Genomic DNA, 288,358 nt, shown 5'->3' with positions numbered 1-288,358 from the left:
TACTGGTGAGGGCCCCGCCAAGAGAGAGATGAAACCGAACAATGACACTCACCGTCTCCTCTTGATGGCCGTCTGTAACCTCCAGGATCGGCGCTTAGGAAAGGGGCGACACAACAGGCCACCCACAGAGCTAGCTACAACAACAATACAACAGCAGTGCCCTGGTCCTGACAACAGTACTACGTGACCTGTATATTGCGCAAATCTAACTCCTAGCACTAGGTGTAGTGGACTACCCTAACTACAATCCCCACTGTTCCAATACACAGGAAGAAGACAGCAGGAACAATAATAGATTCCAAAAGCCTACCTTCAATGGGTGCCTGACTTCTAAAGACAAGGGCACACTAACTCTATACATACTGTACTGTAAGGGACCACCAGACAATGGCCACCTGGGATTAACGGTGCATATGGGGACAGACCGGGCACAGTCTAAGAATGCAGTCCTACCTCCTAGTGGTGCCAGGCCAAATGCCAATATCACTTTGCCCCACAGGCTACTTCTGAATTGCATACTTGAGCCAAAGGCTAATCCTCCTACTATAAACTGTGCCCACAGGTTAATCCTGCAACTATAACTGTGCCCACAGGTTAATCCTGCTACTATAACTGTGCCCACAGACTAAGCCTGAAGTTAACTTGCAGCACAAAATAATTGGACAAGTACCTAATGCCTAAACACTCTGGACCTGATGCCCACTAATGCCGTGCTATCTTTCGGTCACTAGGCCCGTGCTGGGCCTAGTGCCCGAAAAATAGCACGGGCCTTGTGCCCAAGTGTGAAAGAAAGATTCCAGGCATGAGTTAGGGAGAGAGTCTTTTGCAGCTTTCGTTGGCAGCAGGGGGACCCGTGACAGCTCCTTGCCTTTCCCCTGCTGCTTCTTCTAGACAGAGTCTTCCCAGCGTTTTCTTCCTTGATCTCGCCACTCACTCTTCTCTGGCATCTTCCTTCTTTAATTTCACAGCTTCTCTTCTGGCTTGATCAACAACTTCTTGCTTAATATCGCCGCCGACTCTTCTCCAGAGCTCCACGCAGGTCTCTCACCGCTGTCAGACTGGACGCACGCCACATGTGACGGCTATTAAATAGCTGTCGCATGGGTGCTGAGCAGTGACACGGTGAGCACCGTTTGGTTCGCCGCAGTGCCAAAAGTTCAAATGGCCAGGGGTGAGCCCTGATTGGCTCACCATCCTTGCCACTGATTGGCTGGCTGGAAGGGGATGTCCGAGATGATGGCCAGAAGTAGAGACCCTGCACTCTACTCCTATTGCCAACACCACCTTCCCCTTATCCAGTCCTGATATTAAATTGATAGCATTAAACAGAACTATTTCTCCTCCCACCAACCCCAACATTAAATTAATAACATCCCCTGCTGAGGGGGGTGCCCTGGTCATCAAGCTTCACCCCCTCCTCCATTACTTATTTCCCATGTCTATTTGCCACATAAATGTGAAACCCCTCTGGTACAGGTGTTGCGATGTGCGCACACTTACTTGGGGTATCCTGATGTTGCTCGGTACCCCACTTGTTGTCACCCTCCTCTACTGCTCCGGCTATGGCGTGGTTATGGCATCCACCACCAGTGGTTCCCCCTGAATACTCAGGGATTTAAATCACAGTTACAGTGGAGTGGGCACTAGCGGCGGTGCATTGTAAGCATACATAAATATTGGGCGCCAGGTCATCTAAGTTCAAAATAGAAATAAACTTTATTACACTCCTCTTTCTCCAGCATGATAATCATAACGGTTGTAGACAATATTTTCCATAATACCTCCAGCTCCTCTAGCACACACTTAGCAGCAATAAAATAATTCTGACCGTTCACATAATCGGAGTTGTAGTGTAGTTATTATGCAGAATCTGTCAGAGCCAATCATATACACAGTCAGACGGTAGGCATGGTCCAGGGGTCCTTGCATTACTCTTGTGCACACCATCCCTTCATCAGAGACCCTCCTTCATGCAGTGACCCCCCTACCCTTATGGTATGGGGGGGTGAGTGACCTCCATACCCTCATGGTATGGGGGGGTGAGTGACCCCCCTACCCTCATGGTATGGGGGGGGGGTGAGTGACCCCCCTACACTCATGGTATGGGGGGGGTTGAGTAACCCCCCTACCCTCATGGTATGGGCGTACTTTCCAAGGGGTTCCTACTGCGGCTGTAAGGAGGAATTCCACACTATCCAGGGACCTCCCTCCATCCTTCTGCTGAATCTGATAATAGCTAATTGGGGAACACTTCCCAATCATTTTCAAATGCTACTATATTCAGAGGTTCTCTTTATTGGCAGAACCTTTGTGGTGCCTGTAAAAGGTGTCAGCAGTGTTGGAGATGGATGTTAAGCCACACACGCTTTAAACTTCACCAAGGTGTTGTTTTTATTGAACAGCTTGTGGCAGATGGTAACGCCGGTACTCGCAGAGTTACTTGTTGCAGCAGTCAGGCAGTAGAACAGACTTATAACACTGTATACTGTATATATACACGTATATTGATGGTAAGCTTGTCTGGATGCTCCACGTCCGTGGAGAATACTATGCGCAATATTAGGACAGGTCTCTCACTTCTTATATAAGCCTCCAGTCACTTATATTAGTGCCTCTGTTCATACACCACATACAAGAACACAGCTATAGCTGTAAGCGTCTTGTCTCCTCACAGTAAAAGGAGCAAACAGGAACTTCTGCTGCGCACACGTGCAGTAGCATCTTGTGGACGGCCGGACTCTGCCCCACTTACTGTGCCCACTAGACCACCATACAGGAGACGGAGCGTAGTGCTCCTTGTCAACACTCTTCCCTCTTTTCTCATAAAAATGCCCCTCTGTGGCGGCTGCCAAGCCCTCACCCCTATCCAGGGTCTGTAGCTGCCATTCCATCATACCTCTCTCCTCCAAGCAAGCTCTGACAGGCAATCCACTCCAAAGGCTCTTCCATCTTCAAGGCCTTTGCTGTTGGGGCTCTCCCCCTCTTGTCCACTGTCATCTATGTGGACTCTCATGTAGTGCTGTATCCCATACTTGCCGACTTTCTTCAGCTCCCTTCCGGGAGCCAGCCAGTGGAGGGGGGCATGAGGGGGGGGGGGCGGGACGTCCAAAATCGCGTCATTTTGGCCCCGCCCCCTGTGACGTCATGCCGCAAACGCACCGGGAATCGCGGCATTTGGGATCTAATTCTGCCCACTTCACTAGGAAGTGGGGCACTTCCTAGTGAAGTGGGCAGAATTCGGGAGATTGCCACACTCGCCCGGGAGTCCGGGAGACTCTCGCAAAATGCGGGAATCTCCCGGACATTCCGGGAGAGTTGGCAAGTATGCTGTATCCTTTCCTGGGGTACCCCTAGGGGCGGGGAACCTCCATCGCAGCCCCTCACTTTGGGATTCTAAATTGCCTTTACTGAGCTATTAATTTTGGGGCTTAATTCCTCTTACAAGGGTTCCCAATTGCCCTCACTGGGCTATTAATCTTGTGCGGCACAAGGCTGCTCCCCCCCAGGGTGGGAAGCCAGTCTCTATAGACTCCCACCTGATCTCTATGTCCCCGTCGCTGTCATGCCACGCCATTGGTCACGCCCCCACCAATGACGTGCTGCCCGTGTCATTCTGTGGGGATGTTCACCCAGGGACTCACTTTACAATTGGGAACAAACATAGTAATAAAACAGAACTGGGTAATACAGACAGAGAGGTAAGAGGGCCCTGCTCGCAAAGCTTACAATCTATGGGGCCAATTCAATTCGGCCTTGTTATTCTAGGAATAACGCGGCCTGCGCACCATTACCGTTACTACGGTAAAAGTAAGCGGTGTTACCGTTAGTATGGTAATTTTTTTTGCGCTGATTTTTGCTTGTAACGGTACTACAATTAGCGCTGCCTTATTACAACACTAATATGGCCGATTTGAATCGGCCCCTATAGGTTCATCTCTATTGTATTTGTACTTATAACACAGATATAGGAACGAACACATAATTGGATTCCATTATTAAATTAGCTCCCAGCACACATCTACTTGTAAGGCAGTTCCATATAACAACTTTTATAAAATTGTGCAATTATTTCCCACCTAATAATTCCTTATAACACATACAAATTAACAACTTAATCATTAAGAGGCTAGAAAGTAGAAAAATACTATTTACAAAGGGATACATAGATTATCTCAGGTGAGATTGTGGGGTTATGTAACAAACACATTTTAAGGTTTTACTGAAATCAATAATACAATGTGGGTTTAAAATTGTAGCAAAAGAGCAAATAAAAGAGGATTATATTGCCACCTGCTGGACAACAACAAATAATACATTTGCAAATTTGCAAAAACATATCATTATTTAAAGAGCAAAAGTGTCGATTTCCATAGACACTTTGCTGTTGGGTAGGGGAGTTTGTACTTGATGTGTGCATAATGCTGTACAGACACAGAATATCACAGATACCTAACATGACATGACCATAAGACAATTACAAAACAACTATATTACACTGTACACAGACGTAGAACATTGAACCTACCCAACATGACCTGACCAATGGACAGGGCCATAATACATATCTATTACATTATATGTAGACATAGGACACTACACCCCCAACATGACCTGACCACTGGACATGATCACAATACAATTCTATTACACTCTATACAGACATAGGACACTATACCTCCAACATGACCTGACCACTGGTCATGATCACAATACATTTCTATTACACTCTATACAGACATAGGACCAGGGGCGGACTGGCCCGGGCCGCTTGGTCAGACCGCTACTCGGGCCGGGGGGGTAGGCCGGCCGCCCCCCCCAGATGCAAAATACAGCACTTCCCCCGCGGCCACATCTGATGACAAGATGCGGCCGCGTCAGCGCACAGGCGGCCGCATCCCTTTTCATGGGATGCGGCCGCCTGTGTGCCCCCCGGGCTTCCCTCTCCCAGCCCGCGCCTGCATAGGATACTACACCTTCAACATGACCTGACCAATGGACATGACCATAATACAATTCTATTACACACTATACAGACATAGGACACTACACCCCCAACATGACCTGACCACTGGTCATGATCATAATACAATTCTATTACACTGTATACAGACATAGGACACTACTCCCCCAACATGACCTGACCACTGAACATGATCATAATACCATACTTGCCAACTTTTCCTCGTTGGCTTCAGGGAGATCCTGGGGGAGGTGGGCGTCCGGGGGCAGGGCTTGACGGATTGCATAATTTTGGCCCCGCCCCCTAAACGATTGTCACCATTTTCCTTAATTACAGCAGGGGGAGAGACTAATACAACGCAATATTTGCGCCATTAAGCCCAGCCCTCCGCCAATTATCTATTGCGGGGGCGAGAAACAGGAGGTTGTCCTGCTCTCCCGGGAGCCCAGGAGGTCTCCCAGAAATGCGAGAGTCTCCCGGACATTCCGGGAGAGTAGGCAACTATGCATTATAGAAAAGCAGCTAATAAATCTCTAGAGACTGAAATGTCTTTTACATTTCTGTCTCCATTACTGAAGCCATGTTGTCTTACCTGTCAGTCTTTGATTAAATTTTGGTCTCCATGAAAATGGCCACCTCCATAGGCATCTATACATGGACATAGGACACAATTTCTGAACTGTGTCATCATGCCACAGATGGCGAAGCCAACCACGTCTTGTACTGGCTTAGTATCAGGGAGAATGCCAGACTCTTCTGGGAGTGAGGGAGATTACCCCTATTTCAGGGAGTCTCCCTGACATTCAGGGAGAGTTGGCAAGTATGCATAATACATTTCTATTACACTCTATACAGACATAGGACCAGGGGCGGACTGGCCCGGGCCGCTCGGTCAGACCGCTACTCGGGCCGGGGGGGTAGGCCGGCCGCCCCCCCCCGGATGCAAAATACAGCACTTCCCCCGCGGCCACATCTGATGACAAGATGCGGCCGCGTCAGCGCACAGACGGCCGCATCCCTTTTCATGGGATGCGGCCGCCTGTGTGCCCCCCGGGCTTCCCTCTCCCAGCCCGCGCCTGCATAGGACACTACACCTTCAACATGACCTGACCAATGGACATGACCACAATACAATTCTATTACACTTTATACAGACATAGAACACTACACCTCCAGTCTGATCTGATCACTGGACATCACCATAAAACAGTCACAGTTAATAATATAGTTGTAGTATGTATTAGTACTCAGACCAATTTATGATCAACAATGTAGTGTATGTAAAATGATATCAAAAATAAAATGATCAATTATCTAAGGAACAATGGGTTTCAGAAATTGGAATTCACAACACTGTTCACTGGACTATATTTTTACTGATCATTCAATGACTATCAGTAACCGTATTAACAGTTGCCAACCATGGACTATGCAGGCTTGTTTGAACCCCACTAGAAAAGCATTAGCTCTGGGTTGTATCATAAGCTACAGCACAGACAACTCTACACCTCATAATTGTAGTTGGTCATCAGGAACAGCATTTACAACCCTGGAAAAAGTGTCATTAAAAAGTACAAAGAATAAAGAGAGAGAAAAAACAATCTGTCCATGTGTATAAAATGCATTTCATTGTTTTTGGGCTAGTCTGCTCTGTAAATGGTAAAATAAATGTATGTTGAAAGAACATGTGGAACAATGAAATAGTTTTCACAAATGTACCATCATGTTTTGAGACATAGTTCTTATCAAGTAAAATGATGGTACTCCCATATCTGAGAGATCCTTCCTTCAGTAACATATGGTTATTAACACCAGTTATACGCTCTACCCATTTTCTGACCAACGCTGTTTCAAACACTGTTTATTGACATTTGTGGACTATATCGCATTTTATCCCAGCAAAACAGCAATATGTCGGCCACTTATTCCAGTAAATAGAAATATGAAGAGAAAATAGTGTTCTGTTTATAATGTCTTATACTTCTACATCTGAATGAACAGTCATGAAAATACGCCCTGCTTATAAATCAGGTATAATTCTCTCTTACAAGGACATTATATACAAATGTTTTGTTGACTATGTTCGTTGAGAGGTTATTGCTTGGTAAAGCCAAGGAAGCATTTTAGTAGTTTTTATAATTTGCCCATTGGGACCAGAGAAGCTCGAGGATAAGCCAGAATGAGGCAGTTTCTCCAGCAGCGAGACTTGGGTGGACATCCAAATGTTACAAATAATTCATGAAATATGTTTTATTTGTGTTGCTATGCATTTTATTGCTGAATCTAATCTTAGTGATAGATCACAGAATGATTAACCTATTTATCTTTTCGTCTACGTATTATTAATATAAATCAATATATTATAGTTGGTTTGTGTAAGGGATAACATGGGTGTCCGGGCAGAAGAATGACTATTCCCACTCTTTAGCTGGGAGCACTGTTCATCCAAGTCTTTAGAATACTTTATTTACCCTTTTAATATCAAACAGTATGCATGTTAAAACCTGTTTGGGGGGAAAAGGAGAGACTTGACCCCATGAGTGGGCTTGGCCAGGCCCATATTAAATGCTTTTGGGCTGTATGGCCAGGAAACATTTGTTGCAGCAGCATTTAGGGAATTGGGCCTACGGGAGCCTTTTGACCTTTGCAGACTCCCATGGCAGGTAGGAAGCAGAGCCGTAACGAGGGTGGTGGTGCGGCCGGTGCGTCCGCCCAGGGCGCAAAGCCAAGGGGGCGCAACGGCCGTCCACAATTTGCACTGTGCTAAAAATGTCCCCTTAGCAAAATCGGCCCCCTCCCCTCCATATCTCTATACAATTGGCTGCATGCTGCCTGTTCCTGTATAGAAGCAGCATGCGACCACTCTGATTATACAGGGGGCGTGCGTGGCCTCTTCAGGGGACACGTGTTCGATACCCGGGTGCAGGCAGTCGGGCAGTTCAGTTCCGATCGGCTGTTCCGGGCAGCAGTCTGTACGCAGGTTAGTGGGCTGTTCCAGTGAGCCTCAGTCGGGCCTCGTACAGCCGGTCCTTAGGATCCATGGGTGACCCCATAGCAAGAAGGCAGCTTCTTGGTACGACCTGGATGAGGGGGTTAGGAACCGCCCTCCGATTTAGTCCGTGAACACCGGCTAGTGTTCCCCGTAGTGGTTAGTGAGCAGTTCCGTTAGTGCACCACACCTAGGTAGTCATAGTTGTTTGACGTAGTTGCGTTGCCGACCATTAGAGTGTTGTTAGGGTCGGGTCACTGTTGTAGTCAGTTTAGTTTTGTGGGTGCCATCTTAGTCTCACTGAGAGTGCAGAGAGAGGCTGTATGTCCCTTGTCATCCGCAGGTGTCGGGGAGGTGCAGGAGAACCGGATCGGAAGTGGGAGTGTCCCGGTGAGTATCACGCTCGATTCCCCCTTTCGGTTAGGCCCTCACCAGCAGGTGTGCGAGGTATTTGAGGCGGGACTAGTCCTGGTCTCAAGTGCCTGTAGTCCCCCGTGCCTTGGCAAGAGCAAAGTGAGGAGGCGGCAAGTGAGCTTGGACTGACCATGTCCTCGTTCTTTGCCGTATTCTCGGACAGCCCTTACCTGGTAAGCACGGCCGTAATCTCTGTCTCTTTCTTAGAGGGACGTGGTTAGAGGTGACAAAGGTTGCGGCTGCGGATCTGCTGGGATCGGATCGCAGCTGGGATATCAGAAGCGGACTGGGAGGTGACCATCGTTTACAAGGTAAGTTCTTTTAGGGTTGCGTCTGTCCTGTTTTCCCCGCAGGGGGCGTTACATTTTGGCTTAGTCGGCAGGATCAACGATGGCTCATCGGGGGATCATTCCGCGGTACGAGGGACCCAGCTGTGTCCTCTCTTGTGACAAAGTGGCAGCGTTCATGAAGCAAGTCCTGGAACGCAGCGAGACGAAGAAGAAGAAGACCGGAGGCACTAAACTGCAACAGGTGGAAGAAACGCGGTGCTGGAAGTGTGGGTTGTCCGGACACTTCGCATACAACTGCCCAGAAGACAAGAAGGTCTCTGGTGAGTGGGAGGACGACAAAGTCTCCGATGAATGGGAAGACGAAGAAGTCTTCGAGTGGAAGGACGAGGAAGCCTTCCATCAATGGTCTCAAAAGAAGTCGGAGTCTGGAGGTAAGGATCGGCAGAGCCTGCTGACTGTTGGATCGCAGGTGATCGTCCCGTCCATACAAGATTCGCGACCGGAATACCCGCGGCAGACGGATGCTGGAGCCGGGGTATTGGAGACGTCGGATACATCAGACGACTTGTCCGTGGCTGTGGAAGAGTTGGTTCCTGAAGACAAAGGGAGAACTGAGCAGACCCTCCACGGGGAAGTGTCGTATCCGGAAACATGTGAAGATGTCTGCCCGGTGGTACCTGAGAGGATGGAAGCCATCAGTACCCCGGAAGAGAGAGCTGCTGAAGAAGTACTGCCTGAAGAAGCCGGTACTTTAGAGAGCGCAGCTGGAGAGTGGTGGATGTTGTCACCTTCCGAAGGAGCTTCCCGCACAACCGAGGAGGTAGCGGACGAATGGGAGGTTCCGGCAGACGCCGAGGAAGAGACTCCCTGGATACCGACTTCGGGCGAGGAGGTTGCCAGGATGGTGTGGATCCTGCGCGAGAGGGTCTTACTGCAGAGGATCCGAGGGACGCAAGTCAGGGATGCCAGTAAGCGACCCTTGGAGGTGGACGTAGAGGAGAAGACGCCGATTGTGGGGACCACAATGGAAAAAAGCGGTGGAAATGTAGAGATGTGCCTGGTGCCCGTGAAGAGGGCGAAGACTTCCACTACTGCCGTGTCCCTGGAGGGACAGAAGTTGCCTCCAGAGCTGGTGCCTGTGAAGAGGGCGAAGATTCCGGCTGTCGCTGTGTCCCTGGAGGGGCTGAAGACTCCCTGGGTAGCTGAGCCCTACAAGCGGGTGAAGAAAGAAGGTTACTCAACCGTCCATCGATCCAGCGGTGAGTATTGTGTCTTTCTTTCAGGTCCTGGAAGCGGAGGACGGATGAGCCAATCAGGGCTTATCTTTCCCCGCTGGTCAATCAGCGGCTGGATACGCGAGCCAATCGCGGCTCGCGCTCGGCCATTTAAAAGATTGGCGCCGACGCGGGCCAATCAGCGCTCGCGCCGGCTGATGACGTCACGCTGGCGACTATATAAGTCGCCGGGTGGCGCCATTTTGCGAGAAGAGAGTCGGCGGCGGAGGGAGAAGGACGTCGTGGGACGTCCAGAGCGGCGAGTCAAGAACAGAAGCAGCGGAGATCGCCGGCGGGGAGCCCTTGTAAGGGCTGAGAGCGCCCCCTCCTCCAGAGGAGCCAGAAGACCCGCGCCGAACGGGAGAAGAGGCGCCGCCGGCTGGACAGTCTGGAAGACCCGGAGAAAGAAGGCAGAAGACGGCGTGGCAAGTTGAGATTCCTGCGCAGAGCAGGTAAGTACACTCAACGTTAAAATTCAGGCACTAGGCCCGTGGCCACGGTCGGGCACAAGGCCCGTGGGACAGAAATTAGGGGCACGAGGCCCAGGGACTTGGGCACTAGGCCCTTATGCAGTAGTGGGCCAGTAGGCCACAAAGTTGGTAAAAGGGGACAAGCCCCTGTTAGTAGATAGAGGGGGGGAGGCTCAGAGCCCCCAGGTGCAATGGCACAAGGCCCTTGTAGATAGTCAGGGAGGCCACAGGCCTCAGTAGGCAGGGGCTAGTGCCCCAGGTAGCAGGGCACAAGGCCCTAGTTAGTGGGCTCAGAGCCCTGAGTTAGAGAGGGGGCTGAGGCCCAAAGTCAGAGCACAAGCCTCTGTAGGCCGCTGTGCACAAGGCACATGGTGTGAAGGGCCGACGGCCCTGGTGGGGTGTGGTAGAGGCGTGAGAGCCTCGTGAGTGTAGGCGCGGTCCTGTGTGAGGTGAGCACACGGAGTTAGGAGGTACAGTAGAGCGGAGGCTCCTGTGGTGCTGTAGCAACCGGCTGGTTGGCTAGCAGCGGTGTGCTCTGGTGAGTAGCGTGTAAAGTACTGTATACTGTATTTATTCTGTCTGTGCGGCGAGTATTGGTTGTATTACGGTATTTTGGGGGGTGCTACATAATTGTGTCCAGGGGCAAGACGTCAGGCCCCCATTAAAGGTAGGCTCTTGTTCCTGTGTTTTCCTGTACTAACCCGTGCTGTGGGGACAAGTGTAGTTACCAGCGTACACATAGTCAGGGAAGAACACACGTAGTTTTCCTGTCCCTTAGGTCCCTGGGGTCGCACTGGTTTCCAGAGGGGGTGACTGAGTGAGTCAGTGGCAGTGCAGCAAAGCTCAACGCAGTTCCAGGGGGCGTCCCGTGGTTCAGGTTGAGAGTCCCAGTCCTCAGTTCCGTGCAGGTTACACGGCGGTTCCGGAGTGGGACACGTGTTCGATAAACGGGTGCAGGCAGTCGGGCGGTTCAGTTTCGATCGGCTGTTCCGGGCGGCAGTCTGTACGCAGGTGAGTGGGCTGTTCCAGTGAGCCTCAGTCGGGCCTCGTGCAGCCGGTCCTTAGGATCAAAGTGAGGAGGCGGCAAGTGAGCTTGGACTGACCGTGTCCTCGTTCTTTGCCGTATTCTCGGACAGCCCTTACCTGGTAGGCACGGCCGTAATCTCTGTCTCTTTCTTAGAGGGACGTGGTTGGAGGTGACAAGGGTTGCGGCTGTGGATCTGCTGGAATCGGATCTCAGCTGGGATATCGGAAGCGGACTGGAGGTGACCATCGTTTACAAGGTAAGTTCTTTTAGGGTTGCGTCTGTCCTGTTTTCCCCGCAGGGGGCGCTACATAAATATTACAAAAATAACACCACATGATGGGGGGGGGGGGGGTTTCCCCCTATTGGGTTTAAACTTACAAGATGCTCTTGATCTTGAGGCAGCATACATCAGTACTAGTGCATAAATATCCTCACTGCAATTCCAGTCCCGTCCTCTTGAAAGATCTCCTTGTGGCAGTTGCTCAAAAGAAAAGTAAGAGCTGCTAGTGCACTATCTCACTTAACAGACTTTTATTGCACCAAAGAACCATAAAAATATTCAGCATAAAACATAAAACAAAATAAAATTAGAAACATCCGGACCATCCAGATCGAAAAAAGACACCGGTAAAGCTGGACCCTTACCCAATCTCAGAAGGAAATGCACGTGTAATGGAAAGAACTATCCCATTCAAACAATCGGGTTGCCGGCTTGTTCCCCACAGCAGCTGTAAAGATCCAGAGTGAGTTCAGCTGGTCCGGTGTGCGTCTCCGTCTAGGTGTATGGGATGCTACCCATCACTGAGGCCTTTACTGGTCTGGTGCTGCTCTTGTCTGGAGAGCAAAGGAGATATATATCAAGTTGGAACTATTCCCCCCTTTTTTTCATATACATCATTCCATTGTTGACTGTTTAGAACTGTTACCATCTTTTGTTTATATAGTTTTGCTCTTACACATTGTATGTGGATTATGTGTGTGTGGACAGAGGGCTGCTCTCAGTTGGTGTGCGCAGATATACCAATAATACTCTTATTATATGTGGCATGTAATAATCATCATCATCATCATTTATTTATATAGCACCACTAATTCGGCAGCGCTGTACAGAGAGCTCACTCACATCATTCCCTGCCCCATTGGAGCTTACAGTCTAAATTCCCTAACATACATACACACTAACTAGGGTCAATTTGTTAGCAGCCAATTGACCTTCCAGTATGTTTTTGGAGTGTGGGTGGAAAACGAAGCACCCGGAGGAAACCCACGCAAACACAGGGAGAACATACAAACTCCACACAGATAAGGCCATGGTTGGGAATTGAACTCATGACCCCAGTGCTGTGAGGCAGAAGTGCTAACCACTAAGCCACCCTGCTGCCCAATGATCATCAGAATGTCATTCTTCAACATGGCCTGATCTTCTCACCACACAACTACTAATCATCCCAGGCACACTGCCAATCCTCACAAAAAATGCGTCCTAAAAAGCCTCCATATGCAATTGTGTTGCAAGTATGTGAATATGGCCTTGCAGTACTCTGTGTAATATATCCAGGAGCTGTGTATTCAGCCTCACTGCGAGGTAGGTATAGAGATGACATCACGAAGCAGTACAGTGCATTATAATAGCCACATGCAACAATGCAGCCCCCTGTATATAAAGGTCACCCTGCTGCTGGTTTAGATGATTAGGAACAAGATGGCGAGTAAGATAGAGAGAGATATTGACATGGAAACCGAGGATAAAACAGAGGAAAAGCCCAAGAGCAGGATTAGGAGGCTGTGGGAGAGGGTAAGAGGCAAGAGGACAACTGAGCCAGAACCCTGCAATGTGTGTGTTAATGGCACACACATATACAGCGAGCCGTATACACCGCGGCCAAGCAAGGGAAAAAAGAGGTGGTGGGGAAGATCAGGAAAAGTACCTCAGCAAGTACCAACTAGTGATGCCCTAATAGACTCACAAGATCTGGACCACGAAGAGAGGGATAAAACACCTAGCCCTCCAGATCAGCATTCACGTTATAAACATCATACGGAGAAGGAACTGAAAATTCTGCTGCTACAGCAAGACAGTGAAGTGGAAGAGAGGGAAAGCCGCATACAGGTGCTGGAGGGCCGCATACAAGACCTAGAGCAATACCTAAATCGGCTCCTGGTGTGGGTCATACACGAAGCCCTAGAATTGCTCCATAGTGACCTGACTAACCTGTGGACCACAATCCTGCTGTCTCACCTGCCTACCAGACCCGGCTAAACAAACGACGATCCTGATATCACCGGTGTACCAGACCCGGCTTCCCCAACAACGATCCTGCTGTATCACCCGTGTACCAGACCCGTCTAAACCGACGACGATCCTGCTGTATCACCCGTGTACAAGACCCGGCTTCCCCGACGACGATCCTGCTGTCTAACCCGTGTAAAAGACCCGGCTTCCCTGACCATGATCCTGCTGTCTCACCCGTGTACCAGACCCGGCTTACCTGACCACGATTCTGCTGTCTAACCCGTGTACCAGACCCGGCTTACCTGACCACGATTCTGCTGTCTCACCCGTGTACCAGACCCGGCTTACCTGACTACGATTCTGCTGTCTCACCCGTGTACCAGACCCGGCTTACCTGACTACGATTCTGCTGTCTCATCCGTGTACCAGACCCGGCTTACCCGACGACGATTCTGCTGTCTCACCTGTGTACCAGACCCGGCTTACCCGACCACGATTCTGCTGTCTAACCTGTGTACCAGACCCGGCTTACCTGACCATGATTCTAATGAGTAAAAAGAAAGAGAGTTACTACATATTCAGAAGGCACACCTAAAAACTACTGAATGAAAAAGAGAAAGACCCTATTGAATCAAATGATGTAAATCTAAAGTTGAATAAAAAATAAATTGACACCACATATAAAAAGCTAAATATTTAAAAACTCCGGAGTCTAGGGTAGGCTCAGGTATATATAGGTATTTTTGGTCATGATGTTCTGACTTCTCCAGGCCATCGCAAGGTGGTTTTTGCTTCTCTCCTTTATCTCCTTCTTCCTAGATGTTACCCACCACATTACCAACTTAAATATGTTAAACACCTGTTTCTAAGTGACTCTGGTGTCTGGAGCCACTTGTATTACACGCACCAGGAGCTGAGGGTCAGAACATAAACAGTGCAATTATCTCCCGTACAAGTATTTTCCTCGGGAAAATATCAATCTGTATTATATTAATATAGTTGATAAATCAACATTTAAAAAAATATATAGAGTATATGCAACTAATATCAAAATATCATTGACAAAAATAATGTAGAGATGGCTATTGAAGGGTGCTGCTTTCAGTAGTAAATAATTGTAATGAGTAAAAGGAAAGAGAGTTACTACATATTCAGAAGGCACACCTAAAAACTAACTACTGAATGAAAAAGAGAAAGGACCTATTGAGTCAAATCATGTAAATCTAAAGGTAATTAAAAAAAAAAATTGACACCACACATAAGAACAAAATTTATTGGTATTCATCAAAATGATTGGTTAAAAAACGAAATATTTAAAAATTCCAGAGTCTGGGGTAGGCTCAAGTATATATAGGTAGGATAATTCTATAATATATATATATATATATATATATATATATATATATATATATATATATTTATTATAGCCCCAATATGGATGGGTCAATACGGAATCAGACAATTAGAAGCTGCTGGATAGTGCTGCTAACAGTCATCATCACATTCACCAGCCTCCAGCACACGGGAGCTGGAGGGCCGCATACTAGAGCAATACATAAATCGGCTCCTGGTGCGAGTCATACAAGCAGCACCAGAATTGCTCCATAGTCACCTATGAGGACCACAATCCTGCTCTCTCACCCGTGTACAAGACCCAGCTTACCTGACTACGATTCTGCTGTCACACCTGTGTACAAGACCCAGCTTACCTGACTACGATCCTGCTCTCTCACCCGTGTACCAGACCCGGCTTACCTGACTACAATTCTGCTGTCTCACCTGTGTACAAGACCCAGCTTACCTGACTACGATCCTGCTGTCACACCTGTGTACAAGACCCAGCTTACCTGACTATGATCCTGCTGTTACACCTGTGTACAAGACCCGGCTTACCTGACCACGATTATCTGCCATTCTCCTGTGTGCCAGACTCCAGTTACTTGACCTCGAACATCTCCCTCAGCCCTACCTCTAGGGGTAGACATGTGGACCGCAACCTGCAAGTCTCTGCAGCTAAGCCCATCCTGCCTTGCCGAGGTTCTTGGTGAACACCAGGGGATATGTTAAACTCCGCAATACAGGCCAGCCAGCGCTAATCTAGAGTGGGGCAAGTATCCCATCATTTCGGTTACACTTTGCCCTCCAGAGCAGCCTTCAATGTATGAACATCTGACGCAAAAGGAGCTGATAGAACTGGTGCTACAGCATGACGCTGAGGTGGAAAAGAAGGAGGGCCGCGTGCAGGAGCCGGAGGGCCGCGTGCTCAGGAGCTGAAGCAATATATAAATCAGCTCCTGGTGCGTGTAATACAAGTGGCACCAGAACTGTTCCAGGCACCAGAGTAGTCACACAGAAACAGGTGTCAAAAATATTTAAATTGTTAATGTTTGTTTGAGGAGTTAATAAATTATTGCTGTTTATTAATTGATGTGTCATTTGTGATTCAGAGTTGTTTGGTTGATATGTGGATTTACTTCTGCTTGATCAGATGATGTGGCTCTGAAATTTAATTACATCTCTTTTACATTAAAATGATCAATATTTTCACTGGCTGTGTAAAAATATACCCACAATGTGACAACAGTCCCCACAACTGGGTAGCCATAGGGGCCATCATCAGCAATTATTTATTATTATTATTATTATTTAGCTTTCCACGGCACATCCTATTAGCAGTGCCGCAGATAATGACATGCAGCCGGATTTGTTCAGTATAGAATGTGAGCTTCTGCCTGTCCTCTTGTACATGCTCGGTCAGGAGTTTGGATCACCACCTGGATGTGCCGGCAGCTCTCTCTTCTGCACGCTGCTGTTGTGGATAGATCGGCAGCACAGCGCCCCTGAGTGAACAGCCGTCTTTGCTTGCTTCCAATGCCATTTGAAAATAAAGCAGAGTACAGCAACTTAAGTAATTTTGTCAAAAAGAGGGAAAGTGAACCTTTTCCAAAGAAGAGTATTGTGCTTTGCCTTCTGTACATTATTGGTGGGCAGGTACATTTCAGCTCTTTGTACACAGTCTACGTATCACCAGATTTCTTTCAATTGATTAAATCACTTATAATACCGTATTAAGCCTAGGTAAAAATAAGAACATCTCTGGTGATACAAGTGTTTCCTTTAACATGTCTGTAAAACCAGGGGCTGTACTTTGTTTATGGTATATGGATGACAACTCTAAAGTATTGCAGTCATTTACATGCTGAGGAAGAATACCAAGCAAATTCTAACAGTCCTAGAAAGTAATGTAAAGTTTGACCCTTGATGTTTTCATTACCTCGCACTACATGTTTCTGTGGAGAAAATAAATGTACTACCACACACGCAGGACTGTGATAGTCTGTGCTTATGTGTCCTTATAGAATTAGTTTTAGTAATGTGCTTTTACGAAATGAGGGACTGTGTGGTGCATTACCAGTTTACGACACTAGATGGCGATATGAAAACAACATTGAGCACTTATGAATAGAAAGTTATGTCTTGCCTGCTTCTGATGTAAGGAGATCTTCATGCTGAATTAAACCTGTGTTGGATGTAGGTGTGTCAGAGTACTCTTCAACAGGAACTTCCCGGAAGTTTCTGTTGAACAGGACAAAGTCCCCCAAAATCGGGATTTGTCCCACCTACTGTCTCCAAATCGTTCTTGCAGCTTTCACTCACTGCTGCTGCTGGTTCCTTAAGCTCAGTTGCGGCTTGTCCAGATCCTGGAATGTTGGGGCCTTGTTTGGAAAAAGGATATCGACATGAAATATGGAAAGCCGAGCAATGAGTGAACACCCTAGGGCTCTCACCCCCCAACCAGCCCCAATTTTAAATCAATAGCACCCACATTTAATAAATAAGCCTCCCACCCTGCAGCCAGCCCCAACATTACATTAATAGCCTTCAAATTTAACAAATAGACCCATTTCCCCCAACCAACCCAGACATTAAATTATTACTATTTGCATGTCCAAACAGTGCTGATATTGAATAATTAGTATTCACATTTAATAAATAGCCATCCTTCTCTCCATAATCAGTCCCATATTCTGTAAAAAGCCCCCAAACCACCCCACCTCAAGTTAATAGGCACCACCATGACATCACTATTAAATAGTCCCCACCCTCACCCCACTATTAAGTTAATAGCCTGTGCCCCTGCACACATTACATTAAGAGCCCCTTCATCCCCTCCCCCCATACCTACCTTCTTCTATGCTATACACTGCATAGCCAGACTCTTCTTTCTTCCTCTCCTGCAGTCTGCACATGTGGCACAGTGTGCATGTCATGTGGTATTGACAGTCAGTGAAAGCGTACCATGCCCCAGCTTAGAGCCTCAACGACTCCAGGTCAAGGTTGGCTAGTGGTCTTTGGTCTGTTGTCTGAAGTACCACTGCTGCTAATGTGGCTAATATTGATAGCATTAGCCAAATACTCTGCTTAACAATTCTCACTACTCTATAGGGGGAATTCAGATGTTGGTGCCCCACATGATGAGGCTACGCGGGTTGTTACAGTAGGAAATCATTGCGGTCAGTGTTGTTTTACTTACTGTAACACACAGGAGTGCACGCAGGCGCACACAACGTGAGGCTCCAACGGAACTTTACACACAATTAAATTCCCCCTATTTCAGTGGTACAGTATTGTGGCCACAGGAAAGTACATCAGCCCAGGTCCTGTATTGTTATGTAAGTCACTGTGCACGGGTTCAATGGCATGGACAGATAAATAAAACTGTCTGAGGATGGTCTAGTGAGGCACAAAATTCAATAAACGAAGGCTCCAGACTCAATAAATATATTAAAAGGCATCATTTCCACAGTGTTCTGGACTGCTTACCATTTAGCAAGATACCTTTGGTGTGTTCACGCCAACATTCTATATCTGTTGGACTTCTGGTGGTAAGTTTGTGATCAAGTTTAGTGTTATGTTTAATGTGCTGTATAGTGTGTCAGACGTCAGCCACCATCCAATAACCAGCTTATTGGTTAGTATTACCTAACTAATCAACTCATTATTGACGCAAAAGGGGTGCGGTTTGGAACATTACACCCCTACTATTCTCCTAGTTAGGGAGAGGGAGTATAAAGGTAAAAATATATACTTGAGTGGAGTTATTCTTTACTATACAATGGGGAATATTTATGAAAACAGCAAAGGCAAAAGAATGGGCACCCTTGTAGCATTTTCTATTAATGCACCATTAATGCAAAATTGTTCAAATCTTAAAAATATTTTGGTATACACATCTTACTTTGGTTTGCAGTGGAAAAGAATACAAAAAGCAGAAAGAAATTACTAAATTGTAGCTAATTTCAAACAGAAACCATCAAATAGGCAGGACAAAATTATTGCCACCTTTTAGAAGTAGTTAGACATAATTAGATGTCAATGTCTCCTTCACCTTGGAACGGAGTAGCAGGTGCCTGCATTATAAAAATCACTCGTTAAACATGATTGAATAGAGGAAATGACTAATACAGCTGTTGTGTCTCAGTGTGAGTACTGCAACGAGCATGGAGAAAAGAAAGCCAGAGAATTGTTTGAGGATATCAGACAGAAAATTGTAGCCAAGCACAGACAATCTCAATGCTTCAAACCAATCTCCAGAGATCATGATGTTCCCATCTCAACCATATGCAATGCTGTTATGAAGTTCAAGGCCTGTGGCCCTGCAGCCACCTTAACTGGAAAGAGAAAACTTGATTGAAGTGCAGGATTGTTCAAATGGTGGAGAAAGCTCCTCAATCAACTGCCAAACAGACTCAAGCTGATCGTCAGACACAAAGTACTATAGGCGCAAGTTGCACAGTCTGTCGCCTACTCAATGAAATGGGGTTATATGGTAGGAGGCCGAGGAAGGCTCCAATGTGGGAGAGACACAAAACAAAGCCTAACTAGTTTGCCAAATTCCTTCTAGGAGAATATATTATGGACAGATAATACCAAATTAGAGGTTTTTGGTAAAGCACATCCTCTCTGTTTACAGAAAGCAAAATGTAAAGAACACCTTCCCTACAGTCAAACATGGAGGAGGTTCTGTGATGTTTTGGGGTTATTGTGTAGCATCCGGCACTGGGCGTCTTGAACTTGTGCAAGGCATCATGAAATCTGGTGGTCTCCAATTTGGAGCACAAGAAGATTTATCCAAACCGCCAGTAGAGAGGTGCAGGAAGCTCGTCTATGGATATAGGAAAGAGTTGATTGCAGTTATCTTGACTAAAGGCTGTGCTACCAAATATTAAGTCTAGGGTGCCAATTATTTTGTCAATGCTATTATTTTAATGTTCTGATTTAAATGGATATACAGTATTAACGTCAGAATAAAAACAAAGTTTCTGTTATATTAACAGAGAGAGAGTTGCGGAGACCAAATAATGTTGTAAATTTCACCTTCTGTTTTGCGGAAATTGTAAGATATTTGAAAAAAGTGCAAAGGTGCCAATATTTTTGCCATTAATGTATATTGCTTCCATAGTAACATAGTGCTTTCATTTTCTAAAGTGTAATAGAGTAAAGATAGTTTGATCTGACCACTTGCTATGGACAACTCCATACCATATTTTTCTTAAATGTCCACACATAGAGTCATGGCCAAAAGTTTTGAGAATGACACAAATATTAGTCTGCTGCCTCAGTTTTTATGATGGCAATTTGCATATGCTCCAGAATGTCATGAAGAGTAATCAGATGAATTGCAATTAATTAAAGTCCCTCTTTGCCATGACAATGAACGTTATCCCAAAAACAACATTTTCATTGCATTCGGACCTGCCACAAAAGGACCAGCTGACATCAGGTCAGTGATTATCTCGTTAACACCGGTGAGAGTGTTGAAGAGGACAAGGCTGGAGATCACTCTGTCATGCTGATTGAGTTAGAACAACAGACTGGAAGCTTTGAAAGGAGAGTGGTGCTTGAAATCATTGTTCTTCCTCTGTTAACCATGGTTACCTGCAAGGAAACACGTGCAGTCCTCATTGCTTTGCACAAAAAGGGCTTCACAGGCAAGGAAATTGCTGCTAGTAAGATTGCACCTAAATCAGCCATTTATCGGATCATCAAGAACTTCAAGGAGAGAGGTTCAATAGTTGTGAAGAAGGCTTCAGGGCAGCCAAGAACGTCCAGCAAGCGCCATAACTGTCTCCTAAAGTTAATGCAGCTGCGGGATAAGGGCACCACCAGTGCAGAGCTTGCTCAGGAATGGCAGCAGGCAGGTGTGAGTACATCTGCACGCACAGTGAGGTGAAGACTTTTGGAGGATGGCGTGGTGTCAAAAGGCCAGCAAAGAAGCAACTTCTCTCCAGGAACAACATCAGGGACAGACCGATATTCTGCAAAAGGTACATGAATTGGACTACCGAGGACTGGGGTAAAGTAATTTTCTCTGATGAATCCCCTTGCAAATTGCTTGGGGCACCTACAAAAACGCCAGTCCGTAGAAGGAAAGGTGAGCACTACCATCAGTCCTGTGTCATGCCAACAGTAAAGCATTCTGAGACCATTTATGTACTTTGCAGTGTTGATTGGATGGAGCAGATGTTGGAAGGTACGTGCGACCTTAGTGATAGGTAGAAGCTGGGGTATGGCTCAGGGGCTCCATAAAAGGGCTGATCTGAGCAATTTCTTCCTGCATTAGAATGTATAGTAATACCATGGACACATGTCTGCTCCAACGTAGGTCCAAGCCTCCACCAGCTTCTGCATAAGGGTTAGAATCTGGATGATCATTGTTTGCAGATTTCCAATTCTATCAGCAGTGGCGGCAATAAACAAAACAGATCTACAAAAGTAACCAGCCAGCATCTCTTCTGTGTGGTAAACTGGGACATTTACAGCTGTGTGTCCTTGCTTGATGTATACAAGCTGTTCTCAAAAAAGATGGCGACAGGTCAAGTATTAGTACAGAGCCCCAAACGCCATCATTGCTCAATTTTAAGATTGCTTGCAGATGATCTGGATTTAATCCCTAAATGTGTGTTCACTTTCAACAAGACAACGGTGATGTTGCAAAATATGAAACATTTTATTCGGATAAATTTCCTATACATGTAGAAATGCTAAAATACATGCTAAGCACATGTTTATGTTTCACTACACTAATTTAAAGGGGAGCTCCTGGGGAAAACATTGGCAACAAACCTCTCTTCCTCTAAGCGGTAGAAACATGGGAATCCAATGCCTGGACCCTCCATGGTTCTGAAGCTACTTTTCTTTGCTGGCAACGGTTGACATTTCAGGCATAAATGCCGGAAGAGATTTGACAGTACGCAGTCTGTACTGAATGGTGGTGAATGCAGCTCATTGGACAAGCCTCAGCAGCTATCCAATCATCTGTCCTTCACCCTCCTCTTGCCTTGACGTCTTAATTGTAGAAAGATGTCCCCCGGAGCCTGTGACGAGGCCTGAAGATTTAAGAAGGAAGACGAGAAGACTTACCTGCTCCAGCATCCAGCGTGGGTAAGTTGGTTCTTCTGCTGCAAGCTCCGGCGCTGACGACGGCAAATCAGCAAGGATTCGCTGTCAGTCAATCGATGACCAGAGAGGTGAGCAAATCAGGGCTCACCTCCGGCTGTGTGAACTTTTGGCGACGATGGCAGAGCCAGGAGCAGAAGGGGGTGCCAGAGAGCTTCAAGCTAGACAAACAGCACCTGGGGAAGAATAGCAGAGAAGTCTTCATGGAGTCCTTGTCAGGGCTAGGAATACCCCTGTTGTGAAAAAGAAGAAAAGTCGGTGGCAGAGCCTGGAGGACGGCGGTAGAGAGGGAAGCAGCGAGAGGCAAACTGAGGACATCTGGAGATGGGCAAAGTCAGGTAAGGCCCTTGTGGACACACCTCTCCCAGGCCTCTACTCTAATTCTTTGTCACAATTGTGCACAATGCCCTTGGCTAACTCCGGTCACTAGGCCCATTTGGTGACAGTTAGCATTTGACCCTGCAGCATTAGGATTCCAGGGAAAAAAATAACATTAAACATTAGGCTTGTGGCTGTTGTTTAATTCAGGCTCTAGGCCTGTGGGTATGTTTAATTCAGGTCTGTGGTGGTACATCATTCAGGATTAGCATGTGGCAGCAGCAATAGTAATACTTTAGGTCTGTTCCCCTGGGTAGGAAGTGGGCATTTGTGTGGTGGTCACTTTACAGTGTTGGACTACACTCTATAACACAGGACAGAATAGTGTGTGTATTTCCCTTACAGTCATTTTGTAGGTGGACAGTAGTAGTGTGGAGGTAATTCTACATCCTTTGATCGGTCCCTGTATAAGTAGATTCCTCGCCCAATTACCCCCTTAGGCTGAAATTAAACCCGTGGCCTATTAGTCCCCGAGATGTTCACAGTATTTGGTGGATCCGTGGCAGGGTTCCCAGTTGGCAGTGCAGCACAATGCCTTTGAGTTCCAGTGGCAGGCTTTTGGTTCCAATTTGGGGTGCCTAATTTTGAGTTACGATGGTTAGTCCGACAGTTCCATTTTGGGGCTGTGTGTTCAGTGGGGTGTTGGTAGTACCTGTCCGCAGTTCCGGCAGCGCCCACTGACGCTTCCAGGTGGGAACTCCTCTCTGCATTGTGCTTTTCCTGCTAGACTGGAGTGTCTATCGCTCTGAGAAGAGAGTGAATATCTCATAGTCAGTAAAAGGGTAACTGTCACAGTAAGCCCCAGGGATTAGGCCACGGTCTCCTCGGGATATCAGTGGGTTTAGTACCTGGCTAAGGAAGTTTCCCTTTCAGGATTCAGGAGTCCCTATTAAAGGTAGGTCTTTGGTATCTGTTTTCCATCTGCATATTGTGATTTGTATCTTTGAACTGTGGTGTTGGAGTTAGGGTAGTGCACCACACCTAGCAGTAGTAGCGTTAAAGGTGAGATGCTAGTGATCACATAGTTCCTTGTTAGGATCAGTTATCTGATTTGCTGTAGTTATTATAGATAACGCTAGTGTGGGAGGCAGATTTGAGAGGGTAGATAGCTCTGTGGGGTGGTTGTGGGTTGTGTCACGCCTGTTCCTTGGTGTTTAATTTTCAGACGGCTATGAAGAAGAGGTGACCAGTTCCTGGAAAGTACTGTCTCTCGGTGTCGTCCATCTTGGTAGGGGCCCTCAGCCCTGTCACGGTGGGTAGGATGTTCGGCCAAGACTCTTCCCTTCGCCTCTGACACCCCCTCCCTTCCCATCTGGTATTCCTGGCTTTCAGTAACCTGCCTGGTTTCCTAGACTGAGTATTGAGGGGTCCGTACAACGTGGTGGGATCACGGTGTTTGTAGTGAGGAGTGTGTAGTGTTTCCTCAGGATCAGGTAAGTCTCTGGGGTGCAGGGAAGGGATTTATGGGTAGTGGAGTCTTTCTCAGCAGGTCCCCTTCACATAATTACATCTGCTGCTAACATGCATAGACTTAGAGCAGCAAAATTATGAAAGCCACACACGGGCCAATCCACAGGACCAGTGTCCTATTTGGCCCTATAAATAGATGACCAACTTGCTTAATATCTGACTCAAACCACTCAACCTGCAATTAATTTAGCTCACACCCACCCTCCTGCAGTTAAGCTGCCCTATGCTATTAATTTCCCTACATCGCCACTAAACCAATGGCTTCCCAAATACACACACCACCCCCCCCCCCAGATCCCTACAAACCAGTACTCACATGTTTCAGTGTTTGTGTTTGGACAAGGCGTCAGCACACCACCTTCTACTTTATTACTTTATCATGGTGAGCATGATCACATCGGAACTCATCACACCTCTGCTTCTTGCCTTAGTAAGCAGGAGGTGGACGACATCTCTTGTTCCACACATTAGGAGTGTTGCGCTGCGCTGTGACATTGTAACCCAGTACCACACTGCCTGCTGGTTAGAAGTTCCCAGCTGCTTCTCCCAAATGTCAGCAGCCGGTGCTCCACATGGGGGCGCCATTGACATTATATCAATCATTCAGTGTTTTAATTGCACCCTAGCCTGGTTACAGCCTACGTTCACTTACTGGTACCGTCAGCCCTGACGGTAAGTTGGAAGTTATATACTGTAAATCTCACCATCTAAACAAAGCAAGTCCACCATGGAAATAGCTGATGCCCTAAGGTTAGCTTTTATAAACAAGGGGCAACAAAACTCCCTGCCAAAGGATTGTGCTGCCAATCACTATCTGGGGGAGGTTGATGTATAACAGACTCCAGCTCCCCCCACTTAATTCTGGTATCAGCAGTAGGTGTCAGTATGCCATTCCACCTCTTTCTGGCACAAATTAAGCCCTGCTTTCAGGATTCTGTTGGAACATTAAGGGGCACTCTCAATTGCAAGCACTGCAGGAATGTATATGCATATATATATAGTGTTACTTTAAAGTTACACCGCCAGGTATCTATAAACAAAAACCTTCATCTGTGATTTCAGAACCCTGAAATTATAGGATGAAGTTTTCAACTCAGAGTAAGCAATAGGTCATACTGAGTAAATGTGTTAATTACCTTAGCAATGAGTAATCAGTTAAAGTCTGGCATTGTGGTTGTCTCCAAACATTCATTGTGAAGCTGTTTAAATCAAATCCCTCTGTCATAGTACCCGGTAGTCACCACAAGGTGGCAGACAGCTTCCTATATCTACAGTTGCAAATATAATTCCAGCGTGCAATTAAACTTTAAAGGTGTGAAAGGGAAGTTGATTCATGAAAATCGTGCACCATTTACTGCGTTGCCTTAACAGTCATATTCAGTAATGACTCAGTGGCAATTAAAAAAAAAAAAAAAAAAAAAAAAAAATCAGACCTACCAACCTGGAAAACTGTTTTCCGTGTGACACGTTTGTACAACTCAATACTTGGCATGTGCTATAAAGGAAAAAGGGTAAATACTGTGCAGATCAAACACAGTTGTGTTAACATTTGCAGCCCATTTTCCAGGACATACAGCCACCATACATGTCCAGCATTAACAACCTCACGCCACAATAAGGCCCAATTATACAAAGTTGGTGCTGCCATTCTCAAATATTAAATAGTCAGCGGGCTAAGCAGGAAGTAACGTCAGTGCTGCTGGTTACACAGCGTTAACATTACACATCTCAGTGATCTCTGATTAGAGGGGGTTCTAGGTAACTGCAGCTTTACTCTGGCACCAGCTGGGGCATCTCCCTGTGTGACCTCCTGACTTTGTAGTTACGACTTCAATATTATCTACCCAGTCCAATGCAATGATCATTTGTTTAAACGGACATTACAGATCTGGACCACCGGGGCTATTGACTATGGGCTATGGCCTATGACTATCCAAAATGCTAACTAGGCTGCAGCCTAAGGCACAAGGCTTTTTTTTGGGGGGGGGGGGGGTGATAAATTGTGACATGAAGGTATATAATTAATTTTAGTATATAAGAATAGTTGTTCTCCAAAGTAATAAGAAAACCGGAAAGAAAAATTTAAAGTTTTAATCTAAACATATTCCCATGGTAAAGGCTGAAGACAATGAGTCATCCTTGGGCAGACGCCCCCTTCACCCTCAGTGGTGCTCAATGCTTTTAAAAATCAAGTTGAGCAGAGTTTCGAAAATACGAAAACATAAAAACATTACCGGATAGGCTTAAGGACGTATTTGTTTTTAGCCTGGCGTGAAAGGCGAGAGGGGGCACTACAAGCGTATTAGCCTAAGGCAGCCTGAATCCTTAATCAGGCCCTGTGGGTCTCTAATGTACCCTAGTTTGTATAAGACCATTCCTGATTTTGTCCCTGGAGATGAATTAACACAGTGGGAATAGGATTCCAGAACCAGTGTTACATTTGACACACAGAGTTACAGCTATAGGCGACTTCTCTTTAGATTCTCTTAAGTTTCAGTTATGCCAACCATGCGTTCTGCATTTCACAAGCCATATCATATTAGTCTCAAAGTTTGAGCTTGGATGTCATACTGTCTGTGATGTAAGCCTGGAACAGTTTAATTTCTGGCCTTCTGATCATAGACCGTGAATTCTGGGTTAACCAAATGCAGAAGCTGTGTATTTCTGTAATAAAAATAGAAATCCAATTGTGGGGAAAATCAGAGATACCCATATGTGGTTGTTGCCTATAATGGATAACATGTTAGTTTATACAGGAGCTTTGCCCAGTCAGAAGACTAACATGACCACTTGCAGTGTTTATAAACACGTTGCTTCCTCTTTCTGTATTTATCACCAAGACCTTTATACAGGCGGGATTTTAATTTCTGTAGTCCTTAAATACAACACAACACAAAATTGCTTTATGAATTTAAAAGGTGTAATCTCACGTTTTGTTTGTAAAATGAAGCAGATAGTCATTTTTCCAGGTGGCCCTCTTTAACTCCGTGGTAATTTTGTAAAGTCAGTCAGTGGAGGAGGTTTGATATGGCTGGCACTGCAAAAAAAAAAAAAAAAAAAAAGTGTCTTTCCTGTGGATGCATTTGATTTTTGCTGGTTAGGACAGTGGAATCCAATCTTGGAGGCAGGCAGTCACCAAACTCCATGTTAGTCACAATATGGCGGTGTAAGAAAGGGAGGGGGAGCAGGTATTTATGTTATAAACATACATGCTGTTGAGACAGAAGATCCAAAGCCTTTCTGATTACTACAACATATGTCATGTGACTGTGGTTGCCATGGTAATCGCATAATGCTTAAACTAAATCATGAAAAGCAGCTTGAATAAAACCATTAGGAACATAAAACTTGTCCACGTTTCTTTTTACAGGTAACCAGTGACATAGGGTAATAAAACACACCATATTTACATGGTATTGTAGCTTTATCTGTATACAATGCAGAGAGAACAGCGGTCAACAAAATAAACTCCGTCTAGTGGCTATGCGTCCTTGGTAACAACACAGTAGGAAGCCAGGAAGAAAGCAATGTACAAACGTAAAGTTGCCCGACTGTGAAAAAATTAACTTTTGTAATAAAATAATTCATAAAAAGAACAGATGGCAGTTACATAGGGTCCGGCAGCCGCTATCCCAGCATCTAGGCCCATGGTGCTGGTATTTGATTTCGACCACAAGTCTACACGGCCTTAATATTGCAATTGGACTTTGGTACATGGAGAAGTTGTGACTCACCAGTTTATTGCTAGCAACATGTCCTAAACCACACCTTATATGTGTATTACATGCAGAGAAATGCTGTTGTTTTATATTAAAACAGCAGAACTGGGAGTTGTGTTCAGGCAATCAGTAAAGAATGCAAAAGTGAAAGTGTTTTGCAAACTAGGAAACAGCAAAGCATTTAGGGCAGGGCTGGCTATCCAGGCGAATTACTGAGCAGCACAGCCAGATCACCATGTATTGTGTAACTTTAGTGGAGGTAAGACAGGACTAGCCAGGGACTCTGTAGTGAGTATCTCTCGATTTACTGACCTACTAATAAATCTTACTTGCCAACTTTTGAAAGTTGGCTTCCGGGAGCCTGCTGGGTGAGGTGGGTGTGATGGGGGGAGCGGGGCTCCAAAATTCGGGTCATTTTGGACCCGCCCCTGTGACGTAATGACGCAAACGCGGCATTTTACAGCAGGGGGCGGGGCCAAACGCTGCAATTGCAGGTAAATCGCAGCGTTTTGGACTTAATTCTGCCCACTTCACTAGGCAGTGGGCAGGTGCGGGAGATTGCCACACTCTCCCGGGAGTCCAGGAGACTCTCGCGAAATGCGGGAGTATCCCGGACATTCTGGGAGAGTTGGCAAGTATGTAATAAATTCCATCAGGTACAAAATGTTCTATTCCAAACTTCCCGGTTAATTTATGACACTCAGCATTTTAAAAAAAATGTAAAACCCCATGTGACCTCAAGTTTGTTCAGGCAGTCCTTATAGTCCTAATCAGATAAAACACCAGTAGTAACTCATTCCCAGTCACCCTGTATGTGGGCTAATAACCATGGTGAGCAAAAGATTTCTGGTTAAAAAAAAAACAAAATACGGGACTATACATGAGAGCCACAAACAGATTACTGGATTGTAAAATGAAGTTGGAACTTTTGTACTAGAATAAAATAGGTCATATAGTGCAAAATCTATCCAATATCCCCCCTCCCCCCCACACACACACATCAGTAACCAAACATTCATCTGCTGGACCGCATACGGGCACATTCATATGACCAGACTTCTACAAGCGGATACTGGTTGCTATGGGTTACAGATCATTATGGCTCTTCCCACAAGGTTAATATACATAAGCCTTCCTGGGTTCTGACCTTTCCACACACCTATTACAGACTCCTGGTTATCTTTGGCTTAAAACCAACAGGTGAATGACAATCTGAAATCACATCTACAAACAGCAACAAGGCTCCCTGCTATAATCAAAAGTATTTTTTTTTTATTTATGAAATAAAAAGTTTATATATATTTAATTTACACAACATGTTAAAGTTAATGTATGACTATTCAACAGCATAATAGGCACTGAATGAAACTTCTCCAGCAATCCACACATTAAACAATATTTTCTTGAGAATTTAGTTACAAAAGAAAAAAAACAAAAACAAACAAACAAACTATGGATTATCTAAATATAAGTGCACAGAACTAGGCGTTTCAACACGGTTTTTGCTAGGGAAAAAGAAACAAACCAAAAACAACAGAAATGACATCACATGGCTGATTAAGTACTAAAGGCATCTTAGCAGCCGTCTGTGTAAAACATTCCCCGTTGTTCTGGGCTGGGCCCCAGGCTATAGAAAACTTTGGATCTTGTTCAGTGGGGATTTGGCTCTTCACACATATGTGACAAACTCCCGAGACACAAGTTATTGAGAAGTAATGCTGGCTTTTCATGGCCCAGTGGTCACAGAACTCCGGGTCACTTGGTTCAGAGGTTTTCTGTGCTCTGTGAAAACTTGTCAGTCACTGCCCAGCATGTTAGTGCACCTACAAGCTAAGGGTGCCTATATGCCAGTGTTGACTAACCTGTGACACTCCAGGTGTTGTGAAACTACAAGTCCCAGCATACCCTTCTAGCAATAAGCTGCTATATATTGGCAAAGCATGCTGGGGCTTGTAGTTTCACAATACCTAGAGTGTCACAGGTCAGCCAACACTGCTATATGTGGTCATTTAGCTGGTGTTGCCCCTCCACTCAAACTGCATTTTGTTCATCTGCCACTGAACCGAGCAGAATGCAGCTCAGACAGAACTTTAAATAATGGACCATTGATCTATATGATCACTAGGGCCCTTCAAAAGGTGAACGTGCAATGGAGCATAGACGTAGCTTACAGTATCATTTTAGTCTTATGTCCTGTTGAGTCTAAACCCTGCGTAAAGTGTTGGTCCGTATGGCACATCAAACAGCCCCTTGACAGAAGGAAGTAATCTCATCAGGCTGGAAAGCATTTTATGCGGTAAACCAAGTTGGGGAATTCTGAAACTTTTTTCACTAATTCAAGAAAGCATTAGCGTTAAAAATACATCCCAGTACAGAACAAATTTAATATGGGCATCCAGACAAAGGAAACCATGTTTCAGTCAAATTCCATCTTCAGTGGTACTTTGATTTGAGGCATTAAGTTAAATTTTTGCATTGTAAAAGGTAAGACTTGCTGCAATTTCAGTGTAAACATGGCTGTTGTCATACCGGCAGAGACCACTAGGGTTACGAAGAGCTGTTGGTTGCACTAGTTTGTCCTGCTGCCTGGACAATGCTGACAAGAGAAGGGGAGTGTTTCAGCATCTAATGCACTGTGAACTGTGATCCAGTGTTTCCACAAAAAGGTCATGTGCAAGACAGAACTGCCTGTCCCACATCACTGACTGTGTTCAAGGCAATCGCTTTAAGTTTTGTTTTTATCTTTTGGCCTTAACCAGCCTGAAAAGCTGAACCTGGATCTTCTCTTTGAGCTGGACTCTGGGCTGGGCTGCTTTTGTTGGGAATCTGAAAGCAGAACATAAAACATTATTGCAAAACAGGGTTACAACTCCACAGGGAAGGCAAAAATACACGTAACTAAAAATCTGTTTTACTTTGTTATTGCTAAAGAATGTACCTGGTCTTTATACAAAATGCTGGAAGATAATGAACAGGAAACTTGTGTCTTATAATTAAGCAGTGAGGGTATAAATGATAAAATCTTATTCAGGTCCATAATAACTGTGCCCTGCACACTAAAACCTCAGGGGAATTAATATTTGTCCATATACCGTATATACCCATGTATAAGCCGAGTTTTTCAGCACATTTTTGTATGCTGAAAAAGGCCCCCTCGGCTTATACACGGGTGAACTTACCTGGTGTCCGGTCCCTCAGTTGTTAAGTTCCGCAGTGGAACGCGTGTGCGTTCCACTGACAGGAAGTTTTGTATTTGGAACGCAAACTTGCGTTCCAAATGCCGAACTTCCTGTTGGTGGAACGCACATGCGTTCCACTGCGGGGGAAGGAAAAGGCTGTAGCCAGATCTCTTTAAACTCGGCTGTGGAGCTTTGACGACAAGCAAACAACGGTAAGGAAGCTGCTCTTAGATTGTGCTTAGAAACGTTGAAATGACAAATGAGATCCTGCTTGTGACACGCTAATCTGATCACTAGCCTCGGAGCATCACATCTCTCCTTCTTCATAACAGAACTCGTCAGCCTTTTGGAGGGGGGATCCTACACAGGAAACACTACAGAGAGTGTATGGAATTTCTTTTCCTGATGCTCAACAGTTGAGTGCAAAATATTTTCTGATAGTGGCTGCAAACGTGTGAGAGTGACCCTGGAACTCAAGTCCTGACAACTGACAACCCCACCAAGCTGCAAGTAATAGATTTGCAAATTTCACAACTTACACACTTAATTTATTTGTATTTTATGTGTATACATATTCTTATTTTCCACAACAATGTACATAGGGGGTGAAAGCATACATCAAAATGACAAAATAGCATTAAACTGAAAAACACACATGATATAAAAATGCATATATAGATGTAAATTAAAAACATAATAATGAATAAATCTAAAAAAAATTACCAGTAGCTGCTGCATTTCCCACCCTAGGCTTATACTACCAGTTTTTTGTGGTAAAATTAGGTACCTCGGCTTATATTCGGGTCGACTTATACTCGAGTATATACGGTACTTGAATCTTAGTTAGCATTCGGTTGACAACTTACCTGTGTGTTTTTTGATCATATTTTCCATGACTTCATCTTCTTCTTTTTCCCTATAATAAAACAAAGTGAAACGGGTAAGGAGGCGGGAGACGCGGCCAAGGAGGCGGGAGACGCGGCCAAGGAGGCGGGAGACGCGGCCAAGGAGGCGGGAGACGCGGCCAAGGATGGAAGGATAAACATAGTATTGTTCATTCACCATCAATGTATTTAGGTTCACGATGTTCACTGAATTACAACAACCAGATACTTGCTTTCATTGCCGCGTACTAGGTAGAAAAATGACCTGCTTTGGGCAAATTTTGGACCTAAATGTAATGTTAGCAAATCAGCCTTGGGGGCAAATGTATCAAGGTGTGAGTTTCCGGTGGGACTGAAAAATGGTGATGTTGCCTATAGCAACCAATCAGATTCTAGCTATCATTTTGTAGAATGTACTAAATAACTAGAATCTGATTGGTTGCTAAAGGCAACATCTTCACTTTTTTCAAACTTGCCGGAAACTTGCAGCTTGATACATTTACATCCTAGATTCTAAAATCATCAGGAGACTTAACTCCTTAGACTTAACATAACACATTGAATTTAGCATCATCACCATGGATTCTATACTGCAAATTCAGGCACAGTCCCAGCATTTAAAGTTTTGCTCTTCACTGACAAATCCCTACTCTTTTTCTGTATGTAATACTTGTGATCTGTTCTTATTCTACATCCTGTAAGTCACAGTGTACAAAAAAAAAGTATTTACTACACAGTGCAAAAGTATTCTGACCACGCACATATTGGAGGGTGTGCTGCCTACAGTATACGACTGCCTAGGTTGCCCCTTGTGTGACAAGCAGAGATGCACCGGTACAGCAGGAAGAGATTTCTAGAAATTGTATCCTGAAGTCGGTAACTATGTATTTAGAAAAAAGGATCTTTTCTGCCATCAAATTCTATGCGGATTTGGGGAACTACGAATGATTTTGTTTCATGACACAGGGATTTCTTACCGTAGTCGGTCCTCATCCAAGCACTCAATAATCTCACTTCTGTCGTTGACAATAAGCAAATATTGCTCCAGAAGTTTTTGTTCTCTGGCTCTATCCCACTGTGATTTTAGATGGTCTATAGGAAAAAGTATTACAAGGTTAGCAAATATTATAGCTGGACACACACACACACGGCCCATCTGGCCAAATTGTCCTGAAATTGTCTTTAGTTCCGCTGATTAACAAGAATTGCAGAGAACACCAAAAATTTAATGGAGTTTTAGGAAAAGACAACACAGTATAATGTATTTAACTGTATCTCACAATCCTTATGTTTTGCTGCTAACATTCTCCCTCCCTTCTAGAACATCCCATAAAAGCTCAACTGGTATGAGAACTGGTGACGGAGGTCACGACATATTGATAACATCCGCAGCGCTGTACAGAGAACTCACTCACATCCGTCCCTGCCCCATTGGACCTTACAGTCTAAATTCCCTAACATACACACACACACACAGAGAGGGAGAGACTAGGGTCAATTTTGATAGCAGCCAATTAACCTACCAGTACGTTTTTGGAGTGTGGGGAGGAAACCGGAGCACCCGGAGGAAATCTACGCAAACACAGGGAGAACATACAAACTCCTCACAGATAAGGCCATGGTCGGGAATTGAACTCATGACCCCAGTGCTGTGAGGCAGAAGTGCTAACCACTAAGCCACTGTGCTGCCCATCTGTTCTGCATCTTACTTCTTGTCCTGGGATAAGTGCTAACAATTTTACAGGTACTTTATCTGTGCCTCTTGGGGCCTCTCTTTCCATCTCCTTATGTATATATTGCATATAGAGGCCGGCAGGAGGTCCTTGGGCACCCTAGACTAAGAGTAACGCTTGTAAAGGGACTCAAACTGGCAGCAACCTCTCTGGTATCATTGGGATCAAAAATTGTAACCATCTGCCCAATAGCATTAAGCAGGAGAAATTATCCCTTTAGTTAGTCTGTTTCTGTAGTTCAGAAATCCAACCTCCAACTTCTTTGACGAGCCATTGTCTGACCGGTTCATAGTCATCCTGTATAGTTTTGAGATGCAAGTCTCATCTATGTCCAGTTCGGCAGGATTAAGTTAGTGCTAGAAGACTGTGGAGGAAACAGCTCAAACTTATCATATATTCAGCTCTCGTTTCCCCGTGCTCCAGTATGTCATTAATAATTACTTCTACCTCACGGGACCCTACTTTTACTTTATATACTTTGTTTCTAGGATATATCTTGTGTGGATGCGATTTTTTAAATGGAAAGAAAAGTGGTTAATAATCAGCTCTCATCCATTACTAGTTCCCAGTATCCACACTGACTATGAAGATCTCTGCTCTTCCCAATGTGTATGAGAAGTAACCAAATATTGGTAGTGCATAGTGCAAACTCAGAATACTGACATATACATTCTTAAACCTTAACAATCTACAAAAAAATAAGTCATTATTAGATGCTCCAGTACTGTCCGGCATTGAAGGTGTTTTATATTCAATCCAAGCAGAGCTAGAGTTACATAATTGGACCTTATAAGCCAGTGATGGCTAACCTGTGACACTCCAGGTGTTGTGACACTACAAGCCCCAGCATGCTTTGCCAGTAGATAACTAGCTGATAGCTGGCAGTACATGCTGAGACTTGTAGTTTCACAACACCTGGAGTGTAACAGGTTAGCCATCGCTGCTATAAGCACACACTCTTTGGTGCCCATGGCACAGAATATAGCACTATGATACTATTATATGTCACTACCCTGCAAACAGCACATAATACTATGGCACTGCCTTGTGAAATTCATTCTGTCTTCAGTCACATGTTCCACAAGTGAACCTTCCTTCAGCCAGTTCATTTAACATTTCCTGGCCCAAGTTAAAGCTTTTCTTGATCTTTAAGTCCATTTTTTTGGGCAAAAGAAGAAAAAAAAACGCAATGCGCAAGGGAAGGTCCGCCCCTCAGTCCTTGCAGCCCCTAGGCACACTGCGCTACTGCTAAATCCCGTAGAGGTGACATTTGTATAGCAATTAGATTAAAGTAGTGACAGTTCACTTGGTCTAGGCAATTAATCATAAAAGCATGAAAATTTGTATCGCACTCTTCAACATGGATTAGTTTATAGAACATAAGATTACACCTAACTCAATGACATCACTGTGTGAAGCAAAGGTTTGTACAGGTGAGCAGTTTCCTGGAATTCTGAACGCCTGACACACCCACTTATACAGCTAATCTATCTTTCACTTTTATACTCCGAGGCCACTCCTATGCTTGCAATTCCTTTCCACGGTGTGGTTGTTCTATAGATCAGGGCAATTCTGGGCCCCAGGGCTTCTAGCTTGTCCTCTGTAGTCTCACAATAGAGAACAGTTCTGACTCAACAACCCTCCCAGGTGCCCTTAAGCCATCCTATGCCTGAATAATGTTCCTGATTCTCACCTGGCTTGTTCATTAAGTTGCGAAGCTCGGTCTCCACATCTTGCTGTTGGTCCTCCAGAGCCTGCTGCTTGGATCTGGGAAACATTGACAAAACCATTAGGAGTCTGTATACTTTGTACAAAACGTTGAGAGGCAGCCAAGCTACTTTCTTTCAATCAGCATTGTTTACTAAGCTCAGTGTCTGCCAACAAACACACACCCCCCCCCCCCCCCCCCTGCTCCTAATTCTCATTGCAGCTTACAAATATACCGAACACTGTTACGTTAAATTAAACCACTGATTTGTTTCGCATAGGAAAAAAATTGTACTGCAATAAACTTTTCTAATGCAGAATTATAGAACTGGTGACCAAAAGGGCACATTTGGCCCCCCCAAGCCATTTTGCTACCCTAGCTTCCCAATAATCCTCCATATATGATGCCGGTTGTCCGATAGAAGGGTATTTCATGGACTAGATCCTAGGACAGTGTTGGCTAACCTGTGACACTCCAGGTGTTGTGAAACTACAAGTCCCAGCATGCTTTGCCAGCTATCAGCTAGTTATCTACTGGCAAAAGCATGCTGGGACTTGTAGTTTCACAACACCTAGAGTGTCACAGGTTAGCCATCACTGTCCTAGGACATACATGCACACAGTAGGTTTTTACCTTAGTGTGCAAATGTTATCAGGTTTTACTGCTATGCCTTTATAACACTATGTTAATTATTAAACTTGGATGATAATGGTTGTTGTGCCAACATAGCCCAGGTGCCCGTTTTAGCCAGGCACGTTCACACTTCTGAATGAGCAGCAGGTTTGGGATTAAAGAATCCCTAGTCTCATACTGCTAAAGAGGGGGAAACATGTACCATGATTCTTCCCATTGTTACTTTAATGCTAAATTGCACTGTTCCAGTGAGCTACCCCACAGAACTGAACCATATACTTCTCCAAAGTAAACGGCTAACAAATGTGTACTTTATTTAGGGCTGAAGAACCAACCAATAGGGAATTTGGCCACTGGGATCCCCCCCATGCAGTCACTGCATTTATACAATATTTATTCAATATGTGCGAAGGGTTTAAGTACACTATTACTTCTCCTATGCTTCCATCAAACCCTAAAAAATTAAATAAAAAATAAATTCTAACAATATTCCTTTTCAGCACAACCACTAGATAGTTAAAGTTACAGTGGACAAAAATTATCTAGAACTGTAGACTTAGACAGGAAAAAAAAATCCTTCCCCTGTGACAGTTTTCTGCAACACCGACACATTCCTGACAACGGAATGAACGTTACTAGATGTAGCAACTTCCTTTCCACAGTCGTCTTTTACTTCACGTATCACAACACACAAAGCAGTGATGTCGTTTCTGGAAATGGAGATTCACACTCACATGTAATTCAGCTCAGATTCCTCTCTCAGCAGAAGTTGCTTTTTATGGATGAGTTTGAACCAGTCCACCATGAGGGAATCCTCCGGATCCTCTGTACACAGAAAGAAATAAGGTGTGTTGTATATTACTCCTCATATAGCATTATGCCTATGAACGGGGCTGCGTCTCTTCTTGGTATGGCTGGGTGGACATGAGTAGACAAATCCGCAGCTGTTGGAGAGTTTGCTGGGAGTTGTACAGGTTCCCATACCTGGACCATGAATGCTGAACATTCTATCACCCAACGATAAGGGAGCAGCATCACGTCAATGGGATCATTACATTACCCAAACACAGCGTTATGGAATGTGTTTAACCTCATTAAATAAAGCCTAGTTTGGTTCGATATGTTTAACTAAAAGCATCATCAACCCCTCTCATTCTAAGGCAGAAGTTCCATCAATTATGACATATGTTGGTATGGTTAGATCAGCCACAAGCTACTATATAAGGGCACTGGTTGGTGTGGGGGACATTGGGATAATGATGCTGGTATATTATGTGGGATCAGTGTTGGATGCTAGCTGGGTGGTGTGTATATAGTAAAAGTTAGGGATGATCAGAACGCTTCGAGCTCCTCTATGATCACCCGGTGTTGAGAGGTGCATACACAGAGCTCAACATAAAGATCACAGGTTGTAGACAGTTTCTGTGCATGTGGAAAGTCTGTGTGGCTTAGGTAAAGGTGGACACATTTGCACTCTGTACAAATACATGTGCGTCTTATCCTGTATATGTTCAGTCTGGCGCAACATATTATAATTATATAATATATCTATCTATCTATCTCTATATATCTATCTATCTATATATCTATATATATATATATATATATATATATATATATATATATATATATATATATATATATATATATATATATAATCTCTCTATCATCACCATTTATTTATATAGCGCCACTGACCACATGCTAACCAATTAAGTACCATCAGCTGGAGGGGTCAATACAGAATCAGCCAATCAGAAGCTGCTGGATAGTGCTGCTAACAGGCATCATCACATTCACCAGCCTCAAGCACCCACAAGAAATACGTCCTAAATGCCTCCATATCCAATTGTGTTGCAATTATGTGCATGTGGCCTTGCTGTACTCTGCTTACAGTAACCCGTCACTCCTGGCATTTGGGCACACAAGTCAACGATACTCAAAAATCTATATACAGACATATGCATTTTTTGTGTGCATGTGCAGTACAGAAATGCATATGTAGGGACTCTCACATGTAAGTAATCCCTATTTTAAGTGTACTAAGCTCTATTTCTACATATCCTTGCACAGGTGTCCAGTTGGAACACACATATACCAGCTTGCAGCCTCACCTCCATCAGAGACACGTAGCTGTTTCTCCAACTCCACTCCTCGCTGCTCCAAAGAGTCCAGCTCGTGCTCAATGATCTGGAGCTGCTTCTGGATGACCTCTTCAGGAATGTATTCTGGACGAAGCTGTAACAGACGAGACTGGTTATTCAAACCACAATCATTCTGCCCCAAGACCCTCTTCTGCTAGATGCAATGATCAGAGGACTAGGGCTCGGAGCCAGATGTAGTATAGATGTCGAGCACCCCTGATAACACCAAGGTACCCCTCAGCTTGATAACCAGCAGTGTTTGGAACTATGTTTTATTACACAGACGTCCAACCCATTAATAAAGGTTAGTTTACTAGTCTATATGGAGCACAGACACTTCAATAATGTAATTATGAACACTAAATTTAATCCATGTAAAGATCACAGAAAAATAATTTTCAGTATAAAACACCTAAAAGTAATTTTGAAATCTTAAAAATAATTACTGGCAGGTAGTATATTATTTTACTACAGATGAGTTTTGCGCAGAATGGACAGTAAAAACGATATGATCATGGTAGACAGGGGCCACTAGTAGGAGACGGACAACCCTATTGGGGCGAGACGTCTGTGTGTGTTGTAGGAAGGGGCAGACAGGTGTTGTATAATACCATTACTAAAAATCAGACAACTGGGAACCTTCCCAATCCCAACCCAAATAGACATGTATATTATATTTATATATTTTTACATTTCAGTTATTCTATTAATGTACAAACCTTGTTAGGTGAAGCGAGATTGTTGTCTTCTGCAAGAAAGAAATAATAAAGTAATTAAAAGATTCTCAACTTCTGATAATTACCACGGTCCTATTACGTCAAAAGTTCTTCTGCTGTGCGCTTAATGCGGCCTGCGTGCTTAATGGCCAGAACTCCTAAAAAAAAATGGCAGCCCAGGTGTGTGGTTATATTGGACGGCGAACCTGGAGCTCGCGCCAGGTGGCAAGGTGAGCCTAGGTGCGGCTAGCATATAGACTGGCATGCTTTGGGGACTACCAGTAGAAAAAGACATGGCTTGTCTTCACTCTATGAATACCAGCTGGCTACAGTGGGGATGGGAGTAAATTAATCAGGCAGGTCTGCATAGACGTGCACTCTCTGTCTGGACATGCACAGAGCGATTTCACGCACAATACGCCATGCAAACGGGCGCATGTCCCGCGCCGCATCAGCCCCAGAGTGACTGTAATTAAGGGAAGTGACTGCAGTTCTCAGTTTAAAAATGGATATATGTTTTCCCCCTTACATTTTTTACATTTCAAGTTACACATCCTGATTCCCTACTGGTTCAAGAGGAAACGGTTTGTTTTATTACTTTTATCTACAATGCTTCCTGTAACATGTCAGTTTACAATACAACAATAAGAGAATAAAAAAAGGCATTGTGTGGAGGGAAGCAGCAAGACAACTGCAAAGCCAGAGACGACACCAAAACCACAGTCGGGCCTGCGGCACAACAAATTTCAGCAGGCAGTGCCACATTATACCTTTACACAAGACATGTACCTCTTGTAGCACTGCAAGTCTCAGCAAGCTGCCAGAAGTTATACAGGTTGCCATACAAGGGAGAAGATAAGGTGGCAGATCTCAGTAAACTAGATGATGTCAGAAACTTTCCATAGGTTAGACAAACCCGACCAATGAATCAACTGCCTCTGGGTACTGCAGGAGCGCCTAACTCCTTCCGCATTCAGCAGCTGTCAGTGCTGCTTAGAACAATTGCCGACACAGCATGGACAGCTCAAGTTGGGGATTAGTTTGCTGAATAAGCCAAGCACCACAATAATTTAAAATATATATATATATATATATATATATATATATATATATATATATATATATATATATATATATATATATATATATACACACACACACACACACACATATACACACACATACATACACAATAGACTGAACAAGAATCAGTGAAAAGTAAGCCCATTAATTCCTTAGAACCCATTTAGGTAAGTCTCTTAGAAGGAAGTCTGGTAAGTAATGATTTGGGTCTAAAATTAGCTCTAAGCAGGAAAACATTACACCTGATACATGACATTACTTTCTACCTCCCATGTCATTACGGTGACTCAGAGGGGTGAGGCCAGACTTGTGTAACCTGTCACATCACTGAGGTCATGTGTTCAGCTGACTGATCGTTTATGTCTCACCCACTTCTGTGTGTTCTCGTCAGAGGAGGTAAAAATAACATGTGGCCAAAAATATAAACACTGCTGCAACTGTAATTGCTGGGAACTGGAGATCGTTACCAACGCGCCAGTGTAGTTTTGATTTAAAGGCCAATAACGAACGTACACAAATATAGGTGGACCGATACCAAATATTTAAATTATTAGCTACACCAACTTATCCTGTGGACTGTTGAAATGCAACTATATGTATGTAATATATGTCAAATATTGCTTTTTTGTGTTTTTAATGCATAGTGCTGTGGTCAATGTTTAGCAGAAAAAAAAAGTACTAAAATACTGTATTGCATATGTAATAATGTGCTTCAGAGTTGAGCTGTTAGCGTGCACTATTCTGGCACTGTCCTGCTGTGTGGTATGTAGGAAGCCAGGTGAGGAAAGAACAGAGCGCACACAGAGCTCGCTACACTAACTGTTCTCGCCAGGACAGACAGGGTCACGGAGCGACTCATACGTTTTTATGTCAAGCTCATATATAAAATCTGTGTTGAAACCAGTAGCAGTTTATCTTTAATACGTTTACACTTAAGTAAAATGTATTATATTTGATACGTAATGTCACTTGTGTAACATGACTCATAGTAATGTCTGACCTATGGCAGCACACTGCTCATGCAGTGAAGTGACTAGAGCCAACAACTGGCAACAGAACCGCACTATAAATAAGTGTGGACGAATAAGGGGAGCGGTCCAACAACAAAGGGGAGCGGTCCAACAACTGGGCATTGTTTGACCCAATCTGTGCAAGATTTTGGTGCATCAGGTGCAGCCTAAATTTGTTATTCATAAACTTTTGACCGGTATATATTTCCAATGAACGGATAGATTGCATTCAAATATTGTTTCAATTCACAGAACAGCTGCCTCAACCGAGTGCCTCAAAAAATGCTTCACCGAAGCCGCCGCTTCACAATCAGTTGATAGGCTGCACGTTTGTGTATATTGGCCGATTCAAAATGTACCTCCCAACATTTATGTGCCCAGGCAAAATTGGGACAAAATAGCCCTGATCTATGTATGCCACATCTCCATTTCACATAAACACACCCTAATACACTCAACCACACCCACTTTTCGTGAATTCCCCACCCACTTCACCGCAAGCCTTGATGTTTTTTGGGGGTCCGCAAATCAGGATGGTCATGGTCTACTGTGTGGCTGACAAACACTTAAGCTGGAAGCCAGCGGTGACAGAATTTGGCACGACTTCGGTCATTGCAGCAACCAGAAGTGCCCGTCGCTCTTCCTAGCACCCATATAGCTTTAGGGTCTTACTGACCCATACCAGCAGTCACACGGCACACTTCCTCCACACTAAAAAAATCTTTCACTCCTCTGTTTAGACTCCTGCTGCTCCCAAATTAATAAGAAAAACTGGACCCTAAAAAACGCATGCAGGAGATTCTAGAAAAAACACAAAAAAAAAACCCAAAACATCCGATCATACGGGTGTCCCAGTTTCCAATTTCAAAATGTTAGAGGAGACCTACAAGTCCCTTTTTCTAAGCACATACAGTACAGTCACACATCTGTCTTTGGCAAAATATACAACTGACAATCATTCTTCTACTTACCAACAAGATCATCTTTACTGGTCTTATCTGTAGTGGAAGAATTTTTAGAAGTATCATTGCCCCTTATTAGGTGAGGGCGCCATGAGGGCGGGCCTCCCTCAGCGACCAGAGCGCCATCTTGCCACTTTTGCTCAATTTTAGGCCAATCGTTAATCAAGTCAATTTTGGCTGTAAGAAGCTTTCTCCTGGGGTGTAGTCCATTGGCTGGATCTAAAAAGAAGCAGAGTCTCTATGAAAAAGATGGCGAGGCCAAAATGTGATACCGCTTTAAACATCCAGAGAACTGCAATGACAATGCAAACGTAATATATCACAGCAAAACAAGATCTGGTTACATACAAAACAACCCTCATGCACACTCATGCCATCGGATACATGTTGTGTCTTCAAACGTCTACACAGACATGAAAGAGCCGAGAGAAAGGAGCATAGAACAACAGAGGCTGAAACACGTTCCCCGATAACTGAACCTACGTGTTGGTACAAGCAGAAGTTGGCTGTTTGAGAAAAAGTCCATTTAAGGAAAACGCCAGCAGTTTAAAGCCAAGGGGGTGTGGAAGGACAGGTTGAGATTCTGTTTATTGTACCAAGGATTACAGCAACACTGAAAAACTACAATATTTTTTTCATTTTAAAGCTTCTGGTCACCTACATGGTGAAAGCAGCAATTTTGTGTGCTAAACCATTCATAAGTGCCACCATTGAGGTACAAAATGCCTTATGCCTCAGAGAGGTCAATTGGCAGAATATTTGTTCAGCGCCACCCAATAATTAGTTGCCTACACTCTGTAGGTGGCCGTTCATTCTAACCCTCTCTGTCTCCGTCTCCATAGCTGCAACCCTCACTGACACCTTCTCCACACCCGCAACCCCCACTGTCACCTTCTCACTCGCCATCTTCTGACGCTCCTCGGCGCCAAACAGGTTCCTCTGTCATTTTATACACTCAGACATGGGCGTTCGTTTCTGCTGTGGACCAATCAGCGATGGATGCACGCTGAGAATGGAGCATTCCATACGAAGGAATTTTATTATTAGGGAATAATCATTGCATTGCACTTTAGCAGATAAATGTTTTTCTAAATTTTATGTATGTTACTAAACTTCTAATTTATAGGAATGAATGAAGAGACAGTGTTGCCTTCTCTTTTTATGCAGCTTTGGGTGTTAACTATAATGAAAGCTCTGCCCCTTTAGGCTAATGTCTTTGGTATATCGTTATATGACCCACAAATGATGCTTCAGTGTGTATGAAATTAAAATTATTACTAACGACAAGATGGCTGTAAAAAGTCGCTAAAGGGACGTCCGCTCTTCCCTTTCTTGTCCTAAACAAGGCTAGTGTGTATGTAGTCCATGGACAGAGCGATCGGACCATCGATCGCATGTAAAATCGTTCGGCATAAAAAGTTGGTGGAAAATTCTGTAGTGTGTACACAGCTTAAGGTCACATTCCACACTTACAACCCAGATGCAGGGGGTAAAGTACATCACTATGGAACATGCAATACAGCACATAGACACGGCAGAACCATCAGTGTACATGCAAGCGGCTCACCACAAACGTCTCAGTGAGACGACTGCACCCTCAGGAAAGCCTATCATTTTTCAGTCTGATTTTTCAACTAAGTTAAGTGCAAAGAAGTCAAAGACATATTAAGTATATTACAAGACAGCAGTATACATATAGAATACTTTCAACGCAGAAGGTTTAAAAGCCAACAAAGCTGTAGGCAAAAAGAATTAACATCCGGAGAACAGACAAAGGAGAAGTAGTAAGAAAGTACAATATACATCACAGGATCAAAAGGACAATAGGTGTCCATTATTAAAGGCCAAAGTTAGCTTAAATTAAAATGTTTCCCTCAATAGAAGCCATCTGCTCTCCCACCCATCTGGTTTCCTTTACACGACCTCCCCCTGATTGTTGGGGAAAAGCTGATCTTTGCACACAGAGCTATCTCCGCTTGTCATTACAGGAAACTCAAATCTTAGCGTGAATACCTTTGGGGCTGGGGGTTGGCAAGCAGGACCAGTGTGCACTGACTGTATGCAAAAGGAGCAAAGAAAAGTCATTTAGGATGCAGGGTAGTTCTAGGCTACTGGACTGACAAAGGAGTTTAAACAGCATTTCACAAAGGTGTGTGGTGTTTCTACATACTTGCCGTATGTAGGTATCCGCAGAAAAGGCTAGCTGTTCATTTATATTCTTAGATATATCTTTTTAATATATTAATTTAGTGCTCATCTCAATCTGAACATCTACACTGCTTACATTGGGTTACAAAGGGTTGGAGCAGACACCAATTAATTTATGGATGAAAGGAATTTACGAGGATGAGAGATTACCGGTCACCTTACAATAAAATCACACTACTTATCACTTTGCCAGCAACGTTTCACATAACTCAATGTTTTGTTTCAAATTTATGTGTGCCAATACGTGTGTGAATGCGTCGTGACTACAAAGCTCAGTTGACATCACATGGGGATGTGATGAACGATACTGTTGGAGGTACAGCTATAACTTTACAAGTACAACGTAACACTGTCGGTACAAAACAAGCTGTGTTTGTAAACTTTCAAGAATGGCCGAAACATAGGTCGGTGTGTACTAACTGCACCTTAGAAATCGTGCTATGTACAGCAGCGGTGGGGTTTCAGATTAGGCTGAAGGGCGGGCGCGTAGGAAGTGCCAAAGTGTACGAACTTTAAGGCTGTCCATAGCTTTGAGGTGAGCACTCATATTTTCTCTACATGGACAACTGCATTAAAAGTATTAGTGCTCCACGATGTATAAACAGATTTAAAAGTGACGGTTACAGAAGTAGGTATAGCACCTTCCAAATTACTATAGCCCCCCTTTTATATTGTATTTTTTACCTGGGGCCACAGAGTTTGGTGTAGAAGTGGCTGCTGTTGGTTGAGTTGGCTTGCTCTCTTTTCCAGCAGGACTTGGTGTGTAAGTGGGTGCCGTTGGTTGAGTTGACTTGTTCTCTTTTCCAGCAGGGCTTGGTGTATAAGTGGAAGCCGTTGGCCGAGTTGGCTTGCTCTCTTTTCCAGCAGGGCTTGGTGTATAAGTGGGTGCCGTTGGTTGAGTTGACTTGTTTTCTTTTCCAGCAGGTTTGGATGTAGAAGTTGGTCCTGTTGGAGGCATTGGGTTCTTCTCTTTGTCAGCAGGTCTGGGTGTAGTAGTGGGTACTGTTGGAGCAGTTGGGTTATTTTTGCCAGCAGGGCTTTGCCAGATAGTAGAAGTCACAACGGTGGTCGGTTTCTTTTGACCAGTGGTCATCTCTGGCTCTTTTGGAGTCGGCTTGGCCTCGTGTAGAGTCCTAAGTAAAATATGATGACAATTTGCAGGGGGGAAATAGACTTCACTTAAGCATCTGTAGCATTAATGAACATCAGGACTTAAGATTACACAATCCCCATATTACAGTGACAAATATGAGGCAAAGATATGCGTTGTTTGGTTTCTGGGGTCAGGAAGCAGGGATTACTATGACTGGCTGTAGCTGGAACTCTATAATAAACTATTATTCTGCACGCAGGCAAAAGCTCTGCACATACCGCAGCCAGAGAATTCAGTAATTTAGAAATTCCAGGATTTTCCCAGACACATGCTATAAACACTCTTCTGACACTTAACTGGAAGTGGCCTGGAGTTAATTTTTCGAAGTTACACAACTATTTCGGTACATAGTATTTACGATGACTCACATCTCTCAGCTGGTTCTACCAAGAGGTTTAGCCAAGCTGAGGGTGAGACTGCAGGAATGTGTGTAAAGCAGCGATAGGCAACCTGACACACTTCAAGGACCGCAAAGGCGGCCATCTAATCTTCAAAAGGCCGCACATCACCTTTAATCTCCGGAACAAGGGAAAACAACACATTTAATCAATGGAAGAGACACCTATCTGTAATAACAGATCAGCAGACAGTTTATACAAGCCTTACAAGCTATAGCAAACCTGACAACAACACAAAGAGGAGCTGGAGCCGCAGGGGAATGCTCGGAGGGCTGTCTGCTGTTCATCACTGGTGTAGATCATAAGCTTGCAGGATATTTTATCTGCCTTCTAACAAATAGAAGCATTCCAACAAAATCTCCCAGTAGTACAAAGATATTATTTGTTATTAGAGGGAAGATAATAAAAATGCAATTTTAAAAACCTGGGTCCATATGAAATTGGTAAAATGCCAGTATATATAAATTATAATGTAATATTACATTATACTCCAAAAGTTTGTTCAACTTCTTCCAATATAAAGAAGCATTGGTTTGGACTCTTTAGTGAGAGGTATTGGGTTTCTAATGCCAAGTTTCATGGTAATTGGAGGATCCCTGCCCCCTTACGCACACAATGAATAAACAGAATATGCTTTGCATGGCTTTACCCTTGACTAAAATAAGATTAATACAGTTTAAAAGCAAACACTATCTTTTAATTATAATTTAGCATGACGGTTCCATTTCCAGGTGCATTTTTTTCAGCATAATGGCAGACTCCAGTAACATTGATAATAACAAATATCCCTAGGGAAATCATGAATTATAAAATATTATCATTATTATTAATAATAGTAGTAATAATAATTTTAAAAAAAATAGTAAATAATGATAATAATAATAATAAATAATCACAGCAACCCCTTCTCAAAACTAGAACAGCTGGTGGGAAGGTTATTGTTTCCCCAAATTGCTGATGGCCCAGGCATCAGACTACCGGTTCTGCTAATTCGAGGAACATGGTTGTTTGGCGAAGTTCCCCTTTAAGAACCTTCTATATTCCAGCAGCTATTCTTTTTGGGGGGTTTTTAACCCCCATCCCCTGAACATACCTTTGGGCTGCTGGTTTCTTCTCCACTGATTTTAGCATAGATCTCCAGGCTGCAGGATCTTCTGGCTTTGACACTATGGTGCCAGGATTTTGTGCTGAAAATAAATAGAGCAGTTCATTAAAAGCAAGAGGAATGGAACGACATTTGGGTCACACTTCAGCGCAATGAGATGAGAGCAGGGAGGACAGAAAACACTGATGACGTCCAATTAAAGCTACACTAAGCTGGACTCTGCTGTAACTATACCTAGCAGAAGAGCGGTGATGAAAGAATACTCACTCTTTGGAGATGGTTCATCCACCTTCTGGACTCTGCCTGGGTGCAGCACACTAGGCTGTGCAGGATAGGTTGGCTGTGCAGGTTGGGAGCGCTGTGCAGGAACAGGACCCTTGTCAGAGCTCGGTGTACTGACGCCCTTGCCAGCAGTATATGTCGGAGTACTTTTCGGGGGCTCCGGACTGGAAACAGATGTTGGCACTTTACTTTTTCGTTCTTTTGGAACAGGTTTCACGGGCTCCGTCTTCGGTGTGAAGCTTTCAGTTACCTTTGGATGTGGATCAGTTGTCCTTAAAAATTTGAAGACATATTAAATACACAGCAGCCGTGTTGGTGAAAGCTGCAGAAAGCAGGATTACACTTTGTAGGGTGGGACTCTGCTGATGTCCAGGAGGTAAAAAGTACATTTTGGGACTACTTAAAAAGAAAGTGAAGTGTGGATACATAAAAATACTCTATAGCTCTCTAAATGTCATTAAACTACAACCTCAGGAGGGGGAATCTTGTTCTGGATGGTATAACATTTAAAAGTTCAATATTATAAAGATAAAACAATCTACAATTCTGCCTGCTTGTTATAAACGGCCATAACAGATGTGATTCAGTGTGCAAATCTCATGATCGTCATATATGAGCATAGTGTTCCATATATATTCATATAATTTACTGCTCCCAATTCTAAAGCGGTGCAGAATATTGGCACAATATAAAGATGTGTTTTATTATTATTATCCGCCTGATTTGGCCCATTCTTTATATAATGGTCTAGGTTCCCCAATTTAAAATTATCTGAAAAAAATAAAAAGATGAACCCTGACTTTATTAGGGGAAAACCCCATTATACAAAGTTGCACTAAATAGCAGATTCCCAATGAAGCTCTTTAAGGGAATGTGTTCAAAAATAAACTGTAAACTGTCCCTAGTTGTCTGCAGGGTACTGGACAAAGAACTGTAGGAAGGAGCGAGAGTCCTTTGCTAATTTTCTCCTTACTTTTAGAGAGTAAAACACCCCCTACATCTTTCACCCACTACTGCTGAAGCAGGAATTTCATTTGTAGATATCTTGGCATAAATGGACAGGTGACCACAACCATCCTTATTGACCACATTCCCCTGACAGTTCTGGTTTCCAAGGAATTAGGGACAGTGTGTTTCACGTCACATAGTAGGTCAAGAAACACATAAATATAAAAAAGTCAGAACCTTGCACAAAATTAAGTTGCAACTATTACAGCACTCTATCTACACGGAGGTACAATCGTTTATTACGGACATGCAACTGGCAATACAGAGACTCAATGATGACATTACAAGTAGAATCTACTTGAATAACCGTCCTAAAATAAGTCACACAATCGTACCTATTTGGTGTGGATATGCCGTTTGCACTCTCTGTCGCCCGGACCGATTTGGGAGAAGTTGATCCAGGAATATTTTTTAAGAGAAAGTTCCTAGCTTTATCTTTTCCAGCGTTAGCCTCAGGAGTTTGTGGTGTTACAGTAATAGTCACAGATCTTCCTGGCTCATTGGACACGGATGTTTTGGGAGACTCTCGGCCAGACGGAAATTGGTTTGCTGTTGGCTCTGTTACCGGTTTCGACAGGAAGAACGCTTCACGGGCTTCCTTATTTTTTGCAGTTGACGAAAGCCAGGACTTTGGTGTTGTGTTTTGTTCCTTGGTTTCATCTTTAGTAGCTGAAGACCTTCCAGAAGACAGAGAGGACACACTTGGGACATTACCTGTGGCACCGGTAACTTTGCTTTGTTGGCCAAATTGTCCTAACTCATTCTTAGCTTCCCTTTGAAAAGAGTTGCTCCGAGGCAAAAAGTTATCCAATTTACCAGGGCCTGACACATTTGAAACATTTGTCTTAGTGTTACCATAAAATCCAAGAGCTGTCCTGTTTGTGGGTTCAGTATTGATGGTGTTTGCAGAACTTGGACCATTCTTGATGACTGTGGATTGAAAGTTGTGGGTGACCTTATTAGCAGGCTCCTGGCCTGCGGCACCAGGAACACCGGTCGTGATCTTGTTATTGTCGACAAAGCCAACAGCAGTTCTATTGTTTGGTGCCGGGACGGAGGGACTTGGAGTGCTTTGCCAAGGTTTGTTGGTAGAAGTGCTGCCAGGCTGGGTAGTGTGATATGTCAGGTTACCACCTACAGAAGACACTACAGGTGTGTATGGCCCAGAAGCTGAAACATTGGTCGCTGTTGGGGAGGGAGTGTGAGTAAGATGATCTTTGCAGATGAGTGTACCAGGCTGTTCTCCTGCTTTATAACCACCCGGCTGCAACGTCCGTGAACACTGCTTACATCTGAAATAGTTAAAACACACAACTTTGCTTTGGAGCACAGAAAAATGTACACAAAAGAAAAGTGCAATCATGGCAGACAGCATATTTCACACACTAATTCCAATATACTGAAAATAAAGGTGGGTCCTATAAAAAAGGGGCAACCCAAAGGCCCCAGGCTGCACCACACTTCTCATGGACTGAACAACTGGTGGCATACTGTGGATTCCTACTGCTGCCAGGTTATTAACGCAGCGGACAGCAAGACTCTTCGGCTGCACGGTGGCTTAGTGGTTAGCACTTCTGCCTCATAGCGCTGGGGTCATGAGTTCAATTCCTGACCATGGCTTTATCTGTGTGGAGTTTGTATGTTCTCCCCGGGTTTCCTCCAGGTGCTCCCATTTCCGCTCACACAAAGACATACTAGTAGGTTAATTGGCTGCTATCAAATTGACCCTAGTCTGTCTGTGTGTGTGTGTATATGTTAGGGAATTTATACTGTAATCCCTAATTGGGTAGGGACTGATGTGAGAGAGTTCTCTGTATAGCGCTGTGGAATTAGTTACGCTATATAAATAATGATGATGACGACTCTATAATCCGCCCGCCGGTGATGCAGACAATTCAGTAAACTGAGCCGGCGAACTACCGAACAGGTCCTCAGATCCTCAGTTACTCCACTGATCTACAAATATGCACAGAACAAAGTCACGTAAAACACAGACCATACACAACAGACCCACCTGAAACAATTCCTGTGATACAACTTTCCGTCAGCCATGTGCCTCTGGACCAAATGGACATGTTTACCGCAGACAGAGCAGTTGCTGCTAACTCCGCTGTTCGGATTAATTTCTCTAATGCCCTGGGAAAAAAAATGAAAGGTTTATTGAGTTTGTGGCACAGGCCCCAGTTGCTTAGTAGTCAACACAAATGCATTATGGGAATATGGCTATTCAAATACGCTTGCAGAAGCTAACCAGGACTTTTTACATTTGGCCAGATTTATCTGGTAGAGTAATATTTAAATCTTAGCGACATATAATTACCCCACTACCTTTGCTGATAACAATAGCTTTTAGGACAATGGATACTTGAGATGGGTTGACTAAATACATGGAAGCCGTTTAATCTACTTCAAATGGTCTTTCACACGCCACACGCCTGCCATGCCTGACCTATTGCATTCACTTTTTGGTATACAGTGCCGAGAGCCAAGGATGTCTGCAGTCTTCTCGGGAGAATATTAGACACATCCCCTTATCCTTCTTACACTGGACATAGATATTTACACCCATTTCCAACTGGAAGACGAACCCCTTTTGGCCAAGCATGTTAACATCCTTAGATATCCTCCCTTATCAAGGTCAGGCCTTCTTCAGAGCTTCTCCCTCTTACAGTATCTGGAGCAAGTTCAAAGCCTCTCAAGTTCTCAGAGGAGGTTTAAATCATCCACCTTGTATAGTAACAATATACCAGGAAGAAGAGATCCTATAGTGGCAGCCCCTCCAATAGTAAGGTCTTTGTGAAGCCAAGCTACTATGAAGTTGGAGACCACAGGGAAACTAAACTCTCAGTCCATCTGGTAAAGAAACAGGGATCCCCAACAGTTACTGGGTCCAGAGAGATCAACTCTGTCATACACACTGAATAAAAAGAAGATCATAATATAGTCTTACTGCTCTAACTGGAGCATTTTCAATGACATCCGGGCTCCTGTGTGGTGGCTGCTTCGCAGGTGTCGTTTGAGGACTAGAGGCATTGTGGTTGGGCGTTTTCTTTCCAGCTGGCTCCTCAATGGCATCTGGTGGAGGACGTTTCACAGCCGCAAGGCCTCCAACTGGAATAGAAATTCATGTACATTACTAAAAGAAAATCTGGGGGGAAAAAATAACTAGATATAATTATATGGAAGTATGTGGGTTTTCAACTTTGACTCTTGTATTTATGTGCTAGATCAATCAATCAATCAATAACCCCCCGTCTCAGGATTATTTGTAGATCATGCCTTTGGCATTTTTTAAGCAAATAAAAGTTTCTTAATATCTACCATGGATTCAATACATCCTTGTTCCTCACTTGGAATATGCAGCCAATGTATTTATTTATGCTGAGCTAACCAGTGATCCATTAACCAGGACAATTCAATTACTCCACAAAATGAGTGTTTTCCACAGACTTAAAACAACACCGAGTTTACAGCTGAACAATACAGACATTGTGTTCCGTATTACCAAATGGAAAAGTTAACAAAAAAGGGACCAATTAAAGAGTGTATTTATACTTTTTTTTTTGTCTTTATTAGATAGTCTAAAAGAACATGTTCAAACCTCTTCCATGGTTCGTTAAGGGCAGGATCCCAGCCAACTTCTGATTAAACAGATCTTGTATTTATCGTGGAAATATTTGACTTCCGAGAAACGCACATCTTAATTCAGAGTACAAATGAGCGGAGTCAGACGCAAACAAATAAGGAGGAAGCTGGGAAAAGCAGCAAATTGGGGAATGCCAAATCATTTTACTGAGAGGTTTTAACAGAGTTTAATAACCTCAGGCCCAGGTATGTTATTTACGCTGCTACACGAGGGACAGAAAGTACTAAATAAATCCTAAACACAAGTACTCAGTCTACTAAACCTTTTTAACAGGCTGAGAAAAAACAAAAAAACACCACGAACAGCTTGCCAAATCCTTACCCCTCAGCTTAAGATCTATTATTGTTTTAATCATGTCCGATTCATCAGCTTCTCTGCAGCATTAAAAGGAGAACTCGCAGCAATAAATGCATTTTATACACAAACTCCACTCTCCTCCAGCCGTAGAACTGCCAAAGAAGGACAGGCTGATGTGTTTACGACTTTCAAATTTCGTCAGGCTCTTAATGGGTAACTCCACCCAAAACCACCGAAAAACGCCAAACTTGCCACCTTTTCCCTTCTCGGATCTCGCATAGGTGAGCTTAGATGGCAAGGTGTAAAGGGCGTGTCACCATAGCCACGCCCCCTGCTGTAATTCGCTGTATTGGTTGACCAGGGGAGGGTCCACCCCTGCCTGGGATCGGTGAGGAGGACTCCCTGAAATTCAGGAGAGTAGGCAACTATGGTTAAGGCAAGATACATAAAATAAGAAGAACTTGGTGCTGCTCCCATTATCCTCTATTCCGGCTGTTGTGGTCAGAGCATAGGAGCCTCTCTCCTGCTCAGGGAGGGTGTGTTTCGGTTTTGATTTCCAAGCTGGGTTCTCTACTGTGAGCTTCCCATTGGCATGCAGGATCAGGGGAGGCAAATATATTTTTTTCCATTTTCTTCTTTACTTCTCTTACTGAACTTCAGCAAAAACTAAAAAGTTTTAGTTTTCGGTGAAGTTCACAAGGTTTTAGTAAATATGGCAGTGAAAGGGAGGGGTGAGGGTCTAGACTGTGAAAGCTAAGACTGGTGTCTATTTAATCTCACCTAAGAGAAGTTCTGTTTAGACCAGTACGTGTGTTAAAACGGCATTAGTAAGTATTTTGTCTAACCACTTACTCTAGCAAGTGATTTCAACCTATTTGAACTTAAGGATTTATGTAGACTTCCCATTTGAGCACATGAAAATAATGAAGATTTAAGGTGAATCCATCTAACCCACTAGAGTTTACACCACCATCAATCCAGCACATGGCTACCGACTGTGTAAAACACAGGCGTTAACTGAAGCAATTATATTTCACTTAATCTCCTAGACATCTTTCGATATAAAACCTATAATAAATCCTGCTGGACCGGACAGACTGTGATGGTTCCACTTTAAAGTACATATAAAAAAAAAAAAAAAAGTTTATTTTCAATTTTTTTTTTTTTATGTGTTCCAACATTTCATCCTGATAAACATGCACCAATGTCCCAAACACCAGCTGTCTGTAACCACATGCTCACATAACTTTTCTGCTTAATCCGTGCGACTGCCGTTTGCCCCTCAGCACTGGGGTCATAAGTTTGAACCCCAACTAGGACCTTATCTGTGTGGGCCTGATTAATTAAGGAACGTAAATGCAGATGAGCGCAGTGTTTTGCGTAAAATCGCTCTACGCATATCCAGAACTAGAGCATAGACCAGTGAACCCAGCAACGTCCAATTCGTCTTCAAGCACAAAGAACTCTTATTACAGTGTATGGTTTCATGGGTGGAACGGGGAGGGAAATGGCGTATGCACATAGTCAATGTACACTAAGGGAGTGCCAAGATCGAGCGCATGCAGCAGTGCCAGAGTCAAGCTTTGGGCATCTCAAAGGTACGTGTTTATCTGTTGGATCATGGGCAGCACTTCTGCCTTACAGCACTGGGGTCATGAGTTCAATTCCCGACTATGGCCTTATCTGTGTGGAGTTTGTATGTTCTCCCTGTGTTTGCATGGGTTTCCTCCAGGTGCTCTGGTTTCCTCCCACACTCCAAAAACATACTGGTAGGTTAATTGTCTGCTAACAAATTGACCCTAGTCTGTCTGTGTGTATGTTAGGGAATTTAGACTGTAAGTCAGGGACTGATGTGAGTGGGTTCTCTGTACAGCGCTGCAGAATCAGTGGCGCTATATAAATAAATAGTGATGATGATGATGATCAATTGCACCACCTACAGGTCTGGTGTAAGTGCCGAGTGATAGCGATGACGGTCGCGTATGTATGCTAGAACATGTGTTTGCAATTAAAAGCTTTTTCAAATTTTTTCATGTTCTGTCATTAAGGACTATTAATTAACAGGTGACATTAATTGAATTTTTGTTTTTTCTTGGGCTCTTTTGGGACTTTTCTTCCACACACCAAAAATATACTGGTTGGTTAATTGGCTGCTGAGAAATTAACCCGTGTGTGTGCGTCTATGTGTGTGTTTGTCTGTCCAAGCTCCAATGGGGCAGGGATTAACGCGGGTGCCAAAATATTCTCTGAACAGCGCTGTGGAATTGATGGCGCTATAAAAATAGAAGATGAATATTTGCGAATGTTACTAGCAGTTGTTTCACATGAAACCATTTGCATTCAGGGAGTCCTTAAAATTATCTAATTTATACGGAAAAGGGAAATAAATATGACAAACAACTATAAAAATAATAATTCTATTAATAAAGTCCCCAACGATTCTGCTTTGTTTGTATAAACAGGTCAGCAATAGGCAGAGGAGCAGAACCTCCAATATCGCGTTACCAGAGTTCCACCACTGAGCTATGACAGCCATACTGCAGACAGATTCTGGTTAGATAAGTAAACATTTCCAGAGCTTGGGATTTCCCGCAACCTGGAGTGAAACTGCTGAGCGCTGGAGGGACTTTTCAAAGGATAATTAAATCAAACCAAGCGAGCTGTGACTTCAATCCATTTCCAACACTGCTGAGTTACTGCATGTTCAGTAGATAATGTCTTAACTGTCTTAACTATTTATCACTTTGTTTTCAGGCCTGTAACATGTTTTCTCTACAGCCATGTATCTAGTTGTTTAAGAAAACAGAAAACACAATTAGGAAACTTTTCTAATTCATCACAAGTTGTGTCATTGCTCAAAAATCAGCTCTAGCAAACTTCAGCTTGCAGCCCAACTATTAGTCAAGTGGTTTTACATGTGTGCGTGGGGGGCGTTGGTAATAGTTTCCATGTACATAATTTATGTAATGTTCTTGATCTATAAAAGCATGAGGTCAGAACCAGAGGTCATCTGTCAGCAGAGCCCACATTCCTCTCAGCGCTGTGCTTCTCCCTCTGTATGAGGAGCACAATTGAAAACAACCCTCTCGGGAGACTGATTCCTTTCATCCCCTTTCAATGGGAATGGGCTTTCCCACAGAGGAGGGGGGACCGCACCACCTCTTCTCTGAAAGCCATGCCAAGCACAGCAGAAAACCAGCTCTATGTGGTGCAGTCATACTGCAATACAAATTAAATGATTAATAGCTATTGAGACAACATATTATATACTCTATTATACACTTGTGACCTGAACAATTATAGGAGAGGCTAATGTAATAAAACTATTTAAATTTCAACCCAAAAATAGTTTTAGGTTGAGTTTGAGGAGATGAAATTAAAACTGTTACTTAACGTTGCATGTGCTGGATTTACCAAGGTCCACAATGAGCCCGACAGTCCCAAGCCCCCAGTGGTAGAACTAGCATTTGTGAGGCAGGTGCCAGGCACCTGGGCCCATAGAGATAATGGGGCCCGCTGCATGGCAGATGCAGAGGATACGGGCACCGGTTCCCTCCACCCTGCCTCCTTGCACCAGGGCCCACAGCTTGCTAGTTCCGCCTCTGCACGCCCCAACCCACTTCTCTCCTCCCACATTCCACCCGATTGAAGCAAGCAGAGCAGGTGTCGATGCTTGTCCTCTGAATTTTCTGTTCATCCTGAACGGGAAGATCGCGGGGTAGCACTGGCAGAACCAAGGGGGAAGGGGGGGGGCGATCGGGCAGGGGCTTGCTGCCTGCGGCTGCACACTGTGTGCAGGTCCGTTGGGCAGAGACAGGCAGACAGAGTCCTGCCAGGCTGCTCCTATTGTGTTTTAAACATAATCAAAGTGGCCGGGCAGTATACTCTCCTTGTCGAACGGATCTGCACACAGTGTGCAGCCGCAGGCAGCCTTACCAGTCAAAAAGGGGGCGGAGACTAAATTGCCCACCCCAAATCGCCCCCAGTAAAATAATTTTCTAGATCCGCCCCCGCGAGGGAGGGGCATTGAAACCCAGTTGGCTTGCATCAAAGAGTCAGAGCAGGTAAAGGGTAATGAAGTGCTCTGTGGGACCTTGTCCCACCTGGCATCTGTGTGGCACCCAAGTAAGCGTTTTTCATTTTCTCTCAACGTTGACCCTCAACTACATTTTTAGGTTTCAACGACATTATACTTTGATTTTTGAAGCTCCAAGGCTGATGTGCATCCAACAAGACTCGGTTAGATAGAACTGTACATGCTTGAGCAGAGGTGACTCATTTGTTTCACCCACTCCCAAGTTTTTATATTAGCCTTTATAAGCGTGCATAGACTATTCTGGTCTGAGTCGTAGATGATCAGACTATAAAGCAAAACAAAAAATAATTCCTACTCTAACCAGAGGTCACAATATTTTTTATATTTTCCTAATCTGAAAGACATATCAGCAAATCCACCAAAACTGAAAGTTCAGATATTTTTAAAGGTAAACATTAATGCAGAACATACATGGGACTCCATAACTCCACCCTGTCTGGGAGTCCCCTGGAGACTACCGCGATTCGGCGATACTTTCCTTACTCTTGCAGGCAGTGTGGTATGATAAACACTCACCTCGGCAGAAGCTAGGAGACCAGTAACAGGACTATATCAGACAGGGGACGCTAGTCACTCCTACTGGGCAGCACAGTGGCCTAGTGGTTAGCACTCCTGCCTTACAGCACTGGGGTCATGAGTTCAATTCCCGACCATGGCCTTGTCTGTGTGGAGTTTGTATGTTCTCCCCGTGTTTGCGTGGGTTTCCTCCGGGTGCTTCGGTTTTCTCCCACATTCCAAAAACATACTAGTAGGTTAATTGGCTGCTATCAAAATTGACCTTAGTCTGTGTGTGTGTGTGTGTGTGTGTGTGTGTGTGTGTGTGTGTGTATCAGGGAATTTAGACTAAACTCCAATGGTGCAGGGACTGATGTGAATGAGTTCTCTGTACAGCGCTGTGGAATTAGTGGCGCTATATAAATAAATGATGATAATGATGTTGATGAGGGGACCTATTTCACAGTCGATCAACAGAGAGCGTTGCCAACAGGGGGACCAGATTAGTTGAGCACAGGTAAGTAAGTCCATTACTAGTGAACTTATAGCACACAACACTGAATTTTTCTTCAGATCATAAAGTATTTTCCTGATGTGCCAAAGCATTCTACATTATTTAAGATGGCTGTAGAGGTACAGATCTGGTTTTGGCATCATATTCCCACAAATTAACCATAAACACTGTGGCCAGCTGTACTCCAGATCCCGGTCTGAGCCGGCTGTACAGAACATTCTTGTTCCAGTTGGCCGATGAGCGGATGTACCTCATGTGCATCGTCGGCCAATTGGATTCTCTGTCCTCTTAATTCTGATTGGAAGCGACTGTCAGATTGGTCTTGTGCCTAATCTGGTGGAAATCATCCATATTGGCTGACATTATTTGTGCAAGTAGGGCCAGCTTCACAGAATTCTGCATTTAATTCATCCCGTAATATTTAATAAAATTAATTGTAAAGTGTTCTCTAAATAGCTGGCACAATAGAGAACAGACATAATGGTGCATGCATATGTAATAATAAAGATCCAATATCAACATATGCACAAACATTTCATCTAAACATAACGTTGGGTGAGAACAATAAAGCTGGTTACTCACTAGGCGAGCGTCCATGGAAGTAGTTATAATACTGGGACACGTAGGTCAAGATGCTGAGTCGGTCTGGGACGCGGAGTTTGACCATATCCTCAGCATCCAGTAGAGCCGGAATCCCCAGCTGTTCCTCGGCAACACAGAAAGCCTGCAGCATGGAGAGACAGCAGAGGGCTCAGGGGACACATTGAATTACAAGAACAATGAGACAGACGTTACTAGGGCCGTTCTTCACTACAAAGACAGCTGGAGAATGGACTTCAAATCAGTCTGCTGTGTAAAGACATTAACCAAGTAGAAGAGCGCAATAAACAGAGCATTACTGCCTTATCAATAAAGGAGGCTGCCTTAATTAGTGGTTAACAAATATGCAAATTAAGCTCAACTCTCTTATATACATATTATTAAACATAGCTGGCAGGATACCACTAATGTGACATTAATGTATTGTCACTTTTATACATACAGGTACAGGATATTATGCAGAAACCCTTTATTTACAAACATACCATTTTTTCATGAGAATATGACCTCTGGGGGGCACAGTCCCCTTGAAGTCTATGTATAATAATGCACATTTGTTGAAAACTCTAGGGATATATTTACTAAACTGCGGGATTGAAAAAGTGGAGATGTTGCCGATAGCAACCAATCAGATTCTAGTTATTTATTTAGTACATTCGACAAAATGACAGCTAGAATCTGATTGGTTGCTATAGGCAACATCTGCACTTTTTCAAACCTGCAGTTTAGTAAATATATCCCAAAGTCTACACTGCAAAGTGACTCAATGGACACGATTAACTGGGCACTATTTATATTAGCTTTATTCAAACTGCACCTTCCCCATAATTGATAGGGGACCCTTCCCTGAGCAGAGGTCTCCGTATGTCCCCGTTACTTATTATTGACCAAGCACCTGAGCCCTCTCCCCGTCTAGGGTGCACAGAAATTGCTATCACAGAGGCAGAGAAAAAGCCCAGGTGATTTAAACTATCATATACAGCAGGGTCCCATGAAATGACTATGGTAACAGGGCAGGTACTCCCATAAAGGTTCTAGTATGGGGTGTTTTAAATGTTTTTAAAAAAATTAAAGTGGACAACTCTTTTCAAATTTAGTGCATCCCTAAATGAAATTATTCAGGATTCACCTAAATTCGGAGGGAATTTAGTGGGATTCAAACTTGGGTGGATGCAGATTTGGCTTTGAAATTAGTGCACAGGACAGAATAATCAGACTTTCTTCATTTTAATGTATATATTAGCAATCTGATCAGTATTTCATTTTATTAAAAAAAAATAAAAAAATATATCTGTATTCAGTGGAATCTTAAATATGGATTAGGTGCATCTAGTTTAATTCATTCTCCATAAGTAAGGTTGTTGTAACATTATAATTCCATCGTAAGATCTCAGAGACTTATGAAACATTTAGCCAAAGTTACACACCCTTTCACAGAAACATTTTGGGAGGGCAAATGTGATTACATTTTCAAAATACCAAACACACTAAATATTTGGAATAACTTACTCAAAGGAAAATTAAGCACAGAGAAGAAAACTTTGCTTAAAAATAATTATTCCATCATTGTGAGACACTTACGTGATGTAGAGCAAAGAATGTGGGAAACAACCAAAACAATCGTCCAACACGTACAGGACTATCTTATATCCTATCAGTTATAACTGTGTTACACACAGGGACCATCAAGACGCTAAAATAGATTATTAAAGGTGGACTTACCAGGTGATTGTTCTCATACACATTCTCCTTGCTAAGAGCATTAAAATTTCTGAAAATAATAAGAAAAAAAAATACACATCAGCTACAAATGGCTTTTATAAACCTCTTATTGTTATTGTTTAGCTACGTAGAAAATGGTGTCCTTATACTAGGAGAATTCCAAAAACTTGTATTTACAAATAATAATTATCCCACCCACAGTCAGCGGTGTAGTAGGATTTCCACACTTGGGAATCTACGGGAATATACTTATAAATGGTAACTTGTACAATTAACAGCAAAATATTACATGCAAGCCTCCAGTTTAATAGAGGAATTCAGTGTTAACCGTCATCCATTGTTTCCAGAGATATCTCAGTATTTATTTTTAAAATGTTTGGGATCCCTAATGGAATCAAACACATGACACATTAGCACATACACCGCTGTTCATATACGTTACATGATATATGTGATATAAGTATCATGTGATATTGACCTGACCCTCCCCCTGCAGAAAAATGTATAACATAATACAAAACGGACAATAAACTTCTAAAGCCAAACCTCTTGGTTGAAATTTAGCTTACCTGTGCAGGCAGATATGCTCATGCACGTTTATTTAATAAGTAAAAAAAATAAAAAACAAAACAAAGACACATCTACAACAGACAATTGCCAGGAAGCGATATGTATAGCAAGGAATGTTTTAATAAGTGTTTTTTATATACTCGCCACGTTGAGTTCAGTTCCAAAGTGGAGGAGAATCATCTGCTTGAAATCTAATTATTTCTACTTCTAAAAGGTTTCAATAATTTAGTCCGGCCCATTTAAGGATTACTTTGAGGACAAAAGTAATGACTTTTTTTTTGTTGCTTTTTATTCCACTACAAACCAAAGAGATGCAAAGGTGGATTCCAAATATTGTTTTTAATTTCAACAATATTTCTTTAAGAAATGGTGCATTCATTACAGGAAAAGACTGCAAGGGAGCCAATATATTCAGCCACAGATGTATTCCAGCAGTCTATAGTTCAATGTATGGGGGGGAACATGGTAGTCCACAGAAGGCTGACGGAATTATTTATAGGTATGTGAACCCACTATCTGTCTAATCACACTCCGGTTGTAAAGCCGGGCAACCAGCAGAGAAAAAAGTCACAGCCTGGATTCATTTTCATTGTCCCATCCTCTAGCATCAGTCCAGGTGTTTCCTGTACAACAATGTACAGTGATACGGCCACAATGTACAAGTGACAGAGCCCTACAGATAAAGATCTCGCAGCTAATGAGACAGGACATGCAAACAATGTGCAGAGCTAGCAACATCGATAAACAATACCCGATAATAAGGAAATTAACCATATAATCCCTACACAACCCAGCAACAATATCTCCTACGTCTAATCACACAATACCAACACTACAGCCAAGTGTCCAGGGAGAGGAGTCATGTGACTGGTCATTACAGTATGAAGGTGGGGAAAAAAAAACAAAAAAAACCTTCAAAAATATTTTATTATTTTTCTTGCAAGGGAAAGCAAACAAAAAACAAAACAAAACAAAAACTATAAGACTAAGGCTAAATACACACTGGAGGTTTTTCAGCCAATCACCGATAAACGACCGCTCGGCCACATATCTCGTTAGTGTGTATACTCACATGATGAACAACGATCATTCCAAAGTGCCGATTGTTGGTTCATTTGGTTGGTCGTACTGTTTAATAATCTCATTCCAATCACCTTACGATCCTGCAGTGTGTACGCACTCACGATCACCATCTCCATAGAGTTTACAGAGTCATGGTCTTTTCAGCCGATGCCGGCAATGAACATGTCCTGGTGACTAAATGTAGAGGGTGCTGTAGATGGAATAGTTTGTCTGTTCGTTTTAAGACTGAAAATGTAGTTTCAGAGTCACAGAAGCTAACGAAATTCGTTATGACATGTGGATAGCTATAACAAGGCGGTTAATCAGTGTGACAGGAATGAATGATTGACTATTGTGTTGTATTTCTCTAAACAACTAGAGGACCAGATGAAGAGCACAGATCTGAAGGTAAGTTGTGTCAGTGTGTACGCATGAATCCCTCAATCAAATCGGACCTTTAGTAGTTGGGAAAATCGTTGCAGATAACGTGTCAATTGGAAATTTCTTCAGTGTGTACCTAGCCTTATTATAACATGGAGCACAGATAAATGCTACCAGATATCCATTGCTAGCAATCTTGCATCGTCTGATTAATAGAATCTCATTGGTAGCAGCACATGTCCAACATACACTGTTTAATTACGAACAGCCATTGTGTTTGTTTTGTTAACATAGATGTGAGAAAGTTGTGTCAAAGGGCATTAAGATAATTTAGCTAAAAGGATCACTGAGCTACACTTTGAAAGATTCAATGTTGGCTCTCACACAAGCAGCTTTATAAACACCAGTGATGGGCTCCCCGCTTGCAAAAGGGCCACACAGAGCAAGTAAAGAGAGGGCACCGCATGCCCTCATCTGGGTATGCCACGTGACCTATCTCCAATGTGCAGAGGCCTAACCAATATTCATGAGAATGTAGCCTACTAGTGCAGGGGCACACTCGGGGGGGGGGGGATTTATGGTACCTGGAAAACCCCCCTTACAGCATGGGGCACTGTATGCTTGAGATGGCTTGCCCCATGTATATGATGGGGATAGGAAGAGTTGGGAGAGCAGCCAAGCACTGTCTAAAATTATAGACACTCCCATGCATACTGGTCATGACCATTGGCGGCGTGGCTCTCTAGAAATCCTGAGTTTGCCCCATGTGGTATCACTAGTTCCTAGTTTATTGATAAGCTGAACACTGGGTCGGGCCCAAAAAAGCAGTCTCATCTGCTTGGAGGTACAGTAATGGATCCAATAAATGTAATTTTGGAAGAGAAAGGACTTTCATGGCCCAAAAATCTGAATGCATGGTAGGAGGTTGGGGATAAAAAAGTATAATACATCACTTTTAACTTATACAGAATGCTGAATAAAAAAACAGCGCTGAGAAGTGAAAATAGAGTGCAGTAGAACTGTTTAGTTTTAAAAATAAGAATACAAATAGTGAATCAAAACACATATTCGGGAAATTCCCCAACAAGTCACAGCCAGTGGCTGAATGCCACAAGACTGCCTCTGTATCACGGCTCTCCCCAGTACAGGTCTGCAGTGAGTTCTAATTAAATCCTACGTCCTCTCAGTGGCCAGTATACAGCATGCACAACATGAAGCTTTTGGAACATTGGATAAACAGATTTCTTCTGTCCAAGTGAACAGCTGGACGCAAAGAACAAGTCAGATTCAGAGTATTTTTTCTGGCATAACAGGAAAAAATACCGAGTGGGAGGAAAGGCCCTCTGACTTGTAGACCCCACCACCCAAAATAGAATGCATTAGAGACGTTTTATCCTACTTGGTGTAGTTTCCTGCCCAGCAGGCCTTGCGGGGAGTACAGCACACACCCTCACTCTCACCCAATTCTAGGTCTTTTTATTCTTCGTTGGATGGGGCGCAGAGCTTTGTGACCAACCATTCAACTTGCAATTAAGTATTTCCTTGTAATTACTTTACGGTCGTTTCCTTTTGTATATTGCTTTGTAAGAATAGAATCAGGGAGCAGTTGACCTAGGTTTTGGCCCCAAATAATTTTACAGGATGGAAGGGAGTGAATAATTAGTCTATGGGGACTGAAAATGGACCACTGCTAAGACATTATTATTATTATTATAGCCTTTATATCTAAATGACAAAATATCATGCAGCACCGTTCAGAGGAGATTAAGATATAAGCAAATTATAGGACTTGAAACAGAAGGTAACGGGGCTCCTGCCCTAATGAGCTAAGTCTAATAGGTGTGGGAGTAATTGATGCACAAGATTGTGGAACAACAACAGAAGCCACCAGTAATAACGCAGCGATTAATGACTGGTATTTCTGTGCAGCGTCCCATGGTGTGGTAAGGTTGGATGGGGAGAGGAAGTGGAGACATGAATCTGAAAGTTGTGGCAGCAGCAGCTACATCCAGAGTATCATCATCATCACCAATTATTTATATAGCGCCACTGATTGCGCAGCGCTGTACAGAGAACTCGTTTATATCAGTCTCTGCCCCCATTGGAGCTTCCAGTCTAAATTCCCTAACATACACAGACAGAGACTAGGGTCAATTTTGATAGCAGTCAATTAACCGGAGCACCCGCAGGAAACCCACACAAACACGGAGAGAACATACAAACTCCACACAGATAAGGCCATGGTCGGGAATTGAACTCATGACCCCAGCGCTGTGAGGCAGAAGTGCTAACCACTGAGCCACTGTGCTGCCCCGTGCTACTCTCTGTTGCCGTTTTAAGGAGAAGCAGCGATAATGTGAGCAGAGGGCCCCAAGCTTCAGTGGGTGGGAGGCCCAATGGATTCATACCAACACTTCAAGTCACCCCTCCAGGACATCCCAGAGGACAGGTCGGGTGGCAAGTGCGGAAGGGGGGGGGGGGCGTGTTGATGTAATCAGGTCACGGTGGGCATGCTCCCTGCATTGCTATGCCCCATGTAGCTGCATCGTGTGATGGGCGCGGAGTGAAGTAGATGGGACTCAGGAGTGACGTCTGCTCTTCCGGGAGACTATAGTGTAGGCAAGGATGATTGGAGCATATTGTGTCTGCACTTGGTACAACTTCCCAATTGTTACTGAATGGCGATTTCATATTTTACCTTGCCATCATGGAGGTCAGGTTGTTATTATCATCATCTTCAGGTTGAGTTTTTGGGTTTTCCTAGTGTGATATTCACAAGAGAGATTATTTCACAATTTGACAGATGTGAAACTTTTTTGCATGCCCAGAAAAGGGGCCCACTCATATGCTCCCATGTAAATTTGCATGATGCGGCCACTTACGGCTGCTTGGCCCTGTATAGGTGGAACAGAGACGCTCTAACATAAGCAAAGTACAAGGGAGGGATTGTGCAGCTATAAACAGATGCAGATCAGGACAAACACACATATGACCCTGAGAAAGTCGTATTATATGCGGGGGGTCAGAGATGTAAATTGTGGATTTGTGGATAAGCCAACCCCATCATTCCCAATGCAATGGTTATCTGCAAGGCATTCTGGAGCAGGGACACTTGACCATTTGAAAAACAAATAAATAAAAACAAACATTACTGGACTGCAAAAATGCATTAAAACCCAAACCTTTAACTGCATTATACTTGCATTTAACCTTCAGCCACAAAACTCTCAAAGCTTCTGTTTTTACTCCACATCTGCTACAGGAAGAGCAAATACAGCCATTACTTAACAATACGAGATCAAAGGTTGTGCATAACTTCAATATACTTGAAGTAACAAAACTGAATAGTTTATGCTATCTGCTGAAAAGGCAGATGGTGAATTTCATGTTTACAGTTTTTCTACAGAGCAAGTCTGCAGATTCTTACAGTGGCAGGGTAGCATGTTACAGCAGCTCAACAGAGTGCAAATCAGCTTTTTACCCTACAACAGATCCCAGGTATTTTAATACTTCAATGCCTATTGCCATTTAAAATCAGTCTACGCGGAGGGCCAAACCTGCACAGAAACAGATAGTTTCAGTTTCTACTCACATCTGGGGGTAAATGTATCAAGCCGAGAGTTTTCCGGCGGGTTTGAAAAACCAATCAGATTCATTTAGTACGTTCTACAAAATGATAGCTAGAATCTGATTGGTTGCTAAAGGCAACATCTCCACTTTTCAAACCCGCCGGAAAACCCTCAGCTTGATACATTTACTCCCTGAAGTCTGTACACAAGATTATTGTAGTAGAAGGATTTATTGCACAATCTCCTACCACAGCAGATAAAATTATCACCTGTGAGCATAATGCAGCCAAAAGCAAGGAACAAAACACCTACAAAGCAAACACTTTATAGAATTTGTAAAGACCAAGAAATACAGACGAAGGCGTACAAAGGATCAGTGGGTGGAAGTTATTTTATGTCCGAATATGATAAGGTAACACAAAGAACATCACAAGAATAATCTCTCACTTGGTACACACTATAACTGTCTCATTAGCCATCTACCAAGTAAATCTCTACATGCCAGAATACCTTGCAATGCTATGCTTATACAGAATTTATATACACTTTTATAAAAAGTGTCCCACTGTCATTAATGTGATCAGACACACATAATAACCAGCAGTTCATAGTTTGACACGGTTTTATTTGACTTTCTGCCAAATCTAAAGTAAGAAGACAATGGCTGTACATGAAGGGCTTTCAAAAGCCAAGTTTCGTCTTTGAGGGAAGAGGCTATTTTTAGGCTGACCTGAAGTTAACACCTAAAAGCAGTTGATGTATTAATTGGCGGAACAAGCTCCTAATGTCATCTTGTTTAGGAGGTAGAAAACTTTAGTCTTCGTCTGCTTAGAAGATGATGGATATGTACAAAATACAAGGAATGTGGTCAAACATTAAAAAAAATCCTTCAAAAAGGAAATTCTACATATATAGTTTTGGGTGGAATTCAATTTCTTATGCTTTAAATGCAAAAATGCTACTAACTAACTTGAAATAATACCGTCAATTCTGTGGGTCCCAGGAGGGAACTGGACTCCAGGTAACTAGAATATTGTGTCAAAGGATAACTTTTATTTTGTCTATAAACAATACCATTAAAACTGAACTGGCCATGGCACAGCATCATCATCATCACCATTTATTTATATAGCGCCACTAATTCCACAGCGCTGTACAGAGAACTCATTCACATCAGTCCCTGCCCCATTGGAGCTTACAGTCTAAATTCCCTAACATACACACACACACACAGACACACACAGACTAGAGTCATTTTCATAGCAGCCAATTAACCTACTAGTATGTTTTTGGAAAGTGGGAGGAAACCAGAGCACCCGGAGGAAACCCACGCAAACACAGGGAGAACATACAAACTCCGCACAGATAAGGCCATGGTCGGGAATTGAACTCATGACCCCAGTGCTGTGAGGCAGAAGTGCTAACCACTTAGCCACCGTTCTGTTACAAGCATGAGGGTGATCTTAAAAGGAGAGCAATTTCAGAAAATGATGTAGTATGGATGTCCTCAGATGTGCTACATATAGCCCGGAAATGCATTAAATATTATTTCCTTAGCGACATACTACAAAGCAAGACTTTGCGTGTCCATAAACTGCATCTATGAATCCCACTACTACCTCTAAAGAGACATTTATACCAGTTCACAGCTCATTTGCATCACATTTTGACCATATAATCCATATGGCAGCATGGTGGCTCAGTGGTTAGCACTTCTCCCTCATAGCGCGTCACAAATTAAATTCCTTACCATGGCCCTTATTGTGTGGAGTTTGTATGTTCTCTCCCAGATTTGCGTGGGTTTCCAGTCACTCCAAAAACATACTAGTAGGTTAATTAGCTGCTATTAAATGTATTTAGTCTCTCTCTGTTTCTGTGTGTATGTTAGGGAATTTAGACTGTAAGCTCCAATGGGGCAGGGACTGATGTGAATAAGTTCTCTGTACAGCGCTGTGGAATTAGTGGCGCTATATAAATAGCTGATAATGATAAGACTAAAACCCAATATTCATGGAGTTCTACCTCCTGCAGTAATCTAGATCTGAAGGCTTAAAAGAAAATGTCCTGAGCAAAGTGTAACATGTGCAGGTTATGTGTAATCAAAACATTCACCCTTTAAATAATAAAAAAAAGGACAAATGAAATATATAAATGAATAAACCATACAAGGTTGGAAATGAGGTGACAGGCAGCTGACAACGACAATCTTTTATAATATTTATCTTTATTGAAGTTTTTAAGGCAGTTTCAACAGAGATTCACAAGAACAGATAAGTGGGTAACAAAACCACCTCATTAATACAAAATGTCATAATAACACACTCAAATAAATGTTATAATAGAAGAAGGAAGAGAAAAAGGAAAAAACAGAGATGGGGAAAGGTAAGGGGGGGGGGGGTGGCAATGTTTCCTAGTACAGATTATGCAAATAAACAATTCAAGTCCTAGCAAGGAGAGTAGGTGAGGGAACTGGTTTGTTTAAATGATTAAATTTATCGGAGTCCTGGAATTCGAGCCATGGGCTCCAAATGGAGTAATATTATTCAGTAACTTTATCAGCAGATGAAAGTAAAAGCTCATCCATAACTCTATAAAACTCCAATCTCTGGAACCACTCCCGGATGGTTAGGGGGTTAGGAGACAACGACAATCTTAGTCCACATTAACTGAAACAGTTTTCAGTTTGTAAACAAACGAACACCAAATTTCCACTTATAAACTCGAACTGTTGAATGCAGCAAAGGACTGGATATATCAATCTGACAAAGGTTTCAAAGCACAACTGGCATCACCACATAAAACCAGATTTTTCACTTTAAAACCAGTAAGGATTTAAATAAGGATTTGTCTAGAGGACTGTCTTAGAACCGAAAATTAACTTTAGTCATTTCCTTTCCATTCCTCAACTATACGAAGGTCATATCATCTTCGCAATTACACTTTACTCGTCCATTGCCCCCTCCGAACAAATACAGTCACAGGCATTAGGGAATAGCTGAAAGGAAAGGAGAGGACAGACAAAAATGGTTGCCTGGTGCGAATACTCTGTATTCATATGTGTTTCTTTGTGACCCTTTCAAATTGCAGTTATCTGAGAATTCCACACAGTCACAATTCCACAATCCTCAAACAATTCCACAGAAATATCACACATTAAGTGCATATGGAGATTTGCCCGACAACTCCAATAAAAACCAATATTATTTTTACCATTTATTTATATAACGCCACTAATTTTGCAGCGCCGTACAGAGAACTCACTCACATCAGTCCCTGCTCCATTGGAGCTTACAGTCTAAATTCCCTAACACAGACAGACAGACAGACTAGGACTCAATTTTGATAGCAGCCAATTAACTTACCAGTAAGTTTTTGGAGTGAGGGAGGAAACAGGAGCACCCAGAGGAAACCCACGCAAACACGGGGAGAACATACAAACTCCTCACAGATAAGGCCATGGTCGGGAATTGAACTCATGACCCCAGTGCTGTAATGCAGAAGTGCTAACCACTTAGCCACCGTGCTGCCCAATTAAAAGGAATGTGGACACTGTCCACTTAAATAACAGAATGTAATAGAACTAAAAGGTCAGTTTAGCTAATAGAATCACTATGACTATCTTGTTTGATTGGATACTCTCTAGAAGCGTACTTTATACCTGAATGTGAACAATCTTATATAAAGGACTACATGTGGTCCTTACATCTGGCCAAACCTCTGGATTATCTGCCCGTCTTTAGTTTTAAAATCTCTGTTACATATAACTTTTCACATATTACCCCCCCCCCCCTCTTCCCCTGTATACAATATTATTTACATCTAGATACCACTAGATACTCCCTGTAGCAAAGTGTATCTAACCGGTGAAACACAGAGAGGGGCAATTATTAAACCTTTGCATTTAAGGGAAGCAAGTGTCTGTTTTACATGTGTATTTTGCTGTGATGCAAAGTTAGATGCGTTTCTCAATATTAGACTGAACTTCTGAACTAAGTCAAGCTGGATGGGTGACAAAAATCCACTTCTGCATACTAAAAAAATGTAAACACACCCATAAACAGCGTGGCATCCTAAAATTCTTGTAACAGGTTATAAATCTATGCCTGGAAATAGCAGAATTGGCCTGCATATAGGCTTCCTGCATTCTTTAAGCAGCATAATAAATGTCTTCCTTATATTTATTGAATCTACTTAACCCACATGTGGCTAATGAAGGATATTGTGCAGTTTATCCATTCCAGGAGGTCCACGGGGACTTAAAATAAAATTAGGTTGTGTCACTGGTCTATGTGTAATTAAACACTGGCTAAAAATCGGATTAGATAGTGAAAACCCTTGGTGATCCCCTGTTATCAAGTGGTTTGGTCCAATCACTGAATGACCAGGTGTGTGTACATATTTCTTATATGCAAATTTCAAGCCAATGCCAGGATCTAGGTTAGCAAATAAAACTATTCAAAAAGGAAAGGGGACTTCTGGGTAATTTCATTTACATGCCAAAAGTCCCAGCATGATAGATTTTTTTTTTTAAAGCTGAATGTAGGTTTGGCTTGGAATCCCATACATACAAAACATGAACATCCTAATGCACCCCACCCCAATTTTATATCACCCTCAAATGGGATTCATCACCCAACATTAATGCTCAGTTAGAGATTTCACTTTATTGATGACAACACATCGGTCAGGTAACTTTCAGATTACTGCTGCTATTACCCAATATAGTATATTTAAAGATTTCCCAAACACTCTTATTTGAATTAAACCAAGGAAATAACCAGAGTATTAATTACTATTATTGTGAGATTTGAGGAGATTATCAGGGCAGCTCCCAGTCAGCAAAAAACAAGAGATTATAGAAAAGATTTAAAGCGAAATTCAAATAGGTGCCGGGATCGTGGCAACGTGCCGGAATTTGGCTCGAAGGTATCCGCGGCACCGCAATAAGGCCGATTTTCCTTCGCAACCCTATACGCTTTATTGTGGTGCCGCATCACCTTCGGTAATGCGCATTCCACATGTTACCGCCATCCGGCACCTAATGGAATATGCCCCAAAAATTCTGGACCCTCACATCACTTCATCTCTAGTCACTACACTAGAATTTGAGTTTGTTTATATCAGCTTGCTTCTCCTCAATTATTCCCTACAGGTTGGTTGAGATAATTGCACTAGCATCCCCAACACAAAATAAAGTTACATTAAAAGTGAATTTCAAATTTAGAAGAGTGAGAATCATTGCTTTATCAGTTAACCTATGTTGTAGAGAAAATCGTACTTTTAAAAAGTTTAAGGACTTAAAGCTACTAGCACCCTCTAAAGCAGCAATCCCATGAAAAAAAAAAAAAAAATATATATATATATTTTTAATTTTTACATAAGTCACTGTGGCACTGTTGGTATTTACCATTTTACAGGCTGCTATTAATGATTTATGATTCTGGACTGCCATGGCAACCACAGTCACATGGCACATGATGTAGTGAGCAGAGAGTCTTTGGAAGGCCCCTCCGAGCTCCTCTTTTTCCTCCCTGTGCCATCACATGACATGCTGAGAGTTTGTGTCTATGTAGCAGACTGACTGTCTGGCAGCCATTTTTGATTGCCAACCAGAGGACATTTGAAAAGTAAATATTGATTTGTTAGAAAGCTAAGAAAAAGAACTATGCAATGCATGCTTAAAGGTGCTTAACTTGCCATTTAAAGATAACAAATAATAATAAATCTTCTATGTTGGACTGCTGCTTTACATAATCACGCTACATACCTGTGGCTAAAGCATTAATACTGTCTGTGTTTACAGCATACTGATATATGAGCACCTGCCTGACCTATGTGCTAGCTCAGAAGGTAGAAAAGTTAATCAATAAATACTTCACCAATAACGCAGAAGAGAAATGGATAACAACGCTTTACAAGCCATCCTGTTATCAATGAGGACGACCTCTTTGTCCAGGTATAGTAGAAATGAACGCCGCTATGCAAATCACTATTAAAAATGCATAGTTTGGATGAGATTATATTTAGAATAATATTACATTGGTACCAAAATATAAAAATACAGAATGAAAACATTGCTCACAATTCCTGTTGCTATTCCCTGCTTGTCCAGCTATTCTGTTTTGGTTAAAGCACAGAGAACATATTTGGAAATGATATAAAGGGATGTATTGTGGTCCTCACGCAAGTTACTGGAAGACATGGGGGAGAACACACTCACACTACTCAACAACACTTTATAGTTACTAGTGTTACAAACACACCCACGGTGGTTATTTTCATCCCTCGATCCAGCAGTCATCAACATTTGAATGAATGCTACATTTATTTCAGCTTTAAAGCCAACACCCACACTTTAAGGAAAAATCTTCTAATAACATTATAAAACAGGTTCCCGAGACTGGACTACATCTTGCCCAAATGAAATGAAAGCAAAAAAAAATAAAAAAATGATTTTTGCTCGATTCAATTTCATATTCTATTTAATTGTTCTGCTTTGTCAAGTCAAGAACCTTAAGGCAGTATATATAGATATTATCAGCATCCGTGCTATGGTAGCGGTAAGCCACGTTCAGCCACTTGCTCAGTACTGCTCATGCTAAGGGATATGTTTACTAAACTGTGGGTTTGAAAAAGTGGAGATGGTGCGTATAGCAACCAATCAGATTCTAGTTTGCATTTAGTTAGTCCATTCAACAAAATGATAGCTAGAATATGACTGGTTGCTATAGGCAACATCTCCACTCTTTCAAACCCGCAGTTTAGTAAATATACCCCTAAAAGACCAATAAGACACGCACCCAGGGAATGCTTTAACTTGGAGCTGACCACAAGAAAAGTCTCTTCTGCACAGTTACTAGCAGCCAACACTTGTTACAGAGTTCCTTGTGTATTGTCTCCATAGAGGACAATCAGTCTTATCTGAATTGGTCTGAGCTTGTTGACCAATTGGCTGGACGCAGCTCAAACTTTCCGGCCACAGACAGAGAATCGGCACGTGTACACAATCTTGTTGAGCATTCTGTTGTAGTGAATAATCAATATAATACATAATGACCATATACAACCGTTAATTCACACACACAAGCCATGTATGAAGAGTTACTTTGACACCACACTCATAACAGCTGCACAACACTGTGCTCAAGCCATGAAGACCACAATCAGTGGTGGAAGTGGGGGTGTATACGTTATGCCATACCGCCACTTCTACTGCCTACAGTGTAAAACTATCCATTTACTTACATTCCCATCATATATTTCCTACCACCACTTATAAATGTCCACTTTGACCACTGCACTTAATACTGTCAATCATTATTCCCCCTGCGATGGAGGAGAGCTATACCCCAACATGCCCAGTCCTTTAAACGCTCTCCACTGAACTCTGTTAAAGTGTGTTCCGGACGCTTTCCTCAAAAGACAGTATGTGCTTTCTCTCTCACAATCATATAAATTGTGGGACTCAGTCTTGGCAGGTATGTAGCGTAGAAGAATTCACAAAGGACACCATTGCTGGGAATAAACACCTTACACATACACACAATTACTACCTTGTCAGAGGCGACAGTCAAGACTTCAACCAGCATTTCCACGTACACTGCATATTGAGAACAAGATCTGCCACAACATTCTAAATGACAACGTTCCTAAAGATATCTATGGGAACACTCACATGAGGTCAGGCCGGTGTTTGTGTAGTATGGCACAAAATGCCAGCCCGTCTCGGAACGAGGTGGTCATGTTGGTGACGCTGACGTCCCGATACCCATCGCACTGTTGCTTGCACCACTGCTGAAGAGCCTTAATCGCAGCCATCCTAGTGAGGATCCCAAAGGAAGAATTAGAAAGATCAAGTCAAGAGAAAGTTTAAGTAACACCATAAACTATTTTATTTGAAGAGAATGAAAAATCATCATCATCGTGTTCAAATGCATATATAGGAAAACAAAGTTCAGAATTTCCCTTGTGAAACATACAGGTTTAACTGGTCACATGTGACTTACTCCTGCAACATCAACTTGGTGGGTACAATGTCACTGACAGATTAACTCCATGTGGAAGCTCATTGCCTGGGTGTGTGTGTGTGTGTGTGTGTGTGTGTGTGTGTGTGTGTGTGTGTGTGTGTGTGTGAGCTACAAGTCCCAGCATGCTTTGCCAATAAATAGCAGCTTATTGCTGGAAGGGTATGCTGGGACTTGTGGTTTCACAACACCTGGAGTGTCACAGGTTAGCCAACTGTACTAGTATGTTTTGGCGTGTGGGAGGAAACCAGAGCACCCAGAGGAAACACACGCAAACACAGGGAGAACATACAAACTCCACACAGATAAGGCCATGGTCGAGAATTGAACTCATGACCCCAGCCCTGTGAGGCAGAAGTGCTAACCACTAAGCCACCGTGCTGCATTTAGGTCTGGTTTTAATTACTAAAGGTGGCATTTGTCATGACATCAGTAACATCCAGCTCTAGATTTTTTTGACTGTCACCAAAATGTCACCCTTAAACTTATGTCTGTTATACACGCCGAATAAGCACATAACAGGCATTTCACTCAGAATGGAGTTCCCCCATAGTCTAAAAGTAATTTACCATGTGTAATCTAAGCCTACAGACAAAGGTTAGTGACTAGCTATAAAACTGCACAAAGGAATCTTCATTCTTTCCTACAGGTAATTTATTTGGCAAAAACTCACAATAATTAGAATAAAAGGTAGGTATACAATGATTTAGGGACAAAGGAACACATTCTCTTTATGCTTTGCTCAGGTAACACACCATTTAAAGAATAGTGAAAGAGCAAAGTCTGACTTGTGCTATTACAACTAATAACAGCCAAAAATAACCTGTGGACTAAATGTACTCAAACAAAATAGGATTTTAGCTATTTTAATCCTTGTGAGTTATTGGGGAACATGTGGTAGTAACTCACGATGAGTCGTTCATGTCGGACTGTCACACAATTGTGGAACTTACATCAGGGTTCTTGGAAAGTGTTAGTTCTGTTTCGATTGACCTGAAGGCTTTAAAATAATAACACATATTGCCTGAAATTTCTCCCACAACCTGCTCTTGTACCGGTTGCTGTTGTTGCCTGCAGCAAACTGACTGTCAACAAGCAGATATTTTAATACACATCAACATATTTGATCGCCAAAGAAGTAAAAAAGTTAAGTGCATATCTATATTCAAGGGGTTTTTATCACCCTAATGCTGTATGGTCGAATACACAGATTGTAATAAGTGAAAACAGATAAATTTAGGCTAAATTGATTGTTTGTGACACTACACACACACTTAAACAGCGCAATTACCTCTTTGTCTGTTTTACCCAGTTTGTTCATTACTGTGTTTGTCCCAAACTGTACCGCGCTACAGACTTTCCAGGCGCTATATAAATAACTGTTGATGATTATAATCGGACAGATCAAACAGATATTTCCTATGAACAGTCCATGCATAGTAACAATTGTTTATAACACACCAGATTATAAACTACATGCATTACTATGGTCCTTTCACAGACCAAGGCTGACAGAAATTTGGAGCGCTGTAAAAGCCAATTCATTGTTAGCTTAGTGGTCTTTTGCTGTCCACACAATATTAAGGCAAAAAAAAAACAAAAAAAACAACAATAAATCTGGATGAGAATATTTAATCAACAGCAAAAATAAGTCCAGAATTCACATGATCTGTTTATTGCAGCTCCTGTGGCCAAATCAGGTACAGATCCAGTCATTCAGCAGTCAGGCCAAAGGATGGTCGCCACAAATCACCAAGGAGTACATTCACTAAACTGGGGGTGTGAAAAGTGGAGATGTTGCCTATAGCAACCAATCAGATTCTAGCTGTCATTTTGTAGAATGTAGTAATGATAACTAGAATCTGATTGGTTGCTATAGGCCGCATCAACACTGTTCCAAACCCGCAGTTTAGTAAATATACCCTCAAGTGTGTACTATAGGATAGATGCTCAGGTTTTGGAGAGCTACCCATGATATCTGCTGCTCTGTGCACAGAAGGCGAATGAAGCAGAAATGTACCTCAGAATAGTGATTTAGTGGACCCTATTGTCAGTACTAATTCTGAATATTTTCTGTCCGGCATTTAATCCAGTACCACAAGTAATACCAGGGTTGTCCTAATACAGGTCTATTGAGCACTTTTCTGAGGACCGCTCCGCCTGGCTGTACAGCCACACCTGAGTACATATCATTAGACAGGTCACACAAAGCAACAAGCAAATATTTAATAACACTAGTACAATGCATGTAATAGGGTCGGACAATAAAACCCATTTAAAATGGCCCCATACCCACTGGAATTTTTACTCATTTTCGGGTGCATTGCAATCTTTTAAACGCTGCTTGATTCTTTCAATTGTTTTTACTGTAGGTAAATGCATTTCAGAAGTCTAGGTGACCTCTAATCACTCTCAAAACAATACTAAAACGAGAGGCAAACAGACACAAACAGGTCTGCATTATTGCTGTTTATTTATATAGAGCCGCCATATTACACAGCATTGTAGAGAGAAGATGTAATCGCTCACATCAGTCCCTGCGCCAACGGAGCTTACAGTCTAAATTATCTAACACACACACGAGCTAGGGTCCATTTTGTCAGCAGCCAATTAAACTACCAGTATGTTTTTGGATTCTGGAAGGAACTCGGAGCACCCAAAGGAAGGTCACACAAACTCCTCACATATAGGGTCAAATGAGACAGCAATGCTAACCCCTGTGCCACAGTGCTACATGCTTTTTCACTCGTTTGTACTGGTGTTATTTTAACGCAGGCTAACTCCAGTGGGTATGAGGCCTAACTATGGAAATGTGCCCTTAACACAGACTAACACTTGTGCCCTTGTAGCTGCTTTCACTTCAACAAGTCAAGACAAAAATAAAATAAAAACATGACAGCACATAGGCCAGCTGTAACTTGGAAGATAAGGAAACTTCCACAAGGCATGAGCGATATGCAGATGAGACTGATCTCTTCTCTGAAACTGTTGAGTTAACATGATCACATTACATGACAGTGATTTGGCAGGGAGTTAATTGTGAACCTCATAATGTGAGCACAAGTGCAAATCTGGCACTGCCTAACTAAACTTGATGCAAAAGTTCTGAGATCATTACAAACTGCATCACACATTTAGGGGCTTATTTATGAAAGGGAGATAAACCATTTCTCCAGTGAAAATGTGGCGTTTTCGCCAGAGTTAGGAGTTCTCCCAATCAGGATGGCGGCATAGGAAAATATCACATATAATCTTCCCGAGAATACACCAGCCTCCACCTCCTAGGGCTGTCGCAGCCTCTGGGAGACAGAAAAATGTTTTGTTATTTAATAAGGCTTTATTTTTCCTAATTTAATCTGTTTTTGTTTGTTTTTTACTTAAAATCTATTTTTTTTTTACATTTTATTATTTTTTAATTGAAAGCTTCCAGGTCCAAGGCGCGAGCCGGCGAGTCAGGCCGCAGACACACAGAAGACCGTTGAATCAGTAAGACTCCTCTTACCACTGCAAGCTGGTATCACCAGGCAGCTTAATTATCAACAAGTTGCTCCGGCGATATTTTTACAGTAACTTGCAGCAAAAAATCGTTACCTATCGCTGCGATACGCGGTGATAGAAAATCATTGCTATTGACGCATACTGATAAATACGCCTGTTAATGAGAGGGAATGTGTACTTTCATTTTCACAACCGTCATATTATAAGGAATGTTTTTACACCACAGAAAGTAAACATGAATAAAGCAGTTTACAGAGGACTAGTTCTAACAGGTTAACATGAACGAGAAGTTATAAAACACCACTGTTATAAGTTTAGCACCGTTTAGACTGTAAGCTCTTTTGTACAAGACTTTCTTAGCCCTTGACTGCCCATAGCACCTCTGGATATGCTGGAACTTAAATAAATGGCAACAGTTACATCATAAGGAAACATGGGGGGGTTCAGGTGCCCACAATCCCCCCTGTAGACCAATATATTATACACAGTATATGAATATTCTGCTGAAAGGGAAGTTGGAACCAATAAACTTATGTTAGCTCCTCTGTACACAGACTTAAAGGGACCTAATGCAATAATTATTTGCAGATGTACTTTATTCAAACTTACAAATAAATTAATGACATATGACACTTATGCTGCGAATATCTGTAATACCTCCCAGTGTCTATATACTGAACCCATGCATATTACAGGTATGTAAGCCTACTAAACATACATATATGTGACCGGTAGGTTACACAGGTACACGTAGAGCACTGCAGGCAGGCAGATCACCTTACTTGGTCCGGCTCCAGTCACTGAGCTGCGGGTTCAGGTGTCAGTGTGTACGTGGGGCTCCCTCCATATGCCAGCAGTGGAGACAGGATCCGTATCCCAGAGACAGCCGCCTCCAGCCTGCAGCTAACGTGTGAGCCTGGTAATACACAGCAGCAGCACAGCCCGGAGAGCGGGGCGGGGCTTCCCGCCGGCTAGGCGAATGGGAACCGAGCAGCACTAGAGAGGGGCGGGGCAAGAGAGGGAATTGTGCCAGCGATCAGCGTGCTGGATGTTGTGGGGGCGGGGTCATCAGGCAACAAAACTCTTCAGTGACAGGGAGGGGGGACCACCAGTGGTGTATGTGTACCGGTCATTACATAGCACACAGGGAGTGGGGACCACCAGTGGGTGTATGTGTACCGGTCATTACAGCACACAGGGAGTGGGGACCACCAGTGGCTGTATGTGTACCGGTCATTACAGCACACAGGGAGTGGGGACCACCAGTGGCTGTATGTGTACCGGTCATTACAGCACACAGGCAGTGTCAGGGAGTGGGGACCACCAGTGGCTGTATGTGTAACTGTCATTACAGCACACAGGGAGCGGGGACCACCAGTGGGTGTATGTGTACCAGTCATTACAGCACACAGGGAGTGGGGACCACCAGTGGGTGTATGTGTACCAGTCATTACATAGCACACAGGGAGTGGGGACCACCAGTGGGTGTATGTGTACCGGTCATTACAGCACACAGGGAGTGGGGACCACCAGTGGCTGTATGTGTACCGGTCATTACAGCACACAGGGAGTGGGGACCACCAGTGGGTGTATGTGTAACTGTCATTACAGCACACAGGGAGCGGGGACCACCAGTGGCTGTATGTGTACCAGTCATTACAGCACACAGGGAGTGGGGACCACCAGTGGGTGTATGTGTACCAGTCATTACATAGCACACAGGGAGTGGGGACCACCAGTGGGTGTATGTGTACCGGTCATTACAGCACACAGGGAGTGGGGACCACCAGTGGCTGTATGTGTACCGGTCATTACAGCACACAGGGAGTGGGGACCACCAGTGGGTGTATGTGTACCGGTCATTACAGCACACAGGGAGTGGGGACCACCAGTGGGTGTATGTGTACCGGTCATTACAGCACACAGGGAGTGGGGACCACCAGTGGTGTATGTGTACCGGTCATTACAGCACACAGGGAGTGGGGACCACCAGTGGGTGTATGTGTACAGTCATTACAGCACACAGGGAGTGGTGACCACCAGTGGGTGTATGTGTACCGGTCATTACAGCACACAGGGAGTGGGGACCACCAGTGGGTGTATGTGTACCGGTCATTACAGCACACAGGGAGTGGGGACCACCAGTGGGTGTATGTGTACAGTCATTACAGCACACAGGGAGTGGGGACCACCAGTGGGTGTATGTGTACCGGTCATTACAGCACACAGGGAGTGGGGACCACCAGTGGGTGTATGTGTACAGTCATTACAGCACACAGGGAGTGGGGACCACCAGTGGGTGTATGTGTACCGGTCATTACAGCACACAGGGAGTGGGGACCACCAGTGGGTGTATGTGTACCGGTCATTACATAGCACACAGGGAGTGGGGACCACCAGTGGGTGTATGTGTATCGGTCATTACAGCACACAGGGAGTGGGGACCACCAGTGGGTGTATGTGTACCGGTCATTACAGCACACAGGGAGTGGGGACCACCAGTGGGTGTATGTGTACCGGTCATTACATAGCACACAGGGAGTGGGGACCACCAGTGGGTGTATGTGTACCGGTCATTACAGCACACAGGGAGTGGGGACCACCAGTGGGTGTATGTGTACCGGTCATTACATAGCACACAGGGAGTGGGGACCACCAGTGGGTGTATGTGTACAGTCATTACAGCACACAGGGAGTGGGGACCACCAGTGGGTGTATGTGTACCGGTCATTACAGCACACAGGGAGTGGGGACCACCAGTGGGTGTATGTGTACCGGTCATTACAGCACACAGGGAGTGGGGACCACCAGTGGCTGTATGTGTACCGGTCATTACAGCACACAGGGAGTGGGGACCACCAGTGGGTGTATGTGTACCGGTCATTACAGCACACAGGGAGTGGGGACCACCAGTGGGTGTATGTGTACCGGTCATTACAGCACACAGGGAGTGGGGACCACCAGTGGGTGTATGTGTACCGGACATTACAGCACACAGGGAGTGGGGACCACCAGTGGGTGTATGTGTACCGGTCATTACAGCACACAGGGAGTGGGGACCACCAGTGGGTGTATGTGTACCGGTCATTACAGCACACAGGGAGTGGGGACCACCAGTGGGTGTATGTGTACCGGTCATTACATAGCACACAGGGAGTGGGGACCACCAGTGGGTGTATGTGTACCGGTCATTACAGCACACAGGGAGTGGGGACCACCAGTGGGTGTATGTGTACCGGTCATTACATAGCACACAGGGAGTGGGGACCACCAGTGGGTGTATGTGTACAGTCATTACAGCACACAGGGAGTGGGGACCACCAGTGGCTGTATGTGTACCGGTCATTACAGCACACAGGGAGTGGGGACCACCAGTGGCTGTATGTGTACCGGTCATTACAGCACACAGGCAGTGTCAGGGAGTGGGGACCACCAGTGGCTGTATGTGTGTGTACCTGTCATTACAGCACACAGGGAGTGGGGACCACCAGTGGCTGTATGTGTACCGGTCATTACAGCACACAGGGAGTGGGGACCACCAGTGGCTGTATGTGTACCGGTCATTACAGCACACAGGCAGTGTCAGGGAGTGGGGACCACCAGTGGCTGTATGTGTGTGTACCTGTCATTACAGCACACAGGGAGTGGGGACCACCAGTGGCTGTATGTGTACCGGTCATTACAGCACACAGGGAGTGGGGACCACCAGTGGCTGTATGTGTACCGGTCATTACAGCACACAGGCAGTGTCAGGGAATGGGGACCACCAGTGGCTGTATGTGTACCTGTCATTACAGCACACAGGGAGCGGGGACCACCAGTGGCTGTATGTGTACCAGTCATTACAGCACACAGGGAGTGGGGACCACCAGTGGCTGTATGTGTACCAGTCATTACAGGACACAGGGAGTGAGGTCACTGTGTCTCCAGATACACAGGACTCGGTATGATAGATAGTTTTGCAGGTTTTAGATCAGCAGAGAGGTAATGGAGTGTCTAACTTTGCAATATGTACAATAACAGTGTGAAGGAAATTGTACTGCAAATTGCATATTTTAAAGGCATTTCAATAAATCTAAAAAAAAAAATTTGACTGCCCCCACTTAGCATAATTGTGCATGTCTGATTGATTGCTATTGTTCAGTGCAAATTTTGCAACTATATGCAATCGTTGCTTTTCTTAGCGCAAGATACGCATTTCCGTACTGCTCATGTAAGACAAAAATGTGTACGCATACATTCATATATAGTATTTTTTTTCCGTTTAATTGCCTTGTATCTCCATGCAATAGTTAAACAGGGGCAGGAACGTGGCAGTCAAATACAATAAGGGAGTGTTCATGTAATTGCGACAATATTAGAGGTGGACCCATCCGTAGATACGCTCTTTGTTAAGCTGGGTACACACTACAGAATTTTCCACCAACTTTTTATGCCGATCGATTTTACATCCGATCGATGGTCCGATCGCTCGGTCCATGGACTGCATACACACTAGCCTTGTTTTAGACGATAAAGGGAAGAGGGGCCGTCCCGGTAGCGACCTTTTACAGCCATGTTGTCGTGAGCAATGATTGTAATTTCGTACTCACTGTCGTGGATTGGTCGGCAGTTTATACACACTACACAGCGGAAACGAGATTGTAACGAAAATTTTGAACGGTACGACCAACCAAATGAGGCGACAATCGTCCATTTGGGCAGACTTTCGACCATCGTGTCACTGCACACACTGACCCGACTTTCGAACGAGCGGTCGTATGTCGGCTGGTTGAGCCCATTATTAGACAAAAACCCTGTAGTGTGTAGCTTTAGAGGAATCTCTTGCGGGTGCTGAAGAGCTGGTGCAACGACAGGCAATGATCATGATGACTGTCGCCAACATTATCTGGCTGCTTTTGATGGCGTACACCAGCTGTCAGTACCTAATTTAGCGTCTACATTATATGAAGTCACAGCAATTCACATTTCTATTTGTACTACTGCAGTAAAGAAGATTCAGATTTGATTGTTAAATAACGGATGTTCTGATAGCAGACATCCAAGAAAGTTAATTTGTCTCCCTATAGTTGTCTCTCAGTGATGAAGATTCTTTAAGACATATTAGCATACCTCCCAACTGTCCCAATTTCTTGCTACAGGGTCTCCCCCACAGCCCACATGGGCAGGAAAAGCCCTAGCAGTTTTAAGCATGTGACTGGTAGCCTTCAGAAGTGGGGGGCACACTTTTTTTTGCGGCTAAATGCCACAGTGTACACTGCCATCACTCAAACCACTGATCATATCACATAGACACAATGGGCTGCCCGGTGACTTAGTGGTTAGCACTTCTACCTCTGGAGTTTGTATGTTCTCCCCGTGTTTGCGTGGGTTTCCCCCCACACTCCAAAAGACATACTAGTAGGTTAATTGGTTGCTATTAAATTAAGTTAGACTGTAAGCTCCAATGGGACAGGGACTGATGTTTGTATAGCGCTGTGGAATTAGTGTCGCTATAAAATCAATTTGTCACCTGGCCTGAGGTTAGAGGGTTCCCTAAGCGATACATCTGGTTCCCTCTTCTATGCTGTAGAGAGTTATTTGGGCTGCTTGCCATCATTTGACCTCCCAGGGTGTCCCATTAACCTCCCATCTACAGTGGGATACCTCTTCTATATCTGAGTCAGACCCGGATACACCCTGTCTCTGGTGTCTCCCCTCGCTCCTACACAGTACCTTATACTTGGTGTGTAAGCTGACCTGCTGGCAGCTGCACTCTATTCACCGTTGCTGCTGTGAGCCTCACAGAGTGGGTTGTCACCCTCTTCATGGACATAGTCCTACACCTCCCTGCTGCTCTATCGCACCATATCTCCATAACCAATTAAACTGGGCACGCTAAGGAGGTACCAAACTCCTGGAAGAATGGCAGATTCCTCTCCATCCTGATCTTCCCCTGCAGAGGTCCTCTCCTCGTACTGAGTTGTCAAAGACTGAGCCTGTCTGCACTTCCATGGGACTTGTTTGTCAATTCTGTGTGCATCATGATAAATATATTGTTCTTATTTGTTCTGATCTTGCTACAGGAGCTGCCCTGAGCGTAGCTATAATATTTTATTAACGTTCCACATTCATTCTTGTGCTTGACAGTACTCTCCGCTTTATGTTTCTAATGTTGAATTGCTCACCTAAGAACTGTTTGTTGTCCGCACTTTGTGGTCGGTAACATAGGTTATAATTTTTCCAGCCTGTTCTAGTGAGGCTCTGATTTGTCTCATATTGTAGCTTGTTGATTAGTTACATTTGTGAAAATGTATTTTTTTTTATTATTTTATATTTTTTTGACTTGCTTTTAAATGTCTCCTTATTTAATTGTTCATTGTGTTGCATGGGTGGTGTTCTTTATCACCACCCCTACATGTTAAACCTTACCCTATGCGTCTTCCCTTCCCTTCCTTTGGTTCCTCCAAGGTTCCGTCTCATTGTTGTGCTCTCCTTCTGTTCGCTCCACATCTCCATACACCGCTCAACAGTACACCACATCTATACTATCTTATACCCCTAATGGATTGATAGTCAAGTTTTGTTCCTTGAATGTTAGGGGTCTTAACTCCCCAAACAAACGGAGGTTTGCCCTTACCACTTTTCATAAACGCAGGGTTGAATATAGTAGCCTTGCAGGAAATGCACTTCTCTTCTCACGCCCCTCCCCTGTTTTTTGACAATAGATTCCCTACATGCTATACTGTTAATGAGCCCTTTAAGATGAATTGGGTAGCTATTCTATTAGGCACACACGTTTCCTTTACTCTTCAAACTAAATTTGAAGATAAGAATGAGAAATTCCTGATCCTTATGGGGACCACTGTCTCTATCAATGCCCTGAATTTTAGACAAATTCCCTTCCTTAATCTACTGTGATACGTAGTGAGGATCTCATGTTTTGGGGGATTTTAAATTGATCTTAGACTCAAAAATGTATAGATCTTGTACTCTCCATTCTGATGCTACTGTACACAATTCAGGACCCTCCATTACATTACGTAATATTTTGGCAGAATACGATCTATACAATGTGTGTCACTCCCTGAGTGAAAGGGAATATACATATTTTTTGACTGTTCATAAGTCTTACTCGAGAATAGACCTAATTTTGTCCGATAAGTGGACGTTCAACACACAGACTTTATAAACATCCTCTTAATTTTGTGGTTAGATCATGCCCCCTTAGAGTAGGAGTGGAACCTTTGTTTGCCTTCTATCCTCTCCGGAGCCTAAAGTAGCCCTTTATGCCATGACCTTGGGGGTATATTTAATAAACTGCCGGTTTGAAAAAGTGGAGATGTTGCCTATAGCAACCAATCAGATTCTAGTTATCATTTATTTAATACATTCTACAAAATGACAGCTAGAATCTGATTGGTTGCTATAGGCAACATCTCCACTTTTTCAAACTGGCAGTTAAGTAAATATACCCCCTGGTCCGGATGGTTATATTAACAATTTTTTGTGCCCTTCAAAACGAAGCTTACCCCAATCTTGACCAAAATGTATAATGCAATTACTGGTAGAGGTAATTTCCCGGAGGAAATGTTAGAAGCTCGGATAATTACGATCCCTGAGCCCAGTAAGGACAATTCTGACTTCAAGAATTACAGGCCAATTGCCTTGCTCAATACCACCGGCTTACTTTCTACCCCCTTCCCCATTTCTAATGCTGCAAGACAGGTCCTTGTGCATTTTAGCTATTGAACCATTGGCCCAGACGATTAGGTCCTCAACTGCATTTCCTGGTATCACCTTTCAAGCTACCTCTCAAAAACTGTGTTTATTCGCAGATGACATATTTCTGTTTGTAACCAGCCTGAAGTCCTCATTGTCAACCTTACATGAAACTATAGACCACCATAGTGCAGCTTTTTTGCTATAAATTGAACGCTACTAAATCGGAAGCGCTTTCAATCAATATCCCTCTAGCTTCCTTATCCAGATTACAAAAGTAATTTCTCTATGTCTGGGTGCGATATTCCCTGGTTTATCTTGGAATTTGTACATCCTCTTCCCTTGCTGATGTTTTTGAGATTTATCTTACATCATTATCCAATTTTCTAATTTGACCAAGAATTGGATTAACCTTGAGATCCTCTAGCTGGACCACATTGTCTCTTTTAAAAGAACGAAATTTACTTACTCAATACAAACCCCTATATCATTCCTAACTGGTTTATGGCTAGATTTTCCACTTACGTTTGGAAACAAAAACGTCCCCTTCTAGCTTATAGATGCATGACTCCTGCTAAATGCTGAGGCAGTTTGATGTTGCCTAAATTAGTACAATACCAGGAAGCTTGTCACATTTTGGCACAACTTAGAGACTGGTCCCTCCCTCCTCTCTCCAAACCATGGGTTGATCAAGAAAAAAAATTGTACTCAGAGTACCCTTTGGCGAATCTCGTATGAACGTCCAAAGATATGCGACCTATGTCTCATTATAAGCTGTCTTCTATCTCAGATTCCCTATGAGTATGGAATAGACTAGCTATGCTTACTAAAGATCTTGCACTCACAGCCAGAAACTTATCCCTAAAAGCTTTGACTAAGCTGATCCCCAATTTGAATCTTACCAATTGGTGCCATCTTGAGATGTCTACGCTTAATGACCTGATTTCTCAAGATCTGCTTCTACACTTCTACAAGAACGTTTTAGTGTACCATCTAGAGATAAGGTTTCAAATCAAGCATTGGGTGACAGATACCTCTAAGACTTCACATTCTTTGTGATTACGCCCCACATGGAAATCTGGATAGATTGACTAGGGGTAGTGGCATAGGGGGGATAACGTTCTGGTACCAACGTTTACATCCTACTAATATGTCACTCAAAACTTCTCCACAGTTACAATGGGAGATGACCTTCTTGTTATTCTCTCACAACAACAAAGGGAGAGTATATCTCACTTCTCATCACATGTCCAAATGTATCAACCAAAGCAAATTGCAGGTCAAACTACTTAATCAAGTGTATCTTACTCCTGTCAAACTCCACAAACTATGGCCTTCCCAGTCACAATTTTGCTGGTGACAGTGTGCTCACGTTGGGTGATTTTATGCACGTCCTTTGAAGTTGCCCAGTCATCCAGCTGCTATGGGAAGAAGTTTTTGGTCTGATATCTACTGTACTGGGGTTGACTATTACCTCGGACTCCACATTAGTGCTGTTGCATGTATACCCTGTGACTATCCCGAAACAAGATAGGTACTATCTGGGACACATTTTGATAGAGAGTAGAGCTGCAACAGCTCAGAATTGGAAGAGTCCGTCTCCTCCCACTTTGGCTAAAATCACTTCTGAAATCCAATTCAGTTTTGATATGGAGACAATTGATATACCTTACTCCTCCTCTGCCTCAACCTCTCTAATTAAATGGTTTAAATGGTATGAATACATTACAGAAAGAGATGGATCAACCCACGTTGGTCCTGGAAATCCCTCTATTCCTCCAGTATTCCAGGAATTTCCTCTGCTCCTCCAGTATTCCATGAATTCACTCTGCTCCTCCATTCCCACTGTTGTTTGACATATGATTGAACGCTTAGTTCATAATTCAGTGCAGAGATACATGTTCTCATTTGTGTGTTGTTTATGTTTTATTTGTATGGTATTTTCTTTTTCTTCTTCATGTTATTGGGATTGTTCACATTGTGTACCCTCCTTTGAGTAACAAATGAAGTCTTCCTCTCTTTTCAATCTCAAAGTTTTTTTCCCCGCGGTAAATTAAATACCCCCCACCCCTTTATGGCCACGAACACCCTCCATAACTGAATTTTTTCATATTTATGCTTACCTCTCGAGAGCTGATCGACAGGGGCTAGCTGGCAAATTTTATCCCAAGGGGCAAGACTGAGCTCAGCAGCCTATTAGGAACATTTTAAAGGCAAAATCATGCAAGTAGCCCAGTGACCCAGCCCAAGGTACAGGACGGGCTCAGGGGACAGATGTACAGCTGCCTCCCAAGCCCAGCCAGCCTCTACTGATCAATTGATGTACAGAGACTGGATATAACTTATCACCCAGCCTGACTGGTCTGTGGACCTGCTTTTCCATGCAGCTCTCCCGTCTAACACACTGTACTAGGTCTCTTTATAAGGTTTTAGCAACTACAGTACATTACAGTGTATTAGATAGATAGGAGTTCTGCATGGAAGCGCAGGTCCACAACAGGTGAGCAGCCTACAGTATAAAGATTTTAATATAAGTAATTGCAAATAAAACTAATACCATTATGGGGTGTTGTAAAGGGAAATGTGCAAATAATTTATCTAAAGAATCCATTTGAGATATAGACTGCTTATATTGTGCTAATACACAATATTAGAGCTGTTCAGCATAATCATCTGGTATGTTGCTACATAGATACAAAATATCTCAAGGCCCCAAAGCCAAGGCCATATTATTCAACTGTGGATCAAAAGAAATCACAATTATCCCAGTTTCTAATCCTTGATCCGTAGTAAGAGGTCAGGGGTACCAGCCCAGGTACACCAGTAACGGGGTACACTTGAGCGTCAGTTACCCAGAAGAACCCCGGTTCTGGTTGCCGGTACGGAGTCCAGTGGTGGCAGCATTTGTAAGCCCCTTCTACTGCAGCAAGACGTCACAATTGGGATAATGAAAGTGAACGGTGGCAAAGTAAGCCCAGCCGGTTCCCAGCAGCAACAGACAGGGTGGCATAGGCGGTCCATCCTGTCACAATAATGAAGCCAAATGTTGAATTACTGCCCGCTGTATGATACGGCTACACAGTGTAGAGAAAGAAATACACAATACCTCTTCCGAACTGCACTTGTACATGTCATCCGCGGCTCTCCGGCTTCAGATGAAATTGAAACGTGTGTTGAATGCGGTGCACACCACTAAAGTCCGGATGGAACAGATATCCTCAGTGAAAAGTTCCTCAGTGAGTGCTAACACTGGACCATGGAGTAATGGAAGAAGGTGGCCTGGTCTGATGCATCACGTTTTCTTTTACATCATTTGGATGGCCCGTGCGTGTGCGTCGTATACCTGGTGAATAGATGGCACCAGGATGCACTATGGGAAGAAGACATGCCGGCGGAAGCAGTGTGATGCTCTGGGCAATGTTCTCCTGGCATTCATATGGATGCTACTTTGACATGTACCACCTACCTATACAGTGTTGTAGACCAAGTACACCCCTTCATGGCCACCGTATTCCTTTTTAGCAGGATAATGCACCCTGCCACACTGAGAAAATTGTTCAGGAATGGTTTGAGGAACATGACAAAGAGTTCAAGGTGTTGACTTTGGCCTCCAAATTTCCCAGATCTCAATCCTATCGATCATCTGTGGGATGTGATGAAAAAACAAGTCAGAGCCATGGAGGCCCCACCTCACAACTTACAGGACTTAAAGGATCTGCTGCTAACGCCTTAGTGCCAGATACCACAGGACACCTTCAGAGGTCTTATGGAGTCCATGCCTCAGCTGGTCAGAGCTGTTTTGGCGGCAGGAGGGAGATCTACACAATATTAGGCAGGTGGTTTTAATGTTGTGGCTTATCAGTGTATATATCTTATTACCAAACCACAAACAACCAATTTTCCTTTATACAAGAAGATGCATAAAAACATAATTTTCATTTAATCCCTCAACGTTCGATCATCTAACCTACAAATCCCTCAGCTGCCAAACGTAATAATGCAACCCAAACAAAGTGAGCCACATCAAGCTTGCATTAGTGGTCTGTCCATTACCTACCAGGAAGAAATAGACTGTAACTCAATTTTATTAAGATTGAATTAAAGTGCTTCATAGTTTTAAAGGATTTTGTACCTGTGGGGAAAAAAAGCCTTTCAAAGCATCTACTAATGATATGTTAAAGTGGGTTTTTATAAAATACTAGCAACTGGTAAACAGGGATACATTTCATTTTTAGAACATGTTCTGCGAGTTCGATCATCCCTGTGGATAAGCAGCATGTCAGAAGCCCTTAAGAATTCCTTGTAGTGAGTTATTTACATTAGAAATTGTATTCCATGGAGAGAATTCTAGTTTGATCTACGAGAAGGAATTTGCCTGTACTGAATCTGTGGATAGATTCCAAATGTTACAGAAATGCCATTATGTAGCAGTTCATTGTATAAGCGAACGTAATCATGATGTGGTTATCTGCAAATAATGGTTTCTATCTGTTAATCTGACAGGACCATAATAAAAGCAAGATGATGTGTGATGCTAAGATTTCTAGCAGAAAAAAAAAATCGAAACACCACCAGTGTTTTGCTGCCGGCAATATATTCAGGAATATCCAAAGCAAGTTCCTGGAAGAAAAGTATTCGGCACTTTATATTTGGGAAACAATTATTATAAAAGATATAGGGCAGCATGGTGGCTCAGTGGTTAGCACTTCTGCCTCACAGCACTGGGGTCATGAGTTTGATTCCCGACCATGGCCTTATCTGTGTGGAGTTTGTATGTTCTCACTGTGTTTGTGTGGGATTCCTCAGGGCGCTCCGGTTTCCTCCCACACTCCAAAAACATACTGGTAGGTTAATTGGCTGCTATCAAAATTGACCTTTGTCTCTATCGGACTGTGTGTGTGTATGTTAGGGAATTTAGACTGTAAGCTCCAATGGGGCAGGGACTGATGTGAGTGAGTTCTCTGGACAGTGCTGCGGAATTAGTGGCGCTAGATAAATAAATGATGATGATAGGTAGCATCGACATTTTACATAGCGCTATATAGTTAAAGTAACAGATGATTAAACTTTAGATGCATATACAAATTCATGTGACGGTGAATAGGTGGGTCCTGCACCTTAAGAGCTTACAATCTTATGGGAGAAGGGTATACTTGCTGACTCTTCTGGCATATCCAGGAGATTTCTGAAATAGTGGGTGATCTCCCGGACGTCCAGGAGAGTGTCAATCTCCCAGATGATGGAACAGAGAAGGGGTGGACGAAATCTAACATGATTACGCAATTGTCAACATTATTCTCTGCCTAACGTGGCAGAGTAAGGCAGTTTGTATCAATGCACTGTAGGGGGCAGTGTGTTATGATGTCAGTAGCATCAATAAGACCCACCTGTCCCTGCCTTCATAGCGCTAACCTCCGCATCTCCTGGGCAGGTCTGATAAGTCAGCAACTATAGAAAAAGTGACAAGACATGTTCTGTGCAGAAGCCGGGTTATGGTTGGAAAAGGCATTGGTGAGGAAGGGAGTCGGGATATGTTTCTCTGAAAAGAGTCTTCAGTGACCTATTAAGATTTGAGTAAATGGAGAAGATTCTCATGAAGCAAGGTAGAGAGTTCCAAAGACGAGATGCAGCGTTAGAGAAGTCTTACAAGTGAGTGTAAGAGGAGATGGCAGGGGAGGAGCTTACTAACAGTGGAAAGCTTTACTATGCTACCAATTTTTTTTTATCACTTCGCTTGTTTTACGCAACTAGTCGCTGCTACTACTGGTACAGCTCTTCAAAGCGAGACACTGACCAACCGTGAGCAGTAACTGCATGCCAGTCTGGTGTTCCAAGCTGTAGTAGGGTAATTGCTGTCAACACCAGGCTCCTTCACCAACAAATGGAAGCCCTCACACTTCATGGGCACTATATGGCTATTGCAGCTAAATTCGTCTCCAAGAAATTGGGAGTGAGACCCCAGGGATGCAGCCTTGCAGCATTTGTGGTTAGAACTCACTGAATCTAGTGCGGTGCTTGGCCTCCGTGGGCCTCAAAGAGGCAATACTACTTGTGGGTTCTTTAGAACCCATCCAAAGCAGCTGAGAGAAAGTTTTCTGGGGGGGGGCTTGTTAAGTGGAGATGTTGCTTATAGCAACCAATCACATTCAAGTTATCATTTATTTAGTACAGTCTACAAAATGATGGCTAGAATCTGATTGGTTGCTATAGGCAACATCTCCACTTATCAAACCCTCCGGAAACTGGCAGCTTGATACATTTACCCCCAGATCATTGGAGTATCAGCCTAAAACCTGGGGGTCATCCCTGAGTTGCTCTATATGCCCCCACTAGACCATCGGGTGTAGGGACCTCTGGCGGAGCCACTCTTTGGCCCCTGAATCAAGAGTGTGAGTGAGATTGGATTATATACTTTATGACAGTGATGGAGAATTCAGGGACATTAAGAGCATTACATAAAAGATGTTATGGGCTGAGCTGGTTGAGTAGAAATATGAATTTGAGGTTCATAGGTGTAGGAATGTGGATAGAAGCCAAAATTGCATTCCACAGTAAATTAGGTATGACGTTCTTAAGGAAAATTTTGAAAATAACTACTTTCTTTTGTTTTTTAAATGATGGTGTTAAACCTATTTTTCTGCATTTTATTGTATTTTTTCAATATTAAAATAGCCTGAGTACATTTAAAATAAAAGTAGACATAGCATAGAAAGAAAAGTAACATTCTTAATGGCAAGTTCAACTAAAGAGCCAGGCAGTAAAAAAAAATAAAAAAATTGTTACTTAAAAATATCTTTTTATCATACCCTAATTTTCCTCCAAATAATCTAATTTTGACATTTATAAATAAGAGATTCTGATGCTTATTGAGGTTCCCAGCGGATTACTAAGGCCAGGATACATGCCTGTGCCTCTACTCTGGGATGCAGATTTCACACAGTTCCTATTTGGAGAACACCTATCCAGTAGCAAGTTGATTGACAGCTGTGGTTCCAGCACCACAAGCTCCCTGAGCTGAGCTTGTGGGGGGTAGGTAGTAGATTTGAAGTCTGGTATCAGATAGCAGAGAACTGATTTTATCATTGTTTAGTCAAAATTAAAAAAAAGCTGTCCCCATATTCAGTTGAAGTTAAGCTTTCACAGTTTAATATTATACACAGACTTAAGAAATGTACTTCCACCCCCAGGGAAGGTATAAACCACATTGTTTCTCTGACTGGTGATACACTATTCCTCCTAAATTCTTAGAAGGTATGAATATTCACAGCATCCAGCAATATGCCCGGCTCGTTTCACCACTATGCATGAGGTCTATGGGTCCAGTGAAATTTACTTCATGAGATAATTGATAAGTTGTTAAGCTAGGAGAGCTATCCAATTTCCCAGAACACATTGCTTTGGGATAATCATTGCCACTGACAGTAAACTGACCATGCTTTTCCTGAGTGTCTCGATTTACAATGGGGGTTGGTCTGCAACATAAGAGGCATGCAGTATAAGAAACATTTATATGTGTGGAAAATACAAGTCACACACATGTACAGAGTTGCATGTGTTTCACGTTGCGCCAGAGGTCCACCAGGCTCTAGACATTGACAATGGGAGATTTATTTCATACTAGATATCTTTAAGATAGAAATTGTGGTTACTCTCATCCCAGCAAGAGCAACACTGTAAGGGGTAGATTTACCAAAGCTACTAAAAAGAAAAGTGGAGATGTTGCCCATAGCAACCAATCAGATTCTAGCTATCATTTTCTAAAATGTACTAGATAAATGATAGCTAGAATGTGATTGGTTGCTATGGACAACACCTCCACTTTTAATTTTAGAAGGTTTAATAAAGCTTCCTCTATAGCTTCATTATGTCTGTTTTCAGTCTTTCAGACATACATTAACTATTTTTTTTTCAATACACAATTAGGACAAACTGCATATTTATGATTCCCTGATTATTTTAGATGTTATTCAGCCTCAAGAGTCAGAAGCAATCAAGATAAGGACCTTTTGGCATGAAGTGAACATTTGTCTTTTTGTAATCCTTAGATGTTGATTTCATTATACATACATAAATAAATGAAAGGCACTGTGCATAGAGAGCAAACAGATATAAGGAAAGAACTATTTACTTACTTGTAAAATGGAACACGGTGTCCCAGGAATCACTGGCAGCCACAGTTTGTAAACTGGCCACGTCCTGTCTACGAGTGACACAATAGTGTTGTGACCGGTGAGTAAAAGGAAGTGGACAGTATGTTAGGAAACAAGAGTCAAGTGATGTCAGTCTGGCCTTATAGTCACTGGGAGATATCTGTAGCTGTGATGTATCACTGTGGAAATGTATAGTAATATATAAGGCCTGATTCATTAAGGCACGTAAAATTAATGTACATTTTTTTTAAAACACAAGTATATCGGGCATTCAACTACGAGAGGATCTGAAGATACGTCTTTTGTTGAATAAAGATCTAGGTGCGCTCTGCTCCAACAGAATGCAGGATACGTCCAAAACATACGTGAAATATAAAGTCCCAAAAGAACACGTAGAAAAAAATAATATTAAATTAATGTCACCTGTTAATAATATAGTCATTAATGAAACAACATTCAAAAAATTATTTTCGTTCCCCTCCCCCCCATAAAATATATTTGTTAGGATGTTGTGAATGTTTGTTGTACATAAAATGCATTTTTACAGTTGCTCCTAATTTCAAACACATGTTATAGCAGGCATACGTGAGCTGTAGCTGGTGCAAGCGGTATGGCATAAAAACACGTACCTTTAAGATGTCCAAAGCTTGAATTGGAGGCTGCTGCATGTGCACACCTTTACTGTACATTGTCTACGCGCATACACCCTGTCCCCTCTCCACTCCACCCTTGAAATCGCTGTAGTATGAGTCTTTTACGCCTGATGATTTGGATGCTGCCGCGTCCACTGGTGTATAATGCACTTTTGAGCATGCACAGTGATATTACGCAAAATACGGCACGTATTGACATTTACGTTCCTTAATGAATCAGACCCACAATGTGCAATGTGCAGAGGAGCACTATCCACAACGTTCACTATAATACATGTAAAATTTCCCATATTATGACACACCTAGGAATGTTTGAAATTGTAGTTACATTTGCTATGAAGCTGAGAGTATGTTATTATTATCAGACTGTTCTAAAGGCTGCCCTTATTTCATTAAACATGTCCAATCATGATCACATAGTACTTGTTGGCTTCAGTGTGTAAAATGTTTTTGGTTTCTTTTAAAGTTTATTTTATTGAAGGTCAAACAATCGACAAATAATGAAAATGCAAGCAAAAGCAGGCATAATAAAAAAAAATCAAATAAGTACAGAATAAACAACAACAAACAAAAAAATCTCAACGTGCAGGAAGACTGAGTTTATATATGGGATTGTCAACTTGTTTTTGTAGGAAGGGATGAGTTGGAAGAAAGAGAGAAGAGGGAGGGGAGAAAAGGAGGAGGGGGGTTGAAACCCAGGGGAAAAGGGTTGAAACAACAAAAAATAGTCGGGAAGTGGAATATCGTTAATGATTTAGGATCAAGTGGATGCTATTGTAGATTGCCCAGGGTTGCCATGTCTTAGAAAATTCCATACCGTAGACGTACCAGATGCGTTTAATGACTGCGGCCAAGGTAGGGGGAGCTTGTTAGTGCCAATGTTAGAATCAATGCTTTGTAGTTCCAGGAGGAGCTAAGGGAGTAAGTAATACTTGAGTGTAAGCGGGATGTCAATTTGCAGGACAGAGAAGATCAGGCTTCTGAGTGTAGACCAGTAGTTCGTGAGTTTGGGGCAAAACCACCAGATAGGTAAAATGTTCCGTGTGAATGGAAGTACCTCCAGAATCCGTCAGTTGCATCAGGAGAGATTTTACATAGTCAAGTCGGGGACATAGTACCAACAATACAATAATTTGTAGGCGTTCTCCTTGAACTTCACACAGATAGAGCTGGAAGCAGCGTGTTTCCAGATCTCAGACCATTCCTCTATGTACAAAGCTTCATCAATATCAGATTCCCATGCTTGTTCATGGGGGTCACTAATGGGGGAGCCCGGGTAGAGTAAGTTCAGAATAAACTGTGGAGATCGAACCTTTGGTAGAGTCGTGTCTGAAGCAGAGTGATTCAAATGTAGTAAAAGGTCTTCTCGTTAGGGGTGGTACTGTTGATGCAAAAAATCCTAATTTGTAAACATTTATAGATTTTTTTCCGTGTTAAATTCAGAGTGGCTTGGAGATCCGACAACTGGGGAAATGTGGTTGAACGAGTTATATCACTAAGAAATCTGATGTAATCTGCCGGCCAAGGAGAGGAAAATGTAGAGGTAAAGCCGGGGGGAAAGTGGGGTTTCCAAAAAATGGGTATCAGAGGAGAAGGATCAGAGGCAAGCGAGTAGAGTAAAGTCTATTAGTACGATCCCAGATTGATAGTGAAAATGTTATTACTGGGTGAGTCCTAGCCAAAATGGGTCGGTGGGAGGGGGACAGCCATAAAAGGAAGGGCAATGGAGGACGTTTGACATCATCTACCTATATCTGAACCCAAAGTTTTGTCTGGGAAGCTGCTTTCCATTGGACAAGTTGTGGAGCTTTGTGATATCTTTCAAAGTTAGGTACCCCCAGTCCGTCCCTGGGAAGGTTCTTGGAGGAGTTAAGTTGAATTCTGGAATGCTTTTTTTGTCCCATATATAAGTGGAAGCAGTGATAAGAAATATATTGTGGGCTCCATTTTGCCAGATCGTGTGAAATATTGGATAAATGTTGGGCGTAATTTGCCTGATAGAGCGGACGATAAGTTTTAGTTAGAAATACTCAGATATATTTCAGTTTTGGAAGGCGCCATTTAAACGACTATAATGATTCCAAAGAGGAGTTGATAGGAGGGGTAAGATGGAAGTCTAAAACGTATGTTTATTGGCTGTGGATTTTGTATCCAGAAGGGAGCTATAGGAAAATGTTATATTTCATATCTGTAAAACATGTATGTAAATATAACAGGACTGTGGTAAATTTGAAACAGGACTTCTGCACAATACAAAGTTACTTTTTACTTTGAGGAAGAAAACAAAATCATACTTATCCTTATAAACATGTCCAGTCATAGGCAAACCGAGGGGGGGTTTCCTAGTGCCTGGAAGAAACCCCCCTCCAAGCCTGGGCCACTGTATAATTGAGGTGGCTGTACCCTGCTCCCGCTTCACACAGCTCTGCTTGAAACAGTAGTGCATGCAGCATTGCCCATGTATATTATGGGGATAGGAAGAGTTGGAAAGCAGCTGAGTACTGTCTAAAATTATAGCCACGCCCCCATGCATGCTAATCACACTGATGGCGTGGTGTGGAAACCCCCCTCTACAAATCCTGCGTTTGCCCCTGCCAGTATTATGTACATGAATAACTCTATACATCCCAACATTGTCCCTGTGCACATCCAGGGCCGCTGAGAACAACCACTGGCCCCAATGTGGGTGGTTTTTGAAAGTGTGTTCTTGAGCGTGACCCCAAAAGTCAGTGCTGCGAACACAGTTCATGGGGTGTGTGACTGTGGAAGATACTGATCCATGTAGTCACTTTTCTCTGCCCACAATACGGTTCAGCTACCCCCATTATCACTGTGACTGCAGGGCCATCAAGGGAGGCCTGGGCCTGTACCGGTCTGCCCCACTCTCGGCTCTCTTGGCCACATTCCATGGTTACCTGGCATAGGCAAACCGTGGTGCTGCTGGGGGGGGGGGGTTCCTAGTGCCTGGAAACCCCCTCCAAGCCTAGGGCACTGTATAATTGAGGTGGCTGGACCCTGCCCCCGCTTCACACGGCTCTGCTTGAAAAGGGAGAGCTGCGTGCACCTAACAGTAGTACATGCAGCATTGCCCATGTATATTATAGGGATAGGAAGAGTTGGAGAGCAGCCAAGCACTGTCTAATATTATAGCCATGCCCCCATGCATGCTGATCACGCCACATTGCCACAACAACCAGAACACACCCCCTCAAGAGTCCGGTAGTTGAGACCAAAGCCCCAATGTTCAAGATGGCCAGACCTTCAAACCAGACTTTCCTACCTTAATTGGAACATTTATGGGGTATGTGCAGAACACTTGCAGTAATACTCAGAAATGTAACTGTACAAATGACTATATGGGTCACTTTTGTGGTGTAAAATGCAAGAAAACGTTATGTAAAGTCAGGGAAATGCATTAGTAAATGGAGGGACTAAGAAAAAAGTTTTAATTCAGGACAAGTGTAAATTGAAGGATTGTGAAATATGTCATTAGTACTGCCAGAAGCTGGAGAAAAAAAGATCTTTACACAATGCAGAATACTTATTTACACTCTGATAATGATGTTACTGCTAGGGATAGGATTGTTTTCTTTCCTTGAGATGATACATCTCCCCTCATTATTGTATACATGAATCGTGATACATCTGCCTCATGGTATGCATTTCAACACAGGGGTATAGTTACAGTATAACTTACAAGAAACTGATTAGCAGGTCCCTATCTGCTCTTAGCATAAGTAATGAGCCAGAACGGTGTAATGGATTCCTGTAAGCCAGTGCATGTGTGGGCAAAGCCCATTATCTGCTTCTGAAACTAAAGTAGACGCCAGTGTTGTTACCTCCGCAAATAAAGAGTTTATCTAATCTAACTGGTCGACCTTTGATCAAAATAATTTCCATGTCTTCAATAAAGTATCTGTATATTTTTCAAACCACATATGTGTTTATACAATAGGAATCTTGGAAAGCAGACACTTTGTGTCCCTATGCAAGAATTGTTTCCATATAATACATTGTCAATGATGAAAGAGTTTCAGTAAAGGGAACCCTGGCTAAAAGTTAGAAGTTAATTCTAAAAAAAAAATATGTTTTATTTATTAAAGCTTTCAGGACAATTTAATGAACGTGAGCTGAGTTTAGGAAGAAGGAGAGCTATTTTTTAAAAGTGAATACTAATTATTTACTTTTCGTCTGTTTGGGGCAAACAGGTGTATTTATTAAATGTCAATGTTATTAATGTAGTGTCAGGGCTGGTTGCATTAGAGAGGCCTATTTGTTAAATGTGGGTGCTATTGATTTCATATTGGGGTTGGTTGTGGCAGGGAGGCATAGAGTGTTCACTCATTGCTAGGCTTACCGTATTTCATGTTCCTATCCTTTTTCCAAATAGGGCCCCAACATTCCAGGATCCAGACAAGCAGCGACTGAGTTTAAGACACCAACAGCAGCAGTAGGTGAAAGTTGGAAAAACAGGTAGGAGAGAGCGGGACAGTCTGCCAACTCTCCTGATTCTGTTGGGTCAGCCCCGATTTCAGGTGTCAGGATTTTCAGGGACAGTCGGAAGGTATGTTCTACTATAACTACTCTACTCATGAAGGGGGAGCCGCATTGCCCGTGCATTTGCAGTGGATGGGAAGGGGTTGGAAAGTGGCCTACCGCAGGCTAACATGATAGCCAAACCATGATGATCATGCCCACACTGGCAGCATGATGTAGACATCCCCTTCCCTTTGAATGTGTGGAACCATCTCTTATTTTGAGGGAGTATGTCGATGTGAAGCTTTTCCTAACTAATTATACTGCCTTATCATTCTGATTGATAAGTTATAGGGACTAATGCAGCATGAGGTAAAGTTGGTGAGGGGCTAGGGAAGGCACTGGAAACACATACCCAGACAGGCAGCGGCTGTCAGTGGCAGATCTAGGGGGGAGGAGCGATCAGGGCAATCACCCCCTAGCTGCACAGGCATACCTTTAAAATGCCAAGATGCCAATCAAAGGGGGCAGGTTCAATTGGGACCAGGGGCGGGGCCAACAGGGACCAGCAAATCAGAATGAAGGAGGCATGTGACTATGCTAAATCCCCCCCGCCCCCCAAGTCTAGTTCTGCCCCTGGTGACTATTTGTAAAAAAGCTAATAAACATATGCAGTAATATAAGAAATTGTATTTACATGATGCCGTCCACATGCTACATCATCAGGATTTCAGACGGTGGATTTCAAATATTAACGGTATAGTGGAATTAGTGGAATGAGTCACAAGGCTAAAACATGATTTTTATGTACCAAATTCCACCTATAATTCTTGTCAAATGCTGCATCTCATTTCTAATCTCTGCACAACATAGATAATACACACACTATTATGGTATATACAGTGTGACTCCTGACTAAGTATAGACTGCACACTACAGTGTATAATAAATGTACAGTTTAATGATAACAAATGTCTAACTAGAGAAACCTCCTCTTTCAATAGATTTAGATTGTATGGGACGGGAACAGTGCTTAGGGTGAGGGGTATACACAGCTATGTTTCAGTCTAAAATAAATGGACAGGTTAAAGCAAAGTGAATGAGGCCTGATTAAGGGTTCAGACCGCCCTAGGCTAATACGCTCGTATCGCCCCCTTCACCTTCCACACCAGGCTAATACAGAGCCGTAGAATTCTAGCGCCTGGGGGCAAGAAAGATAAATGCCGCCCCCCAGCCCTCAATTTTAACCAAATGAACCCAAAATATTCCTAAATTGCGCCCCCCCTTCAGCGTTGCACCCTGGGCGGTCGCCCCTGGCGCACAGCCCTAATTACGGCCCTGGGCTAATGTGCGGTAGATAAAAACAAACTCCTCCTTAATTTAAAATCCAACCTCCTTCACCCCCTCCCACCACCAAGGTTTATGTTCCCTTGTTTTTGACACTCAGTGCCACGTGTTTTTTTAAAATTGTGCCGGAAATTGTAGTCACTTATTTAGTTTTCATTAAAATCAGAACTGTATAGCAGGACGGAGGCATGAATGACCGCTACTGAGGGTGAAGACGTGAAGGAAGAGGGTCTGTCACACCTGCCCCTATCGCTGTCCTTGTCTCTCCTACTCACTTATTACCAAGCACCCGCCCAAGGATGATGACTCATTGTCTAAAGCCTTTACCATGGGAATACGTCAAGATTAAAACCTTTTCCTTTCTTTTTACTTTGGAGAACAATTATTCTCTTTTTATGTTTTTTAAATAAATTTCAGTTTATACCTCTACCTGGCACAATTTTGCACCACCAAAAATTTTGCACCCCCCCACCCCAAAAGCCTAGTCAGCCTATTAGATAATCAGTTTGCGAGAAGGAGATAGATCATTTGCTGAATAGTGGACTGTAGATGAATAGCTTGTGGGGGCAGCTTGTGCTTCCGTGATTTTGTGTTCTCCACATAGGGTTTATTATGCTTGTGAGGTTCCACTTAACATGGGGGACTGATGTTTTAAACCACATATAGGCTTCACAGGCTGAGGAGTGAACCACCTAGTTTATAATAATCTGTGAAGGTTAATAAAATTATTTTATGTAGTTAAAAGAAATTTTTAGTTTTCCAACAATATTTCTGTGTAAAACACCTAAATACTAAATGTCACTTTACAAAATAAAGTCTATGGGGTATATTTACTAAACTGCATGTTTGAAAAAGGTGGAGATGTTGCCTATAGCAACCAATCAGACTCTAGTTATGATTTATTTAGTACATTCTACAAAATAACAGCTAGGATCTGATTGGTTGCTATAGGCAACATCTCCACTTTTTCAAACCCACAGTTTAGTAAATATACCCCTATAGCTCCATTTTATTACAGTGTAAATAACAGATGGTCTTCCTTTCAATATTTACAATGGTTGTCAGAGAACAATTTCAACAGCTGGAGAAAAGTCCACCTCGTCCTTCTGTCCTGCCTGCGTTGGGGTTAAACCCCTCAGAGTCATAGCCGTAAATAGATCTTGAGTAAACTATGCATAGTTAGTATCACTATACTCCAAAGAACTATCTAATTACATTTCTGGGTTTGCATTAATTGCATATATCAAACATGAGAATAATGGAAATAGTTTTATTTTTTTATTTGATTCCCATTAAAGTAAAAAGGTTATTGATTCTATTATTCTTCCAAAAACTATATCTGTCTTGGGAAAGAAAAAAAAAACCATACATAAAACTCTTGGGCAGACTAGGAAATAATTTATAAAATCATGTTGGGTTTCCTCCCACGGTCTAAAAACATACTGGTAGGTTAATTGGATTCTGACAGGAGAGAAGGAGAGAAGGAGAGAAGGAGAGAAGGAGAGAAGGAGAGAGAGAGAGAGAGTAAAAAAAGAGAGAAAAAAAAGAGAAAAAAGGGAGAGAAAAAAAGAGATAGAAAAAAAGAGAAATAGATAGAGAGAGATCCAATGGGGCAGGGGCAGTGATGTACAGAGAATGTGGAATCCTTCACTGAACTCAATTGTGCAGATCAGACTGGTTAAACCACCAGGAAGAATTCTGGGTCATCACATTAAGCTTTATCTAGACCAGTGTTGGCTAACCTGTGACACTCTAAGTGTTTGTGAAACTACAAGTCCCAGCATGCGCTGCCAATATATACCAACTTATTGCTGGAAGGGTATGCTGGGACTTGTAGTGTCACAACACCTGGGGGCATATTTACTAAACTGCGGGTTTGAAAAAGTGGAGATGTTGCCTATAGCAACCAATCAGATTCTAGCTGTCATTTTATAGAATGCACTAAATAAATGAAAGCTAGAATCTGATTGGTTGCTATAGGCAACATCTCCACTCTTACAAACCCGCAGTTTAGCAAATCTAGCCCCTGGAGTGTCACAGGTTAGCCAACACTGATCTAGACCCACCTCATGTCACATTTACCCCTTGTCTATAAAGACATTCATCTCTAAAGACAATAATTCAAAACTGTGCTGATCAAAACAACCCAACAGGGTCATGGAATACAGTACTGCAAGGTTAATTACATCTATCTGCAATAAGCGACTGTCCTTGCTGTTTTTCCAAAGTTTAGCAGCAAATTCCATTTATTTAGTGCACACAAATACACACAAGTAATTGAAGGGCATTGACAAACCTTCTTGGGAATTTATTATTGTAGCTTAGTTTTTAAATGATTTTACAGTAGAAAATAAAGAGAGTAATTTTTCCTTCCTAACTTCTGCGTTATCAGTAATATTTGTAATTATTAAATGCTAATAGGACATTTATCAATTATTACATCTTAATTACCCTGCAATAACTATCTTATTGTATTTTAATTAAATTCTTAATTGTTGCTGAGAGTTCCAACAGTTCTGTGTTATAATCTTCAGGTTTCATTAGCTGAAGCATTAGCCTTTGGTAAAAAGGGCATGATTTAAAGATGTGTGCTGAAAAAAAAATTGGGTTGGATTATATTTGCTAAAAATAATTGAGTATGAGGGAAAAAAAATAAAGCAACTGTACTTCCAGAGTGGGGAGATATCTCTCGGGAGCAGGGAAGCAAGAAAAAGCGAGGGGATTTCATTAAAATCTTCGAACTGAAACGTAACTTTGCAAAGCCATAGATTGTACCCCATGAAAGCAGCCGTGAAGGGGATTAGTTTGAGGTATATATTGAAATGTTAGCAAACCTATCTTCTGGGTAAGCTTCGCTGACTTGGATGCAGTGCCAACAATTTGATTTTTCTCATGGAGTTTTATTTACGGGGAACGATGCCTATTAGTTCAGAATACCAAAAAATTAAGTTTTGGGGGGTAGAAATATTTAATTAGTACTTAAAGCTGCAATCCCAAATACAATTATGTGTTTTGGTTTTTTTACATAAATCTCTCGTTACCTCTTAGAAGAAACATTGTTTTGTTATATTGACCTTAGTAATTGTTGCTGTTAAAGATTTACAGCTTGATAACTGTCATGTGATACCATGGCAACCACAGTCTAATGATTATCATGTAGTGAGCAGCATGCATGTTCGCAGCACAACCCCCCACTCTTCCCTCCTGCCCCTTCCTATCTTCTGGAGATCAGGTTTCGCTTTCCTCATGAAAGAGCTTCAGACCTGGAACCAAAAACTTTCACCCGAGAGACACTTTCTTATGGTGACAGCCATACCAGTTTCCCACACAGATTTTGTAAATGGAATATTGAGCTATAGGAGAACATCCTGGAAAAGTAGCTTCATGTTAGAAAGGTATTTACTGTTTACAAGCAAACAAAAAATGTGGTAAGCCACGGTATACTTCCTTTCTGTGCCACAGTTTGGTCAGTCCATGAAAGCTACTTTTGCTTTTTATTTTAATTTTTTTCTGCTAGTTTCAGGAAAAAATACTCAGAATTAAAGATTTCTGATGATGAAAACCGAACAGTCCTGAAAAAATCAGGACACGTGTATGATTTAATCTGATCAGACTCACATATGGAATAAAGTGGGGAGGTCTCCAAAGTCTAGGAAGTATTAAAGTGTAAGTGGAAAGCTTTGACCCAGGTTCTCCCTATAAGATAATGTCGCTTCATAGGTTAGGCGGAGCCTTAAAGATCGAGGGCGGGGAATCACCGAGTGGAAGAGAAACAGTTATTAAACAATGAAGTTAAGCATGGATTGCCCTGACTTAAACAAATGTATGAATGATAATAAAAACAAATGAAATAGAAAAGAACCTTTAAAGAAATATCCAATATACTATTATTGAAAAGTCAAACCAGTATATAATGTTGTTTTTGTTTTTATGGATTGCAATGTGCAAAAACAATTTTGTTTTCTTCTGTGGCTAATTAAATCAATATATATATTTTTCATATTATATGTATATGTTTTCAAGCCTGGAAATAATTGTTTAGTTTGACCAGAAGGAAATGTCTTAAACCTGCCCACATAATGAGCTATCACTTAAACAGATGGTGAATGAGTCAGACTGACAGTCTTAGTCACTCTATGTCCAGATGTAATGAGGTTGGATATATGATACTCAGCATGTGATAGCAACACAGCACCTATCAACACTAGTGCAGTATTATCAGTGCCCCAAATCCACGATAGCATCTTGTATAGCTGTACTGCGTGGCTGTACTTTGAGCAATAAGATGCATGCCATTTTAAATCTCCAGAATAGGTGAATCTGGTGCAAAAAGTGGGCCAGCACCATCAATTAGGAGCTTGTATCGGGCAAGTTTCCGAGATACTCCTCAAAGGCGAATCTTAAAGATAAGTGTAAGTCAAAGTTGGATGTTTTTCTAAGGGTTGTGTTTGACTAACCTCTCCAAGTGCAAGTGGGTGCAAGTTTAAGATACACTCAACTCAAAATACAGGCACAAGATGTGTGCATGTGCAATGTAACACATTTCTGTCCAACTCTAAATCAGACCCATTGTGTTCATTCAAAGACTGTTTAATTATCTTGTAAGTAAATACCTCATAATTTATTTACCCCTGAAGATGACCTGGCCCTCATTATTTTCGTCATGTGTTTGTGCACTATTTCATCTCTATCACACCAGCATAGACAGGAATTTGTGTTTACCTGCATGACAATGGGATGAGAGAGATTGAAGTACAGTTGGGTAGTTGACCCTCCAGCGAGTGTCAGTGGAACAAGTACTGTACTTGGGTACAGGACTCACACCCTCCCTGACCTCTCTCTTCAGGCTTGATGGACAAATTTGTGCCTACACAGCCAGACATCTTTGGGAGGAAACACAGGAAGAAATATCTGTGAGCCAAATTGATTTTGGGGAATGTCCAATGTACCCAGCCGAGGTGAGAGATGGGACCCTCACTAGAGATGAGCGGGCTCGGATTTCGCTAATCCGAGCCCACCCGAACAGTGCGGATCCGACGGGATCCGAGCACTGTTCGGGAACTTCCGGGCGCCAAATGAAGCCAAACCGAGGCTATGACATCCAAATCTCGCGTCGGATCTCGCGAGACTCGGATCTCATAAATGCCCCGCTCGCGGCCGCCATCTTCATTCTCCCTGTGGTTAGTGAAGAGGGAGGTTGATGTGCTCTGTCCTGCTGATAACTTTACTAAAGTGGTGCTTTGTCCTGCTGAGTGCATTAGTACTTTGTCCAGTGCTCTGTCCTGTTGATTTATTTAGTCAAGTGGTGCTTTGTCCTGCCAAGTGAAGTAGTACTTTTTCCAGTGCTCTGTCCTGCTGATTCCAGTGGTGCTTTGGCCAATGTCTGTGCTGCTGAGTCCAGTGGTGCTTTTGTCCTGTATTTGTTTCTGATAAGTCCATAGCAATTTGTTAATCAGCCAAAAATCTTTTACAAAAGAAAAAAATCTCTAAAAAATATTAAAAAAAAATATAAAAAAATAATTGAAAAAGTATAAAAAATATTATAGAGCAATATAATCTTGCAGTCCAAAAAAAGAGGACCTGCCATTTCTATTACTACGTTCATTATTTCTGTAGTTCCAAAAAATAGGAACTGCCAGTTCTATTACTACGTTCATTGTTTCTGTAGTTCCCAAAAAATAGGAACTGCCAGTTCTGTTACTACGGTCATTGTTTGTGTAGTTCCAAAAAAGAGGATCTGCCATTTCTATTACTATGTTCTTTGTTTTTATAGTTCCAAAAAAGAGGAACTGCCATTTCTATTACTATGTTCTTTGTTTTTATAGTTCCAAAAAAGAGGAACTGCCATTTCTATTACTATGTTCTTTGTTTTTATAGTTCCAAAAAAGAGGAACTGCCATTTCTAATACTATGTTCTTTCTTTTTATCTGTGCAGTGGAATTTAGACCAGTTAGAGGAGGTATTGTGGCCCCGGTACCAAATTGGGTACAGATAGATGCGTATCAGATATTAAACTACATTCAGTGTTGGGGCCAAATCCAAAATTAATGAAAATGACCTGTCATCGTCAAAAACAAGAGGTATTGACGCGCTCGAACTACCCCCTGTATATGCTGCAGAGGATGTAGGAGCAGGCAGCTGTGCAGTGGAATTGAGACCATTTGAAGGCGGAGGTATTGTGGCCCCGGTACCAAATTGGGTATTGGGCCCACTCCACTACGCAGTCCAGAAAGCTACCTCGGTGCAACGTTTTGGACTAAAAACAATATTGTGAGGTGTGAGGTGTTCAGAATAGACTGGAAATTAGTGGAAATGATTGTTATTGAATGTACGGTAATTGAGGTTAATAATAGCGTAGGAGTGGAAAACAACCAAAAAACAGGATTTTAGCGCTTTTTAAAAAATAAATCAGAACCCAAAACCCGAAATCAGAACCAAAACCTTTCGTCAGGTGTTTTGGCAAAACAAATCAGAACCCAAAACCTCAAGCTAATCAGAACCCAAAACACTAAAAGTGCCCGGTGCACACCCCTAATCAGAACCCAAAACCCAAAACCCAAAACACCAAAAGTGCCCGGTGCACACCCTTAGTCAATGAGCAAGGCTGGCTCCTTCAGTCAACTGTTGGAGACAGTGTCAATTAGGTGGGAGGTCCGTATCCTGAGAACTTTAAATTTCCTTCAGTAGAGGGATCCAGGGGCGCACGGAGGATTGTCGGGGGGGGGGGGGGGTTTCTCCCCGCCGACCCAAAAAAAAACAGAGAGAGAGCTGCTGCCGCCGCGGACGCTTCTTTGACAGCGCCGCGGCTGCTGTATAGGACAGTGGCCACTTAGTTAGCGCAGGGGAGGGTTTCTAGAGACTCAGAAACTCCCCCTGCGTGCGCCACTGGGATCAAGACCAGGGGGTATATTTACTAAACTGCAGGTTTGAAAAAGTGGAGATGTTGCCTATAGCAACCAATCAGATTCTAGCTGTCATTTTGTAGAATGTACTAAATAAATGCAAGCTAGAATCTGATTGGTTGCTATAGGCAACATCTCCACTTTTTCAAACCCACAGTTTAGTAAATCTAGCCCCAGGACCAAGAACAGAATTGAATGAGTTTGAAGGGTAGCTACACTGGTCAGGTGGAGCAGTATTGTATACTGGTCGATGACTTATGTTTACCAATCAAATGATATCAACCCTGAACATAATTGTATTCCGTCAATGCATTATTGCATACTGGCCAAATGGGGGTCTGCTTATGAGTCAGTGGTGCAGAACTGCACTACTGAAAGTGAATGTGTCTTAAATGTAAAAAAAAAAAACAAAGACTGAAATTTGCCTGGGTGTAAAGACAAAAAAAATAGAGTGTTTCATCAACTAGTGATAAAATATATTGGGCACCCTGAGATATAATAAATATCCCCAGGTACTAGAGATCAGGGGGTATCTGTATCAAGCTGAGAGTGGAGATGTTGCCTATAGCAACCAATCAGATTCTAGCTATCATTTTGTAGACTGTACTAAATAAATGATAGCTAGAATCTGATTCGTTTTTCAAACCCACCGGAAAACTCTCAGCTTGATACATTTACCCCCAGATCCCTGGAGATCAGAGTCTGTTTGGACCAGTAGCTCATAAAGCTCTTTATTTGACAAAGGTTGTGTCATCTAGAACTTGTCATAGTATTTGTCTATTAACAGATTTGGTGTTGTCTTCTGGAAGCTATTTGCATGTAACATTTTCTACTCCCACATGCAAAACAAATGGGATCCAAAGACACGGATTAACGAGGGTGATGTCAGAAGTCGGCTCAATTGGGACTTATAATCAGCTATAAGAAACATTGTTACCATGACTGCAAGCAGTGACCTGTGACCTTGCTGACAGCACAGCGCAGAAAGGGGGGAAAAAAATCATCTGCTTGTACAGGGACCACATTGTTGCTGTACAGAATAACTACTGTATTGTGCTTTTTATGTCCCAAATTTACAGGAGCTATTTCATGTCAAGCTGGATACAGATTCCAAAAAATTACATAAACATTTATTGTTGCAGAATTGCTTGGCAAGTGAAAGCTATTGTCCTGTAATTTCCATTGTAGGCTCCCTGGTGCGTTCTTTAATAGGCTTGTAGACAAGTCTGATCTGCATTAAAAAAACCTCTTCCAAAACTCAAACAGCTTTATCTCGAAAAGCTTTCATTAGACACAGAGTTTGATGGGAGAAAAGAGACTACCGATCTAGCCACTCTGCCCTTTTTTATTGTTCTGTTTTCTCGGCCCTCTTAATATTTTATACCTATAACTTAACAATAGGAGTATATTTGCTTCATGCATACCTGAATTCTTTTATTGCGTTCCCATCACTGCTACTATTTGGTGGATCTATCACTTTCTGTAAAAAGTTATTTGTTACCTTCTGGTCTCCCCCCCTCTTCCAGTTTTAAAGTTTGTTCTCTTGTTTTAGAAATCCTCTTATATTTAAAAATACGGCCTTCCTGAACTCTGTTAATGGCTTTCATATATTAGAATGTTTCTATCATCTCACCTCTGTCTCTTATCTCCTCTAAGGTGGACATGTTTCTGATAAGTTTTCTTATGCAGCCCACAAAATATTTTAATAGCCCTGATTTTTTTTTATTATTTTTTGAATGTCTTTTTGGAGATAGAGCCAACAGAACTGTATACAGTACTTTAGGTGAGGTCTTTGCCTTGACCTATAAAGTGTTAATATAACATCCCTCTTTCTAATATTAATACCTCCTTCTGTACAAGCAAGCATTATTTTGTTTTTTCCCATTAACTACATCATCATCAGGTATTTATATAGCGCTACTAATTCCGCAGCGCTGTACAGAGAACTCACTCACATCAGTCCCTGCCCCATTGGAGCTTACAGTCTAAATTCCCTAACATACACACACACACACAGACAGAGAGAGAGAGAAAAGGGTCAATTTTTTTTTTTTATACCAGCTAATTAACCTACTAGTATGTTTTTGGAATGTGGGAGGAAACTGGAGCACCCGGAGGAAACCCACGCAAACACGGGGAGAATATACAAACTCCATACAGATAAGGCCATGGTCGGGAATCAAACTCATGACCCCAGTGCTGTGAGGCAGAAGTGCTAACCACTGAGCCACCGTGCTGCCCATAATTTTACCCCTTGTGGTAAAAGCCTTGCTAGAAATATTTGTATCATTTGCAAAAAGTCTTGTAGACCACAAGTAATATAATTAATCAGTACTTTAAGCACTTAATACATTTAACAATCTTAAGTCTAGCAAATTTGGGAAACTTTGGCATATATATTCAGTGTCCACTTTATTAGGTACCCTTGCTCATTAATGCAAAAATCTAATCAGCCAATCATTTGGTAGCGACTAGAAGCATAGAAGCCTGCATAGATGGTCAAGAGGTTCAGCTGTTGTCCAGACCAAAATGGAAAAGAAATGTGATCTAAGTGACTTTGACCATGGAATGATTGTTGGAGCCAGACATGGTGGTTTGAGTATATCAGAAACTGCTGATTTCCTGGGATTTACACAACAATCTCTGGAGTTTGCAGAGAATAGTGCGAAAACACCCAGTGAGCGGCAGTTCTGTTGGCGAAAATGCCTTGTTAATGAGAGCGGTCAGAAGAGACAAGCCAGACGGATTCAAACTTACAGGAAGAGGACGGTGACTCAAATAAGCATGTGTTACAACAGTGGTATGCAGAAGAGAACCTCTGAATGCAACATGCAGATGGTAGGGGTCAGAATTTGGTGTAAGCAACATGAAGCCATGGATCCACCCGGCCTTGTGTCAACAGTGCAGGCATGTTGTCGTGATGTGCTGCTGTAGGGAAGGTTTCCGTGGCACACATTAAGCTCCTTAATACCAATTTAGCATAGTTTAGCATTGTTGTAATGACACAGCCTACCTGAGTATTGTTGCTGACCATGGGCATCCGTTTATGGGCACAGTATGATCCTCTTCTAATGCCTCCCTCCAACAAGATAACGCTCCATGTCATAGAGCACACGTCATCTCAAGCTGGTACAACAAACATGACAATGAGCTCAGTGTACTCCAATGGTCTGCACCAGATCTCGGTACAATAGAGCACATTCGGGTGGTGGTGGAATGGGAAATTCGCAGCATGAGGATGCAGCCGGCAAATCGGCAGCACCTCCGTAGTGTTATCATGTCAGCATGGATCAGAATCTCTTCCAGCACCTTGTTCAATCCATGCCATGAAGAATTCAGGCTGTTCTGGGGGCAAAGTGGGGGGTCCTACCCAATACTAGAATGTAAAGTGAGGCATTTAGCCAGAACGTTGATAAAAGCATGCAAGTGAGTGACAGACGTATCAACATTCTAGTTGTGTCTGGAAGGATATATCAACCAATAAGGTTTAAGGGGAGTGTCCTTGAAGAATCTTTATAACTCCCCAACAGTTTGTCCCGCTTGTTCCTGTATCAGGTTACCTCCCGCTCTCCCGACATTGTATCTTCAGCTTAGCGTTTTGTCAGTCTCAATCCTTGTCCCTCAGACATCGGTAGGAGAGCTTGGCGGTCAGTGGTTAGCCTATGGTGCTGGGTTCATCTAGTCACAGGTCACTACCCCCCCTCGATGTCATCAGATTGTTGGTCCGACTGTGAGGAGGACCCCTTGGACTGTGTGTTCTGGTCAGGCCACTAGCTAGTTCATAGGGGGTGTAGTCAATCCGCTTGGACAGATTGTAGCACCGGCCAATAGATCAGGTTTATCCTTGGTTGGCGGTATTACGGTCTGACCTTTCCACCTTTATTGGTTGTGCCTACCTAGCTGACTGCTCTGCTCTCGTCCGCCACTTATTTCGCTTTAGATTAATAAATGTTTTACCTCTTCCTAAACGTTAATCTGGTGTTGTGTCTTTATTTGGTTTAAATAAAGTGTTAATGTAAGTTGGAATAATTGAGACTGAAGGGGAGCATACATGCTATGCATTTTAAGCTGTACCTAACAAAGTGGCCACTGAGTGTATATAGGTAGTGGTACTATTAATGTGTACACATAAAGCAACTTGCATTTTACATATTAGAGGTAATATACACAGTCTAACACCTGTCAAATAGTTATCAATAGTGTTACCACACAAGATCATTAAATGTATATAGGTGCAAACTATATGCAGTGTACATTATTCTGCTAAACTATATATACATACACATATATATACATACATACACATATATATACACATATATATATATATATTTATATATATACGCACACATGCATGCATACACACACACACAATCTTTCTCTCCAAATATAGAAAGCTATTGTATTTTTGTGTGCTTCACATAGTCAATCTTATCATATCTTTGAAACATGACCCGAATTTACGTATGCACATTTGCAATGCAAGTCCTAGAACTGATAATCAGCTTCTCAGGTGAAAGGAATTACCTGCTCTTAGTTTTGTGTCTGGTATACAGGTCTGAATAAGATAATAAGCAGAATTACATGCAATATATAAGCAAGTATTTAAAAACCCCTAAGGGCTAGATACAAATGGCTGTTTATTACAGATATTTGTAATATGAAATGTAAAGGCAAATCTGTATTGCTCTATGTTTGGTTACTATATTGGGATTATTCTTTAGATTAAATCCAGATACATTGTGTGCACAAAAAGTTTTGTGAAAACCAAACCGATCTATTTTTGGCAAAAATGAACATGGTGGAATTTTTTCTTGCACAAGCTATTAATGTATACTGCATTAACAAAGCATTAACTTTTTTTGCGCATAATTAAAATTCCTTTACATCAGACAAAAATATGTACAATACAGGATGTAAATCATTTGCAGGCGGAGCAGCTGTATTTAATTTGTTGTTATGTATTTATACTGTATTTTTTCATGTTTCCGATGCTATCTGTTTATTTATCGGTAAAGCACTAGCTCCCTCTAGTGACATAAAGAAGATAATGAGAGGACTGGCAAGGGGGAGTATTACTTTACGAGATTGTTTCACTGTTTTATCATAAGGGTCCTTATTTATTAAGCCTTACACCACGCGTAAACGGCTTTTGGTGATACAATCCAAATCCAAAATAAAAAGATAATATTACTTTTTATTTTAAAACAATTATCAACAGTAACTTTTATTGGTTTCAAAAGTGGGACATGTATCCCTGTTGTTCAGATTGCCATGCAATGGCTGATAATCTTTCCCATGGGACTGATTGTAGATGCAAAGTTCAGCATAACCAGCATTGATTGCAACTCATGCAAAGGATCTTTTGCACTGTATGTTCCATGTGTGTCAGTGCTTTTAAGGTGATTATCTTTCAGAAGCCTGCACTTCACCTCAAGAGTATCCATCGCTGTACAGAAGAATATTATGGAGGTTGTGACCTCCTTATCTTATCAGTCACTAAATGTACTGTTCCATTGTTCCCAACTTACCCCTCACTTTTAGAGCACTCACAAGGCCTCATGAGAAGATCATCCAGGTATTGATCAACTTTCTCCTCTCACCACAGATTCTTAGAACCACATCAAAATAGGAAATGCCCAAAAGTTCAGTTAGGGCACAGGTGTGATGTAAACTGACCTAACATATCAGTTTGTTCTTTATCACCTCTAGACAATTTCTAGCCGAGTGCAAGTTATTGTACACCCTTGATATGTCTCCGATTCAATATATAGGATCTTAGACCCCACTGAAAACCTCTTTATCTATATACAGACTTTATGAAGGATGCATCCCAGTGATGGTCACCATTGTCCTGTCCATTTCTAGTAGGCACAGGGCTGCCACCAGAAATTGCAGTGCCCAATACAAGCGTAACAGGCAGGGCCCCCTCCTTCCTTCTCTCACCCCACCCTCATTTCAAATTATTCTGCAGCCAACATTTATCTCCCCAGATTCCCTTCAGGCACCCATCATCCCTGGTTCCATCTAACCCCTGCAGTAGTTATCTCTCTGCGTCTTCTAGTGGCCACCTTTCGGCTCCCGTCTATTGACAGCACTGTGATGTTATTAATTACATGACATCAGCGATATTGCAGGGAGTCTATCTGCCTTGTCGCGGCTCTCTGTCCAGGAGCTGGGGCACCTGGGGGGCTGGGATTGGAGCAAATGGCGGCAGCTGTGGGGCCCCGACATCTTGGGAGTGGAGGCAGACAAGCTGCCTACAAGTGGGCCCACTGGCGCATCGTTAGTTACACGCAGAGGTCTCTCCCCACAACACCTCTCACATCTCAGGAGAAGCTGCTGCCTAGAGATGGCGCCCGCTACCTCCCTTAATTCACTGTGGAGGCCCCCTCCCCTAATAAATTTGTTTGGGCCCAGGGCTGGCGGGGTCCCACTCTGCTGCTGGGCCCCATACTGCAGTACTCCCTGTACTCCCCTAGATGGCGGCCCGGAGTAGGCATACTGTGTTTTTCATTTTCTTTTCCATTTTAAAGCACCTAGCGAGTGGGTGTCCCCCCATTACAGACTGAGCACTTATGCTGGAATCTACTTGCATTGGCCTTTGGTAAACTGCCAGCAATCCCTTCTCTTAGTTGATTCACCTGACTGGTGGGCGCAAGTGGTCCCTGGATAGTGTTGTTGTCCTTTCATCAGAAAACTTAGTCTCATCCTCAAACTAATGCTTAAATTGTCCCAACCTCACCTCGGGCGACTGTCTTTGTCAACCTAAACTGCTTGTCTCATCCTAAACGTAGCAAGGCCAAGAATTGTCTGCATTGCTTGCTACCACTGCAGAACAATTCCAGGGTCTCTTTTCTCCAACCACACTCACCAAGACAGCAAACGCCTGGGACAAGTTCCTAAGCATCTTAGGAATAAGTTTGTAATGCCTCTTGTCATCGTTCTTCCATCTACCCTCATCTATCCCTACTTGATGCAAAATGAAACTTTGGAGTAATGAAAACATTTCTACATCCTTATACTTCCAACTTTTTTTCTGTAGTCTTCTGCTTAAGGTGGGAACACGACATAACCTCAACACAGACAGAAAGCCTTCCCATAGCTGCATCTAACATGTCCACTACTTCCACACTAGCAGCCACTTGAGCGTCATTCCCCATAACTAAGTCACTCCTAACCCCAAGATTGTCCCCCATAGCACTTACACTGATGCTGTGGGGCTCCCAAGTAAGAGACCTCCAGTATTCTGAGTGAATACAGACTCACTGGGAACTGACTGTGCCCCGGCACCTACTGGTGAAGGCACTTGGCAGGGTGTGACAACCGCAGATAAAGTAAGCAAGCGTAATATAGTACATTAACACTTATATCACCTTCTCCTCCTCCTTAGCCAGCTACTCCATGTCCCATAAGATGTGAGTAAAAATGTAAATGCTGTAACCCTGGAGCTGTACGTGCCTTTGTATCTGACCATACATTCATCTTGAACCCTTTACCCTGCAGCCTGTACTACTTCTGTGCTGCTGGTGCCTATAGGGGAATCCTGAATCCACTACCCCCTCCCTTTCTGTGATGAGGAAGCTGGCACCAATATCCTGCAGTCATCCTCAGACCACCCCCTCTCCTGCCATCCCTGGTCCACCACAAGAGTGGGTGCATTCACATACTCAATGTGCTCATACTGTATCCCTCCTTGAACCCTGTCTGCTGCAATATTTGCTCTTGAAGGCCTCCTAGTCCTTCTATTTAAAGGGACATGACAGTTGATTGCTCATGGTTCATATTTTGCCAGAGCCTGAGCTTGCTCAATAGGGGTGTCCAGAGGGTCCCCTCTGAAGGTGCTCTGAATTGTACACTGATCCTGTCAATCGAGGTAAGATCAATACTGTATAGCTATAAAGATGTTGTTCAGTCTCACCTAACAGCTATTAATACCCACTATACGGTGCTGCAGAGCACTGTGGCATCTCACAAATCTACATTAATGATAATAAATTAAGCCCCATCCTGCTTAAACACCAAAACAAATGCTAGATTTCCCTAAGCCATAACCTTATTGAATTTAACCAATCCCTGTACTCATATTTTTGAAACTTTTCCTTTTTTCATAACCCCTTTACACCTGGGTTCTTTATTAATTTGAAGTCCTTTAAATGGTCTCAGCAATACTTTTCCTGCCTTCATTGTCTACAAGTCTCTGAATAACCCTGTCATTTTTATATTTAGCAATTTGTATTGTTGTGTTGCTGGATTCAAGCATGGAAAATGGTGCCCCTATGTTACGTCTAGTGATGGGTTTTGTTTTCTTTGGGTACCAGCGTGATCATTTTTATACACGATCATGTTTAATTGCACATATCTTAACATGTAACTCCACATGGTGCGCTAGAAGGTGGCCGCATCGAGATACGCTTCCCGATGGTACTTTCTACACTTAATAATTTCTCCAAAGAGGTCATGTTATCTGGCTTTCAAACCCTAAAATTACAAAAGAAATACAAAAATGTAAATGCACTAAATACATTTTTTTGAAACGCTGTCAAGTGATCCACATCTACAAGTCTCAACAAACCTTCTGATCTCTCTAATAGGATAAAGAATGAAGTACCCATTTTCCAATATGTAGACAACTTTCTGTTAACAGCCAGAGACCTTAGAATCCTATTGTGCAATTCTTCAAGAAGTGGACACACTTGGCTGGATTGTCACGCAGGAACACAGACTACTACTGACGAAATAGCTTGTCTTTGAGGGTGCTTAATTTAACACCACAGAGACTTAGGTAGTGCACCACTTTTGAAGATCTGGTAGCATTGACTCTAAAAATTATGTCCTAAGCTAGATGGAAGTTCAGAATTTTGAAAAGATTTTTTTAGATCACAGCTAAGCCACTAGATTCTAAAGAGAGTTTTCTTTTTTAGGGAACCACCATGCAAAATCCTGAATACTAGGGTGCAACATTATTATTATTATTACCATTTATTTATATAGCTTGAAAACTTTCTTATTTATCTCTACTTAATTAAGAGGAGCTTTGTCAAGGTATTTACAGACAGTAGAGTGACTGTTCTTAGTGTTAAGAGTGTAGTTGGCTCAAGTGATAAAGATCTGTGTCTGGAAGCCTCTAAGATACTCTCCTGAGTGGCAGAATTATGTTGCTTGAATTCCCGCTATATTCAAGGTCCAAAAAAATCAGTTGCCAGACTACCGGAGCCATTACTCTTTAATCGGGTACAAGTTGGAGTCTGATTAACGTCAGGATCCTGGGCAATATGTGGCTCATTCGATTTGGATCTGGTAATGATGGCAACAATCTTCTCCAACAAAATGCTTCTCCAACATAAAGCTTGTCCAGCTTTATGCCAGAGGTTGATGCATAGGACGGGGGCCAAGAAGCTTTAACTCTGGCCTGTAATATAAGTATTGCTTATTTTTTTCTTTGATTTTCAATACCCTTAATAATGAATTCTTTAAGCTACTATCGATAGCTTCATTGAAGTTGCTTTCTTCAAAAACTGTTCTACTAATGGTTTTGCCAGGCAATTTTCTGAATTACAAACATTATTTCCAGATTTCCAGTACACCTTTTTCTATCAAGATAAAGTGGTTCTTAGACCCGTTTTTTTCAAGGGTCAACTTGACTTCTCCTAGTGATGAAGGAGCCGTGCTTTCTCTCTTCTTTCATCGACAGACTTTGGACCTAGTCAGATGCTACATATCATAATGAGTTAATGTACTTTGAACAGAATAAATGTGGGAATCTCATCCCGTAAACTTTACGGGAAAAAATAAATTTTATATGAGATGTGTGCTAGTTAACATGTAAAGTTATTTTTTGGTTGTCTGCTCTGTATTTTAAACTTGATGAAATACACTTGGGACTCATTTTAAACTTGTTTACCCCCCTCCTCTTCCTTGTTGCTGCAGATCTACTTGGCCCAAATTTACAGCATGGCACAAATGTACAAAATACATACACGTAGTCTACCACGGATTAAAAATGATCCTTGGTTTTTTTATGCTGGCAGATATAGATATATACATATCTCTATCGCTACATATATGCTTTTGTATATTAACATTTGGTCTTCCCTGGTCAAAATGTGCATTTTACTGACACTCAGTGACAAGTAGTTATCACAATCTCTTCAGGGTACAGACTTAAGCATTACACAATCCTGCACATTTTAATGCACAAATGCTATTTGTTTGTTGAATTTAATAGTTTGGAGGAAAAAACAACCATGGGCTCCTGTAAGGAGCAGAGACCTTAAAAATAAATATAACTGTTACAAAACAAGAGAGACTATAATAAGATATTTAAATATATCTAAACGCTTCCAGTTTAGAATTCCCACTGTCAGAAACATCATTACGAAATGGAAGTTAAGGGAAACTGTTAAAATCAATGTAATATCTGGAAGACCCAGAACAATTTGTGATAGTTTTCTTAGATATGCAAAATAGAACCCACATATCACTGCAATGGACCTGCAGGAAGGTTTAGTTGACATTAGTATTGTGGTGCACAAGTCCAATGAACAGCACTGTTTATACATCATCACCATTTATTTATATAGCGCCACTAATTCCTCAACGCTGTACAGAGAACTCACTCACATCAGTCCCTGCCCCATTGGAGCTTACAGTCTAAATTTTCTAATATACACACAGAGACAGACACACAGACACATAAAGACTAGGGTCAATTTAATTAATTAATTAACCTACTATACAAAAATGATCTGCATGTAAATGTTGCCCGAGGGAAACTGTTTCGAAGACCATATACAAAAGTCCACGCCTGGAGAATGCAAAGCGAACTTAGATAGTCTCGAAATATTTTGGAACAAAGTGCTGTGGATGGATGAAACACAAATGTTACTATATTGCTACAACCACAAAAGATATATCTGGAGAACCACAGGTGCAGCATGCCAACCATTAATCATGGGGTGTACCTATTCTGTTGTGGGGTTGTGTGGCAGCCAGTGGTACAGGAAATATTGTTTGGGTGAAAAGAAGAATGCATTTGTCTAAATATAAACAAATGCCAGACGCTAATATCCCTGAGTCAGTGGAGATATTGAAGCTGATGTGGAGCTGCGAGAGAGGAAGCTAAGTCTAGCTGCAGCATTATGTATAGATCGAAGAGGAGTAAGATGGGAGTTCGGGAGGCCAGTAAGGAGAAGGTTGCAGTAGTCAAAATGAGAAATGAACCATGACTGAATAAGAGTTTTGGTGGAATCCTGGAAGCGGAAGGGTCTGATATGAGTGATGTTTCAGAGCTGGAAGCAATAGGATTGGGCAAGAGATTGAATGTGAGGGGCGAAGGAGAGGGAGGAATCAAGAATGACACCCAGGTGGCAGAGTTGGAGAACAGAGGAGATAGTGGTGTGGTCAGTGATAGAGAGGTCAGGAGGGGAGGAGACTCTTGATGGAGGGAAGACAATGAGTAAAGTTTTGCCCATGTTATGCTTGAAAAAGCATAAGGACATCCAGGAGGAGATGGCGGAGAGGCAACTGGACAACCGAGAGAGAAGGGAAGGGGAGAGATGAAGAGAGGAGAGGTAGACGTGAGTGTCGTCTGCATGGAGGTGGTACTGGAAGCAGAAGGAACTGATGAGTTTACAAAAGAGAAGCGGAGTTTAGAGAAAAAAATCAGAGGGCCAAAGACAGAAACCTGTGGTACTCCTACCGGAAGGATAAATGGGGGGAGGGGGGAGGGGGGTAACCAGAGGTAGAAACAGAGAGAGAATGGTTGGCAAGGTAGGAGGTGATAAACGTTATTTTTTTATTATAAACAAAATTATAGAATCTCCAACAAATTAAAAATATCCAACAATGCTGAAATGTTCACAATAATCACCAAATCAGTGCAACTCTTACCTTGCTGCTGTATCCAGGGGAAGAGGTTTCAAAGAGCTACATATAGTCTGTTCACAGTACTTCACAATCGCTGTGGAGGGAACTGTTAAAGTGGGGATAAACAAAAAAGTCATAAATGGCCGATATACCTATAACACCACTCCACATGTTATCAAACCTAACTAAATGCCCCTTGCATGCCCATCAGATCTCTCCATATACCCCTTACATCCACATTAGCTGCTTTTGTACTCCTTCATGTTTCCCCTTTCACACACTGTACCCTCCATTATGCTATTTGTCCCCCTTCATCATGCTTCTGGTCTTCCCTATTTCACACTGTGCCCTCCATTATGCTTCTGTTTGCCCTCCTTCATCCTGGATCTGGTCTCCCCCTGTATCAGACACTATGCCCTCCATTATGCCTGTTATCCCCCTTAATCATGCTTCTGGTCTGCCCCTGTATTAGACACTGTGTCCTCCATCATGCTGCTAATTACCCCCTTCATCATGCTTCATGACTCCCCTATTTCACACTATGCCCTCTAATATTCTGCTATTTGTCTCCCTTCATCATGCTTCTGGTCTCCACCTACCCCTGTATCAGACACTATGCCCTCTATTATTCTGCTATTTGCCCCCCTGCCTGTGTATCAGATACTGTGCCCTTTATTATTCTACAATTTCTACCCCTTCATCATGCTGCTGGTCTCCCCCTGTATCCGATACTGTGCCCGTTATTATTCTTCTATTTCTCCCCCTTCACTTACCTTTCTATCGCCTTCTCCTCTTCTTTTTCTACTTTTCTGTTTTCTATCTTCCCCGCTTGCTTATCCATCACGTCATGGCTCCTCTTGGTGCGCTCCTCACTGAAAGTGCGGGGCGTTATGACGTCACGCCCGACAGTCAGTGCGAGTGCAGCACGGCGGAGGAGGGAAACAGGGAGGGAGCTGGATTGCTACCGCGTGATTGCAAAAAGGTACGTTTTTTTATTTTTTCTAAAGTACATCAGAGCCCTGCCTATTGGGCCCCCTTGCCAGTGGTGCACCCGAGCAGTTGCCAAGCGTGCCCAATTGGAAAGATGGCCCTGGTCAGAGAGGTAGCTGCTGAGACGGTTGTAGAGAAGCCACTCAAGTATTTTGGAGGGAGAAGAGAAATGGAGCAGTAGTTAGAGAGTGAGGTAGGCTCAAGATTGAGAGCAGATGGTTTGAAGGAGAGGGAGTGAAGGAGTTGAGAGGGAATGAGATCTAGGGGGCAGGTTCAGGGTGCATAGGATAATATCAAAGAATGGACTTAGTCACTAGTAGGGGTGCAGAGGAGCATAAGAAGTGGTGGCTGGAGGAAGAGCAGGGTGGAGTTGTAGGGGTGGCAAAAGGGTGATGGGAGGAAGAGATTTTGTGTCTGATTAGGCTCAATTTTGGAAGTGGAAAAGGAGGCAAAATCAATGGCAGTAAGGGAGAATGGGAGAGGAGGAAGTCTGGGGCACAGGAGTGTATTGAAAAAAGTGGCAAAAAAGCAGCAGGGATTGGAGGATTGTGAAGATATGAGAGACTTAAAGAATGATTGTTTATGGAGTGAGAGGGTGGAACTGTAGTATGAGGGGATGAACTAGAAATGAAGGAAGTCTGCCAGGAAACGCGATTTCCTCCAGTGGCGTTCAGCGGTACATGTGAATTCTTGAAGGAACCGGGTAAATTTGGAGTGCCAAGAATGTGGTTTTGAGTGGCGAAGGTGGACAGAAGAGGTGGGGGCAACAGAGTCAAGAGTGGTGGTGAGGGTGAGGTTGTAGAAGGAGGCCGTTGGGGCAAGCCAGGTTGGATAAAGGGGAGAGGAGAGTTTCAAATGAAGAGGCGAAAATAGCAGAATCAAGAGCATCAAGATTGCGTCTAAAAAGGGTAGATTTGGACGTGGGGAGGGGTGCAGGAGATGAGGACAGAGTGAAGGTGAGGAGATGTTGGTCAGAGTGTGCGAACGGAGAGTTGGAGTATTCAGAAAGAGCACTTTGATGGGAGAAGACAAGGTCAAGGCAGTTACCGAGACAGTTAGTATCAAATTATTACATACCTCATCATCACCATTTATTTATATAGCGAGAGAGAGAGAGAGAGAGAGAGAGAGAGAGAGACCGAGAGAGAGACCGAGAGAGAGACCGAGAGAGAGACCAAGGGCAATTTAAAAGCAGCCAATTAATCTACCAGTATGTTTTTGGAGTGAGGGAGGAAACTGGAGCACCCGGAGGAAACCCACGCAAACACGGGGAGAACATACAAACTCCACACCTTGATTCATGATCCTCGTGGCATCAGCACCTATCTCTACTGCTTAGTGAGCTGGACGTTCGGTGCCTTCTAAGAGGTGTGTCTGTAGATGCAACCAGGTCACTAGGCTCCTTCTTCAGGGGCATACAACCCTTATGTGTGACTGCTCTATATCATCACTCATAATCTGCACCAATAGTTATTGCACTGGGACTTTGAGAAGCAATTGCTTTGGTGGCCTGAAACACCAATATGAGGCTGCAAAGGTTAACAATCCTTTCCTGTGGCTTAAATGCAAACCAGGCTTTCTTTTATGGAGGTCCAATTTCATCAGGGACCACAACAGCACAGTGGAATGGATTCCCAGGAGCAGGACCACAAAATTAAGGTAAGAGGGGTTACTTACTGAAACATGTTAAATGTATGGATCTTGGTTACTTTTTCCCAGCACTCATTAAAGATGCTCTACAGTAGAATGTTTAAATGGATTATTTAAATAATACATAAATATTTACACACACTTCTACAATTCCATCTTCGTCAATTTCTATGCTGCTTACCATTCACTCTGCAATGAAATATTTGTTGCCGTGGTCTTTCACATCATTTATTTGACCAATCTTTCTGTTCTCATTAACTAGTAAATCCATATAGACAATTTAATTTGACCATAGATCTGAGAAAATAAGTGAGAACAAAAATGACCACCCCGCGCTCTTCTGCGACTGATAAATGACAGCTCTCATTAGCCAACTGATTAGCCGGGACAGAAGGGGTGAGAATTGAGTTGCCGAAAAACAGATTATTATTACCCCCGGTTAAAACATTTATGTAGAATGTTGAGGATGCTTTCAAGTCAGGATAGAACTCTTATTACTCTGCAATACAATTTATTAAACCATAGATCGACTTTAACAGAGATTTTGCTGTATAAACTGGACTGAGTACAGGCCACAGGCGGGAACAGGGGGACTGTTCTGTCCGACAAAGACATCTGCAATCTCAACACTATGCAGCATTATAGTTTGTAAAAATATTATTGGTCCGATATAATCCATTCTGTAAGCTTTACTAAACTAAAATGGGTAACATTCTGGCTGGGCCTGATTCATGCTCGGACATAAGTCCCTTTGCGCGCCATATTTAAGGTGAAACAGCTCTGCCTGTGTTCAGAAACAGACCTTACGTCAATGAGTGCAATTTGAAGTACTTCAGTTCCAAACGCAAATGGCACTTACCACTGGACCTGGAATGGGAAGGGTTGGCCGACATAGGCAATGTACAGGGTGATTCAAAAGTCGCAGTACACCCTTTTATTTCAAAAATTCTACAGGAAATTGGGAAACCTGAATACTCCAGTAAGGTATGGGTGACGTGGTCTATCTTTTACAGTATGTACCAAACATGGGCGCCATCTTGAAATCGGCCAATCGGCCCAATTCCTGTAGAGTTTTTGAAATAAAAGGGTGTACTGCGACTTTTGAATCACCCTGTACAGTAAGGGAGTGACGATGGCCTGCCAACGTGGATGCAGTCGATTCAAGTCCTAAATTTCTCTAAAGTATTTTTTTTTTTAGTGGCCACATCATATGCACCAGCTACAGGGCAGTGTAAGTGCCGACTGATAAGGATGACTCTCACGGCATAATCTTTGTATTAAAAACTTCATGTATGCGTGCCACTAGATAGCAAAAAACATGTGTGTGCAAGTAAGAAAGCATGTAAAAAACACATTGCATGTACAGTATGCATTAAGAATATAATGATTTGTGTATTTAATGTTTTTTTTAAAACAGATTTTTTTTACATTTATTTTATAGAATATTTTTTTTTGCATTCGTTCTGATGGAACTTTATATTGCAGAAATACAGGTGGGCATCTTGCACTGTGTTCTGTCTGTTGATATCTTTCAAGCTGCTTTTAGGCACAGCGAACTTACACCCAGATTCACATTTAAACGTATCTTGGGATCGGCTTGGATTTGAATACGGTCAGAACTACGCTCAAGTTCTGTGCTGGGTTTACACAAGTTGCGTTCAGGTTGCATCCAAACATGAATCAGGCCCTCTATGTACAAGACGATTACAGTCTAGAAACACCAACTAATGTATACTGACGCCATACAACAATGCTGATGAGTCCAGTTCAGACCTAGTTTGCAGTATGTCTTTCACTATGAGAGTCAGGTACAAAGACCCCTTCTCCTTGATGACATGTAATCACGACAGTCATCAAGGAGGCAGTCAAATAACTAGCTTTAAGGCCATATATTTGGTATAAGTATCTTTCCCATTTCCATGGGGATAATTTACACTTAGGAGCAAGCCCATCTAGTTTTGTGGTTCTTCCACAGGAAATTGAGTACTGTGATGGACATTATAGTGAATTCCTCTGATGTCATACCCTATGTCCTCCATGTGAGCAGAAAGCAGACATTTCCAAACTATAACTTATTGTCTGTGCCGGGTCTGTAAGACTATAACATTCTGAGCGGCTCTATTTTCTGTGGTTACAACAAGTAGTGAGCAGGGGATTGGCAGGGAAGTAAAGGGTTGAGTCGTGTGAGAGAGTCCATCAACAAGGCAACAGCCTTGGGTTCAGATGCCCGATCCACTGCAGCATTATTTTATTATGTTATTTAATGGCAGGCATGTGGAATATATTTGTATAGAAGGACGTATTGTGACCACTGAACGTTTTGTTTAACATAATTGTCATAAGAAGTCATACCCATGTATTGTACCATGTCTGTTTGGTTTGCCACATATAAAGGTTGGACGGATTTGAAAACAAAGTGGTCATCATTTGAGATGATTCTAGGGAGAGGGTAATATGTTTTGCTCCAGAGCTTGTACTGTAGATTCTGAACTTAATGTCACCTCCTGGAGGCTCTCTCTTGGCACCAGCGAGCCATGTATACCAGCCTCGTGCTCTCGCGCCTTTGCCCGCAATGTGGCGATACTGCAGGAATTCCGGGTCTCTCTGTCCTCTTCATTTAACGATTCTTTCAACCGGCTCGATGGGTCCGGTGTTTTGTTTTTCAGGGGTTTTGAAGCCTCTAATGAGATTACCTTTGATCTTTCATCTCCTTTAGAACTTGGCCTACTCTTCTCCGGGGATTTGATCTGGTAATCTTGCATTTTCATTTGCCTTCTCATCTTTGCTCGCCGGTTCTGAAACCAAACCTGGGGAAGAAAATGAAGAATTACACAGACATGTTTTTAATTAAAGTTGGGCACTATGGCACCTGGCGTGTCAAATAAATGAATTAATTAGTGTGCTGCTCAGCACAGTACGTCTATGCGTAATGTAAACATGTTTTAAAAGTCAAAATAATATTTTAAGTAATTAAAGAAAATCACCTTTTTTAACTGGTGGTCCAGTGGGGATGTTATGCTGTGGTCTGTGGTGGAACATCTGCCACTAGGAATTAGACCATCAGTGAGTATCTATTCTTTACGTGGATGTTCTATAACTTTCCCTTACAGAAGAACTCCATCCGAAATTTAGAATTTGGCCTTCCAGGAACCAGCACTACTCCGCTCTCTACTAATAGAGCTGGCCTTTTTCAGGTAGGCATTGGTGTATGCAAATTGGAAGCTAACAGAGAAGGAATGAAGACAACACTGCTGCCTGTTTGAGCATAGAACAGAACAGCGGTGGACCGCAGGAAGCATTGTGGGGAGGGGTATAACTGTGCATCATCATACCCCTTGGCAAAGTTTGGGTAGGGGCTGGGCAATGCCACTGTAACCTCACAGGTTCCCCTCTCTGCTCTGTAAAGAGCACAGAGGGGACATCTTCCACTCTGTCTTCAGAAGAGGAGAGGTAGCCTCAGGATGTCATGTAGCAGGATTACTAGAAGACCCCTAGAGGCCACACTCGCTGAACCCATGGTAGTTCCGCCACTGATTGGAGGACTAGCAGGATCAAGAGAACGTAGCACTACATATATCTAAAACTCTGTATTTTACCTTAACATCGTGATACCCATATTTTAAGTTTTAGATGGAATACTTGTCTGATTACAAAAAATAATTTTCTTGGCCAGTAGACAATCAAAAACCCAAACCCCCAAATGTACTCTAGATACCTTGGGAAACAACGTTGCATTGCAAGGAGGGACAGCAAATTTACAATGTGTGGATAGTTTTTGCAGGGGACACGTCCTACCTACTCTAAACCACAGTATAAAAACAAATCTGCCGAGTATTTGTCCTGCGTGCAAAAGCTGCCAGACTTTTTCCTGCATGTATGAAAAAAGGTGCATTTGTACCCTGACATAGGGGTACAAAGCTTTAGCTGTACCTGCTGTAACTCTAAATAAGTCCCGAGATTGTTTACAGACCATCCCTAAGTAGACTGCTTCATTATCCATTCTAATCCTCAAACCCATCACCAACCACCTCAACCTTACCTGCACTCGCGTCTCTAACAGATCAAGCCTCAGTGCCAATGCTTCTCTCATAAAGATGTCTGGGTAGTGATTGGCCTGGAACACTTTTTCCAGTTCTTCAAGCTGCCAACTAGAGTAATTAGCTCGCGATCTGCGCTGCTTCAAACGGTGGCATCTGTCTAATGGGTGGAAACACAAACAAGGTTGAAGATGAAGTTTCGCACAGAGCAGACCTGATTAAGACATAATAAAAGAAAAGGGAAAAAGTCCTGTCTTCAGTAGTCTCCATGTTTAACGAACCTTTGGCCTAGCCCCTGTTGGAGAGGATTACGAAGTCTAGATGGGTGCCATATTTGCCTGCAGCTAGGATAAGATTTATAATGATGTGGAAAGGAATATTTAAAACAAATTTGTTTAACCTATTTATTGCCAGGTAAGAACAGTAACCTCTATGCTTAGAACAATCCATTCGGGTTGCTTTCAAAGAGTTAAAAAAAAAACGTAACAAATGCACCGATTCAGATTTAGTCTTTTGTCAATGTCACAACATTCATAATGCATGAAACAATGCTTCTCTTGAAACACACTCATAGATAACGTCCTACAGATGCAACGTTCGTTTTAATGTTCAACAATTCTAACAATAAATATTTAATGCCAATAATATTGTCTGCACGCAGCTGGGCAGTAAAAACTCAAATGAAGATTGAAATTCTTGATTTATGGAAGTTTGTTTTTTTAAAAATTGTTACGTTGCCTACAGGAATATTTACATAGGAATATTACATAGAGTAATTCAGGGTTAAATACTACAACTTGCAATACTTGGGAGACAACCTTATTCACACACGTTGTGTGGTTTGTGCTCCTAGCATTTTGCATGCTCCTCTTTGTAGATGGACTATACAGATGTGTGGTTTTGTAATTGTACTACAGAAATCATGGTAATAAAGCTGCATATTTTATTAGCATGCCCTCTCGCCCTAACTGGTGCATACTTACTGCCAGTTATAACGGAATTTTGTAGGTGCAGGAAGGGTGTGAGCAAGAGGGCCAATCGCAAGCTGCAATTTTTGGGTGGGCCTTGTATTTTGACCAGGGCTGTGGGAGACAAATGGCTGCATGGATTAGGCCCCCAAAGGGTCTGGGCTTGGTGTTAACAAAATATTTTCCTATAGGTTAGTGCAGCTTTAAGATGTATTCTCAAAATTCTAAAGCATGCCTTGGAATGTTGCTGCCAATTTTTTTTGTATATCAGCATTCATTGTCATACTGTAAGCAGGGTTGAGTTCTCTGCTAAATCCCACTCATAACAACTAACAGACTCAAAGGGTGGGGGATTTTGGTGGAGAATGCAGACTATCTATTCACTAGGGTCCAGTAGCTTGTGAATATTTGGCCAATACTGCATTAGTGTTGTCACCAAGTGTGGTGGGTGTCGTGATGCCATTGTGTCATCACACAGACAAGCAGAGGAGTCTGGGAGTATGCCACAAACTTTGAGAGTCTTCTGTGAAAGTAGGCAAGTATGGTACACTGTAACGGTGAACTGCGGACCCCGCCATAACAATATGGTAAATCACAAAAAGGCTGCAAGAAATTGCACATCTCTAGTTCCTTTACAGACAGTTATATAACATTGTTTGGCTGAATTTGAATACCACCTGGCATTACCTGGTAAATGACAGGGCCTTGCCTGGTGAGGGCACAGAACAGCATCTTTGTGTGTGCCAGAGTGGCTGCAAGGCTGGAATAGCTGAAATCCAATAATAGGAGATGGGAAGAAGATGCTGGAGAACGTGGTGGGTAAGACGTGGCTGTATATTTGGGCAGCCATCGGCCGAGGAGATATTGCGTTGCTTGCGTCGAACATGTTAATATCTTGGAAGAAAAGAGGGGTTTGACATATCAGACAGAGTCATCAGCGCACAAAACTAGAATATTGCCATAGACACAATTTACAAATCTTAGTTAGTAGGGACTAAACAGAAACCCAGAATGGGAATAGAAAAGACAATAAAGGATTGATGCAGAGGGGGACTTATCTTGCATGGAATCGCTCTATGCATGTCCAGAAAGTTAAATTCTGTTCCTTACTACCGCCTGCGCCTGGAGAGGCGAGGGAAGGGGTATTCTATTGTGTTTATGCACATTATCATCATCTTCATCATCATTTATTTATATAGCACCACTAATTCCGCAGCGCTGTACAGAGAACTCACATCAGTCCCTGCCCCATTGGAGCTTACAGTCTAAATTCCCTAATATAGACACACACTCACACACAGACAGACAGAGAGGGAGAGACTAGGGTCAATTTTGATAGCAGCCAATTAACCTATTAGTATGTTTTTGGAGTGTGGGAGGAAACCGGAGCACCCGGAGGAAACCTACGCAAACACAGGGAGAACATACAAACTCCACACAGGTAAGGCCATGGTTGGGAATCAAACTCATGACCTCAGTGCTGTGAGGCAGAAGTGCTAACCACTAGGCCACTGTGCTGCCCATACTCGTCCATACAGACCTGAAGAAACATTCCTATAGCCCTGTTAGGAAGTGTGTGTTTTGCACCTATAGGGCATGATGACATCCGCCTCCGTATCGGCGCATATGCTGCTGACACAGAGGCGGATACATCTCTAGGTGTGTACGGCTCTGCATATGGGTGAAAAAGGCTATTTCTTCCGTGCTCTTCTTTCAGAGTAATTTACTCGCATTTTGTGACTCTCCATCAGCCCCTAAATATATATCCGTCACTGAGTTGTTACACAATTTTGTTGCTATAGTTACTGCAAATTATTTGTACCTCCCGTAACGGGGGAGCTCAATAAAAGAAGGACCATAGGGTTTCACAGAATATGTACAAATATCAGCTTGTACCCTAGCAATCATGTCAATCTTCCATGGGCAGCACAGTGGCTTAATGGTTAGCACTTCTGCCTCACAGCACTGGGATCATGAGTTCAATTCCCGACTAGTAGGTTAATTGGCTGCTATCAAATTGACCTTAGTCTCTCTCTCTCTGTGTATGTGTTTATGTTGGGGAATTTAGACTGAAAGCTCCAATGGGGCAGGGGCTGATGTGAGCGAGTACTCTGTACAGCGCTGTGGTGCTATATAAATACATAAATGACGATAATTACTTATGGCGCTGTTCTGTGGTGTAGCACTTACAGCACCAGGGCCAGAGACTCACTGTGGCCTGAATGTACTGCTATGCTGGCTCAGAGAGCACGCTTGCCTATTGCCCTATCTTTGAGAACCTGGAAGCACCAGCTCACACTCTCGAGCAGTTTTTGGGGGGTTTCTATCAGGAGTTTTATGAGATGATATCACTACACAATGCTCCAGTGGGAATCCATAACTAGACAGCCTATTATGCTGTTAGTGTGTGTGTGTGTGTATATATATATATATATATATATATATATATATATATATATATATATATATATATACACACATATTATATGTACAGTCTCTAATATGTATACATTGTACATTTACATACATTACATGTATAACACATACATACATATAACTACATAGTTTACAAATCTGTACTGTCCCCTTCTCATTTGCATGTAATGCCAGAGGTATTACAGAACAACAAACAGCTAGGGATGAATTCGTTAGGGGTAGGAGGGAAAAATTTGAACTGCCTGGTGCATTGAATTAAAGAATCAGATGCATTGTACTTTGCACATTCGTACAACATTTCTTGGCAATCCAAAATATATATATTAAAATTAGAGTGGTACAAGAAACTGCTAAACATTCTTTATGCAGCCATCACTTTATACAGGAATCCCATCATTATAGACGAAACTCAGATAGGATTTCCAGTCTAGTAAAACTTTCTCTTACCTGTTTGCAGTCTTGTCCAAATCCTGATCTAGGGGGCTCGATCTAGATTCTGTCCTCCATTCTGCACGATCCTGAATATCTGAAGCTGCACATCCAAAAGTGAAATACAACAAATCCTCACGTATAAAAATAATCTGGTAATAAATTTACGCAGGAGCCAAGATTTCACAACAAGACACCCACCTCATGCAGGTGTGAACTGAAATAGCAGCATTTGATACCAGATGATTGCATCCTAGGTACCTTCTCTCCTCAATCATTTGCTGCCAAGCAGGGAACTATTTTTCAAAAACTTCAAAGAGACTCTTCAGTCAATTAGAGGGAAGTGTGATTGAGAACCAAGATTAAATTACTAAGTAAATATTCATCCTTAATGCATCCACAGCACTGACCCAGAAACAAGCTGTCACTAGGTAGATGTGTACACTAAATGCTCTGCAGAATGGTGGAATATAAAGAAGGGCTTGTAACTGGAGCAGAGATTGATATAGGTGTATGTCCGATATTAGCAAGACTCACTGTTTTTGAAATGACCAACAATATTCCACAGGTGCCAATCTGATCTTTTAGCAATAAGCTTCTGTTAGGAAATATCTCAGCAGTGGAGAATAAGTACAATATATAGTTTTTATTTAGTTTAGAATGGTCAAAGTCAGGGCCAATGCTATCATTAGTCAAACCTAGCCAGTCGTATAGGGTGTCAATGGTTAGGGGGTGCTTTAAACACTTAATGGTTGACATAATCATCATCATCAGCTATTTATATAGCAACACTAATTCCGCATTGGAGCTTACAGTCTAAATTCCATAACACACACACAGACCGATAGAGACTGATAGAGACTAAGGGCAATTTGATAGCAGACAATTAACCTACCAGTATGTTTTTGGAGTGTGGGAGGAAACCCACACAAACACGGGGAGAACATACAAACTCCTCACGGATAAGGTCATGGTCTGGAATCGAACTCATGACCCCAGTGCTGAGAAGCAGAAGTGCTAACAACTAAGCCACCGTGCTGCCCTATAATTACACATCTGTATGTCACAAAAGGAGCGCCAGATGCTGGCATGAAGAAGCAGGAGCCAGCAGTTTCTTACATCTGCTGCTCCTCCATGTCAGCGTTATACTGGGAGAGAGGTGATTGGGTGATGTCATTCCCACCGCCCGGTAAGGTATGAAGCACGGCCGGGGGCGGTCGGAGGCGGCTGAGTGTAGGACGGCGCTTCCCAGTGTACAACATTTTGTCGCTACATCTTAACATGCCATATCTCCCAAATGTCCCAATTTCAGCAGGACAGTCCCGATTTTAGGGCTCTGTCCCGCAGGTGGGAATATTAGGGGGGAGGGAGGTAGATAATGGGGAGCCTAGAGTTTTACAGCGATGGGCAGCCCTCCGGGTACACCCCATGCCTCCTATCCCGGATGTTGGACATACGTCTACCTGTCTAACTGTGTATATTCAGGATATTCCAAAAAGGACACACTGGTTATAGTAATGTAAGGGACATAAGCAGAGGGTGTATATTAAGAGTATATGAATCAGTATGCACAATTGGATTTTGGAATCCAATGCCAATTTCATTATCTGTAAAACAGATCGTTACTCCTGAAACAATTGGCCAAGACTAAAACCTGAAAACAACAACCCAGACAGGACTGTCTTAACAGCATTATAGGCCCCTGGACCTAGCAGTACACTGGGGCCCTACCTACACAACCACTCACAGGAATAAAAATGTAAATCATCGATCAACACAGTTTTGCGTCAAAGGGTGCAGAACAGAGTCAAAGAGAACCGAACAAAAAAGCCACTGTCGCGTTATAGCCTTCAAACGTCATTGTGCTTCGTTCTACTTCTTTCATTATTTACGTCTAGTATGTAGCAGCAGAACTTTATTTTAGCTTTACAGCTTCAAAAAAATTATGTGTGTTGATCTTGTCTTGCTTATGTACATTTAGTACACGTAGGTTGTTTTCATCAAGGTCAAAATATGTATTCGCAACAGCAAGATCGCATGTAACAGATGATACTGAGGTAATTAGTCCACCTAAACATTTTAATAAAGATGGTTTGAAGGTTCTGAATAAATCTCCTGGAATAATATACTGAAAAGTTGACAGCTTATGGGTCCCCTATGCTCGTGGGGCCCCTGGGCAACTGTCCAGCGCGCCTATACGTTAAGACGACTCTGCACGCAGAGATAGAACGTTCTGGCAGATCTCTCAATCTATACTAGGTAACCTACACAAAGTGGTGGCAGCAAATTTGGGGAGTGAGACAATGTTCCCAAGAATGCAGCTGGTTATTTCTCCAGGAACCAGTGACTTCAGTTTGATGGGACATCCCGTTTTTGCAGCATATTAACATCATCTCATAAGTGACACAATTTGTTTTTGTAAAGAAAACGTTATAGGCAGCTGCCGAATGACTGCCCAACCTTCCAGCTCCTTCTTTCCCTGCACACCTCCCAACATTTAGAATCCCAAAAGAGGTACAATACAAGCCCCACCCCTGTTCCACCCACAAACTGGCAAATTTGTGTAAACTTCACCCACTTCACCGTTAGGTCCCGCCTCTTTAATGGCAAACCAGGATGTCCTTCCAAAATCGGGACCAACGGGAGGTATGGTTCTATCAGTAGCTGATAGCTGCAATGTGTTCCTCTCCTCCAATGAACTCCGATTGGCTGCCACAGTTCTCCGCAGGGCATGAAACAGTGGTATGAGCCAGCAGTCTGACAGCGTTGTGAAGGGGACCAGTGGGAGCCGATGGGGAGGGACAGCTGATTTATACAATGATATGGCTCTCTAGACACCACATATGGGCTGTGCATATAAGACTTGATGCTACATATGGCTCTGCAACTTAGACCTGAAAACAAAAACGACTTTCCTGATTAGACTTCACACCATGAATGGCTCAACTTTTTATACCTGAACAACAATGCCATTCACAATATGCTGATCACTTATGCAGTATAATACATTGTGGGGTAATTTAAATATGTGTGGACATTTTTTCAAATGGTGAAATAGTAATGTAATGCAGTCACCATTTTTTACTTTCTCCCTTATTTGGGAAATTAATTGTTTTGAAACCTAAGAGAAGGTAAAATGTAACAAAAATGTACATTCCAATATATTTCCCCAGTAAACTCTCATCCCATCACTAATAAAACCAAAGGGGTCCTAATGCCTGGGACCTGCATACAGGGCTGACACTATCAATAGGCAAACCTAGGCTGTTGCCTAGGGTGCCAGTGGTTAGAGCAGTGGCGGATCTAGATTATTTTATTTATTTATTTATTTGGGGGGGGGGGGGGGATTTAGTTCCCACCCCTTTTTTTCTTTTTTCAGTATGGGCTGCCAGGTGCCGGGGCAATCGCCTATCCCTGGATCTGCCAGTGGGTTAGAGGCCTACTACACTGAATGAGTGACATAATGCTTCTGATCTAGTGATTCTAATACCACTGTGATGCCCCCACACAGAACCTTTAACGGTCACCTTTCCTTGTCTGATAGCGGCAATTCAATCAATTCCATCAGTGAACCTTTAATGAACGTAGTTTGCTTTAAAACTTCTCTCAGCTGTCAGAGTTACCGTTATAGGCGTGAGTCAGTACTTCCGAATCAGCTTGTGACTTCACTAGTGGATTTTTATATTGGGGTAGAAATCTCTTTTAAAATTAACAACTCTGTAAATAAAGATCTTTGGAATCTAAACCTTATTAGTCAGGGTTAGAACTGGTTATTAATGAGAAAAGAATTATAAATAAACATGATACAGTCCTGTATTTTTTTTAGGAAAAAACAGTTTTTTCTTTTCTTTTAAGGCATAAGTTCCTTGTGTAGAATGATGGAAAATATACTAAAAAGTTTAAATGGAAGTTATAACCTCAGATTATTTGTAACATCAACGCTTTACTTTCAAAGAATAAAGTAATGCCTTTCCAATTGAATTCTGCCCGCACATGAACAAAGTAAACGCTTTTGCCAGTATTACCTCCAGAGAAGCTTTGAAGCCAGATCACTTTCTCAAAGATGAGAAAATTCCTTCTCTGGCGAACACAGCGGAAAGCATGACATTCCAAATCACTTACAAATAGTAGCAGGTAATTTAATTAGCTGCACTCACCTGCGTGTATTACTTACATCTCCAAGCTGTCTACCAGCATAATTCACCCAGAACCACACTGCCCTACAAGACTGTCAGCTATTTAACTGAACACAGCCAAAAGCTTAGAGCCTCAAACATCAGTGTCTAAGCTGACTTCTAAAAAAAATAAAAATAATAAATTCAGAGTATATAAAATCAAACAGTAATGTGATTTCTAATACCAGGCCAAGAGACACTCAAGAGTTAGTGCTCTCTCCCAGTTAAACTGTGCCAACCTGACCCCCCCTTTCACCGTGTGATAATTCCCAGTGTTTGTTTTCCGCAATTATTTTCCCATTTGTAATAAGCTGGCAATTTATTCATGTTAATAAATTGAGTCCAGGTTAATGTATATTGTAATCTATAAAGATAGAGCAGAACAAGACCATTCTATTAATCATGAGCCATTTGTATCTGTGGTTTGCCCAAACCAGACTCTCCGGTTTCCTGATGCAAGGTCAGTGGTGGAAACACTGACACTCCATTCTTTATAAGAATAGTTACCCACTGGTATGAGGAAAATGCCATGGACACCCCATGTCCAATACAATTGTGTATTCGTTGAGCGTGTGGTGGTGTCCAGCACTTGCACTGGGGGGAGGGGTCAATATTTACACCACTCTGTAAACACTCCCAACCATAAGTGCAACTGGGTATGCGGTCATCGAAAACAATGGGTTCTATTCCTATACACGAGTGTTGTCATGGCTGAAATTTATAGCTAAGCAAGTCTAAATGCCACTACGTTGTGCAGGAATCATTTTTCAGTCTGGCTTGCAATTAATGCTGCCACGATTGTGAGCATGCAATGATCCCAATGTTTGCAGTATCTTCCTAATTGCAGTTTGCTCAAATTGTCCTAAAATGCCCCAGAACAAGCCCTAACAATGCTACATTTATAAAGAGACCATTTGCATCTGATCTATCTTTACTTCCACATGGGCCTCTTAAATGTACATATCAAACACTTCATTTCACAAGACAGGTGATGATTAAATCACGGACAGTTATTAATGGCGTTACTGACACAATGACACCTGTCTGTAATTATGTCTGTGTAGAGTGAAAGAAGACAAATCTATCATTCCTTTATAATGCTTCTACAATTAGTCATATATTGCCAAGGCGGATTATCAAGATAGTACAACAAATTGTAACCCTTTAAATATTTGGACAGCTAGTGTGTACATATTGGTGGATATCTTTGCATCCTCAAGACTATGCAGAGGGCGATTGATCAAATTGGTTTTATTAAGAATCAAAAATATTTAAGTCAGATACACACAAGTGCTTGGTTCCTACCTGTGATGCACAAAATTCTGGCTGTGCCCATGGAAATAGAAATTATTGGTAATTAAAGGTAATAGGACGTATGCAAAACATTTTTCATGGTCGGTCAAGTGTTCAGGAGATTATCTGTACAATTGTACTGATCAATAAACTCTATTTCTACAATATTTAAACTGCAGCACTTCTGAGAACACCATTTACACATAGCAGCCCATTAAGACAATGTTTTACAAGCCATTCAGAATATTCATAAATATTCAGAATATGATACAGGCAAGTGCTGAGACAGACTTTTGTCCTTACCATTATATCCCTTTCACCACGGCTATAGAGTGATACAAACGTGTTATGTTTGATGCGTAGGGGCAGAGCATTGGAGGAAATAAGAATATTTTTTGTTTTCTATTCCTAAGAACCCCACCACCACCAATCTGCTCTTTTTCTTCTCTCATTGCTGGCCCAATTGTTGAGCAGAGTAGAACAGAGATGTGCATTCCTCAGTGGTTTGGTCTATGTCACAGAAGGTGAATGTCCCAAAAGCCACCTTCAATGTTTACTTTGTAAAATTTGAAAGCTTAGGCAGTGAAGACCAGGTGACTGTTCTACAAACTTGGTCCTCCAACACCCCATGATGTATCACTCAAGGAGGACTAAATGGCCATCAGCCCAGAAAGCGCCAGCCTAACCCAGAAGGAAAGGGAGGAGGCATCTAGTCCCTACATATGGTCCTCATAAAAGACCAAACAGGGAATCTGATTGATGGAGCTCCTTAATCCTGGACAGATAGATCTGCAGACCACATCCAAGGATTTTAGAGATGCTAGAGCAAGGACATAAAAGATTGTATCACTAGCTCCCACTGAATGTAAAAATCTTAAACAACCTTAGTTTGGAATGAGGGAACTTATGAATGACCACCTTTTCATGGAAAACCAGGTAGGGAGAATAATAGCTCAGAAACCTGCATAGCTGAAACAATAACTAGGAGAAAATGGACTTTGAGAAAACACAATGTGCAATGTGGTTCAAAGGGAGCACCCTGCATGACCTATAGAACCACGTTCAGTTTCCACAGAGATACAGGAGAACAGGAGAATTCTAAAAACACTAACATCTAGAAGCAGAGCCAGGTGGTGGATGAAACCACTCCGTTCCTAAAACATATTATATAGACACTAAAAGAAGAGTGTTCATGCCTACAGTGTGGTCTGAACAACAGGGTTGTCAAAGTCTTCATGCCTACGGATCATGGCTTCAAGAATTGTGCCTTTAAAACAAGTTTTGTTAGACCCTTAGAATGAAGGTCCATCTGAAGGAGGTGCAAAAGTTGACTGATTGAGAGGTTGACTAGTCTGCATACCAGGACTACCTGCTATTAAACACCTGCACCACTTCTGGTCTTATCTTTCATAAGATTTCAGGAACCATCAGTCAGGGATCTTGCACTTCCACTCTCATCACATCCTCCTATTCTTGGTTACTGTCACTAAATCTGGAGAATTTAGTCCTGTATACCTGCAGATGATAGATGCTCGAACTGGGGTGCGGAGTCTAACGGTAGGCGCTTTTCACCATGATCCTAGGAGAGGGCATGGGCTTAGACACACCTATTACCGCAGGTCGCGGTTCCCAGAATGAGTGCTGCAGAAATATAGGTGGAGCCAGATATGGAAGGAATATGACAATAACAGGTAAAGTTCACTGAGGACAATAACAATGAGGAAGTTAGTTGATTCGTTGAGAAGAGCAATCCAAAGGAAACAGTATCGATGAAGAACCAGTAGATCCGTTCAGATGGTAACTCAGAGCAACAACAGCAGAACCACTGATACAGCGACAGTTCAATAGAAACAAATGTGATGAAGAACAAGCTGATCCGTTTAGATGGTAACCCAGAGCAACCGCAGATGAGTTACTGGTACAGCAGCAGTTCAATAGACACAAATATGTTGAAGAACTAGTTGATCCCTTTAAGTGGTAACTCAGGACTACAGAATAGCTATTTTCAGAATAGAAGAATAGCTGGTACGGCAACAGTTCAGTAGAAACGGAAATGATAAGCGTTAGCTGATCCGTTTAAATGATAACTCCAGCAACCACAGTTGGATTGCAGCAACAGTTCAGTAGAAACAGCAATAATGAAAGGCTTGGTTGATTCATTTAAGTGGTAACACAGGTGACAGCAATTGAGTACTGATACAACTACAGTTCAGTGAAAACAGCAGCAATAAGGACTAAGTTGATCCGTTCAAAGAGTAACTCAGGTAACAGTAGTTGATTTACTGATACAACAACAGTTCAGTAGAAACATAAATAATGAAGACTTAGCTGATCCGTTTAGCTGGTAGTTCAGTGCAACAGGTGTAAGAGGTTCCTAGTGAAGTGTGCAGTTACAATAGTAAGGCGGAGAAGTTCAATGAATGAAGCCGTAGAAGAATCACTGAATGCAGCAGGGGAGAACCGATAAAGCCAGAGTTCCAACGAAGGCACCAGAGATTAAACACAGCAAATCTTGAAGCAATGGTGCACAGCAACCATGGGTAAGTCACACCAGGAGGAGCCCAATCCTGACAAGAGTAAGTAACTTGAAGAACAGGATCCAGAGAGCAGGAACTGGGACGTTTAAATAGTGCTCCAAAAGCATCAAGGCCAATAAGAGCGAGTGGGAGGTAATGAGAGAATAATGATTGACACATGTGTAGACTAGAACCAGATGGAAACTAAGACTAAAACACTGGATCCAATATACCGTGGTCACCGTTTATGAGACAGAGGTAACGCCGGTACTCTAGTTTTCAAACTTTCAAGCGTTCTCTGAGAACCCCTCTTCAGGCAATCTTATAATATTCCTCTACCACCATCTTAATCTCCCTAGGTTACCCTATTACCACCCTCTACATAGCTAACACAAGACAACCCTCTGAACGACATTGCCGTGTGACTGATCATACAGCCCACTCAATACTTTTACCTTTGCATTCTAGCTGGGCCAATATGCAATATGATGTAGCACGTCCCCTTGTGGATTAAACTCACATTGTCCCATAGATTGTAAGCTTGCGAGCAAGGCCCTCTTACCTCTCTGTCTGTCTGCATTACCCAGTATTGTTTCATTAATGTCTGTTCCCAATTGTAAGGCGCTACAGAATCTGCTGGAGTTATACAAATAAATGATGATGAGGGAGAAGTCTTTCAAAGACCTCATATCTGGAAGATGAATTGTGTTTTTCCTAGATAGTGGTGAAACTGCAAGGTCCACATTTAGTAATGGTTCCCTCAACTCCATATATCCCTATGATAAAGGACTCCAAAATGCTGTGAGGTGCCAAAGCGTTTCTCTGGATCCATCCATTCCCCTTACACCAATTCTTTAGGATTTGTGATACAGTATAATAAACAGTTACATTGTTTCCCCTGAACAGCTCTTTAAAGAGTTAAATGTTATATGCATAAGGCAAATGCCACTCTCCTCTTATTTTTCAGCAGTTAAATAGGCATCCCCATAAAGTGGGCACATTAATAGTGGCAACTTGTGGAGTGAGGGTCTTTAGGGCCCTAAACACTTATATACAATAGACTTGATTAAGGCTATTTTCCATCTACTTGTTAGCAAACCAAATATATTTAAAAAAAATACCCTTCCAATAAAGTACCTTTTTATATTTACATATTTCATCAGACAAAAGTCAGATTATATAGATCCATAATGGTTTTTGGAGCCTAGTTTTACTTATTATTCCAAATTTCTTCTACTAGTGAATGGAGAGGCTTTGCCAAGCATTAGCACTCCCATCCCAAGGTATCTTTATGCAGTTTTCTTCTTGTATCAGTTGCTGATCTCTTTACACAAACAAAAATATAACATTTTCATGGAGAGACAGGTTGTATAAAACTGCAGTGTGTATGGGAGAAAATAAAAACAATACTGCTGATCCCCACCATCATCTCTTTGGAATCTATTATACGTCTGTCGCCATGTGACTGTATATTGTAATGGTGCCGTTAGTGGCCAGATCCTTTCCTGCATCACTAGGAACTGTTAATGCAGTCAAACAATCACATACACAGCCTGATAGCGGTCATCTTCCAACTGCATTTACCTACATGTCTAATAATTATTCGATCAATTTCAAAAACAATTGAACCACGCATGCTACAAAACCGCCAGGCAAAAGGTTATAGACTGTTTTAAATGTTGCAACAGAACTAGATTCATAAAAATATAAATATTTAGTGTTTGTTGACAATTCGCTCGACAATGGTACGTTCTAAGGAAAACCTGGACAGTAACATATCCTGATCTCAGCGATATTACTTGGACACTGGGATTACATGCAACACTGTGGGTATTCCAGAATGGATCACACTATTTCATTCCAATCCAGAGAAAAAATAATCCTGCACTTGGTATATCCCATATTACATATGGTAACAGCTGTGTGGCAATAAGCCTGAGCTCAGTATATCCTATATTACATATGGTGCCAGATGCGTGGCAATAAGCCTGAGCTTGATATATTCCATATTACATATGGTACCAGATGCGTGGCAGCAAGCCTGTACTCGGTATATCCCATATTATATATGGTACCAGCTGCAGAGCAATAAGCCCACGCTCGGTATATCCCATATTACATATGGTACCAGCTGAGCGGCAATATAAATGCCCATATATGTAAACCAAACAAAAAGACAATTTTTGCCAGCGCTTAACCTTAACACTGCATTTCTGTGTGTATCTAGCAAAATGAAAACATAAGGTATTGGTTCATATGTTGCTCAAAACTTTTAAGCCTGCATCCCAGTGTCAAGGGCACCTCATTGCATGTAGGTCCTACACTGACCTATATGCTTTAGATACCAATAAAATGCAGTTAAAATCAGATGCACTCACCTAAAATTCACAACTGTGTAGGAACCTAACAAGCTTATTATTCAGCAGGAACTTGTCAATGCTGTCAGCAGACTACACACGTGGAACACAACACAATCAAGTCAGACTATTTTTAATATAAAAAAACACATAAATGAAGTGAGAACATTGACTGTTTGCAAGATGAAATTTGTCCATATTATGAAAAGTCCATTTCATTCATTTGTGTTGTCTGCTTTTAGATCATTGCTTCCATGTGAAGGACCTTCAGTGCTTCAGAAATCTGGGGACTGGTGTCCATCTGTCCGTACATGCCAACCAGGAAAGCTCTGTGAAGAAGTACAGCTGCGTGCTCTGCAGAGAGAGTGTACAGCAGTTAGAGAATGACTGATATTTACATTAGAGGAATACTGAGGTTAGCAACAAATATGCAGATCCAAGTTGTTTGTTTAACAGCACAATGATTTATGCTGGTCACATGGTGCAATACTGGGCAGTTGGCCTAAAATCACAGTGTATTGCCTCAAAACATACGCCAGGGCCAGTTACTTACACAATCAAAATTGATCTCAATATCAGACATGTTGATAAATGCAGTCGGATGGGGAAAGGCATTGGCCCATATGTCGATTCCTCCACCCACACTAAAAAGCCCTAGTGATGCCGAAGAGATCCGGCTGCCTGGCCACTTGTGTGTGTGTCACTGGATTCTGGTTTTATAAAAAAAAATTGTATCTGACACTTAGTTCACTAATATATGGATGTATATAGATGCTGTATTTTTGTCCATTGACAAATGCAAATAACTTGCTGCAGAGAGTGAAACACAGTGTTTTTAGACCATAAGTACTTAGTATATAGTATTATGCCAGTTGGGCCAGATTAGTAGCACCCTGGCCACTCATTCAAGCACAAAGGCAATAACCATGTAATGTGTATCAGGCTGCTTGAGTTCCTATCCCCTTTCAGGCTAATCATGCTACAGATTCACCAACACAGGTCAACATTCGACATGATCTTCTCCCTCTTAGATAAACATCCAATAGCGCTTTGGTCACGCGCAGTATAATGTTTAGCCAATTAACTAAACAATTCTTGAATAGTCCAATTTAATTACATATGTATACAGTCACGTTTTCTTCTGAAGAGATACAAAAATGTCCCGTTAGTATTAGTAACACTTAGTTGGGTGTGTGGTTAAAGTTTTAAAAACTCAATATGCGAAAATACAAGAAGGAGTGATATTATCAGCAAATCTCACCCTGGCAGAGGAGTGTGTACTCCGGTAGGTTCCTCAGTGCCGTTTGCACCACTTCAGAGTCTCTGCTACCCAGGCAGTACATGAACGTAGGCAGGAAGTCTGCAGCAATACTTGGAAAAGACAGGGTTAAATGAGCAGCAATAGACATTCACTCGCTATTTCACACTGAGACACAAAAGAACTTGCTGTTGCTATTCAATGGGGGGGGGGGGTGGAGTTCAATTGGCCCCGTTACTGCGCACTATTACCGGTTAGCGCTCCTAAATACCGTCATTACGATAGATTCAGCGAGTTAACGGTAAGAGGTTTAATGCTGCGCTATTTCGGAGGGAATTGAATTCCCCATAAAGTGTAACTATACCCAAATAAATATTTTATCTAAATAAAATCATTATGATGGATACTATAACTTACTGGTATAATTCCTGATTCTTGAAATAGGCATTCAGCCAAAAATCATCTGTTAAAAACTAAGAAAAACACTGCCACGTGACAGAATAATGGACCATACTTACCAACATTAACCGTAGTATTTCAAATATTAGGAGTTAGTCCATTAAGTTCTATTACCCAGTGCAATGAATTTAATTAGAGAACATGATTTTTGAATGGAGCTACCCTTTAAAGCTATAGAATTACTAAAATACTGCATCAGGTAAACCTTGTTGAAGCAGTGTTGGCTACAAAACAGGTGTAGTGTGTTTGATTTTTTTCCTTTCACTGTTAATATGGCTAATTTTTGGAATAAACATCATGAAATTTACACATATACCCACAATAAAATATAAATGTCCAGTTCCAAGTTACATTTTTTTTTTAAAACAACCACAAAGTTCGAGAAGTTATTTTCCAGCATAATAATATTGACATCCCACGATTACTAAATGTAACAGGGTGCTTTTATGTTTAAGATCAATAGCAGTGTTTTATTGGAGGAAGCATCAGAAGAATATTCCTGCTTTAAATACAGCAGTCACTAAACAAAAGAAATGAGAGATTTAACCCCCACTTTTGAATCGGGATGGAAACATACAAGTCTATTAGAAGCAGAGTTCTGGATACATTTTATCGAAAAGACATAATAGAGATTTGTAAGTTTCCAACTACAGATATTTTATGGATGTGTGTGAATCCGTTTTCTAATTTTAACACATTTTTAATTAAGTTATATTACAGTGGGGGGACAGGGAGGGGTTTCTAAGCTCATTTTAGCTCAGCTCATATTAAGATTACATTGAATTTACACACTCTAGTTGCTGCTCTAGTTTTCTGGTGTTGTGATTGAAATCTATACTCGTGTTATTCATTTAAAGTAAAGGCGTTTTTGTTTTGCTTTTAGGATAAAGGGGACCAAGTGAATAATCTTTATATAAGATAGTTGTGACCCATAGTAACACTTCTTTCAATAAAAAAAATATTAATTAAGAGTTATTGTTCTTCACTGTGTGTCCCCTGCATCTATGTGATTTTGTTAATGGAATATGGATTATAGGCTGGTCTTTGTGGACCATCTCCTGAGATTCTAGGGGAATGTGGTGTAGCTTGCAGCTCCTTCCACACTGCCCTTATCAGAGTTACCCTTTTGTAGGGAGCCAAAACTCAACTCTTGTTTGAAGCTCTATTAGACCCCACAGTAGAGTGAACCCCACTAAGCCTTGTGGTGACAAACTCTACCACTGTTTGAGCCTTTGGGAGGCTCTGGGTGCTAAAATATGCTCTTAAGTTTTCATGTCGACAGCAACTCTACAATTCAGTGCAACTACTTAAGTAATGCAATCTTCCATTCCACCTATAAAAGCTTGTGCTTCTGTTACAATATTTTATGTAAGTGTAAAATAATTCTAGATTAGGTTTTAGTCTTACAAGCGGCACACACATAACCCAGCCTGAAGACTGAGCAGCATTTACCTATTACAAAACACAACTCGTTCACTCACCTGGGATTACACTGAATTGAACGTAGGGCCAGAGTGAAGGCCAGATTGCGACAGGATTCCTCTGTGGAGCTCATAAGCCTCTGAAAATCACTCTGAAAAGGAACAGGAAAAGGCGCGTGACTCTCAGCAGATCTTCAATAAACATTGTGCACGGTGTACAGTATTGATTTGGCCCCACGCTGAGTTCATAAGATCACAGACATGTGGCTATACATCCAGTTCCCTTGTCCCTTGTGTTCAGCTACCACAAGATAGTAGCATCCACTGCTGTGTGAATGAGGAACAGAGCCCAGGAGAAATACAGGTTTAAGGCAATTACAGACTGCTCACTTTACCGGCAGTATTGTTCTCTCCTAACGGCACAATGGTTTCAAAGCCCAACAAGCAAACCCCAATGTGATAATATTACAAACTACAGATCAATAAATATTTAAAATGCATTTTCAGATTCAATTAAAATAATTTTCTGTTTTACTCAGAATGCATATCTAGTGCCAGCTTAGCAATAAATGGCCATTAATAATTAACACTTATACTGACTTTTTGTCCCTCTTTTTAACAATAGGACATAATCTTGAGCTTCCTTGTTGCACTTTGGCAGAGAAGTGGTTAGAAGCATGGTCTGCGCAATGTAATAAAGACCTTCACATATATAAAATGTTACATGTAACAGTCCAAATGTCCCCTCACTCATGATTCATTTAGCCATAAATTATGTATTGAAAGAGAAAGTATTTCAAGAGAAAAGCACAAATCTTTTAATGAGATGTATGGTACTAAAGTAGTAGTAGGAGGACTGTTATTTGAAGTTTACATTTTTGCACAAGGCGTCTTCAGATTTTTCCACTGAGCAGACCATCCAGGAGCTTCTATGCAAATCCAAGGTGTTTTACAGTATGCATCACTGACAGTAAATGCTAGACTTCTACCATTTTATATTGTTGGGGTCATTCTCAAAAGTGGAGTAAAAAAAGAAAGATGGAACACAAGTACCTCTAACAAGTCATGATACCAGAAATTTCTTAAATATGCACAGGGGAGATAATCTGTTTGTTTTGTCAATAATGATCCCAGAGGGGAAGATGCTCAAAAAATAATAATAATAATAAAAAATAATCTTGGGGGTGGTCAAGGACTTGAGTTTAAAAGAGGACACGAAAGGCACTGAATACCAACCCCCCCCCCCCACACACATCCACCCCAGTTTACCATTAACCAAAAGAAATAAGCCCAGCATTCCTGGGTCGTCTTATCTCTGATGTCTCACAGCCATTCTCAGCAGTATGGAAGGAGACTGCCTAAGTAGTAACAGTTCCCACAGAGGTGATAACATCTACCTTGTAGAACTTGGAAAGGTATTGCAGGAACAACCAGTTGGTCACTCGGCAGACCTGGTCCGCCAAAGTCCTGTGCAGCACCGCCCAAGAGGGGACAGCCATCCTGATTTAGCGAACCTTAAGCCTGGAGGACAATTGTAGCTCCCCAGCAGCATAACCTCACATAATAGTTTACAGTATGAAGCTGGTGGGAAAGGCGACAAACCCTTTCCTATGGCCATTGAAGAGTTCCAACAGGGATTCTGTGCACTGTAAAAGACACAACAGCCGATTCCTGGTTTAAAGTCGCCTTTGGATGAATAGAAAACGCCATTCAGAGGAGCACCTGGTCCTTATGGAACAAGTTGTAAGGAGATTAGTGGGAGCCACCAATATACCTGACTGAGACAATATAGCTAAGAGAAAAGACATCTTTTAGCTTGGTAAAGAGAAGACCGCGTGTCTCTTGGTCCTGGGGATGAAAGTAAAGAGCCCCCATCGCTGAAGGGGTATAGTGAGGATCTGCAAAACAGAAACCGATAGGCTTGTCCCCACTCTGTGATGAGAAGGATCAACCTCCTCAGATCAGGGAGACAACTAGGATGGAGACAGCTAGGTATGACTCGAGAAAGATCTGTGCTTGAGAGACCTCTTCTACGAGTGCAGGTGCTCACTTTCAAAGTCACTTTCACACAGTCCCTACTACTTTTACGCAGTTGGTCAGGAAGAGCGAAATGAGCCCTTAGAGAGAGCTGATCTTGTCCTATGGAAGAATATCCTCTGTTGCATCATGATGAATAGATAACCCTGTTATAACATGGAGGTTGACAAAACCAGAAACTACTACGCCTAGTTTAGGACCCAGCCATGGCTTTCCAGTGTACAGATGGTTAGCTCAAGATGTTAGACTGCGGTTCCCTGGATCAGGCCTTCATTACCATTTAATTCAGATAGAGTATGATCATGAGCCCTCCAATACATCATGGCAGAAAAAAGCACTTGTATTGGGGGCAGGGTAAAGATTTAGAAATATGCATCGTTGAGGGCCCAGAGACACAAAGTTATTCCCTTCCCTCATGGTCAGGAAAAATGAACACAAACTCCCAGGATAGGAAATTGGGCTTTAAATTCAAAACAGGATCTGAAGCCCTCAGCAATTTCTGATGCCCCAGAACAAGAACGATAGTCACAGTGTTCAGCAGTCTCTGAATGGTAGAATTGAAGGCTCTCCTAAGATCTGGTCCAGAAAAGGAAGAAGAAAAAAAATAGTTTGACAGTGATCTAAGAAGTATATCTGGTACATCTGGTTGAGGATGTCGAGCACCCGGTTTTCAGACATGAAGCATGACCAGCAGGAGCTGTAGAAGTGAAGTGATTGCATCTAAGTTCTTGAGAGTCAGCTGGAAGTCAGGAAGACTTGTAGATGCCTAAGGATTTCATGTTGGCCTGGTTGCAAGCCCACATTTTCTTCTTAGACCGTTTTCTTTTCCATTGAGCTTGTCTGGGCCTAAGGGCTGACACAGAACTGTGTTTGCTACTCAAGGACCAAACACTTTCACCGAAAACTAGCTTTCTTAGGTCTGTTCTTTTGGAAGAAAATCCTCTTTTCTCCTGTGGCATCAGTTATATTTCACAGCTCATTCCCAAAACAGGTCTTCCCTGAAAACAGATGTGGATGTGCTGTCCGAATTTTTTAGCCACAGGATCCTCCATCCCCTCACTCCATTAGCCATGCCGCATGCTGAGAATTGGGACGGTGTCTAAAGTGGCCTCCTCATTATATGATGAGGTGTCCTCCATATGGGAGGCCATCTATATTTTGAAAAGTGTGACCCTCTTAAGGCCCTTGTTCACTTGACAGGTCTTCAACAGATTGAACAGGGCTATAGCCCAGAGCTGCACTCAAGATGCCCTTGGTAAGGACTAGGAAACAGGAAAATGGTCCATAGACTGTACAAGTGATTGGGTCCCCTCAGCCTCTAGCATGTACAGAGAAGACCAGGTTGTCCCACAGTGAGTTAAGAGCGATGGTTGGCTGCAGGCAGAAGGTTATGACAAGTTTCTGAGGCAGGCTGATATGGCAGACAGGCTTTGGAGTACCGGCTGCTGCTGTACACATGTGCTGCTTTCAGTGGTCGTTTGCAGGACCTCCCCAGCAGCAGCCTCCAATGGATCCCTTTAAATTACATACATCATCACTGATGTCATTTGTCTCACCATGGATGTCTCTGCCAGTCTTAGTCTTTAATGGAACAAAATATGGTCCTTTCCACTCCCTGTATCTTCTCCTTCTGGCAACCAGAAAGATTTACTTGACCTGTGTTTGCAGCAGAGGACAAAGGTGGTGGTGAGGGTCCCTTGTTGAGAGCGGGTGAACAGAGAGAAAAGCAATTTGCTGACTGCTATGCTTCAGAGGACAACTGAGGCTGTCTCATAATATGCCAAAAACTTAAAGTAAAATAAACGAAAAGGAAAGGAAGGCACAAGGTCCTGTGTCCATTTCCTGCTCAGCGCACCGGAAAACTGGGGAGGACCAGGAGTATAACGGAGAGTACTCCGATGCCCTGCCTCCTAGTGTCCCCTATTACGGCATTTGGTGAAATAAAATGGTTTTCTCATTTTGTTTGCAGTAATTAAGTACGACAGTTTCTAAATATTTTCACCTCAAATTCAGAGCGTACCAGCTGCCTACACATTATGTATGTTTTTGGAGTGTGAGAGCACCCGGAGGAAACCCAGACAAACACAGAGAGAACCTACAAACCACACACAGATAAGGCCCCGGTGAGGAATCAAACTCATGACCCCAGCTCTGAGATACAGCAATGCTTACCACTGTGCTGTTCCTACTGAATTAACAAGACTGCATTCTCGTGTATACTCGTCAAACCCCAAAAATGTCTGTCCTGTGTATAGGTGAGGGGTACACACTAACGACAAAACATATTGTTGTCAAGCTTCTTTCTATTTCTGTTACTAGTTCACAAAAGCTTTATTCCTAAAGACACATTTTATTTTATTGAGTATATAACGATAACTTAGACCAATCTAAGTCAACTGCTGGTATAAATTACTGACAGATTTGACTTAAAAATGAATTTAATATTGTATTAACTATATTGAAAAACTGCCTAATTTTGATTAATGATAAGGTACTTTGCTTTACTCCAATGTTGGGGACATAGGTCTTAGAATTAAAAGGAACGAGAGAAAAAGCTTTTGCCTTGTCAGATACATAGGTGAGAAGCACTGGATCATACAGCGCCATTGTGTGCATTTATCCGCGCTGCTCACAGATGGCGAGTTTAGACATACTCACGGCAAAGAAAGACAGGATTTCAGGGCGACGCATGGACATTTCATCTATGTCGCTCAGGACCTGCAGGATGTCTGGAAGAAAAGGAAACAAGTCCAGCAGACATCAACTTAAATCCATCACAGTCTGACGCTGCTAAGAAGCCGGGTCAGCATGACACAAAGGCTGCGACAGAACAGTCTTTCAATCAAGCAATTCATTTTGCAGAGAGAATGAAGTGTGATGACAGATCGGCATGGATTCTGGGAGAAGGAGCCCAGCTGCCAGATCTGCACGGCTCACACTGCCTCGGGCAATGCTTTGACTTTCAAGAACTGATCAGATTGCAGACAGGCTCAGCGATGGACATACAATTACCAGCACTGTAACTGAGGTGCGTAGGAAATGGATCTAAGATCTGACTTTATGTTTTGCTCCTGGGATTTGTTTAATTAGATTGGTCCATTCCTAAACTTTTCTCTAATAAATGGAGACTGCAGCTTATTTTCTTAGGTTTTGGAACATCTAAAGTCTCACTAGTCTGTGGCTCACAATAACCCACAAAATATTCCTGAACACATCTTCACCCTGACTACATGGATTGGCTTGAAGTATAGAAGACTAACTGTAGTAAATACAAGCCAGTATGTATGTATGTATGTATGTATAGATATATATAGAGATATATATAGAGATATATATAGAGATATATATAGAGATATATATAGAGATATATATATATATATATATATATATATATATATATATATATATATATATATATATATATATATATATATATGGATCTTAACTTGAGAAACTTCTTATTTCAGTCTCCTGGACAAAACCATGTTACAATGCAAGGGGTGCAAATTAGTAAACAAATACTTGATGGCTTATTTATACACTGAAATTTAAAGTTGATATTTGTGTGCTACATGAAACAACAGTCAGTATTTAACTAATGTGCAAAACAGAATACTAATTTGCACCCCTTGCATTGTAACATGGTTTTGTCCAGTAGACTGAAATAAGAAGTTTCTCAAGTTAAGATCCTTAATGAATCAGGCCCAGGAAATGTAACATGTGCATTCCTGGACTTGGTGGTCCCATGAACTGCTTAGTACATGTGAGTTGCCGTGCATAGGAGAGGGGCAATACCATGCAGACTGCTATAGAAAAACTAGTGAAAGTTGTGTAGAGCAACGCTATGCTGGAATGTTAATAGCTTCTGGAAACCTGACAGGTTATGGCTAACAGTGCAACCCAAATAAGTAAACTTTGCATTTCATCTTAATTCTAGCCTCTGCTACATTTTAGGTGGAGATACACATAGATCCTGTACGATGCAGACAGAACAGAAGATGCTTACCCTCCACCGTGTGACTACGGGAGATTCTTTTCAGAAAGGGGCCCATTTCAGCGGCAGTAAGAGGTGTGAACATAGACACACTGACCAGAGGCAGGGAACCTGCAGAAGGTTCATCTGTGCAAGGAACAAAAAAACAACCTTTATGAAGAGAACATCATATACAGAATTGCTTCACTTTTACGGGCATCCCTCAAAATAAGTCATTTAGCAATAAATGGGTGGGTCCTGTATCTTGCAAACAGATAGAAGAGGGAGGAAAAAAAGATTCTTTCTGTGACAACAGACCAAAAAATACAGTTGGAATTCTTAAAAATGCACAAAAACCCTTAAAACACAGTTTGAGAAAACCTAAATGTTCTCGCGTATAGGGGCACTGCTCTAATGGTGTCAATGACAGCTATTACAACAAAAAAAGCAATATAACAACTTATACATGTTGACTACAATTTTCTTTAGAAATAAGATCTGTTGATCATAAACACAATACAGTTTTAATAACTAGTAAAATAAGGGAGCTTCAAGTAATATATAAAATGACAGTATTCAGTACACTGACAGCTTCTCAAAAACCAAAAGCAGATGACAGGATATAACTGAAATCCATTGTAATACAATGAATTACTTTCCTACTATAACTTCTAAAATAATATTTAAACAAAAACCTACTTTGCTCTCATTCTTTGGGTTAGTTTTCCATTTATGTGCATCAGTCACCTACACACAGTAGACAAAGCTATTTTTTGGGTTGAGCAAAGTCCCTCAGTAATGTCGTTGGTTCCCAGAGTACATAGAGGCTGCGATCTCATGAATATTGGTTCCCACACAATACCTGCCTCCATTGTGTGTAGGGGACTGATGCACATTCATTGTGAGCTACAAGACACATCAGAGGAAAAAAAAAAAACTCACACACCTTCTTTCTCCTCATCGGGGCTCTTCTCCAAAGTGCTACCTCTGCTGGGCAAACTCAGGCCAGCTAGTAGAGACTTGAGCATGGTAAGATCATTGTTCTCCGAAGATAAACCGCTGTAAGATAATGAAAGCCGTTGAGAAGGTTGTCACTATGTAGGAAAACTTCAGAGCAATACAATCCCATATATTTGCACACCTGGGCGGTGGTTTAGTGCAGATATGTGTATTGTATTATGTGTACTGCATATTGTTTTTGTATTCCACAGTATCAACTCATCTTATTAGTGTACTAATAATGATAATAACAACAAGTGCAAAAATATACACAAAAAAATAATAATAGAAAACCTAGGTATATTGTATGTATATCCAGGCACATTAAACCAGATTTACCATACTGAGTACTTGGCTTATTTTCTAACAGCAATTAACCTCTCCCCCAAAGTAGCAGAATTGTGAAGGTCTGATCTCTGCTCTTATGTTGAGTAGGTGCTATAAAATGTGTTAGGTTGGCGGTTCTGCCATAAAGCAAGGTGTCAACTTCACGATCAGGTACATATATTACCGGATTACCATAGAATCCACCCTACCGGGACTTGGTGGTCCCTAAGAAGGTTGTTGGGAAGTTCCGACTCATTCAGCAACTCTCATTCCCCCGGGGCTCTTTGGTGAACGATGCGATCCCGGAGAAATTTTGGAGGGTCACTTACCAGTCTTTCGAGTCCGCCCTTGACATGGTGCGGGGGTTTGGTGAAGGGGTGTTGCTGGCAAAGGTCGATGTCGAGTCAGTTTGCTGCCACTTCAACCGGATTCTTTTCACTTTAGGGGCTTCAGGTTGGATAAGGGCTATTATGTAGACAGATGCCTTCCTATGAGATGTGCGGTGTCCTGTGCATTCTTTGAGTGCTTCAGACCGTTCTTGCACTGGTGCATCTGCGCGGGCACGGGCCATCACGGAGTTGCCCATTACCTGAACGATTTCTTGGTGGTCGGGCCCGGGGGTGTCGATACTTGCAAGGATATGTTGTTTGCCGTTAGAGCTCTTTTGCATTCATTGGGCGTGCCAGTTGCGGGAGAAAAAATGGAGGGCCCCACAACCCGGTTATTGTACCTGGGAATTGAGAGAGATACTGTCTTGGACCTTTGTCGGTTACCGCGGGACAAAGTGAGCAAGCTGCGTGGACCGATAAAGGGGGTGCTAGGGCCAAGAGCAGTAAAGTTACGGCAGGCTCAGGCATTGTTGGGGCGTTTTAATTTCTCCTGCCGAATGATACCCATAGGACGGGTATTTTGTCGGAAGCTTGAGAGGGCGATGGCCGGGAATATGCGCCCGCATGGTCGTATCACACTCTCGGAGGAAATCCGGGAGGATTTGGAGGTTTGGGACCTGTTCCTTCGAGAGTTTAACGGAGTGTGGTTGTGGCCTGCACCTCCAGTGTCTAGCCAAGAGCTTGAGCACTTTACGGATGCGTCGAGGGCGGTGGGCTTCGGGGCCTATTTTGCGGGGGAGTGGTGCGCTGCCCCGTGGCCTGAGGAATGGGTACTGTCTGGCTGGATGGCTAACTTGACACTCCTTGATATTTCCCGAACTTTCGGCAGACAAGTTTGTAGAGAAGCAAATTGTCTTGTGGTGTGAGAACCTCGGGGTAATGCAGGCGGATCAATAGCCAAAGTGCCACATCACCTCCAGTGATCACGCTCTTGCAGAGGTTGGTTTGGCGCTGCCTGACCTGCGACACATGCTTTCAAGCTCGGCACGTGCCTGGAGTGGAGAATGAGTTGGCGGATGCGTTGTCCAGGGGGCAAATGGAGAGTAGAGGTTTAGAGTTTTGGCACCTGGGGCATCCCTAATGGGTTTACCCTGTCCCCCTTATGTATGGCTGATTGTCAAGACGATAGAGGGTCTAGCCAAATCCTATCTGGCCCTTTCGACTCGGAAGAAGTATCGAGCTGCTTAGAACGAGTGGTGCACTTTCCGAAGCCAAGGCCATGTCGGTGAGGAAGGTGGGGACAAGTGCATTGCATGTTTTTGTCTAGGCAGGTTTCTGAGTGGGCAGGTCTAGAGCTGCTATGGCAGGGACACTGGCGGGGATATCATTCTTTGCTAGGTTGAAGGGGGAGACGGACTACACAAAAATTTTCTTGATCTCCCGGGTGGTCAGGGATTAGGGTGAGAGAGCGACCGGTACCTCTAGTTCAGAGGAGGCCCGTTAGTAACTCTTTGTTAGGCAGTCTGTTGGCTGCTATTCCAAGAGTGGCACAGGACACCTATGAGGTGGCTTTGTTATGTTATACTTTGGCGCTCTGCGGGTGAGCAAGCTAGTTGCTTCCTCCAGGTCCTCCCCTTGTCAGGCATGCTGGCACAGCACATGGTTATATCTGGTGTGTTGCAAGATGAGAAAATCTAAATCAGATCAGCTGGGGTGAGGGCGCTGGATTACAGTGGTCCAGAGGGTGGGGTTCTCTGTATGCCCGATTGCAATAGTCAATTTGCTTCCCTGAGGCAGAGTGGGACGCTCCCTTGGTTGGTGCATGGCGATGGTTCTCTCCTCACTAGGTACCAATTTTCGGTGGTGTTTAAACGTACCCAGGCGGCTGTAGGTATGGATGGATCTCAGTTTGGCACGCATTCGTTCCGCAGTGGGGCCGCCACACCTGCTGCGGCCTCAGGGCCCGCTATAAAGGAGCTAAGCAGGTGGAAAACTGATGTGTATAAATGTTATGTACGACCCTCTCTTCTTCCTTGACTTTTCTTCTCAACTGACTGACTGCGGTGGTGGAACAGGGTTTCGGCTGTTCGTGCTTTTGAAAGCAGGGCACGAAGGGATTTGTCCCTTTTTTCCTCTAAAAAGTGGGCCTGACTGGCACAACGAGGTTTTATGGTTTTACCTTCGCTTGTGCTTCTGCTTCCCTCTTTGTTTCCTTCATTTACTTTGTGGGAATGTATACTTCCTGTGAGGTAGACTGCTGATTCGTTTGGCATGGATGCGCATCATAAAGCCTATGGGCCATTCTGGTCCCCCTTTTTGTTTTCATTTTCCTGCTCCATTAAATCTGCTGGAAGTCCTTCGTATATGATGTCTGCTAATGTTTACATTTGTTTTCACTGCCTCATGCAGAACACAAGACCCTGCGGCTGATCTGGGTGTTGGGACATTCGTATGTGCATTGGGCTGCTTTACACAGGGCAGCAGGGGATAAATCTGCTATTCTGGGGTCGGTTGTGGTTCAGTGGATCGGTCAGAGGGTTTAAGGTGGACAGGTTTTAGGAAGCTACTGGTAGGTGAGATTGCAAAATGAGGGGTGTCTCATGTGTTGGTAATTCATCTTAGAGGAAAGAACTTTTAGGCATATCTTTAGATCCGATTTTCTCAATTCGGTCCGAGTTGGCTTGGGTCCGTGGCTCCTGGCCTGACCTTATTATACTGCTGGTCTGATATAGTAGAGATGAGCGGGCTCAGATTCCGCTAATCCGAGCCCACCCGAACAGTGCGGATCCGAACGGGATCCGAGCACTGTTCGGATATTTCCGGCGGCAAAAAATTGAAAACGAGGCTCTGTCGTCCAAGTCCCGTGTCGAATCTCGCGAGGGGTGGGAGGGAGGGCCCAGAACAATTCCATCTTGTGCCTTTTTTTGGCATTATGTGCTCAAGCTACCTTGGTGCAACCTTTTGGCCTAAAAACAATATTGTGAGGTGTTCAGAATAGACTGGAAATTAGTGGAAATGATTGTTATTGAATGTTATTGAGGTTAATAATAGCGTAGGAGTGAAAAAAAAAACAATAAACACAAACTGTTTTTTTTAGCACTTTTTATGCTTTTTTCAAAATAAATCCGAATCCAAAACCTTAAATCCGAACCAAAACCTTTCGACAGGTGTTTTGCGAAACAAATCCGAACTCAAAACATCAAGCAAATCCGAACCCAAAACACGAGACATCAAAAGTGGCCGGTGCACATCCCTATGATATAGTGCCTAGGCTGAATTGGCGATACTTCCAAGGGTGGCAGGGTGGCTGATGAGTTGCGAAAAAAGGTAAACTCGGTGATAGCTCGTTACGTATTGAGCATTCGCTTATTCGTTTTCAGAATTTGGGTCTTTATCGGGCAGATAGTGTTCATTTGAGTGAAAAAGACATGTTGTCGTTTATAAGGGTGTAGCGAAAGTTTGTAGGTGTGTTGGCGGGCCTCGGCTCTAATGCATCCGGGCGTGGCCGAAAAACGCAGTACAGTTGGTCAGTGGTAAGGGCACATTACGGTAGAGGGCACACAACCTACCTTTTTTCAATGGAATGGGCAATTAGTCTCAGTCCAAGTAGCGCCCGAGCTGGTTGGCTTGTGGTTGCTTCCGTTACCCTAGAAACGGGATGGGTTTTGTAGTGCTCGGGGCGGTGGGCCCATTTGAAGGTAGATATGTGCGCCTTGGGGTGTGTTGGTTGTCCCCCATTTGCAGATGTCCCATGGTAAATGATGGGGAATCCTGGTTGGCCTGGCGGATGTTGATCTGACTGCTCTTTCTCCACCACCACCATACCTTTACAATAAATTTCCTTTGCTTTCGCCACATTTAAGTTGTTTGTGTCGTTATTTTATGGTTTAGTTAAATGGCGTAAGAGTATAATGTAAGGAAAAGATATCAGCCATTAAGCATTTTAAGGCTCACGAGTTAATATAAACAATGTAATAAAAGCTAAACAAACCAAGTGATGCTTGCAAGCCACAGTCAAAGCCTACAGAAAATATATAATTGTACACCAACACAGGAAAAAAAAGCACGCATGCACATGCAAAAAGTAGAAATGTCAAAACATAATTACATATCCAAAACAGAAGCAGAAATGGTGCCATAATAGGGAGGGTAGGAGCTTTACAAGCACTAAGTACAGGATGTATGTAAATTTGAAAACAGAACATACAAAGTGGATGAGCACAAAAACAATATACATATACTAGTCAAAAAGCAGCAGAAGCAAAGGTTGTACAATCAAAAGGGAGAAAAAAGAAATCTAAACATTTGCTGAATTATGGTTTACAAACCAAACTCAATATGATCACATTTCTTTAAATTCTCATAGGTACCAACATTTCTGTTCAATTTAGATAGACAGATGAGGGCAACATGGGACTGGCCTATCCAGCCAAGAATGTCTCAGTAATGTCATTAGATCCTAGAGAATACGCTACATTCTCATAATATTGCTCCAACCCATGAAATGTCTGTCACAGCTGTGTGTAGACTCAATCCCCGTCCAATCTCTGCACACAGAAGTCAACGGACATTTTTACCTCTGTGCAGGTCCTATGGCTCTAATAGTTATTATACCAGCTGACCACAGAGGTCACTTGTTATAATAAGTACAGACTATACTATACTGCACTGAGCAAACAATTGGGGTCCCAAGTGACGGACTCCCATCAATATGCTAATGTTGGGCAAGGTGGAAAACCTGTTTCATAATCGTTCTCCTTAACCGAAGTCGTGAAGTAAAACGTTACACAAGAAAGTAAATCCAGAAGCGTTAATGCAAAATGAAAATACATTGTAAGTTTCAAGGATCCACTGACATTGCAGAGCACTTGACAGTACCAACACGCGCTTTGACAGACATAGCTCGGAGTGAAGAGAAAAGATGTATTAATATATGCAGCCAGGACACTGGAGGTATTTATTATTTAAATCACTTACTGTAGGGGATCAGAGTGTTTCTGTAGGAAGGACACAGCTGCCTGCGCATCACATGTTATGTACTTGTGGATGAACTGTACAAACTTACTGATGAAGCCACCCAGTTGCCTGGAGTACTTTCTGTAATTCTAATGCAAGAGATAGAGCAATTAGGTAAAGAAGGCTTTCAGCAGCCCCCATAGACGTTGGAAGTGCAGCTTACACGACACACATAAAATAAACTAGTATTGGTGGTTTCTAATTGGCTAAAGGTCCTATTAGCAGATGTCTGAAGGCAGATAAATGGATTGGTCAAAATGTATTATGATACAAAGTGTCAGGGTAATGAATTTAAATTAATCAGTAAAAGCACCAAGGCCATGTGCAGTAAAACATGGATTATTGCCTTGTTTATATTATCACAACACTTTCCATCATGCCTTTGTGAATAATTTTAATCTGAGAATAGATTGCGACATATTGCTACCTGCATTACTCTTATAATACACATTACGAGGAGATGAACACAAGACACTGTACATCTTCAATTTGGCTTTGGTTAAAGCAGCAGTCATATGAAAAAAAAATGAAGTGTGCAATTTTGGTAATTAAAATTGTTCCTTGCTTTGTTTCTTCAGGCTATTAATGACTACCATGACAACCAGTGTCTCAGGGAACATGACATAGCGAGCAGAGAGGCTTTGGAACGCCCATCTGAGCTCTGTATGCACTGTAAACACCCCCCCCCCTCCTCCCCATTCAATTGGCCATCATATAACATGCTGAGAGCTAGGAGTGTGTGTGAGTGACTGGCAGCCATATTTGTCTATCCTCCATAGATATTTTGGAAAGGAGATACTAATTTATAAGAGGACAGCTAAGGTAATTGACTATCAGATGCATGCTTAACTTGATATTTAAAGAAAATGAACCTTCTATGTGGGAAAACTGCTTTAAAGGTCAGTGTTAGACTAGAAGAGGTTTGCTAACCTGTAGAAGTTTGATGAAGGAAATAAGACAGTCCCACAATGCTTCCTGATGTTCGCTGTGAAAAACCTGGGGCTGTAGAAGTTCTAGGATGCCCAAAATGTGAGTGAAGAACGTAAGATGGTTCTGCTGCCGAAACTCATAGAAATTCAAATGCACCCGGCCCTGAAGCAGGACTGCAATCATAGGCAAGTGTCTAAAACGGAAAGTCAAATGTCATGCTCTGAATATTTTAAATAAAGTACAAATACAAGTTCATAAGAAGATTTGATGGCAATTACAAAACCATTTTTCCTATTCCTTACATTGTGGGACAAACAGACCATGTCCACTCCTCCAAATCTATCTGGGGAACATTGCTACCATGGGGTTGTGTGGGGGGTGCATGAGTTTGGCACTTAAAGGTTGATTTTGTAAACTGAACTGAAGATTCTCCCCAATATGCTCCTCAACTTGCAAAGCCCCAAAAGATAGAGTTATACAAGAAAGTAACTAAACACACAGTCCAAGCAACACGCAGAGCTGAACACTGAGCCTAAATGATGGGAACACATTGTGCTCTAGATGGATTTGGAGAAATGGATTTAACGGTAAGTCCAGAAATCCTCTTTTGTCCTGAATGCTATCTGAGGGACACTGCTATCATAAGGATGTTCCAAAGCTGCCCCTAAAAGAGTGTACACTCAGACATAGCTAAACGCAAAACTTGTTGCCCAAAGCCAGCTTCTCTGGACGCAAAAACATGAAACTGTTAAAAAGTGTGGACAGAAGACCAGGTGGCTACCTGACGTCATGCAACACCCTGCCCAAGAAGCACTCACTGAACTAATGGAGTGAGCTCAAACAATTTTTTTAAACGGCTTACCGAAACTAGAATAAGCCTGCTGAAAAGTGGACCTGATCCATCTGACTATAGTCCGTTTAGATGCTTGTGCACATCATAGAGAACCAGCAGGGAGTCTGTCTTTGAGCTCCCGAGGTACTGTCCAGGTGAATCCCACTAGCTCTGTTCATGTCCAAAAGGCCAAGCTCTTCATGGCTACCAAAAAAAAAAAAAAAAAGTGAGAAAGGGAATCACTATCTTCTGATTAAGATGAAAATGGGAAACCACCTTAGGATGAAACAAAGGAGATGTGTTCAAAACTGCTCTGTCATCGTGAAAAGGGAAGAAACGAAACCTACAAGTCAATACCCCCAATTCAGAAACCTGTCTAGCCGAAGAAATAGCTAGAAGGAAAGTCATTTTCAAAGTCAAGGACTTCAAATCCACTGTCTCCAAAGGTTCAAATGGTAAAAGTAGAAGAGCGGGAAGGATCAAATTAATATCCCATGGCACTATAGGAGGGACATAGGGAGGTTGGACATGCAAAACCCCTGAGAGTGTGGACTACCGTGATCAGAGTCAACTTCTTTTGGAAATATACAGACAAGGTCGAGACCTGGACTTTAAGGGAACAAAGCTTTAGTACAACATCCAGTCCATTCTGAACAAAAGAAAGAAGATGCAAAAGCCGAAAGGGAGAAAGCAAGAGATTTCACACCAAGTCACATACGTCTTCCGAAGTCTATTATAGTGCCATGCAAACACTGGCTTTCTGGTCTTCAGCATAGTCTGGCTCACTTCCTCGAACAACCTTTGGCTCTCAAGAATCTGGCTTCAACAGACATGCCATTTAAGCTAGAGGATGAAGCCACTGGTGGGGGAACAGACCCGGAGACAGAAGATCGCCCCACAAAGGACGTTTCCATCCTGGGCCTGTCGCTTTTTATAGAACGTTGAGGTTGTTTGTGGCCAATCTGGAATCACAAGGATGTACAGAATCTCCTCCCTCTTGGCCTTTTTGAGGAGACTAGGAAACATCGAAATTAGAGGGAAAAGATAGACAAACCATGGTACCCTCACGGCATGCATTGGGACTGCCAATGGGTCACCACCTTGTTGTTGTGCCAAAAGGCCGTCATGTCCGCCTCTGGCCGACCCTATCTCTGTGCTAGCAGATTGAATATCGCCGGATGAAGAAACCACTCTTCTTGGAGAATGAAGAGCCTGCTCAGAAAATCCGACAAATTTTCTACCCACAGAATGTACACGGCTGACATTGCTGGAAAAAGAGTTCTACTCAGGATAGTATTCAAAGAGACTCCCACATTGCCAGGGAGTTCTGGGTTCTTGATGATTTTACAACACCACGGCAGTGGCTTTGTCTGACTGAATGGGCCAACCCTGCAAGATCGACTGTCTGTTGACTGGGTCCCCATCAACTTCATACACAGCAGAAGAAAAGAATGGCAGAGGGTCAGAACTCTGCTCATCAATACTTGTACGGTCCAGATCTTCTTTTGTGGAAGAAAGACCCTTTCTCCCTGGTGTCAGAGATTAGACCCAGAAACACCATCCTTTGACTCGGAATCAGGATGGATTTTTGGAGACTAAAAATCCACCTGTGCGATTCCAGAACCTGAGCCCTGCTTGTGGAGGTAAATCTGCAGCAAGTGGGCCAACTCAGCCTTGAGAACCAAATGGTCTAAGTAAGGCACAATGGTTACTCGCTAAGATAGGGTTGCCCATCACTACCATGTCCTTTGTGAAAACTTATGGTGCAGTGGCCAGATGAGAATCCTGAAATCGAACATCTGAGTAGACTGCGGCGCCTGCCCAGATAGGAAAAAGAAGATATGTGTCCTTGATGTATACGGATGCTAAGAATTCGTTGCACTCCATAGCACTTATAACAAATCTGAGTGACTCCATCTTGAACCTGTCCACTTGTAGCTTCACGTTCAAATATTGACATAAAACTCCTGAGTCTTCTCCTCACCTGGAATTATATCTGAAGACAGGAGAAAGGAGAGAGGCGATAGCCTTCCTGAGAGTAAGCCGCTTTGCGTTTTCTTTTGAAAGGACGGCAGGAAAAAATCTTTTTGACAGAGTTCCTGTTACCCACTGGTCTAAGGCAGAGGCTCTTGATATGTCACGGAAAAACAAATACGGGCTCCCACTGCAGCTTGAGCTGGGTGGGGGGGGAGAGCCTGTCATGCTGTCTGTATCTCAAAAAGATAAGACCCTGGGCGCCTGGCAACCCAGGTCTGTCTTACCCTCTGCTGATCCCTGCGTGATTCCTGGAAGAGGAGTGCTTTGGACGAAAGAAAGCCTGAAAGGAATGGAACCTCAGTCCTTTAGAGACTTAGGTGGGTTGATAGGGAGAAAGGGGCTCTTTGCTCCAGTAGCCGGACAGATAATTTTGTCAAGTTCAGGTCCAAAAAAACTGACCAATCATACAGAGGGGCTGCCAAAGATTTCTTGGACTAGTAGTAGACGAGTCAAAGTGCTTGTCTACACACGCCATCTAAACGGAGCACTCGCTAACTGTAGAATTGCTTCTGCAGCGACATAATCCCCTAAAAACTCGATCACACTACAGGGAATCATCGGAGAGAGGTGAACTGTCTGTCGACACCACCACCGTCTATACAGACACACACACTCCTGCAGAATTGCCTGTGAAAGTAAAATTAAAACAATAAAAGCTAATAAAAATGTAACCCTAACTAGGCTGCTGTAGGCAGCCAATAAACCTCTTGCACTACTCCTTGGGCACTTAAGATTAAACAGAGAAGAATTGTAGTTGGGAGAGGGGAGGAGCTTCAGTTCAGTTTACAAATTTAACACTTAAGTGCCAGGTCCTGCACCCTCAAACCACCCCAAGGTAGCAGTGTCCCCCAGATAGAATGCAGGAGAAATAAACAATACACTGCTGATCAGACACAACACTGAGACACTGATCTTAAGCCTAAATCTGGTGTCTTTCACCGAGTAACTAGTGTTATGCCCAGTAGCAGAAGTTTCAACCTTAATTCTTCTCCCAGTGTAACACATGACAAAACACTTGGCTTGGAGAATTAAATTATCTTCTAGACCCAACAGCGATGTTCAAGGTTCTGGAGTAAATCATTTATATACTGGTCTATGGAAAAACTACAAAAATGGAGAACCTTCATGCAGAGCCTGGCTGAGAATTGTAATATGCTGGCATAACCAACAAGGATGAACTGGGGCAATATAATCTGGGAAACACTTTAGAACTGTACTAATGGCACATTTAAAAACAAAAAATGCAAACTTTTGTCAAGTACTGTATAGATCTGAGAAAAACTACATGTATTAAGTAGCAGAAATGTTTGTCTCCATCTATCTGGTTCAGTACAACGCTTTCAATGGTCATCAAAATTCCACAGAATGTAGAATGGTACTGGTGCTAGGGTATGACTGGTTCACCACACTGTAGCACAATTTAACTAGGCAGATCATGTACCTTAGCAGCAGGATGGGATGTGCAACAGCGAGCTTACGACAAGCCATGTTGGCATCTGACATTCGACTCTCCTTGCAGTCACTGGTGTCAGCCAGAAGTGTAATAAAACGGTGTATGAGACCATCCATCTGAAAGAATGAAGTTTGAAAAAAAACAATCTCTGTATTTATCTGTGACCTCATAGAATAGCAGTAAAGCACAGAACTAAATACAGACAGTAACTGCGTTGAAGAGTAAGGAAAGAAAGCACTGGAAACTTTTACATTATCAAGGTGAAAGATTCAATATTTGTGCAAGTGTAAGCTTCAGCTGCGATAAGCAACATAAATGAGCCAAATGGTCACTATCAATCATTTTATCTTTCAACCAATCACTAATAATCTCACTTGGGTACTGTGGTTTTGCTTATTCTTTTCACTTTTTTTTTTTTAAACTAAGAGCAGAAATGTTTAATAAAAGTTAATCTCAAAAGAAATGTAACTATCACATAACTACCAGGTTCACAGTACTATTACATAATTAATTTTCCCCAAAGGTATCTATAGCAACTGAAAGTTTTCCAATAAGTAATAGGAAGGAGCAGATTTCCATACCTTGCAGGTATTGCTGTCAGTGGCCCCTTCGCTGGTCAGCAAGATTTCAGGCACTGGAGAAATCAGTTCTGGTAGCTGCAGATAAAGCTGCAGAAGGAAGTCCCGGCAATGCTTTCCCAAAGAACTAAATAGATAAAACACTGATTTAGTGGACTTACTGGATCATGCACTTAAAGTCTGATATTATATTTAGTATACCAGGTAACAAATGTGTTCATTTAGCTCTACAATTCAAAGAAAAGGTTTTTTTGTACTTTGTCTCTGGGAGGAAATGCATTGAAATAAGAACAGATTCTATTTCCTCCACATAAACTCTTCTTCTCTTCAGTGTACACCTAGTCCAGCAAGAAATCCAAAAAAGCAGCAGAGCAGGACAGAGAGCACGCATTCCTGGCTGGGTAGTCTATGTACTTTTACAGCCTCAGAGCCAAGGATTTAACACTCCATCAGCAGTAGGTGAACACAGATGCTGGGATATCCCAAAGCCACCATTGGTGGAAGGGAAGGAATGCCCAAGAATGAAAAACAGCCTGGAACATCCTATGAAATGCATCCTCCACAGTGGCGGATAAAGTATGCATGTGGCCATTCTGCAAATTGGTCTTCGAATGCCCCATGACCAACATCCCAAGTCTGCCAAATTTTGATCTTGATCGAGTGGGAGACTTACTTGGAAGAGGCACAGCATCCCATTCTATGGCCCTCAAGGAGTACAAACCAGCTGTCCAAACGACAGAACTCCCGATTCCTGGACAGTTAGACCTGTAGTAAATGCACCACATCCAAAAGAATCACCTAAGATTAGAAGCTTGGGACAATCTTGTTTTTGGGGAGGAAAAAGTATTGAGGGAAAGCTGTGAGCTTTAAGACATGCCTAGCTAAGTTGTAGAATGGCCACATACATACTTTATCTGCTTGAAGACATGCCTAGCCGAAGTCCCTCATTTCTTCTCAGTCCTCCAAACCTCACGGCCTCTTTACCACATTCAACTCCCCCCTATCTGCTATCCCGCATTCCCTCTTTGACACTGACTTTGACCCCTTTTACTTCTACAAAATTGAAGCTCAGACTCAACATCTCCTCACATCATTCTCCTGCTACCCTCATCGTTCGGCCTTCCTCTAACAACCAACTTTAGTGCTCCTTCCGCCCTTCCTCAGGTGAAGAAGTCCACTCCTTCATCCTTTCCTCTACCTGCACTCTGGATCCCATCCCCTCTCGCCTCCTTCGCTCCCTCTCCCCCCCACTGACTGCTCCTACCTTGCACACCTCTCCAATCTGTCACTCTCTACTGGCATTGTCCACTTTTCCTTTCTTTAAATGCTCTTATCTCTCCAATTCTCAAAAAAAAAAAAACAATCTTGACCCCACCTCACTAGTTAACTACTGCCCTATTTCCCTTCTCCCCATGGCCTCTAAATTACTGTAGAGGGTTGTCTGCAACCACTTTACCAGCCAACTCTCTCCTTGACCCTCTCCAATCCAGCTTCCGCTCCCTCTACTCCACCCTGGCCAAAGTTACCAACGACCTTTTCTCGGCTAAATCTAGGGGTCACTTCTCCCTGCTCATCCTCCTTTACCTCTCCGCGGCCTTCGACACTGTGGACCACCCCCTCCTGTCACAGACCCTTCTCTATCTCTGCCTCTGTCCTTGCATGGTTCAACTCATACCTTGCCAACCGCTCCTTCTCTGTATCCATTTCTAGTTCATCCAAACCCTCCTATGCCCTCCCTGTAGGAGCCCCTTGGGGCTCTGTTCTCGGCCCTCTACTCTTTTCGCTGTACACTTCTTCCCTGGGTGATCTCATCATTTCTTTCGGTCTACAGTATCACCTTAACGCTGATGACCTCTCTTCTCCTGATCTTTTCCCTATCCTCCTCTCGTGTATCTGACTGCCTTTTTGCCATCTCTCCTCTTGGATGTCCTCATTTTTTCTCAACATCAACATTGCCTAAACCACACTCATAGTCTTCATCCCATCTTGATCTCGCTATCACTGTCAACAACACTACCATCTTTTCTGTTCCCAACTCCACTGCCTGGGTGTCACTCTCGACGCCTCCCTCTCTTCTGTCCCCTTCCCCCCATTCAATCTCTTGCCCAATCCTGTCGCTTCCAACTCCGCAACATCGCCCACCTCCGGTCCTTCCTATCTCAGGATGCCATCAAAACCATTATCCATACTGTCATAATTTCCCATCTTGATTACTGTAACCTTCTCACCAGCATCCCCCTCTCCCATCTTGCCCCCCCTCCCTTCTATACTTAACGCAGTTGCGAGACTTATCTTCCTTTCACGCCACTCTTCTTCTGCCTGCCCTCTGACTTGCCTTACACTGGCTCCTCTCTTTCCCTACAGAATCCTTTTCAAACTCCTTACCATCACCTACAAGGGCCTCTCCTACTCCACTGCATCATAAATCTCCAACCTCCCCTCCATTCACACTCCCTCCCGTTTCCTGCGATCGGCCAATGACAGTCACTTCTCCTCATTCCACTCCAAAATCAAAGATTTCTCCCGGGTTGCCCCCCTCCACTGGAATGATCTCCCACGCTTCATCAGACTGTCCCCTAATTTGTGCACCTTCAAACAGGCACTCAAAACTCATCTGTTCCTCAAAGCCTACCAACCATCCACCTAACCTGCTCTGTCCATGTTTGATCTCTTCATCTCACTCTTTCCCTGGCCTGCTACTCGCTCCTCTTGTACTCGACCCCCTCTTTAAACTCCCTTTGTGCCTCCTGTCTGTTTGTTCTCCCTTTAGGATGTAAGCTCTTACGAGCAGGGCCCTTTTAGTTCCTGTCTCTCTACCTATTCTTCTGCTCCAAATTGACGACTAGCTATATTTGGTAATTTGGAGTCCTGTTCTGTACTGTATTATTTATTGTTCTGGTTTCCCTCTATGGTCCACTGCCTGTATTCTGTGCGGAGCTGCGGAAATTCTGTGGCGCCCTATAAAGAATAATAACAACAACCACCTATAGCTAGTAGAAAAACCACGCTATGGGTGAGAAGACAACAAACAACAGGATCAGCAAGGCACAGGGATTAATAATCACGGCTTAAAGAGACATGTTGTTAAATTATGTTCTGTCAGGCCCTGTTCAAAAATAGGGCAGAGAGGCAGAAGCTTTGGGAGAAGGAGAAGATGCAGAGAATGATTGCCGGACAGATTGACCAGATCTGCATACCCGAACCAGACAAATCATGAGTAATGAACAATCCATCCACCATCCAACCTTCCACGGAATCACTGAGGTTAGGGGAAAAAGGTAGACAAACTGAACCTGCCATAGAAGTGCCCACAAGACTTATTGCTTTAAAGGGGAAGTTTGTGATTCAATCCCAACACTAACAGATCTATTTCTGGTGACCAGCAGAGCGTCACATGGTCCCAAAAAACATAAGGATTCAGGGACCACTTGTATGGGTTAAGGATTTATTGGCTTTATGAGGCCCACTGCAGAATCTTAAAGTCTTCCCTCATGGCCTGGAGGCAAAGTGTCTCTCCTTTATGGTTCTAATAAGCCACCGCTACTGTATTGTCTGATTGGACATTTACTAGCCAGCCCTTGAGGATAAATTTCCAAGTACTCAGGGTCAGTCATATAGTGCCGAGTTCAGGGCAATGGTTAGACAGTTGAATTCCTGAGGAGACAATGAACACTTTCTGATGAAGGAACACCGTCTACTATCCAAGAAGACTGGCATTCACAGCAACGACACCTGCTACACTGGAACCAAGAAGGCTCTTATCAGATGGGATGATTCACCACTAGCTCAGGGAGGCAACCACCCTATGAGATAGTTAAACAGAACTCTAAAAGTTTCCTGACAAACCTGTTTTGGGAGTGTACTTGGGTTTGCACTTATGGTAACACTTCTACAGTCAAGACCAAAGCCATCCCCTCAGTACGGCAGTAATGGATGGTAGTGTGCTTTTGGTCAGAGGTTATAAGCTCCTGGAAAGAGCAAACCTTTTCCTGGAAGGGAACACTATCTGATATACGGCTTCGTAATGGAGCCCTGGAAACACTGTGTAAGTCTATGATGTCATAGAACTCCAGGAGATGGAGAGCGAGCATGAGATAAATCCCCACTTTTTGGAATGACCTTTACCAGGATTTTAAAAAGAAGCATCACCACGACTAGGTAGCCATAATATAGTTAAAGATGTGTGGAGCTGATGACAGGACAAGAGGCCATCTGAAACTGATTTCCAATGTTCTCTGGAAGGCAAAGTGGTGGAAGAGCAGATGGTCCTTTAATATGAGGATATAAAAAAAGATAGGGGTTCTTGAAATGCAGAATCCTTCTAATCAAGGACCAAAGTCACTTCATCTTGAATCGCTCTTACAAAAGGAATTTGTTAAAGGCCCTCAGATAAAACATATGCAGAAGGAACCACTTTGGCACCAGTAAGAAAGTGTAGTAAAAACTCAGGCCCCACTTGTGATCAGGGACAGGACAGGTAAAGCACTTGAATAAACAATGGAGTGCATTTCTGCTCCAAAATTCTCTGGAAACCCATGACTAAAAATGCAGCTCTGAAAAATATATCTAGTGTCACCGACTGAAGACGCCGAGCACCCACCCAGAGATCAGACACAGAGGAGTAATTGAGAAAGAGGTGGCAAGCACCTATCATTTCCAGGCAATAGCCACGAGGACTGATTTCATAAGTTTTTGTGTCAGACCTTTTTGAGGTCCAGGAGTGAAGGTGAGGATATCCTGTAAAGGAGAAGGCAGATGGACACACTTCAGAGTAAAGCCTGAGGCTGTTTCTCTAGTAGTCTAAAACAATTAATTTACATCAAATATAGCAAAAATACAAGGCTCTGCACCCACTTACTATGCATGGAACTGAAAAAAAAAAAAACCGGATTTTTGTACTTGCGTAAAATCCGTTTCTCTTAGTTCATTGGGGGACACTGTGCACATTGTGGTATAGAGTAGGGACAGGGCAAACTGGCACTTTAAACTTCTTTTTACTAAGCCCTAGCTCCTCCCCCTCTATACCCCACTTCCTGTAAGCCTCAGTTTATGTTTAACCAAGCCCACAGAAAGCGGAGATAGAGAGAAAACAGGAAAAGAAAATAGCCAAGATGTCATGTCAACATCAGGCTGACCCCACCGTTCCACCAACTGACGAAACACCTCCGGATGGAGAGACCATTCGCCTGGATGCAGAGTCTGCCTGCTTAGGAAATCTTCTTCCCAAATTTCTATTCCGGGAATAAAGATGGCCCTTAGCGCCGGAACGTGAGCCTCGGCCCATTGAAATATCTTGTGTGTCTCCCGCATGGCCAAGGGACTCTCGGTGCAGCCCTGATGAGGTATGTCACAGCCGTGGAGGGGGAGGAGCTAGGGCTTAGTAAACAGAAGTTTAAAGTGCCAGTTCGCCCTGTCCCTACTTATACCCCAATGTCCCCGATGTCCTCCAAAGGAGGATAGAGAAAAAACAAGTAAACAAACAAAAAATAAAAAAAAGCAGCAGGTGAGCAGAGGGTTGGGTGTTAATAGTGAGTAGGATTAATTAGTTATTTTCCCTGTGTCCTATCTCCTAGGAGTGAAACATAACCCAAATGGAATGCCAGAAATTATGCAGTGTGAAGTCTTCAAAGTCTTACCTGTTTCCCCATCGTTTTATACAGTTGGTCAAATGCTCCATAACCTTTTTGATGCTCTCCTGATTGCCATGGCAACAGTTAATTAGTAACGGCAGGCGAGACTGGATCAAGGGACAGGAGGCTTCCTCTGGTCCCTGACTTCTGGTTTCAGACTCGGTTATAATAAGGTCCACAAGGCAAATGAGCTCTGACGATTTCAACTTCAACACATACTCTTCACGCCCTTTCTGTAGGGGGAGAAAAAGCCCCAAACACAAAATGAATATAAGAGAAGTCACAGAACTCCACACAGTTGCCTGCAACAGGTTCACATGTGTTAAACAAATGTACCTGTGGTGTGCGTTGGTCTCTTCCTTGCCATATACGTGGAATGTGAATACAAGCCCACAGGAAGTCCAGAGATGCTGATGGGTCAAACCTGAGTACCATACAAAACAATATACAAATATTTTAAGATTTATTCCATCTTCATTCCATTAACGTTCTTTGTTACTTAGCATACACCCATGATGATGTTGATACAATTCGCAAGACATCACACAAATATAACTTTGTATGATAGTTACTACAAACAATACAAGTTTCACTTTAATTTGTTTGATAATAGTGCATAAGACTTTCTCAATACCATATGTATTATTAAAGTGCCAATAGTTTCCACAGTGATGTAAAATACTTTTATGGTTTTATTAGCTTTGGTACAAAGTTTTTTGTGAACCATGTTTAATATGTCTGCATAAAAAATGACAGGCAAAGGGTACAAACATGATTTGCATGCCTCTAGAAACAATTATTAAACCAAGAAAACAATTGTTTTCTATTCAAAAACATGAATGGAGCGGGATATATATAAAAATAGCTGTGTGCGTTTAGCTTTACTGCATTCAGCTAAACTTCTTGTGAATACTCTATAGGGCCAAATCTTTACATTTGCAATTTACCCTTTATACTGTTGTCGGGACAAAAACAAAGAAGTCTTGTAATGCAAATTTTTGACACAATATTATTTTTGAACATGTTTTAGTTCATTCCTGCTCAGTGTTACATCTGAATTAAATAGACACAGTGAAAAGGTAACATTCACCTCTGTTCTCGATGTTTGCTTAATAGGATGCCAATGCACTGGTGTAATGTGCTCCAATTTGACTGATGTGTTAAAAGGGCCAGGAGGTAGGGTCGGAAGGAAGGAGCCTGTGATCCTGAGGAACCTTTTACCTAGAGAGCATAATAAGAATAAAAAGAAGAATGAAAACAATACCCATGGATGTATTTCCCAATTATGATTTCTTTCTTTCAGAAAAGTCACAAACCTTAGCTTATGAATCACATTCTTAGACAGAACCTGTAGCAACTAATCAGACAAGTGGTTTGATCAGTTATATACTGGACTGACTGACTGAATGTGGCTTATTGGTTACCATGTGTTAATACATGTGTTCCATTGGCATAATGGCATAAAACACATTTCATGGTACCTTACAGTGTCACATGTATTTGTATATACTTACCATAGTCTACAGCAAAAACAATACATTTTGTCTTACTCCAATATAGTAATAATTCTTCTGTAACTATGTATTAGGACACTGTACCTTGTTCCATGAAAATAACAGCCTCTGCTGCAGGTCGGGACAGCTACTAATAACTTCAGGATCTAACAAGTCCAGCCAGTCGATAAGGAGTCCAGAGGAGTGTCTGGCGCGAGCGGCTTCAGAGCTATAAAGACAAAAACACTCTCCTAGTCACTGTCCATAATCTCCAGCCAACATTATTCATGTTCTGTGGGGTAAACTTCAAACTGTTTCTACACAGTCTAACCTTTCTTATTGGACAGAGGAAAAAGTTATCATTGGAGAAACGATGGAACCTCTTCAGACGAACAGTAACAGTGGAGAACACAGAACAATGAAGAGGACGTACCTGCTGTTCTCACTTCCCTTCTTCACTGGCGCCTCTTCTCGCTCCTGCAGCAGTAGAGAGCTCACCACAGCAACCGGGCCTGTGGAAGTAAGCCGTGATGTGGTTTCTATAGTAACCGAGAGCAGGACGGTCAGAAACTCTTCCAGGTAGGGAGATTTTGCTTCAATCAGTCCTTGGAGTACTAAAGACAGTGAGAAAGAAAAAAATTAAATAAAATGTAGCAGTGTTGCCATTCTAAAATTAAGGAGACAATACATTGAAATCAATCTTTCCCTTGGCAGTAATATGCCAGTTTCCACTTATCTTGGGCGTGAGCTATATGTGAGATTATGACTGAATTAATGCGACCATAAACTAGGCTGAAATTAGCTTTTTCCATATAATGATTTTAGCAGTTGACTTCTTAGCTCTGCTTATTGTTTCATATAGCTGTTGTAAATCACTATTGCTGTCACTGGTCAGAGAAGGATTTATTTTTAGGACACCTACAGGACTGCTTGTTCTCTTGCTAGAAACTTTAAACCTGCTCATGGGTCTGTGTTCCTCTAACATGACACTTTAGCCCGGTGTTTTTCATCTATTTCCCCTATAAAAGGTAGATCTAGTATGGGGGAGACACTTATACAGGTACAAGGGTCAAAGTAAAATGGTGTTTAAACAAAGGAATTTGACAAGGAACAGATTTACCTACTGTAAGCAGTTTATCACAGCGACATAACACCGAGATCACCTATTTATTGAAACTCTCTCTGTTTGTCATTCTGTCCTATAACGTTATTCCCCGCCTCCACCACACAAAGGACACTAACCTAGCTCCTGCTAGTCCCATCCCAGAAAGCACAGATACTCCTGCCATGGCATACAGTATTAGGTGCCTGCAGAGGCTCTGTCACACTCTTAAGCATGCTGGCAGAAATCTAAAATATGTCACCCAACTTTGTTCACTACAAAACTGCTCTCCACAATTGTAACCTATCCCTCTGTGCGCTATACAAACCAATGTACATCTCTTGTTAACTCTCACTTCTCTAAACCCCCAAAGCCTCTTTTCTACGGTCTATTCTGCCAATCTCCAACCTCAACTCACTCACAGCTCAAGACATAACTGATCACTGCAAACAGGATTCCCTCCCAGCAGCTTCCAAACCCTCTTACTTCACACTCGCTCCTCTCCTCCTATCATACCACTACATGAGGAAATTGCTAAATTACAATCTAACTTTTATTACCTGTCCTCTTGATCCTGCTCCCTCAACTAATGTACTCTACATATCCAAGTCCTATGAAAAAAAGATGTTTAGTTAACCTCTCTCTTACCAATGGCACATTTCCAATCGCCCTAAAACATGCTCTAATAACCTGTATTCAAAAGTAAAATCTTACTCAACACTACCTGTTACCAATCATCTTAAAATTCTTAGGGGGAGAATCAATTCGGAGCGAGATGTCTCTGTAACGTACACAGACACGTCGCGCCGATGTTATGGCAGGAATCTTCGCTCGTTTTTTCTCGCATCCGATTGAGGTGCGCAGAAAAATTACTGGAGATTCCTACTGCAATGGGCGGCAATGTACGTAGCGGACATCATGGTGATGTCTAACCCCCTTACAACGATTGGTATATATAACCATTTGACACTTCCTGTCTGAAAACCAACCTACTTAACCTTCAATAATCAGGTTTCTATCCACGACACTCCACAAAACCTAGTCCCAATAAACTGAAGAATTGACTGTTCAAAATGTAACACTCCACACTTTTCAATAACCACAGTTTCAACCAGCTTGTCCATACCTTGCGTTTCTCTGCTTTTACCTTTCTTCCCTTGAAAAGCTAAGCTCTACTTTAAGTAAATGCATATAAGACTAAAGGGTATTTTACTCAATAACCTTTAAAGAAAGCATCTCTGGGAGACCTACCAGTTTTACATAATAAGAACCATAAAACATTTTTTTAAATACTTTTTATTTTGGTCCATGTAAGTAGGCACCATTCCTTTGACACCAAGTCAAGTAGGGGAAGCATTTAATTAGGCACTTGAAATACGCAACTCTTATGAATATTAGCAAAAACAAAAGGGTGGTTGGGACCATGAAAAACGCCATACACAAAATGACAGACACGACTATCTCCATATAAACATTTTATGATTGGTGTAATGCCTACCTTTGCTGATCAGTTCAGGTTCCACGTTGCATTTATCTCCAGACTTCAGAGTAGTAATGATAGCACATAGAGTGGAATTGATCACATCTGGTTCTCGACAGAATGCCAGAGCTTCTGCCAAGTGCAAAAACCCACTGCGCACTACAGGAGAAAGGTTAAAGAACAGACTGTTAATGGAAATTTACACCCAATTTGGATCTACTTATGGTGGATAGAGATTCAATGTTGAATTCCTGACAAAACTGAAACTATGTGGAGAATACATACTGAAGAATGGGTCGTATAAACATAGTACAAAGAACTAAAATAATAAACTATCAAACCTTAGGAAACAAACCTAACATTTAAAACAGACAGGATAACAAGTTACAAGTGAACTAGACGGTTCAGGACGATCTTAGGACTGTTGATGTTTTGCGCAACTGTAAACATTTCCCAGAGAGTGAGATTGGTACAAGGTTTGACAATGTTCATATATTCACGATATTCGGGTACCTAGTAAATTGATAGGTTACATTCTCAAGAATAGTATTAGCTTGGCCTACAAAATTATCTGGCTTCCAAGTATAGCTGACAGATGCACAACACATCAAAATATACAAATAAATATCAAATTAATATATAGGCGCAAAATTCTTAAAAAAGTGTCCACAACATATTTGCCCCATTCTGCATTTGTCTGCAAAATTTTGCATGTTTTGCTAATGCAAAACTGGCTTTAATTGTTTCCAGTACTATCCCAACCACACCAGGACTGACACTAGTTGTCCCAGCAATATTCAGACTAAACTTAAAAAGAAGCGACATGAAAATTTACAAATACAGTGTGGAATGGCAATATATGGAATGATGATATAAAAATATACCACTAAAACTAAAACATTTCTTCTAATTCGCTCATCTCTACAAACAAATAAAACAAGAAACAGCGAGTGCTTTAATTCATTAAAGTGTGCCACAAACCAGTTAAGAAACAATAAAATGATACTGATCTCAACAAATTAAATCCATACCATCACTGATGCGGTGCTTTGATGAATACTGTGCAGCAAAGGATTTGAGCTGCGCTCGCAGTGGCCCTTCCTCCACACCCGGGCTGTCCAGCCACTGCAGCATTTGCATGAGTACTTTGAAGAATAGAGATGAGAAAGCGGTATCCTGGGGCACACATCGCTGGAAGCAAAATAGATGGGTATATATTCCAATGATAGGCTTCTGTGTCCTAACTTAGGATGCACATTTTGCTAGATCTTTATTACATGTTACTTAACAAACATCAGATGTGAAAGACATTGAATTTAGCGCCCTCTAGTGTCATATATTGCTGCCTAAATTGAATGAAGTTAGAAGTTTGAAATTCTAGTCTTTTTTGTTTATTAAAAATACATGGAAATGTTACATCCTGCATGCCCCCAAACCCATATTTTAGGGTTAGAAAGTGTTCTTCTGAATCCCAGACTGACAAACCCCAATCTACATATCTTCATTTTTGCTAGGGGATCAAAAGAACTCTGTTCTGCAATCTAGAATCATAGGGAAATCATAACCTGGCCATACATGAATTTTACAAATCTTCATATGAACCAACAAATTAAATTCTAAATTTGGTAAATCGCTACTTAACTTACAAACATTACAAAATGCAGTTTAAAGGTGGACTTCAGTTTTCCTTGAAACTGTGGTACAAAGAATTACTCACCTGGTACTGATAGAGCTGCCTCATTAATGGGCAGGAGATGAAATGATTTCTATGCATAGCCAATACCAGGGCCCCACTGTGAGGAGAGCTGAGCAGAGCTGCCACGGCTTGCAGCAGGCGCACTGCGATACCAGTCAGCTGGGTGTTCCCCTGTCGGATACGAGCCAATTCCTGGCCTAGGGCTTGCTGCAGGGCCAAGGATATGGGCCTCGGATTGGAGTTCTGCCATCTGGGGTCGGGATTTAGGGGGAAGAGCTGAAAGGGTACAAAGCCCAGTACATTTGAAAAGGAAAGCTGCACATTTTTTCCCCCCAATTACAGCTATACCTAATATAATTGTTGAACCAACATAAGAGCATTGCATATCTTTCAACAATGGTAATTTATTTCTAACTGTAGCGGATATACCATGATTATTATTATCACCATCATTAAGTGTAAAGCATTTTTTGTGTCCTCCCAGTTGCAAATACTTTGCAGCCGTCGCATTGTAGACGTTTTCATAGAGTTGTTAAGTTTACACGCTTAAGTAGGACCAATTTGTAGTGTAACCAATTTAAAAAGAACCAGTACGCTTTGCACAAAACCGTGTTTGTATCTTTAAAATACTATTAATATATATATATATATTATATATATATATATATATATATATATATATATATATATATATATATATATATATACATATACATACACACATATATATATATATATATACACACATACACACACAGAATAAGTACAAACAATAGCAGCTACAGAGGCCGCATTTCTTATAAAAAATTAACCACTGCCTACACCCACTGAAGACTGCAAATGTGTGACCAGAGCCGTAACTTAAAATTCTAGTGCCCTGGGCGAGAAAGACAAATGCCGCCCCCCTAGCCCTCAATTTTAACCAAATTAGAGTAAAATATTCCTAAATTGCGCCCCCCTTCAGCGTTGCGCCCTGGGCGGTCGCCCTTGTCGCACAGCCCTAGTGTGAGCTGACCAAATACTCCAGAGAGCAGACTGTAAGGACTCCAGTTATCAGCGATGTCTTTAGTTCCTCCTCGATGGAAAGGCCAAATATTGCTTTAGCAAAGTAAAATGGCTGCTGCTGTGCAGAACTGAAAATAAATTTTAAACTATTAGATGCCACCTGAATGGTCCTCCTCTCTCATTTGCATTGCCAGTAGAATTAGGACAGTTGTACCAGCAAAGATGGAAGGTATGTCTAGATGATATGCCATTTTACCTGTAGGAACATTCCAGCCAAGTCATCTTCTGGACCCAGTACTGGGATCTGAGTGAGACCTCTGGGTCGCACCTGTCCCTGGGGTGCTTCAGTGCTGGGCTTCCTTTTCACAACGTCCGTGCTCTCTACAAACCCGAAGACAAGATGATATAAGCCCTCGGAATCTCAAGTAAGAACAATCTGTAGCCATAACTTGCCAAGAACATTCCCTTTAAACCTTGAAGAAGCAGTTTCAGAAATGATTGGTGGGCATAAGACAATAAGACACACTGTGGTATGATTAAATCTGTCTGATGTAGCCCTAGGGACATGCACAGCAATTTCACTCATGTTTGTTATATAAGTAAAGAACAAAATTAAAATTCCAAAAACATGGAATAAGCCTTTACTGACATAAGGGGAATATTGGGGACATTGTATTAAAAAAAAAAAAAAAAAAAGTCCAAATATTCAAGGTTCTTGGTAAAAATACTCAGCCATAGACAGGAAAAACGGTGAGAAATCAATAATAAAAAAACCTGATTACATAAATACACAGCTGAAAAGTACTGAAGAAAAATAAAGCAATGTATTTAGCAAAAGTTGCAAGTTCCACTTTAAATGGTTAGTAGAGTACAGGTTCGTGTTCTGCGACATTTCATGCATCTTTTAATGCATTAAGGCATAAGAATATAAATACAAAGGCTATGTAGCAGATGGCACATGAATCAGGTTGTAAGAGAGAATAGAATTGCAATGTTTCTGAGAACGGGCAGAGATATTTCTCGCAAGATAAACTACTCAAATGGACATACATCCGAACATGAATGGAGCCCTCTGTGTGGTTTCATGATGAGTGAGGAGGTGTATAGATTTCCACCTACCTCGTCTCGCTGGTATCAAAGCTGTAAGCAGACTATGGAAAGTTTGGCCCCCTGTAGCACCTCTCTCATGTTGAACCTCCACAAGATGAGCCATGTAATCTTTAAGAAGGATAAAAAAGGATTTATTTCATCATATTATTATATTCTTCTACTTAAAAGAAGTGCATGTTCTATTACTGCAGTCTAGAGAGACAGACATGAATATACCATTGGCATCTTACTATCCGATTAGATATATTTCCATCTTTGCTTAGACTATTTTGAGGAGTTCAATATACAAAGAACCGCAGCATAGTACACAAACACTATTAGTGACACAGATACCAATACTCACTCTTATCCATGATGTTTTGCTCCAGTGATTGAGGCTCATGGGACACAGCCTGGTCCAGATATTGCAGCAATTTGCTCATACTGGACACTGGGATCCCAAAAGACTGGACGAAAAGCAACAGCTGTTGGGGCTCTAAATCGCGTAAAGCTGAAAGCATAAAGGAAACATATCTGGTAGGTTGCTAGTAACATGTTACCTACAACATAGAGAATACCTACATTAAAGACATTCTAACTCGCTTTTCATTTTCACTTTGTATTTGTCTGATGTAAATATCATACGATTCATGGATAAAACTTGTCACATTGCAGTAATCTACATAATTTATACAGAGGCAATGCTCATGTAAGGAAAGCTAAGCTTGTTATGCAGAGGGACATTGTTTTAGTCTGCTTTATAACCCCATTTATCTCTTCCCAAAGACCTCCTAATTAGTCTTCATTATGTGTTCTTCATGTTTTAGAATCCTCTCAATACAACAGCCACTGCCATCCCTGCACAACTCCTCCTTGGTGGATTTCCGATAGCGAGCCCACCAACAAGACACAGAGGAGCAGCCAATGTCAGCAACGGCACCCAGCAACTTCTTCCCTTCTGTTTCTTGCAAGGTGCATGGTCAAGTGCAGATTGTATCTTCTGACGTGAGGAGTCATTCCCCACCTCCCTCAGAGGTCAGTCCTCCGCTTTTTGAGGAGGTCAACAGAGAAGCAGCTAGGCATTCAGCTCCCAAGCCTGCCGACAAGCTGTCAGCATTACAGGCAAGGAGCCACCCAGTCGCAAGTGACGGGAGCCACTATGCTTCATTTCCACCACAGTAGAAAAAAACGTACCAGCATCAACAAGACGTGGAACCTCAGAACGAATCATTCTGAGTTTCAACCAATCAGGGAACAATAAGGCTTCCTCTGAAGTATCCACCAAGAACGCTGTGGGAAGAGGTTTCTTCTCAGGAAACCAAACATCCAGCAAGAAAAAGAAGTCACTTTGACCTGTCACAGAGAAAAGGGAAATAAAAAGATTATATATTTTTATACACACATGTAAAATACATACATTTAGAGGGTTTAAATATCTAGACACTTTACGGAGAACTGTAAGCCTTACCACGAGGCGGTCCAAGAGTCAGCAGAATGACCATGGCGTGGACGACCAGTATGTGCATTGTGGCAGTTTCTCCGCTAACCCAGCGCAAGAAAACCTGGTCTTGTGGATCAGACTGTGAACAAAAATAAAAGGAATTTATAGTAGTGTACAAATATAATAAACAGAGAGAAAAAATGAAAAAGGTCAAGTTCACGGACATAATATGCAACTTCAGACTACATAAGTATTAGAATCCTGACTCCCACTGGAAATTAAGAATCATGTAAAAAGGTGACAATATAAATAAGTTACAGAGAAGACAATTCAGTCTTAATATGAAGGATTACTTTTGTACTTATTATGAAATCCTTTTCTCCACGGCTGGGTTATATTTTATCCTATGGAGTCATGGTACTTGGGAAACTGATGACTCCTCTGCCCCAAACTTTTCCTACTGCTCAGTTTGCAACTAGCCCAGCAAGGTGACATGAATAAGATGAGCAGAGAAGTAGAAGTCTGCTTCCTAGTTCTGGATGTCTATTTATATGGAATACTGCTAAGAGGTAATTCTTAAAATACCCTTGCTTTTTGCTTTTACCCCTTTTATCACAATGATTCACAAATTGCTTTTCTTAGTCTCATTTCATGGCATGATCTTTAGGACTGTGTCATCTTTCACCCCTCCACCAACACACAAATTTGTTCATATTGCACCTGCATTACTCCACTCACCTCTATTTAACACCCATGAACTGTTGTCCTATTTATTATCTCTAACAAGTACAGCCTCCACCTGTCGCCAGAAAATAAAAGGCCACACATCTTACAATCCCCTTGCCTATCTTTCGCTCACTCTGCTTCTATTAGCTGGTGATATATCACCTAATCCAGGTCCCCCACACTCCTCACACACACATACATCAGAACACTACCGTTCTATAGCAAACCTCCAACACATCACCTGTCTACCCTCTCTTCCAAAGTCCTTTAAATGTGCCCTTTGGAATGCACGATCTGTTTGTAACAAACTTACCTCCGTTCATGATCTCTTCCTCTCAAAAAACCTCAACCTTCTGGCAATAACAGAAACATGGCTCATGCAATCAGACAGTGCCTCACCTGCAGCACTTTCACATGGTGGCCTCCATCTCACCCACACCTCCAGACCTGAAGGCAGACAAGGAGGTGGGGTTGGACTACTTCTCTCCCCACAGTGCACATACACAGTTCTACCAAATGTCCCATCACTCACGTTCACATCTTTTGAAGTACATGCTATTCGCATTTTTAATCCATTCTCCCTACGTGTTGCGGTGATCTATCGTCCCCCTGGAGCACACCAACAATTTATTGAGGATTTCTCTGCATGGCTCCCTCACTTCTTATCTTCAGACATCCCCACCATCATCATGGGTGACTTCAACATCCCCATTGATAACCCACCTTCCAAAGCTGCTTCCAAACTACTCTCTCTAACATCCTCACTTGACCTCTCCCAGTGGATTGAATCATCTACTCATAAGGATGGCCACTGCCTTGATCTTGTTTTCTCTAGACTATGCTCAGTTTCTAATTTTATTAATACACCCTTCCCCCTCTCGGATCATCACCTTATCAGCTACACTCTCACCCCCACTGCTCTAACCTCTCTACTGTCTAACTCTACCAAGCCTCCTCATACTCGTAGAAATCTTAATTCTATTAATCTTCAACAATTTTCCACCTCTCTCCAACACCTTCTCTCCCCTATCTCTACATTCTCATCCCCTGAGATGGCAGTACCTCATTTTCACCTAACCTTAGCAACGGCCCTTGATCAAGTGGCTCCAGCGACACTTCATACTACACGTCGACTTCGATGTCAACCGTGGCACACCAAAGCAACACGAAATCTTCAAAAACTGTCCCGTAAAGCAGAACGTCACTGGCGTAAATCTCGAAGCTCTAATGACTTCTTCACATATACTTCTGTCTACCACTCCTATCGAAATGCTCTGGACACTGCAAAACAAACATACTTTCAATCTCTTATCTATGCTCAGGCTTCTAACCCCAAACGCCTTTTCAATACATTTAATCATCTTCTCAATCCTCCCACCCCGAACCCTCCATCTACTATCAGTGCTCAGGATCTTGCTACCTACTTCAAGGACAAGATTGATAAGATCAGACTAGAAATGGTATCCTCCTCCTCAACAAGCCATCAGCTCATTTCCTTCCCACTACCCTCTGACACCCTTTCTTCATTTGACCCCACAAATGAAGAGGAAATTTCTACGCTCTTCTTATCTTCCTACTCTACCTCCTGTCCTCTTGATCCTATTCCCTCGCAAATTGGTAGATCCCTGTCTTCTGTGTTCATTACACCTCTAACTCAAATCTGTAATCTCTCACTCTCTACTGGCATCTTTCCATCACTATACAAGCATGCAGTGATTACTCCTATTCTAAAAAAACAAAACTCCGACCCAAACTCTCTCTCAAATTACCGTCCCATCTCTCAGCTCCCTTGCCCCTCCAAGCTTCTAGAGAGACTTGCCTACACTCGCCTCACACGCTTTCTTTCCGCAAACAACCTGTTGGATCCTCTTCAGTCTGGCTTTCGTTCTCAACACTCCACAGAGACTGCGCTGACCAAGGTTGTTAATGATCTGATCACTGCTAAGACTGAACGCCATTACTCTCTCCTAATTCTCCTGGATCTCTCGGCTGCATTTGACACCGTTGACCACTCTCTTCTCATACAAACGCTGCAATCCCTAGGTCTTCAAGACACAGTTCTATCCTGGTTCTCATCTTACCTCTCTAATCGCTCTTTCACTGTTAATTTCTCTGGAGCCACATCTGCTCCGCTTCCCCTATCAGTTGGAGTACCACAAGGCTCGGTGCTAGGTCCTCTGCTGTTCTCTATCTATACCGCTTCTCTTGGAAATCTAATAAGTTCCTTTGGCTTTCAGTATCATCTCTATGCGGATGATACCCAAATCTATCTATCCTCTCCTGATATCTCGACATCTGTGTTGTCCCGTGTAACTGACTGTCTTTCTGCCATTTCATCTTGGATGTCCTCTCGTCAACTCAAACTTAATCTTTCTAAAACAGAGTTAATAATATTCCCACCCGCCAACAAGAGCATACCTGACATTTCTATCTCTGTTGATAACATGACCATAAATCCCACCCCACAAGCTCGCTGCCTAGGTGTAATCCTTGATTCACGCCTATCCTTTGTTCCCCACATTGACTCTATATCTAAATCATGTTACATACATCTAAAGAACATTTCCAGAATCCGCACATATCTCACACAAGACACTGCTAAAACCTTAATTCATGCACTAATCATCTCCCGCATTGACTATTGCAATTCCCTCCTTACTGGTCTTCCCAAAAACAGACTCAAACCCCTAAAATCTATTTTGCATGCTTCGGCAAGACTGATTTTCCTTGCAAATAGCTATTCCTCTGTTGAATCACTCTGTATGTCTCTACACTGGCTGCCTGTCTTCTACCGAATCCAATATAAAATACTTTTACTAACCTACAAGGCCATCAACAAAGCTGCACCAACATACATCTCCTCTCTTGTCTCAAAATATCTCCCAACTCGGCAACTCCGTTCTGCAAAAGATCTGCGTCTCTCATCCACCCTCATTACATCCTCCCATTCCCGGTTACAGGACTTTTTTCGGGCTGCACCCACTCTATGGAACTCTCTCCCTCGCACAATAAGACTCTCCTCTGTTCTACAAACTTTCAAGCGTTCTCTGAAAACCTACCTATTCAGACAAGCTTATAATATTCCTCAACCACCATCTTAACCTCACTACCTTTAGCCTGTTACACAATTTCACACAAGACAACTACCCCCGGACCAACATTGTTGTGTGACAGGATCATTTAGCTTATGAGTCACCCTACCTTTGCAGTCTGGCTGGGCCAAGATGCAAAATGTATACTTAACCTCATGTGTCAATCTCCCATTGTCCCATAGATTGTAAGCTTGCGAGCAGGGCCTTCTCACCTCTTTGTCTGTTTTACCCAGTTTGTTTATTAGTTTATTACGTTTGTCCCCAATTGTAAAGCGCTACGGAATATGTTGGCGCTATATAAATAAATGATGATGATGATGATGATGCCAAGAATAAAGACAGCGGAGATGGAGGGAACATGGTTTTCGGCCCAGGTCAAGGTCTGAGCCACCGCCTCCATTGCTCCTGCAGCCGTGATGCCCACGTCTGTTGACATAAGACACTGCTGTGAAGTTTTCAGACTAAAGACGGACCGGGTGGCCGTGAAGGATGGTCTGTGCGCCCTGTAAGGGCATTAACATGGCTTTCAGTTCCAGTATGTTGATGGGGAGAGAGGTCTGATGAGCGGACCAGAGTCCCTGAAGTCACAAATGAAGGACCAAGCCAGTTCTCCTGTAGAAGGGGCCTGTTATAAAGGGGATCTATTGCTCCAGAGGCTGAAGGGAGTACTGCAGCAACCACCGGAATCTCTGCAGCTGTACCAATGTGACAACCCCCTGCATCAGAGTAGCCGCCCATGCTGCGGTTTCCGTCATTGGTGGTGTATTAGTCTGAGCCTGCGCTGCTAGGGTAACCCCACCGTAGTCAGTACAAAGCGCCCAGGGGTACTGTTGTTCAATGGGTAATTTAATTTTACAGTTGAAGCAAGTATAAAACTTTGCACAAGGTGCTTTACCCTTGTCAGACATTTTATAAGGAACAGAGTCACAGAAATAAAATGTAATACAGGCAATCACACAAGAAATAGACAGAAGATACTAACTAATCTATGACAGAAGTCAAAAGATAGTATCCTTGCTAAGGCTATGTGTATCAAACAAAATAAATATCTATTGCAAGTAGTATTCTATTCATTATGCAATTTGCATCAAATAATTTTTCTAATACTACCCTATACCGTATTTCCCCATGTATAGGACGCTCCACTGTATAAGACGCACCTATATAAATCATGTGAAAAAATTAAGGATAAACATTATCCTCAATTTTTTCAGAGTATTTGTGCAGCTTATACAGAGGAGAGACAACGATATAGTGAATTCTGACTTACCCTGTCAGATGATTCCTCTGTCTGGTAAAGTCTTCTGTCTTCGCTCTGTCTGATCCTGATGCTGAAAACCCGATTAAGGTCCTCTCTACGATGTCCGGATATCCTTTCAGGACCTTAAAAAAACCTTTCAGGACCTTGACATCCGGACATCGCAGAGAGGACCTTAATCGGGTTTCCAGCATCAGAATCAGACAGAGAGAAGACTTTACCGGACAGAGGAGTCATCTGACAGGGTAAGTGCTACTACCCCTGTATAAGACGCACCCAGTTATTAGACCCAAAATTTTGGGGAAAAAGGTGCGTCTTATACATGGGGAAATACGGTATATTTATAGTGAGTTTAGAAAGTATTTTAATGGTACTGAGCCTTTCATAAGTCTAAGATGTCTGGAGCAGGAGAGGTCTGTCAGCAGCTCAGAAGTAGCACCTGCTTTTCCTGGGCAGTTGCTTTGGCGCCCTGGGAGAGTCCAAAGTGTCTCTGCAGGCGGGGGAGCTCTATTACCTTAGCTCTCTCCGTCCTGCACCTCTGCTTGTTTGTATAGCAATGGCAATTTACTGCTTCTTCAATAAGCAGTAATCGCCCAATCTTTATTAGTGTGGCCAGCCGCTGTAAGTAATAACCAAGTTCCCCCCTCCCTTTCTGAGGAGGGGACTTGATATAATCCAAGATGGGAGCCTCTGGTAGCTATTGATTACCGGCGCTCTCTACCACTCGTGGCAGCGCCGGTAATCGGCTAAGGATCAGTGCAACAGCGGCTTTATAAGCAGTCTGTCAGCACTGAGAAAGAGGAGATAATGTAAAAAGTCTCCTGCTGTCAGTGAGAGCTGTCCGGCTGTCAGTGTCTGATAGCTGTCCGGCTGTCACTGTCTGATAGCTGTCCCTTTCGCTAAACGAGTGTGCTCTGTGAAGTAGGACAGAGCACACTTCTGTAATGGAATAAAAAATAAAATGAAAATAAGTTAAATAAAAAAGCTTTAACTAAAGAAATAAACTATCTAGCATAAGTAAACCCAACTGCCTTGGGCACTCAACTAAAACTGAAGAGGCTACAGGGGGGTTGCAGAGGGAAGGTGTTTGTCAGCATTGATACATTAACAAGTTAACTAGTTAAGTGCCAAACTCCACTCCCCTCACACAACCCATGGTAGCAGTGTCCCCCAGACAGGATGAAAGCGAAAACCAAAGACTACCTCCAGCTGCAAAGATGGCCTGTGTTGTGCTCATGAAAAAAAGTTGCCAACTCTGAGATATGCTTATTAAATATATGGTACACTATACTTTGAGAGGGGGTTTCTAGTGATCTGTTATAAGCAAGAACAAAGTACAAGGTTTGGTTTACTCTAAACAGGAGTTGTTTTTCAATACTCAAATATACCCAAAGCAAATATATTTAATAACTATATTTCTGATACGGCGGAATAAAGTGAAAAACACAAATTGTGACATACGTACCCAGTTATACCCTTCATCCCCCTCCTTGCTCTTTCGCATGCGCCTGACATAGCAAGTGAAGATGGAAAGCAGGGCAGTTAGAACAGCATTTGACTCGGAGCAGTAAGACAGCTTGGAAAAAAGGTGGCCCATTATTGTGGAGCGTTCCACTGTCAGACGAGCCACATCCTGCAACACAAGGATGAAACTATTAATCCTGGCCCACTGAACAGATCCAAGGAGAATGAAAGTCAGCTGATGTCCCCAATGTTTCGGCACACAGTCACTGCAATCATGTGGTCAAGTGGATGCACAATACAATAGGTTATCTTGAATTATGCTTCATTACTATTTTTTGGTGGGTATTACTTTAAGGTGTGTACTACAGTTTTTATCAAATAGGCAGGCTAACTTTTGCTTTTAACTAGTTCTCAGTTTTCTTAAAGTACATTAACATTTATATTTAAAGAATAAAGGGTTTGAATACCTTTGTTTGTACATGTTATGTGTGCAACAAATCTAGTCCTATGTAGAGTAATCCCAGCCCCCTTTGAAATGACTCTTCAGATACTCTCCTGATTCTGGCTAGTGATATTATAAAGTAAAATAATATATGGGTGATTGCCTTAGGCCAAGCTACCTTGTTTATGTTTATTCTTGTTTTATAACTTGTCTTCGTTGATGGCTATTTTGTGTTTATGTCAAATTGAAAAAGAGAACTTGCGTATTTTAATTATTTTTGTTTTTATTTTATTTATTTTTTTACACACACACACACACTGTATACTCTCACCAAGGCAAGTTCATTGTGCTGTCCTTGGTATTCAACTGGGGCATGCTGGGAGAGGTACACAAGATAGGCGCTGATGGTTTGTAAGTCAGTCTCCATATGAATAGCCTGTAAAGAGGAACAACACAGAAAAATTTTAGCCACCATCAAAACACATAGGGTTTAAATTAAGTTGAACAAAAGAACTGTGTGCTTTGTGCAGAAGTTAAAAAAGCATTTTATACATAAAAAACTCAATTTGCATTCAACTTAACATGAGCCCCAAAGATGGTAACAAAAAAAACAAAAAAAAACTTCACCTGTTTACAGTCTCTCTGCTGTATGCTATTATTTGCTACTTGTGCAAAAAACACTTAAACTGAATGAGTTACTTTGCTTTCAAACCTGTTGTAAAGCCACTGCCGTGGTTCCTTGGACACTGTCAAAGAGAGGGAGTTTTGGCAAATCTCTAAGCAGCCACTGGTACCCAGGAATCAGTTCAGAGTCTTCATCCATGGGTTGGTCCTTCTCCTCTCCATCCTGCAGACCACCTGCTGTCAGCACCATGGAGAGACCCTGGGAGAAATAGACCAATATGCAAACTGGACCAAGGACAAAAACTGCTCTATGACATTGTGAGGTTTTTACATTCTAAACAAACAAATAACTATGTAATCATGTTGTTTGTTTTTACCTTCATGGCCAGGACTCGCGAAGAGACTTGGGGCGAGCTGAGGCGTCGCAGGAAATAATCAAGCACTTCGCATGTTGTCTGCTCATCAGCTTTTGGCCCCAGAAGCAAATCCTGAAGCCGACTGAGAAGCTGCCTCTGTTTCTGCTGCCTCTGAAACAGGAACTGAAAACTTATTCTTACATTATCAGAAACAAAATAGCTTATATCTAACCTATTAATGAAGTTATGTCTTTGGAACATTACAAGCACATTTAACTCTTAGGAGTGCCCAACATACGACTGATGGCTGCCTGAGAGCAGGAAGAGAAAGTAGAAGAAATGTGTCATGTGGTATCACTACCGTGCGATCACTAACAGATGATTAGTCAATCCCTCTGCCAGCACTCAATCTATACGGTTAATTTTAAATAAAAGAGGACGGTAGGGGTTGGAGTGGTCATGTATGTTGTGAGAACCAGACCTATATGGTATCAATACACTCACTTAAAGGGTTAAGACATACGTGAAACACATCAAAATGATGCAAAAATCTTGAGCACTATGATACTTTTTATATCAATGACATTGACAATTGCAAGCGTTTGCACTTATATGGTGTGACTCCGAACATACATTACACTATTCGCATGCATGTAAAACACGTGTAAAACTACCTCTAACAGAATGTACCTGGAATACACTTTCAAACTCATCTGTACACACATTCTAGTTCCGACTCCAGGTAATATGTCTGAATAACTACACAAGGCCTATATAATGTATTACATATTGTACCTCTCTTCCTGCAGATCTTTATAGAATACATATTATACAGAAATAATACAAAAGATAATACTGTGAAAATGTAGATGTCTCTGCTAACCTGAAGTTTCTTGGTTCGCTGTTCCTTGCTCTCGTTCTCCTCGTCATCTTCACCTGTTGCAGACTCATCGGCAGCATCATGTAGAAGGAATTCACACAGGCACTGCACGGGCAGCACATCCAAGGACCCTTCACTAGACTGCACTAGGTCTGCCAGCCAGGGCATAGACTGTGAGGATGCCTGAAATACCAAGTAACATTGATTGTAGAAAGAACTCCTATGCATGGAATTAAAATGACCAATCACATTACGCATCTCTATATTCTGTGGCAAGAGGAAAAAAAACAAACAGGTATGAATTCCACCTTTAGCCAAAATATTTTTTTGCAAAACCACCGGTAGCTTTACACTCTATATTTGTTACATACTATCTCTTGTAGACAGTTCTAGGTTAAGGCTCATAAGCACTGTAGAACTGCTGCATGCATCCTAGCTTCCTTATATTGTATATATGAGAGATGATACTGTCAGCATAAAGCGGCTTGATGCAAAGCATTCTGTGAAAACATACCTGTCTCTGAATGATATTGAGAAGGAAGTCAGGATTGCGGCTACGACAGAGGAGGTGTCCAAGACGTAATGACTGGTTCAAGGACTTAACCTGCTCTATGGCATTCGGTGGTGGCCGGCGAGGAGGACCCCTGCAAACAAAGATGTAGGATATTTTCATAAAGGATGTGATTTAGAATTTCAAAAAAAGAAATGCAGTCAAGTACACTATTTTTTATTATTCTAAAAGTATACAATGTTTACTTGCACTGCTGGACCTTTTACAGAAATTATAGATGCACTCACAGAGTCTGTAAGTTCAGAAAAATAAAAAAAAACATTATCTAATACAAAAGAGCATTGCCCATACTGAAAGGAGGACAGGTGAAGGCAGGGATACAGACACAACAGCAGATAGTAATCCCATTGCTCCAAAACAAGTAATGAAAACTATAAACTTACTGTGGGTCCAGAGTGGTCAGCTGGGACAGCAACAGACTGTTACTTTCGGTTATGGTTTGTTTGGTGGAGGCTGCAGCCAGGTGACTCTCAAATGCTAGAATTTCCTGCTTCTCACGCTGAGAGATTTGGAGTTCTCGGTTAATGATTTCTGTCCTTGTCTCTTCGTCAGTCACCGTGCATGGTGGAAATGAGAAATTGCTGCAGGAGGTGCAAGAAAACAACCACAGAGTAAATGTTAGCAAAATTGACAGGTAATGGAGTGTGGCCAGATAGGCAGCTTTATCCACATATGGTGGTCTTGGTCCAAGATCATTTTATTCTGGAATACAAGACTATAATTGGAAATGTTACTGGACTAACCCCTAGGCTGTCCCTCATGCTCTTCTGTGCCTCCCATACCACACAGATGAATCTTTGGCAACCCTTAAGTTACAAATATCCTGTGCTGTGAAATAGCAAATTGCTTGCACTTGGTGGCGTGGACCCAGAAAGAGAAGCTGAGGAGGGAGGATTAATGCTTAGTATTCTACTGCTGAAGAGCTGATGGGAGAAGTCAGTCACCGCCTGAGTCAAGGACTTTGTTGGGTCTTGCACCTCAGCGGGAGCCCCCACTGGTGAGCAGACACCAGTCCACCGCCACGCACACTGCACAGAGCACGTCCTGGCCAAACCGTGCACATGGTAACTCCGAGTGGTACTTTCAGCAGGCAAAAACCTTTACCGCCGTCCTTCCTTCAGGCTAAGCCCTGGAAGTGTTCTGCTTACCAGACACAATAAGAAAGAGGGAAGCAAAAAGACAAGAGAAAAAAAGAAAACCATTTTTTGTAGCTTAAGAAGGATGTGGATCTGCAATACAGAGACAGGCCTGTCAGTCTAGCTAGTGGATAGACAGCGAGAGGGAAAGAGTAGAAAATGCACAACCCTCTAACAAAGCTTACCACCCCCAGACTAGACCTGGATCTGCGTCTCTAGCTTTGTCGGCCTTGCAAAGTGCGAAGCACGATGAGGAGGAGGTGCTGTGCAGAAATTGCACCTTTTCCCTAGGGTCTAGCAAAACAAGTAAGCTGCCATCACTTAAGACAGTCCACTAGTGTCAGGGGCTAGTGAAAATTGCTACCTTCTCCAGGTGGACAAGAAAGCCACCTAACTGGAAGCAGCAACTTCCAGTTCGCGATTTGGTGCTGATCCACCCACCCGATAGCTATCAGGTACGGAGAACCTGGTCATTAGCTGTGTAAGAAACCAGGCCCCCTCCACGGAGGCAGTTCAATGCTGGGAGCAGGCAGGTGGCACCAATCATGGTACCTCTACTGTCAGCTCTGTGTACCCGCCGCCCCTATGGTTGGGTGGATGTCTGACTATCAAAACAAACTTGTCATTAAAAATAAAGGCTATTGTCGAAGTCAGCAAATTGGATAAAGTCATTTCAATTAAAATCAAGCAAACTTGGTTGTCTACGGCGTAAAAGGGCACGCTACAGCGTAAAAGGACGTACGCAGCTGCAACACGTGGCAGCAACAGTATTTAGTCTTTTACCATACATTCGCACAAACACGCATACTTGTAAAATAGTACACATTAATGGTAGTTGCAACACATAGTCAGTTATGTCGAAATATAGTAGTATTTATGTGTTATAATATAAGTTATATGCACATTAGTGAAATATATGGAACAGGTTGAAGGAATCATATCATGTGTGGTATCATAATAAACCTCTTAACATTTGCTACTGTTTGGTTCACTCTGCGAAGGAATCGCAGAGTGCGTACACAAGTTATGAATGATAGGGAATTATGAACTACTTAAGACTAAGGAATCTTGGCGGGAAGAGCAGAGCATACCCCCTGGAGAGATGACCCCCTCCTTTGGATTCTTTAGGATGAAATAGCCAATGATTGACAACCCCTTGGACCTTCCTGAAACCTGTACCAATAGAAGCAAGCTATACCATCTCCATTGTATTACTGTATTTCTGTGTGCATATAAGCAGCAGCTTCACATCTAGTGTTCAGACATCTTGTCCTCAGACTTCAGGATTGAATGACTGCACACTGGATCCAGAGCGCCTGCGATAAGTAACGGCTGTACTTATTATTATTTCGCTTGAATTATTCTGCTACTTTTTGAGAATAAATCTTTGTGCTTTGGAAACACAAATCGAGGTTCGACAATCGTTATTGGTTAGCGACAATACGCACTTAACACTATAAAGAAAATAAAGTTGCTAAAGCAGGTATTAAAAATGAAATAAAATAAGTCCTCCTCCTTCAGGCACTAAATAAAACTAAATTGCTAGCAGCCAATGGAGGTCTAGAAGGGGAGGAGCGTGAACTTTTGTCGGTTAACTTAAAGTGCCCAAGCTCCATTTCATGGCACTCTATACCCCGTGGTACTCCACTGTCCCCTTAGAAGGATTATGAAACAGAAACAATCACCACAAAAAGTAAACAGGATCGACACAAATAGCAATATATTGACCTGTCAAACATGACATGGGCTACAGTTAATAATGAAATTAACATAGGTATAATCTGAAAAATGAAGATTATAGGCTTATTTTCAACATTTTGAAAATGTGCTCTGTCTCTTATTAACTATCCAGACGTTAGTATTCATTAAAAGTAACAGACAAAGAGCAAACATACCTATGACATAACCCAGGAGTTGTTAACCTATTGACTATGACCTGAAAATAGGTCTCTTTGGCAATGCACAATAGTTTAATTTTACATGATTACTGGAAAAGACTGCACTCACATCTTCAAGTAAATCCTGCTTTGGGGTGCCCCACAATAGCTTTCATTTCCATAACAGCCAGTACATACTCAAAAAGTAGAGAGGGCAGTCGCCATTTAAGTGTGTGTGTGTGTGTAGTTCCTCTGTGGCTTCTAACATACTATGGTTTTACAGTAGGGGACATCCCATTGATCCACATATGAAGTTTGGTTCGAAGCCCTCATGGGGTCAATGATGATACTGATATATATTTAAACTTATGAGTTCATGAGTTTGCTTCCCGACTATGGCCTTATCTGTGTGAAGTTTGCATGGGTTTCCTCCGGGTGCTCCGGTTTCCTTCCACACTCAAAAAACATACTTGTAGGTTAATTGACTGCTATCAAAATAGACCCTAGTCTCTTTCTGTTTGTGTGTGTGTGTGTGTGTGTGTGTGTATATGTGTTAGGGAATTTAGACTGTAAGCTCCAATGGGGAAGGGACTGATGTGAATGAGTTCTCTGTACAGTGCTGCGGCATTAGTGGCGCTATATAAATAAATGGTGATGATGATATGCTCTGTGGTTTTATTTACAATGTTATGTCTGCCCCCCATTATGTAACCACCTGTACCCCCTCTTTTTTGTATCCCCCTTCCCAATACTTTTAAAGGTCTATTGAAAACTTTTAACCCATGCTTCTATTAGTTTTGCAAGGGTTTTTTTTTTAGGTTTTTTTTTCAATGAGTTTTTTCTTATTTATTTCAACCAGGTGAGACCTTGAAGAATCATTAAACGCTCAAAAGGGTCTATTATGTTGTTAACATTAACATATTTAGAGTAAATGGTATCTAGCAGTGCTGCTACTATTAAAACCAGTTTCCAGGGCCTGCTAGCACTAGTGCAACATCACATGGCTGCCTTTAATAACGCATTCTGCCCAATGGAATCTCTGTCCAAAGACCAAAGCGGACGATTAGTAAGATTGCACACTCAGAACCCATTCAAAATCTTTAATACGCAAATCTTATTTCCCCATCGTTTAAATCCCTGATGCACCCACATTGACAGGAGAAGTAATAATGACTTTTGGAATAACGGTTCTACCTTATTTGAGACCTAATGAAAAGTATTGCTGGAATTTATGGTCCGAGCAAACGTCAGATTACGAGTGTCCCAGTTTTTCATTTAAAAATTGTGGGAGCCCTATCCTAAGACTGTCACTAAGAGCTGTGGTCAATTATGTGGCTATAGGTACAGACAGGAGGGTGTGTACCTCTGTGACCAGGATAATTACTGCACTGTAATAAGTGTTTGTTATATTAAAGCTCTGCTTACTTTGTCATGACCATTTCCATAAGCATCTTTAAAGTTGGATATTCTTCCCATGCGGCCAAACCTAAAACAGACAAAACAAGAGATGACGGCATCACAACCATATTTAAGACCAATCCATGTCATGACAATAAATTCATCACTTACCAATGTTCTCTGGGTTAAAGGCAGCTACGACAAGTAACAGGGGCCATGCCTTCCAGTACAGTGTTGAAATCGCTAAGTTAGGAGGCTGATATCTAAATGAGGAGAGGAGTAATCCATTAAAGGCGCAAGATAATGAAACATTACTTAAGCAGTGATGCCTGGTCTGAGAGAAATTTTTTAAAGGTTACCAATCAATATATTTTCACTGCAATTTGGTGGAAGCAGTTTCATATAAAGCTTATTTTATAGTGGTCATAGTCAAACAGATCACATGTTAAAAAGAGGATTTTTATACTTACGATAAATCCGTTTCTCTGATTCCATCTGGGGGACACTGCTACTATGGGGTTGTATGAGGGAAGTGTGGAGTTGGCACTTAACAAGTTAAACTTGTTTAATGTATCCTTGCTGACAGAATTCCCCCCTCTATAATCACCGGTAGCTCCTCAGTTTAATTATAAAACCCCAAGGAAGATAGGCCAAACAACCAAAGACCATACAGCAGAAGAGCAGAAGTGAGAGAACGGATTTATCGTAAATATAAATATCCTCTTTCATCCTATCTGGGGGACACCGCTACCATGGGGACGTTCTAAAGCAGCCTCCCTAAGGGTGGGACCGCTCCGACAGCCCTGCACGTAGAGCACTACGGCCAAAATTGGCATCTGTAGATGCAAAGACATGGAATTGAAAACATTTTGTAAAAGTATGCACCGAGGACCAGGTGGCTGGTCTGCAAAGTTGGTCCGCTGAGGCCCCATTTCTTGCTGCCCAAGATGCCCCCACCGAACGGGTGGAATGGGCAGTAAGTCGACCTGGCACAGGCCGGATAGCACTGATGTAAGCCTGCCTAATGGTTGCAATGGATTTGTTCGAGGCTGGCCATCCTCTTTTATGTGAATCAAAAAGGATAAATAAAGAATCTGTGCGTCGAATGTGGGAGGTCCTCCTCACATAAATTCGGAGCCCTGACCACATTTAAACTCTCCATCGAATTTTGGTCTGAAGACGATGCCCCCGCTTGAAACACTGGAACCACAATCTCTTGCTTCATGTGAAATGCCGAAACCACCCTCGGTACGAACGAAAGAATAGTCCGTAGAACTGCTCTGTCCTTGTGAAAAACCATATATGGCTCACGGCAAGAAATGGATCCTAACTCTGCGAGCCAATGCAATCGCCAGAAGGAACACTACTTTCCACGTCAAGAACCTTAGATCTGCTGAATATTACGGATCAAAAGGAGGCCCCTTATGCATAACGAGCACCAGGTTGAGATTCCAATGTGCGGTAGGCGGGGCATAAGGTGGCTGGATATGCAAGACATAGAAACGTACGAATATCCGGAATGCCCGCCAATCGAAGATGAAAGAAATCTGAAAGGACTGATATTTGTAATTTTAAGGAGCCCAACCGGAGACCTGTATCCAGGCCATCCTGGAGGAATGCCAGGAACCGGGAAAGACGAACGGACGATGTATGACAAGGCCGATTCTCACACCATCTGATATAAGTGCGGCAGATGCGGTGGTAGATAGGAGCCGAAACTGGTTTACGAGCTCGCAATAACGTGTTCACAATTCTAGGAAAGAATCCTCTAGACCGCCAAAGGCTGGCTTCAACAGCCATGCCGTTAAAGTCACCCGAGGCAAGTCCTGATGTCGGAATGGACCTTGGAGAAGGAGGTCTTCTCGCAGTGGCAGACGCAGTCCTTGACCTACTGCCATCGAGATAATGTCTGCATACCATACTCTCCGCGGCCAAGTGGGAGTCACCAGTATCACTGCGAGTCCCCTTGCCTTACTCGTCTGAGAACGCGGTGAATCATGGGTATAGGGGGAGCACAGATATCCCAATCGGAAGTCCCAGGGCATTGTCCTGACGTTGACGGCTACTGCCAGGGGGGCCCTTGCGCAGAATCTTGGGACCTTCCTGCTGTGCCTCGACCCCATGAGGTTCAGGTCCAGGAGACCCTATCTCCAAACCAGCGACTGGAAGACCTCCGGATGGAGTGACCACTCCCCCGGTATTACTGCATGACAGCTTAGATAATCTGCTTTCCAGTTCTGGATGCCTGGGATTAACACCGCTGAGAGTGTGGGAACATTCTGTTCCGCCCAAGCGAAGATCTGTGCTGTCTTTGCCATTGCTCTTCTGGTTCCTCCCTGTCTGTTGACATAAGCCACTGCTGTGGCATTGTCGGATTGTACCCTGACCGGAAAACCCCGAAGTATGGTCTGGGCACCCTGAAGGGCCATTAGCATGGCCTTCAACCCCAGAATGTTGATAGACAGGGAAGACTCCTGAGTCGACCAAAGGCCTTGAAGCCGTAAATGAAGGGCCACAGCCCCCCAGCTGGCGTCTGTGGTCACTATGATCCAGGACCACAAGGCAAAGGACCTGCCTACCGCCAGGTGATCCTGGACCAACCACCACTGAAGAGACACCCTCGCTTTGGAAGACAAGCGGATCCTCTGGCATTCCAACTGCAGATGGGAACCTGACCACTTCGTTAAGAGGTCCCACTGGAAGCAGCGGGAGTGAAACCGACCATAAGGAATTGTCTCGAAGGGTGACACCATCTTCCCTAGGAGATGCATGCATACGTGAATGGTTGGCCTGGGAGTGGCCAAGACCTGTGTAGTTACTTCTCGTAACGTCCTGGCCTTGTTCTCCGGAAGAAACACTTTTTGTTCCCTGGTGTCCATGATGAGGACCAGGAAGGTCATCCGCTGGCAAGGAATCAATTGAGATTTCTTTAGGTTTATTAATTAACCATTCGTGGTCCTCCAGGATCCTGATGGTCATAGCCAGGTGCTGTTGTAACAGATTTGCTGATGTGGCCTTGATGAGGAGGTCTAAATATGGTATTCTTTTGACCACTCTGGACCAAAGACACGCTGCCATCACAGACATGATTTTTGTGAAGACTCTGGGCGCTGTGGAAAGGCCAAAGGGGAGTGCCCGGAATTGATAGTGGGCTAACCCCCCCGTAAATCTGAGAAGTGACTGATGTCCCTCTCAAATGGGGACATGAAGATAAGCGTCCTTTTATTGACGCTAAAAATTTGTCTGCCTCCAGTCCATTGATTACTGTTTGGAGGGACTCCATGCGCAAATCTGTCCACCCTTTGGTGTAGATTTAACATTTTTACATTTAAAATGGGTCGGAATGATCCATCCGGCTCTGCGACCAGAAACAGTCACCTGAAAGAGGTGACTGCCGCTAAATAGAATGATTTTAAATGAACCTCTACCTTGCGGTCACTGGCATCCTGCAGGGCCTCTGTTCCCTGAAACGGAAGCGTAGTATGACGAGCTAAGCGAGCTACTGGAGTGTCAACTTTTGGGATCTGTTCCCAGCGGGCCAAATCCTTCTCCTCTAGAAAATTCAGTCAAGCAAGATATAACTTGAAATAGATACAAGTATACAACTAATCTATGACAGTAAAAGTTGTAACAAGCAATAGGAAAAAGGATGTAATATGGCTAAGTAGAATACAATATATTTTTAAACTACTTGCAACACATTTCAACTAAAAAAAAAAAATTATAATATATATATACCGTATATACTCGTGTATAAGGCAACTTTTTCAGCACATTTTTTATGCTGAAAAAGCCCCCCTCGGCTTATACACGAGTGAACTTACCTGTTCTCCGGTCCCTCAGCTCTTAACTTCCGCAGTGGAACGCATGTGCGTTCCACTGGCAGGAAGTTCGGCATTTGGAACGCAAACTTGCGTTCCAATTGCCGAACTTCCTGCCAGTGGAACGCACATGCGTTTCACTGCGGAGGTAAGTAAAAGGCTGAGGTGGAAATTAGGAAGCTTAAGTAGCCCTACGGAAACTTGCCCGGTGAAAAGCGTTGAACGCTGTGAGGAATGTACCAGATGCAACTGGCTACACGCGTCTTCGCCACCTGCGTCCGGGGAATGCACTGTTCTGCCCACATGTGCTTGGACGCATGATCGACTATTGTCGTGAGAGGCCAGGGAGAGGATCATTTTAAGTGACCACCCCCCAACACTGGGACATCTACAGACCGTATGTAATACTTGATTACTAGATGTTGGATATATCTACTTCTAGGAACAATCACTGTTAGAATTTCCTTTCTTGCAATATAATTGTGTGGAGTTTTCCTCTTTATTGAATCAATTAACACTTGTAATTGGCTGTCTTTTTGCTAGTAGTCTTCCTGGGCAATCTCTTGGCGAGCAGATGGGGAAGTCCAAGTATGCCAGAAGAGGTGGGGGAGCTCTATATTCGTAGCTGCACCCACACAGGTTTCCTGCTCCTACTATTTGAATAGATGCTGTATTCTATATTTTAACAGGCCAACGCATCTTGTTCCTCCGTTTTTTTGTGTTCAGTCACTGACTGAAGATTCTGCAGCTCCCACATGATTCCCCCCCTCCTTTCTCCGAGGGCGAAACTGCCCCGCGAGATAGCGGCCGCCAACACTCCGAGTACCGGCTCTCTATGCATGTCAAAGCAGCGCCGGTGTGTCGGGAGGCCGTCACTGTGACAGCGGCTTCATTAAGCTACCCGTCACACTGTAAACACTGCCAGCGCTGTCAGTGAGAGCTGTTCGACTCTCACAAGACAGTGTAGTGTATCTGCTTAAAAAGGAGTGTACTCTCTATCACTATAGCACAGTCCTCAGATAATATCTATCGATTAAAGACCCATTCCTAAAAAATAAAGGAATAAAAACTGTAAATAAAAGTAACAAACTATCCTAGTACAAAAAGTAAGCCCAACTCCCTCGGGCACTTAAGCTATACTGAGAAGCTATAGGGGGTTGCAGAGAGGAGGGGTCTGTCAGCATTTTTACATTAAACAAGTTAACTAGTTAAGTGCCAACTCTACACTCTCCTCCTTCAACTACATGGTAGCAGTGTCCCCCAGATAAGATGAAAGAGAAATTTAATTATGTTTGAAAATAAAACAAACATACGATTTACTTTGGCTTCTATGTTTTTAAGGTAGATTTTTACTTTAAATAACAAAGCAATAAAACATAATTCAAAAAACAAAAACAGTAGTGATGTAATTACTTCTTGGAAAGATCATTAAGACTCTCGCTGCTGCAAAAGGGCGTGTTTAAAAATCAGGTTAGTCTACTAGTTCTTAGCAGGCAATGGGTTAAATTTGGGGAAATGTGAGCTGTGACTTTTGTTTGAGACAAACACAGTGACTGAACAATGCTTACCCTGGAGGAAGCTGGATGTTTTCAGGATGGTGGTAGGTACAGAGGTTTAAAACAGCATCAATTAGCTGAATCCTTTCTATTCGGAGGACCTCCAAGTCTAGAAAAGAAAAACAAAGCCATAATTATGGGTCTAGATTGTTTTTATTTAAATGAAGCAGTCCTATCCCGAACAAAAGACATATAGCTAGGGATATTAAAGAAGGTCCTCAGTCTGTCTTGACAAGAATATATATATATTTTTTTTTAATAAATAAAATTTATTAAAAATTAAATAAAATCAACTAGCAGTTCATAAAAAATCAGCCCAACTCCTTGGGCACCTAGAAAAAACTGGGAGATAGCAGGGGGATTGTAGAGGGGAGGGGTCTGTCAGCAGTGGCTTAAAGTTAACTAGCTAGGTGGCAACTCCCGAGCTCCCCTCCACAATCCATGGTAAGCAGTGTCCCCCAGACTGGATGAAAGAGAAAGTCTTATTACATATAAGTATAAAAGTGTTATTCCGGATAATGTACCGTCAGCCTGTACAGCTGCTGCCCGTTTCACCAGGTGGTCCGCAAGCTCCATGGCATCGGCTGGACCTAGAGGGAGATCACGTGAGAGACCAATGACCAGGATACGCATCAAAGTGTCCTCTAAAAGTGGCACTTCAGAGCAGAGGCGGAGGAAGAAACTGGATAAAAAAAAATAAAGATAAATCGGTCAACATATGTAATGTGCCTAAACAACAACATGAAAGCAGAAAAATAACAGCATAGGTATTCAATACAAAAGTTCATGTAAGAACCATTAATGCTTCACATTATTTCCTAATGACAAAAGGATCACATACTTGCGGTCACTCTCTGGCGGCCAGTTGTCCCATTTGTAATAAGTTTCTGGTTGTTCTGTGAAAAGGACTTTGTGTAAACTGCATGATGAGAAGGGGAAAAAAAAAGAAAAAGAAAAAAAAAATTAAACAAATTCCCTGACTTAGTTATGCAGCTTGTTTATAAATGATGTGTTCATTCACTGGGACATTTGAACATAGGGTATATAAAAAGGTAAAACTGGCACAATTTTCCGGTACAATTCATAGGTTGAATTATGAAAACATACTTTGGAAAATACTGGATGAGCCAGCACTAAATGTGGCAGTGGGATGGGTTTATATAATGCCATGTTTAAGAATTATAAATGGACATATTCTGGTAATGGTTTCTCCAAACGAAAAGAACATACGCCAGACTGCCTTCTTCAGGGTGCATGGGCTATACAAGTACATTCTCCATGTAGGTGTATCTGCACATCCACATAACATGCTTCAGAGGGTCACATATTAGATCTAAGGGCATCATCTGAAGAAACTAACTATAGACTGACACACCATTGTCAGAGTTGTGGGTTAATGATAATCATCAGCACTATGGAATTGTAGCCTGCATCATTATACTGTTAGACTCATCTAAATGTGTGTGACATGTTTAAATCACAGAATGAGGAATACCAGTGCACGTAATCTTTAGGAGACAGCTTGCTGATCGAAGGCACCACAGTATGAAGCCACCATACTGCATCCCGCTGGATGGCTGCAATCTGCTTCTGGAAAGAACGCAGGACATCCAAACCTAAAATTATACAAAAAACAGAAGTAATAAAAACAAAAAACAAATGGCTATGAATAAAAAAAAATAATTGCAGAACATAAGGAAAATAAGAGCTCAATACACTAAATATTAAAACGGTTACTGTAAAAGAAGGGACTTACTCTTCTTCTCTCCTTTATCCCAGGCGATTCCAGCCTCTTTCACCTGAACCGTAATCCCCAGCATCATAGAAACAGCAAGCAGGTCAGTGATGTGCATCACAAAGCGTTCCTGGAAACAGAAAACAAATGTCATTGCAGCAACAGTCTTTTCCTTATAACCAAATAAGCCCACATTTAAGTCCTGTACAATCTATGAAGCTACTGGGGAAGTCCCTCTTTTGGCACCCTCAGAATCTATTGAATATGACTGGACAGACTGAGTTGTCCCGAGCTGGGAGCAGCAGCACCTGCCTTCACATGAAAAGTATTGTTCATCACCTGCATCAGGCATGTCTGGGATACCTGGGGCGGTCTTCCCCACCCCATGTGGAGGTGCAAGACAAAGATGGAGACTTGTTTAAAACAGGACAAGCTCTTTAGGCTAATGTTGTAATATAATATCTTGTTAAAGTTTATACCAAGATTAGACAACCTGTGGCTACAAGCCTCTGCCAGGCTGGAACTTGTAGTTCCACAACAGATGGAGACTCAGAGGAAGCTTGGGCCTGGCTTACACATCTCTAGAATTTAAAATCTGCATTTTAAAAATACATCAGAGTGAAACAAGGACTGGTGAGGTATATATTCTGTAAAACACAGAGCAGATGTGTTACCTTAAACTCCATATCGGTGTACTGAGCTTCCTTCCTCTCCTGCATCAGCCCCAGGCAGAAGGCCTGGAAATTAATCTCATGTTTGGTCTGTTTGATGATCTCTCGTAGTAGAGCGCGAGATGCCCGGAGATAATCTTCTTTATTTGTAAGCAAGTCTTGGAAAACCATAGCTAGGAACTGACAAAAGCGAGAAATGCGGTGCTTACTAGTCAGATAGTTTCTACTGAAACACTCCAATACTACCATTAACCAAAACCTATGATGTTACCTTTGGTGCCTGCTCGGAGCTGTGCTGTAACAAAGTGTACAGGACTTGCATGTTGTTAGGGTTTCTGGCATTAGACAGCTCGTTGAAAATCAAAAATTTCACCACGGTGCCAAGGTTATCTCTGTGAGCATTCAACAGCTCCCTGTGTTAAAAAACAATACAGAGATCCATCACTGGGAATTACCAAAGCAGGTTATTACTACTGCCGCCTCAATTAAATGGCTCGGTGCTGCAGTCTTACATTTAAATACCAGTAATAGCATAAAATAAAATAAAAAAAAAATTGCAAAATACAAATTACAAATATATAAGAGAAACAATCTTATTCTCTATGAGCAACGCATAAAAAACCTCATCTGAAACGAACAAAATAGTAATAGAAAAAACTTTTTCTGAATTTACGATACAATAAATGGTTAAAGAAATATATATTATTGACGACCCTAAATTGTAAATGACAACTCCCAGTTTACAAAATATAAACAAATATGCTTACAACCAATGTAACTTCTTCAGTAGCATATACAGGACACTAAATAAGGGGAATGTTTGTGGGAAGTTGCACTTTAGTTCATGGTGTCTAAACTGCCAGGTTACTAAATTTAGCTAAAACATCCCCTGACTGTCTGAAACATTTACGTTATATGTCTTATCAAATAAAGCAGATAAATTATCCAGCACACTAACATTTCTTTTAATGGGATTATGTTCTGGATTCATCTTACCGTACAGACAGCATGTAATGGTTGAGAAGAACCTTAGGCTTAAGGCGGATTTTAATCAAGTTAGAAATGACTTCCATGTCTTCAGTTCCCTGAGTGGTACAGTTCACACAGACAGACATGAGAAGGTCCTGGGCTGGGCGAGTCAACTGATTATTTGCAAAAAAAGACAAGAAACAAGTTACCAATGACTGAAAAGATCGGATGCTCACAAAACCCAAAATCAATATTACCCAGATGTTATACCAAATCTCCCTGATTTTTAAACGGAAACTTACATTTACAGAATTCAACCAGACATTTGTGTTTTTTTTTAACTTCTGTTGCCTACGGATACAACAGATCTGGACTCAGTATAGTATTATATCTGCACAGCAGAATTGTGGCTATATCGATTGGCAGCAGAAATAAAATAAAAATCTGCCTGTATAACAGAAGTATCTAAAGCAGGGGACAGGAGAAAGCCTTCACAGAGAAAGGGGGGGAAGCACAGTCCACTCCCTTCTCCTCCGGATAGGCCGCGTGACCTCCCTGCTCTGTGCAGAGGAGGTCATGTGACAGGGAAGCCGGCAGCCCCCAAAAGGCACTTGTTGCCCACCGCTGATCTAAAGTATTCATTGTGGTGAAAAAACTAGGAGGCAGTATATTTATTGCACTGACAGTATACTTTATTTTCAAGCCTCTCTCCATCAAACATGCAGCACTGTAAGACGGCTGTATACGAAGCCTGTTGGCAGCAGAAGAGGTACACGGATACAAAAGTAAACAACCTGCAGTCATACCTTTGGGTTCTGCAGCCACATCTCCAGTCTCTGTATTGCCATAAGTCGCACCTCCTTGTAGCCACAGGTCGCACTAAGCAGGCGGAGGAGATTCCTGGAGACATTATCCATGGGCTGCCGCCGGTTGAGCTGATCTTTCAGCATGTCTAGGACATATTCCTCCACACCCTCTGCTAAGTCATCATACCTTGAGGGAGGTTAATAAAACCATGAAAAACATACAGCACTGAACGCTACATATTTAACACAATTTTGGTTTGGTAGGATTTTGTTATATACTAAAAGAAGAGTATTCCTTAGCCCGAAAGCTGCTTTTACTAAAGACTTTAAACCAAGCCAGTATCCTGACATTTTCTTTTTTGGCCACTAGAGGCACTGTTCTTTTGGAGTCTATGCTAAATATTTCAATCAGATACATAAATGGTTTACTAAAAATGATGTCACAATAAAAAACACCAAAAACTTGCTTGGTTGAATGAATAAATTTGCTATATATACATAACACTATGACAACATTAGTTAAACCATCTGTGGTTCTCCAAATTGTACTTTAACTACAGCTGAAACATGACAGGATGTCAACATCTGAGGTATAAGATCTTATATTCAGGTATCTTAAGCCACTGATGTAAGGGAAGATATAACATACCGGGACATTAACTGTCCCTCCTCCTCAGGGCTCAGTTTTTCCTCTGCAATAAGCAGTTCTGTTTGGCTGTCTTCTTCCTCCGTCATGGATGGGTGAGGACTGTTGCCTGAAGTAACAAGATACAGATTTTTTTTCTATCAGTTGTTGATAGCTGGCGGAGTTAATTATAAGCTTAGCAATGGAAGAGACTTTTGGAGAATAGATTTATAGCGCAATCAATGTGTGCACTAAACATAGGATGCACGGTGACCGTACCAGCGCTGAGGTCTCCTGCTATTCGCCCGGTCTCTCCTTGAAGGGTCATGCTCTTTGGAGGCATTTTTGTGCAGAACGCAGTCTGAATATTGTCAACAAATATCTTACAGTGAAGGCTGTCCACCCAAATCCTCTCTCCTAAAGAGTCTTCTATGTACACCTTAAAAAACAGCAAAGGGGGACAATAAGCATGCTGGGGAAACAAAATGACCTTCAATTCACTTAAAGTTGATATCCAGCCCTGGCGCTTAAAATCATGTTAACACTGCATTTTACAGGTATTGCCCTGGGAAAAAGCTGAAAGGCTGGGCAGGACTCCTTGGGTGTGAAAGGCACATGATTGGCTACTGCAGTAACCAATCACAAGACTAACACCCAAGAAATTGAGCCTACCCTTTCTGCCAATTGTAGTGCTCAATCCACCGTATCTATATACTAGGAACCACAAATTGCTTTATGAAAAAAAACTTCTATTAACAGTAACAACTAGTTAAAAACAAAATAACAAAACCATGTGCGTTTAGGTTTAAAAGACTGACACTGATCAGGTAGAGAAAGACAGAGTTGCTCCTTTTTTGGATGCCACACGCAACATAATTTCCTCTCCCATCATCATTGTATGGTGATTTGTCAGGTGATAGCAGAGCCACAATATTGCATGAATGTTCGTGTACTTCATATTCAGCTTCCAGCAAGTCTCAGCCATCCTACCTTAACAAAAATGTCCGGCCAGTTCTCATCTTCTTCATAGGCCGCCATAAGGAGGTTGCAGGCTAGGACAGACACCAGGCTGTTTCCTTTGGCTTTAAAATTTATAGTGGCATCTCTTCTCAGTAAGCTGCACAAAGCCTAGAACACAATATCCAAATAGTAATTGCCTCCTTTCTATTAGTACAAAGTTACAGATATCATCCAGACACTATACGTTGCTTACCTCCCTGCTTCAACCTGGATGGTAGTGGATTTCTTATGCCTCCTTAATAGACTGTATTGTGCTATATTTAAGAGCACATATAGTGAAACAAAACACACTTATAGAGTATAAGAGGGGTAAAAAGCTGGGTGGATCCATAAAATCTTTTACAATGCAGGCTAGAGCAAATACAATAAAAATGAAGGGTTTAATTGAAGTGTAAATGCAATTTAATTAAAGATGCAAGCATATGATTATAGTATATGTTTTAATCTTCAAAATATGGAAACTGGGTGTTAAAACTGAAGAAGAACCAGGGCACTGACAAGCACAACAGTTTAGGAGTAACCTCTTCTGCTGCAAACAGCGTGTCGGTTTTATCTATATGCATGGGATCTAAGTTCCTAGAGAGCACCGCTGAGAGACGGCTTCAGCAGCTCATGTCCTTAGTGAGTGCCGGGTGGAGTATCTACATGGGTGAAAGACTATTCATTATGTAAGAGCTGTCCTATTTGTGACAGAGATATGCAGCCTGAGAAAGGATGGTGAGGCATGAGAACCACGGGTTGCCTGTGGGTGAAGGCAGGCTAGATTTGGCAAAGGAGATAACATGTTATTCATCGTGATGCAGTGAGCAGCGCAGTTACAATCCAGGTAGAGGCAACGATTGGCAATTGAGCTGCACTACATGATTTACGTGTTTGGTTAGCTGCTGAGCCATGAGCTCCGCAAGGATCGTTGGAGAGGAGATGCAGCAACAGCTGGAGTACAGAAATTGCCTCTTACACGTTAATTATAAGCAAGAGAAATTCTGCAGCAGTAGAGCCAGGGCTATGGAGGATGTTGTCCTCACATTAAGCTGCACTTGTGTCTTTAAGATACCAGTGAAATTAAAATAGTAATCTTTCTTTTGAAAAAAAAATATACATATCATCTACTTCTCACCAAGTCCTAAAATGTTATAACTGATCTCATGTGACAAATGACATCAGATTATAGTCATTATCTGTTCAACAAAAAAAGTCAAGGTGAAGATCAATAGTGGTCATCTTCGGTCTGCATGTATGAAGATGCCGAGAATGATCGGATCTATTTTGTTCGAGACATTATTATAGAGGTTGTTTCCAGGCCACATACACTGTGATATTGCAGCAGAGAAAAAAAAACAATCAATCCTCACCTCAATTACTCCCTCTGTTGCAAATATATTGGGTTTAATTTTTGCCAAAAACATCAAACTCAAGTACAATGTGGGGTCGGGCTTTGCACGGTTCAGTTTCAACTGCTTTACTGCTCCACAGAGCACCCCTTCAATCCGATCATCATTTCCATCTTGCTCTGAAGCCTCAACGTCATCCAGCAGGGAGGCCGGGGCAACTGCAGGTAATAGGGATGCATACAAGACATTATTACTGTGTAAAAGTTCTATATTCTGTGCACAATTATCATGAAAAGGGAGAGGTCACTTTTATACAACTTTATGAATGAACAGACCATATGATGCAAGAGCAGCAATGCACCCACTTATAATATGGTCGAAGACCCTATATAAAACCAACAATTGAACAGGCATTACAGATATAGACCGCAAATCCATCTAGGTATTATAGCCTGCATTCCCAATTTAAAGACCTGGATACAGGGGGTGTGGCAGCATACGGGGCCATGGAAGTGAGGCATGACTGGAAATGTTGGGTTGCCCACACTTCCAAGACCCTAGCTCCCTATAATACCCCCCGCTTCCTGCTGATGACCCCACTCACCCCTCAATAGTGTGCGCGCACCTGTACACGCGCACGTACGTACGTACGTACGTACGTACGTACGTACGTACGTACGTACGTACGTACATGAATGTATTATTCTTTGTATGTATATATGTGTTGTAAGGAGCTGCTTGTTGACCTGCACTGTGAATTCAGTTGCAGGCACATATGGAACATGTTCTAGAGAAAACAAGTATTGGCACCTTCAATTGGAATTACAGATGGCTCTTTGATAGATGGAGAGATGGCCCTCTTCTCTGCTACTGCAGCTTCAGCCAATCGCCCTAAGGCACTCAAAGGCGGAGTGGATGAAAGTTTGGGGCGTTTTGTGAGCCCAGTCAGCACTGAAGTGCTGGCTAAAGCAGCTGTGGCCTCGCGTTTCCTTTCAGAGGGCAATCCAGAAGCAGCTGGCTTCAGAAGGTTGGAGGGGGCTTTAGACTCACTAGTTTGGCCCTTGGAGCCTAGAGCAATAAAATCCCCTGGAGGCGGGTGACCTGCAGACAAATGAGAGAAGGACAGAAAACATATATGAAGGCCACAAACTTCAAACAGAATGATATCTACAATAGGCTGTGCCCTTTATGAAAGTACAATTTGTAACATTCATGCAGTCCTGATATCCTGTCCCTTCACAGGGAGAATCTCTTAACTGCAGCCAAGAACTCCACAAAATCTATAAGCTATTCACAAAGTGATAACCATTTTGTTTCTATTAGACTTTTCCCTTCCCAACCTCTGCTTCATTATAAGAGTTTCAAGTTGTCAAGGCTCAGACTTTGCTTACATGTATCTCATGATTACTGCAATACAAGACATAAAATAAAACAAAAAAAAACAGAAAGCAAATGGTTATTGGACAACAAAAGGTGTAGTCTTTTCTAACGTAATCCCGACTGAACAGGTCACTGTCTCCTACAACATAAGCATATCCTGAAATACTCTGTGCTTCAGAGAAAATTCACATGATCGGTCTGGCAGCAAGTTGCTGTATCCCTACACCCTTAAAAATGGAGCAGATAGATGAATAATAGATGAAGATCAATAGAATCCTAGTTAAATGCACAGTAGAAAACTCCCATTCCCAGAAACCTGAACCATGGGAACAACTAATCGGTTAGGAAAAACGTTAATGTACCTGAGGATTTAGCAGCAGCACTGGGCCGTCGTACAGCAGTTGCCTTGGGACGACTCATCTTGTTTACACTATGCGAAAAACATAAATATCTATAGATCACATTTTGACAGATTTGTAGTAGTTACTTCAAGATTAAAAGAAAAAAATAACGTTTGCAAAGAAACCAGTCAGAAGTAGAACTAAATACTACATTATAAAGTAATTTCAAATGTACCATCTTTACGATAAAGATGATTACAGCTCTGTTTGCCAAGAGTTTACCAACTACCTGCTACCATATTTTTTTGAAAATGTATCCCCCATTCTTAATCACTGATTAACACCCTGCCCCATTGACAGCAATTTATGCTAAATCAGACTGCATTTTACCTCGCCCGCTTCTAAACTCAACGTTAGAACTTTCGGGAAGGCCTCTCCCCTACGATTTGCTGTATTTAGCAGTCGCCAGACAGTTCTAAATAATCAAGACCTCTGCTGGTCACCTTCGGCATTGCTGTAACAGGGGGAATCTGACACAGCGCCTGTCACTAAAAGCCTTCAATCTTTATGTGGAAAAGCTTATGACTAACATTCAGAATTGTACATGGAAATGTTTTCAGCTCTTGCCACGACTGAACATATTTGATCATTTAATCATGGGGAGCCTCTTTTCCTGTGTGGCTTTATTCTACTTTACATGATTAATCACCTGGGATTAATCGCTCTGAAATCTCACGGTGAAAGTAGCATTGCCTGCCCTGAATACCCAAAAAAAGCAACACATGAATGAGCGATAAATCATTCATCCCATTATAGTCAATGGCCGCAATTAATCACTTGAAGTTCACGCAACAGGCTTAAAATGACCAATTGTAGAAGACAATAGCATGCAGCAAGATAGACAGAGAGCATGGAAAATCTAAACTATTGGGATCTTATACATACACAAAGAAATAACCATAATTAATATTTTTACATACGTACATATATATATATATATATATATATATATATATATATATATATATACACACACACACACACACACACATATTCACACACACACACAGTATCGATATGTATTACATATTTAAATACGCCCATTTGATCAGCACAAGGGTAGTGTGGGTGCATAACAAGCACCCATGTGCATGAGCAATGTATCTAAAAACAGAGGTTCCCAGGTTTTGAGGGTACAACACTTATTTTCCCTACTGCACCAAATATTGTAATAAACAATCCAAAATAATGAATATGTGCTGCATTGGTATCAAAACAATAGTGAATTAAGGCTAATTTGCAATTAATTTACAATTACATTTATCATTTGCATTGGGTTTATTTTAAGATTTCCCTGTTCATCCAGCCAAATGTGTTGTGACACGATGGTTGGAAATAACTCCTCTAAATCAAGCACAGACATCTTGGAGTTCCCAAGTTGCTGTTGAACTACAACTCCCAACATGCAAGTTGCGGGCTGAGCATGGCACATAGGCAAAATTGACTTATTCTCATTACCATTCCAGTCTGCAAAAAAAAAAAGAGAAGTTACCTTAAATGACTTGACCTCTGGATTAAAATTATGAGCACAACGTTGTTGAAAGTTTACATTTTTCTATCCTGCAAAAAGAATGAAATTTATATGAAAAATACTTATAACCTAAGTCAATGTAGCACATTTTGGTAAAACATTAAGAGCCGTATAAGATATAGGTGTTATAAAGCAGCGTTATCCTACTATTTCCAGAAAGGAAGCCTCATCTATGTTATAACAATGTACTAAAAACTGTTAAAAAAAAACAAAAGACAAAGAAATGTAAGCAAACAATCTATGGCGCTTGCAGGAAAGTTTTGGAAGTTCTAAATGGGTCTGAAGTTAGATAGTCCTTATATACATGATATATAATGCTGTATCCCATTTTAATTCCAGTAACCAAAGACTGACAAGACACAAACCAGCAGACTAAAGGAAGTGATGTATCATGTGAACTGTTCAGGCTCTGGTACTCACTCTCCACCAAGAACAAAACTATCCAAATCAGAATCAGCATCTATCATCACACGGTGTTCTGGGCCATGTAATATTTATTTACATACCGGATATTAACACAAGGGAGGACAAAATAATGTAGAATCCAGGATCTATTCAGTGAGAGCTCCTGGGATTTGTCCAGCCACGATAGAACACAGTCCCTCTAAACGCTTTCACACCAGTGTACTAATTTATTGTTGTTTTCAAAATCTTGAAAACTGTTACAAATAAAGAGGGCTTCAAAAACAAGCCATGAACTGAAATCTATATTTATTGTCAATATTTTGCAAATATTACAGCAATTTAAACACCTTAAAGGAGGTTGTTTTTTTTTTTAAGTAGAAACCTCTTCTGTCATATTATACTGGCTAATTAGAAGAGGTGGCATTTACATATCCATTTGTTTCTGTCAACATTGTTTAGTGTGCACCCTCAGGGCTACAATATCACATGTGAAATGGTATAATTGTCACTGGGAAAAAAAATTACAATGGTTAACCCTAAAGAGCGAGTGTACATTGCTAAGGGGAAGAAATACCCTTTGATGTACCGTATAAAACCTGTGCACAAAGTGACCCACAAGAGGTCAACAGGACCACGGAACACTTGGGATTCTTTGTAATCCATCCAAATGATGAACTGCAAATTCCCTGTAACAAACCTACAGTAGAATGTTGTTAAAGTATGGCAAAACCATGACTACTGGTACCTCAGCAGGGCTGCTATGGAGGTCATGACCTTGGTGAAAACCTGTGGGGTTAAGAAGTCAAAGTTTCCCCCTGGAAGGCAATCCAGAGAAAAGTCTGGTGTCCAGAGACCAAACAGATGACTGGCTTGTATAGAAGCATCTGAATGATAACATGAAAGGCCGAACTACCTTCTGGGTTCAATGGAAGCCTTGTGAAAGATATCCAAAACCATGACCGACAATGTTGAGAAGTCAGTATTCAGAGTGACCCAGCATCGCTGAATACTAGAGATGCTCACTGACCCCCGTGAACTGGTTTTGGATCTGGATTAGCTTCGTGTTTGGTTTTGGCAAAACCGCCCTTGTGTTTCGGTTTTGTTTGTTTTTTTAGAAAAAATCCTAAAATATGCTAAAATCACATAATTTTGCTCCTTTTTTGTTCCTACATTATTAGTAACCTCCATAACACTAATTTCAAGTAATTTGCAGTAAATTTTGAACCCCTTGGAGATCACAATATTATTTTCATACACATTCGCACAAATACTGCAGCGACCTGGCTGGATGGTAAGCGACAGAGCAATGACACAAACACACGGCAGTTCCTAGCACAATAAAAAAAAAAAAAAAAAAATGAGGGTCTGCCCTCCCTCCCACCCACCGTTATGTTGGATCTTAAAAAGGAATGCAAAAATCACGAGATCCGAGGACGTAACAATGACGTTTTGCCTCTTCAATTCCGAGGGTGCGTGAAAGTACTGAGCCGGCCAGCTCGGCACTCGGATCTGCTCAGTTTGAGTATGTCAGGTTCTCGGGGAACCGAGCCTGAGCATCTCTACTGAATACCAGAAGATGAGCCCTTACTGCTCTTCAACCCAACCCATACTTTTATTTGTCATCAGCAGAGAAGTGAAGGATCATTTATTGGTCTGCATTATGAGATCTGTACGGTGTGCACCGTTCTGCATTCAGGCAGAAATAAATAATTTTTGCATGCGCTTTCTTGAAGTATAATATACACACACATTTTTCAACCAACTCTGCATCATCCCTTAATGATCAGCTACTGAAGAATGAGCCAGTGCAGGTGAGTTCCCTGAAGAGGTCAGACGACTGGTCTGCAGGCAAATGGTTTCTTCCTTGGTCATGGTATGGTCAGATCCTGATTAGTCCTTCAGGAACCTGGCCTCTATGATATGTCTTAGCATGCTCTGCCTCCACAACAGCAGCCTATGCCAGAACTAATGTTGCCATCTTAAAACACCTGCTGCTGAGCACCAGGCTGCAAAGTACTAAGGTTAGGGGTGAGGAAGGGGGAATTCACCGGCTTTTAGCCCCTCTGTCAGTGTCACTCCTATAGCTGTTCCTCAATCTGACCACAGTGGTGCAAAGTAGCCAGAAACAACACAGAGACAGGAGTTTCTAAAGAGAGTAGAAGTTTTCTTATCTTCTAGCGCCTTGACTTCTAGATGGTGGAGCTTGCTCATTACCTGTGTCCACCTACTGCAGGAGAAAACACACTTCATCTCTCACAGTAGAATGGACCATGGTGCTGCCACGGCTGATTGCCTGTAGTGAAAAGGATATATGATAGGGTGACTGATACAACTTGTGCTACAACAAATTTAAGGGTAACTGTGGGGAATTCAAAGGTGTATTTCCAGAAATGTGGAACTGTAATTCAGGGATGTACTGAACAAAAGATAGGCAATGTGTGGGTTTCTAGCTTTTGTGAAACTACAGGACTCAATCATGTCATTCTGGGACCTGTAGTTCCTCAAAAATTGGAGTGCTGCATAAATATACAATAAATTGCACCTATTCATCCACTGTCAAAAGAAAGCAGACTACTGAAGACACATAATGGGATTTCCCCTGCAAAAATCCACCATAAACCAATATTTAACAGGAAATCAATCTATTAAAGTTTATTTAGTCAAAATGTGACGTGTTTGGGGTTTTTTGGTTTTTTTTGCAAAATCTATTTCTTTTTTTTAAGTTTTAAAACTTTTAGGACGGGTGTTAACTCCTAAATGTTAAAAAGGCTTGCAGACCGATTAAATTAAAAAAGTGACCTTTTTCACTTCACCTACACAGTCACATGTGGTCATGTAAATAAACAAATGAATATAAAATAACGCAAGACATTTAAAGAAGTGACCCATGAGTCATTTACACTATTAAAAAACCCCTACACTAAACCTTATGATAGTGCACACACGCTGGCTATATACAATCAGCAGACACGAAGGCGTAATAATGTATGAAGATATTTCCCTAATCTATTATATAATCGATTTCCCTAATCTATTATAGGTATATGTATTCATGTGAGACATGAATATACTACACAGAGGTTAGGACAAACACATTGCATAGAGATGGTATACAGACAGTGTTGAGTAGGACATAAATATAGTATAGAGATCTAAAGAAGAAGTGTCTCCATTGAAGAGTGGTGAGGAGGATATACATCTAGTTGGTGATTTAAGTGGAAATTTAGAAGTGATGGTATGAAATTTTTTATTGGAATGGAATGTGATAATTTTCCAATGAAGGCAGTAGGAGAAGTGACAAAATGGCATACCCCCATATACACTCACCACTGCATATAGTATATAGGGATGTAGGGTAAGTGTCTAATGTACAGTGGTGAGGATGATATAAACACTTCTCTATACAGTGTTTATACTATACAATGGTGAAGATATAAATATAGTATACAGAGATGTAGAAGTGTGTATAATGTACAGTGCAGAGGACAATATATTATGCGAGTTCTCTGTACAACGCTGCAAAATTAGTGGCACTATATAAATAGCTGATAATAAATATAGTATATAGAGATGAGGGAAAAGTGTGTAATAAATATAGCAGAGAAGTGTTTATACTGTACAATGGTGAGGAGGGTATAAAAATAGTATATAGATATGTAGGAGGTGTGTCTATAATGTACAGTGGTGAGGACGATATAAACACTGTATAGAAAAGTGTTTATACTGTACAATGGTGAGGATATAAAAATAGTATACAGAGGTGTAGAAAACTGCATAATGTACAGTGCAGAGGATAATATATAGTATACAGATGAGGGAGAAGTGCTTATACTGTGCAATGGTTATGATAAAGAAATTGTATAGGAATACAGCAGTGTCTATAACATACAATGCAAAGGAAAATAAATATATATAGAGAGAGAGATATGAGGAAGAAGTGTTTATACTGTACAATGGTTAGGAGGATATAAAATACTATATAGGAATGTAGGAGAAATATGTGTATATACTATATTTATATTGAGAAGAGTGAGAAGTGTTTATATTGTACAATGGTATATAAAATACTCAATAGTAATATAGGAGAAATGTCTATAATGAACAGTGCAAAGGATAATATAAATACAGTATTTAGAGATGAGGAAGATGGAGGCTAAGTGGTTAGCACTTCTGCTCACAGCGCTGGGGTCATGAGTTCAATTCCCGACCATGGTCTTATCTGTGTGGAGTTTGTATGTTCTCCCTGTATTTGTGTGGGTTTCCTCCGGGTGCTCCGGTTTCCTCCCACACTCCAAAAACATACTAGTAGGTTAATTAGCTGCTATCAAAACTGACCCTAGTCTCTCTCTCTCTGTCTGTGTGTGTGATAGATAATTTAGACTATAAGCTCCACAGGGGCAGGGACTGATGTGAATAAGTTCTCTGTACAGCGCAGCGGAATCAATGGCGCTATATAAATAAATGGTGATGATGATATAGGTGAAGTGTCTATAATGTACGGTGCAAAGGATAATATAAATACAGTATATAGAGATGAGGGAGAAGTGTTCATACTGAACAATGGTTAGGAGGATATATATAATAGTATATAGTAATGTAGAAATGTGTATAATGTACAGTGGTGAGGATAGTATAAATACAGTATATAGAGATGAGGGAGAAGTGTTCATATTGAACAATGGTTAGGAGGATATATATAATAGTGTATAGTAATGTACAGTGGTGAGAATATTATAAATATAGAGACATGGGACAAGTGTCTGCACTGTACAGCAGTCAGTATGACATACACAGTGTATGGAGAGGTCCATCACACATGATGGTTACGGGGACACCAGCACACACTGACATGATATCACTAAGATAGCACAGACACTCTCCCCCCCATCACCTACTGTGCACGGCCATGATAACACGAGAGTACACCCCGTGCTTCCTAACACAACACTGAGCCGCCGACTCCTCTCCACTTCCGGGCTACAGCGTCACCCGTGACGTTGGAATGACGTCATCACGCACGGCGTCCATTGCGAGAGAGCAGCGCTGCTCTGAGCCGTGGGGGACATAGTGCGGGGTAAGCTGTGGTCTCCTCTTATCTCTGCCTCTACCACTCATTACACTTCTCAGCAACTTTTTACCTTTAACTTTTTTTTTCTTTTTTCTTTTTATTAAATGACATTTTGCTAACTCTCCATACTGCTGTAGAATACATGGCATCATACTAGTCACATGTAAATAGGTCTCTCATGTATAGAAATGCAACAGTTCTAATTGAGCAGTACAACATAGGTTACTTCTCCACTGTCCATATTTAGGCAGGACAGTCCTGATATGTGGTGACTGTCCAGCATTCAGGTCTTTTGTTTTAACTCAGTTGGGGTGATATGTCCCACTGAGTGATGCCCCTTCAGCAGGTGTGCACAGGAGTAATGCTGTGTTCTTCGTGTCTGTACGTGGCATGGCCCCAATGTGATAGGGCCATGTCCCTTCTAGCCTAACCTTGCCTTTTGCTTGTGCGAGTCGGTGGCACATAGTCCAAAAGAGATGTTGGGAGTAATGGCATGATAAGCGAAATAACTATCTATATATATATATATAGATATAGATATAGATATCTATATATATAGTACACACCGACACACACATATATACTTCCCAACTCTCTGAATATAGATAGGACAGTTCCAATATGGGCGGACTGTCCTGCCATCTCACGATAAGTTTGGGAGGTATGTCCCTGCCATGGTGAGCGGTGTCACAGGTACCAGACAGGGCCGTAACTAGGGCTGTGCGACAGGGGCGGCCGCCCAGGGTGCAACGCTGAAGGGGGCGCAATTTAGGAATATTTTAGGTAAGTTTGGTTAAAATTCAGGGCTAGGGGGGCGGCATTTCTCTTTCTCGCCCCCAGGGCCGGATTAAGGTAATGGAGGCCCCTGGGCTAAGGGGGCCTCCATTCCCCCGTGAGGCCCCGACCGATGAATACTGCTGCTGAGCACTTTCAAGGGCCCTCTGGATGCCATAGGCCCCTGGGCTGTAGCCCAGTTAGCCCTATGGTTAATCCAGCCCTGCTCGCCCCAGGCGCTAGCATTCTAAGTTACGGCTTTGGTACCAGATGCAGGTGTCTCAGCAATTTAAGGGTGTTTTTAGAGGAGGGAATTTGGGGGGAGGGCTAACGCTTTGGAAGCGCTGGTGACCATACCATTTCTTGCATGCATCCATTACTACATTTCTTCCAAGTACCTCAGGAAAAATATTGGGAGGTAAATAAATCAAAGAACAATGACTGTGTTTGATTATACAGCTTTTTTAGGAACTGAGGACAATTATGCTGCTTCCTGTGGTTAAACGAATTTCTGGAGTCCCAATAAAAGTCACTGGTAACATTTGAGTGTCCACCCAACTAGATAGATAAATATGATAGATAATGTATTCATAATTTTACCTGTATTTTGAAACTTTTTTGGCATGGGTTCAACTTTTAAGTAACCCCACCTCCCATGCTCAGTATTGTTTCAAATGCAATGTTACATCCTACTTGAAAACCTTTTTTGTAGACTTATGAGGACACAATCAGAAAACTGTAACCAGGACCCAGCCATACAGCCAGTGTTCATTCCGTTAGTTAGGTCCCACAATCCACCTTCCCTTCCGATGCATTTATCTAGCGGCTTCCAAGATAAACAACTGCCCATCTAATTTAAAATAGCTAAATTTAGTTTGGGTGGGTAGAACAAGAAACTACTAAATAATACTGACAAGAATCCCAGTATATAAACCTCAAACAGCGTGGTCTAACAGAGTGTAGTGTTATGTAATGTGTATAATGCATTTTCCATACCTACTGTATCTTGACAGTGGTGTCTTTCAAAAAACTATATAACGGTGTAATGTAAATCATTAATAGATAAATAAAACACTACTCAATGCTTATTAATATAACATGAGATTAGGGTTGTAAAGTTTGCATTCATTCACGTATTAAAAGTATTTTTTGTTTTGTTTTGTTTTGTTTTAAAAATGTACACTTACAAACTATAGGTGTGACTATAAAACAAAGGTTTTGCTGCTTATAATAACCATTAGAACTCTTCCCCCATCATGACGGTTTATTATAGTAATGTTTTTAAATGGATGAAAAAGGGTTTATACATTTTATAGATAAAGAAGCATATTGATGGTGTTGTCCACTCTCTCCATATTACTGGTACTTGACATAACATTTAGGGCTTCATATAGAGTTGAATGTAGATCTTTTTGTGGGGCGTAAATATAGAGTTGAGGATATTTTAGACTTGTGTCCCCTTTTACACGGAAAGTCAGAACAGGGAGTGAGCAAGTAGTAGTTGAACACAATAAATGTATACATATATCACGTCCCATACAGATATAAGCTAATGAGACTTTGATGCATCCCCAAATACATTTATTCCGAAACATATCTTTTGCAGGTAGTGGAAGCCTGGTATACGTGGTGATGATGCAAACAGCAGCAATAACTAGCCACTTCTGAGTGGCTGTTTGTGTATTGATCCCTCTAGCTGATAGTACCACATTTATTAGTGTTGAAGCTATATTATCAAATAGCAGCCATCTATTCAGATTTCTTTTTTTGACATTTCCATTAGGACTACTGGAAACAAGATTCCCGATTCCCATTAGATATAAACAGCGGTAAACTACAGATGTAGGGGTGTTTGTATTTTACTGCATTTTATTTGGAAAATGCAACTTTTTAATTTATTAATAACACTGTCAATACACTGTTCCCTCTTGTGTATAGGACACATCACTATTGTATATTGTGTACGAATAGGGTAATGCAACTTTCACATTTATAACTAATACTGTAAAGCTGCATTTTTGTTCTTCAGTTGGGTATAAGTCATACTTGCCCATTCTCCTGGAATGTCCGGGAGACTCCCGAATTCCCTGAGGGGAACTCCCGGAGGGCAGGAATAAAAAGTAGTTAAGTATAGTGTAAGTTTGTACACCTGAATTATACCTGACATACAAATATTGCTGCAGTCTTTTTTTGCCACATAGACTCATTCGCACATATGTCTTTGCTGACTTTGCTCTATTAACCGTTACAAGGGATTACATCTCCTTTAGGCTTCTGCACACGGGTCGTTTCTTCATTGCATTTTACATTTGGTAGATGAAGAAGAGAAGGCAGCTCACTAGGGTCATTAATTCCTATGAGAAGCATAGTGACTGCTGTTGTCTCCCTTCTGCTACCAGACCTTATTCATAATAACCGTTCCTTATAATGTGGTTACTGTGCCTTGACTATATTGTTTTAATGCTCCGTTTAGCTGGATGCGCAGAAGTGATTTGTTTTAGCTGGGTGTGGAGATGTGATTTGAGAATTGCAAAATAGGAGCTGGTAGTAAAGACCTGCCATCTAGTACACCAGCAGGGTCTATGTGCATTCATTATGGAAAGAAAAGTGCAAGTACATGTGGGATTGACAGAAGTTTACTAAACAAGAATACTGCAATTAGCTTCCCCATAAAGAGATCTTGCAATCTAGAAAAAATAGAAAATCTTGGCAGAGCCAAGAGTAGCAAGCACTTTATTTTGTTTGATGACACTCCTCCGTGCCACTTAGTTTCCACACATTTTTGATACTTTCCACGACACTAAGATAATGTGGGAGGTAGGGCATAGTGCTGAGCTAATCTGAAGATTTCTCTAGCTTTCATCCACTTGTCAAACATGGTAATTGTTTGAATGTGCTTAATATGGTTTGAGTACAGACATTGCCACAGTCAGAAAAAGCAACTCCAATTGTTCTTACCTTGGCTTGCAGTACAGTTAGGATTGTATTCACCAGAACTGTGACACAACCTAAAGTTGCACTGCACTGATGTTTTATAGAGAAACATCAGCGCGACTAAGGCCGCTGTGTGACTGAGGCAGACGACACAGGTGTGGGGAGACATCACTGGGTGTTTTAGTGACTGCTCCCATTGGTCCCCTTTCCTGGGGATCAGACGCCACCCCTATCTCCTGGCTCCCTCCCCTCTTGGTGTGTTTACATGTCATATATGTGCATGTACTTGTGTTTGTATGTCCCCATCACAGTGCATATTGCAGTTTGCACCTGCTTGCTCCTAGACTTGAGTGATACAGAAATACAAAGCAACTGAAATCAGATAATATACCAGATCTGATTATAACTAGAGGATACTGTAATATATATCACGTGTGATCTTGTGTTTAGGCTAAAACATAATAAATAATACTCTTTAAACAGTTAAAATCCTTGGATTTTTTTTTTAAGTGCAGGAAAAGAGTAATATACATGCTATGCATGCAGGTTGGACTAGAGGCCATTTACATACATGCAGCCCATGGACGAGCAGTTCACTGCCACATTAGCTGCAATATAGAAGATATAACAGGCTTTCAACATTTAGTTATTGCAAAGGCCCCCATCCGGCTTCTTCTGGGGGGATCACTGTAAGGGTATGCAGTTTATGGGACAGATAACACATCAGATATGCAAGGCTCTATGAATCAGTCAGATATATGACTGCCCTTTTCACCCTCAAAGTTCTGGGAAAGTAGAAAGACAAAACGTTGTTCTAAAAACTTACCAAGCTATGGAAACTATCGTCTTCATCTTTACCTTTTTCTCCTTGACCTGCAACTAGTTTCTTAAACCACTGGAACCCAAAAAAGCTTGATGGGGTGGGGTAGTAAGCCCATCCCATCACTTAGGTAGAAAATGAATCAGCAAGCTCTACCATTAACGTGTTCTACTAGTGATCAAGTAGCCATGATTTACCTAGCTATGCAGAAGGAAAGAGAGTTGTGTTAAAAAGAGGTAATATAACTTATGAATGTACAATGTAACGTAACTTTTGTTCTATTCTGGGGGAAAAAAATATTCTGACCCAAATTATCTCCTAGATTATCTTCCCACTAATCAAGTCTCATGCTATCCCATCTAAAGCTGGGTACACACTACACTGTTTTCGTCCAATAATCGGCTCAAACTGCCGACATACGACCGCTCGTTCAAAAGTCGGGGTCAGTGTGTGCAGTGACACGATGGTCGAAAGTCTGCCCAAATGGACGATTGTCGCCTCATTTGGTGGGTCGTACCGTTTAATATTTTCTCTCCAATCTCGTTTCCGCTGTGTAGTGTGTATAAACTTCCGACCGATGTTGCTTCAGTGTGTACGAAATTACAGTCATTGCTCACGACAACATGGCTGTAAAAAGTCGCTAAAGGGACGTCCGCTCTTCCCTTTATGGTCCTAAACAAGGCTAGTGTGTGTGCAGTCCATGGACCGAGCGATCGGACCATCGGTCGCATGTAAAATCGCTCGGCATAAAAGGTTGGTCGAAATTTCTGTAGTGTGTACCCAGCTTAAGCCTCTTGAGAGGCGTGGCAGTAATTGCCTCACATGGTTCTTTTCTTTAAACAACCTATTGGATCCTCTACAACTCGTGAAACCACTCCTTCACTTTGTTTTGTTTTTCTAGATCTCCACCTCTCTGCTTCCTCTATCAGTTGGATCACCACAAAGCACAATCCTTGGTCCTCTGCTCTTCTCTTTCTATACCACTTGTCTTAGAAAACTAATACGCTTTTTAGAGCGGCAGTTGTATGTGAATGACACCCAAATGTATCTATACTTTCAAGATTTTTCACAATCTGTGTTCCATTGTGTTACTGAATGTTTTCCTGCCATTTCACCTTGGATGTCCCCTTGGCACCTCATAATGCAATCTTTCAAAAACTGAGCTAGTAATATTTTCACCTACCACTCAAGCTTGCTGCAAAGATGTTGTCATTGACTCAGAACTGTTGTCACGGGCACTAGGAGTCTTTACCCAGGGATCACCAGGTGATAGGCTTACCAGAGCAGTATAGGTGGTAATATGGTACTCTGGTAGCAGGGTGATCACGGAACAGGAAATAGCAGATGATGAGATGCTCAGGAAAGTCTATGACTAGCAGCACTGGCAATATGGAGGTAGTAATACACGAGGAACTGTATGGACAAAGGACACGTGAAGGTAGTCAGTGGTCTGCGGTAGCAAGTAGTACCACTGCTATAGTGAGGAGGAATGTCCAACAGAAACGAGGAGGTGATGAGAGTCAGCGGTCTGCGGATAGCAAGTTGTACCGCTGTCTGAGTGAAGGAATGGAATCCAAGTGGAGGTATCCGGGGAGTCAGTGGTCTGCGTTAGCAAGTTGTACCACTGCTATGTGAGAGGATACTGGAACAGGTGAAACTGTAAACAGGGGTCAGTGGTCTGCCACTAGCAAGTTGTACCACTGAATATATATGTGAGGAGGTGCACGGGGAGAGACTGCAACACAATATATACACGGGCACCTTGACTTTGAACCACAGTGATATGCACAATATAAATGTATAGATGACTGAACAATACTGCCAATATAGAAAGTCTCTTGAAGTAGTCCAGCATAAGATAACACAGTCAATGATGGCAATAGACTCAGCGGATAGCACACTCCAGAGGAGAACCAACACAGTCCAGCAAGGTATGCAATACACAGCACAGTCAATGAGAAGTATGCATACCGTGGTTCAGGAGGCAGTCAGACAGGAGTGCAGAGATACCTGAACGGCAGGAGGCCGGCAGGATGCGAAGTCCCTGGATGGGTGAAGCGGTGGTCTAGTAGGTGCAGCGCACGGGTAGGTAGACCAGCAGGGAACACAGGAAAGCGTGGAGAGCGGATCAGCAGTAGATGGATGAGTAGTGCTGAGGAGTAGCAGTAGCGGGTCTCTGCGGGAACACGGAGGTAGCCAATAGCAACCAGCAGGTGCAGTAACGATGGGACACGGGAGAGCAGAGTTGAACAGGCACTGTTGATCACGGAGAATAGCGGGTAGCAATAGTGGAGGCAGACTCAAGGAAACACGGGAGCGTTGACAAGGACTGAAGACTGAAGCGCACAGAGGCAGCGGATAGGAATCAGCCAAACAGTCACGATGAAACACAGACGGGTTGCAGGTTGAAGACTGTAGTGCACGGAGGCAGCGGATAGGAATCAGCTAGCAGTCACGATGATGAAACACAGACGAGTTGCAGGTTGAAGGCTGTAGTGCACGGAGGCAGCGGATAGGAATCAGCTAAACAGTCACGATGAAACACAGACGGGTTGCAGGTTGAAGACTGTAGTGCACGGAGGCAGCGGATAGGAATCAGCTGGCAGTCACAATCATGAACAGGTGAGTGGATGTGAATGAAAGACTGTAGTGCACGGAGGCAGCGGATAGGCATCAGCTAACAGTCCCAATGATACATGGTAGAGTTGAAGTGGTTAGAAGACTGTAGTGCACGGAGGCAGCGGATAGGAATCAGCTCACAGTCACGATGATACAGTAGATGGTAGAAGTGGTATGGGAACCACAGTAGCAGAAGTGGTTTGGAAACCACAGAGGTAGAAGTGGTTTGGAAACCACAGGAATCAGCAGGGCTGAATAAACAAGGAAACACAGGAACACCTTCAGAGACTCATGGGGAATGAGACTCCAAGATCAGGCAACGTGGTGTTGACCACAGGTGCTTAATATAGGGAGGTTGCCTGATCTGCCAATTAAGTTAAAGGAACATACACTGGAGGTATAGAAAGGGCTGCGCATGCGCAGTCCCTCAGGATGGAGGACGGCCACGGTTCCTAAATGTCCGGGAAGAAGCACTCACAGTCCGGTGAGTGACAGTACCCCCCCTTTTAAAGGTGGGCACAGAACGCCTGGAACCGGGCTTGTCCGGATTTTTGGAATAAAACTTCTTCAGAAGGGCAGGAGCATTAAGATCTTCAGCTTTGATCCATGAACGCTCTTCAGGACCAAAGCCCTTCCAATGAACGAGGAAACGGAGGACTCCTCGCGAAATTTTTGCATCCAATACCTCAGTAATCTCGAAATCCTCCTCCTGATGAACTTGAACTGGCTGCGGTGCTGAGGAAGGAGTCGAGAAACGGTTGATGATGAGAGGTTTGAGCAAGGACACATGGAAGGCATTGGAGATCCGAAGATTCTTAGGAAGAAGAAGTTTAACACATACTGGATTGATAACTTGAATGATCCTATATGGACCAATAAAACGAGGGGCGAATTTCATAGATGGAACCTTCAAACGAATATTTTTGGTAGATAACCAGACACGATCTCCAATTTTTAGTGGTGGAATAGCCCGCCTCTTCTTATCTGCGAAAGACTTATATTTGTTAGATGTCTTCTTTAAACAGGTTTTGACCTGAGACCAGATATTTTTGAAGGTCTGACAAGCAGTCTCCACAGCAGGAACTTGGGTGGGCGGGAGGGCAGGAAATTCCGGAAAAGACGGATGGTGACCGTAGACCACAAAGAATGGAGTTTTGGATGATGACTCATGGTACATGTTGTTATGGGCGAATTCAGCCCAAGGGAGCAATTCTACCCAGTTGTCTTGGTTGGCTGAAGAGAACATCCTAATAAAAGTCTCAAGATCTTGATTGACTCGTTCCGTTTGTCCGTTAGATTGCGGATGGTAAGACGATGAGAGTGCTAATCGTATGCCCAAGGTTTTACAAAGGGCCCGCCAGAATCTGGAAACGAATTGTACTCCTCTATCTGACACAATCTCAGACGGACATCCATGGATGCGGAAGATTTCTTTAATGAAATGTTCAGCCAGAGTAGACGAGGAAGGTGAACCGGACAGAGGGACGAAATGAGCCATCTTCGAAAATCTGTCTACCACTACCCAAATAGTATTGTGATTCTTACTTGGTGGCAAATCAGTAACGAAATCCATACTAATATGGGTCCAAGGCTTGGACGGAATGGGTAGTGGTCGCAGCAACCCTGCTGGAGTTCTGCGGGAGGATTTGAACTGAGAACATAAATCACAGGAAGCAATAAACTCTTTGACGTCTCTCCTCATTGAAGGCCACCAGTAACTACGAGAGAGAATCTCAAAGGTCTTATGTTCACCGGCGTGTCCAGAAAAACGAGAGGCATGGAACCACGAAAGGATTTTCCTCCTCAGAGTAGGAGGCACGAGGGTCTTCCCAAATGGTAGCATTTTGGTGGATGAAGCAGCCAGAGAAATACATTTGGGGTCTAGAATAGCATGGTTGGGAACCTCTTCTACATCAGAGGACGTCACAAAAGCTCGAGATAGAGCGTCAGCTTTCTTGTTCTTAGCAGCTGGTTTGAAGGTTATAATTAATTCAAAACGGGAAAAGAAAAGAGACCATCTTGCTTGACGAGGGTTCAAGCATTGAGCAGATTGCAAATATGACAAGTTCTTATGATCCGTGAAGATCGTCACCGGATGGCGAGCTCCTTCCAACAAGTATCTCCATTCCTCTAATGCAGCTTTGATGGCCAGCAACTCCTTGTCCCCGATAGTATAGTTTTTCTCTGCGGGCAGAAGACCCCGAGAGTAGAAGGCACAAGGATGTAATTTTTGTTGCTCCGAGCGTTGGGAGAGAATAGCTCCTAAGCCCACATTAGAGGCATCTACTTCTAGGAAGAAGGGGAGTGTCACATCAGGTTGTCGCAGAATGGGAGCAGACGAGAAGGACTCTTTGAGGATTTGAAAGGCTTGGAGAGCCTCAGATGACCATTGCTTAGTATTAGCCCCTTTCCGAGTTAAGGCCACAATGGGAGATGCAATGGATGAGAAGTCTTGAATGAAGCGTCTATAGTAATTGGCAAAACCTAAAAAACGCTGGATGGCACGAAGAGTAGTTGGCTGAGGCCAATGTAGTACAGCATTTACTTTGTCTGGATCCATCTTCAGGCCAACTCCGGAAACTATATACCCCAAGAATGGAATCTGGGGTAACTCGAATGAACATTTTTCCAATTTACAGAACAATGAGTTTTTCCGTAGTCTGGAGAGGACCTCTGCCACATGTTGGTGATGAGAAGGCAGGTCCTGTGAGAAGATCAATATGTCGTCCAGGTAGACAACGACACATACATATAATAAGTCCCGAAAGATCTCATTGATGAAATCCTGGAAAACCGCGGGGGCATTACACAGCCCGAAGGGCATTACTAAATATTCGTAATGCCCATCTCTGGTGTTAAACGCGGTCTTCCATTCGTCACCGGAACGGATTCTAATTAAATTGTAGGCACCACGAAGATCCAACTTAGTAAATATCCGAGCTCCCTTGATGCGATCAAATAGCTCAGTGATCAGCGGAATGGGATACCGATTCTTGATAGTAATGGCGTTGAGTCCACGAAAATCTATACAAGGGCGTAATGATCCATCCTTCTTTTTGACGAAGAAGAACCCAGCTCCAGCGGGAGAGGTGGAAGGTCGAATGAACCCACGCTGGAGATTCTCCCGTATGTACTCAGATGTGGCTTGAGTTTCAGGTAACGAGAGAGGATAGACCCGACCCCTGGGAGGAGTCTTGCCAGGTAGAAGGTCGATCGGACAATCCCAAGAACGATGAGGAGGAAGACGTTCAGACTGAGCTTTATCAAACACATCGGCAAATGAAGCATACTGAGGAGGGAGTCCCGGGGAGGAAGATGAGATGGAAGATTGCTGTACTTTAAGAGGAATAACTTGAGAGAGACAACGATGGTGACATTCAGGCCCCCAAGACGTAACTTGAGGGGTGCGCCAGTCAATCTGGGGAGAGTGACATTGAAGCCATGGAAGGCCTAAGACAATCGGACTTGTCGTAACAGGAAGAATTAAAAACGAAATTTCTTCATGGTGTAGTACACCAATCTGAAGGGTTACTGGAGACGTACTCTGGGTGATGAGACCATTGATGAGACGTGATCCATCTATAGCCGTCACAGTAATGGGTGTTTTTAAAGTGATCACTGGTAGGGACCATTGATTCACTAGTGATTTAGAAATGAAATTTCCTGCTGCTCCGGAATCAATCAATGCCTGTGACTCAAAGGATTTAGTAGCAAAGGAAATCGTAACCTCGAAAGCGCAGACTTTAGATTTCATAGACAATGGAGAGGACTCCAGGGACCCTAACTTCACCTCTCCAGAACTAGTTAGGGCCTGGCATTTCCCGATTTCTTAGGGCAAGAACTGAGCATATGTGTGGAATCAGCACAATAGATACAGAGTCTATTCTTTACTCTTCGTTTCCTCTCTTCTAAAGATAATTTGGAACGTCCTATCTCCATGGGAATCACAGAAGGCGAAACTGGACGAAATTGAGGGTTTAAACGAAGAGGTGCTTTAGCAGAAGTTGTTTTCTCAGATTCTCTTTCACGAAATCTCATGTCTACACGATGGCAAAGAGAGATCAAATCTTCTAGTGACGAAGGAAGCTCTTGGGTAGTCAGTGCATCTTTAATTTTATCGGAGAGCCCCTGCCAGAAGGCGGCAACTAATGCTTCAGTGTTCCACTGAAGTTCAGAGGCTAAGATCCTAAATTGAATGACATACTGTCCTACTGTATGGGAGCCTTGTCGCAAACGAAGAATGCTGGAAGCAGCGGAGGTCACACGACCTGGTTCATCGAACACACTTCGGAACGTGGAAATGAATTTGGCACTATCTTGTAGAATTGGATCGTTTCTTTCCCACAGAGGGGAGGCCCAAGCCAGGGCTTGTCCAGAAAACAATGAGATAAGATAGGCCACTCTGGAACGATGGGTAGAAAAATTTTGAGGTTGGAGTTCAAAATGGACTGAACATTGGTTAAGGAAACCTCTACAAGTTTTGGGGTCCCCGTCATATTTTGACGGAGTAGGCAGGTGAAGCGTAGGAGCTGTAGACACCTGGGATGGCACTGGGGAAACGGAGGAAAGCACAGGAGCTTCAATACTAGCTGTAACAGTCTGTCCAGATGTTCCTTGGGAGGTTAACGATTGGTAACATTGAAGTAACAGCTGTTGGCGAGCATCCTGTTGCTCCACCCGACTGACCAGATGCTGCAGCATCTCTTTAGCAGTAGGTTCCGTATCTGGGTCTGTCATGGCCTGATCTTACTGTCACGGGCACTAGGAGTCTTTACCCAGGGATCACCAGGTGATAGGCTTACCAGAGCAGTATAGGTGGTAATATGGTACTCTGGTAGCAGGGTGATCACGGAACAGGAAATAGCAGATGATGAGATGCTCAGGAAAGTCTATGACTAGCAGCACTGGCAATATGGAGGTAGTAATACACGAGGAACTGTATGGACAAAGGACACGTGAAGGTAGTCAGTGGTCTGCGGTAGCAAGTAGTACCACTGCTATAGTGAGGAGGAATGTCCAACAGAAACGAGGAGGTGATGAGAGTCAGCGGTCTGCGGATAGCAAGTTGTACCGCTGTCTGAGTGAAGGAATGGAATCCAAGTGGAGGTATCCGGGGAGTCAGTGGTCTGCGTTAGCAAGTTGTACCACTGCTATGTGAGAGGATACTGGAACAGGTGAAACTGTAAACAGGGGTCAGTGGTCTGCCACTAGCAAGTTGTACCACTGAATATATATGTGAGGAGGTGCACGGGGAGAGACTGCAACACAATATATACACGGGCACCTTGACTTTGAACCACAGTGATATGCACAATATAAATGTATAGATGACTGAACAATACTGCCAATATAGAAAGTCTCTTGAAGTAGTCCAGCATAAGATAACACAGTCAATGATGGCAATAGACTCAGCGGATAGCACACTCCAGAGGAGAACCAACACAGTCCAGCAAGGTATGCAATACACAGCACAGTCAATGAGAAGTATGCATACCGTGGTTCAGGAGGCAGTCAGACAGGAGTGCAGAGATACCTGAACGGCAGGAGGCCGGCAGGATGCGAAGTCCCTGGATGGGTGAAGCGGTGGTCTAGTAGGTGCAGCGCACGGGTAGGTAGACCAGCAGGGAACACAGGAAAGCGTGGAGAGCGGATCAGCAGTAGATGGATGAGTAGTGCTGAGGAGTAGCAGTAGCGGGTCTCTGCGGGAACACGGAGGTAGCCAATAGCAACCAGCAGGTGCAGTAACGATGGGACACGGGAGAGCAGAGTTGAACAGGCACTGTTGATCACGGAGAATAGCGGGTAGCAATAGTGGAGGCAGACTCAAGGAAACACGGGAGCGTTGACAAGGACTGAAGACTGAAGCGCACAGAGGCAGCGGATAGGAATCAGCCAAACAGTCACGATGAAACACAGACGGGTTGCAGGTTGAAGACTGTAGTGCACGGAGGCAGCGGATAGGAATCAGCTAGCAGTCACGATGATGAAACACAGACGAGTTGCAGGTTGAAGGCTGTAGTGCACGGAGGCAGCGGATAGGAATCAGCTAAACAGTCACGATGAAACACAGACGGGTTGCAGGTTGAAGACTGTAGTGCACGGAGGCAGCGGATAGGAATCAGCTGGCAGTCACAATCATGAACAGGTGAGTGGATGTGAATGAAAGACTGTAGTGCACGGAGGCAGCGGATAGGCATCAGCTAACAGTCCCAATGATACATGGTAGAGTTGAAGTGGTTAGAAGACTGTAGTGCACGGAGGCAGCGGATAGGAATCAGCTCACAGTCACGATGATACAGTAGATGGTAGAAGTGGTATGGGAACCACAGTAGCAGAAGTGGTTTGGAAACCACAGAGGTAGAAGTGGTTTGGAAACCACAGGAATCAGCAGGGCTGAATAAACAAGGAAACACAGGAACACCTTCAGAGACTCATGGGGAATGAGACTCCAAGATCAGGCAACGTGGTGTTGACCACAGGTGCTTAATATAGGGAGGTTGCCTGATCTGCCAATTAAGTTAAAGGAACATACACTGGAGGTATAGAAAGGGCTGCGCATGCGCAGTCCCTCAGGATGGAGGACGGCCACGGTTCCTAAATGTCCGGGAAGAAGCACTCACAGTCCGGTGAGTGACAACTGTCCTTTTTCCTCAAATCCAGTCTGTCCCCAAATCCCTTAACATGCATCTACTGAACATTTCCAGAACTCTTGCATCTCTGACAGAACTCACCGACTCACACTCTAATTCATGCACTCATAATCTCCCTCAATGGGGGGAATTCAGTTTACTTGTAAGAGCAACGCGGGCCGCGCACTACTTCCGTTAATACGGTAATTTTAACATGGATTTCTCCTTGCGGCTCTCAGAGCTGCGAGCAAAAATCAGTGTTGCAATTACCGTACTAATGGTAATAGTGTGTGGGCCGCTTTATTCTCATGAGTAACACTGTCAATTGAATTTCCCCCATTGAGTATTGCAGTTCACTTCTTACTGGTGTTCTAACCAGACATTCACCCTTACATTCCGTTTTGAACTTGACTAATTTTCCTTGTAAAAGGTCTGCTCTGCCTATCCCTATATTAGTTGCCTATACTTTACAAAGTCCAATATAAAAATACTTCTATTAACAAACAAATCAATTAAAACTGAACCAGATTGGATTTGAGAAACATAAGGGACATCTCTTGTCTATTGTTTATTTCTTGCTACCCACACAATATTCTTGTGCCTTCATATGGGCAAGAGTTTGTACTTTATTATTTAACTCCAGTATTATGCAATAACTTTTTTTTTTTGCACCATATACATATTATTTATGTCTACATTTTTGTTTTTGATAGAACTGATATGTCACCTCTTTAACACTGACATAGACCATTCAACATGTTTCTCTTCTAAAGTCTGGTTTTTATTATTAATTATTTGTGTTATTATTTCATAGTGTTTTGTATGCCCCAAATACAACTATGAGGTTAAAATGTTGACTTTGAAATCATAGAAGCTCTGCCCAAGTATTTTCTATGGATGTGTGAATTACCATACATTATTAAAGCTTTTAGTTTTGGAACACTGTAGCTAAACACATTAGCCTCTATGATACTTGGATAGAACGTAAAGATGTTTACAGTAGCATGGAGTTTGTGTTATTAACATTTTTTCATCGTTTTCCAATAACCATTGTCTATGCGATTTGTGTGGTTCCAAAGCACGAGCAATTTAGCAAAAGCAAAAAGAATAACAGTTAAATAAATAAGTACAGCCGATACATATGCTACGCGGTGTTGCGCTCTGCTGGATCCAGCTAGACAGTCCTTCAGTCCTGAAGACTGTGGTCAGAGTGACTGCCAAGCTGATTCCAGGGAGCAATATATATATATATATATATATATATATATATATATATATATATATATATATATATATATACATTTGGTGTTACAGTAAATACAGTACAGATGACTTGGCAAGTTTCCATAGGATCAGGCTTCAGGAAGGTCCAGTGTAATGCAGTCCATAGGTCAGTTCAAACGACACCCTCCAAGGGTGGGGGTCAGCTCTCCAGAAGATGAATACTAATGTTCCCGCCAAGAACTAGTTTAAACTGGTCTATTAGCATTATACAGACAATATCATTCTAATAATTTATTCCCTGTCATCCATAACTAGCATACGCAAGAAGCGATCCTTTCGGCGATTGAACCGAACGTCTGCAGATAAATAGGGGATTAGAATGATACCAGACATGATATATTTCCTGTGACTTGAACCTTAGGTCTCACTAACATGTACAAATAACCTTAAAATATCTAACTATAAACTAATAACATCTGTTCATAAACGACTGTGAATTGGAACTAAAATGAACTATATACAAATGAATGTGTAAGTGCGAGTGTATGCGTGCGTTATTTATCGTGCAATTGCGCCATGACACGTGGCGTACTGATCGCAAACGCACGGTAAAACAATATGAATCAATATACTTTCTTTCATTCAATTACTTGACTTTGACAGTGTGGAAAGCAAATTTTTATTTCTGATTGTCAAAAGTGAAACTGTTATTGCCTTGCGTTTATTTACAATTAAAATGATCGACTGTGCTGTTTGGTTATATGGGACAGTTTAGAAGCCTAATTAGTTCTTGTGAGTGGTTTGTGAAGGTAATTGAGCACTATGATTAATGACTGAGCCTGAGAGAGAGACAGTGGAAGTGTAGATTGTCTTTATACTGTCGCACACAGGCAGTGTGATAAGCTTGCCACTTGAGTTGATTGTACATAGGACAACCCTCTCTTCTCTCATTTGCTGATGTCTAGAAGAATATAGAATTGAGATCATTTGTACTAACTACTCGGTGCTCTGGCAGACATGCACACTTGTAGTATGGAGAGAGATGAAAAAAGTCCATCTCCTTCCACTTTAGAATTACCCTTTCCATTAAATAAAACTTACGTTTCACTGCTTGGTTTAGCTATTTGCTTAAATTAATAATGAGTGAAGAGACATCAGATTGTCTTTCTTACATGTAGCATTTTCGTTTGTTTGAAACTTTGTTTTACGTTGGGCAAACCTTCCCTGTTTTTCTGCCAAAGTGCAATTGGATGGTGGAAGATGTGTCCCATTAATATTTTAGGACTAGACATTATCTCCACCCACATTGAAAGGAACAACATCACTCCGACCAGTTCCTCACATTAACCGATACAAACATATACTCCACAGCAAACCCTGACAATTTGCTCCATAAACCTATGTGCTTTGGCAGGAATCTTAACCATTGTGTGTTTCGTAAATGGCCTCCAATATAGTTGTCTTCCCTGAGAAAGTTCTTGATAAGCTCTACATTGTTTAGAAATCCAAAATATGTATGCACTTCTCTCATTATAGGTTCTTTGTAATATGCTTAGATGTTAAGCAGTACTGAACAATAAGGTATTTACTGTGCACTAATGGATGGTTTTCAGTTGCATGGAAACCACTCGGCCCAACACGGGACCAGCCACCTTCATTTAAATCGTATGGATTCCATTAATTACATTACTGAGCATAACTGGTTGCACATCATCCAGGTAATCATCTGGTGCAAGGACTGAAGGGTTATGGTGGTTGTGATTGTGTAGTCCAGGCGTGGACAAACTGTGGCTCTCCAGGTGTTGGGAAACTACAAGCCCCAGCATGCTCTGCCAACAGATAGTCAGCTGATAGCGGTCAGGGCATGCTGGGACTTGTAGTTTCCCAACATCGAGAGAGCCACAGGTTGGCCAGGCCTGCTGGGATTTGTAGTTTCACAACACCTGGAGAGCCGCAGGTTGCCTAGCCCTGCTGTAGGGAATGCAATCAAAAATTGTATTTGACATGCCCCCTTCTCATGCGCATGTGACTTGAGATGACCTGATAAATGTCTATAGTATAATGTTTTATGAAGAGATTCTGACTTTAGCATTATATTTATATTTAGAAGTGGCAGTTTCTACTCTATTACTGTTCCCTTCATGCCCTGTCTTGTCACAATATAAATGGTCTAGTGTTGTCTTACTCTCTGTTTTGTTACTATTGTTAACTGCTTTACTAGATATTGTTAGACTTTGCATGTCACATTTTGGGTCATATTGACAAACTGTTGCATTAGTGTTAAGCTGTTGTCACTTACATAACCAGAACTACTGTGCTCTGTTGGTAATTTAACAGACTATAGTTTGTATACAAATAAATATATTAATAATTATTGCATATCACCAAATCCATGAGCATTTGTGTTCTTGTTTTAGTGGCTAAGGGGTTAAAAATGAGTTAATCATACACATATTTGCAGTCAGTCTCACCATTACACTTCTAAGAGAAGTAATCAGCTTTTCCATGTGTAAAGGTCATCCTGTGCACAGACATCTGTGTGTGTTTTATGAGTACATTCACTTGTTAGCTAAATTAAGGTACCTCTTTAGAAATGTATGTTTTTGGTTTTGTGTGTGGATGCCTGTGTAAAGGTGTGGACACAGACCGATGAGTCTTCTTTTCTACCTATAAAAGTTAGTCACGTTCTTGCACCACGCCCATGCTTTTTCTTTGGGCTCACAGTTAGCTGTGTAGGTGAAGTTGAAGTTAAAGGTCATAGACATCTCTCCTCCTTGTTAATCATCTTTTCTTGTGCAACTGTTTTTATGTTTTTTTTAAACAACAAAGTGTTCACTCACTCTTTCCCTGCCCTATCTGCTCCAACTCTTCCCTCGGCAACAAACTTTGCCATGCTGTCCATTTCCTTCCTCACAACACCAGTAGCAATGGTGATAAGGCCTGTTAGGGCACTGGGTGGGCATACTGGTTTGGTGACACAGTTTGGGCATCTTTGTATATTGGCATGGGGGAACTCACTAATGTACATTAGCATGGAGATATAATCCTTGATGAATCCTATAATTATAACTTGGGCTTTCTTTGCTAGACTTTAAAGTCTTTACAGAGTCCTTGATAGACACCACACTTACAAGGGAATATCAGTGTGTTTATGAACATTCTACTATACTCTGAGCTATTTAAAGTTGCTTTATGATCATAATGTAAAACAACATTAGAGGAAATGTGAGCTTAGTAATTTCTTTGGGGCAAGGTCACTTTTGAGCAACAAAATAGTTGTCCAGCCATGTTGTGATGTGTCTTGCTGGGGAAAGGTGGTGGTGTTGACTAGGGAATTTGATTAAAAAATGTAAGTGATTTTATTGCCCTGTTCTCTACAAGGCTTAAAGAACAGCCCTATCCAAAATAAAAGTTTAGTTTTTAGAGTTAGGTGAGATAAAATAAGAAAATGTTCTTGCATCTGCTCCTCCGATCCCTTATTCCTGGGGGTTCACAATCGACACTGTAGCTGTCAAAGCAATAGGTCATCTTTGTTGCTCAGAGTGGCTGTTTTACAAGTTCCTAGCAGCATTGTCAAATCCCCAATGTGGCTCACAGGCTCGGGGAGCAGGAGTAAGTACAATTTTTGCTTTAGTTAAGTATGGAGCAGCAAGGGTTTCTGACATCACCTGTCACTGGAGAAGTTGGTGTCTAGGAGTCCAGAGGAGCTGCAAAGGTTCTTGCAGGGAGAGCAGGACCTCTCTTGTGTGGGCTGCTACACCGATTGTTCAACATGCTGTCTTCTCCCTGTGTGTGTATGGGGATCACCGCCTCCCGTGTACCCCAGCTCAAGAGCTTGCTGGTGGCTACTGTGGACTGTGATTTGTACATTTTCTCTGCCGATTAACCAGTGCGCTATGGGAATTGTTCCCATTTGGTTCTTGAATGCATTACTGATCCTTTCTTTCATTGTTGGGATCTGTGTATTTATATGAGTTGTGCCCCAAATTTAATTTCTGGATTTCTTCACTTACTGTACAAGTGTTTTATGCTGGTTATGTAACAGCATTAAAATATGTATAATGCAATCAAGTGTATCTGCCTGTTAGTGAGTGCACTGTGACTCTACGGGTATGTCCCGCAGGCTGTTTTTTGGAACGGTTTTCTAGAGTTTCCTAAAAAGTCCCCCCAAAGCACCTCTTCTTTCACACGGTTCCAAAAAAAGAAAGGTGCTTCAACGCCTATGTTTTTTACACAGTAACATGCAGTTTTTATGAAGGCCACAGATCTGAAGGTAACCATGTACAACGGGTATAGTGTGTACACATGAATCGGCATGTCCATTAGAACTTTTTATTTTTCCTGTCGTTGGTGAAATGCAGGTTTCTGGATTTTGTGTTACAGTGAAGATAATTATTTTATCTTCTATTTGGTGTTAGTGTATTGCATTGTTTTAGTTTTATATTGCCAATCATTTGTCCTTTTGGAAAGGTTTGTACAAACTGGTAAAGTGTGTAAACAATGATTCATCCTTTTGCCCTTTATATACAAGTATTTCCTTTTATTAAAGGCCCAGTATTCACTCTGTTTTCCTGCTCAGTATAACAATAGCTTGTTCCAATGTCGGCACTTTGTGCATTAAGGTTTATAGACCATATTACCTGTCATTATTTTGGAGATGATGCTGTTAGTCAGGCTAACAGAGACATTTTTTTGGTGCTAAGAAATTAATATTTTTGACCATTCTGCCAATGTCCATTCAGCAGAGCCATGTGATGGGGTTAGATGTGGTCTTTTTGCTACACATACCTTTAACAATACCATGGGATAACAGATGGGGATACTACACAGTATAAACAAAGCTGTATTTAGAAATAAACTATAGGCTGTGATACTAGACATGGAAAACATGTTAATATAATTATTATTACTTAAAAAGCAGTTGCATATCCATCATAATTTACAACTGAGCAGGTTACAAGTCATCACAACACACAAACAGACTTTGGTTTTTGCCATGTTGTTGCGTCTCCTCTGAATTGCAGATAGGTAAGGGTCTTCTTGACGAAGAAGTGGTCTCATAGGAGGAATAATGGCCTTTGCTGGACATCTGTCACTGAAAGCTGGCGTTAAAGTTATCGTAATAACGGGAATTACGTGCACTAATAACGGTAATAGTGCGCAAACCACGTTACTTTTCCGAGTGAATATGCCCCTTTGTGTATGTTGCATAGACCATGCGTTAAAGTTTATTGTTTTGTTTTTGTTTTTTGTTTTGTTTTTATTGCATCAAGCTATAAATACCAGTGTAATTCACCAGGAAGGATAGAGTGTCCTGGAACTTGCATGGCAAATATATCTTAAAGTTAATACTATCCCAGGTACGTACCTGATTTATAAATAAACTGGACTCTGATCATTCTCACTTTAGAGAACCCCCTGGCCATGTCAGGACAAATAAGGGATGACTATTTAAAAATCTTTTTGTTATAGAACTTAGGCTGGGTACATATTGCACAATTTTCCAACCAATGTGTTATCTATAACGATTTTACTAACGACTGTAAAAAACAATAAAAAAGTCACGATCAGCATGCCTATTCATGTGTACACACTATACATGTTTTAAAAGATTTACCTTCAGACCTTCATCTGTGATAACCGTCGGCTGAAAAGATCGAGACTCTGTAAACGATATGGAGATCCTGATCATGAGTATATATACAAATTGCAGGATTGGAAGGATGTCGTTCCATAGCTGAACGAGATTTATAGTTCTGCTGAACAATCTTAACAAATGATGGTCGGTGCTTTGGAGTGACTATCATTCATTCTCTAAGGCTGGTTACGCACTACAAAAACTTTCGACTAATTTGTTATCAAATATTTTACAAATGACTGAAGTTCCAATCAGTCTGCTGATACATGCATACACACTATACATGATTTACCTTCAGATCTGTGCTCTTCATCTGGTCCTGTAGTCGTTTAGAGGATGACAGCACAATATCCATTTATTCATTCATTCCTGTTTCACTGATTAACTGCCTTGTTATAGCTATCCACATGTCATTACAAAGTTTGTTAGCTTCAGTGACTCTGAAATGAAATATTCAGTCTCAGAACGAACAGACAAATTATTTCATCTACAGCATTCTCTACATTTATTCGCGAGGACATGTTCATTATCGGCATTGACTGAAAAGACCATGGGCTAGAGTTACTAAACTGCGGGTTTGAAAAAGTGGAGATGTTGCCTATAGCAACCAATTAGATTCTAGTTGGCATTTATTTAGTACAATCTGCAAAATGACAGCTAGAATCTGATCGGTTGCTATAGGCAACATCTCCACTTTTTCAAACTCGCAGTTTAGTAAATATACCCCCATGACTCTGTAAACTCTATGGATATCGTGATTGTGAGTCATACACACTGCAGGATCTGAAGGTGATTGGAACAAGATTATTAGTTTCACTGACCAACCAAATGAACTGACGATCGGTGCTTTGAAACGACTATCGGTCATCGTGTAAGCGTACACACTAATGCGCTACCAGGCTGAACAGTTGTTTATCAGGGGATTGGCCAGATAATTGGTTGGAAACACTGTAGTGTGTACCTAGCCTAGTTTCTATAATGGTGCTAGCAAGTGTCTCAGTCAGTGGCTTGTGTTACGAATTAACTAAAAAAACACAATTACATTTTAATGCTGTTTACTGTTTTATACACTTTGTTTGTGTGAAGAGTTCACTAAAACCAAGCAGTTACTGGTGTAATCATTGCTGGTGAAAGTTTGTTTTGTGAACAATGACTGACTTGAGTTGAATATAAAACACATCGAGGTATGAGGATTGTCAATAATAGACGTTCTTTTCCATCATTTGCGTCTTCTGTGCACGCCTTTTGCATATTTTCTATAATTAAGTTTATCTATTTGGCTGAAACCCCCCCAAAGTCTTTTTGTATTATATCATCTTTATTTCCACTGAAAGTTTTTTTCATTATATTTCAATGCTTTCCCTTCTATGCCTCTTTACTGCAGCAAGCTTATAATTATTGGCCAGTCCAGCAGTGAGTCATATGAGAAGTATGTCACAGTGTTTCCTCCGGAGCTGTCAGAATTTTTCTGTCTAAATAAGCAGTTTTTTTAATATATATATATATATATATATATATATATATATATATATATATATATATATATATATATATATATATATATATATATTCATTCATTTATTTTTATTGATTTAAATATTTTAAATATGTTTACTTATTTCAGTGCTTAGTAAAGTTTTGGGGCCTTTGTGTTCACTTTGCAATTTCAACTAGCTTCAAACAGAAACTTTTTTGATGATGGTGTTTAAAGCTACACTACTATCTAATAAAGGTGCAATTGAGCCCAGGGACTACTACAGTCAAATCAATCAAGTTAACCACCTGTAAATGGTTTTAGGCTGGGACCATAACGGGAATGGAGAAGGCCCAGGACAACCTGCATTGAGCAGCCCCTGGTCCTCAGCTAGGAGAGGGGTTGGTGGCGATACCATCTTCCGCTAGGTTGTAGTGCAGCTTTAAGTGAAAGAGATCACTTCACAGCAGTATAGGGCTGTGTTTTCGTCATCCTAGACAGGGTGGAGCCAGCTATATTGTAAGGTCAACCAAAATTCATTAGAACAAAGCTTTTTAATGCATTCGGAACTGTTGACAACATCCCAGAGGCATATTGCACCTTGTAGACATGCTTCAGTGATGTCATAAGTTCCTAGTGAATTGATAGGCTACATTCTCATGACAAGAAGGCACAGTGTGTTTTTCATGTATTGTACCAGCTTTAAAAACTGAAAAGAGTGGGTATTCGTAACTGTATCTTCCATTTGCATTTTTCTAATGTGAATATTAAGGGATGAATGAATGTATAAAATTATATTGGCTTCCCATATCTAGTATACTTGATGGTGCTAATAAGTTTGCTTGCAGAGCTCACCATTCATTACAGCTCTCTGGTCCCTTCTGCCAGTCACATTGAGGGTTTATAATCCCATCACAGTGGGCATGGCTTCACAGTAAGACTTGTAACAGAATTTGGGGTGGGGTATACAGTAACTTGGGGGCACAGTCAGGCCGTGAGAGAAATACGATATAGACTAGGCAAAGGTATAGCAGACATAACGTAGTAGCCTGCAACATTGTATAATGTAAAAAATATCTTGTGTGTGTATGTGTATATAGATATAGATATAGATATATATATATATATATATATATATATATATATATATATATATGTTTATGGATGGATGGATAGATAGATAGATAGATAGATAGATATAGTCCCCTCTGCTAGGTATGATTAACCCCAGGTTAGTGTCCCTTTAATATGAGAGAAAATAGCTTGCTTATGTATATTGCTCCCAAGCACATGTAATCGTTAAGAAGCATGACTTGCAGAATTTCTGAAAGTGCTTTGCTGTGCATCTGCCATACTCTGCAAAATTCCCCTAAGCAATTGCAATGCATTACTTCTTATATAAAATTCCCTAAAAACCTCAGTGGTGTAATGTCTGGGGATTTATCTAAAAGAGAACTAGTCTGTTTTCTTTTTCTTTTTCTTTTTTTTCTTATTTCTTTAAGGCAGAAAAAGTTTATAGTAAACAAGGCTGTGTGCTGCCATATGCCACAGAGCAAGGTTTCCATGCAGAGGCAGGGGAACTTCCTTATGTATTACTATAGTTTGCAGCTACAAGCACGTGGGAGACAGGGGAGTGTTGGTCTGGTCTGTGGGAATGTGAGCTCTGCAAAGCCTGTAAACAGCCGATGAGTCACAGCATTGCTATGTCACACAGTGATTGGAGGGCCTCCCTCAGTGTGGCTTCCTTCTGTGTGAGCGAGTGGATGTACTCATGCAATGTCTTTACAGGGAACGGAGCTTCCTCCAGCTTATTTACACTTTAAGCGCCGTGCCAGGTCACAGTCTCTCTACCAGGTGAGGACCCAAAGGCTTGCAATGCGGGATTCTGGGCATGCTTGGAATGTACTTGTGTAATGTCATAGGGAGAAATGAGATAGCAGAGTGATACAAGTCACAGGCCTTGCAATGATTTGTAGTGTGTATGTTTGTGTGAGTCTTGTGTTTACGTTACATTAGGCAAGCTTAACCTATTTGATCACTTAACTAGAAAGTCTTATTTATATGAGCCATTCTCCTCTGTCCAGGGATCTTCCAAGTGCTAAACAACTCCCATGATTTCTAGACTCTCTTGTGACTTGTCAGTGGCCTGTTGATGGACATAAGGTTTGCAGTTTGACAGCAGGGAAACCTATGGATTTTCCAATCTCACTTTTTATTATTATTTTTTTTCCCACCATGGTGACAGAGATGCTTGTTAATATATAGGAATGTGTATTACTAAAGCATATGCCCTCCAAGGGTCAAAATACACTGCAAGTGTAACAAGTGACAGGAAATAGTGATCATATTTTTGATATGCATTTTATCATGTGCTTTTTTCTACTGTAACCATCCGTCCATATTATTCTTGAAGCACCTTTTATTCATTGGTGTTTTCCTCTAACTGGATGCAGATCTATTTGTACTGTAGCATTAAACTTGAAAATGATAACTGGTATTCAGCGTACAGTCATTAGATTGTTACAGCACTTTCTTTTTTTTATCTGAATCATGTCACAGAAGAGAATATCTTAAGAGATCAGTTCAATGACATATCTTTCGCTGGTAGGACAAGACATGGTGATCTTGCTGTTAATTAAAGCCAGCACTTGTTTTGTTGTGATCCTGCTTGTGGCACTTTTCCTTTCATTATGAGCTTTCCCCGGCTAGCCAGCTGTGAGCGGGGTGTGTAGTTAGTAATGACTTTCTTCATCCAGGGTTTCTTTTTTTTTTTTTTTTTTAATTTCTGATTCCTATCACAGCAAAGGAAGTAAACACTTAAATTCCTGTGCCAGGCTAATCCTTTAGGATTACCAGGTTCACACCGTGGCAAAAATAAATAAATAAACTGGTAATCAAACCATTAAAGCAAGTTAATAATATGAAGGACCAGTACCTTTACCCAGCAAACCAGTAACTGCATACCAACCATTTTTATTGTGTTCCAGTTTTGCTCTTTGATCTGATCGGTTTATGACACTATCAGATCTTAGTCTTTCATCTTTTGAGTGCTTCACTTCCCAACACACCCACCTCTGTGCTATCAATGGGATGGTTCACTCCTTTCCTTCTGTGCCTTTGTTGGACTTGCCCTCAAGTCATCTGCACACTTGGACCTTTCTTTTTTTTTTTTTTCTTCTTCTTCTTCTTCTTTTCCCCCCTTCTTTTGTCTCCATGGTAACAGTCTCTAAGTTGGCTGCTTTTTGATGGTTTCCATGGCAACCATCCTTGGGAAATCTGTAGTGTCTCAGCTACATTTTCTTTTCATCAATGATTTAAATGCCGGGTTTGTAATTAGCAGTGTGACATTGTCATATTGTGAGGAGGGATGAATCCGGTTCCGGTGCTGTTTGTATGATTGCCAGGGGGGTGGTTCCCGACCTCTAATTTTTGCCACTGTACGGTTTCAGATGGGCAGCTGCAGGTTTTCACTCCATTATTTGCTAGCCGGCCAGGTTTGCTGAAATCTCAACACCTCAGCGTGCTATTTTCAGCTTCAGGTTGACATCCATTTTCCCAAGCTTCACTTATTGTGTGTTATCCAATTTATTTATTTATCTCTATGGTAAGTCCATTTCAGTTACTGTGACGTTGAGTCTTAATCTTGCCTATCTTGACAGGAGACGTTGATGTTGTATGTGTGTATAATATACAATGTTTTATAAAAACACACAAAAAAAATATTGATCTTTAACTAGACCTGTATTGTTTTTTTTTTTGTTTTTTTTTGTTTGTTTTTTTTTGTTTTTTTTTGTTTTGTGTTTTTTAGTTGCTTTTTCTGCACCATTCTGTCCTGGTGATTGTTTACAGGTTATGACGACTAATCTCAAACCAAACAAGGCATTAAAGGTAAGATGAGCTCCTCATTTGTGGTGCATTGTGTGTCCTGTTATATTTCAAACGTGCATTCCGCTATAGATGTAAATGAATCCCGAAAAACTTTTTTTTTACAAAAAAAAAAAAAAAATCAACCCCCCTTCACCACCACCATTTTTACACAAAAGTTGGCCCAGTGTGGATATATAATTTGTATCGCTATTCATGGAGAGGCCATCTTGAAAAAGTGATGCATTGAATAGTCCTGGAAGTGTAATGTGCATTTAGTATTAAAGTGGTTGTGTGTTGGCATTATGAGTGAGCCTCTGTTAGTAAAGCCCAGCATTTAGGTATGAATGATAGGTCACAGTGGTATGCAGCAATTGGAGGTGCTTGGCTTCCACAAAATATTTTATTGAGGATAGCTGACAAGGTAGGGACTCATTCCCATATGGGTTGTTTTCGGTTTAGAGAATGAGACATAACATCTATGTTGTACAGAGTTTTCACCTTAAAGTTTTCGGAAGTTCGTAAGTATGCGTCATTTTGTATTAAACGATGCTAAAGTTCTCTTGCATAATGATAGCTGTGCTCTATGCACTTGAAAACCTTCGTTAGATTCCAACTTGATCAAGTGCTAATTATGCACAGTGAACAGTTTTATGCGTAGCAGAGAGGTCTGATACATAGAGAAAGTGCAGCGCCAAATATGAACTGCAGCGGTCACAGCTATTGTAGCAGGACCCTACTGAAATACAGCGATTTGTGAGAGGATCTCATTTGAGTTTTAAAGTTGGGAAACTCCTTTTTAGGCAGGAACTTTTTTTATAGTCTGCACACTAGGGGTAGACATAATCTTCATGTTTGCAATTTTCCATGTCTGTTCAGATTTGTGCAAGCTGCCATTTGGACTACAGGCGTGATCACACATGTGCGCTGGGAATTTTTCTAAAATATGTCAACTTGAAAACGTGAGCTTTAGTGGCATTTTAGTGATGCCTTTTTAATGCATTTTTCCATGCGTTTTCGGTGCATTGCACCTTTACTAATACAGTCTATTGTACTGGTAGCGTTCACTAAGCTCTCTAAACCTGCTAAAATATTAGAACTCTACTGTGGGAAGTGCGTCACTGATGTGTATTGGGCCTATTTTTAATCTGGTTTTCATACATTTATTAATATGTGTAATGCTCTGAAAAGCGGATGGGTCTGAATGAGCCCACTAATAAGCTGAAAATCTATCCATGTTTTGTATAATTTATTGTCATAAGCAGTTTCATTATTTAACATGAAATCTGAGAATTGAACTTTTTGTTTTTTGGTCTGTTAATATTTTGTTGGCCTTCTATAAAGAAAACATCACATAGCCTGAACTTTTACTACAATTTCATCTTGTCTCTTTTTTTTTTCCCCCAACACATTTTGTCTGGTTTATAAAAGGCCTGCGATGTTAAACAATGAAAAACACAGATTTATGTTATGATCTTTTGTTTTAGCTGTTTACAATAATTTTATGCTAAAGAGAATACTAGGTTACTTGGCCGATTTGTAGTAATCTGTGGCTTACCCTGTACAGGTAAAGAAGGAGGCGGGAGAGAACGCCCCAGTGTTAAGTGACGATGAACTCGTGTCCATGTCGGTGCGGGAGCTAAACCAGCACCTCCGAGGTCTCTCTAAAGAGGATATCATCCGCTTAAAGCAGCGTAGGCGCACTCTCAAAAACCGTGGCTACGCCGCCAGCTGCCGAGTAAAACGTGTCACTCAGAAAGAGGAGCTGGAGAGGCAGCGAGTGGAGTTGCAACAAGAAGTGGATAAGCTGGCGCGGGAGAACTCCAGCATGAAGCTTGAGTTAGATGCTCTACGTTCCAAATACGAAGCCCTCCAGACCTTTGCCCGCACAGTCGCCAGAGGCCCCATCACCCCGACCAAGGTTGCCACCACCAGTGTCATCACCATCGTGAAGTCTGCTGACATATCGGCATCCATACCGTTCTCTGCGGCATCCTAGTATCTATGAAAGGCGAGAACTAGCAGCCTGTTCTAAAAGGGACATTATGAGATTCACTTGCATTGTCTCTCAGTTCCTTTCCTGCCTATCCGAATGTTAGGCATTGCCTTTTATTCCATTGCCCACCCTGACATGATGCGTAGAGGCAACAACACACAAGATCAAAGCACTATGGCCTTGTAATTGTACCAGGGAATTTGGCTCATTGCATTCTGATGAGGGTAATTGTTTTAATGTAATTATCAATTGGGCCTCATATTAAATTTATGGATCTCCTCAGACCCTTCATAAACAAACGTTTAGGAAAGTAATGGCGGCTTAACCCACTTTTTTAATTTATTTATTTATATTTTTCAAGTAGAACAAAAATGATCAACCTGTAAATTTTCTAGGGGGAAGGGGTGTATTAGTTTACATGTGGGCACATGGTCTTGTCAGTGGGGAGGGGGGTACACGCTGCACCTTTCATGTTTTCTTGGGTGATGACATAGTCAAATTTGTTTCATCTCATTGGTGGTTTGAAAATGGCTTTTCTATCGAAACTCAGGATTTCTTTATGTAGTTAAGTTTCTTATGGTAGTATAAAAAAGTGGTGTTCTTTAGTACAATTCCCGTTCTCCAATCAGATGTCATGAACACTTAATTTAAATTGCTTCTTCTTTACAGGTGCATTCTAGTGCACCGGTGTTGATTTGGTTTCTCAGTTCTCTATTCAACTACATAAATCTATGTAGACCTCAATTTGATTTCACACTGTTACGTTTTTCTAACCAATTAGAAAAAAAGTCTAAATCTTCAGCGAAAAGAGTTTTAAATTCTTGGTTCGAAATTGTAAATATGTGGTTTTCAATTATTTACTTTTTTGACACCAACACTTCACCTATATTGTATTTTATACATGAAATATTAAAATACTTGTCAGCTGGTTATTTTATAGTGACTGATTGAGAATTGTACCTCTTGTGGTGACAGCTAAATGCAAAGGGAGATGCTTTGATGGTTCCAGTAAGTGTTTCTTTATGATGAGCAGATTTTAGGACTATTGAAAGAAGTGTATTGTGATGTAGGTGGTTTGTTTAGTTTATTTTCTACTTTTATAAGCTTAGTGTTGTTTAGAAATGAATATATAGTGTTGAAGGTAATGAAGAAAGTTATTGGTAAAATGTGTTTTTATAGCCGGTTTAAAGCAAAACTTCTTAAAGATATTCTGGGCCATTTTCTTAACTAGGCTTTCATCAGCGCATTATTGAAGTCTTTCTTGGGCACTGAGTAGGTGTCTGTAGAACTATTTATTGTTATTTTGGCTTGAACTGTGCACTGCTGCAGTGATAGATATGCAGTTGGAAAGGTATGTTGTAGAGGTAAACCTTAAAGGGAAAATATGTTTTCAGAATGTACTGTAGTTGTCTTTAAAAAAAAAAAAAAAAGTTACACGTTTCAGACAACATGGACGAGAGAGTTCTAAATACTTTAAACAGTAAATGGGTTAGATTATTGGGAGACAGTGGCAGTTGTCTAAGGGTAGACCCCATTTTTAACACCGTACATCTCCCCAAGAAGCAGTAAAATTATAGTTGAAATTGTTAGGTAGAAGCTAAAAATAAAGATGCAAAAGTAAGTGCCTCAATTGTGGCCTGAAATTTCTATACAAACGTTGGCAAATAGAAAGCATAGAACAGACAAATAAATGCTATTTATCTTTAGTAGTTTATTTAAGGATACAAAGAACATAAGATGGATTATATAAAAAACGCAGCAACCTTGACATCCTGCTGCCTATATAAAACGAGATTGTCTTGTTTGATCAGGTTACAAGTGTAATGTTGGTTTCCTATTACAATCACAGTTTGTAAAGGGGAATGCCTATCGTAAGACAGATTGAGGCGGGAGGTTTAGAGGGACAGAATCATCTTGGGAATTGGGATTATAATGTACATTTTCTTACTGCACATACCCTGTTGGTACATAACATGACAGAAGTGTTGTACAGTGTACTGTACACTAACATAAATGTTGATTTGTGGAAGTGGCGTTTTACCTGCCACATCCGAATGTGGTGTTGGTGATGTTTGTGTACGTTATGTGTGAGAGGTGACAAGGAAGTAGAGGGCTATTGACAGAGATTAATAAAGCAGATGATTAAGAATGTGTTTTAAGCAGTGTAAAAGTTTGGTGCTTTTGTGGAGATGATGGCTATGGGCAATAGTTAGATATGTATTTGTGTGCAGTAATCTGAGAACTATGGTAAATGCATTTTCCATTTCTGTCATTATCAGACACTCGGAACTCGCCAGCAGCACATGTTGTGATCACTTTGCTGTCCATTCTTTTTGGCACATACAATCATGGTCTTGGGCCAGAAAGTAAGCCTGGCGGTCTCTGATGAAAGAACGTGTATGTCTTTGTTTATATCTCAGACCCTAATTTGCTGCTATCATGGTGCATATGCCCATGCGGGAAATACTGGATATGAACCTAGATGCTACCAAAAGGACACTGTCTTAATTCTTTAATTGAAGACCATGTTTAAACAAATGTTAGAATTGTATAATTTATGGCTGTTCTTTTATTACGAAGATTTTGCTCAAAGTCTCAGTTTTTATTGTTTTATTTATTTGTCGAGCTTCTATAGTTCAGTTTTAGTGGTCTGTAACTTCATATGCTGCAAACAGGTAATTAGTATTATGAACTGGTTAGGTAAATGCTATAGGCTACATGGATGTAGATAACAAGATATATCATGAAAATATCAATAAGCCAGTGAACTTTTTTATTGTATCCCCTTTTAAAGTAGAACTTCTTTGAATACCATTGTTCTAAAGAGTTGCACTTCAGCAGCCTCTATGTTTCCACTCATTAAACGTTGTCTGTCGCATCTGTATATGTTCATAACCTCCTGTATACGTCCAATTCAACTTTACTGCTCTGAAACCTACAGGAGTGTTTCAGTAGTATCCTCTCTGCAATGCACATCAATTTCCAATGAAAAGTTGATTTTTGAGCTTGCTGGAGCAGTGTTTGTTTTTGAAGGTGTCTGAGTTGTAACCATTATTTTTAGTCGGTCAAATTCCCTGGGTATCATTACAAGACGTTTAGTTCTACAACCAGAAGGTAGGCCTTTAAAAGACAGCAATAGTTGTGTTTGCCGTCTAAATGAAATATCATACCTTCATCTATTTCTGACAAGCCCTACCCTTTCGGGAACTTGTGTCACGGAGCCTGGCCTGTCCAAACCCTAGAGTTAGGGTAAGTGGCCACACAAGGGGCTAGATTTACTAAGCTGCGGGTTTGAAAAAGTGGGGATGTTGCCTATAGCAACCAATCATATTCTAGCTTTCATTTATTTAGTACTTTCTACAAAATGACAGCTAGAATCTGGTTGCTATAGGCAACATCCCCACTTTTTCAAACCCACAGCTTAGTAAATCTAGCTTAAGGTCTTTAAACCATTTTTAAGAACCTCATAAATTGATTCTATATCACAAAGATGTGACAGCAATCTGCTGCACAAAGATGTGTTGTTTATGTCTTGTTACGTTTTTGATTTCAAAATCCTATTTATTTGACGTGTGCCAAATGACTTTGGCTACGAAATTGCTAGCCCAAAACAGTGACTCCTCTCCTTCTCCCCTACTGGGGAGGAAAAAAAAGCTAAACACAAACAAAAAAACTAAAGGGAGAACAGGGACCTGGGCGTCATTATGCTGTTGATACCATGGTAATGGTAGGTAATCCATATTGGATATCCATAAGGAACATATGGAAATATTTAAAGAGAGATTAAAAAAAAGTTTTATCATACAGAGGTTTTTTTAAGGGGGAAAAAAAAATCTAATTGTTTCTTTGAAGTTTAATTATGCAGTTCTTTATTGGAAGACAATGCAAACATATGGGTTACTGTGAAGATATTTTTCGGGGTAAGAGGAAAGAAAATCCTCCCTCTTAATCTCTAAACGCCAGACAGAATTGACATCAAAATGATAAATTGTTTGGGGAAAAAGTGTATCATAGCCCCTTGTATACTACAACAACCCACAAGTGAAGCCTGACCTTGGGCTCTTGTGGTGTGCAAGGGGTTAATGTTCCTCTGTTTTCTTTTTTACTGTACAACTGTGTTCCATCTATTATATGTAATGCTATTTTAAAGATTTACTCCTTTTTATATTTTTATTTTGTGTGTGTTGTTGAATTTTGGTCTTCTTCCATGTCCCCTCTACACTCCTTTCTCAATGTGTTACTGTCCAGGAACCTTGCTCGGGGTATCGGCCTGTTGAGATGCCGTAAAAGTTATCTTGCTTAAAAACGATTTCATAATATTGTCCCCATGTACACGCCATTTTTATTCTAAAGTGTTAATACATCACCTAAAAAGCTACAGCGAGTTACAACATATCTGAGGTTCCTGCTGGTGGGTTAATGATCGCAGTTGTGGGACTAGAATGTCTGGCTGTTCAAACACTTGGGCACCTAGCACATCGGTCCATCTCAATATTCATTAACACTGGCTACAACTTAGAGTAATCAGTCAAGTTGACTGCAAATGTTGGATATCTGACTTGATCTTATGGGTTGTAAAACTTAAGAAAAAATAATGTATTGACTCGTATGTGCCCTCCTGTTATTAACAAGTTGTTTCATCTCTTTAGCTTCCTCCTTCCTCTTTCAGCCACATCTTTATATTATTGGGCAGATTTGCCCATGGAGACGACACAGTTCTGACATGTTCTTTAAAATGGAAATGCTTCTACTGGGAGACCAGCTTTATGTTGCGTCTGTGGGCAGTTAAAATAAACTACTCCGCTGTATGATAGAAAAGCGTGGCTGAAATGGTAGCAAGGAAGTTAGAAATATAAAGCATTCTACTTGGTTAAGGATGCAAGAGGATATACACTGTAATAGTCATCTGAATGTGGAACCCCACTCTAAAGAACCAATTGCACTTGCAGTATTAACCTACATCCAAGAATGCCTTAACATACATGTATAACCTAAATAACCTGTTGTAATGCGTTTGAGCTGTTGGTGAATGGATATATAAATAGACATTGACTGTTAAGGTGCTTTAGAGAAAAGAAGATGCCCATTGTCCCAACCCCGTAAATCATGGATAAAAATCTGTATCAACATAGTATGATTGTCATCCCCTTGAATCTTCAAATTCCCTGCTCTAACCTGCAGCACGTTCAGTCCACACTGCTATTGTGGCCCAATGCAATCTTCATAGTCTGCCTAGGTTCTGAACGATTTCAAGTCGAGTAGTTCTGCTTGTTGTATGTTGTCCTGTAACACTTGTCTGGGGGTAAAATGCTGCATTTTCTTCCTAATTGATGATCATTTAGGGTTTCCAGGTATTTGTCATATATATGTATGTATCTACAATGATGCCTTCGGATGTTGTCATGTGAGAGTATCTCCATGTAAAATCATATTTTGGCCCGTATGGGTTGATAGATTTGTACACCTTCCACAAATGATGGTCTCTAAACACCTGTGGTGTTTCCTTTTAGTCTGTTTTTAGAGTTGTGTATTTCAAGTACAAATGACAGATTGCCAAAACTACATGTTCTATTTCCATTACTTTAGGAAATGCCACAGAACATCCAGTAATGTGTAAAATACCATGGACTTTGCTAATATCACTTCAGAACTATTAAATGGTGCATTCGCCTTAATCTTCAAGTCCATATTTAAACCAACATGCCCAATTGCTGTTTCAGTGTAGTTGTTGGTGCATTTTTGGTAAATGCTAAGATGCTGCTGTGAGTGTTTTGTTCGTTTGTTTTTTGGGGGGGTGGGAGGGGGGGTTCTGTTTATGTTTTGGAGACTTTTTAATATGTTCTATTGTCTCTATTATAAAACAGCCACTCTATGTATTTCACCTGTCTGGTGCTGGGTGTTTGTAGTAAATTAAAAATGCTCACAATTCATGACGGGAACTAAGTGTTAAGCTTAACTCAAACATATCTCTCCACCTCGGCTTTTAATTTTCCTTCCCCCATAACAAATATTCAAAACTATGGTATTTCAAGTGAAAAAGTGATTGTACGGTGGAAGCGCGTCTACAATGTTATATTGCACTTGTTTGTAAGAGTGAAAGCACCTCATTATTGCTACCATTTATATTTGATAATATAAAATGATCCAGAGCTGTGACTTTGTGTAATACCATTGATGTAAACATAATTTCACAGTCTATTATACCATCATTTGTTTATGCTCCTTTTAAAATGTGATTTATTTCTCTCTTTTTATACTTTGTTGTTGTTTTGCATCTTGGGTAAAGACACACCACAAAGACATTCATATTGCTTTTATGTCAGTAAGAAAAGAGATCATTTGTAGAGTTCAATGCCTTCTGATTTGTCTCTGTGTTTTTTGTTTTGTTTTTCAGTAGGCTAATTTCAATATTTATTTTTTTTCCTGTGCTGCTTTTTTTTATATATATAAATATATATATAAAAAATAAATTATTGGGATATATCCAAGTTAATTGTGGATTTATGTTTGTTTGTCAAGACCGTAATCCTGTGTACTGTATGTGTGCACCAATTTCTCCTTATCTGACAGCCACAAAGTAATTTATTGCTGTATATAATACTGCTGTGACTGGTTTTGTACCTTTCCAATAAAGAGTTCTCATTGAAGTCTCTGTGAATTATCTTGAATTCTGTTTAATCAGAAATGTGACCAATGTCTTTCCAATAGCTGACTGATATTGAAACCTGTACTGTGACATGTATTTTAGATAGAGATTTGAACTGTGAGCACTTCATAATTTATTTGAAGGTAAGGCTAGGTAAACACTGGAGAATTTTCCGACCGACGTGTTATCTACAATGATTTTACCTTCGGCCGAAGGTCCGATCGCTCGGACGATTAATGCGTACACACTAGACACGTTTTAGACGATTAACGAAAGACTGACCACCCGGGCAGTGACTTTTCACAGGTATATTGTCATGAGCGAAGGAGTCACAGTTCGAGTAACTATCGACGGTTGCTAGTGGATCGATCGGAAACTTATACACACTACATGATCGTTAGGTTGGAAAATATTAAACAGTGCGGCCAGTCAAATGAGCCAACAATCGACATTTTGGAACGACTTTCGACCACCGTATCACTGTACACCCTAACCCGACTTCTGACTGAACGGTCCTATGTTGGGTGAATTGCCCGATTATTGGATGAAAACGCTCCAGTGTGTACCCAGCCTAAGGAAGTAGAATCTTCAATTAAGAAAAATGTTGTGCACAATGAAAAGTGTTTGTAAGGTGTGTTTGACTAGGGTCAGAGCACCTTTATGTTATTAATCATCTCCTGCTCATCTATGTGTCCCCAGTTATGAAGTGAGTGGGGAAGAACCTGTAGCCAATCAAGTCATGGGAGTACTAATAGTGGCACAGATGATTTCAGGAGATGGGTGTGCTGATCTTGTGGATGGATGTGACCTGTCCAGCTTGATTATGCTAACAAAGTCTGGGCTGCATGTTAGAAGAGCATTACCATGAGATAATTAAGGGAAGGAGGCAAGTAGGAATACCACAGGCTTAGTTAGATAGTGGAAGGAACAGGATGCCCCAACAGCACAATGTAATGATGTGAAGTTCCTAAATGGATTCAAGAACATTTAGGTGTCCTCTATGATTTACAGGTTGTAAACCCAACTTGTTTTGTATAGAAAGAGTTACAAATATCCATATACTAATATGAAACAAATTTTTACCTTTTTTATCATGTAATTAAAAAACATTTTTTGTTACTGTGTTTGTAATAAGCAACATAGGTGATGTTGATCCTAAATGACTTTCATGCAGTCTTTTTGCATTGGACTGCAGTACATATCTTGGTCTACTGCAACTTTAGGAAGTTATGTCAATGTATGACTGCTATATCTGTAGGTAGTCACATAGGGGACCAGCTATTCGTTGTTTAAATAGACTATATGGCCCTAGCCTTATGTAGGCCAGCAACTTAATACAAAGCAGTAATCATCCACACAAAAAATACTTAACGGAATCTTAGTGCTTCTTTTTTTCCATATTGTATGTGTGATGTGCATTTGATCTGTTTTAAAAGGACTCTCCCATCCCGTTTAGCCGTGAGAGTTCTGCTTGATTGACATTCTAATGTGGCCACCAAAAATTGGTGCGCTTCAGGACCATTAGAAAGCTGCAGGCTCTGTGCTTCCACGCCGTCGCACCTCTAGGAGGCAGGAGCAGAATTGTTATAATGCTTAATGTTACTCCTTTAGAACTGGAAAAATACTCAAAAATCAGGAACAGTTGCAAGTATGATTCATAAAGACATATGTAAAAGAAACAACTTTAAATGGCATAATTTTTGTTACTTCTCCTGCAGCGCCTGTCCTTTATCTTTCTACAGGTAATACCCTTCTCTAGCCAGTAGGTGTTATTTTTGTACTCCCCGGAGATATCATTCCAAAAGCGTTTATTATATTTTTAAGTTGCAAATGTTAATTTGGGACAATTATAAGTTATCATTTTTTGTATCGCTTCATCCTGTTTACCATTTTTAAAGTGCATTGCTATTTAGTTTTCATTTGTTTTATAATAAACCGTGACACAGTATTTACAAGACGCATCCACTGGAATACACATTTATTCCCCATCCCGTGAAAGACATGTAAGCAGCAATGCCATGTAAAATCACTGTGGCAAGGTGTAACAAGAATTTTGGTCTTTACCAATTTTTCCTTGGTTTGTTCAAGCTGCCTGCTATTATTGCTTTATAATTCTGCATAGTGTCATGAGCTACCATGGCAGCCACATTTTGCAACCTCCAGAGAGATTTTGAAAAGGTAATAACGATTTGTAGATGGGCAGCTAAGAAATAAGCAGATTATACTTACCGATAATTTTGTTTCCTTGAAGTGCTCCATGAAAGCCATAACGAATGGTTTAACCCTTGGTCTTCTGGGTGGAAACGGGAAAACGTTATATAGTGTGAGTCCTGTTAACTTTGTTGTCTTTGAGTAACTTCCCAAGCTGTCTCTGAAATATGCAAACTGATAACAAGAGAGGGAATGTTAGGGCTGACATGGAATACTTGAAGGACACAAAATGAATGGTAAGTATATTTGCTTATTTCCACTCGGCACCAATAATGCAGTGTACATAAAACAATATTGGTCAAGGATTTTCCTTCAAAATTGCATATGAGCCAAAATTGTCACATTTAGAAGGTATTGTTTTAGAAAGATGTGAAGCACTGATCAATCTGCTGTTCTACAGAGATCGTTTGCTGAAGCATGTACGTCCAAGAGGTTCCCACCGCCCTTGTAGAATGTGCCTTCTTTTCCTCTTATAATCCTGTGTAATGACTTCTCAAATCCATCTTGTGATCGTGTCTTTGGACAGAACCTGCCCTTGATGTGGTCCTTCAGGAAAGACAAGTAATTGATCAGTCTTCCTGAATTGTTTTGCCCTAAAGAGAAATAGAAATATAGATTTTGATGCCAGATAAGTACCACTTGGTTCATCTAGTCTGCCCATTTTGTAACCTATGGTAACCTCAAACCCTATTTGATCCTTAGTTCTTTGTAAGGATTCCTTATGTTTATCCCAAACATGTTCAAATTGCTTTACTGCATGTCCTCGTGTTCTAATACTTCGCTTCCTTTGAAGGTTGTTTCCCTCCTGTACCTTGTTAAAACCCTTGCTATATTTGAAAGTTTCTATCATGTCCCCCCTTTCCCTTCTCCGCTCCAAACTAGAGAATGGAAAGGCTCTGACATGGTCTAAAGTATGCAGTAGTTTTTCACTTTCATTGGCTGTGGGTGCAGAGATGACAGGGCAACATGGTGACACAGAGGTTACCACTTCAGCATCTCAGCGCCAGGATCATGATTCCCGACCTGGGCCTTATCTGGGTGGAGTTTGTATGCTCTCCCCATGTTTGCGTGGGTTTCCTACAGTTTCCTCCCACACTCCAAAAATATACTGGTAGATTAATTGGCTGCTGACAAAATTAAAGCTAGTTAATGTGAATGGAAACATTCTCTGTACAGCGCTGTGTAATTGGTGGCGCTATCTAAATGCTGATTGATAGGAAAAATGGAAACAACTTTAGGGAAAAAGTCAGGATTTGTTCGTAGAACTACGTTATCGGTATGATTGTTTAAAAATCGTTCTTTGCACCATATAGCCTAAAGTTCTCCCACTCTCCTGGCAAATGTAACTGCTACTAAAAATAATATTTTTGTCAGCCATTTAAGTGAGATATATATGAAAGTTTCAAAATGCTCCAATACTAGAACCTCCAAAACATGGTTAAGGTCCAATGTGCCACAAAAGACTTAATGGAAGACCAAATTCTTTTTACTACTTGAAGTTTAACCAAACATAAACTATTGCTTTTCATACATAAGTCTTTACATTCAATCTAGGTGCATTACTGCACAAATGTTTTACTCTACTTCCCTGCTTTCTCTGCATATTGCCAGCTAAATGCCTCCTTTCGTTACAATATCATCAAGCCCTTTAAAGCTGGATTGATGCTTCTCCAACTGGTCTCATTCTTTTTGAGTTTTTTTTAATAACCCAGTGTACTATGAAAACTCTAGGCTTGTGCTGATTATCTTCAATTAGGAATCGAGTAAAGAAGTTGGGGACTGGTATGTCCTCTAGTCCCATGGCCTTAGTAATATGTTTAAGAAGCACCACTTAAGGGTTAAATGAGGTTGGTTCCTGAAATCCTTCAATTGCACTGGGCTTTTCTCTTAGGAATACAGTCCATACACAAGGGTTCTTTATAGTCATTAGCTAAAGTCTTATCACATGCTCCACAAACACGATTCTTGCTGCTCTTTTTCACTTCTACAGACTCTGAAAGAATCATAATAAGGCATAATAAATGCTGATTATTCTCATAAAACAACCAAATCACACTTGACTATGGACTTACCTAGAATGAGTTCTGAATTCATAATTGCAGACTGTTGCTAACACTTCAGCGATGCAAACTCGCTTGTCTTTAGGTTACCCCGATACATAAGTGAATCTCACCTGGAAATGATGGCATCCATCCGGCGCAGCACTTCCTGATGATGCAGCAATCATGCTTGCATCCATAGCCCTTTGTCTAAAGACTGAGTGGCGTTTGCCCTGGAATATGTTACCTAATGGTAACAAATAGCAGCCCAGGGAGCCCCCTCGGTCTTGTCGAGCCTTTTCATAATGGTGCAACACCAGAGGGTAGTGGAGATATGTGGATAAGGTTGTCGGGATTGGAAGTAGGGGATGGATTGAAAGGTTTGGGGTGCAGCGAGTAGCGAGAACAGATAATGGGGATTGTGTGGGGACTAAGGGTTAATCCATTTATTGTGGTTGCTATGGAGCCTAAGGAGGAAAAATGACTATCCAGATGCATGTTAAAATGTAGTTAACTGGCTATTTAAAGAAAAATAAACCTATGCGGACTTGGTTTTTTTAACTTAAATTGGTTACTTTTATTTATATGTGCACAGCACTAATAGGGCCGTTTAAGTGGTGTAATCAGACATTGCTTTAGGTCATATTAAATCCAAATTTTATAATAAGGAAGTATAACACAAAAGTTTCATATATAAACTCTTGCTGCATCCTAGTAATGCGGAGGTCAGAGCACATTGTTCAAGTCAGGGCAGCTCAGGTAATATAATTTTTGCAGGAGCCCGGTTGGATCATAAACATGGGAAAGATTCATCTTGTGCCCTCCAAGCAAATAAAGTTCATTGGTGTTCCAATAGACAACGTTCGAGACAAAGTTGGCTACAGTATCAGCAACAGATTCTGATACAAACTGGTCTTAACCATCTGGGGATGTTCTTCTCAACCATAGGTATTCTCCTCTTGGCAAGGTGGCACAAGAGAAACCTTCAGTTAGATCTTTGCACTCAAAGGGATCGCACGCAAACCTCTGTAGATTAAATCATTTGGATCAGTATAACTACTAGGGAGTCTCTCAACTGATGATAGGATCTGAAATTGAAAGAGTATGTAGTATCTCTCTCAGAACCAGAAAAGACAGTCTCCAGTGCCACAGGTTGGGTGCTCATCTCCTGTCAAAGGAAGCACAAGGTACAGGGTCACAAATCGAAAGGAGAATACACATAAACGTCCTGGAAAAAGGCTGTCTGGAAGGCAATTCAGTATTTGCATCCACTGTTACACGACAAACATCTCAGGTTATTCTCACACAAGTGGACGGTAGTTGCCTTTATAAATCACCAAGGATTTATAAAGTCCCCTTTATAACCTAGGGGGTGGAGTTTCCCAGCCTCTTGGTACAGACTGACAACAGATGACCAGGCTCCCCACAATAGAGGCAAAGATGGTTTTTAATCCAGCATTCTCATTTGTCCCGGGAGAGACAGGAGCGTCCAATCTGCATAAGCTCCTCAGCCGGGGGAACCGGAGACTGAAAGCGATGAGCTAACCGGGAGAAACGGCGGCTCTGGTCCCTCTCCAGAGAACATTCTTGTTGGAGAATATCCACCTTGATGCTAAGAGAAATCAAGTTGTCCAGTTTTGAGGGAAGGTCTTGGGAGGCTAGTGCATCCTTGATTGAGTCAGACAAACCGTTCCAGAAGGTAGTCGTCGGTGCTTTATCATTCCATCTTAGCTCAAAGGCTAATGTCCGGAATTGGATGGCATATTACCCGGCAGAGAATGATCTTTGCCGGAGGGCAAGCAGACTCGAAGCGGCAGATGACACCCGTCCAGGCTCATCAAAAACTATGCGAAAATTCTCAATAAAGATAGAAGAATTGTGAAGAGAAACATCATCCCACATGTAGGGCTCAGGCTTCAAAAGTGCATTTCTAAATCAGTGGGATAGTCATCTATTGACACCTTCAACAGACATTATCTGATGTAATATCTTCTACTGGTGCTCAGTGTAAGAGACAAGTTGTTCACACAGATACCTAATAAATGTGTTTGATTATACAGCATAAATGGCTGATCTGTTCTTTGGAGCCCTCCCTAATATTTTACATCTTGTGTGCATCCCATTGTTCAGGCTGTCATGGTGTATTCATGTGGAAAGAAGCAAATTCAATTTAAAGTTCATTCACTTTCCTCAAAATATTCCATGACAGCTTTATATTCCCAACCATGTGTCTGTTATGTTTATATTTTTTCAGGGAGAGTTCGGAAGTCTCTCAAAGACACCAGGGAAAAAGAGGAGCTGCACTATATATACCTGGTGGCTTTTTTTATTACATCTACCGAAGACTAGAAGAGACGACCTATTGTTAAACCTGCCGTGCAGCAAAGTGCTGTCATTCTAAAGGCAATGTTGGTTTGAATGTCTACTGCAATTCTATCTCAATTCACCAATTGGACCCAATGAGTTCAACTGTCTTTGCTGTTGCCGTGTCTGTTCATCTTTTGGTGATCTTTGTGGACTCCTTGGTGATGTATCTGCCACCACAACTTCTGTGTACATGGGAAACAAGTGTTTTACCCTAATGCTGTTAGGAACCCCTCCAGCCGGTACAACAAAACCCGGAGTCTGCTCCGAAATTCTGGTGTTCACTGTTGCCCCTAGTGGTGGGGACAGACTTGGCTGCAGACAAACGGAGGGTCGTGAAATGTGTATCGGCTGTGGAGAACCCCGGAACAGAGAGTTATGGTAGACAGTGTATTCAGACAACAAGCCGAGGTCGGAGGTCACTTGCAAGCAGGAATAGTCGGTAAACACGCCAAAGGTCGGGGTCACAGGCACGGTAGCAAGGTCCAAGTTACAGGCTGAAAGGCAAAGGGTCACTGGCAAACAGGCAGAGTCAAAAGTCAAGGCAGGGGTCATACACAAGAAATCAATCCACAGGTTGTCACCAACACGATACAGGAGCGGGTTAACTGACAGGCAAACTGGATGCTATAACCGGCAGGGAGGCTGCTAAGCCCTCCCTGCCTTAAATACCCAGAGCAGCCAATAGGAACCTGTCACCAATACTCATCAGGTGCAGGCTAAAAAGAACTCTTAATCAGCTCACAGCTGTGGGACACAACTGAGCATGCGCCTGGCTACACAGCCTGCCGGAGCGCATAAACATTACATTCGGCATCCGGGTGTTGCCCTGGCAACGGTCGGCCCGAATCCCGGAAGTGATGTCCCGGTCGTCATAGCGATGGTGGGACACCAGGCGGAGCCACAGTGAGTCGTGGCGGCCGCGGGCTAACATGCCAAACAAACCAAGCATCATCATCATTTATTTATATAGCACCACTAATTCCGCAGCGCTGTACAGAGAACTCATTCACATCAGTCCCTGCCCCATTGGAGCTTACAGTCTAAATTCCCAAATATAGACACACACTCACAGACAGATTCAGACAGAGAGGGAGAGACTAGGGTCAATTTTGATAGCAGCCAATTAACCTACCAGTAGGTTTTTGAGTGGGAGGAAACTGGAGCACCCGGAGGAAACCCACGCAAATACAGGGAGAACGTACAAACTCCAAGCACAGAAATACTTTCAGCTGGCTCATAACCACTGCCTGAATTCAGTTGTTATAAATGGCGAAGGACAGGCATGGATACCGGCAGCTGACTCTTAAGATTTCTATGAAGACTTGTCATATCTCCACCTTCTACTGTCTCCTCATTACAACTCTACCACACAAGTGGAACCTGCCCGCTTTCCCTACGGAGAGAGCTATTTACCAACCTGTGAAAAGCGTCCGGGGGAAACAGTGATAACCGGTAAATAGATCACTTAGGCATCTGTGCTCGATTAAATAAATCCTGAAAACATGAATAAGCTGTTGGTGGCGTGTGAGGGCTTTGCTATTCTATTTAAAGCTCTATTAATTTATATATAATTTTCTAATTTAGCAAAAAAAAAGAGACATTTATGAAATCTGGTGCACATGAAAAAAGTGCTGTAACTTAGAGTAAGGGCCACACAGCTGCCGGGCCCCATGTACCTGCCACCCATGCTGCTTTGGGTCCCTGCTTACCTCTGATCAGTAACGGAGCTTAATTAGCTTCCTGCTGTTAGATCTAATGGGGGTTTGAAGCTCCAGAATGCCGTGAGTGTGAGTCGGAGCAGAGCACAGCATAGAAAGAGAAGGCGTTTGGCTCGGGATGGTAAGCAAGTGCATGGCGGAAAAACCTTGTGGACTCCTTTACAATTTTGGTGTCAGGTCATCAACGTCCAGGTTGTGCCCTTGATTGTCATAAGTAAGTTTGGCCTGGATGTGCTTTCTTATAACCCTTAGGTTGTGCATATGATAAAGAAGGTTATAATGTGGGACTTTCAGGCATTATTCTGGGCATCACTTGGGATTTTGTACTGAGAATTGTACGCTAGTTCATCCATTTCATATTTGATGTTTTGATAGATATCAGATTCAACCAGTTTTAGTGAACAAATTACTTTCATTGGCTTAATGGTTCTGGGATCAGTTTGGTAGGATTTGGCAGTGACTCCAAGGGGCAGATTTTCTAAAACGGAAAAGTGAAAGTGTTGCCTATAGCAACCAATCAGATTCTAGCTATTCTTTCTAGAATGTACTTGTTAAATGATAGCTAGAATCTGATTGGTTGCTATGGGTAATACCGCCACTTTTACTTTTTAGATACTTTAGTATATCTATCCCAAGTGGTAAAACCAGGAGTCAGTTTCCATCCATTGATGTATATGTTAATGTTAGCAAATATGACCCCCTCTAACACAATATCAGATCATTTTCTTTATACCCTAAACTACCTTCCTGTTCCATGATTTTAGAATTAGAATATCAACAAGCTGGAAGTATGAACTATAGATGTATAGAGATATAGATAGATATATGTACTTGCTCAGTAACCCTTGAAGGTTTTTTTTTGCAGGATTATTTATTCTAATTAAGAGCCCTGCCTATGGGGCCCCCTTGCCCTTGGGGCCCCCGGGCACATGCCCAATGGAAAAGATGGCCCTGCATATAGAGATGTGTTTGATAGGAGCCTCACATCAATACTCTGCTGTTGTGGAGCACTGCCTCATTTCATATGTAACTCACATGTGTGCGGCTGTCGTATGAACTCCTGCCCAGGAAAGGTCATTGTCTCCCACAAAATCAGCAACATTCCAATGATCTGAGTGGCAGAGATAGAACATCCCGTAGCCAATCAGAAACTCAATGGCCTCATTGTGTGTCGCTGGTCCAGTGCCTTGCTTGTCTGCTGAACAGAGCATGCAAGACAAGCTAGATTAAAAATGGCCCTTATGTTGGTCAATTTTACGAGTCGAAGCTCACCTAAAGTGAGTACATTACATTGTTTTAATAGTTGCCAATAATCATGTACTATACAAAATGCATACAGAAAATCGGTGTAGATGTTTACTTTTTTTTTTTCCTTAGTGGCCACAAGAACATATTCAGTTACTAAAGCTGGGTACACACTACACTGTTTTCATCCAATAATCGGCTCAAACAGCCGACAGACGACCGCTCGTTTAAAAGTCGGGTCAGTGTTGTGCAGTGACACGATGGTCGAAAGTCTGCCCAAATGGACGATTATCGCCTTATTTGGTTGGTCGTACCGTTTAATATCTTCGGTCCAATCTCGTTTCCGCTGTGCAGTGTGTATAAACTTCCGACCGATTTATGCAGAGCGATTTTACATGCGATCGATGTTCCGATCGCTCGGTCCATGGACTGCATACACACTAGCCTTGTTTAGGACGATAAAGGGAAGAGTGGACGTCCCTTTAGCGACTTTTTACAGCCATGTTGTCCTGAGCAATGACTGTAATTTCATACTCACTGTTGTGGATCGGTTGGAAGTTCATACACAACGGAAACGAGATTGGAACGAAAATATTAAACGGTACGACCAACCAAATGAGGCGACAATCGTCCATTTGGGCAGACTTTCGCCCATCGTGTCACTGCACACACTGACCCGACTTTTGAACGAGAGGTCATATGTCGGCTGATTTAGCCGATTATTGGATGAAAACTGTGTAGTGTGTACCCAGCTTTACTTAGCAACTTGGGCTAAGTGGAATGAGTGTAAATGGACACTTTCAATTACTTCATCCCGCCACAAGTGTCCCTTTGTCATTTGTAAGAAAATACTCATCTATGTAGCATATGAGATCAGGGTTGTACAAAGGCATGTCAGGCAAATCTATGCGTGACATAGAAAGCTGTGTTGTTTGCATGCAATTAAATAACCTCCTCAGTATGTAAAGAGAAGAGGGAAGTAGAGTTTAACCTCCGACACCTGGGGGTATATTTACTAAAAAACTGTGGGTTTGAAAAAGTGGGATGTTGCCTATAGCAACCAATCAGATTCTAGCTGTCATTTTGTAGAATGTACTAAATAAATGACAGCTAGAATCTGATTGGTTGCTATAAGCAACATCTCCACTTTTTCAAACCTTCATTTTAGTAAATATACCCCCAGGTGTGAGTGATGTTTTCAGAAGGCAGTACAATAATGTAACATGTGGACAGTCCAGCGTGGCAAATGCACTATCACTCTCTTTTTCATAAAAGAGCAGCTACTGCATGTAGAACAACTCCAGTGAGTGGTGAACCCAGAGTGAGAGGTGCTGAGGAGTCAACAACAATTGCAGCAGTAGCAACAGCCCTAAGACAAGGGGGAAAACTAAAGCCAGGATTAAAGTACTCCTAAAGTAAGAGCCATGGAAAAGAGGGAGGTCTTGTTCATGGTAATAAAGCGTCAAGGGATTAGAGAAGTCTGGAAGAGCCTGCATAGGTGCAGACGACATTAATGGATATGAAAGTGTCTTCTGATTGTGTGTCTAGGGAGAGGTTCTGATTTGTTCACGTCATACCTGAAGGAGTTTGACAATTGAATTATATCCTACAATCCACCAGTGGCAATAGCCACCCCTACCTGAAAGAGTTCTCATCTGGGAGACAGTGGTCACACTGAGAAGGAAATCTTCGCCCATTTGCCTCATCTCTGCCTGCTCACCATTTCCGAAACTGTTCTCTTCCTCCATTACCACCTGAAAGATTTCTGAGAGGCTAAAAATGATTAGTGGTACTTACTAAGTCGGCTAAGTAGTTTACTCCATCATCCAGCTGCAATTATAAGCAATAGATCAGTGTTGGCTAACCTGTGGCACTCCAGGTGTTGTGAAACTACAAGTCCCAGCATACCCTTCCAGCAATAAGCTGCCATATATTGGCAAAGCATGCTGGGACTTGTAGTTTCACAACACCTGGAGTGTCACAGGTTAGCCAACACTGCAATAGATTATCATCACAATTTCTTTATATAATTCTGCAGTGCTTGGACTGATGAGAGAACTCACTCACATCAGTCCCTGCCCCATTGGGGCTTACAGTCTAAATTCCAAACATACACACACACACACACAGACGGGTAAATTTTGTTAGCAGCCAATTAACCTACCAGTAAGTTTTTGGCATGTGGGAGGAAACCGGAGCACCCGCAGGAAACCCACGCAAACACGGGGAGAACATACAAACTCCACACAGATAAGGCCATGGTCGGGAATTGAACTCATGACCCCAGTGCTGTAAGGCTGAAGTGCTAACCACTTAGCCACCGTGCTGCCCACGGGTGTTCGGAATTAACTCTTCTCTAAATATATGGGGGTCTTCTCTAATATCAGTGAGATCCTAAACCTTATTGTCTGGGTTGGTAAGTTGGTTAAAAGGAGGAATTCTTACCAAATCTTTGACAGTTTTTTTTGTATAGTCAGAAATATTAACAATACGATGCAATTCTATTTTTCTTCATGCTGCTATTAATGATTTATAGTTTTCCAAATGCCTTGTGACTACCATGGAAACCACTGTCACATGACATATGATGTAATGAGCCAACATGAGTATTCACAACATCATCCTCAGTGCCCTACTTCCTCTACAATCATGTGGCCACTGAGGAGCTTTCTGACTCATTGACTCTTAGTCAGATCAGGTTACACTCTCCTCATGATAGTCAGAGCTGAAATCGTTCCATCTGATACCGTATCTTGCGGTGGCAGCTATGCACATAGATAACCATCTGCTTAATGTTACAAAGGTATAAAAAACTGTTTAACAACATAAAAGTCTATCTGGTATTGCAGCTTTGAATTCTTGAATTCATTCTTAAAATGTATATTTCTCTCCCTATTAGAAGGCTTTTTGACTGTTTCTTTTAGTAGCTTTTTTTTTATGCCAATCAAAACAAAGTTTACACTGAGCAGCAGAGTCTGATCCTTTATTCTTCTTAATGAATCCACTTTAATCTGACCGCATTATGGGTACCATCCAGCGTAAACTGTGACATTGATTACCATTCATTTATTTGTTTTAGTCTTTTCAATACTTTCATGTCTCTTAACCTTACGGTGTACACATTTGGATTGTTGGTGTGCCCAACGATGAACATCTAGTATTACATGTCCACATCTTATAACATCTGAATCCAGACATTTAATCACACAAACTTTTGCTGCAGTAATTACTGGCCAAACAAATAGGCTACACGTAGCTCTTACAAGTCAGTGAGGAGTCACAACACTAGCTCTAGATGTAGGCTGTCAGAAAACTGTTCACAAAGACAGTTACAAACACCTCTCAATTCCTGTATTTAGGACCAGGGCCGTCTTTCCCATTGGGCACAATGGGCAGGTGCCCGGGGCCCTGCAGCCCAGGGGGGCCCGTCGGAGGCAGCAAAAAAAAAAAAAAAGCAGCTGGCAATCCAGCTCCCTCCATGGTCTCCTCCTCTGTCGCGCTCGCAGTGCATGTCGGGCATGACGTCATCACGCCCACCCAACATCCATTGCGGAGCGCGACGGAGGAGGAGACCATGGAGGGTGCCGGATCGCCAGCTGACCGCAAGGTAAGTATTGTCTTTTTTTTTTTTCCAGGTTTTTTTGCTGCCTCCGACGGGCCCCCCTGGGCTGCAGGGCCCATATATATATATATATATATATATATATAGGCCCGGGTGCACTGCTGTGCCCGGGGGCCCAAGAAGTTGTTAAGAGGGCCCTGTTTAGGACTCTGCTAAAAACAATCTAGCTGGTCACCTCACTTGATTTACTGCACAGCGTTCTTTACGCTGACTTGACCTTTTCACTAAAGGGATGTAGCCTTTATAAAGTCCCTTAGTTCTACTAAACCTCTAAAAAGAAAAAGAAATCCCGCGCTGGGCTGCACCACAGCAAATAAACACAAATTACAGTGGCAAAGCAGGGTCAATTGATAGCCCCTATTCAAAAACATCCACAGACCAAAGAGAAAAATCAGCGCTGAATAGTGATATATAGGTGTGGCTTAACTAGAATAATCAAAGATAACCATGGCAGGATACATAAAACCGGAAATAATAGTATATAAAAAATATATATATATATTTTTCAATGTGTACAGAGCACAAGGACGGAGTCATAAAGGTGGCAGCTGCAGCATTGGAATCACTGAGACATTAAAAATATATTTTTTTTATATACTATTCTTTGGTTTTATGTATCCTAGTTTTATATATCATCATTCAGCGCTGCTTTTTCTTTTTCTTAGCGGCTTCCCGTACAAGGTGCGTCTCTGATAAGTGGTTCTTTCCTGGGAGCTGCCAGCACAGCGACATCAACTTTTACTGCAAGACAAGGCCTCATGATCTGTAGTCCCAGGGACTATGCCCTCTGGGGCAAATTCTTACCGATTGTGACTCTGGACATTTGGGACAAAATGATGGTCAGACATAGTTCACTCTGGCTGTAAGAGGGAAATTGCAGATCAGGCCCTAGGTGTAAAACCCCATTTAATGATATCAAATGTTCTTTTGTCACAGGGATACAACTTGATATGGTGTCACTTTACTTATCCCACTTCTACCACCATGTACTTGTAGAAGAAATCAAGATTTGGAGGCTTTTATGGCTATTTAGATGCCAAGGACACAACTGGAGAATATTTAAATTAATATAATACCATGAACATTCCAGAGGAAATGGTTACTCTTATAAGTACTTTCATCTTTGTAATTAAACAAGCCTCATATCGAAACCTTATCTTTACCATCTTGAATACTAGGTTGTAGTCTGATTTCTATGCAGATCACTTTCTAATTAAACAAAATCTTTAATTTTTCTTACAGAAATGAGAACCACTGTTATCACACTTACACATTCCTTCTATATTTCTTTTCTAGGACACTTTGTCACATACCGAAATTCCTTTAACTCATGAAGGCTTAGCTAGCAAGGTATTCCACAATGTAAATATAAAAATACAACAATGGCTACATTATATGTGATAAGGTACTCCCTACGGATTTTATTTAACTATATTGTTTTGGTATATTTGTTTACTTATGTATGGTCTTATTTTTAAATTAGGAAAAAGGAAAACATTTATATAGATGTGTTTTAAAGGGGAGTATCTCTCTGACAAGCCACATGTGCTTGGGGGACAGGCTATGATGGAGTTTGATGCAGGGGTGATGATTGTACCAGTTAGTCCCACTGTTCGGGTCTATTGTGGGCAATCTCTGGCTGAAGTAATTTAGATGGAAGAAGGGAGAAATGAAGAAGTAAGTATTTTAAAAACACAGCATTTGAACTACTGCAACATCTTAGTCACTGTCTGGCATGGAAGAAATATGTCCTAAATGAACACTGCAAGAAAAGATAGTTACCTTTGTCACTCTCTGACATTAGTGGTCACCAAATGTAAAGATTAATATTTAACAATTCGACCAGCACAGAGTATGATACAGGTATCCAGAATTCTCATTCTAGATCAGAACAATATGAAGAAACCAATTGCAATACAAACACAGGCACTGACCTCTCAGCAGAATAGTGAGATTTGTAGACATTTTCATGTAAGGTTTACACACTAAGGGCTTGATTAAAGTCCGTACGCAACTTGTACATTTATTGCGTTAAATAAATAAAAATAAGTACGGAACTTGAGTGTAGGTCCGCACGTATTCAAATCCAAGCTTATCTCAAGACGTTTCCATCTAGGGGCTAAATTTACTAAACTGTGGCTTTGAAAAAGTGGAGATGTTGCCTATAGCAACCAATCAGATTCTAGTCATAATTTATTCAGTACATTTTACAAAATGACAGCTAGAATCTGATTGGTTGCTATTAGCAACATCTCCACCTTTTCAAACCTGCAGTTTAGTAAATATACCCCTAGGTGTTCTTACGCTCTGCCTATACAGTGCTTGCCATACATAGGCACACAGAACAGAGTGCAGTACACGCAGAAGCATATTTGCAATACAAGGTCACATCAGAGCACCTTAAAAAATAAAATAAAAGAACAACTCTTAACAGTATACACATTAATAAAAATATGTATTATAAATTTAAAAAATATATTTATAAAAAATATATATATATTTATGAAGTCCAATCTATAAAGATGCTTTTAATGTGTACTGTACTTACAATTAGTTTTCATAGTCTGTTACTTGCATGCGCACTTTAGAGAAAACCAGAAAGCGAATCAGCCGCATTCGCGTAGGAATGTCCTCACTGTACATGGCCTACGTTAGTCCATCTCGACTCTCAATTCGTAGGCGTAAGTGTCATTTCAGACATGAATTATATGCACAGAGCTATCTTATACAAGGTACGGTACCGCAGATGGACATGCATACGAACAACAATCAGGCCCTAGGCGTAGAATGTTTTTATTGTATGCATATACACTGAATGTTAATAGAAAGGTAGGATTCCCTCATAATTATAATTATTCACACCTTCTATGTGTTTTACTGGATAGTGTCAAATGGTTCATGGTTGTCATCCCGAAATCAATATTGGTCATTGCCAGCCCTCCTCTAATGCTAAATCCACAATTAGGGCCTGATTCATTAAGGATCTTAATTTAAGAAACTTCTTATTTCAGTCTCCTGGACAAAACCATGTTACAATGCAAGGGGTGCAAATTAGAATTTTGTTTTGCACATAAGTTAAATACTGACTGTTTTTCCATGTAGCACACAAATACTTGATAGCTTATTTGTACACTGAAATTTAAAGTTGATATTTGTGTGCTACATGAAAAAACAGTCAGTATTTAACTTATGTGCAAAACAGAATACTAATTTTCACCCCTTGCATTGTAACATGATTTTGTCCAGAAGACTGAAATAAGAAGTTTCTTAAGTTAAGATCCTTAATGAATCAGGCCCTTAGTCTTGTGCTACTCACACAGGGTTATCAGTAAAACCACCACCATACACAGAGAAAGCCATAACACATTAACACACAGACATAAATGAGTATTTTAAATGGATAAACATCTTTACTGAATTCCCGTAGCCTTTCAGTGGAAAGTTACAGCCGATCCCATCCTGCAATTGTCCAACAATCCAAAAGACAAAACAAGTGTAAAAAAAAAAAAAAATCCACACAATTCTCCATGAAATCCTCCTATCAATCTTCTGGAGCAACATTCCGGAATTATGTGTACCAGATGATATGAAATGACTTTGACGCATTGTTCCATTACTATTCAGCATCTGTTATTGTCGAGTGCGAGAAGAATCTCAATGTAAACCGTTAACCATGACTCCAGCAGCAAAACTGACCTTGGACGCAGACTCAATGAGAACACAAATTATGTCACTCTGGGTTTCTAATATTAGCTTTTGCAGAACAGAAATTGAATTGTTCATAGAAATGGTCCAATAATTATTTGGCATTATGTGAGAGTTAAAAAAACAAACAACAAAAACAATATAAATTGTCTGCTAGGCACAAACATAATACACCTTAGAAAGGAAAAAAAAAAAGTCTAAAAGACATTTGGCTACAAGTGTTATTGAGAATCTATAAATCAGGTTGCTCCTTTCATGGCACGGTCATGAACGGCTGCAGAGCGACACATTTGATACATCAGTTTCTGTACACTCTGGGTGGATGTGTAGCCCACTTATTGAACGGGTCCTTTACAAAATCCACTTGCGTGTAATATCAGTAAACGAAAACCAGATGTAATAACTAGACATAGAATGCTATGTTTAGGTAGCCAATCTGGTGTCTCGGTCTTCCAAGTCCTAGAGCTCATCGTCTGATATAATGAGCATCATTTTCTCGTTCTGTCTCTTTTTCTTGCTGGTGTGCCCATTGCTGGGTGCAGTGTGCCCATTCTGTCCTTGTGACTTGCGCTCGGCGTCCTGCATGGACTGCTGTGTGTACTGCTGGTAGGCAGGGGAGAAGTTGTGGATGGCGTCTTGCACGATGTCGTGGGGGCTTATGGTCTCCTTTAACCCACTAGAGATGCTCTGCATGGGAGCCACGTTTGCTGTGAGGGATAGGAAAGGAATTTTTTTAATGTCAATGTTACACTGACATTTGGGCAACATAAGTCTGTCAAGAAGACAACATCAGACACCATTTTTTAAACATTTTTACCTTTTTCAATTTCCATTATCCCTCTCATTTGCCATTGTTCCTTATTAATTGCATTATACATATTAATGCATAATCAGCCATAATTTTAATGTGTGCTTATCTGCCTAGTAGGGAGCAGGGTGTGCACTATACATAGTTTAATATCATTCCTCCACCCCAAACAAGATTGTGGTGCAGTGACTGCCTCCCCCTTCCCTGCTTTCTGATTTAATTTTCAGACCTGGACACACATCATAAAAGCATTGACACTACAGTCATGGCCAAAAGTTTTGAGATTGACACAAATATTGTTTTTCACAAGGTCTGCTGCCTCCGTTTTTATTATGGCAATTAGCATATACTCCAGAATATCATGAAGATTGAAATTAATTGCATAATTAATTAATCAAAGTCTCTCTTTGCCATGATAAGGAACTTGTCCCCAAAACAAAATTTCAGCCCTGCCACAAAAGAACCAGCTGACATCAAGTCAGTGATTCTCTCGTTAACACAGGTGAGAGTGTTGATGAGGACAAGGCTGGAGATCACCGTCATGTTGATTGAGTTAGAATAACAGACTGGAAGCTTTAAAAGAAGGGTGGTGCTTGAATCATTGTTCTTCCATGGTTGCTGCAAGGAAACACGTGCGGTCATCATTGCTTTGCACAAAAAGGGCTTCACAGGCAAGGATATTGCTGCCTAAATCAACCATTTATTGGATCATCAAGAACTTCAGGGAGAGAGGTTCAATAGTTGTGAAGGCGGCTTCAGGGCGCCCAAGAACGTCCAGCAAGTGCCAGGACAGTCTCCTAAAGTTGATTCAACTGTAGGATCGGGGCACCACCAATGCAGAGCTTGCTCAAGAATGGCAGCAGGCAGATGTGAGTGCATACACACGCACAGTTAAGCGAAGACTTTTGGAGGATGGTCTGGTGTCAAGAAGGCCAGCAAAGAAGCCACTTCTCTCCAGGAAACATCAGGGACAAACTGATATTCTGCAAAAGGTACAGGGATTGGACTGCTGAGGACTGAGGTTAAGTCATTTTCTCTGATGATACTATATTATATTAATTTCCCTTTCAGATTGTTTGGGGCATCTGGATAAACGCTTGTCTGAACAAGGAAAAGTGAGCGCTACCATCGGTCCTGTGTCATGCCAACAGTAAATCATCCTGAGACCATTCATGTGTGGGGTTGCTTCTTAGTAAAGGGAGTGGGCTCACTCACAATTTTGCCTAAGAACACAGTCATGAATAAAGAATGGTACCAAAACATCCTCCAAGAGCAACTTCTCCCAACCATCCAAGAACAGTTTGGTGATGAACAATGCTTTTTCCAGCATGATGGAGCACTTTACCATAAGGCAAAAGTGATAACTAAGTGGCTCGGGGATCAAAACAGCAAAATTTTGGGTCCATGGGCAGGAAACTCCCCAGACCTTATCCCATTGAGAACTAGTGGTCAATCCTCAAGAGGTGGGTGACAAACAAAAACATACAAATTCTAACAAACTCCAAGCTGTGATTAGGCAAGAATGGGCGGCCATCAGTCAGTATGTGGCCCAGAAGTTGATTGACAGCATGCCAGGGCGAATTGCAGAGGTCTTCAAAAAGAAGGGTCAACACTGCAAATATTGACTTTTTGCATAAACTTAATGAAATTGTCAATAAAAGCCTTTGACACTTATGTAATGCTTGTAATTTTACTTCAGTATACCATAGCAACATCTGACAAAAAGGTCTTAAAACACTGAAGCAGCAAACTTTGTGAAAACCAATACTTGTGTCATTCTCAAAACTTTTGGCCATAACTGTAGGTCATAACCCAATCATTTGTATCATGAGAGAATTATCACATATGACGAAGGCTGGGTCAATCACACGATAAAAAACCGTTCAGTCCGATATTGCATTAGTGTACGCTCCAACAATGAACGATCTTACCAAATCACATCATATTATTTAATTTGATTTTTAAACCGGACTAAAAGTCTCATTCAATGATGTCTTTCCAACCCTGCAGTGCGTATGCACTCAGGACCGGCATGGTCCATAGATCTCTATAGAGTGTGCAGATTCACAATCTTTTTAGCAGATGAAGAGCACAGACCTGAAGGTAAGTCATGTAAAATGTTTTTTCAGCATGCTGATTGGGACTTTTGTGTTTTAATCATTGGTAAAATTGTTAAGGATATCACATTGGGAGAAATTTCTTATAGTGTGTACCCAGCCTTAGATAAATAGGAGGGCTTTGTGAAAAGATAAAGGATTAAAGCACAGATACAAACACAAAGGCTCTGTAGAAAAGCTAAACAACGCAAGCTAAAAAACTTTGTAACAGTTTTACAGACTCCAAAAACAGCTGTTCCCTTGAGTTAGAGGACTTGATACTCTCCCTAACTCTTTCTAATGAGGTTTTCTTTGGAGAACTTTATATACCAAGTAGAAAAGACTATCCTTCATGGGGGAGCTTTAAAAAGGCTGTTTATAGCTAGAATTCTGCACTAGCCTGCGCTATCCACTGGAAACTCAGTAGGTACAGCATTGACTTAAGAGCTGAAATAAAATACTCATGTATTTGCATATGACACAGAAGTGTTCGCAGTGTGAACTTAGTCTGTGCGTTGTTCACCATTTGGTCTGAGGAATGCCCTGGACAGTTGTTGTTCCAGCTCAATAGAATGGAAGCACTGTTGTCCAATGACCAGTGGATGATTACTTCTGGGATACGGAACACCAACCGGAAAGGACAAATCAACCAGGCTGAGCGCAACAGCGCTTATATTGTGGATCCACAGCCCTCTCACTTTAGGTGAAAGTGGGAGTCCCAGTAGAGGGGAACTGACTGCTTCGTGGGATGTCAATAATTTGGGGGTTCTCTGAATATGGAAAACCCTGGTCAAAGAAATTATATTGACCCATCCTTTAAAATGGGTTTTGTGAATATTTCTGTGAGTGAATATTGATGTTTATGCAGGTACCTTAGTGTAGACATCACTGACTTACGCCTTTCATGAAAGAGATAATTAGCCTCTGTCTATCAGGCAGACACTGTATCCCAAGTTATGACAGTACCTGTAGAGTTCTCCTTTTTCTCCCGGTAAACCTGGCAGGTGAAGGCGTAGCGCAGGGCAATAGCTGCAAATAGCATTTCTATGCAAATGATGAAGTTCTGGTAGCCAGCAGCCACTGTCCCAGCACCCACTGTATTGCCGTTAATGATCTGAACCTCAGGGATGGCGCCACATCTCTCCAGTATAGCAAGGAGCATTCCTACAGGAAAGAGAGGACGTGTTTAGAGGACTGTCCAGATAAACAGATATAGAGGATGTCACCCATTAGCTGCACTGAATAAAATGTATCTAAACACAGATAAATAAAAGGTTTTCAATCATTTCAGGACCTGTTAATCGTGTTTAGGCATAGGACAATATTCTGGGTCTCAGCTTACTAGGGATGTCGGACAGGTGATATGAACCCAATAAACAGGCCCCTCTCACATCAGCACAGTCATCCTTAGCGAGTTGGTGAACAGAACCGGGGAATGCAAGAGAGGACCTATATATGGAGGGTCACCTTAAAAAGGTTTCTGAAATCTCAATTTAGTATTCTGTGCATCAGATGTGAATGATGAAAACAGTCCCTGTAACATGTTGGTGCTATATAAATACAAGATACAAAATAAGAGAAGTCTTGCTCCTTAAAAGCTTTTATTGTTGCAGCATTTGTTTCATGTGTGTAACTAATCTCTGTTAGACCCTGGTGGTGCAGATAGGTGGCGCTGTGTGCGCAGGGAGGAAACCCTTGTACAGCTATATGGGGTACAATCGTGAAAGTGATTTAATTTAGTATTGTTGTACTTCATTTTTTTTTTTTAAAATTGTCAACATGTCAATTCTAGCGCTTACAGCAACTTTATCCTGCACACTAGTTTTCAAAAATGTCCCCTATTGACGCCTATTTAAAGTGTCTAAATAAAATCTATTAATTACACTACCTGCACAATTATATTTGATAACATTTGCGATATCGTTTAAAGCTAAAAACTTTTCCCCAGAAGGCAGTAACCCAATGTATGCAAACATGCTTGGTACATGCAGGTATACAGCCATTCTGTTGTGGTACACGAATGAGTGGTGGACCTTGCACAATTACACCAACCTTGCCAAAACGATAGAAAGATGACGGCTTTTATTGTGAGAAACTTTAGCACGGGTTCAAAGGGATGCAGCAGCTCCTTGGTTGCAAAATAGAAGAGAAACAGAGCATAGAGAGCCAGGCTGACCGAGAAATTGTAGATGATTGTAATGTACAAGTAGCCACTCTGAACACTGCAATGATAAGACAAGGTCAGGTAGCAGCACAACAGGGAAGCTTTCAGCAATATAAGAATACTTATTTTATTAGTCATTTTATTATCTGCCTCAGTTTCAGTACACGGTCACCTATATGAAACCTCATTAGGAGGCACATTTAACGTCGGACAACGTTGAGTATAATTTATATATATATATATATATATATATATATATATATATATATATATATATATATATATATATTATATCTCCAACTTAAATTATTGGGGATGCCGATTTTATTATACAAGTCATGACCACCTTTTTGCATTCTTTAATTAACATTTTCATTTGATCGTTAAAAGAATGAAACATGTGGCGTTTTGTGTTCCATTTTATATGGAAAATCAACCCCTTTATTTTTAAATACACCAATGTAATTTTATGTGAGGATGTCAAATCTGTTTCGTCAGGGTAATCTACTCAAATTTCCAAGGTAGAATTAATTTTTTCTTCATTTTTCAATAAAAGCTCAGTGACACGATCCTTTTTCCTATATATTCTAATCTATTACCATGACAGGCAATGCCGTGCAATACGATTCACTTAGTCGTGGTAAATATTTGACTGGTTGGAGGAAATGTTCTATGTTAATTCCTCTGCCCAAAAAAAAGAAAAAAAAAGACCTTGGAAGTCACCTCTTTAAAGCAAATGGGTACTTTTTAGTCAGGGCTGCCAAGAGTAATTTCAGAGACCCCCTTCCACACGCTACGAGGTGTGTGACTGCGTGGACCAATAGGAAGCAACTGGTCAGCGCACTTTAATGTGGCTCAAATAAGATTATGAATAGGCATATGGTGCCGGAGCAACATCTGCCCCCACCATAACCTGCCTCCGTCTGATCGCCAAGGGATGACGGGGTACTTCATACTTGCCAACTCTCCCCGAATTCCATGTACGTCTCTCGGAAGAGTAGATCACCCTCCCGCATCTGCCCACTCCCTAATGAAGTGGGCAGAATTAGAGCCGCAATGATGCGATTCTTAGGGAATTGCATAATTTTGGCCCTGCCCCCCCCCCCCCCCGCTGTAAGATGACATGTACGTGTCATTAAGTGACGGAGGCGTGGCCAAAAATGATGCAATTCAACAAACCCCACCCCCTCCACCCATACTCCTTCTGGGAACTCCCTGAAGGGCACTTCAAAATGTTGCCACATATGGTGTACTTGCCTGTACCGGCCAGATTCAAACAATTTTCTCCAACGTAGTTTGGAAAATGAAAGTAAATTTGTGATCGGTTGCATCTGAGCAGATGGCTCTTATTTTACTAAATAAGTCCTCTTCTTCTGTGTGCACACACACATAAAAACAAAAAAATAGCCAAAATGTAAAAATAAACCTCTTACTTAAAATCCCCGTCATGATATTTTCCAAAAGCTTGCAGGATTATTGTGACAACAGCCATGATGGGCTTCACTATGCAGAACTGCAGGGTTGCCTGTGAAACAAGGAGAAGACCATTATATTTAAAATATAAAGAACCATTCAATTCTCTTTCCCTGCAATGTTTTTTCCCCATTAAGTTCTATGCATGTTATTTTTAGCGCCGCATTATAAGTAATAGTATTAAATAGTACAGAATGATAAGAAAAAGTCAGGTACACAATAATCATTATGTTCGTCACATTACACCCTGTGTCAGTAGAACCAAAGAGGTACCAAAGTGCCTCATGCCTCAGTGAGGCGACTAGTTCCTAGTGAATTAATAGGCTGCATTCCTGTGAATATCCCCTATTTATCACTTTAAATCTGCATGTGTTTGAGAGAGAAGGGAGGAGGAGTTACCAAGTACTGGACTTTTAATCTGCTAATACAAGTCAAAGACTCCTATACCAATGTGACCTCATCCTAGCTCCACCCCAGCCGGTACGCCTTACCTGCTTGCAGAACCGGAGAAAGCCGATGGAATAGGACATTCCTTGGAGACAGCAGGTGCCGTAGAAACAGCTGGATCTGAGAGAAGGAGATGTACCATAAGACAAAATGACCACATGGGAAAGATGAGCACACGACATTTAATGAATTTTGGGTTCTCTTACTTTACTGGTTTTCCTCGAATCTCTGTCATAATTGCACTCTCTCCACCGAGATACTCAAAGCAGAGGCTGAGAAAACTGTATATGACAAACGCTGTTGAACAAAATAACAAGAACAAATAGTGAGAAGACATCTTACAACGCAAACTATGGAGCCTATTTTATAGTGCACAAAAAGTTACTGTAACCCATATCAACCAATCACATCACAGCTGTAATTACTCTCTCAATCTAGGAAATTAAAGATGAAGCCGATTGGTTGGTATGGATTACAGCACATTTATAAACACTGAGTTATTAAATAAACCCCTTTGTTTGCAACAGAAAATCAAATTAAAATAGTCTCCTTTACAGTGGTAGGTGGTAAATTAGCTGCTATTTGCACACAACTTCAATTATTACTAGACCAATTAACTCACATTAAAGATCAAAATTAGGCCAAATACCCACTAGCATTTGAACAACCCAAGTTCAAAAGCGATTGAAACCATATGTAAAACGCAAATGCATTTGACAACGGTTGTTAACTTGTGGTTACTCTCCCGTTCAAAAAAAGTCAATGGAGATCACATGTATTAACATATTTAACTCATACTTGCCAAATCTCCAGGACATTCCGGGAGACTCACAAATTCTGGGAGAGCCGGGCAACCTCCCGCATCTGCCCACTTCTTGGTGAAGTGGGCAGAATTAGAGCCGCAATGACACGATTCTTAGGGAAGTGCGTTATTTTGGCCCCACCTACACTGTAAAATGATGCATACATGCCATTACGCCATGTGGGCAGGCTTAAAAATCATGTGCACCGCTAAGCCGCGCCACCTAATTTTTAGAATTTTATTATGGTGCCCCTGGCACTAGCTGGAACCCTGAGGCTGCTACTTACTGCTATTTTTCCTGGGGCTCCGAGAGCTCAGCAAATAAATTTAGCTCACTAAAATTTAAATGGTGGTGGAGAGGGCTATGTGAGGGAGGTCCAATCACAAGCCGCATTCTCCCACCTTATAATTCCAATAAATGGGATACCTAAAATTAGGAGATGACCACTATTCCCCACAAGTACTTAATCATTCATGATTCTCCAGGCTCACAGCCTGGAAATGTTCAAATATAAACAACTTTGCATGTGGCTGTCAGCTTGAAGTCGAAAGAACGAGTTGCAAAGAATCGGGGGAGACAAAGGCTACTCTGGATGATCCGAAGTTTAGTTCAACAACAGCTAAATACGTTTTGTAAAATAAATGTATTCTCACCTTCGTAGCAATCTCTGACCGAGTCAAAATACACATAATACTGGTCATTGCCAATGAGTAAGAGGCTGAGCCAAGAGTCGAAGGAGTAGATAGGAACAATGAACAGGATCCGGATGATATATCGCTGCTCATTTGGAATGGTGTAATTTCTGAGATGCAGGTAGATCTGCAAGCAAAAAATAAATTATGACAAAAATTTTATTGACCAATATAAGTAATTAGTTAGCAGTGCGAGAGAGGTGTGTTGGAAATGACCCTGATAGTTTATTGTTCATTATCAGTAGTTCTAACACAAAGATCAATCAATATGTTGAGGCTGAGCTAACAGGAAGGGTAGAAGAGGGAGATACTGGGCTGTCAGCGAGCACGGTACAAGGGTCAGTCCCATGATCAAATATCATGTAGGCTTGTGGCAGATGGAGATATCCCTGTATGTATGACAACACTTCACAAAAGAGTAACAGCATGTGATCATTCTGCCCTATTGCACATACAGAGCTAATGATTAGATGGGCTCTACAGTAAGCACAACTGTGACCTAGTGCAACCGAGATATAACCATAGTGCAGGCATGACTCAATACCTCCTGTAGGATCAAACATTATCTCATATGTATTCCTCCCCCTACACATGTAATGTGCACATCATGGAAAGGAAAATATGACTCTTAAAGTAGTAAAACACGTCAAGGAAAGGAGGAGTAATAATGTTAATTCTCTTTTCAGTGATGTCATCATGTTTGGGACAAATAGATCTATTATAGATTGACATGAATCTATGAAAAAAAATCTAACCTTAGAATTGGTGAATAGTGATGTCATTTGTGTCACATGACCCATGTAGAAAATTAAGCCAGGTAACACACACCTGATCGGATCATACTTAAATAGCAAACACCCCTCTGGGAGATCCGTGTTTGGTATCACAAATCGCATAATCATGGACCTACCCCACTCACTTCACTATCAAGTGCGCAGGATACGGGGGCATAGCCTGCTCTCACAGGAAATTTGGGAGTCTCTGGGAGAGTAAATATTGATAGGATAGGCAAGTTTATAGATTTTCTCTTCCTTGCAACGCATCAGTGCTAAACAGTGAGTGAAAGACCAAACCACTATCTCAAACTCTCTCTGGACTTTTCTGGTTGAACAGATGTGCTTCACATTCAATAACAAATTCGCACTTCGCTTTCAAAACTGGTCACATGACAAAAGTGGATGGCTATTAATTTGAAACATAGAAATGAGAAAGGATGGTGCAAAATGTAAAACAGGCCTAAGAATCTGTAGTAAATCTGCAAAGTCTTCACAAAGTTCAGTACGCTCGTGTAGTTGAGAAAAACAATTCTATATATTAAACAGCCTCATAATGCTGTTTAATATAAAACTGCACCGGAAGCACAAACGCTGTATATAGATTCTGATAGTCATGAAAAGCAGTGCTACTGCCGTAAACTAAACTTCGTAAGAAACGTAACAGTTTACTTGTACTTCTAAAGGTAGGACAAACAATAATAGCAATCATTATATAAGGAGCTGAAATAAGATTAAATACTTTAAACCAGGATATCCTTGTATTGTTTATTGCACACTGCAACTGCTTATGACCTAGTGTTCTAACTTTGTAAAAAAATAAATATATTAAATAGCTTAACTTAAAAAGTGTATCCAATAAGATAATAGGAGTTTGTATGTTCTCCCTGTGTTTGCGTGGGTTTCCTCCAGGTGCTCCGGTTTCCTCCCACACTCCAAAAACATACTGGTAGGTTAATTGGCTGCTATCAAAATTGACCCCAGTCTCTCTCTCTGTGTGTATGTTAGGGAATTTAGACTGTAAGCTCCAATGGAGCAGGGACTGATGTGAATGAGTTTCTCTGTACAGCGCTGCGGAATCAGTGGCACTATATAAATAAATGGTGATGATCATAATAAAAAAGGTCAATAATATGATAAAACTCAGGAGGTCTGAAAACATACTTGCCCACTTTTACTGTTGTCGCTCCGTGAGATCCCGGAGAGGAATTGAAGTGCGACAGAGGAGGGAAAGTGGGGGCGCAGTAAATAGTTTGATTTTGGCTCTGCCCCACAACACAAGAAAGCGAAATGCGTCATGGAGGTCCCCATCCTGCCCACTTCTCCAGGAAATGGGCATGATGTGGGAGAATGGCCTGCTCTCCCGGGAGTTCTACCTGGAATTCAGGAGTCTCCTGGAAATTCCGGGATAGTTGCCAACTGAAAATGTGTTGTTAAGACAACCACAGAGAGTGCAATCTGATTGGGGCTAAGTATCTAATATATATAAGCCTAGCGGCATGTGTTAGTGTGTGTGGAAAAACCTATTTTCTCAGAAAGGGCTCATCCAATTGACCTGAAATTTGGTATACTGACATTATTTGACAAAAAAATTATAATAGTGAAGTCAGTTAACTTCCATCATCCCCCCTTCCCCCAGTGGGAGGGGTAGTAAAGGCTAAATTTACCAGTTGAGGGCTCAAACTCTTGACCGTGTGGGTATTTATTTACCAGAGCCTGTCTTTGGTCATGGACAATTGTATGTCGCATTTTCACGAGTACGGAGAAGCAGTGATGTGAAAGTGCAGGTTATGAATACTGCCCTTCAAGGAAGACTGATTGAGCACAGCGATAAGGTGTTTAGCAGAAACGTTGTGTATCGAGAGGTTTTAGAACAGTAAGACGATGGAGATTAAGGATGTGGCGATGAAGATAAAGGATGAGGTGATGGAGAAGAATGATGAGGTGGTGACATGTGGACAAAACCACGTTAAAAAAAGGCGCTTGCGTTGGGAAGTAACGCTCTTCCCCTGAGGAGGCCTGGCCTAGCCCCAAATGCATGACAAGAACCTTTTTAACACCTTAAGTAGCTTGATTTGACTAGAATGCATGAGTATCATGCACAGGTTAACTTGTGGTAAATATGACCATACTGGCCACCCAGATCTGCATACGTGTGGCCAGATTTACTTGTAGGTAATGGAAACCCCAGTAGCATTGCGATATTAAACAAGATTGGCAAGGGGACTTGGCAGCAGCAGTGCATACCGGACCAAAGATGAAACCTCGGTGTAAGGTGGGTGGATCCTGTGAAGCTCATATACAATTCTAGCATACCCAACTGCTACTGTGTGCCCAGGGCAATCATTATAAACATTGTGAGGCAGCTGGGGGTTCCCATCCCCTTAATAATGGTCAAACATAATCCACACAATTATCAATAGATGGCGTGGCTGGTAGGCTGGTTGGCTCGTTGGCAGGACTGTGTGCTTTCCCGTTTCATTGACGATTGAAAGGATACTATCGAAATGTTAAATACAATAAGCTGACATTTACCACCATCAAGTTTTATTGTTATATTGAAGAAGTGCTGAACTACTCCCGTTTTGATGAGCAATCTAATAGAAAGTCTGGGGGCAAGCTGGAGGCAAACTCCACCTAAAATTTAAAATTTCGTTTTGACAAAATATGTTCTACTAGAATCCATAGTTCTCTATCCCAGAGGTGCAATGTTCCTGCAGCTGAACAGTCCAGAGATGTAATCTGCTCTCTATCAAAACCGGCAGCAGTGATGCCCCTATAATGTGATCTTATTAGTGTGTGTTTTGGCAGCCACACACACACACACACACACACACACACAACACAATTCTGTCACTCAACCCAAAAGTAAGGATCAGGGTCCAATCTGACCCCTCATGTTTGTGATGCACTAGTGACCCCCATAGGAGACCCAGCTGTTTGGCAGAATTTTCATTAGATTGCTCAGCAAAAAGTAATACGCCAACATTTCAGCGTTTCAATCATTTTAAATGGTTTCAATTGCACAACATCATCAAATAATCAACAGTCACCAACCACCAAATGCAAGTTTAGTCAATCAAATAACGTAAACATTATCTAAAGAATTTTACCAAACTGCTTAACTGGTGCGAGCTATTTTGTATGCTTTTCCAATATTTATTCTATCAATTCACCACAAACTAGTAACACCCCTGAGGGACGAGGCACCCGGTTTATTTAATGGTAATGGCCAATCTGGTCTCAGCCTATAAATTAGCTGGCTCCAGTGTGCGTAGACGGCAGGTACACCATAACCAACAATTGTGAGTAAAACAGATCAACATTTTTTGGATGGTTTCATATATACAGCTACCATCAGTGTAGGGGAGGGCTGGCAAATGTTATCCCGGGAGGCTAGACTCAACTCAGCACCCTATTAGAAACATTTTAAAGGAACAGAAAATGCAGATGGCCCAGTGACCCACCCCAAGCTAGCCCACTATGAAACCGACCCTGGGGCAGATGTCCCCCCAGCCCCTGATCATTGTCAACATGTGAAAATATTTCTTACCTGGTGACATGTTAACAACAGAGCTGTCCAAACAAACACTCCTGAGATTCCCTTTGCAGCTGCTGTTGTCAGGAATAACCGGTCTCCGTCAGAAGTATTGGTAACAGTTCTCAGCTGAGCAGCAGTATCCGTGTTCACATCGAATAAATTTATAAGGCTACTAAGCGTTGTCTGAGCTGGCGTGGTATTCAGAGAAGAAAGGGGTATATCCGATTCTGTTGTTGAAAACGTTTCTGCCATTGTATTGTTCATCTGTATAAGAGAGTGACAGAGAGCATAGGTAAATTCAGAGGCATCATGATATATAGGACAGGAGCTGGACGAATTACAGAAACAATATTGAACACAAAATAGGGGAGGAGTTATTTCCACAGCACAGTGATATATTCAGTGCTTTTTTTGTAAGAAAAAAGGTGCCGGAACTCACATCACGTAGCCAATCACTGTGCACACATCCACGCACGTCAGTTGTGTAACGACACATAACGGTCGCCACCCGCATTAAGCACTCAGTGCGCAACCACACGACCAATCACAAGCTGAGCAGCGCCACAAGCTGAGCAGCGCCATCACAACCAGCGCGGACGAAGTACGCATGCATCGGACTCAACACACAAGCAGCCCACATGCACCGCATTATTGATTTTGCCGCCGATCTGCTACGCTTGACAGGGCGATTAAAGTCCACGTGGACCAACCATCAAATGCTCAAAAGTTACTTTTAAAACTTAGAAAATCCGTTGAAAAAAGGTGCCGGATCTCAGTTCCGGTGAGTTCTATGACAAAAAAAAAAGCACTGAATATATGTATATAAAAGGTATGTGTTATCCGTTCCAATAAGACTAGTTTTAGAACTTTTTAGACATTACTTAATTTTACAATTAAAGCCACACATTTATCTGTAAAGTATTACATCACTATACTTCCATAAAGTGCAAAAAGAAAGATGCCATTTTACTTATATTTATAGACATGATGGTGTGGAACAGATACGACCTTGTCACCAGTTAAAGTTTTCATATTATCTGTAATCGAATACGCTAAACGTTTGTCATTATACAGCATTTATACAACCTTTATTCTCTAGCTTACAATAGGCCACAGATTATACTTCTCTGCAATCAGAAACTTGTGCAAGTACTTCTGCAATAATGGTAGAGTGATCCTTTGGGTAGAACACATCAATATATTCCACAGTTATTTAGGTTTTCTGCTCTGGTGCACCCCTAACCTTAGGTAGTCAGACTTTTCAACTAACTACAACATACTTGCCAACTTCTTGTAGTTGGCTTCTGGGAGCTGCCGGGGGGAGGTGGGCATGCGGGGACCTGAAAATCACGTAATTTTGGCCTCCCGTAACGTAATGACGCAAACGCGTCATTTTACATCTGGGGCGGGGCCAAATGCCGCGATTCCCGGAGAATCGCGTCATTTTGGAGCCAATTCTGCGCGAAAGTGGGCAGATGCGGGAGATTTCCATACACTCCCGGGAGTCCGTGCGACCCATCCCGAATCCGGGAGTCTCCCGGAGATTCTCGGAGAGTTGGCAAATATGAACTGCAACCCCCAATGGCCACAAAATATGCTGAATTTAGGAAGCACTTTGTTTTGCTTCTATCCATACAAAGGTGCAAGTAAATCATGGTAGATGTGGGTTCAGCTGCTGGGGGCTCCAGGTTCCCTGGAAAAGTGCATATGTGCTTTTTCACTGTGGGTCACTTAGAAAATTTTGCTATGGCGTTCTCAAATGTTTAGGTATAACCCGACATACAGATCAAGACTCAAGAGTGATCATTAGGAGAAAAAAAATAAAAAAAAATAAAGAGGATTGGCAAAAGATGAGCCAGTTAGAGGTATGCATTATGGAAAGAGCAGTGGATGCTTATAATACATTTTAGATAAATATACAGCGCTCTCTCTCCACTCAAAATGTCAAGCAGAGGATGTCCTGAAATATAGCAATAAGTGTGAGCCTCTTGCTCCCCAAAACAAGCGACAATCCACTTAAAAACGCAGACACTGCACTAAACCACACAAGCATGTCACATCTATTGGTTTTATCTTACATTCACACTGGCCAACGGCAGGGGAAGACTTACTAGGTTACGCATCAATGATCAGCTCTATAAATCCATACTAAAAATCAATTATTAAAAATATATAATTTATATAAAAATATATAAATATATAATTTAAGATAAAAATACGTTTTAACTATACCAGGAAAAGACAGACCCACATCATTTTCTAGAGATTGACGCCAGCCAATAAGTGGACTTAAGAGCCGGTTTCTTCAGATGAGACAATGTTGACTTGTCTAACAGGTTTGGAGCAGGGTCCCATTGTAAGTCCACAGCCTCTGCTAAACAGTGTACAACGGATGTATTATTTCCCAGCTCACACACAGGAGCGTTTCAATTGCTGTAAATATTTAACTATTGTCCAGGGAATTAGCCTAATGTTAAACCATGTCACACCTCCAGGAACCCAGCAGACTGTTGCAGGTACAATGGAGTGTCAGCCAAAATTCTACAGTAGTGGAAGTCATAGGTTACTGGACAGTCACTATAGAAAAGTAGTATTATTTGCTATTAATAGTCACCAGCCACCCATTAGGCTTTGTTTAATAATTGGGGACTCCCTCAGAACTTACTACAATTTGCAAGGAAGTGGAGGATGAAGAGTTTTGGATGATTTACACAGCCAAGTTCACAATCAGCAGTAATATATATATATATATATATATATATATATATATATATATATATATATATATATATATATATATATATATATATATATATATATATATATATATGAGTCCGGGTCATGTTCTGGGGGGAGGCGGTGGTTGGGGGGGTCTCAGGGTTTCAGTAAGTCAATTCTTAAGGGAACAGCTGATCGATAGAAGCTATAGGTTTCTACTTTACATTAAAAGACAGATATCACCCTGGAGATTATATTGGATGATGGACTACTTTTGCATTTTTACAGGTTGAGAGGGGTATTGTGTCAGCCATCCTATGAGATAAAAGTAATTGTCTATGTATAACAACTCAAATGACTAATACCATCCACACACTTACAATGGACACTACTACAAAACTCCACCTCACAGCCAACGATACTCTTCCCCAAGCAAGAGAATCCATTTTGTATGTGATATGTTTTGAGAATAGTATCACTGGGATTGGGATAGTCCAGACTTGTCTTACAAGCCCAACATTGTACCTCACAACATCCCCAATTGGAAAGTCTGGCCTAACTAAGCCACACACTCCTACCTGCCCTACCAGGCACATTTATAATGAATCCCCACCCAGGTAGATCACGCCCATTTCGGCCCCTGACTTTTGGGAGGTGCTCAGTCTAGTATTGACGTCCACAGCCTGCAGCTGTAGCTAACACCACACGGTTCTGGCTGCAAGCTGTTATACCCACAGCATCTGATGAAAAGTTTGTGGTTCCAGCTTTTCTCGTGCTTGTCTGCCACCTGTAGCTGATTATAATGTCCTATAGGTTATACAATAATGTTCCATCATAGTATAGCTCACTAGAATGAGCCCTCTAACGGGAATGTAGTAAGTTTCATATTCTTCGAGTATCAGCTTGGGGTATATTTACTAAACTGTGTGTTTAAAAACTTGGAGATGTTGCCTATAGCAACCAATCAGATTCTAGCTGTCATTTATTTAATACATTTTATAAAATGACAGCTAGACTGATTGGTTGCTATAGGCAACATCTCCACTTTTTCAAACCCGCAGTTTAGTACATACCCCTAAGTGGACGTGATCAGCAGTGAATTGTGGTTATAAAAGTAAATATGACTATTAACCTGTATTCTCAAAAGGGATATTAGGGGATTTGTTACCTGGGGTAGAGGACCCCTTTAAGAGTAAATATTAATAAAAAAACAACTTAGTTCAAATGAGATACGACTAGAAAGCTGAACTTGTGAAGAAAAACAACAAAAAAAGGTTACTAGAAAAGTAAATCTTTTCTAATATGATAACATATGTGTAAGTTATACAATAATGAAGTGTAAATATTGACATTTTTCATTTCCATTAGCTTGACGCAGGAACAATACAACAGTCAATACATACAAGTTACACCCCCAATGGGGTTTCAATCCTCCACTGCTTCCTCTGCACGACACAAGCCAAGGGCAGGACATACTTCCAATTTGTAATACTGATCCTGCTACAAAAGCCACAAATGTGACATTTCAGTGTTTATAAAAACAAGTGCCAATAACAACACCTCCCAAGGCATGTTTGTGTAAGGCAACACATGTCAGCTGAGCAATATTTCCTGCTGCTGAAGGACTCGCCTGTTAAAGAAACACTGCACCTACAATGCAAGATGATTTTCTTGTGGTGCGTACATGAGTTTCCTAACATTGTACAGTACACATATATACAGGCGTGAAAAAGGACATTTTTATTTATTTACAGAACATAAGGCAACATGAAGAAGCCATGTGTGAAAAAGTAAATATTGATTACATATCAATAAAGACGGTCATTTCAAACAGCTGTTGATTAGCAAGTGCTGTTCATTATTTGATCATCGGAAGTGTTGCCACCTCTATATGAAAGCAGGACCTTTGGCAGCTTGATCTGGAGCATTGAGGTTTGTGTTTACACCAGATCAAGGGGGGGGGGGGAGGGGGGGGGGGGGGATCTAGGAAAATCAATTATTACAGTCTGGGAAGTGATCTGACGGATTCACCTTTTGCCAGAAGAAAAATCGGGACTGTCCAGAAGAAAATAGGACTGTTGAGATTATGCTGCTGAATGAATCAAATCACCTTGTCCACTGTGTGACTGAGGTCAGAACAATGAGAAAAAAACCAGATAAAAGCAGAAGACAAACAGTTTACAGTGAAGTCGATTATTTCAGTCATGGTATGGAAACTTTTACATATGTGCCTGTAACTGTTCCATAACCGAATACCTAACAACTTTCCTGATTGAGGCTGGACTGCTGGTAAATTGGGTATATAGGTCCAGAGGCAGAACAAGTGAGCTGTGGAGCCCGGAGCAGAGAAGCGAGGAGGGAACCTGGGCTTACAGCTCTCTAGTTCCCCGTGCAGCGGGCCCCATTATTTCCAAGGGCCCCGATGCACCGTACCTGCTGCACCAATGGTAGTTCCACCACTGTATAGTTCCCTTCTAATACAGGTGAGTGGGTGCTCACCCATATGAACACCTGGCGCTTGTGTACTGCAAATCAAAGATTTATTTTTAGAGTGGGGGGCAAGTGGAGGCGGAGCTTGGCATGCTCCTGAGTGAATTGGCACCTTCCATTTTCCCCAGGGCACTGATGCCCTAGCACCTCCCCTTTAAACACCCCTGCTTTGCTGCTCCCACATGCTCTAGGACACACCTTCCAGCAGTCCCAGCTGTCGTGACAATAGTCCTGTCGTGACAATAGTCCTCTCAAATTGGGACAGTTGACAGAAATGAAATGTCAACAAGTATTATAAGATTCAGAGCACAGTTGGTCACATTTCTATAAATTGCATTCTAGTTTTGTATGACCTGGATTTTCAGTGGCTTTACACACAATAAACTTGACAGTGATAATCTTAAAATTAGCCACATACTTAGATAATGTCAAACAATGGGGCTGAGTACTATAATTGTAACTCCATATTCCCTTTGGGAAAAGTAGCAATATTAGCTTTATATAGCATTACCTATTAGTATATATTTTATATTTCAGTCACATTGATTGCTGCAGTGTATTTTGCTGAATGTAGTTCTCTCTGCACACATCTAACACGGACGTCTGCATTATCTAATGACTAGTTTTACCCCAAAGAGGGGAACACACTGAACAGACCGTGTTAAAAATCTGCAATGAAAGAGAAAGCGAGACGTACCCGTCCTCTAGAGCTTACAATCTAAGAGGGGTCACCACTGTTTATTTAACCTGAATCATAACGCAATACACAAACAGACAACACATACTTTGTCGGAGTATGACAGCAGTAGAAGAGCAGGCTGTGCATGCTCCCTGTCTCATGTACTAAGCTGTATTGATAAGCTTCATAAATGTTTGAGCAACAGGTCTTCTTAAGGCTGGTCTTCTGAATAATTGACTATCCACCGTCTCTAACTTATCAGCTATCATTTTCGCCATGGGTACCCAGGATGTTAACTACTGTCCAATGTAACATCTTTCACTGAGGGAGGGGCTTTTCTCAATATATCTTGACCCTAGGACAGTGTTGGCTAACCTGTGGCACTCCAGGTGTTGTGAAACTATAAGTCCCAGCATACCCTTCCAGCAATAAGCTGCTATATATTGGCAAAGCATGCTGGGACTTGTAGTTTCACAACACCTGGAGTGTCACAGGTTAGGCAACACTGCCCTAGGAGATACCTTCATAAAATAATTGGAGTGCTCATTTTGCCTGACTAGACCTTATGCTAGGCAATGTAATGCCATGGTAATTAATAATAATCTTTTCTATCTTTTATTCACAGCATTAAAAGCCCAACACAGTTATGAACAAAGATTTGGACAAGTCCACTAGAAGAATTTCGGATGCAAACTCCACGCTGTAGATTGAGGAGAGTGCGGCTATTGGAACAAATGCCTAGTTTAGCCATTATATTTTTTCCCTTAAAGAGGTTGACCACCTTTAGTGAAACCCTTCTATTTACACTTCCCTTCCCATTTGGTTCTGGTTGCCCACATGTGTGTTAGATAAACATGGCTCCTGGTTAAACTGGCTATTGATTCCTATCAGTTAGTAGCCACATTGACAGTAAGCATACCAAGATGCTAGCAGGAATCTCATGCAGCACTATCAAAGCTGGCATTGCAAGACTGGAACCTGGCACTGCCCATAGGTGGGCAAACACTTTAATTTGTCATTAAACTGTTATAGTAAAGTGTAATATTTATTTGCTCTGTAGATCAAGAGAGACACTTGAGATTGGAGTTTACATGCATCAGTTTCTATCAAAGACACAAAGCTTGGCAGATTTCAAAATACATTCACGTATTACAGGGCTGACAATCATTAAAATGCATACAAAACACTCAATGGATAAAAAAGGCAGCAAAAAGATCTATATAACAGACTAAAATAAAGGACTGGAAGAGGTAAGAGAATAAGGATACTTTGACTCAAAAAGATGGCCCGTCCACAAAATGGGCCAATCCAACTTTGAAGACGACTTGGTTACAACAAAAGATCTACTTTCAGATTATCGTCCGACACTTAGGGGTATATTTACTAACCTGCGGGTTTGAAAAAGTGGAGATGTTGCCTATAGCAACCAATCAGATTGTAGCTGTCATTTTGTAGAATGTACTAAATAAGTGAAGGCTAGAATCTGATTGGTTGCTATAGGCAACATCTCCACTTTTTCAAACCCGCAGTTTAGTAAATCTAGCCCTTAGTTTATGTTGATAGAAGTGTAACAAAACATTCTCTGGTTAAGAAGAGAATTATGGGAGTTGTTCCCAAACCAGATCTCTAGCCTAACACAAATCATTTAAGTGCCTACCTGCACTATCGGATAGTCTTAATGTAGCATTGAAAAATACGTGGCAATATTGCGGACGATACGTAGATTGATTGTGTGTCAGACAGCTAAGAGACATGTACAATCTATACGGCGTTTAGCTGATGTACCAATCACATACAGAGACACGTTTAATGGTTTTCTTTTGTGTTCAGAATCTATCACGGCATTTATAGATTGGGTCAGCTTTGATGTACATTTAGGAGAGTGGATGACATTTTGCACTGTCAAATACAGTTAAATAGGAAGACAAAAATATTGAATACCCCTTTGTCAATACATTTCTACATTCTGAGTCAGTCTCCTGTGCCCATACACCTCCATCTCAACTCATTAACTCCTTAATCAACGTATACTTCAAGTGAAGAGTCGAAGTTAAGGGCATGCAATAGACAGAGATTTGTTTTATATATAAAGCAATGCATATATTGGTGGATACATTTCATATGGAGAGCAATCCACTAGTAATTTAAGCTGCATTTTGTGTTTCTGACACTCCAACGAATGATCATTACACCTATCTCTTCCTCGCAAACAGTGAAATAATTTATTTAAATATTTTTACACTTTAATTAATAAAGATGTTTTATTGGAAAAAAAGCTGGGCCACTCATTTGGTATGAATGCCTATAAGAGCAGCACAGTGGCTATGTGGTTAGCACTTCTGCCTCACAGCACTGGGGTCATGAGTTCAATTCCCGACCATGGCCTTATCTGTGTGGAGTTTGTATGTTCTCCCTGTGTTTGTGTGGGTTTCCTCCGGGTGCTCTGGTTTCCTCCCACACTCCAAAAACATACTGGTAGGTTAAATGGCTGCTATCAAAATTGACCCTAGTCTGTCTCTGTCTATGTGTGTATGTTAGGAAATTTAGACTGTAAGCTCCAATGGGACAGGGACTGATGTGAGTGAGTTCTCTGTACAGCGCTGCGGAATCAGTGGCGCTATATAAATAAATGATGATTATTGATGATGATGATAAGAGCCACTACACTGCTTTTCATGCCTAAGCATGTAAGTATTCAAAGGTAAACATTTCTTGTGGCAAGACCAGATTTCTTTAATTATGCACAGATGAGTTAATCTATTTTGCTGGGTCAGTAATTATCCCACCTGTTCCTACAGACAGAAATCCTGAAAACATGACCTGTTGGTAGCTCTGGAGGTCTGGGTTTGATAATGTGGAGTCACTTATGCTTTATATGCGATATTACACCTCTATATATATCCCTATTACTATAATGCTGCAGGACCACATCAATATATTCAGTATTGTTACATTCCACTCCGTGTTCCTATCTCCCACTCTGAAATCTGGTACAGAGACTGGAAGATGGCTTTAGACTTGGATTGAGAGATGTTGCCTATAGCAACCAATCAGATTCTAGTTATCATTTATTTAGTACATTCTACAAAATGACAGCTAGAATCTGATTGGTTGCTATAGGCAACATCTCTTTTTCAAACCCGCAGTTTAGTAAATATACCCCTCAGAGGGGGAATCAGTTTTTACCCAGCAGGGCTCCTCTTGAACAAAGAGAGAATCAGGTATATGCTACAGGAGCATATTAATAAAAATAAATGAACGTTGAGTGTTCCTTTCATTTCTGTCAATGCGTACAACCTGTTAATATTTACAGTGGTTTGGGCTACAATATGAACTTAAACTGTGGAGTGTTTCAGTCTGACGACCACAGTCATGATTTGACATAAAAGAGGAAAGTGAAAAATTATTTTCAATAAAATGCTCCAGTAAGCATGACTACTACGCACACACAGAGGTGTGTGTGGAAAAGAGTGTTAACAGGATACGTAAGCGAGCGTAGATTGTAAACAGTGCAGTATTTGGCTAGTGTTAGAAAGTGATATGAAATCAAGGGTTGACTCAGTCATTACTAATATACAGACTAATGTAGGGTTGTTTGGACACTGAAAAATAACATGTTTCTATTCTGCTTAATAAAAAAAATAATGCATGGACCCTTATGTCTGAGAAATGACTCATGGTGATGTTACTGATAAGCGAGCAGCGTTTCTGGTGCATAGTCCATTTACAGAGTGACCTGAGTGAATGACACGTAAGGCTCCCATGACTTTAAGCACCATAATGTGATAGCACATAAAGGGGCGCATTTATCAATGTTCTAAAAAAGTGAAAAATAGTTTTCAATCCTTATCGCATTGATAAGGATTTAACTATTTCTCAAATTTATGAAGAACGCAACACAGAAACAGCAGTTCCGATAAACTGCTGTTTCTGTGATCAAAAAAAATACTTACCCCACCTCTTCGGAATGCGCTGTCTCTGGATCTCCTCCTGGTCCTCTTCATACTGCAATTGCGCATGTGCAGTTCGAAGACCTGGGCATGCGCACAAACATCTCTGCTCTCTCTCTGCAACTATAGTTGCAGAGAGCGAGCTGTGAGTGAGAGGGAGGGCTCATGTGATCCCTCCACACATGCACTGTCCAGCTCTGCTCTTCGGAGCAGAGCTGACAGTACTGAAATTTTTCAATCATTACATTAGCATAACAAGTTACCGAAAAAAAACTCTCCATGATGCTAGGAGCCTTAAGCAAGATTTTCGTAGAGCCTGCATACAACGCAATCACTGCTGGAATCTCTGAATCATTTACTAAAACAAACAACGCACAATGAGGAGAATTTAATTAGCCGCGAAGTGTCTTCGGGATGTCCGTGAGACACTTCGTGGTGGAGATTTGAGAGAAATCTCTGCTCATTTTTCCTTGCACCCCACTGAGTTGCGAGGAAAAATGTGCCACGATTTCTACCGTAATTGCCGGCAAAGTGAGTGGTGCGATATCCACTCGCCACATCGCCGGAGATTGATGTGGGGTTGGGAGGGATAATTCCTGTAACACTGGATCGTTTGATTAAAGTTGTACATCTACTTTAAAAACTGAGGACAACCTCTGCTATATAGGTATAACTCGCCCCAACACCCCGTGTACCCCTGACCAGATGGCAGCTGTGCACTTCCAGCAGCAACAAACGGGATAGGGGAGCTTGATCAGTGCAAACTTTGGTGGAGAGTCTGAGGCCCTGTCATAATGTACACAGTAAATGTGAGTATAAGCACTACAGTCAGATAAATGCAGTTTGCTGGCTCAGTAGGTAAGTTTGTGTATATATATATATATATATATATATATATATAGTGACCCCATACATGGTAATCCACCCTGGATGTGTAGCTGATTTAACCACATATGTACATGGGCCAACTGGGCAGCTAGGAATCGTTGACTGGCTAGCACGGTGCAAGAATCACCATACTTTGCTGGTGTCCACACTCACATTCCCATGGTCAAAGTTCAACCTGATTTTGCATTCTTAACAATAATGATGTTGGAGCAACTTGGCCATTCTTGCCCAGATTAGCCTGCAAATTCCCCAAAGTGGCTAATCTTAGGGACATAACCATTGATAGAAAAAGTACAATACTACAATAGATTAAAAAAAACAAAAACAAATAACATCACACTACTAGGACCGTTATTCTTTAGATAGTGCCAGCCGACTACCAATAAGGTCTAGTAAAAAATAGTGTATAGCGCTCATTTGTCACAGTGATATATCCTATATCGCTTTCTATTGGCTGACCTACAGCAGCTGGACGGAGAGGGGCTTTCATGTAAAAAGACATTGAGCACGCTCATTCATATTATATATCATATTATGCTAGCAATTTGATGTGAAGAATTCAGAATATAGGTGCGACATGATAGGTTTTGGTAATGGAAAAACAATGTGATAGTCACCCCATAATTACCTGTATAATTTACTGTGCACATGGAATGCGTGTGGCTTATATATTTACATTTAGGTATGTCCTGCAATTGGACACCATACTGGGTCCCTCAGAAGCATTAGAAACCTTCTAAATAAGTACAAGACTGGGCCTATTCAGATTCAAGTACTATATTTAAAAAATGGATATTGGCAGACACAAGAGAAACCCAAAAGAAACAATAAAACCACAAGAACAATAATAACGTTAAGGTATAAGTAACATTTTGTTAAGTAAACATGTTAAAAAAATGTCTATTAGAATAGTGGTAATCATGAGTTTCAACATCATAACAGACTAAAACCCTATAAGGCCAGAATGGATAACAGATTTATATTAACGTCTGTGATGTTTCCCAGGGTGTTGAAGAAATTAAATACATCCCCTTCTAGAACACGTTCAAAATAATATTCAACTTTACCTGTAAATACTATTATTTTGGCCACTACACAAAGCAATCCCAGTTGGTTCAATAGTCCCTTCATTTTAGCATGACAGTCTCCAGATTATTATAATCTTATTTGAATATGAGGACAAGAGGACGTGCAAAAAGTTATATTACAGTTGTAAAATCTAATGCCAAATAATTCAGCAGACTTGATGGCGAAGTCACACCTGACGGATGTGTGGTGCAGCAAAATAAACTCACACAGTCCTCCTAAATCTCCCTAAACAATGCACAAGCCGACTTGAAAGCCAAACTACCACCTAATGATGCACAAATTAATAGCAGAAGATTTAACATCAAACACACAGGCCTGGTTAACCCTGTCCTGTCCCTGTTACTTCAAAGCCACTTTCCTGGGCTTTATTATAGTGAAAATACAGAAAATAAACGAATAGCAACCTAATAATTGCTAAACCAGCTAATTTGCCCCCTAAAAAATACAGGTGTGTTCCACCAAACACTTCACTTGTGTATACTTATCATGAAGGGGGATTTGTATACACCTGCTTTATGCAACCTGTCCTGGAACTACTGATTCTAGCATACTCTGTCAGTTGGCTGGCAGGGCTTGCTGGAACTTGTAGTTCCACAAGAGCTGTACAGGCACAGGTTGCCTAATTTAACCATACATACATATATATTTATGTCTATATTATAATCTTCTTTGACCAGAAAGCAGACAGACCAGTAGGACAGGTCTCGGTGAGATAATAAAGCATGGGGTGGTAATCTAGCAAACTGCCCGGATTATATGAAGAGAAGTGTAGGCTCCATACTGTACCTCTCTACACTGAAGCAGATGCAGCTTAGTTGGTTTGCCCAGTAGTTAGTCTGGTACAGGGGGTCACACACTGATACTGTTGATAGTTCCAAAGTGACAAAGTTTGTGTGATGTGCTCCGGAGTCAGGTAATCCATGGATCTGGCTGCGATCTGTAGAGATCCGATATGTAGAGGCTTCCTGTCTGCGCTCTCCCCGCCTCCTGCCAGGTAGACTCTCCTCCTAGTCTGCCTTACCTGCGCTGCAGGACTAGCCGTGGCCGGGTCATGTATCCGCAGCACTCCCAGGTCACCTGCTGCTGATCCCGGGACACCTAGTGCAGAGCCTATCACTGGTCACCTGCTGCTGATCCCGGGACACCTAGTGCAAAGCTTATCACTGGTCATCTGCAGGTGATCCCGGGACACCTAGTGCAGAGCCTATCACTGAGTGTTGTATTCATCATTAGCTCCAGTACTAACTTATACATAGAAATAAGTAGCCAGGGGCAGCTGCTCTCGCATCCGATATATATATATATATATATATATATATATATATATATATATATATATATATATATATATATATATAAAATGTGTATATATGTGTATATATATATATATATATATATATATATATATATATATATATATATATACACATATATACACATTTTATATATATATATATATATATATATATATATATATATATATATATATATATATGTGTGTGTGTGTGTATGTATATATATACTGGTACAAAGGTACAAAGGTTTATGTTCATTTGCTTATTTTCATGTTTGATGATAAGTTTTATTTTGCAATTTCTTTCTGCCTCCATTCACTGCCGAAGAAAGCTCCCTTAAATACTGATTGATTCTCAGATCATTTTGAGGTTTAACATGCAAAGAAAATACATAGTTAGTAATCGCTGTTTAACAGTCATGGGATATCCTCTGTGTGGCAGATACCATTGATTTTAATTAAGCTTCATTTTTTTTCTGCAATGTTTTATCCTGTGGGCCATAACTGGTGATTTCACAGAACCCATTATATTGTCTATTTATTAAATGGAGATAAATCATAAATCCTGCAAAACTTGGATTTTTGTCAGTATTTATGGCTTCTCCCTATTTACCAAAGCCCCCGTCCGGCCTCCTGGTAAGCATATGGGGAAGCCAATTTACCAAATCAGCCCTTTACAAGTGAGGATTCCAGGGGGTATATTTACTAAACTGCGGGTTTTAAAAAGTGGGGATTTTGTCTATAGCAACCAATCAGATTCTAGCTTTCATTTATGTAGTACTTTCTACAAAATGACAGCTAGAATCTGATTGGTTGCTATAGCCAACATCCCCACTTTTTCAAACCCGCAGCTTAGTAAATCTAACCCCAGGACTTGCTTGGCAAGCG

General features: G+C 41.8%; 5 protein-coding genes across 12 annotated transcripts; 1 reads left to right on the top strand and 4 right to left on the bottom strand.

Moving 5' to 3' along the window:
- Positions 1–28,934: 28,934 nt before the first annotated feature.
- Positions 28,935–77,294, bottom strand: MICALL2 (MICAL like 2). Of its 3 annotated transcripts, none has more exons than XM_075179581.1 (18): positions 77,147–77,294; positions 72,518–72,661; positions 59,261–59,309; positions 57,521–57,662; positions 50,841–51,001; positions 49,905–50,026; positions 48,226–49,182; positions 46,868–47,154; positions 46,589–46,682; positions 44,629–45,077; positions 41,746–41,955; positions 38,685–38,713; positions 37,936–38,059; positions 36,556–36,646; positions 35,174–35,247; positions 32,725–32,839; positions 31,730–31,779; positions 28,935–30,510 (listed from the first exon to the last, which is right to left on the bottom strand). In XM_075179581.1, exons 2-18 carry the CDS (start codon positions 72,658–72,660, stop codon positions 30,410–30,412), a joined length of 3,198 nt encoding a protein of 1,065 aa, XP_075035682.1. In that variant the 5' UTR covers position 72,661; positions 77,147–77,294; the 3' UTR covers positions 28,935–30,409. The 3 variants fall into 3 exon arrangements, with proteins under 3 accessions (XP_075035682.1, XP_075035681.1, XP_075035683.1); XM_075179580.1 differs by having other exon boundaries at positions 77,142–77,286; XM_075179582.1 differs by lacking the exons at positions 57,521–57,662; positions 59,261–59,309; positions 72,518–72,661; positions 77,147–77,294 and adding an exon at positions 55,228–55,413.
- A 44,919-nt stretch (positions 77,295–122,213) lies between these two features.
- Positions 122,214–125,992, bottom strand: LOC142098486 (uncharacterized). The gene is made up of 3 exons (XM_075181330.1): positions 125,794–125,992; positions 124,141–124,298; positions 122,214–122,908 (listed from the first exon to the last, which is right to left on the bottom strand). Exons 1-3 carry the CDS (start codon positions 125,990–125,992, stop codon positions 122,540–122,542), a joined length of 726 nt encoding a protein of 241 aa, XP_075037431.1. The 3' UTR covers positions 122,214–122,539.
- A 12,437-nt stretch (positions 125,993–138,429) lies between these two features.
- INTS1 (integrator complex subunit 1) lies at positions 138,430–209,957 on the bottom strand. 4 transcript variants are annotated; one of them, XM_075179577.1, is made up of 50 exons: positions 209,868–209,957; positions 207,187–207,265; positions 204,529–204,596; positions 202,998–203,065; positions 202,066–202,356; positions 201,277–201,473; positions 199,895–200,032; positions 199,184–199,343; positions 198,929–199,034; positions 198,280–198,466; positions 197,501–197,646; positions 196,776–196,917; positions 196,508–196,684; positions 195,855–195,963; positions 195,594–195,714; positions 194,940–195,017; positions 194,623–194,780; positions 194,111–194,207; positions 188,893–188,984; positions 188,749–188,809; positions 184,694–184,891; positions 184,254–184,383; positions 183,743–183,922; positions 182,881–183,042; positions 182,592–182,762; positions 182,211–182,315; positions 181,439–181,606; positions 174,925–175,036; positions 174,651–174,809; positions 173,821–173,967; positions 173,487–173,585; positions 172,624–172,748; positions 171,384–171,638; positions 170,698–170,857; positions 169,685–169,825; positions 167,518–167,698; positions 167,190–167,313; positions 166,682–166,812; positions 165,928–166,015; positions 165,598–165,824; positions 159,965–160,088; positions 159,372–159,499; positions 155,062–155,254; positions 154,093–154,220; positions 148,407–148,519; positions 147,494–147,607; positions 146,146–146,216; positions 141,511–141,602; positions 139,574–139,683; positions 138,430–138,666 (listed from the first exon to the last, which is right to left on the bottom strand). In XM_075179577.1, the coding sequence occupies exons 4-50, from the start codon at positions 203,053–203,055 to the stop codon at positions 138,551–138,553; spliced, it is 6,570 nt and encodes a 2,189-aa protein (XP_075035678.1). In that variant the 5' UTR covers positions 203,056–203,065; positions 204,529–204,596; positions 207,187–207,265; positions 209,868–209,957; the 3' UTR covers positions 138,430–138,550. The 4 variants fall into 4 exon arrangements, with proteins under 4 accessions (XP_075035678.1, XP_075035677.1, XP_075035680.1 ...); XM_075179576.1 differs by lacking the exon at positions 207,187–207,265; XM_075179579.1 differs by lacking the exon at positions 207,187–207,265 and having other exon boundaries at positions 182,881–183,030.
- Positions 209,958–209,994: 37 nt separating this feature from the next.
- Positions 209,995–244,659, top strand: MAFK (MAF bZIP transcription factor K). Of its 3 annotated transcripts, XM_075179572.1 has the most exons (3): positions 233,878–234,006; positions 235,961–236,040; positions 237,584–244,659. In XM_075179572.1, exons 2-3 carry the CDS (start codon positions 236,005–236,007, stop codon positions 238,013–238,015), a joined length of 468 nt encoding a protein of 155 aa, XP_075035673.1. In that variant the 5' UTR covers positions 233,878–234,006; positions 235,961–236,004; the 3' UTR covers positions 238,016–244,659. The 3 variants fall into 3 exon arrangements, with proteins under 3 accessions (XP_075035674.1, XP_075035673.1, XP_075035672.1); XM_075179573.1 differs by lacking the exons at positions 233,878–234,006; positions 235,961–236,040 and adding an exon at positions 209,995–210,046; XM_075179571.1 differs by lacking the exon at positions 235,961–236,040 and having other exon boundaries at positions 233,879–234,006.
- Positions 244,660–261,110: 16,451 nt separating this feature from the next.
- On the bottom strand, positions 261,111–287,144 carry TMEM184A (transmembrane protein 184A). The gene is made up of 9 exons (XM_075181486.1): positions 286,963–287,144; positions 274,375–274,626; positions 270,010–270,175; positions 268,760–268,850; positions 268,598–268,673; positions 268,067–268,158; positions 266,522–266,691; positions 265,436–265,633; positions 261,111–262,272 (listed from the first exon to the last, which is right to left on the bottom strand). The coding sequence occupies exons 2-9, from the start codon at positions 274,624–274,626 to the stop codon at positions 262,025–262,027; spliced, it is 1,293 nt and encodes a 430-aa protein (XP_075037587.1). The 5' UTR covers positions 286,963–287,144; the 3' UTR covers positions 261,111–262,024.
- Between the last annotated feature and the right edge of the window lie 1,214 nt (positions 287,145–288,358).

The sequence above is a fragment of the Mixophyes fleayi genome, chromosome 7 (genome assembly GCF_038048845.1).
Source record: "Mixophyes fleayi isolate aMixFle1 chromosome 7, aMixFle1.hap1, whole genome shotgun sequence".
Classification (NCBI taxonomy): Eukaryota; Metazoa; Chordata; class Amphibia; order Anura; family Limnodynastidae; genus Mixophyes; species Mixophyes fleayi.
Note: the sequence above shows the minus strand (reverse complement) of the source record. Positions and strands in the feature narration are given on the sequence as shown.

What these genes read in the sequence shown, in the direction of transcription:
- MAFK (XM_075179571.1), top strand. Translation starts at nt 233,929, where the DNA reads ATGTCTTTACAGGGAACGGAGCTTCCTCCAGCTTATTTACACTTTAAG. An exon ending in GGTCACAGTCTCTCTACCAG is followed by an intron (nt 234,007 to 237,583) that starts GTGAGGACCCAA and finishes TACCCTGTACAG; the next exon opens with GTAAAGAAGGAGGCGGGAGA.
- MICALL2 (XM_075179581.1), bottom strand. Translation starts at nt 72,660, where the DNA reads ATGGCTGCGATTAAGGCTCTTCAGCAGTGGTGCAAGCAACAGTGCGAT. An exon ending in GGATGAACCATCTCCAAAGA is followed by an intron (nt 46,683 to 46,867) that starts GTGAGTATTCTT and finishes ATTTATTTTCAG; the next exon opens with CACAAAATCCTGGCACCATA. An exon ending in AAGAAACCAGCAGCCCAAAG is followed by an intron (nt 45,078 to 46,588) that starts GTATGTTCAGGG and finishes TATTTTACTTAG; the next exon opens with GACTCTACACGAGGCCAAGC.
- TMEM184A (XM_075181486.1), bottom strand. Translation starts at nt 274,626, where the DNA reads ATGAACAATACAATGGCAGAAACGTTTTCAACAACAGAATCGGATATA. An exon ending in GGTCAGAGATTGCTACGAAG is followed by an intron (nt 268,851 to 270,009) that starts GTGAGAATACAT and finishes TTTGTTCAACAG; the next exon opens with CGTTTGTCATATACAGTTTT. An exon ending in GAAAAAGGAGAACTCTACAG is followed by an intron (nt 262,273 to 265,435) that starts GTACTGTCATAA and finishes TATCCCTCACAG; the next exon opens with CAAACGTGGCTCCCATGCAG.
- LOC142098486 (XM_075181330.1), bottom strand. Translation starts at nt 125,992, where the DNA reads ATGTTCGACGCAAGCAACGCAATATCTCCTCGGCCGATGGCTGCCCAA. An exon ending in AAGGCCCTGTCATTTACCAG is followed by an intron (nt 124,299 to 125,793) that starts GTAATGCCAGGT and finishes TCCACCCATTAG; the next exon opens with ACAGATGCCACCGTTTGAAG. An exon ending in TGTTAGAGACGCGAGTGCAG is followed by an intron (nt 122,909 to 124,140) that starts GTAAGGTTGAGG and finishes TTTCTTCCCCAG; the next exon opens with GTTTGGTTTCAGAACCGGCG.
- INTS1 (XM_075179577.1), bottom strand. Translation starts at nt 203,055, where the DNA reads ATGAGTCGTCCCAAGGCAACTGCTGTACGACGGCCCAGTGCTGCTGCT. An exon ending in AGCAAACATCGAGAACAGAG is followed by an intron (nt 166,016 to 166,681) that starts GTGAATGTTACC and finishes TATGGTACTCAG; the next exon opens with GTTTGACCCATCAGCATCTC. An exon ending in CCGTAGTCACACGGTGGAGG is followed by an intron (nt 146,217 to 147,493) that starts GTAAGCATCTTC and finishes CTTTTCTTCCAG; the next exon opens with ACATCCTGCAGGTCCTGAGC.